We start from the raw sequence: 288,358 nt of genomic DNA on the forward strand, positions 1-288,358 counted from the left end.
GTAATGGGATAAATACTGCTACAATAGCAATCATATTATAATATATAAATGTATCAAAGTAACATGTTGTACACATTAAATTTACACAACGTTATATGTAAAATGTATTCAATAAATATAAATACCCTACACAAAAATTGGGGGGCATTTCTAAAGATTAATTTATAGGCTCTCTTCTAGAGAACTGGTTTCTCACTGCAAATCTTACCAGACTTTTCTGTGTATCTTTTGGACCCCATAAAAACAAACAATCCTCAATCTTGCTTGCTCATACTGCGTGGTACAGCAGAACTTTTGTGTGTGTGTGTGTGTGTGTGTGTGTGTGTGTGTAGTGAAGGGGTAGGCAGTTAAATTGGCTGAACTCAAACTGAAAACTGTCTCTGCTTTGGTAGATGGCAGCTGGAATCTCAGTTCTGTTCTTCAACCTTTGTTGGGCTGCTTGGAATCTGCCCCCATTCCCAGTCTGCACATGCGTGGTTCAGTGATCAGTGAGAAATTTAGGTAGTTTATATACAGAATCTGAGACTCTCCCTCTCTGCCCCTCTCTCGAGCTATCTCCTTGCTGAGATTGTCCTTCTGACTTTTCAATTGCTATGGTTGCCCCTATCCTCTCCTCTGGTTCTTCAAACCACTAGGACTGTCTTCATTTAAGCCCCCCCACCAACCCTAGCATGATGTATGCTGCAACCTGCCCTTAGGCAAAACCCCAAAAAACCCTGATGACTCACCTAGTGTGTTTGCCCTCTTCCAAGTGATGACCACCCTCCAGTATCTGCCTGCTTTTTGGTCACTCTCCAGTGCCTTTAGGTAGCTGTTTTTGTGTATTTTGTCCTAAGGTAGTTGTCTGTGGGAGGTTGTTCCAATAGGAGCTGCCTGACCATTATCAGAAGGCTAGTGAAGCCTGAGCCAGAAGGTGGAGGAGTCCAGGCCATTCCCAGAGAACTGTAGATTTCACCTCTATAAGCCCTCAACTCTTGGGCTTCAGCTTAGATGAATGGGGTGGAAAATGAAGCAAAAAAAAGGCAGTGAGGTAATTCAAAGCACATTGAAGAAAGGATTTAAAATTACCTCAAAACTTAGTGGTTCAAAACAACAATAAACATTTATTATCTCTCACAATGTTTGTGGGTCAGAGATTTGGGAGCAGTTTAGCTGACCAATTCTGGCTTGTAGTCTCTAATGAGGTGGCAGTCAGATGTTGTCATTTGAAGGCTTGACTGGGTGGGAGGATTCACTTCCATGGTGGCTCACTCACATAACTGGCAAGTTGGCACTAGTTGTCAGAAGAGGCCTCTGTTCTTCCCCACATGGGCCTCTCCACCGAGTTGCGTGAGTGTTCTCATAACATGGTGGTTGGCTTCTTCCACTGGAAGTGATACAAGAAAAAACAAAATAGAAGTCATAATTTCTTTTATGACCTAGCCTCAGACGACACACAGTTACTTCCACAGTATCCTATTGGTCATACAGGTCAGCCCTATTCAGTGTGGGAGGAGAGTATACAAGGCATGGATACTAAGAGGTGAGGATCACTGGGGGCCAATTTGAAGGTTGGTTACCACAGCATCTACAATCTTTTATATTGGAGAATCATTCAATGATCTTTAGGATGGGGCGGTGTGGTAGATAATGCAGATAAGTTTGGTTAACATGTATTCAACCCTTTCTAGCATGCAGACGATGAGAGACTTACAAACTACATTTCCCAGACTCCCCTGCAGCTACAGTTTGAGAAATGATTAAGATTCCATCAGTCAGATGCATTCAAATGTGACTTGGTTTTGAAACTAAATCAATGTGTGGAAAGAGAAGCAAAATGCAGGGCATGCACATCCTTGGAGATTGTGGCTGAGGTAGGGTAGTTCTTTTGCCAATAGTTGATGGCAGCTTCTTAAATGGGATCATGGCTTTGTTATGGTAGCAAGAATGGAGTGGTTCTAGAACTAGCAAATATAAGGGTGGCTTCCCAATTTGGTAGGCAAATTCCTGATTTTACAGCTTCTTGGCAGCTTCCTTGGCAGTCCCAGTCAGTTTAGGGAGTCGTTCTTGGGGTTCAAGATAAAGTCTATTTCTTCAGCCCTTCACCTCCAGTTAAGGAGGAAATCCTTTCTGTTTAATCTAGCTGTAGTAGATTCTCTTTTCTGCAATTAAATCTTGAGTGATGCAGACAGCAAAATAAAAAGTGTAGTCTTCAAATGCTGGATTTGTTGGACTTTCCTTCCTTGAAATTCTATAGTTGATAGAGATATCCAAGAACCTCTTGGAGAGCTCTCTCATAAGCCATAATAAAACCTATCAGCACAATTGACCATTTTTCTTCAGCAATGCTTAATCATCCCGGTGGAGGAAGGGAGAAGGCATATTGGAGAACTAATCTAGAGGTGGAGGGTTGTGGTAAAGGTGTGGTGGCAGGACAAGGGTGAGGGAGTTGATTTTAGTATTGAGAAAATGAATCATGTGATGACTCATGAGGTCCAAGATCAGTCTGAAAAGAAATAAGGACAGTAATGGGGCTGATATATTGAAAGAATATAGGGAAGGGCTAGTGATCCTAATGCAGTTGAAGAGTGAGTGTAAGAAGTGTAAAGATAGGAGGCATTTAGAAGATAGGAGGTGACATCCAGAGAATGGAAGAAACTGTCATTGGAATTGTGATGTCAAGGAGTTGGATGGGTTGTCCACATAGATGATGAAACTTCCTGGCAAGAGATAAGGCAGAGGAGATAAACGAAATTCAAGTTCCAAAGGCTTATATAAGTGTGGAAGAGAGAACAGAATGTAGGTGATCACAAGGGGAGGGTGGTGGAGAGTGATATGGCAGGAGGCAGGAATCTCAGAGACAGTCTTTTGCTTAGATTAGGAAAGAATGATCAATTGGAAGGGGCAGTGGGGAATTGGGAGGACACTGACACTACCTCTCGACCAAGAGATATTGGAGTATGGAGGAAAGAACAATATCCTCTATGAAAAATGATGCAGGAGAATATCAGGATTTACTTAGGATAGTCTTAAAAAGATATCAAAGATATAGGAAGATTAATTTATTATGAAATGTGTGTGTGTGGCAGTGGTCCAGAAGGCATCACAGAAAGGTCTGGGAGAGAGTTCAGCTGGGGCACACTCAGAACAGTATAAGAATGAGAGGGCAACAGAAGACTAGTGAGGGGATTGGCAAGATATCTTAAGCTTATAATTGGAAGATTATAGAAATAAGCATGGATGAACTTGACAGGCTTTGAGGTTCCCATTTTCAGAGTACAATTGTTTTGGTGCCAGAACTGACCCTCGTGGTGATTTCTGTGTAACCTGTCCTAAACTCCAAGGCAAGAAGAGCCAGGTCCAGCGCCCCACCTCGACTCTTACAGCCAGAACTGACCCCATGGTGGGGGCTGGGCCTAGCTCTTCCTGTCTTAGGGTCTAGGAGAGGTTACACAGGAATCATGAGTTCCACAAGAAGGTAACAGGGTTCCCTAGAGAGTAGCTGGTTCTATGTGTGGGGCAGGAAAACTCAAAAAGGAAAGCATTCAGAGGTAACTGAGGTAATATTTTTTAAAAGCAAAGATAAGGAACCCCTGCAAATCAATAATAAATTACAAATAACAAAAAAATGAGCAAAAGATTTGATCAGACAGTTCACAAAGAAGTCATATGAATGGCCAATAAGCACATCAAAGGTGCTCAACATCTTTAGTCATCAGGGAAATAAAAAATGAAAACCACAATAAAATACCACTTGAGTGGTTAAAATTTAAATGACTGATAATACTAAGTGTTGACAGGAGGTGAAACAACTACAACTCTAATATACTGCTGGTAAGAGTATGAAGTGGTAAAAGTACTTTGGAAAACTGGTAGTTTCCTATAAAGTTAAATATACAACTTGCCTAAGACCCAACAATTCCACTCCTAGGTATTTATTTAAGAGAAAAGAAAACGTATATACACAAAAAGGTTTGCAGCTTTATTCTTAATAAACCCCGTGGAAATGGCCCAGGAGAATATATAAACTGGCATGATGGAATACTACTCAGCAATAAAAATGAACAAACTACCAATATGTGCAACATATGGATGAAATTCAAAATCATTACCCCGAGTGAAAGAAGCCAGACTCAAGTAAGTACATATTATATAACTCCCTTTATATGAAATTTGTGAACAGGCAAAACTAGTCTGTAGTGACAGAAATCAGCGCAACAGTGGTTTCATCTGTCAGGGGAGAAACTGGTTGGAAAGGAGCATAAGGGACACATCATGGGGTGTTAGAAATGGTCTATATCAATAGGAATGTGGGTTACATGGCTGTATACATTTTTCAAAACACATCCAACTGTACATTTTAAATAGGTGCATTTTTTTGTAGGTAAATTAGACTTCAATAAAAAAAGTAAAAAACAAAGGAATAAATAAGTTAGCCTGAAGAAAGGGCTAATAAAGCCCAAGTGCTGAGAATTTAAATTTAACCCCCCAAAATATGATAATGATTAATGTCAACTGGATTAAATCTGACTCCAAAAGCAAAGGCAACAGAAGCAAAAATAAACAAGTGAGACCATATAAAACTAAAAAGCTTCTGCACAGCAAAGGAAATCAGCAACAAAATGAAAATGCAACCTACTGAATGGGAGAAAATGTATGCATATCATATAGCTGATAAGGGGTTAATATCCAAAATATACCAAAAAAACTCATATAACTCAATAGCAAAGAAACAAAGTCTGATTAAAAATTGGGCAGAATATCTGAAGAGACATTTTTCCAAAGAAGACATACAGATGACCAACAGGTACATGAAAAGATGCTCCACATCACTAATCATCAGGGGAATGCAAATCAAAACCACAATGAGATAGCACCTCACACCTGTTAGAAGGGCTATCATCAAAAAGACAAGAAATAACAAGCGTTGGCGAGGATGTGGAGAAAAGGGAACCCTCGTGCACTGTTGGTGGGAATGTAAATCGATGCAGCCACTATGGAAAACAGTATGGAGGTTCCTCAAAAAATTAAAAATAAAACTACCATAGGATCCAGCAATTCCACTTCTGGGTATTTATCTGAAGAAAATGAAAAAACTAACTTGATTGAAGTATAAGAATAAAATCTGGCTTCACAGAGATATATATTTGGAAAAGAAAGGAGTATTTTAATAGCCTATTTAGATAACTATGGATATTTTTCTCTGACACTTCAGCAAAACTCAGCAAGTGGTAGTTCTTTAAAGATTAATGTCAATATGGAAACCTTTTTGTACTCCGTTGCATTACAATCCATTGGTCTATCTTGCACTTTGAATGGATCTTTTACCCAGCAATGATTTTGTAACTCACGCATTGGTCATTTAGAAAATATTGGTTCACTGAGGCAGGCAGATCTTCCAAAGGTCAATAATATTTGTTACACAATATCAAAAAATCATATTAGTTAAGGTCATCACCAATCTTATCAGAAAAGTCTCTAAGTATTGGGAAGCTGTCACACACAATAGTGTATACAAGTTTTCCAAAATTTGAATTCTTGCCTCAAAGCTTAAATTTTATCATTGGCAATAAATACTGTCAGTTGTTTTCCTTGAAGTGACAGGCTCACTTTGTTCATTTTTGAGAAAACATGTGCCCGATCCTCAAGCCTGAATAACTATAGTTTGTCACTTGTTTTTTAAAATAAAAATGGTGAAAAATGCAGCCAGTTCAATTTGCAACTCACACGCACAAGTGCTTTTCCTTGAGACAACCTTTGTATTTTAGCCTGCACAAAAAATATTAAAAACAGATCTACTTAAAGGTCAAGATTTAATAACATTAATAATTCTTACTGATTCATCAAGAACTTTCATAAATGAAAGTGGTATTTTCTCTTTTTACTGTGAGTGCATAATGCCAAAGAAACACATTGCCTTGATTCACGCTCAAGTGCCTGCAGTTTTACTCACCATTGCCTCTGGACCATTTGTGCAAATGTCAACACAGTGAAAAAAAGCAAATAAGGAAAATAGCTTTGACCTTGCTGACTCCCTGAAAAGGTTTTACGACACCTAGGGGTTCTTAGACCACACATTGTAAACTGCTGCCTTAAACTGAAGTGCACTGATAGTTAATATAATTTTGGAATGGTGACAGAAGCTTGAGTAGAAAGGACTGGAAGCATATCAAAATTTGGCTTTTTTCTCAACTCTGGCAGGACTTGTGGAGAGTGACCCTAGTAGCTGTGTGCCTTGTAGAGACCCAAAGTGCAAGGGAAAATCCCTTCAAATTTGCTGCATCTGTAGCTAGCTTTCTTTCAATAAGTTCTATATCCTTCACTAAATTAGTCAGAAATGAATAGCAGGGATGAGTAGACTCCTTTGGCTCACTGAGAATCCAAACTCTTAACACAGCACGCACATTATCTTTTGTTTAATCTTCACAAGAAGTCACAAATATTTCCTCTCCTTCCAGCTTTACTTGCTTTTTAACATTAAATTTGGGACTCGGAGTAACAGAAGAGACACTGGAAGGTTCTCCTTAGCTTAGTGCCCTAATGGCTACCACAGTAAGGGGTGTGTCTTTTTCAGCAGGACCTGCAACTACCACAGCCTTGGCCTACCAGTTCTCTCAGTACCCTTTATTTTGGTCGTTCTTAACCTTGAATGCATATTGGAATTACTTGAGGAACTTTAAAAATACTGATGTCTTGGTGCCACTCTCAGAGATTATGATGTAATTTTTCTAGGTGCAGACAGGGCGTGGGGGATTTTAAAAGCTTCCGAGGAGATTCTCATATGCAGCTAAGGGTGAGAATCACTGTTTTCGGTGAGGCAAGAAGGATGCCAGTATAACCACAGAGAGAAACACTTACCCAAGTCCTTGCTTCTCTGCCTATGGTCAATGTTTAGAGTTTGTATTACAAAGTTAGAATTATGTTTAACTCGTTTAAAATATAGCACTTACTGCTCCTTAGGAAAAAGGCATAGGAATGATGCAAGGTATCTGGCTTTGTTAATCAGAATCAATTTTACTGGAGAATGCACAGTGTGAAGATGCACTTCTATTATTATTATTTCTGAAGATGCTCAGCTTAAAGATTGGTTTTCCTGTTTGTTCTATGGCTGTCTCGGTGCTTGGGGGAAATTTAATTTCTGTGCACAGAGTTTGGAATTTGGTTTTGTCTTTCTCTCCATCAGAAGCAACAAGTTTCCCCGCAGGATGGTGTTGTGTTTAGGCAGCAGTGCTCTGAGACTAGCAAATTGATTTCAAATGGAACTAAAGTGCTATCATCTGTCTAACCACAGATAAAATCTGAACCCATCTCTCTGAGTACCTTCCAATGTGTCTTTTAGTTTCATGGAATTCCATTTGACTCTTGGGCAGGCTATTAGTGGGTTTCTGATGCTCTCTGAGACTAAGCATGGACTCAAAAGCTTGGAAAGAGAAGTCACTTCTTTCTTGGAAAATTGGAGTGGGAAGAAACACTTTCATTTCTCAACAAGTGGCAGCAATTTTAGAAGATGGTCTTGTGAAGGGACTGAGTTCCAAGGCCCTCTAGAGCAATACTCTTTGGAGTGTAGTCCTACTGGCTGCTGGTCCCTCGACCATTTGTTACTGATTCACAAAGAGATAGAGAGCTGGCCCCAGAATGTAAATCAACAATGTCAGTAAACACATTATATAGTTTGGCCGATATTTTTTGATAGCAAAACTTTCTCAGTGAAGGAAGCAGCACATTGATTTACATTCTGATGTAAGCTCCTTATTTTATCATGTACTAGTGCTCTGAGTAGCATTGTGCTAGAGGAGGGCCAGAGAAAAGACACTTGTTCCTTTGTCTCTTTGGGGACAATTAGGAAATTAGGAATTAGGAAAAGGAAACACAATACTTTTCTAAAGGCACAGTAGCTCTTGTACTAGCATGAGTAGCCTCAGTCATTGCTAGATTTCTGAAATAAGACAGCCTATGCAGTTATGATCAGTAGTTTTGATAAAGGGTTGGTAAGTTCTAGACAGGCAGCCTAGGCTAAGTAATGTCTTAGGCTGTAAAGAAGGCTTATATCTGTTAAAATACGCTTGGCTAGAATATATGCCAGTTGTCACATACGGCAGTAAATGTGAGTTACTGCAACTCCTGAGGAATGTGATGTGTTCCCAGACTGGTGGTCCATTCTCTTCTTGCAGAAGCTCTGAACTCAGTTCATGAAGAGTCACAAAAAACAGTAACTTGTACTGCTCCACAAAAAAACAAAATTTTACCCATGTTGGTAGCATTTGCTTTGGAATTATCTCATTTCATGAGAAATGAAATGACTAAATAGCATTCTCATGCTTTAGTCCTGGTGTAACAAGCAGGAGTCCTGGGCAAGGCCATGATCTTCTCATTGATTACCAGTCTCAAGACTGAGAAAGAGCATCTAAGTACTTAGGAAGAATCAGCGTTGATTCTGATTTTTGAAGTTCATTCTGAACAACACACAATCTGTCACACCACTACACGGTATTTGTCTTTGAGATGAGCTGCACTGTGAATGTTAATCATTCACCGATTCATTCATTTACCAGGAATATATTGCAACTAGCATAGTTCATTGATCCTAAGATGTACATTTTTTTTCACATTTTAACATCTTTGAAGTGAGGAGTGTCTTACAATCAGTAACATCTTTTTTAGTCAAAGTCCTGGTGGGAAACAGATGGCAGACTCAAATGGGAATTGAAGAGAACATAATGAAAGGATTATTTATAATGCTCTGGACATGGTAAAAGGAACTCAACAAGGGGTATTGAAGCACTTCAAAGCTAGCAGCATCAGAGGACATTTACCACCCTAGGCCTGAAGGGCAAGGGGAGGGAGTGATGACTGGAACCCAGAGAGATCTGTAGGTATAGTTTTAGGACAGATCACCTAAGAGGAGCTGTGGTAGAGGAACATAGCCTTTAACAACCTTCAGCCTAGCAAGGAGGGAGCATGGGGAATAAACAACCTGAACTTTCTTTCCTCCTGTCCTCTAATCTCCTGCTATTGGCTCCAATTGGCAAAACCCAACTGAAAACCAGAGGGCAAAGGAGCAAAGCACAAAGCAGTTTGGAAAATTGCAGAGAATGAGTCTGGTGGGGTGAACAGAGAATATCCAGCACAGTTCATCCCTTTTACCCTCAGCATCTACTCTTTTCTTTTGTCTAAATAAAAAACCTCATGTCCCCATCATCTACTGCAGAAGTCAGCAAACTCCATACCATGGGCTGGCCATCTGTTTTTGTAACTAGTTTTAATTGGAACATAGGTACACACATTCTTTTATGTATTGTTTATGGCTGCTTTTGCTCTACAACGGCAGAGATAAGAAGTTGCAACAAAGACTATATGGCCCACAAAGCCTGAACTATTTACTATCTGGCTCTTCAAGAAAATGTTCTGGGGGCCGGCCCCGTGGCGTAGCGGTTAAGTGCCCGCGCTCCGCTGCTGGCAGCCCGGGTTCGGATCCCAGGCGCGCACCGAGGCACTGCTTATCAAGCCATGCTGTGGCGGCATCCCATGTAAAGTAGAGGAAGATGGGCACAGATGTTAGCTCAGGGCCAATCTTCCTCAGCAAAAAGAGGAGGATTGGCATGGATGTTAGCTCACAGCTGATCTTCCTCACAAGAAAAAAAAAAAAAAGAAAATGTTCTGACCCCTGACTACTATATCATTGCAGGGTAACAGCAGTTCTGTCCCACTCTCACATGAAACCTAAGACCTTAGCTACCACCAGTGCTCTTCATATAAGATAGCAGGAGAAGAAAGAGGGTGGAGGAAACAGTTAATCACCATACAGCATAGGTGCTTCAATCCCACTTTTGTAGCTGGTCATGAGATCGGAGTTCATAATCATTTGAAATTCTTACTCTGCCAGCACTTCAGCTGGATGGATTTCTTTATCTGGAGGATTGACCAAAACCTTCATTCCTGAAGGATCTGATTTCTTAGTGGCCGTTTTTATTGGTTGCTGCAGTTTTCCACTGACCAGGACTATTGAGCAACAAAGTGATGAAAGATGTCTCAATAAATCCCCTGAGCTCCACACACAGTTCTCCTCATAACCAGTGTGTACGAGCAACTCAATTTCCTCTTGATAATCACCTGAGAAAGTACAGGTAGCCCCTTCTGCACCTGTAGGTTTAGAAGTGTGAGGAGCTCAAAATGTTTAACAGGCATTCTCAGCTTCCAGTGTAATAGAACCATACCTGTTGCCTATGTAAGCTTCCGTCTTTGGGCACTAGAACCCTGAGGCTTGTTGAACCCAAGTTTATGGAAATATATAGGAAAAATTCCTTAAGTAGGTTATTAGGTAGAATAATGAGAAGGGCCATTCCCAGATCCACATCTTTGCCCCAGAACCCACATGTTTTGGCTATGAGGGAGACAGCACAATATTTTGGCTGCTAGTTTAAAGCATATACTACATCACATGAGATATCTCCCCAGCCTCACTAAGTATTCTATCAGCTAATTCTGTAACTGAGCTTTCAGCAAGCCATTCCATTGTTCCATCAAATCAGCTATGTTGTGGTGATGAGACATGTTGGTAAGACCAATGAATTCCACAGCATGAACTCACAGATGTGCTTTCTTCACTGTAAATTGTTTCTTGGTCAGAGGAGATATCGTGTAAGGTATTCTTTGAGTCTCAGTATAGTGGTACATTCACATCACAGAACAGTTTATCTTTACTTTCCTATCTAAGAAAGATCATCATCTCTCTTGTTCTTTGTTATAATGTACTCCAGAGGGACCTTGACTGTCTTTATATATGGAATAGCATGCTGATCCATCGTACTGAAGACATTTTGCTATTCCAGATGTGCTATGTCTACTAGAGCAAAGTAATAAAGACCCTAGTACCTGATACCCAGATATTGACTGGGAAATGCTTTCTTTTTAATTCCTATCAGCAAATATAGTTAGAAGCAGGGGGTGCCTGCTGTAGAGAACACAGGGACTCCTCCTGAGGGAACATATATCTTTAAATGACCATCTTTGCACATTCTGGGATACTTAAAAGGGAAATCCCTCGATTTCTGGCTACCTGATATTTTTTCTGCAGATTAGAGGCACTAAGATTGGAAGATCTTTTTTTTCCATTTGTTCAAACAAATTAAGCATCTATTACTTTGCCAAGTGCCAGTAATGCTCCTCAAATATGTGAGCAATACAAACCTAAAATTCTATTTTGAGAGCCTACTTCCTAAGAACACTCCTGATCCCAATTACTGTATCTATTAGCGTCCGAGCAGGAAACAAACGGAACACTGAAACTGTGACTGTGACATTGAGGGAAGATTAATAAAAGGATTATTTATTAAGGTGTGGTCAAGGTTAGTTAAGGGAAAGTAACAAGGGATGGTGAAGCTAGCAACAGCTGGGAGACTCTACCACTCATAGGCCTGAAGGGGTAAAGGAAAGGAGTGGTTACTGTAGCTCTAGTTGTAGGAGAAGGCCACCTGACAGGAGCTATAGCCCTGAGCAGAAGAATGTAGCCACTGTCACCTTATGACAGCACGAAAGAGCCAGAGAATAACTATATCAATCTCACTTTCCTCCCACCATTCAATCTTCTACTGGTACCGTCCTTTGGCCAAACTCAACCAAAATCCACAGGGCAAGAGAGCCCCATTGAAGCAGTTTATTAAGGTTTGCCTCTTGGGACATAGAGCAGTGTGAAGAAGGGCAAAAAGAAAATATGCAGGGACAGATGTAGAACATCCAGAACATCTTACAGTTATAATTGGCAGCATTTTTTCCTTTTTTAGTGGTATGTAAAATACTGCTGCATCTTACAATCAATGGTGTCTTAGAGTAAATGAACTCCAGTGTGTACAAGGTATCATAGAACTGTCGAACTTGAGGGGAACTTAGATATCACTTAGCCCAAGCCCCTCACTTTACAGATGAGAAAGCTGAGGCTCAGAGAGGAAATGCTTTGCTCAAAATCCATAGCAAGTAGCAGAGCTGGGAGTAGAAGATAGGTCTCCTAACCATCAAACCTAGTATTCTTGATGATGCATCACTCTCTTATGAGGCTAGATTAACAAAAATGTATTCCTGACTCAGGCCTCACATTTTTCACTGGCCTAAGCCAAGCTGGTATCCAGATGTTTTTCTCTATACCCGATTATCATCAGTAATACAAGTGCTAAATATTGACTGAAAATAGAAGAGACATCATCTAGAAGATGTTTGATTAGTATTATGGAATAAAGCTTTTAGGTGCTCTACTTCCTCAGGTTTAGAGGAGATTGTATCCCGATTTGGTTGGTCCTCGGTCAAGTCAGCAGGTTGCAAGACTCATCTAGAATAAAAAATACCCATGTCTTGCATTCCAAATACTCTGAAACAAGGTCAGACTACACATCTGGGGAATGTCTTTAGGATAGTTATAGGAGAGCACAAGAAAAAAAAAGATGTTAGTAATCAAGCATGTATTAATGGAGGAGAACTAAAAATTGAGGAAGACAAAGGCCTCAAAAATTTAAAAAGACAGGCAAATGGGGTATTTTAGGCCAATGTTCACATCAACTACAAGTTACAAGCAACAGTCTTAAGTATCAAGGTCCATTCTGCCATATTCTCTGCACCAATGCTTCTCAAAGTTTATTGTGCTTGTGAATCAACTAAGGATCTTGATATAATGAGTATTCTGATTCAGTGGGTGTGGCTTGGGGCCCAACATTCTTCATTTCCAACAAGCTCCCAGGTGATGCTAATGCTGCTGGTTCATGAATCACACTTTTTTGAAACGCAAGTCTCCAGCTTATGACAAGCACAGAATTTCTATCTGGGGTGCAGTTTGGTGAAGTACAAAGGGCATGAGCTTTGGGATCTGATCTGGGGAGCCCCATCTGGAGGGAGGCTCTATTATTACGTATTAGTTGGGTAACTTGGACAAATTACTTGACCTCTCTGAGACTCTGCTTTGAGAGGTTCAGTGGATTCGATCGGAGACGTAAAAGAAACTTTCCACTCCAAACAAATGGACTGAATGTATATTTTATTATATAGAGGAGAGTAAAGGCGATTGCCCGCAAACAGATCCGAATAGGTCAAATAACAAGAGGGAAATGACACAAATCGATCGGAAAGGGAAACACCAGATTGACCGAGATAGAAGCAGATTCGAATAGGTCATATAATAAGAGGGAAAAACATCAGATCGATCAGAAAGGGAAACACCAGATCGACTGAAGGGAAATAACACAAATCAATGGGAAAGAAAAACACCAGATTGACCGAAAAGAGAACACATCAGATCAGTTACTCACAACATCCACACCCCTGCGCCGGGGAAAGTCCCTTCAATTGACATGGCTAGGTGGGAGTCCGATCATCAGAGGTCCTGGGCGAGGCGTCCCCTCCACAATGAGACTCTTATCAGGCCTCAGTTTCCAGCAGTTTATATAGCATCAGTAATCTCCAGAGTAAGCATTTGCAAAGCTTGCAGAACAAGCATTTGGTGTTCCCATGCACAAATGGTTATCAGTGGCGTACGTGCACTGAGCCCCCTGGCTATCGTCCTAGCCTGGTAGTTGTGCACGTGCATTGTGCCCCCTGGCTATCGTACCAGCCCGGCACAGATGGCCAGTCAGTCCTGAGCCACGACACCCAAAGAGCCTTGTAGTCTTACAAATTGAAACTATCTTTGTGGGAGAAGGGCCAGTCCCCAGGAGAAAGGCCAGTTCCCACCACACAGAAAGCAGCTTTATGTTTCTTTGTGTGCTGGTGGCTGTAGGTCCATGGAAGGGCCAAACACGGCTGCACTCATGTCAAGACAGACTCATGTCCTTTTTTGTCTTTTGTCTTTTTTAAACACAGCTAATAAATTAGGTGACAATTTGGAAAGCACTTGATACATAGTAGGTGATCAAGAAATGTCACTTTTGATCCCTTCCCTTGTCACTACCCATGATATATTGAGGGGAGGGCAAAGGGAGTGATGGTGTCAGGGTTTGGATTTACAGGAAGATAAGTGAGCAAAACTGAAAATGAGGGGTAGATTCAATAGCTGAGCACCAAGAAGAGTTGTTCAGCATCATCCTAACCTTAGAAAACAGAAACCAGACAGTCGTCCAATCTTGTGTGTCAATTCAGCAAATGTGCTTTTCTCTTAAGACAAATAAGTATAAAAACAGGAGAAATAGGTAACATAAAATCAATCTTTAAAGACATACAATCCATCTTCAAGTACTCGGGAATAGCTTGCAATAGAACACGTTAGGGATATTAGGAAAGTGAATTTAATGAAAAAACATTACACTTTGCAGCAAATACAGGGAGGCACAAAGCTTTGATCTGGGGTACATATTCCAACACAAGCTTAGCAAGTAGGCATGTTAAGTGTTTAAGTATTGCTACTAATTTTGCACTAAACATGGCAAAACAAGTAAATAGGAACAGTCCTTTGTAGCCAACAACAAAACCAAGAAAACCAGCAAAATGAATGCAGACCTTCCATCATTTCCAGTGAAATTTTTTAAAAATCCTTATTTTTTCTTAGAGTTCTTCCATCTTTTTCTCTCTCTCTACTTAAAAACAAAGATACTATATCATACACTTAAAATTTTAAGAGGGTAAATCTCATGTTAAATGCCCTTAGCATAACAACAACAAAAAGAAATGAGCTATCAAGCCACACACACAAAAAAGACATGGAGGAACCTTAAATGCATACTGATAAGTGAAAGAAGCAAGTTGGAAAAGGCTACATACCATATGATTCCAACTATATGATATTCTGAGAAAAGGCAAAACTATAGAGACAGTAAAAAGATCAGTGGTTGCCTGGGGTTAGAACACAAGGGATTCTTAGGGCAGTGAAACTATTCTGTATGATAATGTAATTGTGGATACATGATATTATGCATTTGTCAAAACCCATAAAACTGTAGAACACCAAGAATGAACCCTAATATAAACTATGGATGTTAATTAATAATGATGTACCAATATTAATTCATCAATTGTAATAAATGTACCACACCAATGCAAGATGTTAATAATAGGAGAAACTTGCGGGGGAAGGGGGCAGTAGTATATGGGAACTCTCCGTACTTTCTGTTCAATTTTTCTGTAAACCTAACACTGCTCTAAGAAATCAAGTCTATTAATTTAAAGACAAACAAACAATCAAACAAAGAGATCAACTTCCTATCAGAGCAGGAGTTTAGGAGAGTAAATTGGCAGCCAAAGCAGGTGGGTGCCAGGGACAAAGCAGAAATGAACATACCCTTATGTAGGTGACCCAGCCTTTGGCAGAGTTTGGAAAATTACTCCTCTTATTTCTTCGCCCAAACAGCCCCCATCCCAATGTCCCAGTGACCTTTAGCTGTTCTTAGGATAATGAAAGTGTGTCTTCCTTCTCCAGCCCACTAAACCTTTTGACTCATCTTCAGGCCCAGAGAAAAATAGCCTGCCCATGACAACTACACTCAATCTAGGAATGGGGACCTAGTGCATTCAGAGTTGGGACAACTCTTGTGCTAATAATGTGGTGCCCCTCTCAGAGGTTCTTTAAATATTTGTACAAAATTTATTTTGAGGAATACCTGCCTAGTGGGAGGCATACAAAGGAACTCCCCAATGGAGGCAAACCTCCTTTTCCCTATATTCTTAGCAATTCATGTCTGGCCCAAATATACCGCATTCAGCCAAACAAAAGCCCTGCCTCTAACCAGATCCATATTTCTTAGAATTTATCAATCATGAATTGTTCTTCAGGCATGGGGTCCCCTCCTCACTTATTTACTCAAGCAGACATTATTTCTTCCTGCCAATACCATACTCTTCCTGAGAGGAGTTCTCCACCTTGTCAAGGATGTTTAGTGCCCCTTGTAATATGGCACCCTGGGAAAAGGCCAGGACAGCCACCCCGCCCACCCCCCACCCCCGCCCCCTGCCAAACTGGTTCCGTGCATTCAGATACTTTTCAAGCAAATGACTGTAACAGAGCTGGGGGCGGAAGTGACAAGAAAGAGCTGAAAATTAATAATAATATTTTCATTAATCCATGTGGAAAAAAGAATTAAGAACAGTTCTGGTGTGCACTCCATCAGCCAGAGGGACAATGTAAGAGGACATCTAGGAATTAAGGAGGACAAATTAATTAAAAGGGCAAAGGCAAGAAGATTCAGGCAAGTCTAGACATCTCTTTCTTCACATCAACTGAAAGCCAATGATCTTTCTTCTAAAATGCCCGTTTATGGGGCCGGCCCAGTGGCGCAAGAGGTTAAGTGCGTGCGCTCTGCTGCAGCGGCCCGGGGTTCCCCGGTTCGGATCCCGGGTGTGCAGTGACGTACTGCTTGTTAAGCCATGCTGTGGCGGTGTCCCATATAAAGTAGAGGAAGATGGGCATGGATGTTAGCCCAGGGCCAGTCTTGCTCAGTAAAAAAGAGGAGGATTGGCATTAGATGTTAGCTCAGGGCTGGTCTTCCTCACACACACAAAAAAATGCCTGTTTATGAATAAGGAATACTAGGAAAGGATGGAAAAGAAAATATACTCCCAACCCCCAATCACTCCAACTATAGTTCAACCATAAATAATTGACATAAACTGCTTTGTAATGGAATGGCTCCCTTCCTTACTTGTTTCCAAATGAGAAAGATTTAAAAAGTTTTATTGTTGGGACTCATCAATTCCCATGGGTTTGCACAAACAAGTTTCAACTTCTTAAAGATAAATGAACCTTTGGCTAAACAGAAAAAAATGATTGGAAAGAGCAATCAGATTCCTTCCCCCAAATAAGTGTATCAAACAATAAAGAGGTAAAAAGAAAATATATAGAGTCAAACACATATCTAGTTCTCTGCTCTTCTATAAGGAGACATTATTTCTTGAGCAACTACCAATGATTTAAACTTCTGCTTTAACTATTATAATGAAATATTTTGTTTGCTTGTTGTATTAATTTCTCCTTCAATCAGAGGAAAAAGAAAGTACAATATATAGAGTCAAACACATATCTAGTTCTCTGCTCTTCTATAAGGAGACATTATTTCTTGAGCAACTACCAATGATTTAAACTTCTGCTTTAACTATTATAATGAAATATTTTGTTTGCTTGTTGTATTAATTTCTCCTTCAATCAGAGGAAAAAGAAAGTACAAATTTCCTCTTGTGCTGAAATACTGGAGAGAAAAATATGATCTACTACATTAAATGAGTGTTTTGTCAATTTATAGGCAATACTCACTAAATATTCTACTTCCCTTTCCAAATATGAAAGGAATCCTCTACCAGAATAGTTTGATGAACCCTAGTGAGGTAAATGAGGTACAACTGCTAAGCATTGAAACACTACGCATTCCTCATAATGAAAATAGTAGTGTTTCATAATGTACATAATGACAATGTATTTCTATGGAATTTGTTTTGACGGAATGGTAAATTTCCTTCTGTAGATAAAAGGCATGATTCTGAACAATATCCCTGTGAGGAAGGCAGGTGTGATCTCCCTGACATGGGGGATAGGCAATGGGCCATAGAAAGAGATGGTCATTACACTGGAAGAGGGTGTTAAGGAAAGGAGTGGAAAGATGGTTGGTTTGCAGGTTCCACAACCTATTAACAAAAAACTGACCACAGTTTTTCTCTCCAACAAATTAAACACTTTTTGCAATATTTATTATCTAATCAGACGAAGTAGGAAATTCCAGCCTAAGAATAAATAAATTACTATCACCCACAATGGGTAACATAGCACAAAATAAGGTGGGTTTTTTTTTTTTCGTATTTTTTCTGTACACTGGAGACCACTTTATTGTACATAGAATGATTAAGACCTAACCAAGCATCCAAGAAAAGAGGGGCCTAAGAGATTATGAACTACAGAGTGCTATAACTAGCTCACTAATAATGACCTTTTTTTCTCCCACAGTGGGTTAAAATTTACAAAGCATGTTTACATATATTACCTCATTGATATTTTCAATTACTCCAAGGTAGCCTGATTATTCCTATTTTACAGGCAAATAGATCAAGGCCTGGATTGGATAATTAACTTGACTGAGGTCACATGATTGGTAAGTAGACAAGACTTGAGCTAATGTCATCTGAGTCCAAGGTTAGGCTCCTTCCACCTCACTATGGTTGCCTTGCAATTAATAATGTCCAGGTTAGCCAAACCCAATCTGCCATCATGATATAGAGTTGGCCCAAATAACACAGTCAAGATAATTTGCCCTCTAATGCAGTGTTTCTCAAACTGTGGTCCACTTGTATTAGAGTCACCCAAGAAGCTTGATAAAATGATAGATATTTCTGGAGATTTTGTTCAGTAGGTTTGGAGTAATGCTCTGGAATCAATGTATTAAATTCACACTCCAGATGATTCAGATAATCCTTTGGAATCCTTGATGTGGCTCAATTTCCATGGCTATTGTTCAGATCTTTCCAGATCTAATTTTTGTTATAGTTTTTTCTGTGTAGACTTCCCCCTCCTATTTCTTTTCTTTAATTTCAGAGGCCACAAATGATACCATTGTAGGAGGAAAGCCCTTCCGCCAACTTCTAAAGGCAATGCTCAGTTTAATGTGATATATCTACACGGAAGAAAAAACATTGATCACAGCCCCAAATGCCATAGGCTTTCACTCGGAAATGCTTCTGGGACTTTATATTTTGATCCTGTTTGCTTCTAAAAGTGGAGTTTGCCCTCATTTCTTCCACAGCTCTCTCCTCCCCCACCAAATACAAGCCTTGGGGTAGCAGGTAATGATGAGACTAATACTACTGTGAATCAGGTGGGCTCAATTCTTCCATTAGTTACTTTATGTATTTAACGATCATTGGTCCTATATTTGTGTAAATTTCTTAAGGAAGAGGAGGCCAAGAATATGAAGTCCCCTCAAAATATCTTTGTTTTTGGTGGTTTTGTGACCTGGAAAATCTACATGCTGATGATTCCAGTGACAGTAACAACACATGTGAAAGAGAGCTGATAAGTTGAATCTTCCATGTGTCCTGCAAGTGCTATTTACAAACTGAATGGATAAAGTCAGGCTTTTAAGCTGGCTCATATCCCTTTACAACTTGTCTGATTCAACAGAGGGAAAACTGAGGGCTGAGGTCTCCAAACAAGGAGCAGGATGCTCCAGGCAAGGCCACCGTCTCTTCTTCTGAGAAGCTGATATGCTGGGCTGGAGAGCACACTCTGTGCTTTTATCTATGCCAAGACAGACTGGGATGAACTGTCTAGGGTTGTAACTACAGTACTTATAGAAGGGTTACTTTTAAAAGACCAATCATTAAGCATATTCAGAGATTTTTCTTGATCTGTGTGGGCCCCGGTTTCCTCATCTGTTAATTGGAAGTTAAAAACAGTGGTCTCTAAAGATGCCTACTGCTCTAACACTCTATGACGTTACTTTTTTTTTTTTTTTTCATTTTCACTTATTCCACAGATATTTTTTTAATTACCCACTCTGAACTAAGCACGGGGGATGTAGCTGCAAAAAAATATAAATGTTGTCTCTGCCCTTACGAATCTTACATTCTAGGGATATGGCAGAGAGGGAACGAACACAGGCACTGAAGGACTCATTACATGAATAATGTGTTATAATTGTGATGTGTGCAGTGAAGGGGAAATAGAGGCAGGCTATTGTGACCTAGTCTGGCAGAGGGTGATCAAGGGAGGTTTCCCTGAGCAGGTAACATTCAAGACCTAGATGATTAATGGAAATCAGGCCAATGAGGAGAAGGAGCAAGAAGATTCCTTGCAAAAGCCATGAGATGGGATAGAGCCTGGCACAATTGAGAAGCAGAAAAATGCACTGTGTGGCTAATGAGAAGGGAAGGAGAGGCATGGCCTGGGACAAACAGGAGAGGAGGCAGCAACCATCTTATGCAGGGCCTTGCAGGCCGTGGGCAAGAATTTGGATTTTATTCTCAGGGCAATGGAAAGCCACAGAGGGTTTTAAAGCATGATCAGATTTGCATTTTTTAAAAGATCACCTTGAGGGTGGACAGATAATAATAAGCAAGTATAGCTAATGGTAGAAGCTGAATTTAGGTGGTGGGTATAAGGGTGTTCACTGTAAAATTATTTCAACTTTTCTGTATGTTTGAACATTTTAAAATAACATGTTCAGAAAATCTGGCCATAGTATGGAGAATGGACTGAGGGAGGGAAAGAGTGGCTGCATAAATAGAAGCTAGGAGTCTTATACTAATCATCGAGAGGAGTTATGGTGGCTTGGACTAGGGTGGTGGCAGGGAGATGGCAAGAATTGGACAGGCTTTCGAGATATTTAGAAGGTAGAATCAATATGAGTTCCTGATTGATTGTGTCTCAGGGTAAGGGAGAGGCATAAATCAAAGATCACTACCCAGTGTCTAGTGAGTGTAACTGGGTAGATGATGGTACCAGGTACTGAGACAGCATGTACTAGAGGAGAAAGACATAGGTGCAAGGGAGAGGGTGGAATGAAGAGTTCAGTTTTGAATATGTTGAAAACATGAGCTACCCTGGTGAAGATATCAGATAGGCAGTTGGATCTGGGTCTGGGGCTGAGAAGAAGGGTATGGGTTGGAGATGTGAGTTTGAAGTTATAAGCATGTAAATGGTCATAAAATCATGAGAGTACAGTATATAGTAAGGCCTGAGAAGTTGTATAAAATGTGGTGAAAAGAAAGAACAAGCACCCAAGAACCCAATGTTTAACAAATGTGGAGAACGAGCCAAGTCAGAGGAGAGGAAACAACTAATGAAACAGAAAAATGAGGCATATTTGATATTACAGCAGGCCCCTATTGATGGGCTTTTGGGTTGTTTCCAATCTTTTGCAACAAATACCTTTGTATGTACTCATTTCTCACATAGGTATCTATCGCTGCAGAATTCCCCAAAGTGTAATATATACCTCTCATTTTGAATGTCATAATGTTTATTTTTGAAAGAAAAGATTGCTTAGAAAAGCCACCAAACATAGATATCTTAGTTAACCACATTTAATGTGGCATTTGACAGGCCTGGTTAAATAAATTTGATATATCCCTGTAATGTAATACCCTGTAGCTATAAAAAAGAATGAGGATGCCAATATATTCTGATATGGAAGAGGAGGAAAGAAGACTGACTTTTCACAATTTTGAACTATTTGAATTTTGTGCCATTCACACATATTACCTATATTTAAAAATATTCTTTGTACTTCTACGCCATACTTAGTGAAAAAAGAAAGAGTGACCTAAAGATCAATTTACCTTTTATTTCTGAGAGCAACACTAACAGGTTTCTGATAGACTTCTGCATACCTGGCTTTTGTGTTATGAAAATACCCAGTTAGATGTTGGATTTTATGAAACCATGATACAGAGAATTGCTCTAATTGTGGCAAAGGTCTGAACACATAAAGTTCATGCTCGTCTTGAGTTCAAGTTATAAATTTTGGATTTTGCCACTTTTATTATTAGTGAATAAATAATATTTTGTCTACTTTATTGATGACTTCAGACTTCACCATCACCATCCTCTCACCTCTCCTAAAAATGCCGTTGAAGACAGAATGAGTCACATCAAGTCTGAAGACAATTTATTATTCCAATATAGTAAGCAGTGATGATCTTACTCTTTTTGTTTCCTGTTTTTAAGGAGGGCAACATAGGGATAGGGGTGTGAGTTTTAAAAAAACGTACCATATGTACTAAGCTACGCTAGACCAATAAATTCAATTTTCTAGAATTAGATAGCCTATTTTTGAATAATATTGAAAATGGATTGCTTATTCTCTAAGAATAGTGCTAAATATATTCTTAAATCCATTTTCAAAATTCAAGAAGAAATTTAGAATATGGAACAATTAGCTAGAACAAGCCTGAAGATGATTCTAGCTTTCCTACTACTAAAATTCACTTTCTATACTTTTAAGAATTTTATAGAAATTCAAGTGAAAAATATGAGCTGAGCCACTAGAATACGACTCCAGAAGAAGACTGGGTTAGGTATGTTCATACTTAAAGAATCAGACTCTGCTCCACCTTCCTTGATCTACATCCTCTTGTCTACCCTGATAAGCATAGGATCATGCCAAGGACTACAGTGAAAAGAACACTGGCCTAGGATTCACACCCTGGATTTAAGTTTGGATACAGTTACAGCCTCTATATGATCTTGGGCAAGTCATTTCAGCTCTCTGGGCTTCAGATTTGGAATCTGCAAAATGAGGAACTAGGTCTGAGGGGTCCCTTCCCTTTCAGCTTTAACTGACATCCCATCTAAGTTTGGTGGCTAAAGCATCTGGAATTCCAGGTGACAGAAGGTATGGTAGATTGAACTACTGGCCACAATTCTTCATCTCTTCCTGCATCCTCATTCTTGCCATGGCTTCATTATGAGCAGACTGTATTTCCTTGCCTCTTAATTTTGGGCTTGGCCATGTGACTTCCTTTGATTAATGGGATATCAGTAGACATGACACAAGCAGGGGCTCAATATGTACATTATTTCTTATTTCCTTTTACTTAATGGCTTAGAACATTTTATAAAATAAATGTAAACAACAGAGCTCTCTAATAGGTAGGTCATAACTAGGGTGAGCATACATTCCAATTTTCCAAGGTCAATCCTGATTTACATCTGTTGTAATGATTTAGCTCTTTTTACTCTCAAAAGTGGGCTGATTAGGATTATAAATTAAATAGTCACCATAGAAAAACCTGTCAGTTCATCTTGAAAATTTACCTGGTTAATCCACAAGTTTGCTACAATAACAGGGCCATCCCCTTGCCCCAGCAACAACCCCTACAATGCTTTCTTTGGATCATGGGGATTCCCAGGATGAGGAAAGGGTAGCCAGTATCCCTTCTTCTTACTCTTCAAGTGATCTTCATTTTGAGTGGCCCCCTTTTCCCTCAAACCATCTCAGGAAACCTAAAGTAACTCATAATTAGAAAAAGTTTGGGGACCCCCGCAATCTCAACTGTAGTTTCAAATAAGATTTTGCCACTTCTCTTATGGTGTAAAGCCTATGAATCATTGCACAATTTGCTTGTTGACAGAACAGTGTGGTACACTTTCTATCATCCAATCAAGAAGGCCCTGGCCCATGGACATATAGAGGTACATGCTTTTTTAGACACTCAGAAAGACCCTAAATGTTCATAACACTGACATCTCTCTCCTCATGTCCAAATACCCTCAGGTGAGAAATGGCAGGGAAGCAGAATACCAGGTCCCAAGCCTGCTACTGGTAGGAAATGGCAGCCATTTCCTACAGAACCGGTACCTTCAGAGCCTACACTTCCCCATGCTGGACCGGAGCATGAGAACACCCTCTACGGGAGTCCCAGGATTGTCAGCCATCTTCTGCCAAAGGCGCTGCTCTTCCCCATGAGAGTCCATCCAATCCACATTCTTCCCATGGCTCACACCTAAAGAAGGGAAAGAGGAGCATTACACTTCACAGATGAAATGTTTTGGTCTACTGGAAGGTACCTATCAACCTCTGAGGGGACCTTTTGACCAAGGAGCCCTTCACTGGCTTGTTCTCACTTACCATATCTAGTGAGTGGTGTTAGAATGGAAGATATCCTTTGCAGCTTGCACTACTCTTTTCTGCCCAGATGATGAGAAACAAATCTGGATGGCTCTAGTGGCTCGTTTATTCCCTACTTTGGTAGTTTAGCAGAGAGCTGGCTCATCTGGACTGAGTTAACGTGACAGAAGAACACGCTGAACTGGACTCCGAGGTTCTCCCCTTCTAACAAGGTTACTTTTCTGACGTGGGAGTTTTCATTTTAGTGGTATAGATATTCTTGGCTCTCCTTAATCTATAAATAAGTAGAGCATCATAGGGGTGGGGTGGTTTTCAACAGGAATGTTGACCATGGTGCACGCAGACCATCTACATCTGGCCTAAGCTATGGGATAATGAGAGTTTGGAGGGGTGCTGCATGCGCTCTACCACTGTAATTTCCTCCCTAATTCACCCCGTTATAGTTGTGTCTTGTGGCGCCAGTGGTATGTTTCCATGACCTGTTTGAATAACATCCAATGTTATTTTTCAGGGAAAAAAATTGATTTCCTTTCAGTTCAACCAGCTGTGAGTAATGGCTGCAAGTGCTTGACAGAACTGAGAAGAGATGAAGTCAAGTTGGTCTTGGAAGTCCTTCTCTCCCCACTCAGAAGCCTGTGCTGTCTTGGTGATCCTCTCCTGAGCAAAATCTGAAGTAAGGCCCAAGAAAGTAGTTGAAATTCACTTAGACTAGAGTATAAATTATATTTTTTGAAAGGACTGAATGTAAACATTATACATCCCAAGCTTCTAGCTGAAGGATACAAAGTTATATAGTAGTACTTTTATTTTAACAATGAACAGATCCTTAGCTAGAGGAATAGAGCATCTGTGGTAATTTCAGGAGTCAGCTAAGCTGAAACTACATACACAGCTAGTACATATCACACCTACAGGAACCACTCCCTTGCCCCATGCCCAGTCACAGACCATCTCAGGGTCCCCACATCCCTCACCGCTTCCAGAATTCAAACGAACTCCTCCCAGAAAGATGTTGCTGGAAAAGGCCTCCTTGTCCCAGACGGTAAGTTCTAGGCAAACATTCTTTATATCCTGGGGGTGCAGGCCACTGAACATGAAAGTATGATTCCACTGAGGGTTAACACTCTTTTTTATTACCAGAGTTTTGTGCTTGGTGGCTTTGCTATCATCAGGGAGCAGGTAGCTGCAGGAGAACACAATCAAACCATCAGTGAGACAGTAGACAGAAAATGGCATCCTTGTGTAGTCATTTCAGTTTCCCATAATTCCTGGTGTGTGTGTGTGTGTATAAGTGTGATATGTGTATTTGTATTCGATTTTCTCTCCCAGGTTCTTGTATGCTTAAATCTGAATTTATTTTGTGGAATGGTTTATTATTTCTTTTAAGAGGGGCAATAGCATAAGGTCTGTACTCTCCTTTCTAATCCTATTTTGGTCCTTTCCTCATCTTGAAATGAAAATACCTCCTGTGGTAGGCAGTATTTAATGTCCTGTCACCTATCATCTTTGGCCCACCTCTGAGTTGACTTGAAGCCAGGATGAGCAGTACCTGGCATGCTGACAGCTTCCCAGCTCAAGCACCTGTGTCTCCTGGTTTCTCCAATTAAGGACTTTGGTGTTGTGTGAGCTGGCTTAGCTTACGTGCAGGAAACCCTGGGATACTGGGGATTTAATGTCCTTAGGAGCAACTCTCAACCAATGAGTTTTAGAAATTAATGAATGAGTCCCTCAGCTTCCCTGTCCCTTGAAGGGACAATCCTAAGGTACATTTCACAGAGTTCCTTGTTGCTCCCTTAGTGGAACTGAGCCTCAGTTGCCCACAGTGGTAACCTGCCTATTAACATATTTTTATCAGCTTCTCTCCCTTCCCTATCTCATTTTCTTTACTCTCTCACTGGTACTTCTAGGAATCTCTTCTCAAATATAACACCTGCACCCCAGGCCTTATCTATTAGGGTGAAAACACTATTTTTGACCATAGTAGAGAACTAGGCTCTAGGTACCTGATGAATCAGGGAGCATACCTTAGGGAAGGAGACATATGGGTATGGAATTAGTACATCAAATAAACATGAAAAATACCACATATGACCTTATAATGAAGAAGATACATTAGGACACTTGAGATTTCATTTCATGTACCAAGTAGAGACTGCTTATTTCACAATACCCATTCTCTCCTTATTCTTCTCTAAAAAAAAAAAATCCTCATTTTTTTCAGTTAGGCACAAGATTGCCCAGAATAAAGACTACATTACCCAGCATCCCTTGTAGCCAGTATAGCCATGTGACTAAGTTATGGCCAATGGGATATAAGAAGTAGTTCTGTATGAAACTTCTGGGAACTGTCTTGCCAGCTGGAATTTGGGTGGGATGGCTGAAACTGGAACAGCTATCTCGGTCCAGAGGTGGATACCATAACAAGACAGAAGAAACCTGGGTCCCAGGTAATCATGATACTTCCATAACTTGCCCTAGATTACCTTACCTTCAGTCTTTGTTTACATGCATGAGAAAAATCTTTTGTCTTGTTTAAGCTACTGTTATGTTGGCTACAGACAGACTTAATATTAACTGAAACATTTTATAATATTAAACTTTACATAAGGGTCTATTCTTGCTTTCTCGTGCTCTTTTTAAAAAATCTGAGGTCCCTTTAAAGTCAATTCAATGTTTACATATAACTAGAGAGAGAATTTACTAGAAAGTTTCTGGCTTTTACTTGAACATAAGACCTGAAACCATAAAACTCCTAGAGGAAAACATAAGCAGTAAGCTCCTTAACATAGGTCTTGGCAATGACTTTTTGAATCTGACACCAAAAGTAAAACAACAAAAGCAAAACTAAACAAGTGGGACTACATCAAACTAAAAAGCTGCACAGCAAAGGAAACCGTCAAAATAAAACAAAAATGCAACCTACTGATTGGGAGAAAATATTTGCAAATCATATATCTGATAAGGGATTAATATCCAAAATATATAAAGAAGTGATACAACTCAATAGCAACAAACGATCTGATTAAATAATGGGCAGACGATCTGAATAGACATTTTTCCAAAGAAGACATGCAGATTGTCGACATGAAAAGAAGGTCAACATCACTAATCATCAGGGAAATGCAAATCAAAACCACAATGAGCTATCACCTCACACCTGTTAGAATAGCTATTATCAAAAAGATAAGAAATAACAAGTGTTGGTGAGGATGTGGAGAAAAGGGAACCCTTGTGCAATGTTGGTGGGAATGTAAATTGGTACAGCCACTATGGAAAACAGTATGGAGGTTCCTCAAAAAATTCACAGAACTACCATATGACCCAGTAATTCCACTTCTGGGTATTTATCTGAAGAAAACAAAAATACTAACTTGAAAAGATATATGCACTTCCATATTCATTGCAGCATTATTTACAAAACCTGAGATATGGAAACAATCTAAGTGTCCATTGATGAATGAATGGATAAAGAAATTGCGGTATATATACACAATGGAATATTATTCAGCCATAAAAAAGAATGAAATCTTGCCATTTGTGACATGGATGGACCTCAAGGGCATTATGCTAAGTGAAATAAGTCAGACAGAGAAAGACCAATACTGTATGATCTCTCATATATGTGGAATCTAAAGGGAAAAAAAAAGCTCATAGATAACACAGGACAGGTTGGTGGTTGCCAGAGGCAGGGGGTGGGAGGTGGGAGAAATGAGCGAAGGGGTCAAAAGGTAAAAAAAAAAAAAAAAAATAGAAAGTTTTGGCTTTTTAAAAACAGAACAAAGATACTGTATTATGTCTACTTCATAAATGTTCAACATGATAAAGTGAAAACTATTTCAGAAGATGTTAAGTCACCCCTGCTACGCCACAATGAGGCCATAGGTGAGTCACCATCCCCTCATCCCACCAAACAGTGAGCAGCAAGAGGCGTGAACTGGATGGTGGGGCTGGTAAGGCAAATTGCAATGGTGGGATCCAAATAAAGTATTTTTCTGTATTTAAACCTACTGTGAGAAATAGTGAAGGACAGATAGACCGGATTCAGGCACATACTCTCACCAGTGGGGAAGCCCCAGACATCTGTTTCTCCTTATTATTGGCTTTATCAAAGTTAGAATGTCTGAGGCTAAAGGCTTGATTCATTTCCTTGTAGGGAAAATTACACTTTTCTAAGAAGGATGGAGGAGAGGAACAATAATGTCTTCTGACTCACAGAATTATCCTCATGGCTGGCATCATGGGAATTTGTTTTTCCTTATGTGCTTTATGGTGCTCTGTGAGGGCATGGACCATGTCTTATTTTTGAAACTACAGCACTTAGTGCTTGGTTCATGTGCATTTACATGTTTGTTTGAATGAATGAAAAATACCCTTTTGGTTCTAGTTCCTCTAATTATGGGGAAAAAAGAAATTCTTCTACTCAGATAGAAGTCAAGAGGGATTTGTCGTCTGATTTGCTAGGCAAGAATGTCCATTTAAAGGGCTGTATTCCCTCAAGTAACTGCCCCGTGTTCCACCAAGTGCCCAGGAGGCAAGCCTAGAGCTTCCCCAAAGCACTCTCTGGTTGATATCTCCAGGGAGGATGCTCTGATATCTCCACTTTTTACAATTTCCCCCAAGAGAGCAAAATACCAAGGATCCAATCTTTTTGTTGTTGTTGCATACTGCCAGCACCAAATGATAACAAAGCACACTAAAAATACATTACACATAGAAAATCGTATTTTCTCCTCCTTTGGGAAATGAATCTCACAGGAAAATTTGCCAGTCTTGAGGGTGAGAGTGATGGGAGATCGTGAAATATGCTGGAAGCAGGCTGAAAGCTAGAATAAGCAGTTCCCTCTCTACTTGCATTAGATTTAAGAGCCAACATTCAACAGAAGCTCTTTCCTAGTACATTTAGAGTAAGAACACAGACGCCTCACAGCTACCACTGTCTTGTGGATCACAGATCCCTTTCATCTCCCATTAAATATCATCTAAAATGAGCTAAAACAAAATTACCCCTTCACAAAGCTATCAGAAGTGCCTCCTGACTTCACTGCTGTCAAATTCTTTGCCTCTTTGATGAACACTTCTAATATTCCTCCAGAGATTACAGCCGACTCGTTCTTCTTTCCCCTTCTAAAGGTCTTCTTTCCTGCATCAGCCATCAAAATGAAAGAGAGAGAGATATCATGAGCTCCATTTCAAAGTTTACAAAGAAATTCTGTAAAGATTTATTTCAGTTGCTTACTGAATTAGGTCTTTACATTATTGTATATTTTTCCACGTATTTTATTTCCATGTAAAAACTATTCAAATGTTTTTACACCATTGGAATCCTTCTAAATAGGTCTTTCATTTGTGTTTGTTGAAAAAAATGAATACATTTAAAACTTTAAATATTCCCCTACAGGGTATGTCTTTTCACAGTGTATAAAGGAATAAAATGGAAAAGACCCTGAGAGCTGTCTGGGCCACATTCCTGCTCTCAGTGAGAAATAGCTACAGTGGAAGCCACACACAAGCGCTAAGACTCCAAAAAACAAAATTCCATAACTCCCTTCTTTGATATTTTAGTCTTATAAATTGTCAACTCTATGCCAGGCCAGCTCTAAAGGCTATAGCCAAGGCGCAGTTACATTTTGGGGTAAGAGAAAACTCTTCCCCATGTCACATTTTTATTCTGATAAAATATGCTCAACATGAATAATAACTGCCTCCACCACCAGCTTTCTTTAGCACTTTTTTAAGCACTTTATATGAATGAACCTATTTAATCCTTACAATATCCCTATGAAGTGAGGAAACTGAGGCCAGAGATAGTAAGTTATTTGCACAGGGTCACACTGAAGAAGGCAATAGCGAATGGAAGGATAGAGGAGGCTGCTTGTAGGAGTTGATGGAAGGAGAACAGCATGAAGGATTTAAAAGTTGCCCTTATCTGGATTTTTCCTTTGCACACTGTGTTCTAGACCCACTTCTTCCTCAAGACTCCTTGAGTAGCTATGAATGTCAAAAATCCACACAGCAGCTTTTTACACCTCCCTTCTCAGCAGCCTGTCCTCTCTTCCCCCCACTCCACTCTGGGGAAGATCCTATATCTTTGAGATTTCCAGGAAACAAGTATCACAATCAAGTCTGGTTTCTAAGTATGAACTTTGTCCTTTCCTTATAAGAATCCTGCACCCCTCCTTATATATAGTATTTACTTCTCAACTCTCCTCAAAAGACAGACACCTAACCCTTTCCAGTTCATCTGTGTAATGCAAAAGTAACATAGTCCAACCAATCCCTGATCCCTATTCCCACACTTCTAGAAAACAGAATGTGCTTGATCAAAGTCACTGATTTTGACTCTACCTTGAAGGTGTCCTAGTGGAAACATCAGGTTCTTCTCTGGGGGAATGTAACGTAAAACAATGGTCAGCTCTCCTTTGTACTGAAGGCCAATGTCAGCAGCCAACTCCACCTGGCCAAAGGGAGAAAGGTGAAAAGAAAACGTGACAATGCTCGGTTTGTTATTTTGCATCCCATGTTTGACTGTACAATATTTAGTTGGTGGCTTAAATGTGACAATCCATTACATTCAACTATGTTAGTACTTATTGGTTTAAGAGATGCCTTCAGTATGAGAAAAGAGAGGCTAGAAAACTCTACCAAGGCATTTGAATATAATTTTTAACATCAAAGTAAAAGGAATTTGAGAGGAGATATATAACACACATTCAGTCAGTCAATAGATACTGAGTACCTGTGATGCACTGAGGACTGGACCTTTAGTTTGGTATACGAGGCAGGAATACATATGAAAATACCTGAAAATAGCTCCAGAAAATACTTCTCCCTGTCTGTCCTTGATGTCTCAAGGCTTTCAAAAGTGACCAAGAAAGGAAAAGTAGGCAGTGATGCTTGATTCACATTGGGCTGCTGGCTACCAATTATTAAAAGCTATATTGGTAATTCACATCATTAATATTAAATGTGGAAAAGCTAGTTCAAACATTGCTGGTGAGAATGTAAAATGGTGTAGCTACTCTGGAAAACAGTTTGGCAGTTTCTTATAAGACTAAACATACAACTACCATACAACATAGTAATTGCACTCTTGGGCATTTATCCAAGAGAAATGAAAGATTATGTATACACAAAAACCTGTACAGAAATATTCATACCATCTTTATTTGTAATACTAAAAAAATGGAAACAACCTAGATGTCCTTCAACAGGTGAATGTTAAACAAACTGGTACAGCCATACCATGGAACACTACTCAGCAATAAAAAGGAATGGCTACTGATACATAGAACAATTTGGATGAATCTCTGAGAAATACTGAGTAAAAAATCGAGTCTGAAAAGGATACATACTGTACAATTCCATTTATATGACATTCTTGAAATGACAAAATACTAGATATGGAAAACAGATTAGTGGTTGCTAGGAGTTAGGGATAGAGGTGGCAGAAGGCAGGTCAATATGGTTATATCCACAAGGTAGACACAAATAAATGGAAAGATATTCCATGCTCATGGATTGGAAGAATTAATATTGTCAAAATGTCCATACTACCCAAAACAATCTACAGATTCAATGCAATCCCTATCAAAATTCCAATGGCATCTTTCACAGAAATAGAATAAACAACCCTAAAATTTGTATGGAACCACAAAAGACCCTGAATAGCCAAAGCACTATTAAGAAGAACAAAGCTGGAGGCATCATGCTCCCTGATTTCAAAATGTATTACAAAGCTACTGTAATCAAAACAGTATGGTGTTGGCATAAAAACAAACACATAGATCAATGGAACAGAACAGACAGCCCAGAAATAAACTCACGCATACATGGTCAATTAATTTATGACAAAGGAACCAAGAATATACAATGGGGAAAGGATAGTCTCTTCAATAAATGGTCTCAGGAAAACTGGACAGTCACATGCAGAAGAATGAAACTGCACCACTATCTTACACCATACACAAGAATCAACGCAAAGTGGATTAAAGACTTGAATGTAAGACCTGAACCCATAAAACTCCTAGAAGAAAACATAGGTGGAAGGCTCCTTGACATTGGTCTTGGCAATGATTTTTCAAATCTGACACCAAAAGCAAAGGGAACAAGAGCAAAAACATACAAGTGGGACTTCATCAAACTAAAAAGCTTCTGCACAGCAAATGAAATCATCAACAAAAGGAAAAGGCAACCTACAGAATGGGAGAGAATATTTGAGAATCATATATCTGATAAGGGGTTAATATACAAAATATATAAAGAACCCATACAACTCAATAGCAAAAAGACCAAATAATCTGATTAAAAAATGGGCAGAGGATCTGAATAGACATTTTTCCAAAAAAGACATATGCATGGCCAACAGGCTCATGAAAAGATGTTCAACATCACTAATCATCAGGGAAATGCAAATCAAAACCACAATAAGATATCACCTTACACCTGTTAGAATGGCCATTATCAAAAAGACAAGAAATAACAAGTGTTGGTCAGGATGTGGAGAAAAGGGAACACTTGCCCATTGTGCACTGTTGGTGGGAACATAAATTGGTACAGCCACTGTGGAAAACAGTATGGATGTTCCTCAAAAAATTAAAAATAGAACTACTATATGATCCAGCAATTCCACTTCTGGGTATTTATCCAAGGAAAATGAAAACACTAACTCGCAAAGACATATGTACCCCATGTTTATTGCAGCATTATTTACAATAGACAAGACATGGAAATAACCTAAGTGTCCATCGACAGATTAGAAATAAAGATATATAAATAGGATAAAAATATAGAAAAGGATAAAGAAAATGTGGTTGGTGTACACACACACACACACATATGCACATGCACGCACACACACACACACCCTGGAATATTATTCAGCCATAAAAGAATGAAATCTTGCCCTTTGCAACAACATAGATTGACCTTGAGTACATTATGCTAAGTGAAACAAGCCAGACAAGGAAAGACAAATACTGTATGATCTCACTTATATGTGGAATCTAAAAAAAACACAAGGAACCAAGCTTATAGATAGAGATAACAGATCGTTGGTTGCCAGAGGCAGGGGATGGGGGCTGCAGGGTAGGCGAAATGGATGAAGGGAGTCAAAAGGTACAAACTTCCAGTTATAAAATACATAAGCCATGGAGATGTACAGCATGGTGACTACAGTTAATAATACTGTATTGCATATTTCAAAGTTGCTAAAAGAGTAGATCTTAAAAGTTCTCATTACAAGAAAAAAAATTCTGTAATTATGTATGGTGACAGGTGTTAACTAGACTTATTGTGGTGATCATTTCACAATGTATACAAATATCAAATCATTATGTTGTACTCCTGAAATTAATATAATATTGTATGTCAATTATATCTCAATAAAAATAAATAAATATAAAAGAGGACAAGGGATCCTTGTGGTGATGGAACTGTTCTGTATTTTGGCTATGGTGGTGGATACACAAAGCCATACATGTGGTAAAATTGCATAGAACTAAATACACATATACACAAAGAAAAACTGAGAAAATCGGAATAAAATTAGTGGGTTATATCAATGTCGATATCTTAGTTGTGACATTGTACTACACCTTTGCAAGATGTTACTATTGTGGGAAATTGGGTAATGGGTACATAGGATCTCTATGTATTATTTCTTATACCTGCATGTGGATCTACAGTCATCTCAAAATCAAAAGTTTAAATAAAAAAATTCAATGTGAATATATACCCAGAGCATCTGTTCTATAGGTCTCCCATTTGCCATTGAGTCAACTGAACTTTGATTTTTTCATAAATAGGGTAAGAAAAGTAGTGTACTTTCCCAGGCTTTTCCTTCAGGAACTTGACTCTTGAACACTGAGTCAAGGGCTGAGAACTGCTCTCCTATGAGAGAGGGCAGACTGAAAGAATTCAGAAACCCAAAAATTCACAGCAAAGCCAGAGGCTATTCAAAGCTCAGCAAAAAAAAAAAAAAAAGATTGAGACCATTACAAAGAGAAGGAATCCTTGCCTGACTTTCTTTCCTCTTGGTGGTGGTAAAACTTATTAGTAAGGGTGGGAAAATCATTTAAAGTATTTTATTCAACCTTCTTATCAGAGACAAAATGAGATTAGATGGTGAAATGGACTATCCATCTAATATTTAATCTGATTATTTTAGATCAAGTGCCTAGTAAAAGGACTTTTCTTACTATTTTCACAATTCCAGTAAATTTTAGTTCATGTGAATGTCACAAATGGAAAATTATAATGGACATTATAGCAGATTAAAGAGGTCATTACTTTTTTGATACTATAGTCAATGAAAGGTGGGGTATTTGTCCTCTCTCTTTGGATCTGAGTGGGCTCTGTGATTGCTCTGACTAGTAGAATACAGTAGAAGTGACAACGTGCCAGTTTCTGGGCCCAGGCCTTAAATTTAACAGCTTCTACTTTCTCTCTTGGAATGGATATTCTTGGGATGCTCCCTCTGGGAACCCATGATGTGAGACCCAAGCCACATGTAGGTACTCTAGTTGGCAGGCCTACCTAGCTGAGTTCTCAGCTGGCAGCCAACATTCAGTGAGACAGCCAACTTGAACAACCAGCCCGGTCAAGCCCTCAGAGGACTTCAGCCTCAGTCTACCTTCTAGCTGCCACTACATGAGAGACCTTAAATGAGAACCACCTAGCTGAGTCCAGTCACTCCACAGAATTATGAGTGACAATAATATATTGCTGTTTTAAGCCACTAAGGTTTAGGATAGTTTTCTATACAACAAGAGCTAACCAGTACAGGCTCTATTTGCTTTTGGCTGAGATCTTTGGGTAGGAAAAGATATTGGTAGGAAAAAATGATATGCTCAAGTGTCACATACTAATATATAGTATATTAGTAGAGATCAAAACACGCATTATTGGGATTTATTAATGTTCCAGTGGTTTTAGCTTAAATTAAAATACACTGGTGACTTTGTATAAATACAGTCTTCAGATCTTGTGAGAGTAGAAAACAATAAAGATGAAGTCTTGTAGCATTATAATCATATGCAAAAGAAATTCAAGGGAGGGAGTCATTTTGTAGCCGGTACATATCTAATGTCTTGGGGTATTTTTGGTACTCTTGCAAGGAAATCCCAAGGCAACATCTTCTCCTTGCATACCACCATTTTACATTATCCAACCAACTCCTGCTCAGAGAAAAGCAGAATTCAATTCAATTCATTCAATTCTACCAACACATATGGAATGCCTTCTTGTAGCAATGCTTTTAAGGCATTCTGCTAAGTGCTGTGGGGACACATAAGACACAGGCCCTGGTTTTCAATGAGTTTTCAGTCTATCCAGGAGACATAATATTGAATAGAAGCTCTACTAATCTGCCCTTATTTAACTGATTCATCAGATTAATGCTCTCCATTCCCACTGAGGAGCAGGATCCTCTATATCAAGACCATGCATGCCTGCTCCCATTAGTTGAACTGCATGCTCATCAAAAGTCAGCTGCATTGGTTACTCCAAGCTCTTTATGCCAGGCATATTTGTGGTTCTAATTATATAATTTAATATCACATAAGCTGAAGAGTATGAAAAGACAGCTGCTACTATAAAAATTAAGTTGAATACGTCAGAAGAGCCAAAGATTTGAAAATAAATTTGCTATTGAATTATATTTAGGCTTGAAGCTGTAAGAGACTAAAAAAAAATCATGAATATTTAGAAAGATTTTGCATTTGGTTTACTCTGATAGTATTCTTAAGTTATTATTTCACTTTAGAGAAACTCAAACTAGAAATTGTTGATTACGATGCATTAGGGTCAGAATTTATGTCAGGATGATATGATAGAATTTTAATCACTGAAACCATACTCAAAAAAATGAATTGTCCCTTTATTAGAAGACTTGAAAATGAATGCACATTTATTTAAGTTAAAATAAATGATTAATAAATGTATAGGGGGTGTGTGTTTGTATGTGAGTTTTGACTTCCTCAATTAACTGACCTCCTATTGGTCCTGACTGCTGGGAGAAGAGGGCTTCTATTATACAGCAGGCTCAATATCAGACAAACCATGACAGTGGCTCCAACACAAGTATGAAGAAACTACTGTGGGAAGAGAGAGAGTAATCCAGATTGGGATAGAGGTGCCCCTTGTCTGGTCCTTAAAGGATGGGAAAGATAACAACAGATGAAGATGGAGCGGGAAGAAGGTTAGTCTGGGTTAAGAAAGCAGTATGAGCAAAATACACTGGGGACTGTGTAGAATGTGTTTAAGGACTAGTAGGAAGTCAGGTGTGATTAGAGGTGTGCGTGCAGGGAGGTAGTACCAAGGAGGATGAAAACAAGGTGTCTATTTTGGGTTCTCCAGAAGACCCTAAGACACGAATTTATGTTATAGTATTTTATTAGGAAGGGTAGCGGGGAAGTGGGACCACAAAGCAAAGAGAGGCTTAACAAGGTTGTGATAACAAGGCAAAGTTTCATGGAGAGTAACTTTTGCTCAGTCCCATAGGGGAGCTCTGGAGTCAGGATAGATGACACTTCAGAGCTGTCCCAATCAGAGGCAAGGGAGTGAGAGCGTTTATGCTCCTTTACCCATCCGCCATTGATTGAGGGCTCTGCCCTCAACCCGGGGGAGACTTAAATACCCAGGCTATTCTGGCTTTGCACGCCCACAGACCAAGGCCACTCCAGCAGCCTGAGGGCTCCTCTCCTACAAAGATTGGCAGATGTTGGCTGCATGGAGTAAAAGCCATGGGTAGTCATGCATGCATGAAAATGGGGATGTGAGTAGAGCACTGACATCGTCCTCTGCTACAGAAGGCTGGGCCACATCAAGGGAACACTGAATGCCAGGGTGAGGGTTAGGATTTATTCGAACCATATCCAAAAGCAGTAGGGAACAAGTGAGGGTATCTGACTGAGCAGGGGTACAGCATAATCAGATAACACTCATTGTCTTCTGCTTTTTGAAGAGAGAGATCCACTTTCCATCAGAGTAGGAAGGAGAGTTCCCAGTGCATTTACAGGTCTAAGGTGGGGTAATAAATCACGGACAAAAGTCTGCCAAAACTGCCAAATAACGAGAGAACCTTTTAGCTAGGTAATAATTCCACAGGAACTTACATCTACTCTGTGCCTGAAGGCGGAACAGAGCTTTCCTTGGAAAACCACTTAAGCTTGCTCTTGATTTTCAAAGGTGCTTGTTTTTATAATAGCACCTTTTGGAAATGCATGAAAGGCAATTCATACTGACAAAGGTATGACTTGTGTCTAACTTTGTGTCTACCTACCTAACATGCCTTTCAGAAAGATAATGAGTTATAGCTAATAAACAATCCCATGTCATGCAGTAAAATGGAAGTTATACCATGAAACTACTTTACAGTATGACTGGCATCTTCAGCTCTTTCTCTGTCTGTACCATCCTCTTTACTGGCTTAGTGCTGCAAGATCTAGCAGAAACAAGATAGGTGTTGAGGGACTTTCACTAACACAGAGTCAATAAGCAATAAGGCACTATGTCTTTCCAGTACTCTCACTGCAAAATGGTGTCAGTACTGCCAAATGCTTAAGGACTATTAATTCGGATCCTCTATGACTAAGGAAATCACTCCCTGTAGCTCACACTTCACCTCCTCAACTGCATAATCTACAAGAAACATCAAGTCTCTGGGCTGCTCATACTACAGCTGCAGCTGATGAAGTGACTATTGCGTTGAAATGACTGAGACTGGAGACTAACAATGAAGTGACACTTCTCATAGCTGGCTGATAATCAACCACACAGAGCCCAGCTCAGTCTGAGGATAAGTCACTAATGAAGCAGGAGGCAGTGTACAGGGCATGTTTTTGCACCTGTCCACCCCATTTTTGGAAGGCATGATATCTAAGCAAGTCCAAATCTGCAGCCTTTCCTCTTCATGTGTCAGAGGAAGCTTGGCAGAGAAAGATGACATGGATTAGAGACACTAAGTTATGTTGGGTTCCCCAGAAGCTGACTCTGAGGTGAGGATGCTTATGCAAGTGACTGATTAAGGAAGTGCTTCTAGGATAGACCAGTGAAGGGGTGGGGGAAACAGGCCAGGGAAGGGGAGGAAGCCAAGCAAGGGCACAGCCTAACCCAGCAGAGAAGCTCTGGACTATTAGTAATGCCTCGGCTATTTCCCACTGTCGGTAAGGGAACCGGGCTTTCAGACCCCCCCATCTATCAGTTACCGGCTAAGGGTTGCCTTGTGGCAGGGGATACATAAGCTCCTAGGAACATCTGGCTCTCTGCCCATGTGGGAAAAAGCCACAGTAGCCTGAGGACAGTCTTCAAAACAGAATCTCAGGTGGAGGCTGTTGAAGGCAAAACTCCTAACAGACATGGTTAAAGAATCCAAGGGAATCTGGCAGAGGACCAACGGAGTTCCATAGACATTAAACACAATCAGAACTTTTCTACCTTGAGCAGGCTCAGAGAGATGCTTCTCCCTTATGATAGAAAGTGAAACCACTCAATGGCAATGTGAAGGCGATTACCTTGGAAAGTTGTTGGTCCCTAAGCACAGAGGATGTCTAGGAGAGGCCTGAGAGAGCTTAGATATCATCCCAGTGCAAGTCCTTCAACCATTTCCAGGAAAGTGACTGGAAACTCTCCAAGCTGGTTTCTAAAGATGTGCTGGTTTCCCTATGTGCTTTAATGTTAAACTTATGACAGGCAAGTTAATTTTATGTACTAAGATGCATGTTACTTGTCCTTCATCTGTGTCACACATCATATGATGTCTTAGACATTTTCTAACTATGATTCTATGATGCTCACCCATTATACACAAAGGGAAACAAGTGATAGGAGACAATTCATATTAAGTGCTATCCCTTATGGTGAGGCTTTTCATTCAATTCTAAGAGACAGTGCTGTAATGACCAAATATTTCCCATATTTAATATCAGGGGAATGTTATGCTATCGTGGACTTTGTTGTTGTTAACATTGTACTTCTTATCTCTATCATATTTATGTTAGTTGTGGGCTTGTAGTTATTTTATATTTAAGGATTTTTATTCTATTTTATTGTCAATTTTACCCACAGCCCAATTATACCTCCTAAAGATTTTCTGTGAGTTATTTACTCCAAGTTTGAGGTCCACAGTTATAAAACCCCACCAGAAAGTTGTATTTAACTTCTGAGTCCCAGTATCCTCATATAAAATGGGGATTATGATACTTACCTCACAATGGTGGTTATAACCATTAGATGTGAATAATGCTGCTATCAATGATGATCAACATTTGGTGTTGTTGACGATGATCAATGTTTGTTTTTGCTGTCTAGCATCCACTCATCATTCCTTTAGTACTGCTCTACCTGGATTTCCTTTGAGGCAGTACCACCTTCAGGACCAGGGTATGTTCTGATTGTCTTAACCCAGCCAATGTATCTCACCTCCCTGGCCACCGTGATTAGCTCAGGATGGGCAAATAACGTAATCAGAATTAGGAGAACCAGGCCCAGGGCATTGGTTGGACTGTTGGAGGAGGAGGAACTCTCTCCTATCCTGGACAGTGTGGTACAAGGATGAGAGGCTTGCAGCTATTCCAAGAGAAGCATGCCTGGAGATAGTGAGGGAAGCCAGCACTACGTGAAGTCTGAAAATGAAGCCAACACAGAGAAAAGAGACCAAGAGTCTCCAGGGCCTTGACAAGATTTGAGCATCTGGATCAAGCCATGCTTGATAATCACTGGCCAATAATTTCCTTTTATTTTTTGAGCAGTATGAGCTGAGGTTTCTGTCAATTGCAATAGAAGGACTCTGATGTAACACCAATACTACCTCACATTTATTGGGAGCTTACAATATGCCTGACAATACTGTGAGCATCACATAGAATGCTTATTCAAGCCCCACAGCATCCCTATAAGCTATGTCCAATTGTTATATCACAAATGAGAACACCAAGGCCTGGGAAGTTAAGTCATTTGCCCAAAGTCACAGTTGTGAAGCCAAGATTTAACCCAGGAAGTCTGATTTGAGTCCACTATCTTTACCATCATGTTCTTTTTGCCTCTCTGTATATAAAGAACAATCTTTGGTCACATAAATGTGACAATATTTCACCTCACTTTTTACTTAAAAAATTACTGTAGAAAGACTCCAGTTGCATAGAGTGAATCCAAGGTACTGTTGGTCTAATTTAGAACATACTATATTAGCATTTAATTTCTAGAACCAGCTTTGAGATTGTTTTTCTGAATATAACTCAAGACCTGGGTTATGAATGTCAAAAGTAGGAATGTAGGAAATCAGATACTTTAGCTACTGGTCACTTCCTCATGTGAGCCAAGGCAAGACTATTCCTGCTTATGTCTGAATTGTGGAGAATGAGGAATAGAGAGAATGCTTTGAGATTGATCTTGCTCTATGGATTTGTTTTTGTCTATGTGAAAATGAATCCTTTCTCTTTCTAATAGGATCATATAGTATATTCCTTTTGTTTAGTCATGGAGATCTTCAAATGTATAAAATTTTAGTAAGTCATATTAATAACATATGTGATTATATGGCTTGCATTATACAGTCTGTATTGAAGAAGGATCTCCAAAAGAATAAATTTACATTTATTATATTATTCCAAACTTAGCTGCACTAACCTTTTCAGACTATCACTTGAAAATTGGAAGTTTTCAGATTTTTTAGGCCTATGACATCAATTTTTCTTATAACTTGTCTCATTGCATAACTGTGTGACTAATCTGGAAGCATTTCCTACCTTGGGCTGAAGCACAAACCACTCATCACTTGGATTTTCAAAGTTCCATGAGTCAAAAGGAATCTCCACCTCCCCAAGGAAGCTGTTATGTCCAAATCGATCATAATGCCAGACTGAGAGCTGCAGAGTTCTTGTTTCCAGCTGGGTATGGCTGATGGTGTACTGCAAATGAGATTTACAACATCACACTCCACAGGAGGGCTCTGCCCAGGTCTAGGACAGGTTGAAATTTACTTCCATAATATTTCAGACAATATGCATTATAATATGAACAAAACAAACACAAAAAACACTTTATTTTTCTTTGTTTCTGCTACAACTGAGATTCTGTTCCACAAACTCATTTTATGTTAGATCTAGTGCTGAAAGATATATAAACAAATTATTTAGGGGGAAGTCGATAAACTTCAGATACAACATAAAAAGTGTTAGGTGATGAAGTTTGTCTCCTTTCAAGTTTTACCTGTTGTTCATTTGCCTAATTATTTTTTCAACATCTACTCTGTAAGCTCAAGGTTTAATATATCAGTTCTCTAACTTCTCTGTCTTATTTTATTCATAATAAGAACTGCCAAACCCAGAAAATTATTGATAGTGAGAAACTTGCAAACACCAAACTTCATAAAGTCCAGCCTAAGTGCAGGGGTGAATAGATATAAATATAGATTGAACAGAAAGAAAATACTGCTGGGGTAGCTTTTCTTTTTTCAGCAGGACGTTATCCAGGGCCACATGTCCACACATCCTCAAACCTACTTCTTCTATGCGACTACCACCTGGAACACGCTTCAGACTGACTGATTCCTGATCTTGGATTTGCATCTACACCTGTCCTTGCTGTTCCTGGCATGATTAATCTTGGCTCCCTGCTTCCTGAATTTGCCATGTCACTGTTTATCTATTCTGCTTGGGCTCATCTTTGCTATCCTGTTATGGTCACTGGATTCATCCTCTGTCTGTATTTATTCATTCTCATTTTTATCTATCTTAATATTGGCTCCTGCTTCCACACATGACCCCACTAACACATGTTCCCACTCACCAACTTCTTGCTATGGGGGGCTCTGACTTCATCACTCTGGGCACAAGGTCTATAAATTTCCTTGTGACTGGCAATAACTTCTACATTCCAGTCTCCCTGGATCTTTCTTACCAGGCTAGATTGGTCCAGAGTGAGAAAAGGGTTGTTATATGGAAATCCATGGGGAAAAGTAATTTCTCTAGGATTGGGGCCTGGGTCATATCTTATCTAAGCCACTTTCTCCGAGATTTCTCAAATCCAAACCTGCATCTCCACTGTTCATTAACCACATGCCTAAATTTAGCCAAATTCTGAAACCCTAACAAGAAAAAGCAAATATTTACGCTGTGTTAACAGAACAATGAGTGTGTACAAAGTCACCTTCTAAGTTAGTGTCAAATCTGTGACAAACCTCTTTTAAGGGGAACTAGAAAAAAAAACAGTTTTCCCAAGGGTGAGACGTATTTTTTGACAAGATGTACCAGCTCATGTAATTTTGCTGGTTTATCTCTACTTAAGGTGCAATTTCAGCAGCAGCAGAGAAATAAACAGAGTAAGAGTGGTTTACATTTTTTTCTTTTCGAAAAACTGTTAGAAAGGGTATTACATTAATTTATTAAAATTCTATTTTTCTAAAATATATATAAGCCTTGACATGCAAATTATCTGTAGTTACTTCAAAACCAATGAGGTTCTGACAGTATCATTTGAGTTACCGTGAGAGAGTATTTATTTACCTTTAGTGTTTCATTGAATTCTGGATTGGTGCCTGTTCTGATTTTGGTCTTGCGCTTATTGTTTCTGGACTTGTCAGGAAGAAGGTATGACTTGACATAACTGTAGATGATAAAAGAGGAAAGTAATTATTAGGAAACATCTACTTTGCAAGAAATGCTCAGGAACTTCAGTGAATAAAAGAGGCAAAGGGAATAGGCCAGTGAGCATGAGACAGAATCAAAGAGAATGCAGGCTATGTAACAGGATACCTTAAAATATAACTCTGGGCCTTCAATAAGAGAGAAGCAGTCAGTGTAGTAGTTAAGAGCATGGGCTCTGGAGTCAAGCCAACTGGGTTTGAATCACTCCATGCCTCACTGGTTTTGGTGAACTCAAGAACTTAGTTAACCTTTCTGTGCCTCAGTTTCCTCATCTGTAAAACTGCTATAACAGTATCTAACTTATGGCATTGAGGATTAAATTATTGATACAAGGGACTGACATATTATGCTAATCAATAAATGTAATCTATTATTATGATCAATAGTCTCACAAAATATTATAGGGTTATGTTCCTCTCCATTCAGATGTCAGGACTTCTGATGAGTGGAGTCTATGATAATGGGTGAATGAAGGAAAATGGCAAAAAAGAAGAAATAGAAAATTACAACCTGAAGTCACAACAGCAATTCTACCCAACACCTTTCCTTGAGCTATCCCAGAAGCCTCTTGGAGCAGGGGCATCATGGCAGACTCAGAAATGTACAAGATGTACAAGGTTGAAATGTACAAGATACTACCAGAGTCCTGAAGCACATCTACTGGGGCTTTAGAGGACCCCTTTCCATTCTAGTCTAAATGATTATATTTGTTCTGAAGCCCTCTGACATTTAGCTGAGAGGTAGGTGGACCAATCTGTACTCAGAGTCCATTCATTTACCTATCTTAGGACATTGAAAACAGCTTTGCTGAGTTGTTTATTGAACGTAGGTCATTTATTATGTAGAAAAGGGGTAACATAGCAGGCCCGAGACTGTTATTTTTAGAAATATCTGCCTACAAGGTTGGCCCTTTGCTGGCATCTGGGAACTTGGATTTCAGGAGGATGCCCATCATTCCCAGAACAGATATAAGTGGCTCACTGTGACTAAACTATTTGTGAAAACAATACGGCTTATGCTGAATACCTGCTTTCCTTCTGGAAGACTGGAATTTTGATATGTGACCAGTTGAGTCTCTATATGAGCTTCCCTGGTAGATAGCATTTCACAAGTGTTGTTACAACTCATTGCTGGAGGAATTAAGCACATCCTGTGTGACTCCACTGAGAGAGGACATTTGGAAGCTTAGGCCTGGATTCTTCAGAACTTTGCCACATACGCCTTTTCCCTTTGCTCATTATGACTACATGTGGAGTCCTGTGAGTCCTCCTAGTGAATCATCAAAGCTGGAAGTGGTCTTGGGAACCCCTGACACATCTTTATATCTAGCTCCCCTCCAACGTGCCATGGTCCATACCTGCCCGCTCAGGCTGATCCCTAGAATCCTGAGAGCCTCAAAATTGCCCTTTTGAGTTGTTCAATTGGGCTAACAGCTTGGTAATTTTCTCTGGAGCGTTTCCCAGCACAAAAATTAACAGGATACTCTTATACATCCTGGCGTGTGCCAATGTGTCAGCCTTCTATCTCAAAGAGCTGCTTCTATATAAACTACAAACATGTCAGTCCAGAATCATGTTGAGTAATAGCTTTTCACAAATCAGGTAACCACAGACATAACCGGTAACCACAGACATAACCATTATACATGGACTTCAGAGAATATTTAGAAGTGTGGCCTAGGAGGAAAGTGACAATCAACCTTCTGAGAAGGCTCTGAATCAAGAGGAATGCTAAGATTCTTCTGAAAAACAAACACACATACTGACAAAGAATGCAGTAGTTGAAATAGCCTGAGGTATTTGCTATGTGCTTACGCATCTGTCCTCTGTTTCTTTTCATCTCCTATGGCCAGATTTCTGCAATTCTTGACAACAATGTAGAGCCCGCCAGTTTTGTAGCAGTAGCTGATGTGGAGAAGGATTTCACCACTGACCTTCACGTTGCCATAGTCTCCTGTTTCACTGTAAACACTCATCATGCTGTTAAGGCTGGTCTGGAATAAACAAGATGAAAAGAGGCATCCAGTGTTTTTCTTATGATCTCTTCACAGAAGCTACCCCCTTCTTTCAAAGACAATTCCTGTTCTTTATAATGAGCAGGAAAGTCTAGAGTGAGGGAAGAAAGCAAAAATCACCTGTTTTGCTTGTTTTTCTAGTGTTGTATAAAATCCAAGACTGAAAAAGGACAACAAGACCTAGGACCATTAGTAAGGAAGGCGGGAAACCTGCCGAGAGGGGAAGCATTGCCTTCTTGGGTTAGTGAATACCCTTTGTTTACTCATTTCTTCTAATGAATACAGGGTGATTGAGGCATTTCCAATCCCATCTCCTCTCCCCATCCTGTAGCTTTCTCCTTTTTCACTGGTAGGCTCAAGGTCAAGTCTACTTTAAGGTCTAGAATGCATTGATAAGGACAAAGAAAAGCTCATCTCATGTTCTGGGCTAGCATGAGCCACAAGCTTCTCTCTCTGACACCCACAGAGAGCATCCCATCAGGCTCTGGGAAGCCACAACTGCACTTTAACAAGGGCATGCCAGGAGAACATCATATACCCGCAGCTGCCGTGATTCCCCTGAGCAGCTGTGTGGCCACAGGGGTAGTGTAAGACCACGGCTTTGTAAACCTCTGTAAAATAGCAACCCACAAAACAGAACATTAAACAATAAAATAATACACCAACCAATAAATAAAATAAAAATGTAAAAAAACAGTCCAAATCTACCAGAATAAATGAAGTTTCTGACAAGATACTAATGACAAAGAGACATATTTTAAATCAAATTTAACAAAATTATCTTTCAGTGCCAGAAGCACAAACTCTGTATCTTAGCAACACAACTGTCACAAAAGACCACCTGGAAGGCTTTCATGAGTGACCTAGTAGTTTCAAAAGCCCTGTCTGTGAATCACTGGGAAATAAGGACCATGGTGAGTGCAAAGAGAGCTTAGACTTTCTACTTTTTCATATACATTTATAACGAAAGTCATTACATTCCTCCGATTGCTCAGAGTAGAGACAGATCAAAGAACAGAATGTGGATGATGTGTCTAGTATCTCTTAGAAGCTTAAGTCAAGGGCAAGAGCAAACCAAAGATTCCATAATTAATTAGAAATTATAACTTAGAGAGAGCAAGTGAGTGACCTAATTTGTCTTTCCTATTCCCAAAACAAAACAACAGAATTTTCATGATAGCAGGTGGCTTTGAACAGTGGTTTTCAAACTTTAATTGCACATAAATCACCTGGGGATCGTGTTAAAATGAAAATTCTGGTCTATTCAATCTCAGGTGGGGTCTGAGATTCTGCTTTTCTAACAAACTCCTAGGTCTACGGTTCCCAAACTGTGTGTCGAGGCATCCCAGAGCACCACAGTAAATTCATAGGGGCACCACAGGATATTTTAAAATTTCAAGGGAAAGACAGTGACATCTACCAGACACCATGCAAACTACTAAGAGTAGTTCACAGTGTCAACATTAAATCACACCTTATTCTTTTCAGTGAAGTCCTATCTGTGTGAAGCTGAGTTTTTGGCAGTTGCTGTGACAAAAGCAAGTATTGCACAAAAATCAATGTGGAACAGGAAATGAAAATGGTGCTGTCCAATCAGATTCTAGGATTTGACAAGTCATGCAGTGCCCAACAGGCACACACATCCCGTTAATAAGTATTAGGGGCTAATTAAGAATGGAATAAAAATATTATTTTTCTTTCAATTTATGTGTATTATTTTTTCAAATGGCTACTAAGTTGTTAGGATACCAGTGCTTATTAAGTTTTTTTGACCTAATTACTTAATAAATGGGCTATTCAGGTGTTACTTCTGGCCTAGCAGTGCTATGAAAGAACCATTAGGACACTAGGGGCTTTATGAACTGACAAAGTTTTAGAGTCTCTGTCCCAGGTGATGCAATGTTGCTTGTCCATGGACTATGTTTTGAGTTTCTGGGACTTCAAGAATAAGCCCCAACCCCCTCATGTGACATATGAGAAAACTCTTGTAAGTGAGCATAAGTGAGGCCATCTTGTTACACTAAATGGCCCCAGCCCCTCCTCTGTGTGACTACTCGCTTCTCTGCACATACTCTAAAAAATTCACATGCTCTCCTGATTTATGGCCTCCGCTTACATATGTACTCCCCAATAGCTTGATAAATTAAACACTTTGTTCTATGAGTTTCTCTCCAGGAACAGGCTGACCACAGGCAGGAAACACACCTACAAGGTATCCATCATAGCTGACAGAGAATAAAACAGTGTGATGCCTGGAGACCAACATCCCTGGACTCCCTCATTACTGCCCATTTTCCCTATATAACTGCCTCAAGATTCTGTAATCCTTGAAGATGGTTTTTTTGAGACATTAGTCTACCATCTTCCTGATTATGCTGGATAATCATATTAAAACTTCCTTTCTTGATCTCTAACTTGTTGTAATTAATTGGCTCAGATCACAGCGAGCAGAGCGAGCCCATTGCTCAGTAACACTCTGGCTCACAGAAATTGTTGGCAGCGCCAAGACATAAAACAAGATCTCTAGAATTTTAGTCTGTGGACCTCCCACCATACCTCACTACCTCCTCATATCACTAACTTGTGTCTATACCACATCCCTCTGTAGCCACACCTTCAAAGAAGGTCATCTGTAAGCAGGGGCCCCCTGTGGATAGAAGAAAATTTGAGAACCCACGAATGCTGAAGCTTGGGAGAAATTAAGGCAGTTAAGGCTATTTTACTACTAACCAAATTTTATGCTATTAACAAAGCCAATGCTGTCATTTAAAATAGAGATGTTTATTCTAACGTTATCTCACTAATGGTAAATCATTTTGGATCATGTGTCTTTCGACTGGAACTCAGATTCTAATGTTTAATGAATGCTCTTTCTTTGGAATACTTGGATTCTGATAATGTTATTTACCGTTTAAAAGAGAACCTCTGGTTAATTGTACACAAGTCAGAAAAAGACAAATGCTGGAAAAATTGCCCACCTAACCAGATTTCCTGTATTGTGAAGTGTGTGAGGTATGGTTAGAAAGAAGGAAAAGGAAAGGTTGAAAACTCACAGTGTCTGAGTCAGCATCAGGCACATTTAGGTAGGTCCACTTCCTGTCAGAGCCTGCTTGAGAATTCTTTAATGAAGTCCGCCAAAGGTCAAAAGGAGAAAGGGTTTTAGAGCAACAGGCAGAAATCAGAGAAGCAAAGAAAAAGACTTACAGGCGTATAGATGGGTACAAGGACACAGAGGCTCCTAATGCCTACCTCTCAAGGAAAGCCCTGAACACTAAAGTAAGAAGGGACTTTACTCTGTAGGCAGTGGAAAGCTACAGACGGTATTTGAGTAGGAGAGAAACCTGACTGGGTATGTGTTTTAGGAAAATGACTGGCAGCAGTATGGAGGAAGGTTGGGGAGTTAAGAGAATGGTGGCAGGGAATTGTATCAGCTGAGATTTGAGATAATTTATAGGCTTGAGCTGATGAGAGCCTGAACTAAAGAGTGAAGACATTTTAAAACCTGGGTGAGGACCATGGAAGGAGAGAGAAGGAATCAGGAGCATTAGGAAAAGCCCATACAAAATTACACTGAAAAGTACTCTGTGGGTAAAGGGCACACAGGAGACTATAATGACTTTTAACTCACTATCATACATTTTCCCTAGAACATTCCTATCTCCTTCGGAAATGCACAGAAAATCAACAAGATGAAGAAATTTCCAGTGCGTGCTAGAGAACTGCTTACGGTTGACAGGCCACTTGCTAGACTGTGGCTGTTCGTAGAAAAGTGGGAAGATACTAAGCCATCAATGCCTTCTTCAGTCTCTTCCAAGGAGTCCTAAGGAAGGAGGAAAAAAATCAGTGGTTTGGTATTTCTTTCCTAGAAAGTCTTTTCACTTCAAAAAACACCTTCTTTTTTAAATACTTGAAAAATCAGACACAAATATCTAGAAATCACCCCATTCCTAGGCTTTTCTCTTTCGCCTTCCATTCAACTTGAATCACACCATCAGAGGAGTGGGATCTCCTTCCTCGTGGTGCTTGTTTTATGGAAAGAACATGAAATTTGGAGGCACACAGAATTGGGTGTTCAATTCCTACCACCCTTCTCTCTAAGGTGATTCACTTTGGGCAATATACTTAAAATATTTTTTAATTAAAAAAATGAAGGTGCATGTGTGTGTGTGTGTGCGTGTGTGTGTGTGTGTGTTTGTGTGTGTATACTGTCAAGATAGGGAAATATATCTTGAAAATCTCTCAAATAGAATAAAATATTTTAGACACTGGATTCTTGTCCAAAATCCCAGATTCTACTTTTCTTCTCCCTTTTTTTATACCCTCCCCCCACTTTTCCTGGTTATTTAAGCAATACATTTTTAGAGTAAAAAATTTCAAGGAATATAGATAAATATAAATTAAAAACTTACATTAATGATTAAATTTCAATAATGTTTGATGGTATGTACGGGATATACATATATATACACACATATACATACATAAATGGATTATATCATGCTTGCTGTTTTTTTTTTATCACTAACACCTTTCTTTTTTGCTTCTCCTCTCACCTCAGGTAAAATTAATATTTTCCATCCTGCTGTACAAATTACATATCTTCCTCCTTGTTTATGTGAAAAATCATATAAAATTGCACACACACAAATCTGAGTAGTCATACATAAGAAGTTATTTTTTTGTTTCTGAGGAAGATTAGCCCTGAGCTAACATCTGTGCCAATATTCCTCTATTTTGTATGTGAGTCGCTGCCACAGCATGGCCACCAATGAATGGTTTAGGTCCGAACTCGGGCTGCCATAGCGTAATGTTCCAAACTTAACCACCAGGCCACAGAGCCAGCCCCACATAAGAAGTTATTTTAACCATAGTTTTATAAATTGAGATTATTTTATATATGTAATTCTGTGCTTTCACTTTTAAAAAATCTTTTTATTATAAAATATGACATACAGAAAAGTACATAAAACACAAATGCACAATATAATAACAATATAAAGTGATCAAGCAGAGACCTACTTTGCATCCTGTCCGTATCACAGATCCCTTCTCCTCCACTGGAAATAATATCTTAAGTCTATGGTAATCACATCCTTGCTTTCCTTTATGCTTTTACTACCTAAGCATACATCCCTAAGCAATTTGATTTTGTTTTGCCTGTTTCTGAATTACATGTAAATAGAATTACATGTTATATATTCCTTTGTGTTTTCCCTCTTTTTATCAATATTATAGTCTCAAGATTCAGCCAAATTGTTGCATGTTGTTGTAGTTTGTTCATTTTTATTTAGTATTTCATTATACAATATCCCACACTTTATCCATTCTTCTGTTGCTGAATATTTGGGTTGTTTCCAGATTTTATCTATTATGAACAAAGCTGCTATGAATATTTTTAAATATTTACCTTGGTACACAGAAACACAAGTTTCCCTTGGGTACATACCAGTGAGAGAAATTGTCGAGTCATAGAGCATGCATATCTCCATACGCTTATCTATATTTTTTTTAAGATAATGTCAAACTTTCAGAAGTAGTCATACCAATTTACAGTCTAGCCAGCAATGTATGCGAGTTCCCTTTGCTCCATATCCTTGCCTCCGAACAGTTGGTATTGTCAGATTTTTCATTTTCACTAACCTAGTAGATGTTTAAAATCTTCACAATTTTATTTTTCATTTCCCTTATTACTAAATTGAGCACCTTTTTCTGATCATTGGCCAACTAAATTTCCTGTTTTGTGAAGTACTTATTCAAGACTTGCTTCTTTTTATATTGCTTTATTTGCCTCTTTCTCACTGATGAGCTCACAAGATGAGCTGGAGCACCTTGTAGTACCAGAAAGTAAGAAAGTGCTCAAAACAAAACAAAAACAAACTGACACCAACAAAAACCCAACCCACAATGATAGAAGCATGTCAAAGGGACACAGGAGTCAACTGAAAGAGCTCCCAATGGCCAAAGCCGGAAAAATTTGAGCAAGAAAATAAAGTAGTATTGGATTATAACTGCAAGTATAAAATAAATATTCATGAGTACATACTGATCTAAATAAATGACTGAATAATAAATAAATAGGCACGAACAATTTCCTATGCAAAGTAATTCCAAATAATTTATGTAGATATCTCATCTTCAAGGAGGTGGAGCATAACTCCTTTAGTGTGGGCTGTACACAGTGACTTTCTTCCAAAGAGTACTGCGATAGAGAAGCAGGAAATGAGTATCTTTATGGTGGAGAAACCTGACAAACACTACCTCAGTCAGGTGACCAAGGCCAACATCAACAGCGATAAGTCACGTTGACAGCATGCACCCTCGATACGATGTGGTGAGAATGGCACTTTGCCCTTGTGATCTTCCTCCCAAAAATACATAACCCCTTTCTGATCATGAGAAAGACATCAGACAAATCCAAATTAAGGGAAAATTCTACAAAATATCTGATCAGTACTCCTCAAAACTATTAAGATAATCAAAAACAAGGAAAGCCTGAGAAACTATCACAGCCAAGAGGAGACTAAGGAGACATAACAATTAAATGTAATGCAGTGTCTTGGATGGGATTCTGGAACAGAAAAGGGACATGAGGTAGAAACTAAGGAAATCTGAATAAAGTATAGACTTTACTTAATTATAATATATCAATATGGGGTTCATTACTTGTGGCAAAAGTACCATACTGACATAGGATGTTGATAGGCAAAACTGGGTATGAGGTATACGGGAATTCTCTGTATTATCTTTACAAATTTTCTGTAAATCTAAAACTATTCTAAAATTTTAAAAAGTTTACTAAAAAAAATCCTTGTAAACTTGTGATAAATCCAGCTTAGCCATGGTATTTTATCCTTCCTATACATGATTGAATTTAATTTGCTAAAATTTTGCTTAGAACTTTTCCATCTAGATTCAGAAATTAAAAGGCCTTGCCTTCTTTATTTGAAATGCTTTTGTCTGCTTTTAATATCTGGTTTTCACTGGCTTCAATAAAAGCTTTGGAAATATTCCCTCTCTTTCAAATGTCTCAAAAAGATTGTATATAAGGACAAATATTGTTTGATTCCTCTTATATGAGGTCCCTAGAGTAGTCAAATTCATTGAGACAGAAAGTAGAATGGTGGTTGCCAGGGGCCGGGGGTAGGGGGGCAATGGGGAGTTAGTATTTAATGTGCACAGAATTTCAGTTGGGGAAGATGAATACTTTCTGGATATGGATGTTGGTGATGGTTGTACAGCAATATGAATGTATTTATGCCACAGAACTGTACACTTAAAAATAGGTTAAATGGTAAATGTTATGTACATTTTTACCACAATAAAAAAGTTTTTATAATATTTAGGATAATAATTTCCTTGAAAGTTTCATAGAGCTTGCCAGTAAAGTCACCTGGGTCTGATTTTTTTCTTTATGAGAAGATTATAAACTACTGTTTGAGCTTTATTAATCATGTCCAGAAATTTCAGGTTTTTAAAATTTTCTTCTTGAGTCAGTTTTAGTACCTTTTTATAGAAATGTACTCATTTCATCTAAGTTTTCAAAATTCTTGGCATATAAAATTGTTGATATTATTTTTAAATCTGTTTTACCTGTAGTCATGTTTCCCTTTTCATTCCTAATATTATTTGTTTTTGCCCTCTCTTTTTTCCTTGACAATTTTTTGAGAGATTATCTATCTTGTTAGTTTTTTTCAAAGAATCAATTTTTATTTTGTTGTTCTTAATTATACCTTTATTTTTACTTACCTTGAGTTTAGTGTGTTATTCTCCTAACTAAAAAGCTAAATTCAGAGTGAATAATTTTTACCCTTTCTTCCTCTCTTCTATAAATATTTAAGGTTATAAAATTTCCCCCCAAGTAGGAATCTTGCTGCATCCTTTACTTTTTTTCTTTGGTAGTATTTTTACTTTCATGTAGTTTTGGTTGTTTTTATATGCTCATTATGATTTTTTCTGTAACCCGATACTAATTATTTAGCGGTATGTTTTCACTTTACAAATTCGTGGGATTTTTAACTTATGTTTTTGTTATTAATACCTAACATAAGTGCGTTGAGGTCAGAGAACAAGATGAGTATGATTTTTAACAGAATTTAGAGTCTGGGACACTATACGTTCTCTTTTTCATTTCTTTGGTCTTAGCATTTTATTTATTAAAATAACTTTACCAACTTTTATAATCACCTTCACTTTTTATATCCCTTGCAATAGTTTCTGGATTTCTTTCTCTTTTTAAGTATTGCATTCAAAACTATTTTCAATGTGGGTCTTTTTATCTTGCATCCACTGCTGCTATTGAAAACTCTGATATTAATTGGATCCTCGTTAATGTGTATGTAATGGGATTTGTCTCCAAAAGTTTTTAGAATTTTGTATTTGATATTCATAGGTTTCACTATAATGTGTCTAGGTGTAAGTTGTTATTCATTTCTCATCTTTGGTACCTTCAAATTGACATATATCTTTCTTTAATTCTGAGAAGTACATCTCTCTTATTTTTTCAAATAGTCCCTTTTCTATATTTTTATTTTTTGCTCTAAGTATGCTATTGCCCAGCTGATAGCATTTAAACTACTAGTCTTCCTATTTATTTTTTTTAAATACTATGAAAACTTTCAAACATCCACAAAAATAGAAGAAATAGTATAATGAACCCTTATAACTGAACCATCCAGCTTTAACAATTATCAATATATTACCAAACTTTTCAGCTATTTTCCTTGCTTTTTCCTTTTTTCCCATAGTCTTATTGAGGTATAATTTACAAACCATAAAATTTGCCCATTTTTAGTGTACACCTCAGTGACTTTTAGCAAATCTACAGTTGTGCAAACATCAACATAATCCAGTTTTAAAGCACTTCCATCAACCCAATAAGTCCTCTCATGCCTGTTTGCAGTCAATCCCCACTTCCCTAGAAGCTGTTAATCTGCTTTAATTTCTCCATAGATACGCCTTTTCTGGACAGCTCATATAAATGGAAACATACAATATATGGCCTTCTGTGTCTAGCTTTTTTCATTAAGCATAATGTTTTTAAGGTTCATCCATGTTGTAGTATGTATTAGTACTTCATTCCTTTTTATTATTGAATATTATTCCATTGCATGGAATACAATGTATAATTTATCTATTCATTCATTGATGGATGACTGGATCATTTCCACTTTTTGGCTATTATGACTAATGCCCCTATGAACATTTGTGTGCAAGTCTTTGTGTGGACATATGTTGTCATTTCTCTTGGGTAGCTACCTAGGAGTGGAATTGCTGGGTTGTATAGTAAGTTTATGTTTAACTTTTAAAGAAATTGACAAACTTTCTTCCAGAGTGTTGTACCATTTTATATTCCTAGCAGAAATGTATGAGAGCTTCAATTTCTCCACATCTCACCAACACTTCTGTCTTTTTTCTTATAGCCATTCTAGAGAGTGTGAAGTGGTATCTCATTGTGGTTTAAATTTTTCATTTCTTTTAATTATTAATGATGCATCTTTTCATGTGGTTATTGAACATTTATAAATATTCTTTGGTGAAATGTCTATTCAAATCTTTTACTTATTTTCTAACAGGATTATTTGTCTTTTTAATATTGAGTGTAAGGATCTTTATGTATTCTAGATACCAGTCCTTTATCAAATATATGATATGCAAATATTTTATTCCAGTCTGTGGCTTGTCTTTTTATTTTTGTAATGATGTCTTTGAGGTGCAAAATTTTAACTTTGATGGAATTCAATTTATTAGTTTTTTCTTGAAAGCTTCATGCATCATACATTTTGTGTCATATCTAAGAATTCTTTGCCTAACAAAGTCACAAAGATTTTCTCCAAGGTTTTCTTTTAGAAATTTTATACTTTTAGTTCTTACATTTAGGTATATAATCCATTTTGAGTTAGCTTTTGTGCATGGTGTATGGTAAGAATCTAAGTTCATTTTTTTTTTTTTTTTGGCATACGGATATCAAATTGTCCAGCCTGATTTGTTGAAAAGATATCCTTTCTCCATTGAACTGCCAAAAATCAATTGACTATAAATACAAAGGTTTATTTCTAGACTCTCAATTATATTTCTTTGATTGCCTATGTTTGTACCAATACTGCACTGTACTGATTACTGCAGCTATATAGTAAGTTTCAAAATCTAGTAGAATAAGTCTTCCAACCTTGCTCTTCAAAATTGATTTTGTTATTGTGGATCCTTTGCATTTCCATATAAATTTTAGAATCAGCACGTCCATTTCCACAAAATACCCTGCTTGGATGTTAATAGGGTTTGTGCTCAGTTCATAGATTCATTTGGAGAAAATACTGAATCTTCTAATCCACGAACATAGAATGCGTCTCCATTTATTTAGATCGTCTTTAGATCAGTGATATTTTTCTAAATTTCAATACACGTGATTGTCTAACACTTTTCTGATAATTTTATTCCTAAGTGTTCTATTATCTTTCATGTTATTGTTACTGGAATTATATTCTTCATTTCATTTTCAGATTCTTCATTGCTAATAAATAGAACTGATTTTTGTATATTAATCTTATATCCTGCAACCTTTCTGAACTTGTTTATTAGTTCTAGTAATAGTTTTGTAGATTCTGTAGGATTTTCCACATACAGAATCATGCCATCTGCAAATAAAGAAAATATTACTTTATACTTTCCAAAGAGATGCCTTCCTTTCCTTTTTCCTGTTTCTCCCTTTTTCTTTTTCCTTTTTTCCTTTCCTTTCTTTTCTTCCTCCCTTCCTTACTGCGTTGGATAGAATCTCCTGTATAATATTGAATAGAACTAGGTCAAAGTGAAAACCCTTGCCTCATTCCTGCACTGAGGGGGAAAGCATTTAGTCCTTTTTGCCACTGAGTATGCTGTTAGCTGTAGGAATTTTGTAGATGCCCTTTATTAGGCTGAGGGAGGTCCCTCTCTATTCCTAGTTTGGTGAGTTTTTTTTAATGAATGGATGTTGCATTTGTCAAATGCTTTTTCTGCATCTACCAAAATGATGTGGTTATTGTCTTTTATTCTATGGGTATGTTGTATTACAGTAATTTATTTTGAATGCTAAATCAACCTTGTATCCACAGGATAAATCCCACTTGGTTATGGTGTGCAATCTTTTTTGTTACTGGACTTGGTTTTCTAATATTTTATTAAGGATTTTTCCATCTATATTCATAATGGGTATTAGTCTGCAGTTTTCTTTTCTTGAAATGTCTTTGTATAGCTTTGGTATCAGTGTAATACTAGCCTCATAAAGTAAGTTGGGATGTATTTCCTCCTTCTCAATTTTCTGGACAAGTTTGTGAATGACTGATACTATTTCTTTTTCAAACATTTGATAGACTTTATCAGTGAAGCCTTCTATATCTGGGCTTTTCTTTGGGGGAAGATTTTTAATTACTAATTCAATATATTTACTTATTCTAGATCTACCCAGAGTTTCTATTTTTTGAATCAATTTTAGTAATTTGTGTCTTCCTAGGAAATCATCCATTTTATCTAAGTTGCCAATTCTGTTGGCATATAGTTGCTCATAGTATTAACTTACCATCATTTAAATTTCTATGTTGGTAGTGATGTCTCCTCTTTCATTTCTGATTTTGGTAACTTGTATCCTCTCATTCTTTTTCTTGGCTAGTCTAGCTCAGTGGTTTTCATCTGGAGGTGATTTTGTCACCCAGAGGACATTTGGTAATATCTGGAGACATTTTTGGTTGTCACAAATGGAGAAATGCGCCTAGCATCTACTAGGTAAAAATCAGAGATGTTTCCAAACATCCTACAGTGCACAGGGCAGTCTCCCACAACAAAGAATTATCTAGGCCAAAATGTCAATAATGCTGAGGTTAAGAAATCCTGGCTCGCTAATGGTTTGTCAATTTTGTTGATCTTCTCAAAGAACCAATATTTGCCTTCATATATTGTAGCAACTCTGGATTCTGATTATTTTTACACTGAGGGTTGCTGTTATTCCTTGTTTTTTGTTTTGTTTCCTTGTTTATTTAGTAACTTGGCTGGTCCAATCTGTGGAATCTGTCTCCTGACATGTGTGTGGCCACTGATGTCTCTGTTCAGTTTTTTTTCTAATTTTTGTTTTTATTTTTAAGCCAAACCTCCTATGGATCACCCCTGTATCTGCTGAGTTTTGTGGTCAGTTAATAATCGTTTAGAGGTTATGCTCAAACACCTCAAGTCAGTGAGCTATCAACCCTCTTTCAACAGATCTATGTGTTGTTTTTAGAGTACATTCAAAATCAGGCAGTTTTCAAGTCTCCTCCAGCTCTTACTTCCCACTGGGGCTTCTCATGCCTTATTTGTGCATGTGCTCAGGTTCATGGTCAGTCAGGGGTGATTTTTTTTTTTTTTTTTGGTGAGTAAGATTAGCCCTGAGCTAACATCTGTTGCCAATCCTCCTCTTTTTGCTGAGGAAGATTGGCCCTGGGCTAACATCCGTGCCCATCTTACTGTACTTTATATGTGGGACGCCTGCCACAGCATGGCTTGATAAGTGGTGTGTAGGTCTGCGCCTGGGATCTGAACCTGCGAACCCCAGGCCGCTGAAACAGAGTACATGAACTCAACCACTATGCCACCAGGCCAGCCTCCAGTCAGGCATGATTTGATAACTTGGGCTCACTCCAGTCTTCACCCTCTCCAACACTCCCTACAAAAATATTTGGAGAGCTTGTCAAGGCCCTGTATAGCTGTCTCGTTGATCAGATATCCTGTTAAATTTCTGCCTTGTTCATCAGCCTATTGCTTGCCCCAAACACGGCCACAAACTCAGATTAGCTGAGCTATTGGTCTTCCCAAATCCCTTACAAATTCTAGCAGATTTTCTTACTAAATCACCTAGGATTTTTTTTGGTATTCAAGCATATTAGAAGAAAAATATATAATTACATATCATATTTAAAATTTATAAAGATCATTTTATTTTCTTGCCTTATTGTATTTGCCAGAATCTTCAAAACAAGGTTGATTAATAATAGTAATGGTGAGAATCTCCGTTTTGTTCTTAATTTTAATGGAAATGGCTTTATCACTTCAACATTTAAAATGACATACACCATGGGTTTTTTGATATTTAGTATTTTAAAATCATATTTTAATGGCTTCTGTTAGTTTTAAATTTGTATTTTTATTAGGTATGACTGTAAAATCTGGCCAATAGTTTTCTATTAACATAGTTTTGTATTTTTTCCTTTAATATATTGAAATATCAATTATGTAATAGATATTATTATATAGATTAATTCTTCCATTCATACCTAGAATAAAACTTACTTATCCTTATTGCAATATTTTTTGATTCACTGCTAGGTTTTACTTAATATTATATTTCAAGTTTTGCATATATATTCATCAGTTAGTTTAACTTTAGTTTTCTTTTTTAAACTATTTTTAAAATCAAGTTTGAGTGTTAAGGTTATAATGGCTTCATACTATAAATGTGAAGATTTTCAGACTTTTCTAAGATCAGAAATAGTTTAACAACATTGGAATTACCTCTTCTTTAAAGGGTTGAACACAAGTAAGGTTTGAAACCATTTGATATCATTGCCCTCACTTTTTTTGGGGGGGGTGAGGAAGACTGGCCCTGAGGTAACATCTGCGCCAATCTTCCTCTATTTTGTATGTGGGTCACCACCACAGCATGGCTTGAAGAGTAGTGTAGGTCCACACCCGGGATCCGAACCTGCGAACCCAGGCCACCAAAGTGGAGTGCAGGAACTCAACCACTACAACACCAGCCTGGCCCCACTGCCACCTTTTTTGCGGTGGATTTTAAAATACTTTCCCAGTTTTTTTATACTATAGTAAAGAACATTGAGTTTTAAAACTCCAAGTTTCCTGGCTTGCCTTGGAAAAATTGTATTAATGTCATATAACATTTGTGTTATATCTTTTTTCCAAGTAGTTCAAACTGCATTATAGTGTGGGGGATCAGAATTTGCCACCCCAAAATGTGTCTCTTTGGCTAGATCATTTTTAAGAAAAGATTCAGGAAGACACTTTGACCTTCGCCCCAACTGCCTAAAAGAATTTAAGTTAGAAGGCCTGTTCCAGGAAGGAGCTGTCACCATAGGTAAGTATAGTATAACATGAACTAGGTGTGGTAGACTGGGAGGAACCTAGCAAGACCCATTTGATCAAAGTCCTCTCCATGTCCCATTGTCTCTGCAAGGCATGCCAAACATTTGTTTACCAAACATTTGCTTTTCCATCTCTATGGCAATTGCCTTCCTCCCTTTGAAGTCCCAAACCACCACCCTCAACATCCTCTTTTGTCTTTAGCTGAAGATGGTATTTAAGGTGGTGGCTTTTGGCCATTTTGGTGAGTTACTCAGTTTTCCTGGGTTTCTCCCATGTATACACATTATTAAACTTTGTTTGATTTTCTCCTGTTATTCTGTCTCATGTAAATTTAATTTTTGAACCAGCCAGAAGAACCTAGAAGGGTAGAGGAACATTTCTTTCTCCATTACAATAGCAATTATAGAAATCAGAATATTAGAACTGGAAAGAACCTTAACAAGAATCTAATTCAGACAAGTCTAGTAATATTTGGTTTAGGAAATGTTGGGATCCCTTGTTTTCCAGGTTTAGATTAAGTGATGTGCTGTTAGCCAGGAACTGAAATTCCCAACAGGTGTTTCCTTAGAGATAATCTTTACTCATTAACCTGATTACCTGTTACCTTTTCTAAATCATTCTTTGTTTTATATGTTAGTTGTGAAGACTAATAGGAAGAGATGATTGTATATTCTCATTTTACTTTCAACTCATCTTCACCTAGAAGTAGAAAGGTTTGGAACAATATCATGCCCTTTCTTCATGATCATTAGACTCTCTTCAACATCCAACTTACCAAGTCTTTGTCTAGAGCCCCAGGTACAGACTTGCTTCTTATGCTTACAGTATCCTCTAAGTCTTCTGTAAATGATCCACTCAAATCTAACTCAGATCGACTTCGGTCTGGAGGAAGGAAGAGAAAAGGAAAGATGTGAATCAGCTTATTTTGTTAGAGGGTTTCATTCTTCAGTGCAAATATTTCATCTTCATTCCAATTCTTTCTAGGCATAGGGCATAGAGAATGTTATGAAAGCAATAGAGTTAGTAATTTCACGCTGTTTATGCTAACATACTTCCATTTTTTATAATATTTTGAAATTTCCTTGGACTGAATTATCAACATTATGTTCATTTCTCCTTTGATCATAGGAGGTTAAATGCTCTACTGTAAAATACTAATTTTGAAGCTGTTTAAGGCTTCTGTTTTGCTCATAGACTTTGAAAAACTCTCATAGAATGGGCCCTTAAGCTTAGAAAAAAAACATTAACCATTATTAATTTAAATATTTAGAGAATTCATTGTATTTTCATATTTGACATAAAATGCAATTAAATGATATAGCAAGTTCCTTTCACACAAAAAGGGAGTGGCTACAGGTAAATTGAGAGGAAGTTCTATTTCTTCAGGCACCAGAATATTTGGTCATCAGAAGAACATCTTGCTTTTTAAAATATAAGTTAAAGGACGATGCATAACTCAGTAACGCTGTGGACAGCTTACCAAGACACAGTTTATTTCCACAGAACAGTTCTACATTAAGGCCCTGTTGAGATAGATATAGTTGCTTATAAATGAGAAAGATTGAAGAGAGCAATAACGTGCTTAAGTTTGAAATGGTAAATGAAATAATACAGAAGCGCTTAGCATAGTGCCTAACAGAGTATATACTCAATAAACAGGAGCTGTTGAGTAGAAGCTGTAGAAGTACACTCTATGAGGTTGGCTTCTAGGATAGTTTCAAATTTTTTATTTAACAGGTGAACCAATTTTCTATCCCTGAACAAAGGCAACAATAAGCACACACATTTAGAAAACCCTTTGGGAGCTACCTGGCTAGGAGAGACTCCCCAGCTCAGCAAACAGAATCCAGCCTTAGGCTTTATGCAGATATCATCATTAGGTAACAGGTAACTTTTTCATGTTGAGGATTTTTTCATGATTTTAATTCTACACATGGGAAATAAACTTCATAATGATGACAGATTTCTCTAAAAAGTCTCCTTATTCATGGGTAATACAACTGCAACGTAAATAATACCCGCTTCACAGGGTTGTTGTGATGAGGAAGTAAAATGATATATTTGAATGTACCATACAAATGAAAGGGATTATTACTACTGCCTTAATGCTGCTTGCAAATAACTCCTTATTTAAACCAGGTAATGGTTAATATGTCTAGATATAGGGAATTTCTGAGCACCATATCAATTGAACTACCATTTCCTTGAACTCCAGGAATCAAGGAAATAGCTTTCATATAAAATGAGCCAATTATATTTCCTACACTCCTTTATTGACATTTGATATAGCTCTGAAACTTGGCAGTGATGGCTGGCAAGTGTATACACTTAATAAGTGAATTTTGCATTAATACAAGAGGCTCAAGGCATCACCTGGATCCACCTTCAAGCAGTTCTTACAGAGTAGGCATACCACCATGGATCAAAGAATGGGCAATTATTTTCTAAAGCATGAAACATCCATTTAATGTCACATAGGGCAGTCAACTATCTGATCTGGTCATCTTTTACAACAGAGCAGTCATGTTGTAAATACTCACCTGAGGAGAGGGAGGCCCCAGACACTGCTATGGAAGGCGTGCCAGAAGTGTTTCTGTGATGATTCTTTGTGAGATCCTCAGAGGTGCTTTCAACGGCAGCCAAATCCATGGAACTGTCAAAACCATGTTCCTTCTCACAAAGTAAAAATGAAAAAAACTATTATACTGACTATAATTTACTTTAAAATCCTTCCATATAAATATACTTCAGTATAATCACATTTATATGTATTACCCTTGAGGAGGAGCTAGGTGACATTTGGAGGACCCTCATCAGGAATCCATATAACTCTAAAACTTATCATCAATAATTATTTTCTAAAATCTATACCAAGAGGTTTGTTAATTAGCACAAAAGGTATTTTGAAATAATTTTTCATTCACAAAATTAGTGAGTGTTCTAACATATGGTTAGCAGGAAAGATTATACGGGTACTTTCAATCTTACGTGAACTATGTGTAAGAAGCTGGCAAGCTTTATACCCTCAAAATAGTACTCAGGCTTAGAACTCTGTCTGGTCCTGAGTTTGTCCCCACTCTCAAAACCCCCTCTCCTTAACCACCCCTTATGTCCTCCACCCCTATTTAACAGAAGACCATGCAACATTTTCCATTTAGGAGTCTGGATGATCAGAACACGGTTGGTTACATCATTATTGGAATGAAATTTTCATGCAAGGTGCTTATCAAAGTTCATAAAAGGATAAAGAATGGGGACTTCCCCAGCTTACAGGAATAGGTGAATTTTTTGTGTGCCTGCTTGCTAATAAATGCTTTTGCATGTGGCAGAATTCAGTCTGAAACTTTCTTTTATTATAACAAATGATAAGGGATAACTCTGCCCCAACTTTGCCCGTGCCCATAGGGACTTGACTATTGTATCACTCTAAGTTTGCTTGAGCATTAAAAAACTAGTTTTGGACCTTTTTGAGAACTGGGCAGAGGTTAAACGTCCATGCAAATAACACCACAGTGTAATAATGATCAAATCTAAAAGAGACTTTTCAATTCCCCCTTCCATAAAATCAAAAAGCACCTTTCAAAGTTCTAAGGACAGAATTTCCTCTTTGTTGCCCTATTTAGCCCATATCTTAGACATCAAGTGAGACTTGGATGAACCTCACTCCAGACAGAGAGATATGGCTCTCATTTGCCTAGCATGCTAATCAATGCAGCTTCAATACAGACTGTTTTTGCTCTTTGATGATTCTTCAACACATACTACCTGCAGCAAGAGGAATATAACTCCCAACTCCTCTAATTGCCATAGACTACTAAGGTTTATCAAAAGACTGTTACAGAGGTCAAATGGATAAATTAGTTTAGGCCAGTTTTCAACACCTCTTCAAAAAGTTGTTCACACATGGAGTCCTCCAATGAAGCAAGAACAACTTCCTTAGTAGTAATTACGCTGACAGCAAAATTTCCAACTGGCACCCTGGGATTATCATTAATATTGAGCACTACTGGGCCAATTAATATTGTACAGTCATTAACATGCGATACATACCCTGGAGATTAAGGATGTGACGCCTAAAATTAACAAGTTATATCATAGCAGAGGACAGGTTAGAGACTTTCGTGTTCTAAGAGATTTCCATTTTAAAAACTTACTTCTCACATGCTAAAGCAGAAAAAAACATTGAAACAAAGAGATGCTGAGAAATGGGAGAATTTAAGTTGTTACTTTGATCATCATCTAACTCTATATACTTCTTCCCTTCATCATGAAAGAGCATGTGTGCTTCATAAAGTACTGTGCTGTCTTATGTTTATTCAACAGAAAATATTTCTGTTTCTCTTAGAAAAGACTAGCTAGATCAGCTAGAATGCAAGAGTGAGATCAACATAGGCACTGCCTAAATATATGTACACACACTCAATTCAACTGCACAGAATGTCTGTTGGGGAAATCTAGGTGGTGTTTAACAAAGAGATACTCACATAGAGGCTGTTAGTTTTGAGGGTATTAGCACGTGACAAGGGTGATATTTTTCCCCTAACAATAGTACTTAGGAAGACAATCCTTGGCTTTTTTTCTTTTTAAAGTGCAAACTTTGGGACCCCACCACAGATCTTTTATTTATTTATTTTTTAAATTTAACTTAATTTAATTTTTTTTAGGAAGATTGGCCCTGAGATAACATCTGCTGCCAATCTTCTCTTTTTCTTTTTCTCCCCAAAGCCCCAATACATAGTTGTACGTCCTAGTTGTAGGTCCTTCTATTTCTTCTATGTGGGACGCCGCCTCAGCATGGCTTGATGAGCGGTGAGCAGGTCCATGGCCAGTATCCGAACCAGCTAACCCTGGGCCGCAGAAGCGGAACATGCGAACTTAACCACTGCGCCACCGGGCCGGCCCCAATAATCCTCGTTTTAAGAACAAATTTGACTAACTTACTGGTTATTGAACTGAGAGTCTGCTGCTACCCACTGGTACAGCTGTACTAGCTGTTAAAATTTTTAAAATACTTCTGTATCAGTTGGTAAACAGCACTAATCCCAGTCCACTCCGCCTTCCCTGTGCTCCCCACTCCTCCACACCCTAGTTTTACCCATAATCCAGGTTAATGCATGGAAGGGCCCCCAGGATGCTGCCCCAGCCTTGTGCCAGTGTCTGTTCTGATTGCTCAGTGCCCCTGCCATACCAGTTGTTAAATAGCATTTTCAATATCATTCCTTGTTAGTTTGCCAAAGAAGTGAGCATAATCATCAACTATCCATACAATTTTCTGGCTATTGAACAGTACTGCGTGCTGACCTCAGTATAAATATTTCTGAAATTTTAAATATGCCTTTTATCTCATCAGCAAGTACAATTTAGACTATAAATATTTCAATATATCTATTATTATTATTCAAGCTGTCTGAATGCCTTTTGGCTCTTCCTTTAAAATGTCTATAGAATCTGATGGCTCACAACCTCCACTTCTAGCTCCCTGTTCCAAAGCCCAGTCTTCGTAATGTAATGGCCTCCTAACTGGCCTCCTGGCTTCCACTTTTGCTCCCCTACAGCTGCTTCTCTGCATAGCCCCCAGATCGTGCATAAACAGAAGCCAAATCATGTCACTCCTCTGCTCAAAACCCTCCAGCTGCCCCCATCTTATTCAGAGTAAATGCCAAAGTGCATACAGTGGTCTACAAGGCCCTATCTGGCCCTATTATCTCTCTGAACTCATTTCCTAGTACTCTCCCCTTCATTCACTCACAACAGCCACACTGGCCTCCTTGCTCTTCCTTGAACATACGAGGCGTGCTCCCACCTCAGGGTCTTTGCACTGGCTGTTCCTCCAGGGGCATTAAAGATATTTTAGACACTGGTTGAGCCAGGGCACTGACCGTTCAATATAAAGCCCAGCCATAAGTAATTGGAACAGCCTTCCCTATTTCTACCTGCTGAATATCAGTGCTATCCCTGCCTAGAGGAACACCTTGTCCCAGACTCCTGCATGGCTAATTCTTTCACTTCCTTCAAGTCTTTGCTTGACCAGGGCCTGGCATATATTAGGCCCTTATTAAATATTGGATGAATCAAATAATTGTAGTTCATATATAAAGATTTCATCAATACAGATGTCAGTTATGTGTATGGAGTTTCCTGCTTAATCAAAAAATCTACTAGTGGCTCACTCATTCAAAAGAACAGCTTCCATATACACACATATATGTTATGTAATTTAAGTCTTCATTATGTGTTGACCCCTTATTTTAACAGATGTATAGAAAATAAAACTATAAAAAGATTTCAAGATTCTACTTTTCCTAATTTAAATCAGTTTGGAAAAATTTCAGTGCAGTTAACTTATGAATATCATGAGAAGTACCATAGAGGATCAAAATCGAAGACTTCGGAAAATTATTTATATTTTGTTTAATCCGTATAGCCATTTAAACCCCCATCATCAAATGCCACCTTTGAACCTGCTCCTTATTTTCCTTCTCATTTTAGGCTTTCTGCCAAGAGCTAAGGACGCAGGGGGTTCAGTCCTGACAAAGAAACTTCTACCATAAAACAGCGTAAAAAACATGCTCTGAGACAGAGAGCTGCAACCCAGCCATGCCATAGTGGTGAGGTCGAGTCCCAGAAGCTGGGTGTCCCTTCACGTTTGTGTACTTACTCTACTGCTGACTGAGGTCGTGCTGCGTGTGCTTGGGGCTGGTGATCTCTGAGTGACTGGGGTCATACCATTGTTCCAGCTGCTCTTTGGGGTCCCAGCACCAGCTTCCTGGTCATTGAGATCTGACGAACCAGTGCTTCCCCTAAATGAGAAAGAATATTCTGACTTTAACACGGAAGAAGAGCAGCAACCAAAGACCTATCAGGGAAAAGCTTACAAGAAAGTGACGCCACGTGAACCACATGAAGTACACCAGAGCCACACTGGAACTGGCCTGCAACTATCATGTCGCCCTCCTCCTCAAAGACCATCAGGGGCTCACTAGGTTCAACCCCATTTGTCTGACTCCAGGGTCTTTGTAATTGAGCTTCACTCTACCTTTCCAACTTTATTTCCCACTACTCACCAGCGTTCTCCCAGCCAGTCCAGGTTCCTTACTATTCTCTCAACTTGTCATGCTCATGCTTCCACCTCTAAGGCTTTTGCTCATGTTCTCCCCACCTGATATGCCTTGTTTGCCACTCTCTGTCTATGCAAATCTTTCTTATCCTTCAAAACCCAGATGAAGTCCAGCCTCCCCCATCAGGCCGTTCCTGTCAATCACAGGCCATGTCAACCTCTGCTCTACTTAATTCCTGTTGACTTACAGTCTTTGCCAAACCATGTAGCACTTGACTACACAATGTCTTATTTGGTTCCATAATTGATTCACATATGTGGGCCTTAGTGTCTTTTTCAACCGTGAGCTCCTTACTGTCAGAGTCCAGGATATATTTACTATGATATCTCCAGCACCTTCATAATGTCTTGGTGCAAAGGAGGCACTCAGTACATATTTAATCAAAGATTGGAAATTATATATTTTTTATCTGTGTTGTTTTAGTGCCTAATGGTGCACATTTAATAAATGTGGTATAAAAATAATGAAATTAGGGTAAACGCATTAGACTTGCATGTTTACTAAAACTGATTCAATTCTATTTGATAATAATTAATCAAAAAATAGTTCCTGCCCTTGAGGTGATCATAATTTTCTTATTAAGTAAATATACGTTTTGACAAATTAGAGTTTAAGAGAAGTGGTCATTCTTATTTTATTCTTTACCCTCAGTAAGCACAAAATATGCTAAGTGGTAAAACAAAAGCCCTTATGAATTTCACTTTTTCAGTTACTATTTTAATAAGTTATAAGTACACCTATAATAATAAACATCTTATTGTTAAAGCACAGCAGTGATAGTTAATGGTGATTGGGGCTTACAATTGAGCCAATCAGAGGAGAGACTTAAAGGAAAAGAGGAAGATTTTTTTTAAAAAAACGTGTGACTGTACATGTCATTACCAGAAGATAAATTTGGCAGAAGAAAGAATCAGCAATGACCACTGAAGATATCAACCACAGCTCATAAGTTTTTTCAAGGCTGTGTACCAGAGAAGCCACCAAAATCAAATATGCCCTGATACTACCAGTTGTCACCATCCTCAATAATTATGCAAATAGCAGCTGCATGTACTGAGTATTTTCTAGGTGTTAGACACTTTCCATTCCCCAACATCCCTGAAAAAAATGTATTAACATTCATATTTTAAAGATGAAGACTGAGTCTTAGAGAGGTTAAATAATTATTCCATACATGCACACACGCATGTGTATGTGTACACACACCACCACCACCACACTGTCACACAGTTAGTACGTGACAAAGCCAGGATAAAAACAGAATTTTCTGCCTACCCAAAGCCTGTGCTCATGCTAGTTTCTCATACTGCTTACTCATCATTTCACCAAGATCATTTCACCAGGCAGATTCTACATTGAGACAATGAGCTATCAAGAAGAAGATAATCAAAGGATCAGAGAGCTAGGAGTTAGTTTCTTGGAATTTGATTAAGAGTACTATGAAAATTTTCTGGGTGGCATTCCTTTGATACTACACAGAAACAGTCTCTGGCTTCTTTCTAGAGATAGCACTCTGAATAAATTATAGTACTATGAACTCTGCTCAGGAGGGGTCTCTGACCGTGTTTTTTGATTCTGACAAGAAGAGAATAAAATTTTGTGATTAAATAGATTGACACAATTTGAAATTCTAAGTTCCTTGGCGATTTTCCTGAGCCCTCCTGCCTCAATTGCTACCCTTCTACATTTAACGACAGTTAACTCTATTCATGCCTTTCCAAGTGATTCTGCTCATCTCTGAAGTTTAACTTAGAAGGGGCTTAGAGACCTACCCTGTGATGCTGTGCTGGAACCACAGATTCTCTACTCATATAACAAGATTACCACATAACAATATTACTACAGCCCAGTGGTGTAGTGGTTAAGTTCGCACACTCTGCTTTGGTGGCCAGGGGTTCACTGGTTCGGATCCTGGGCGTGGACCTACACACTGCTCATCAAGCCATGCTGAGACAGCGTCCCACATACAGCAACTAGAAGGATGTACAACTATGACATACAACTATCTACTGGGGCTTTGGGGAGAAAAAGGAAAAAGGGAGGAAGATTGGCAACAGATGTTAGCTCAGGGCCAATCTTCCTCAAAAAAAAATAAAAATTAAAAAAAAAGTCTCTCTCTCTACTGTTTTATGTTAAATCTCCTTAAAGAAAGGCAGGCCAGGAGTGAATCTTGCAGAAGTGAGCCAAGAAGTTATGATCCAAAGGGATTCATGTGGGTATTTCTGCTTGTGTCTGTGCTGAAGGTCCCCCCTCAACCCAAGTGGTTTTGAAAAAGTCCCCATCATGGACTCGCCTTGCTAGAACCAAAAGTCCTGTTTATGTAGAAGCTCCAGCAGAAGCTGATGAACTGTGGTGATGACATTCAAGAGTCTACCCTGCAATACGGAAAAAACTCTTGTGATTGTAAATCAGCTACCGGAAATTATTGTTGCCAGAAGCATTATCTCAAAAATGACATATGCTTTCACATTTGTCCCTGACATTTACTGTGGGTTTCTCAAAAATATTTTCCTCTCAGTTGGTTGTTTCAGTTGATTAGACAAAAAAAGATTTAGTCTAATGGGGCAGAATATCATAAATATTTGGGTACCAACTCCTTTAGATGTTATGTAAAATATGACATAAAATACATGAATCTTTGCCACTTAATAGGAAAAGGATAAAAGTTCCCTCAAGTCTAAATTAGAGAAGTTTAAAGTTCAATTCAGAAAGAGGTATTTTTGATTTAGATATCATGTTATTGATATTTAAATTAGAAGTATTAGAAATCAGTGCCAACAAAACTTCAAGCTAAAATTTTCTCAAGGGGAAACTGACAAGAAAGAGATACACTTATCTTGTTCTAATAGGGCCCAAAGTTTGAGGATATGACACTGTCTGGGGAGCTTGGATATTCTGGGTTACTTGAAAGACATATTTCCTAGAGTAGGAAAGAGTCTCATTTACTTTAGCTTATGAAATATACTTTAAAAGCCTACCATTTTATAATCTCTAATTTTATGCTGGCCCAAAACCTTGACAATGGCTTCCTAGATATATCCATTTCTAGATAAAGGGTCCGAGGATAGGAGACAGAGACTACAATTTAACGAGTTGCCTTTCTTGTTTACATAATGTTCTCCCAGGAACCGTGGTCCAGAAAGAATTTCCCAGGATCCAATCTTCCCAGAGTGAGCTGACAATGTTGTGCCTGTGCCTGCGTGCTTAAATGAGTGCTCTTCTAAGGAAGATCAACCAAAAGGCAGCATTAACCTGAGAGATAGTAACACTCACTGGGACAATGAGACTAGTGCATAGTATAACACGGAGACTGTATGATATTCTTTCTGCAGTTATGAGCTTTCCTAACTTCTTGTAGTTATTTCAGAGCTGAAATGAACATATAAGAAAGATAGGGAAGGGAGGCTGTCGTTAGAAAGTGAAGCAAGCCTGTTAAATGGGAGAGAGAGAATAAAAATGAGAAACAAAAGGAAAAAAAGTTGAATATAGCTCAACCTTCCAGTCTTTGGTGATCCCCAAATGCTATGTTTTGGTCAACGGTCTTATGTGAGATGGGTGGCCCTCACCTGTGGCTGCACATCAGAAACACCAGGGGAGCTTTTAAAAATCCCCATGCCCAGGCCACACCTGAGACTAATCACATCAGACTCTCTGGCTGTGGGATCTAGGCATCAACACGTTTTACCCCCCACACCAGGTAGCCAAGACTAAACTATGGATTAGTTTAAATTCATGGATCTCAGAAATCTCTCCACTTGCATTGTTCCCTCCTCTTGTACCACTATTTTCTTTATTCAGCACATGCTCACATCAAGAGAGCTGAGCTGTCCTCATGGGTCAGAATGTGATAAATGGAAGTTTATTTTCTATGTTAGTGAGTGAATGTGTTGCACCAGGGTTCAGCAAACTATGGCCCATGGATTGAATTGGGCCCACCTCCTGTTTTTGTATAGCCCATGAACTGAAAGTGGTTTTTACATTTTAAGTGGTTGAAAAAAATCAACAGAATATTTTGTGATGTGAAAATTACATGAAATTCAAATTTCAGTGCCCCCAAATAAAGTTTTGTTGTAATGCAGGCATGCCCATTCATTTATGTATTGTCTACAGTTGCTTTCATGCTCCAACAGCAGAGATGAGTAGTTGAAACAGAGACCATATGGCCCACAAAGCCAAATATATTGACTATCTATACCTTTGTAGAAAAAGTTTGTTGATCCTTGTGGGTGTTCCCATTCACTCAGGCACACAAACACACAGATATGGGTGTCTTCATTTAAAAACCAAACTCTTTTGGTAGGTCAACACATCCCAAAGGAATGAATTTCAGGTATTGGGTGCATGTGTGTACACGTGTGTGTATCTATGTGTGTGTTATACTTAGGCACAGGTGAATTGAATGCAAAATTATGGAGGCAAAGAAATGAAGCAGCAGCAGAAATTCATCAGGCAGCTTCTCTAGCTACAGTTTCCTCTGAAGCCTCTGGATATCTGTGGCTTAATTACACATATTTTCCTACCTTTTCCTTTTTGCAGAAAGGTCAAAGATAACACATTGTGGTGGGTGCTCAATGAAATTTTGTTCAATGAATCTTAGTGTTAATTATATAAAGAACTGTGGACATTAATAAAAGAAATCTTAACGAAATGGGAGCTGGGGAGGCCTGTAGGTGGAGCTCTCATACACTAACACACATTGCCAATTACACCAAACACCAAGAGACAGACACTTGCATCTTCGACAGGAAGTAAAACGACTTTACTACTGAAGGAAGATTTCTCTCCCTACCTGGCCACAGCCCAGCCAATGAGAAATGCCACACCTCAGCCAATGAGAAGCTGTTGCTGCCTTGAACTGTGGACTTCCATTTAGAACAGCCTCTCCCTACCCCTCCTTTTTCTCTACAAAAGCAACTCCCCTCCTTTGCTTGCTGGATTTGCCTATGGTTTGCCACAGCATGCACACCCTAATTGCAATTCTTTTGGCTATTCCTGAATAAACTCATTTTGACGGTAAAATAGACAAACTTGCTTTTTAAATTGACAGAACCTTTGTAATTTGATTTACTAAAGCAAAAGTTGATTTGGTAGTGGTTTAAAAACATTTACAGTTTCCTTAAAGGATCTGTTTCCTTTAAAAAGACTCTCTCAAATGGAGGAGACAGTCACCATGAGGGAAGGACTATGACTGGGTATTAAGAAAAAGAAGTTAAAAACAAGTAGAACTCTCAGTATAATAATATTTTGGTCTTTTAATATCACAATAAAATCCTGATCCCATGTTGTTTCTAAATAATGGCTAGAAGCCAGTTGGAGGAGAGAGGTCAGCAGCCATGAAAAACCTTGAGTGGATTAGAAGTCAGGAGCAAGATAAAAACCAATTGCCTTCCCCTATAGACACCAAAGAAAGCAAGTATTTAGCAGAACTTAGCTTTCAGTAACTAGATGGAACAAGAACTTACTCTGTACTTAGTAGTTCAGATTTGCTAAACTCTTGTTCTACCTAGGATGCTATGTTGCTTATAAGAAAAAAGTTATCAAGGTATCCAAAAACCATCCACATCCTGGTCAAACTTAGCTCTCCATCTCATCTCTTGTACACCACACTTCAATTTTTACACTCTAAAATTTCTGTTTGTTTTCCAGCACACACAAGATTGCTTTATGCCTCTTTTACTTTGCACTTCCTATTTCCTCTGTCTAGAATGTTCTTCTTACCTTTCTTCACTTGGTCAAGTCCTCCTCAACCCTTAAAATTGTTTAGGGGTCATCTCCATGAAGCTTCCCTGAATCCTCTGGAAAGATAAATGCCCATCTTTGGCTTTCCCATGGCACACAGAACATCTTTTTATCATGAAACCATACTGTCTTGAAATTATTTGTGCAGTTATCCCAAACTTCTCTGCCAAATTGGAAGTTCATGAAAGGGTGGAACAGTATCCTTGTCTAAGAACTTCCACATTTACCACTTGGCATATAGTACTAGGTCAATAATTTTGGCAGAACTGTGTGTTGAAATTATTTGTATAAATAAAATGCATAGGTGAGCAAGTCATATATTGCTACTCCTCAATGATTTGCAGAAGAGGAGAGGCCATTATTGTATCTTAGCTAACCTGAGAATTTAACACATCACATAATACATCTTAAATAACAGTTAGTAAAAGAGAAATTTATTATATTAGAAGAGGGAAATGTGTTAAATTTAGTTCATAGAAATAGAACATGCTAAGGCAGTGAATCTTTGGGAAACAATTGGAGAAAGAAATAAGATAGCAAGGAGGAGGCTTTGGGCTTACAATTATTTGACCACAAGAATAAGTCAAATCAAGGACCCAGTTGTAGTTCAACCAAAGTATAGTGTCAAGGGTCTGGCTGAACTACTGAGTCTCCATACCTCCTCACATTATTGACATTACAATAAGGGAAGTCACATATATATAAAGTAAACGTAAATCTGGGGCTAAGCAAATGGTGGTCTGACAAACGTCACCTTTGGAGGAGGTCTGAGAGCAGTTTGGGAGGTATGTTGTAGCAGACATCCATTTCCCTCAGTGCCTCCATCCATTTCCCCTCAGCAGTAATCTCTACCCACAGAATCCTGTTTACTGGGAACACCCACAACTCGACGCCTGAGGACTTTTTCAGATCACAAGAGCGTGGAGCTACTGTGCACAGAACAAATCAGAAGTGCCAGAGAGCTAGTGCCCTAGATTTAGCCCTCAACAATGATGAATAGAGAGCTGATTTATAAATACCCCCGATTCCTAATCTTTTGACTGGATAACTGTGAGGTGTGTTCTACACTCTTTCCCACAGTTGTCCACTGAAATTGAGCTCTAGTTGCCCACAGTAGTAACTGGCTTAATGACATACTCTTTTTGGCTTCCTTCCCTTCCCTGGCTTACTTCCCCACTCCCCCGTGTTTTCCAAGACCATATCCTAAATAAATTACTTGCTCTCAAATCCTTGTTTCAGGGTTTGCTTCTGGGGGAACCCAAATCAAGACAGGTATGTAAGGTGGGCAAATAATGAATTTAAAAAGGGATGATTTTGAGTTATAAATAGAAGTTTCTAGCTGAAGAATTATTTGGCAACTCCAGATCTCATGTAACTCCCACGGATATGGTCACAGTTCAAGTAAATTAAATACTTTTGTGAATCCACGTTTCCCCACCTGTTCTATCACATGTCCATCACTTAATGGAAGTAAGAGTCACTCTTCTCAGGACATCATGGTTTTGTGAATCAGTTTAGGCTGTTAGCATTTGTGACAGCTTGTGGCTTTGATTGTCCACCCGTTGCTGCCACTAAGTAAGGCTGAGCTCACCCAAAGTAGGTTAAAATAGGAAGAAAGAAGAATTAGCACTGGACAAATGAAGCAAAGGCACAGGAAAGAAGTGAAAGTAATTTTCCTTTAGAGGACATTCTTTACGCCCTTCATCCTTTTGAGTCACAAAACTATCACACGTAATATTATGAAAAAAAATTACATACTTTGAGAGATGTGTTATAAATTTGAACAATTTTTAAAGCCTGGTAAGGAAAGGATTTTGCTAAGTGCATTAGCAACTTGCTATATAGCGTTTTATTTAATACACAAAACAAACCAGTATTGACTTTGTGGATGTGGTCCTGACTCAGAGCTAGAACACTCCCACCTTGCTATATTCAAATTACTAGTAAGAGGATATGGCTTAATTGACATCTTAATTGCAAAGATGTTAATGAAAATTACATTCAGGACAGGAAAAGAACTTTACTTCTGATGAAAAAAGGATGTATCATATAATGATGGAATGGGTTTCATAAACTCATAACTAATTTTTCCAAAAAAGTAGTGTAGTCTGCTTTTGGATCAAAGTCGACCGAAGCAGCTTGTGAAGCTTCACAGAGACTGTGGCAGTCAGTCCCAGGCCTCCTAGAGAGCAATTGAGAATAACCGGATAAAACCGGTATGTGTTTGGGGTGGAGGAGGGAGAAACGATGAGAAACCAGTTGGTTATGAGAACCTACAAGGTCCCATGGTAAAATGCTTGCCATATCCTCCAATATCATGATAGAAATGCTGCTGAGAAACACAGCATCATCCTTTATCCATTTTTACCTAACAGAGTAAATTTTAAGTTCAATTTTTCCTTTATGTTTTTTAGGGGACATTGTTGATATCCTACCCAGATCCCCTTGGATCCCTTGTACCAGCTCTGTGTGCCCATGGCTAGCTTCCAAGTGCTTTTCTGCTAATGGTTTGCAGCTGTGACCTTCAGCAATTTGCCCCTTAGCACTGGACCTAGAGGCCTAGAAATGCCCCAGCCCCCATAGCAGAGTTGCCAGATAAAATACAGAACTCCCAGTTAAATTTGAATTTCAGATAAACAATGAATAATTTTTAGTATAAAAAAATACTAAGATTTATACAGTTTAGAAATGAAAATAATATTTCATAGGACACATTTTTTTAAAAAAAATTGTTTATCTGAAATTCAAATTTACCTAGGCATCCTGTATCTTTATTTGTTAAATTTGGAAACCCTATTCAAGGGAATCCATAGTCAATGACTGATTGGTATAGGAGTGTAATGGTCCAGCTCCTCAAAACAGAAAATATAATTTTCCTCAGAGTATAATTTATGCTCTAGAGTTCCATGCAGGATCAAGATGAGTCCTCAAACTCAGACCTCACCTGAGATAGAACCATCACTTAGCTTCTTCAATTCTGCTTCTCCTACTCCCTTTCTGGTTTCTCCTGAAATCATTTCATTAATAAATCACTCACTTATGAATACTTTCATGAGGGTTCATTTCTAGGAGAGCATGACTTAAGATAGAGATCTCACAAATAACACCAAATCAACAACCTGTCACAGAGTAAAAGGAATCACTGCCTTGAAGAGCATTCTGTTTATTAACTATGGTTTACATTTATATTGTTATTATTTTTATTTTTGCTGGGGAATATTTGCCCTGAGCTAACATCTGTTGCCAATTTTCCTCTTTTTTTTTTTATGTGAGCCGCTGCCACAGCATGGCCACTGACAGACGACTGGAGTGGTTCCGTGCTGGGAAACTGAAGCCAGGCTGCTGAAGCGGAGTGTGCAGAAGCTTAACCACTAGGCAATCAGGGTTGGCCCTACATTTACATTATTTTTTAAAAATCTCCTTTGCCTCATGTGTCAAGTCCCTCGCCACCAGTGAAGAGCCATTTGCCATGCTCTACTGACAGGCGGCCGGGCTTTGCCTAATTCATTCATATTTTCCCCTTCTTTGAAACTACTGAAAAGAAATAAAGTCAACCAGGCATCTGATAAAACATCATTTCCACTCTGATATGACATGAATTTTAAAAAAGAATGCCCAAGCCCAGCTGCTCCAGGAAAAGAGCAACGAACCATGAAGAAACATGCATTGTGGAGGAGAAAAGGGAATTAATTGCTAAGCTGGATCAGGTAATAAACCAAAGAGACTGAGATCTTACAATATCTTTAGGGGAATTTGCTGTTCCATATTCTAAAACGAATTACAGGGGAGAATGCAATTCTGCTTGCATAACCTAAGAAAATAATAAAGTCTGCCAGTTTTACTACTTTGCTTTGCAGAACTACGGCAGCTCCAAGCAAACAAACAGAAGTTAACATCTTTAGGTGATGGGAGTTAAGAAAAGTCACCTCCTGCCCCAACTTTCTAAGGAATAATTTTGGGATAGTGTAACTCATCTCACTGTGGCAGTCCATTAATGAGTCATCATTGTGATAAATGCATGTTCTAGGAAAAGGACATTTTGCTCTACCGATCTCCCAAACATCTTTATGCTCTTTCTTAATGAGAAAACATTGCTCTTGGCATGCTTAAGCCAAAGCACCCCTGACTACTATATTCTGATTAACTATAAACCATTTCAGGTATTTACAATTTAAAAGATCAAGTCTACTTAGGGACCTCCTTCCAGTTTACAACAAGAACAAGAAATCCCTGGATCAATACACCAGTATTTGGTGAAACATGTCCACATGGCTTTACAGCTTTATGGTTATTTATACTCAGCAGTATATAAGACACAAGGAATAAACCCAGGCAGATAGATTCTGCCTGTGTAAGCACTGTGATATTGGAGAGCATGCCCCTTATTCTTGTTGAGTATCTGCAAGATAATTTTAAATGGAACAATCTAATTTTGTTTGTTGGGCCAGGAGACTTTTTGTTTTTTTTAACAAAGAACTCTATCTTTCCTCTTTTTATATATATACTGTCCTTCTTAAATGCTAACCTGAAGTGTAAGCCAAGATGAATCATCCACGGAGTCTCCAACAGGCTGAGGAAAAATAGCAACACTAAGCTAGTTTCTTATCACCTCCAAATAATTTTGATGTCTGGGAGTCAAGAGTTCAACAATCAAAAACAAAAATGAGATTTTTATATAAAGTTTTTGTGGGACACAGTATGGGGCTACCCCAAGGGAAGTCAAAGGAGACTATTCCAAGGACAAAAGCAACCACGGTTTACATTTTTTTATCATAAAGGAAATATATCTGCATGCTTGAAAATTTGGAAAATACTGAATATGGAGATGATCTTTTGATAGTGGATGATAAATGATTTATTTTATGCTTCCTTATTTGTTTTCTGTGCAGTTTTACATAAAGTGACACTAGTTTGCAGGAATGCTATAGGGAAAAAAGAAACAGGTATGGAGAGTCACCATGAAAAAAAAACCAAATAGCCAAAACAAAGTCCTTTCTAGGAGAATTTGCTTTTCCATAGTCTAAAATAAATTACAGGGGAGAATGCAAATCTGTTTACAGAACCTAAAGAGAAAAGGAAGTCTGCCAGTTTTACTACCTGGCTTTGCAGAATTACTGCAGCTCCAACCAAACAAAAGGGAGTTAACATTTGGAGAAACCAGTGAAATATGAGGGTAAATCTTTTTTCTCATCGCTGGTTTTGATAATACACTAATCATGGAAATAAGCCTTGATGTATGCCCCAACAGGATAAAGAAAATCCTGATATCAAATGACTCTGCTCTTGGCTCTCCTTTCTATTTCTCTTTATTCTTTTTGACAAGGTGATAGCTCTGTGCCTAGGAAATTCTCACTTGGCCCCACTGATAACGAGTTAGAGGAGGTGGAACTAGAAAGAAGTGGAATTTACGGAAATTCTCCAAGGCAATTCAAATGATGAAATTATTAATAATTTTTAAAAAGCTGCAAGGAATGTTTATGACACTTAGAAGTTTCTTTTTCAGAAGGTTAAACAGAAAAAGATCAAGAAATCAATGAAAAGAATTTGTTTTCCCTGTACATCTCCATTTGAACTGCAGCCCTGAGTCCCAAAACATAAAGTCACATCCCTGCAGGTGACAGAGATAATTTCAATGGCTGTAATTCCAGAAATGTAAGTGCTTCCCAGTTCAACTAACAAATACCCTCCTGGCTTTTCATATCATGTGTTACGAGTTCTCCAAGAGGTAATACTTTACAGGTACTTAGAAGCATTGTTTGGATGGAAATAGATCGACCTTATTCTCAGGCTATCCCATTGCCCAATCTGTATGTGTCTTACCTGTCTGAACCAGGGGCTGACTTTAAACTCCGAAAATGTTGGCTCTCTAAGTCCAAGCTGTAGCTCCGCCCACTTTCACATTTTGGAGTTACGATTTCTCCTCTGGTTGCTGATCTGAACTTGCTAAGAAGAAATCTGAAATCATATATATCAATATAAATATGTTTAAAAGAAAGAAAACCTTTTAAAATATCATTTCAAGAATACCATGTCTAGTATTTTCAACAGTAAACAATTCTTCAATAAAGAAGCCTTGGGGCTGAGAGGTTCTGGGGAGTTCCCAGTGCCTCTGCACTATGATGTCAAGGGTGGTGGTGGAGGAGGTTATGATATTTTCCCAAGGCCGTGCCACTTGCTGGTAAGCCAGGCCTCTGTCCCCTCTAAGAAAAAGACCATTGACTTTAGGAACTCACCACTGTCACCTTAGAATAGAGAAGTATTGCCTGGGCTGAGCCTGTTTGCAAGGGTGCTGAGAATAGGGAGCTTGAACTCACCTTGCTCAGAGAGAGGAGCTAGGATGATCCTCTGGGACAAACTGAGGTAGCAACTTATTAGACTGCAGCTCCATGAGAGCAGCAACTCTGCCCCTCTTGTTCCCTACCAAGTCCTCTGAGCCTAGAGTGATGCCTAGCACATACTAGAATCCAACCAATTCTTGTGGAATGAGTAGCTGAACCCATGTGGTAGAAACCATCTTTATATCTTCCATGACATCTCTCCATATAGGAATGAAGTTTGAACATGGAGTATCTCATGGGATGAAATCTGATTGCATTCCCATTTCACTAAATTATTTGGAACTTGAGCAAAAATAGCTTTTCAGGAACCGAGATTCAAGTTATAATCCAGGCTACTAAATGCCCAAAAAATGGAGGTTTCCAAACGCACTTTAATAAAAAAACCAAAGCTATATTCTTTTTGTGATGGCATTGGGAGAGACCAGTTCATTTACTTTACATTTTCGAGTTTTCTGGGGTGGGTGGGGAAGATGTATTCCAAAAGTACTGGGACAATCTTAATAGAATCTGCCAAATTGTCTCTGCTTCAAAGACCCCTGAGAAAGTGTCTTATTGGTGTCAGAAGCTTCAATTTAACTGGAAAATTACATTTTTGGTGAGCATAGCACTTAATATAATGTCAATCTATGCTCCTCTGAGAACCACCTTGTATATGGCCCCACTTCCACAGTTCTACTCAATGTGTCTCCTCCACCTGGAATCCCTCCTCTACCCCTTTTGCTATCCTGGACTCCATCCATTTTTCAAGGTCCTCATCAAATCCCATTTACAATTTGATGTCTTTTCCGAAGGCCCCTGTGCCCTCCCAATATTGATTATCTAAGCCACTTATTTAATATTTACTCAATTGTGTATTGCCTTATGATATCTCTTGTAGTTAATTAACACCTTGTCATGTTTTAGAAAGCCTTTCAAGGAGCTCATATAGTCATCTTATATTTTACTAAAATTCCTCTATACATACTAACTTTTCAGGTGTGTACCTTTCCTCTCCAACTAGGTGTTATATTTCTTGAAGACTGAGAATCGTCAGATTCTGGTTTTGAGTTCCAGCAGGGCTCAGTCCAGTGCTTGACTGTTTTTAACAATTCAGAGTGTGTATAATTCATTGTGCTGATGAGTTAGTTATTGTTGCCCAGCTCCAAGCCCAGCATTCTGTAACCTATGCAGTGATGTCTGGGATGGAGTCTGCAAACTACAGCTCCTAGAAGCACCTGTGGGCTCTGAGTTACTTATTCAATCAAGCCATTGATGGTTTTGATAAGCCAGGCACTATGCCGGATGCTGTAGCACAAAAGAAAAAAGCCACAGGTCCAGCACTAAGGGAGCTTATAATTAACTGTGGTAGATGGGGGAGGCAGTGTCAGAGTGCAATGTGATAAGAGATATGCAGGCACAAGGCATTGTGGGAGCCCTGAGGAGTGACAAATGAACTCAATATGGTAGGAAGGATCACTACATAGGATGTATGGTCACTCTAAGCTATCTTCCCCATTCATTTCTGCTAATTAATGAAGACATGGTTAGTCATGAGTGTTGAGTTAGATGACATTTAGGTTTTATTCCTACTCACAGTTTATGATTCTAAAAAAACCCAGACTTGCTGTAGAGCCAGATAAAGGCTCAGACATTGGCAGTCTCTCACATTGGCTTCTGCTCAGAGAATGAAGCAATGCTACCTGGAAAGGACCATAAAGTGCCTTGGTGAATATTAGAACTCTCACTACCTCAGCCACAAAACAGCCCAACAGCTGTCTGAGAAACGAAAACTGCAAAATGCAGGGCTGAGAAGCAGCAGTTTGCCTTTTGGCCCTTATAGCCTGCATTTTGGGGGCCACTTTTCTCCCTTGCTGGAATCCTCTTGCCCCCAGTTTCCCAGTGTGCCTCCTTGAATCTTTCTTCCCTATGTGTCTCCTATTCCTATTCTCCGTACTTGACACATATATTTGCATTCTGAATTAAGTTATTGAGGTGGCCAAATGTGATTTTTTTCCTTAAGGAAGCCTGCGTTTTATTTATTTATTTTTTATTATTATTTTTTTGTGTGAGGAGATCAGCCCTTTGCTAACATCTGCCAATCCTCCTCTTTTTGCTGAGGAAGACTGGCCCTGGGCTAACATCGTGCCCATCTTCCTCCACTTTATATGGGACGCCGCCACAGCATCGCTTGACAAGCAGTGCGTCGGTGTGCGCCCGGGATCCGAACCCAGCCAGCCCCGGGCCACCGCAGCGGAGTGCGTGCACTTAACTGCTTGCGCCACCAGGCCGGCCCCAAGCCTGTGTTTTAAACAGAGGATATAATGTTTTAAGCCCAATTAAGAAATCTTGGACTTGGATTTTTCACATATCAGCACTCAGGTTGAGGGCGGTGTTACATTCTACACCAAGTGCAGTCATCACCTCTTCATAGACAAGACTGGCCCTGGCGTGAAACCTACCTAGAAGTAATGGGAACTTTGGTGAAAGGCCAGATACGTCAAACGAAAGAAAAACTCTTACATGTTCAGGTCAGAGGGGTCTTTATTTATCTAAGACTGAAAGTAATTAAAACTGCATTTCTTGAGCAGAGCGATAGGGGAACGTTACGTTGGTTGCGTTCCTGACCTGCTCTGGGTCATTAAAGTGACATCAGACTTGAAAAACTAAGGAGTCTTTATTTTAGCAATACCTGGAATAAAGATTTTAAAATTCCCTTGGAAAGACTGTCTTACCCTTTTCTCCTGGGCCCATCATGGCTGACCTTCTGCCCAACAGAAGGTGAAGTGTCTAACTTTTCTGCATCTTGATGGGTTTGCTCTTGGCTTTGTATTTCTTCAGCTCCTCATTAAAAAAAAAAAAGAAGACAAATTTACATACAAAATGGCCAGAAATGAGAGAGATTTTCTATTCTGCATCCACTTCCCTACATTAGCACAAGACAGAGAAGTCTATAATCATTGGCAATGACGTTCCCATCCCAAGTTTCTCAGTCGCCTAGTTATTTCTAATCTGTTGAGTGGTCCAGAGTTAAATGAGGACTAAGATCAGGACTCATCTGTGGGAGGTTTGCTGAGATAAGCTTTCTAGGGACAATTACAATGGAAGAATGATGCATCAGCCCTCTACAGATATTTTTAGGGCAAAGGAGCCTGGGTTCCTGAGAATTCCAAATCCCTAGAGACTGAAATCTAGCATGGGATTCTAGAAACAATGCCCTGGTTTCTGAGAACATAGGCCAAACTTCCTGGGAGGGTGGGCACCTGTGCACACACCTCGTGACTTGAGAGAGAGTCTACACTCCGGATGCTGAGGTTTGAGTGGAGGAAGCAGCCATAGCTAACTGCTTAATTCTAACTCTACACCACTCTGTCCCTCTGTGGTATCAGACCCAATGTTACCCATCTGGGAAAGCCCTTCCTTGCTAGTGTCACACCCAGAAGTGGCACTGGAATCAGTTCCAAGCCTCCCAGACTTAAAAATAAGGGCATTTGTCTCTAGTATATAAGAGACAAAATTGCCTAGGAACAGGCAGAAAGATGCCTGCTCCACCTTTATTACACCATACATGAGAAATATGCTCCTAAATATGTTTCATTTGATAATTAACCAATTAAATTGTAGTATGAATGCACAGAATGCATTTTTAAAGTGGGGAGTTAATGGCATTTGGTGCCAGTATAATTCTTCATTGAGTGAAACTGTCTTGTGCATTTCAGGCCATTTAAGCATCTCTGGCTCCTGCCCACTAAATGCTGATAATTCCTCCCAGTCATTGTGACAAACAGAAATGCCCCCTTGCATTTCTAAATGCTCCCTGGCTTAGGGGAGTGGGGCACGGTACATAATATCACCCCTTGGTTGAGAACACTGAATTGGAAAAAGTAACACTTAAAAGAAATCTGAGGGGCCGGCCCAGTGGCGCAAGCAGTTAAGTGTGCACGCTCCGCTTCGGCGGCCCAGGGTTCGCAGGTTCGGATCCTGGGCGTGCACCAATGCACCGCTTGTCAAGCCATGCTGTGGTGGCATCCCATGTAAAGTAGAGGAAGATGGGCACAGATGTTAGCCAAGGGCCAATCTTCCTCAGCAAAAAAAAAGAGGAGGATTGGCAATGGATGTTAGCTCAGGGCTGATCTTCCTCACACACACACATACACACACACACACAAAAGAAATCTGAAATATATCCTGTTGAAAAACCAAGGATTGCTTCCACAATGCGAATCATTTAATTCCTCTGTTTTATGCTACTTAAATGTTTAGTAAAATATTGGAAATGCATTCAGGAAAAGAACTGTCTGTGATGAAGTTAAATGGCTCCTTTGAAAATCTCAGTGTGTCAGATATATGGAAAATCACTGTGGATTTTATATTCTACTGACGTCCTCTTCCCTTGTATGAATTGCAGATTTAGATTTTATGCTACCAAGTTTTGAAATGACCTAAGGGATTCAAGAAATTCAACTGTGCTCGTTTGCTACATAATATAGGGAAGTTATTTAGTCCACCAAAATGAAGATTAAAACAGTTTTGAAAACAAATAATTGCTTTAATTACCTGGACTTCTTCTTAGGATGGACTGTCGGACAACATCCGTGCCCAGAACATTAACTTGCTTGAAACGCTTTGCCTTTTCTTCAAAAAACCATTCACCAGTTACAATCCTTAGCTGCCTACTCAAGGGAAAAGGAGAGAGCACTGAAATTTAATTATTTAGCCAAATAATTCTCAAAAATCTCTAATTAAGTAAAAAATAGCCAGTTATTTATAGAGTCCATCTGAAACTCTGGAGTATTTTATGGTGATTATAATGGTCCTTATTTGTTGAATACATATCATGTACCAGGTACTTGCTAATTGATCTTCATATTTAATATATTTTTATCTACATAACAACCCTGTATAAACATTATTATCCCCAATTTATAGATGAGGAAATTGAGACTTAGAGCAATAAAATGACATGCCTCACATCACATAGCTGGTAAGTAGTAGGGCCGGGATCCCAATCCAAGCATTCTGGCCTAGGGTTCAAGTTCTTAACCACTGCATCAATGGGTAAATGATCTTCAATGAAAACAATGGGGAACAAGTGAAGGTTTTGAATGACAAAGGGGCCATGATCAGATTGTTTTAGAAAGATATCTCGATGTAATATAATGACTTGGTTAGAGTGAAGAGGGAATAGGACAAAGAGATGGGTTGAGCATGGCAATAGTCCAGGAGAGAGATGACAAGACCCACGCTAGGACAATAGCAAGACTAACAGAGAAGAGGAGATAAAAATGTAGGTGGTAGAAGGGCCTGCCTGGATTTCACAATCAATTGAATGCTGAAGGTAGAAAAGAAGGATCTTTGAACAATCATACCCATCTTTTAAGCCCCACCTGCAGTGGTAACACAAACCATTTACCCCAGTTGCATACGCCTATTTGCCGTTCTCAGAACATGGCCCATTTTCCCAACACCTCTATGGAGGATTGTAGTGGAAAATGAGGTTAAACGTAGGATTGGGTCATATAATGGAAATCTTTGAATGTCATGATAAGGAGTTGAAATACCATTCTGGAGGCAATGAGGAATTCTAGCAGTTTTGCTCAAGTTCAGGTTGGATCATATAATCTCTGGAGCATGATATGGAGAAAGGAGCAACCAGAAGCAGGCAGGCCACTTAAGAAATTATTGCAATAGATAGGATAGAAAATGATGAAGATGGATATCAGGGTACCGTGGTGGAAAGCGGTGAAAAGAAAGAGACACACTTGGGCCATTGAGGATGAGAATCAGCAAGATTGGTGACAAGTCTGACATGGTGGCTAAAGAAAAGCACCTGAGAGTCAAATAGAGATTTCTAGCTCCAGAGTATTATATCCACATGATTCAGTAACTGATTGGACTTAGAAAATAGCAGTTGGATATATAAACATAAAAAATTACTCCACACATGAATATATATAAAAATTACTCCAGAAAAATATGTCAGTTTGTTCCGCACAGCAATTACCCTGAAGTCCTACCTCTGAATGTAGGAGACAAAGGTAAGTTACATATGAAACACAGTTTCATTACTGGGAAAAAGTGAAAATGTTATCCTTGGAGCAAATTATTCATTGAAAGGAAAGACCATAGCATGTACATCTCAGATTTACTCCCAAGTGGCTAGATCACCTATTGAGAAGCAAGGACTATTGGATTAGCTCCAAAACTGTATAAGACATACTTATGGAATACATCAAATCTAAGAAGATCTAATCTACCAAAACTAAATGATTAAATGGGTTAAATTATTTCTGGATACATCTCAAGTGATCTATAGACTTATACATTATTACCTATGTGGAAATCCAGGTAGTAATTGTGCTATTTTAAATTCTAAAGATGTCCCCTCAAGATTTCTGTACCTTAACATTCAATCAAAGGCTAATCTAAGTTTTGCTGTGATTGAACTTTGCAGATGAAATTAAAGTCACTAATCAGCTGACCTTAAAATAGGGAGATTGTCCTGGATTATCTGAGTGGGCCCAAAGTAATCACTGAGCCCTTAAAAACAGAGGAAGAAGTCAGACACTGTGATGCTGCAGAATGGGAAGTCAGGGAGATTCAAATGTGAGAAAGATTTGATGCACTGAGAAGGCTCTGAGATGTAGAGGTCCACACGCAAGGACCAGACAGAGGCCTCTAGGAGCTAAAGCTTGCTCTTAGCTAATAGCCAACAAGGAAATGGGAGCCTTATTCCTACAGCGACAAGGAATCAGATTCTGCCCACCAAAATTAGCTTAGAAGTGGAATCTTCTCAAAGCCTTCTGATAGGAGCTCAGCCAGCTGACACCTTGATTTCAGCCTTGTGAACCTTGAGTAGAGAAACAAGTCAAGCCAACTCAGACTTCTGAGCCACAGAACTGTGAGATAATATATTTGCATTGTTTTAAGCTGCTAAATTGTGACAATTTGTTATGGCGGCAATAGAAAACTAATACAATAATTAAACATAGAAATATATTTGTTTTAATATTCAACTCAGGAAATGACTTGCACAGGTCGTGAGAAGATAAATATGGAAAATCCAGAAAAGCAATAGAGCAGAGGTAGGCAAACTATGGCCTGTAAGCCAAATTTGCCCTACTACCTGTTTTGTACAGTCTTCGAGCCAGGGATGGTTTTTACATTTTTAAATGGTTGGAAAAAGTCAAAAGAAGAATATTTCATGACATGTGAAAATTATTCAATGTCCATAAAGTATTATTGGAAGACAGCCATGCTCATTTGTTTATATATTATCTCTGGCTCATATATTTGTTTACGTATTTCTGCTACAACTGCAAATTCGAGTAGTTGTAGCAGAGACCATATGGCCCTCAAAGTCTAAAATATTTACTCTCTGGCATTTTATTTTTTTAAAAATTTGCCAACCTCTGCAATAAGACAAAGAGTTTACACAAAAAGAAACAATAACAGGGGAATAATATAGATCAGTGATTGAAAACTACCCAATAGTGGCACGCCCAAGTCTCAGCTTTTTTTTCTTTTTTTCTGTGTTCTTGGGATATGGGGTGAGGTGCATAGCACAGTGACAGCAGTTTCACACGTGCCAGGGGAAAGTGAGACACATCCATTCTACATGCCCCAGGAAATGGGTCTCCATATCATCTTTACCACATATGCCCAGAGCTGCTAACACCAAACACAAATAAGATCTTCCCAGAATTATTAGTCATTACCTCTTGCTATCCTTCTAAGAACAATAACTATAATCCTCTTATTTGGTCAACTGAGATACGCACTTGAGTCATTTATCATTTCAGAGCTCTGCAACATCAGAACAATGTCTTGGGATTATGCCTTTGCCACCTTCTCTACTTGGAGGTAGATGAAAAGCTTAGTAGAAGAATGGGGAACTAATGCCCAGTGAGTGCATACCATGCACCAAGTAACGTGCTAAGCATTTTATATATGCTATCTCTAATCCTCACTATAAGCCATAAAGTAGCTATTATTATTCTCAATTTACAGATGAGGAAACCAAAGTTTCCATGAGTTAAATAACTTGCCCAAAGTTATAAAGATATTATGACAGAAACAGGATTTATACTGAAATCCCATACCCTTTACATTTGGCAAAACTGTCAGAAGAGAATTCACAGTTGTCAGCTACAACAAGGATTTAAGTAAAGGTGAAAACCTATAGAAGCCAAAAAATACCATGTGGCATTTCATATGATGGACTGTGTGTGTGTGTGTGTATGTGTGTGTGTGTGTTGGGGGTAGAGTGATAGGGATAAAGGAAAGGTGAAAGAGGAAAAAAAATAAACATGACACCCACTATGAAATTTGTATCCCTCTCTGCCACATCAATCTAATATTTGAAAAATACAAGGCTTGGAAAAGATTTTGTATTTCTTTTAGGCCATACTCTGAGAAGGACTCTCACTGAAATTCAGTGAGTTACACTCATTATTTGTGATGAATGATTACTGAGTATTCAGAATCTGCTAGGCTCTAATTTTCTTTAACATTAAACTTCTGGGACTTCAAACTTTCATTTGGAAGCTTATTTACATGTAAATTCAAGTTCAGTTGTCCTTAAATTTATAGGGGAAAAATAAGTAAACTTACTCTAAAAAGGAATAGTGACCAAAAGATTCATTTTCCTCCTTTATCTTCTATTAACTATTGGAGACATCTGAGATAACATATGCTTATTAGATATGCTGAGATAAGATATGAGTTTTCTTATTATTATTCATAAGAAAACTAACTAGAATTATTTATAAATTTATTCATTACACATCAAATATTTATTGCATTCCTATTATGAGTTAGGCTCTGTGCTAGGGCTAAGAGTACAGATGTGAATATGACAACCAAGGACTCTAGCCTTATGGTGATGATGGTCTATATTTATTCCTTTCTTCCTTTTCCTGTTTGGAAAGAAATCCCTAAACACATTATGGTGAAACTGCAGAACTCTACAGACAAAGAGAACATCTTAAAAGTATCTAGAGAGGAAAAATACTCAGATTACATACAAAGGTATGACAATTAGAATGACAGTTGACTTTTAATAGTAATAATGAGATCCAGAAGCTAGTGAAATGATATCTTCAAAGTTCTGAGAGAAAATAACCATCAACCTGGAATTGTATATCCGAGAAATCACTGTTCAAGAATGAGGAAGAAATAAAGAAATTTTCAACAAAATAAAAACTAATTTATCATATATAGAGTCTCACTAAAAGAACTTCTAAAGACTGTACTTCAAGAGGAGGTAAAATAGGTCTGAGATATTAAAAAGGAAGGGTGAAAAATGAAATTAGTAAAACACGTGGATAAATCTAAATAAACATAGATGTATAAACAAAAATTATAATATCTAAATTGTTGAATTAAAAAAATAAGATATGTCTAAAAATCAGGACAAAAAATATATACAAGCCAGGGAAAAGATATTTGGAGTTTAAGAATATCAAGTTTCTTTTATTGATGGAAGAAAGGTAAAACTATTGATTTGTAAAATTAAATATGAATGTTGTGATTTCTAGGGCAGCCACTGAAAATAAAAACTCTTATATAATATCTATACTAGTAGAAAGGATAAATGGAGTGAGAAAAATATACTTCAAGTAATCTATAGATAATATAAATTAAAGCAAGTATTACACTAACCACAATAATAGAAACATGTAAATTTTGCAGTAATTACAATGAATATAAGTAGACTAAACTCTATAGTTTAAGAAAATATATTGTCAGATTAAACTTTAAAAATTATAACATACGTGCATAGCATGTATATGTATAAACAGCACCTATATTATGTATATAGCATATATAGAGCAAATATTTAAATACATATAACATAATTTAAAATAGCATATATGCTATACAGAAGAGTCTTACCTTAAGCATATGGACACAGAGAGGTTGAAAGTCAAATGGTAGAAAAATATATACCACGTTAGTATTAACCAAAAGAAATTTGATGTGGTCATATTAATACTAGACAAAATAGACTTTAAGGAAAAAGCATTTCTAGAGACGAAGGGGGTCATAAAAAAAACCTTCAAATCAGTAAAGAAAAGACTAACAGCCTAATAGAAAATTGGGCAATACACATAAATAGTCACATCACAGAAAAGGAACCAAAAAAGGCCAATAAACCTATGAAAAGATGCTTAACCTCATTAGTAATCAGAAAAATTCAAATTAAAATCAAAGTAAGATATCCATTTATATTTACCAGTTTGGCAAAAATTAAAAATTTTCATGATACCAAGTGTTGGTAAGACTGTGAAGTAAAGGAAACTTTTATACAATGGTGGTGGAGTTTAAATTGGTACAACCACTACGAACAACAATTTAACACTATCTTGTAAAGCTGAAAATGCTCATACCATTTGCCCTGCAATTTCATTCCTAGGTGTGCTCCCTACAGGAGTCTTCTCAAACATTTTTGGCAGAGGTCACAGTAAGGAATATGTTTTATATCACAATCCAGAAATAAATACAGATATATTTACATACACACATACATATTTATTATATTTATACACACACATATATACACACACACACATAAGTATATGTATACTGACATTTTCTATTCTATTCCATTTTTTTTTAATGCTGCTCTCAACTCACCAGTGGGTCATCACCCACAGTTTTAAAAACTCCACCCTAGGGAAACTCTTGTACATGTTTGTCAGGCCATACATACAAGAATGGTATAGCTGCATTTTTTGTAACATTATAAACTGAAACGATATAAATCCCCATTAATAAGAAAACAGATACATCATAGGATGATACCATAGTGAAGATGAAGGTAATGGTATTCACATAAACATGGAGATTTCACAAAGAGATGTGGAGGTAAAAAAGTCACAAAGAATACATACAGTATGATTTTTATTTCTAAAGCACTCAAAAATGAAAAATTAGAAAGTATATTACTTAGGGACACATCCAAGTGCAGTAAAACCATAAAGTAAAGCAAGGGAATGAAAAATGCAAGATAAGAACGTTCTCATTCTTAAACTGGGTGATGAATACACAGATACTCTTTTCACTATTGTTCAAACTGTACATATACCTTATAGAGTATCTTGATATATATGATATTTTCACATTAAAAAAAAATCCCTGAAGTCTACATAGGTATTAAGATACCATATTACAGTGAACAAAGCATTCTAAAGGGGGGGGAGGGCTTTTGCATATAATTATAGTCATGCGCCACATAACGATGTTTCGGTCAACAACAGACCACATATACAACAATGGACCTATAAGATTAGTACCATATAGCCGAGGTGCGTAGTAGACTATACCATCTAGGTTCATGTAAGTACACTCTATGATGTTCCCACAATGACAAAATCGCCAAATGACACATTTCTCAGAGCGTACCCCCGTCGTTAATCGACACATGACTGTAATAGGTGATTGAAAATAGCATGTCAAGGCACTCGAAACAGCTTCTTCCCACTCCAAAAATCTCTGGGTCAAATGTGGGATTATCCTGATGTGAATCTCTCCCTTGTAGCTAGATTATGGAAATTTGCTAAACTAGGGGTGATTTTGAAATGACTATGTGGCAACTGTCAATACTCATCAGACCAAAGATCACCAGGAACCCACCTATGATTGAATAAGTTGAAATTTTTGTTCCCTGCAATGAAGGAAAACACATGCCATGAAGAACCATGGGGTGCCTCAGTAAGAAGGCATTTGAAAGGATATAATACAGGATTTGGGCTAATGTTAGGTAATTTTAGGGAGACTTCAAGGGAGCAGGGATTTGCTCTAGAATAGGTGATGTCAGGAAGTGGAGACAATGCTATGACTGGTATCTTAGTAAGTTATATCTAGAAGGAGGGCAGACTAGAACAAGGCTAAAGCTGTAATCGTAAGGAAGCAGCAGGTCATTTGCATCAGCCAAAAAAGGGGGATGTTTGGTACTTTGTGGTTTGAACAGTCACCTTGTTTTTGTCTATGCTTAGACAAGATTATGAAGTGTTCTTATTTTGTCTCACTTCACCATGGTTGCAGAGGGATCTTATGGGATACTGGTGCTCTGAGACTATGTCCAACAGGAGAACATGATGGCCTACTTGTTAGTGCCAGGTCAGCCCCTAACAACATCAAGGCCTACATGTAAGTGTCAGACCAGTTTCCAGATGTCAGGGGCCATATTTCTTTTTCTCATAACAAAGGATTATACATTCCCTCCTGCACTCTTTCTGTGTACATTCCAACCATTGGTACTATCTTCTTTCAAGTTTACTGACAGAGACTCATATTTCAACCATTTCAGGTATATTTCATCTATTTCAGTAATCATTACCAATTCACCAAAAACAAAAACATCAGGTTCTTCCTTCTTTAAAAAGACAAAGACTCTCACAAGGACATATAGCAGAATGAAATGTCATAACATGGCATGAATATAAGATCACCTCATCAATACCCTATTAGAAGTATTTCATTTTTTGGTTCCCTGTCATGTTGCTTTTATCTTTTGGGTCTTTCTGAGTTCAACTGGGGTGCTAATTAGGAAAAATGATTATTATGACTGTCTTTGTGTTGGATGGCAACTGCCTCCACTAACATAATCATGTGGAATTTTGTAGGTCTCATTAAGATAGCAAAATGAACTAACTGGCTGTGTCAGGGTCCCTGTCATTCTGTTTCTTTAGAATTATTTTTAAAACTAGACCTACAGCAACCAACTTGTTAGAATTAGAAGGGGCTGGGGAAAATGTCAAGGGCTGCTCAGCCCATTGTAACAGGTAGCCTCCCTCCATCAGTCCTTGCTGTAATCGTTTCAGTGCTACAGCAATAAAATTTCTTTACTTTTACCCAATCCAAGGTAAATGACAATAAAGGTTGTGCTTTCAACTGATTAGAGAATGAGTCACTTTCTGACTCATCTCATCTCTTAGAGGTCAGGGTGGGAATTTCAATTTTATGGTCTATTAAACATGGAGACAGCCCAGTGGCGCTGTAGCATTCTCTCACAACAAACAAAGGGCGTTCACTGGCAATACAATATCTTTCATGCTTCATTTTCAAAAACCACTCCATGAATAGCAAGCAAGATACTTCCATTACTGACAGATAGTTTAAGTCTCTGAGATCACATAGACTAGTAGCTGGAATATCAGAAAAGTAATGGTCTTTGTTTTCAGCTTTAAAAATGAGGAGGGATTTTGGTATGTCAAATTAAATACTCATCATGTAAACTTCCAGCTGTGACAGAAGGATATAAGTATAAGTTGTTGTCACAGAGGTATAAGAATCACACATTGAAAGCTCTGTTTCTTCCTCAGGACATTTTAATGCAGGAAGACAGAATTTACTCTACTGATGAGACAATAATGTAATAAACTCATCTTCCTCCTTAGACTGTGAAACCATTGAGGGTAGTCCATGTTTTATTCACCTTTGTATCCTTATCCCCTAGTATACTGACAGGTTATCAATAAATGTTGTAGGAGGGATGGATGGATCAATTGGATAGGTGCATGGTTGGGTTTAATAAGTTATTGTTCACCAATAAAAGAAGTACAAGTGATTCAGAAGTTCTGTATTGATGCATTAACATCTCCTGAGGAAGACATAGAACTTGCAATTTGTTATTATTTATTCTTACACCCTTCTGACAACAACTTGCCTGATAGTTATATTTTTCTGTGACAGCTGGAAATTTACTCTGTTCAGAGGGCAAATGTATTTGGCATGGCTCATTTTTTTTTTTAACTTCATACTCCTTACAGAAGAAAACCACATTTGTTCCATATGTTGCTTAAGCCTGAAATGCTTTAAGTGGAACCTTGCCATCTGTTTATTTATCCATCCGTCCATCCATCCATCCACCCACCCATTCATTTGCTTAGTCATCCACCCATCTAATCATTTAACAAATATTCATTGAGTACTTACTATAGGCATTCTTTTAGGTGCTAGAAGTACATCAGTGAAAATTACAGATAAAACCCCTTGCCCTCATGGTTATGAAGCTTATATTCTAGTGGAGGAAGAAAGATAATAAACAAGATAAATAAGTAAAATATAAAGTATATAAGTATTAAGGGAAAGAAACACAGGAAGGGGACGTATTAGTTTGGATAGGCTAGTTTCTATAGCAACCAACCTCCAAATTCCATTGACTTAACACGTTACAAGTTTATCTCTCATTAATACAACTAATGTTGATATGATAAGATTTAGGGGAAACTGTGTGTGAATTAGACCTGCAGTTACCATCCATAGTGACTAGCAGATGAGTTGATGGCAAAACTTTCAATTAGCAATGTGTGAATACATAAGCCCCTTGGGTCTTATATTGAAAAGTATGCTTCAGTAATTATAAGTGGCATTTAGAAATTAAAGACAAAATTCCTCTCCTCATACAGAAGCTTGAGGCAACTCCTGATTGACTGAAGGGCTCATGAGTCACAGTCCCTAGTCACAGCAAATGAGGGTCCAGGGTACAGAAAAGAGGGTGAACAGTAATGGAATAAAAAATGGAAATTATTAAATACTAGGGATCAAATAAAATAATATTGTATGTGAATTAGAGAAATAGTTATTGAAGAATTCCTTATAAGTCTTCAGACTCTGCAATTAGAAGGCCAGTCATTTGTTAAAACTCTTTCTTTCTTCATTGCCTTGAAATGGAAACCTCACCTTGGCAGAGTCTGGTGATAAAAGAGCTGGGTGGAGAAACAAACAAAACACCTTTGATACACATCCAAACTCTACTAACACATATTCTAACCTCTTTGTGTTCTTATTTACACTATCTATAAAATGCAAAATTAATTGCCTCTCTTACCTAATAGGTGTATTTTGAGACCTTGAAAGACTATGCCCTAGGAATATATATGGTCCAAAAATAGATCAGCACTCACAGGGACTGAAGCTTCAATTTTGAAATTATCTCAATCCCTGATTTGATTAAGGTAATCTTGAATATCTAGTGGCCCTATCCTAGTTCCCTGCTAGAAGAAAAGTGTACATTCTCAATAGATACATATTATTATACAGAGTCTCACTAAGCTTTACAATTTTTCCAATACTTTGTCCATCAATCAAAAATTATCAGGTTTATGAGAAAACAAGATACGACCAAAACCAAGAGCAACAAAAAAACGACAAAATCAGTCTCATAGAGGACTCAAATAATGGAGCTATAATTCATAGACTTTAAAATAATTACAAATAATTTATTCCAGAAATTACAAGAAAAGAGAACGTCAGAAGAGAGGTAGAAAACGTAAAATGAACGTAAAACGTAAAAAATGAAAATTCTAAAATTGAAAAACACAACTGAATTTATGAATTAAATAGATAGGTTGAACAGCAAATTAGACATAATGACAAGATTATTGAATTGAAAGACAGGTCAGACAAAAATATACAAAATGAATTTAGAGATATAAAAAGATAGAAAATATGGAAAGGAATATACATAAGAGATATCTGAAAGATGTTGAATAGAACTAAAATACATATTTGGAGTACCTGGAGTAGAAGAGAGAGAGAATGGGGAAAAAGCGATATGTGAAGAGAGATTATCTGAGAAATTATTTTTATTGCTATTCTGGTTACAAAGTTAAATAAGTTTCAAGTGTTATGGCCCCATACTATTTTTCCCATAATCAAATATGACAAAAGACATTAAAGGTGCAGATTTAAGACACTCTAGAAACCCCAATATGGATAAATACAAAGAAAATTAGACGTAGGCATGTTATAGTAACTGTTGAAAATCCAACAGAAAAGTCAAAACTATTAAAAGTAGTCCAAGAAAAATATCATTACCTTCAAAGGAGCAACAATATATTTACATCTGATTTTTTAACAGAAACAATGGAAACCAGAAGCCAATGGAATATCTTCAACTTACTGAAAGTTAATAACTTCTAACCTAGAATTCAGTAGCCAGCAAAAACGTGTTTGAAAATTAAGAGTGAAATAAAGCAATGCTAAGAAAAACAAAAATTGCGAGTATTTATCACTAGCAGAAATACACTAAAGGAAATACTAAAGGGTACTCTTTAGCCTGAAAGAAAATTATCCCAGATAAAAACAGAGATGTAGAAATAAAAAATATAGAGAAATGGAGGGCCGGCTCCGTGGCTTAGCGGTTAAGTGCGCGCGCTCTGATGCTGGCGGCCCGGGTTCGGATCCCGGGAGCGCCCCGAGGCACCACTTCTCCGTCCAACGTGAGGCCGAGTCCCACGTACAGCAACTAGAAGGATGTGAACCTATGACATACAACTATCTACTGGGGCTTTGGGGGGAAAAAACTGAATAAATAAAATCTTTAAAAAAAAAAAAAATATAGAGAAATGGAAAGGGTAACTATATAGTAAATCTAAGTGAATATTGACTATAAAATAATAATAATATCTTGTGAGATTAAGTATGTTAGACTGAATGTTTGTGTCCTGTTATAGTTCATATGTTGAAATGTAATCCCCAATGTGATGGTATTTGGAGGTGGAGCCTGTGGGAGGTGATTGTTGCCCTTATAAAGGGGACCACAGAGAGTTCACTTGCCCCTTCCACCATATGAGGACACACTGAGAAGACAGATGTCTATGAACCAGGAAGCAGGCTCTGACTAGACAAAAAATCTGACAGAACCTTGATCTTGGACCTTCACACACACACACACAAAAAAGCCAGTAGGGTTTTGTGGAAATGGTTAAGCTGATTCTAAAATTTATATGAAAATACCAAGGGCCAACAACAGCCAGGGCATTTTGAACAAAAAGAACAAAGTGTCATTTCTACTGGATATAAAAATTTATTATAAAACTACAATAATTAAAATAATGTGGCATTGGCACAATGTTAGACACATAATAGAGTGATCAGAAATTATACTTGGTTTGTGAAGGCAACACTGTAGAGCAGTAAAAAAATGATGATCGTTTCAATGACTGTTGCTGGGTCAAGTGGTTTTCCATATTAAAATATAAAAATGAATCCCTTGGAATCCAAACAGGTAACGAAGAAGTGAAACTCTCACTATTTGCAGATGACATGATTGTATATATAGAAAACCCAAAAGAATCTGTTGGAAAACTATTAGAAACAATCAACAACTACAGCAAAGTTGCAGGGTACAAAATCAATCTACAAAAATCAGTTGCATTTCTATATGCTAATAATGAACTAACAGAAAGAGAGCTCAAAAAGATAATACCATTTACAATTGCATCAAAAAGAATAAAATACCTAGGAATAAATCTTACCAAGGAGGTGAAGGACCTATACAATGAGAACTACAAGACATTATTGAGGGAAATCCATGATGACATAAAGAAATGGAAAGATATCCCATGCACGTGGATTGGAAGAATAAACATAGTTAAAATGTCTATATTACCTAAAGCAATCTACAGATTCAATGCAATCCCAATCAGAATCCCAATGACATTCTTCACAGAAATAGAAAAACAATACTAAAATTTATATGGGGCAACAAAAGAACCCGAATAGCTAAAGAAATCCTAAAGAAAAAGAACAAAGCAGGAGGCATCACAATTCCTGACTTCAAAACATACTACAAAGCAATAGTAATCAAAACAGCATGGTACTGGTACAAAAACAGACACACAGATCAATGGAACAGAATTGAAAGCCCAGAAATAAAACCACACATATACGGACAGCTAATTTTCCGACAAAGGTGCTAAGAACATGCAATGGAGAAAGGAAAGTCTCTTCAATAAATGGTGTTGGGAAAACTGGACAGCCACATGCAAAAGAATGAAAGTGGACCATGTGCTATCGCCATTCACAAAAATTAACTCAAAATGGATCAAAGACCTGAAGGTGAGACCTGAAACTATAAAACTCATAGAAGAAAATATAGGCAACACACTATTTGACATTGGTTTTAAAGGAATCTTTTCGGATGACATGCCTTCCCAGACTAGGGAAACTAAAGAAAAAATAAACAAGTGGGACTTTATCAGATTAAAGAGCTTTTATAAGACAAATGAAACCAGAATCAAGATGAACAGACAACCAACCAGCTGGGAGAGAATATTTGCAAAACATACATCTGACAAGGGGTTGATCTCCATAATATATAAAGAACTCACACAGCTGAACAACAAAAAAAACAAACTGGACTGGATAAAACAACAAGACCCATATATATGCTGCATACAAGAGACACACTTCAGACCTAAAGACGCTCACAAACTGAAAGTGAAGGGATAGAAAAGATACTCCACGCAAATGGCAATGAAAAGAAAGCTGGGGTAGCAGTACTCATATCAGACAAAATAGACTTTAAAACAAAAACTGTAAAAAGAGACAAAGAAGGGCATTACATAATGATCAAGGGAACAATCCAACAAGAGGATATAACACTTGTAAATATCTACGCACCCAATGTAGGTGCACCTAAATATATAAAGCAATTATTAACAGACATAAAAACAGAAATAGACAGTAACACAATAATAATAGGGGACTTGAACACTCCACTTACACCAACGGATAGATCATCCAAACAAAAGATCAATAGGGAAACATTGGCCTTAAACGACACACTAGAACAGATGGACCTAGTAGATATATACAGAGCATTCCATCCAAAAACCGAAGAATACACGTTCTTTTCAAATGCACCTGGAACATTCTCCAGGATTGATCACATATTAGGCCACAAAACAAGTCTCCATAAATTTAAGAAGATTGAAATAATACCAAGCATCTTTTCTGACCACAACGGTATGAAACTAGAAATCAACTATAGGAAGAAAATCAGAAAAGCCACAAATACGTGGAGATTAAACAAAATGCTACTGAACAACGACTGGGTCAATGAGGAAATCAAAGAAGAAATCAAAAAATACCTGGAGACAAATGAAAATGAAAATACGACATGCCAGAATTTATGGGATACAGCAAAAGCAGTTCTAAGAGGGAAGTTTATAGCAATACAGGCCTATCTCAACAATCAAGAAAAATCTCAAATAAACAATCTAACAATGCACCTAAAGGAACTGGAAAAAGAAGAACAAACAAAGCCCAAAATCAGTAGAAGAAGGGAAATAATAAAAATTAGAGCAGAAATAAATGAAATAGAGACCAAAAAACAATAGAAAAATTAATAAAACCAAGAGCTGGTTCTTTGAAAAGATCAACAAAATTGACAAACCTTTAGCTAGACTCACCAAGAAAAAAAGAGAGAAGGCACAAATAAGTAAAATCAGAAATGAAAGAGGAGAGGTTACAACAGACACCTCAGAAATACAAAAGATTATAAGAGAATACTATGAAAAGCTATATGCCAACCAATTCAACAATCTGGAAGAAATGGATAAATTCTTAGAATCATACAACCTTCCAATATTCGATCAAGAAGAAGTAGAGAATTTGAATAGAACAATCGCCAGTAAGGAGATCGAAACATTAATCACAAACCTCCCGAAAAATAAAAGTCCAGGACCAGACGGCTTCCCTGGTGAATTCTACCAAACATTCAAAGAAGACTTAATACCTATCCTTCTCAAACTCTTCCAAAAAATTGAGGAGGGGGGGAAGCTCCCTAACTCATTCGACAAAGCCGACATTACCCTGATACCAAAACCAGACAAGGACAACACAAAAAAAAGAAAACTACAGGCCAATATCACTGATGAACATCGATGCAAAAATCCTCAACAAAATACTAGCAAATCACATACAACAATACATTAAAAAGATTATACACCATGATCAAGTGGGATTTATTCCAGGGATGCAGGGATGGTTTAACATTCGCAAATCAATCAACGTGATACACCACATTAATAAAATGAAGAATAAAAATCACATGATTATCTCAATAGATGCAGAGAAAGCATTTGACAAGATACAGCATCCATTTATGATAAAAACTCTGAATAAAATGGGTATAGAATGAAAGTGCCTCAACATAATAAAGACCATATATGAGAAACCCACAGCTAATATCATCCTCAATGGTGAAAAACAGAAAGCTATCCCTCTAAGAACAGGAACCAGACAAGGATGCCCACTGTCACCTCTCCTATTTAACATAGTACTGGAAATCCTAGCCAGAGCAATCAGGCAAGAGAAAGAAATAAAAGGGATCCAAATTGGAAAGGAAGAAGTGAAACTGTCACTATTTGCAGATGACATGATTTTATATATAGAAAACCCTAAAGAATCCACCAGAAAACTTTTAGAAGTAATAAACGAATACCGTAAAGTTGCAGGATACAAAATCAACATACAAAAATCAGTTGCATTTCTATACACTAACAACGAAGTAGCAGAAAGAGAAATTAAGAATACCATCCCATTTACAATTGCAACAAAAAGAATAAAATACCTATGAATAAACTTAACCAAAGAGGTGAAAGATCTGTACACAGAAAACTATAAAACATTGCTGAAAGAAACTGAGAAGACAAAAAGAAATGGAAAGATATTCCGTGCTCTTGGATTGGAATAATTAACATAGTTAAGATGCCCATACTTCCTAAAGCCATCTGTAGATTCAATGCAATCCCTATCAAAGTTCCAACAACATTTTTCACAGAAATAGAACAAAGAATCCTAAAATTTATTTGGAACAACAAAAGACCCCGAATAACTAAAGGAATCCTGAGAAAAAAGAACAAAGCTGGAGTTATCACACTCCCTGATTATAAAATATACTACAAAGCTATGGTAACCAAAACAGCATGGTACTGGCACAAAAACAGACACATAGATCAATGGAATAGAATCGAAAGCCCAGAAATAAACCCAAACATCTATGGACAGCTAATCTTTGACAAAGAGCCAAGAACATACAATGGAGGAAAGAAAGTCTCTTCAACAAATGGTGTTGGGAAAACTGGACAGCCACATGCAAAAAAAATGAAAGTAGACCCTTACCTTATACCATACACAAAAATTAACTCCAAATGGATTAAAGACTTGAATGTAAGACCTGAAACTATGAAACTTCTAGAAGAAAACAAAGGCAGTACACTCTTCGACATCGGTCTTAGCAACATATTTTCAAGCACTATGTCTGACCGGGCAAGAGAAACAACAGAAAAAATAAACAAATGGGACTACATCAAACTAAAAAGCTTCTGCACAGCAAAGGAAACCATCAACAAAACGAAAAGACAACCTAACAACTGCAAACTATACATCTGATAAGGGCTTAATCTCCAAAATATACAAAGAACTGATGCATCTCAACAACAAAAAAACTAACAACCCAATTAAAAAATGGGCAAAAGACCTGAACAGACATTTCTCCAAAGAAGATATACAGATGGCCAACAGACACATGAAAAGATGTTCAAAATCACTAACTATCAGGGAAATGCAAATCAAAACTACAATGAGATATCACCTCACGCCCGTCAGAATGGCTATAATTAACAAGACAGGAAACAACATGTGTTGGAGAGGATGTGGAGAGAAGGGAACTCTCATACACTGCTGGTGGGAGTGCAAACTGGTGCAGCCACTATGGAAAACAGTATGGAGATTCCTCAAAAAATCAAGGATAGAACTACCATATGATCCAGCTATTCCACTGATGGGTATTTATCCAAAGAACTTGAAAACACCAATGCATAAAGATACATGCACCCCTGTGTTCACTGCAGCCTTATTCACAATAGCCAAGACTTGGAAGCTACCTAAGTGCCCATCAAGGGACGAATGGATAAAGAAGATGTGGTATATATACACAATGGAATACTACTCAGCCATAAGAAACGATGAAATCCAGCCATTTGTGACAACATGGATGGACGTTGAGGGTATTATGCAAAGTGAAATAAGTCAGAAGGAGATGGTCAAATACCGTATGATTTCCTTCATTAAGTAGTAGATAATAACAACAATAAACAAACACATAGAGACAGAGATTGGGTTGGTGTTTACCAGAGGGGAAGGGGGAGGGAGGAGGGCGAAAGGGATAATTCGGCACATGTGTGTGGTGATGGGTAGTAATTAGTATTTGGGTGGTGAACATGATGTAATCTATGCAGAAATAGAAGTATAATGATGTACACCTGAAATTTATACAATGTTATAAACCAATGTTACTGCAATAAACAAAAAATTAAAAAATAAATAAATAAAATTAAAAAGTCAATGGGAATAAAAAAAAAAAGGTAAAAGACCTGTACACTAAAAACAATAAGATATTGATGAAAGAAATTGAAGATGACACGAATAAATGGAAAGATATACTGTGTTTATGGCTTGGAAGAATTAATATTGTTAAAATGTCCACGCTACCCAAAGCAATCTACAGATTCAGTGCAATCTTCGCTAAAATACCAATGGCATTTTCCACAGAACTAGAACAAATAATCCTAAAATTTGACCCCTAAAAGCCAAAGCAGTCTTGAGAAAGAACAAAGCTGGAGGCATCATGCTCCCTGGTTCAAACCTATCCTACAAAGCTATAGTGATAAAAACTGTATGGTACTGGCACGAAAACAGACACATAGATCAATGAAACAGAATAGAAAACCCAGAAGTAAACCCACACCTATATGGTCAATTAATCTATGACAAAAGAGGCAAAATATACAATGGGGAAAAGACAGTCTCTTCAGTTAATAGTATTGGGAAAACTGGACAGATACATGCACAAGAATGAAACTGGACCACTTTCTTACACCATATACAAAAATAAACTCAAAATGGATTAAAGACCTAAATGTGAGCCCTGAAACCATAAAACTCCTAGAAGAAAGCATAGATAGTAAACTCTCTGACATTGGTCTTAGCAATAATTTTTTTTTTTTTTTTGGTATGTCTCCTCAGGCAAGGGCAACAAAAGCAAAAATAAACAAATGGGACTATATCAAACCAAAAAGCTTTCTCACAGTGAAGGAAACCATCAATAAAACGAAAAGGCACCCTACTGAATGGGAGAAAATATTTGCAAATCATATATCTGATAGGCGGTTAATATCAAAAATACACAAAAAACTCACACAACTCAATATAAAAAAAAATCTGATTTAAAAAAATGGACAGAGGATCTGAATAGACATTTTCCTAAAGAAGATATACAGATGGCCAACAGACACAGCAAAAGATGCTCAACATCACTAATCATTAGGAAAATGCAAATCAAAACTACAATGAGATATCACCTCACACCTGTTAGAATGGCTATTATCAAAAAACAAGAAATAAGCGTTGGTGAGGATACGGAAAAAAGAGAACCCTTGTGCACTGTTGGCAGGAATATAAATTGATGCAGCCACTATGGAAAACAGTATGGAGTTTCCCCAAAAAGTTAAAAATAGAACTACCATACGATCCAGCTATTCCACTGCTGGGTATTTATCTGAAGAAAAGGAAAACACTAATTCAAAAAGACATATGTACCCCTATGTTCATTGCAGCATTATTTACCATAACCAAGATATGGAAGCAACCTAAGTGTCCGTCAGTAGATGAATGGATAAAAAAGATGTGAGATACACACACACACAGGAATATTAGCCATAAAAAGAAGGAAATCTTGCCATTTGCAACAACATGGATGGATCTAGAGAGTACTATGTTAAGTGAAATAAGTCAGACAGAGAAAGAAGAATACCATATTATTTCACTTATACATGGAATCTAAAAAAGCAATACAAATGAACAAACAAAAGAAAACAGAAACAGACTCACAGATACAGAGAACAAACTGGTGGTTGCCAGAGGAGAGGGAAGTGGGGGGAAGGGCAAAATAGGTGAACATGATTCAGAGGTACAAACTTCCAGTCACAAAATAAATGTCATGGGGATGTAATATACGGCATAGGTAATGTAGTCGGTAATATTGTAATAACTTTGTATGGTGACAGAAGGTTACTAGTCTTATCAGGGTGATCATTTCATAATGTATACAAATGACAAATCACTATGTTGTACACCTGAAACTAATACAATATTGTATGCCAACTATACTTAATTAAAAAAATGAATCTCTAACTCACAGCACACACAAAAATCAGTTCCAGATAGATTGGAAATCTAAAGGCAAAAGTTACAAAACAATTACAGAAGATCACATAGCAGAATGTTTTCATTATTTGGGAGTTAGGGTAAGTTTTCTTTAACAGGATACAGAAAAAAAAATCCCACTAATTATACAGGAAAAGACAAAAAAATTGAGTTACCAAAAATTAGAGATTTCTGTTCATCAAATGGCACCAGTAAGAGAATGAAAAGGCAAGTCAGAAGGTGAAAGGAGGTATCTGCAACACAAGTAACCAACACGGTTTGTATGCAGAATATACAAAGATCTCCTTCAAATTAGTAAGACAGACAATCCAATAGAAAAATAGGCAAGTGACTTGAACTAGAACTTCACAAAACGAGATGTTGAAATGGTCAATAAACATATGAAAATACTCTCATTTTCATTAATAATACAGAAAATGCAAATTAAATCCACTCCACACCCAGCAAAATTACAAAAATGGAAAAAAAAAACAGTGTTGGTAAAAATGTAAAGTAACTGCAACTCTCATGCATTGCTAGTGAGAGGGCAAGCTGGCACGACCACTTGGGGAACCTATTTGGCATCATCTACTAAAATTGGACATACGCATATACTGTGACCCAGCAATTTTACTCCTATGTATACATCCAACAGACATATATACACACGTGCACTAAGAGACATGCACAAGAATAGTTATAACATTATTTGTAGGAGGTGAAAACTGAAAACATCCCAAATATCCATCAATGATACAATGGTATATAAACCTTTATATGTTCATAAAATGTAATATTATAAAACAGTGAAAATGAATAGATGACTACTATATGCAACAAAAATGGATTAGTCTCAGGAATATAATGTTAATCAAAAAAAGTTACAAACACATACTGTATGATTCAATTTATATAAAGTATCAAAATATCAAAGCTAAACTACAGTGTTAGCAGGGTAGTGGTTCTATTTGGGGAGTAAAAAGTGAGTAGTGATTGGGAGGAGGAATGAGAAAGGCTTCTGGGGTGTTAGTAAGGTTCTATTTCTTCACCTGAGTGATAGTTACATAGAAATTGTGATAATTAGCCAAGATGTATACCACTACTTCTCAACCAGGGGCAACTTTTGCTCCTCAGGGGACATTTAGCAATGTCTGGAGGAATTTTTCATTGTCGCAACTAGAAAGGGGGAAGGTTGCTACTGGCATTTAGTGGGTAGAGGCCAGAGATGCTAAACATTCTACAGTGCAAAGGACAGTCTCTCCATCCCAACAAAGAAACATATTGCCTAAAATACCAGTAATGCTGAAATTGAGAAACCTTGTTGCACACTTGTTACTTGTGTATGTATGTGTATGCATTTTGTGTATGCAAGTTAACTCTAGTTTAAAAAAAAATGGCCATGTGCATATGTGTCCATAAAAAAATAAGGATGCTACTCTCTTTCCAAGTTTTCCTATTTCTATTTCTTTGCTTCTTGTTAATTTGATTTGTTGTCTTCTAGTGGTCACTCACAGCTGAGAGAGACAAATATTCCTGCAAAATTATATGGAAGCAAAACTAAAATTGAGGAAATTCTCTCCATTAATTTATTATTTCCTCTGTGGCTCATTATTTGACTATATTGGAAGAGTCTTTATATCCAACTCTGAAATGCCAAGTTAAAGGGAGAATTAGAGAAACCCATTACTCCACACTGAGACAAACTTTCTAAGAAGTGTCCGGGGTCTAAAACAGCAACTTTTTCATTACTTACTTGAGACACAGATGCATTGTGTGACTTTTAAGTAGAGAGCAAAGTGCATTATTGATACTTTTTCTGTACAGGTATAAGGAGAAATATCCAAAGTAAATAGTTTGATTTCATGGGAAAAATAAGAAGATATCCAGCATTATTTTTGTATCCTGATTTGCAGATAACTAAACTCAAACAGTTTAGAAAATGAATACGACTATAGACAAAGGCTATGTTTGCAACCCATATGTCAATGATTCCATCAGTGTTCATTCCCCTAGATCTGACAAAGGATATTTGCTAATTATGGGAAGGAAGTACTAAAAGGAATTTAAGTATGTGGGACAAAGAATTAAAGATGGTTGCTTAAGTAAATCAAAGTAATGTATCCAAAGAAAGTAATAAAATAACTTAAGTGGTTCATTTCTTTAGAACTGCTTATCTCAATCCAGTGTTGAAACGTAATATGAATTGCTCAATTCAGGATCACTTTTATGAAAAAGTACAGGAAATATAACATTGGTTAAACAATGCAATCACTGAATATAGGAGTCCTCAATAGAACACAGTAGTACTCATTCAGACAAGTTGGAAATGAAAGGTCACTCACTTTTACTACTAAACTATTCACTTTTTCTCCTAAGATAGCCTCTTAAATCCTGTAAGAGGATGAGTTAGTGAGGGGAAAAGATAAACTAAACCAACCAAACAAACAAACCTGAAGTGATGCTATCACCCCCCCATCTCAACCACAGGAAAAAAGATCAACCCAAATTTGCCTTGAGATGATATTATTAGGCACCTCCTAGAGTAGAAGAGATGAAGGGACCTTGGGGGGGAGAAAACATACTAGTTGACCCAGGGGGAGATTTCTCAAAAGGATGGAGTTTGGTAGGCCCCAGGAGTAGTTTCTATTTCTATTTCTTTGCTTCTTGTTAATTTGATTTGTTGTCTTCTAGTGGTCACTCACAGCTGAGAGAGACAAATATTCCTGCAAAATTATATGGAAGCAAAACTAAAATTGAGGAAATTCTCTCCATTAATTTATTATTTCCTCTGTGGCTCATTATTTGACTATATTGGAAGAGTCTTTATATCCAACTCTGAAATGCCAAGTTAAAGGGAGAATTAGACTCCAGTTTAACTAAACTTAGAAAACAGTGATTCTTGATTTGCACCTAAATTGGCAGAGTGAAACGCACGGCCACTACACTCCCACAGGCTAAACATAGAGATGAATGAGAAGGTTCTCTCCCTCCGCCCTTTCTCAAGAACTAGGTTTGGAGGAAATTCAGGAACTACTCCAGGTTTGGTCCTCAGCTGATGTGGAGAGCAGGCTGGATATTTCACGCTCATCTTGTCAGTCACCCCAAATGTCTAAGGACGTCTCAGAGGAACTGTCTGTGCCTTCTGAGAAGCCATGCGGAGCCAAGTGGGGCTCTAAAAGAAGAAAGCTCGTGGGTAGTGTTCAAATGCAGAAAGAGCCTTCATTCTGTAAGACTTCCCATTTTACTACATTTTATAGTTTTTAAAAATAAAAATACTGTTCTCTCTGTCTCTATTTCTCTCTCTCTCTCTCTCTCTATCATTCACACACACACAATACACATATATACACACACACACACGCACCCCAGAGCCTTGCCAAGGCATTGCTGAGCCTGTGGTTGGGCTATACTTTTAATTCCACTTTCTATCTCTAAATTTTAAATACTCTTTTTCTTTGTTTCTTTCCCCACTCCAATACCTTCGGCCATCAAATCTGACTTTCCATGCCAAGGCAAGAAACTCACGCGACTTTGGCACAGACGGTGCACTTCCAGCTGCCATCAAGGCCTGAGACCCGACACTCGCTGCACACTCTCAGTGAGCAGGCCTGGCACGGGTCTCCCCGGTCAAATATTAAGCCCAGGTTTCTGTGACAGTGAACACAGACTCTGCTGGTCTCTTGTTGAATCTTCCCACTTCTACGTTTTGCTTCTAACAGTTCATTTTTAAGCTTCCTGGAAGGAGAGAAAAAATTCACTTAAAAAAATATATAGGAGCAGAGCTATCTTTATTTAAGGGATGTTTTCATTTGGAAGAATATTTGAAAGAATCAAGGAGTCAGAGCCAAATATTTTCAGAAAACACAATTTCTCCCTCTAGAATCAATAATCCTTTGACATCAGTAGTTTAAAAACATAATGCTCGTGTTTTAATTTTGAATTTTGTCATTCTCCACTAATACTAGTATTTTGCTATTAATATTTATTCACATTCTACTCTAATTTCTCCAGGATATCTTTGATGCCATAACATTGGAGCATAACTGCAGTCTAGAGGCATGCACAATACCATGTTCTTTACTTGCCTAGATATACAACGTGAGGCAAGAGCGTGAAATCAAACTTGACAATATGGGGACTTTCCTTAAGTGATCCAATCAAGAGTTTGCTACAGGGCCGGCCCCATGGCTTAGCGGTTAGGTGCGCGTGCTCCACTGCTGGCGGCCCAGGTTCGGATCCTGGGCGCACACTGACGCACTGCTTCTCCAGCCATGCTGAGGTCGCGTCCCACATACAGCAACTAGAAGGATGTGCAGCTATGACATACAACTATCTACTGGGGGTTTGGGGGAAAAATAAATAAATAAAATTATTAAAAAAAAAAGAGTTTGCTACGAACACATTGCCCACCATTTCAGATCTAAACACTTCTGCTTAACATTTGAGGGTTTCTGACAATTTCCACTGACCTATGGGCTTTGCTGTCAGACATTGCCATGTTTGAATCCAGGTTCCATCGTGAACTAGCTTGCTAGTCTTGGGCAATGATTTACCCACTTAACCTTAGTCCAAATGGAAATAATAATATTCTTTTTCTAAAATAGGAATAATAATATTCTTACATGACATTTTAAGATTAAATGAGATAAATATATATAAAGTTACCAGCATGGTTCCTGGCACATAGGTACTCAATAAATGCTATTTCCATGTCTCTTCTTATACTACCTGACGTGTAAACTATATATACTTTAGAAAATAGCTATTCAAAGTGTGGTCCTTGTTCTAGGAACATCAGTATCATCTGAGAGCTTGTTAGAAATGCATAATCTCAGGCCCCACCTCAGACCTACTGGATCAGATTCTGCATTTTCACAAAATCTCCAGGTGATCATAGTTTGAGAAGCAAAACTTTGGAACATTTGTTCTCAAATTTGGCTATACACTGGAATCACCTGGGAAGATTTTAAAAAGTACTGATTCCCGAGTCTTATTCCCACAGATTCTGATGTAAATAGTTTGGGATGTGGCCTACACAATGATATTTTTAAAAGCTTTCCTATTTGTTCTAATATACTGCCAAGTTTGGAAAACACTACTCTAGAAGATAGGTTCATTCCTGCTTAAATGCTTCACAGACATGCCATTCCTTTATGTTATCCATCTCCAATCCCTTCTTCAACACAACATTTCTATGTTCCAGGAAAAACAAACATGCCAGAATCATCCCACACATTTCACGCTATCTCCTTTTACATTTGTCGTACTGGGCTTTGTTATACCCAACTAGACTAGCATCTCCCCAAAGTCAGGAATGTAGTTTCTTGTATATACTGCTCAGGATCCAATTTCATGCTAGATTATAAGGTAGTCAAATGTTTTTATTACTATTTATTATCTCTTTTGGGCCTTCAAACTAACTTGTGATGTATTGAGTCTCACGTTAAAGATAGTAAGCAGTATAGATAAAACCAGAAACCAAATCTTTTAATTCCTAGCCTAATGAGAGATTCATAAATTGGGAATTTAAAAAGTGACGAGTAAGGTTTCCAAACTTTTGGTTAATCGTCTCCTTCATTCATCCAATGAGCATTTATTGAGTGCCAGGCATTCTGGTATTCAGACATGAACATGAGTCAAAACAGGACATCTAAGGATTCCTATTATCCTTGATGTTAGTCAAGAAGAGGACAAACGCCATAAGATGATTCATGTGTTGCAACAGGCAGCCATACAGAGCACTCTTAAGTCCTCACTCTCTTGTCCTTCTAAACACAAATGACAAGAAGCCACAACACATGTTTTCCTAATCCCTGATTTAGAGCTTACAAAGAACCCTTATGTCCCGTTTTCTCATGAGCAACTGGCTCACGAAATTGAGTACAAGAAAAGCTCCACACAACTTACTTTTAAAAACTTGTAAAAGCTACAAGCTATAAAATAACAGAACGAGTTCTCATTTGAAGACCACAATTGTATTATCTGGAGAATAACAACAGACATTTGAACACCTCAGAGCATGGGAGAAATAAAACATTGCCTATTAAAAATCTATAACAATTCATGCAACAATGGTAAAGAAACAAAGTGATCAAAATGAGTAGAACAAAGATAGCAATCCTAGACAGCAGTCATATCCAAGTAGGCTGGTGGGAGAAAGAGTAATTAATGGAGAAAATGAGGTATTCCAGGATATTTCAGAGGCAAATTCTCTTCTGGAAAAAATTTCTATGATTAGGTGCCTGAAGTTTAACCACTTTGCAGCTCCTTAAACTAGAGTGGGCGAGACCACTTGAAGAAATTATGGCCATAAAGTCAAATATTTATACTGCATTTTTTGTGCTGTACTGACAGGACTTATTTAGCAATCAGGTTGCACCTAGTTCGTAGTCCTAGAGTCTGAAAAGACTTGGGGCTCCGTATAAATCAGGCCACAGGGAAGCAAGAATTTAAAGGTCCAAACACAACGGTTGGGGAATTCCTAAGGCAATTGGTGCTGTTTCATATAGTCTGAGAGCTATCTCTGAAACACATGGGAAAAGCTGGGAAGAATTCCATAGGCTGGCACAAAATATTAAGCAGCTTACTGATTTTTTAAATCTCTCCTAGAAATTGACGTAACTCAATCACATCTAGGATAATTCACATTAAGTGGACACAGCCAGTTTCAAACACTCAAGAAGAGGAGAAAGGATAACAGGAGGGTAATTGCAACAAGGAAAAGAAAGTGTGCAATTGGAGAACTAGTACCAAGGAGAAAGGGAAATATAGGGAGCTAGAATTGGGGAATAGGATGGGAGATGTCTCTTCCCTCTGCTTTACTAGCCAGCACTTATAAAGCAAGATGGACTTCATTTGCTTCCTGCATTGCCAGCCTAGTCTCAGGAAAGTGCCTGAAGAAGGTGAGTTTCTGGGCTGTAAGCACAGTATCTGTTCATCTCTCTCATCCACATAAGCTAGAAATATTTCTGGTTCCAAGTAACAGGCTTAAAAAATTGGTTTCATTTTTTTTCCACATAACAATAAATCCAGAATTAGGCAGCTGCTTGCATTAGTTCAGCTGCAAAATCAGGTCCTTAAAGATTCCTTTCATTCTTTCATCCTGGTGGTCCCCTATCTTTGAGATGTAGCTTATCATTCTTATGCAAAATGGCTAGACAGTTCCAGCATAGCACCTACATTTAAGGCAGAAAGGGGAAGAGGCATCAGTTGTACCTCTCAACAAAAAAGCAAAAATTGACTCAGAAGTCCTCCCATCAGACTTCTCCTTAGATTTCCTTGACCAGACAGTGTCACATCACCACTACTAGCTACAAGGGAGGCTGGGAAAGTGGAACAAGTTGGGACCACACATCTCTGCCCTCTTGACATTATATGTGGTCATGTGACTCATATTGGCCCATGAAATGTGGTAGGTGATTCCAGGTAAAAGCTTTAAGAGCAAGTGCCTGGGTTACCACATACCCTTTTCTTCGCATGGAGAATGGCAATGTCCCAAATAGTGTCTGCCCTCTAAGTCTGGGTGCTGGTCTGAGGATGCCATGAAATCGAGTCCCCAGTCATCTTGTTATGGACATGTAGCATGAGAGAGAAATAAACCTTCATTGTTTTAAGCCACTAAGAATTTGGGGCTATTACTGCAGCATCATTTAGCCTATCCTGACTGATAAACATAGAGCCTAGTTCTTCATCTGGCTGGATTCCATATATCCTTTTTATTTCAGCTTTACTGCTGCTTCCCCAGAGAGGATTTCTCTGACCACCAAATCTACAGCAGATTCCCATCTTATTCTTACTTGTAGAACTGTGTTCTTTTTCTTCACAGCACTTACCATAATTTTTAATTGTACATTTATTTGGCTGTTTTTACCGGTTTAATGTTTGTCTTGCCAACTCCTCTGTAATCTCCATGAGGGCAAGATTGTATCTGTTTTGTTCTGCTTTGCATTTTACAGCACATAAATAGTGCCTGGAACATAGTAGATATCATTTAATTGAATGAATAAAAGAAAGCATAAGCAAAAGCTAGCAAGTGACAGAGAAAGAGAAAGAGGGAGAGAAGGAGAGAGAAAGAAAGAGTGAAAGGAAGGAAGGAAAACTCAGCCTTACTGCTTACTAGGTGTCACTGGGCATTCCAGGTAAGATAATGTTGTTGTGGGCATTAAGTAAAGTGTTAAGTACAGCTTGATGATTAGTAATTGTGGAATAGATTCCAGTTAAACTCTGGGTCTCAGTTACTTCAACTTCAAAATGAAGATAATTCCTTTCTATCTTCCTCCAAGGGTATTTGTGAGAGCCAGAGGCAATAAAGTATGGTAGCGTGCTTTGTGAATTATAAAGGCCTTTACAATATGAAGCTATTATTATTGAAAAGAGAATGAGAAGAGAAAAAAATGTGCAATGTTGGATCTGCTAAGAATAAAGCTAAAATTGAGATCCAAATACATTTCAAAAAACTAATACAGGCCTGAGAAAACTACAGAATGTTCTCAATTCCTTGGTAAGGATTTCCAGAATTTTTCCATCTTCCCAACCTCATTCCTATACTCTTGTTCAGCAAGCAAAACTATTGTAATTCTTGAAAGTATTAAAAATCTAACCATTTCCTCTATTTGTTCTTGTCTGAAGAGAAGCAAAAAGTATGGAAGATGGATGAAAAAGTGTAGTAGAGATAAACATGGCCCAAAATCAACTGTTGAAAATTCATGAAGAATACAAAGAAAAAGAAAAAAAGCTGTTGAAGACATTTAATTCCAGCTAACACCAATTCTTCATTTGAGCTAAACTCCGGATGTTCTTGCATTTTAAAATGTCAATTTATTCTTTATTCTTCAGGTTTCCTTGTTGCTACACAGATGCATTCATATTAACATGTGAAATTGATGACCTATAAGTAGTTGAAATCTTAAAGATTGAAGAGATGAACTATCGCAACTATAGTTGAATGATAGAATCATTTCATTTCTATATTCGGGTATATATTGAATTCATTTTTTAATTCATTTATATTGAAGTCGATATTTTGAATTCATTTTTTTCTATCCCATCATCAAAAATGTTCAATGCATTACAAAGACTGCTTGCTTTACCATTGCATAGACACATTCCTTTCAAATCAGGAATTGCTTTCATTAAAATTCCTGTCACATTTGTGTGGCATTATTTTTCTTGTGTTACCCTGTCTAGATCCAATTGCGGTGAACACGATTTTTCACCAAATAAGATAGGAATTTTATAATGGAAGCAACTAGCTGCCTGGAAGAGGAAGCTATAGATAACAATGCACAAAGCATCTTTGATTCCTTGATGCCTTTAAATAATCCTCAATCTCATCTAGCAGAGCACATCAAGGCTCAAAACAGATAATGAGCAAGGGAAGACTATATAGTGACCCAGAGCATAGGGCTCTGAAGTCAGACTGCCTGGGTTCAAATCCTGGCCTTGCCGCTTATTTCCTTTGACACTTCAAGACAATTACTTAACTTCTCTCTGTCTCAAGACTTAAGGAGACTTAACCTCTGTGTGTCTCAAAATACTCCCTCTGTAAAAGAAAAATCATAATAGTTACAACCTCATAGGATTGTTGTGAGCATCAAGTAAGACAATGTTGTTGTGAGTATCAGGTAAAGTGTTAAGTACAGCTTGGTGCATAGTAATTATGAAATAAACAATTCTGGTATATGTCTCCCACTATCTGTTCTCCCCTTCTCTCTTAGAGGAATATCTAGCTAGGCTCATGATCACTCAGAATAAAGACTATATTTCCCAGTGTTCCTTTCAGTTAGGCTTTGTCATGAGACTAAATGTTGGCCAATGTGATGTGATCAGAAATGATATAGGCAATCTCGAGGTCATGCTCCTAATGGGAAAGGGGTATCTATTTCCCTTGAACCCTTCTTCTTTCCCAGAGGCTAGGATGAGGACATAGGGGTGAGCCATCTTGGATCAAGAGCTAAACTCTCAAGATGGTGGAACAACAAAAGGCACCCAGATCCATGCTATGATGGAGCCACTATAACAATATCACAAAGCTGCCAACCAACCCAGACTTTTCCATTAGACAGCAATGTATTTCCATCTTGTTTAAGCCATTATTATAATGTGTCTCTGTCGCCCACAGCCAAATCTATTTCCCAACAAACACAATAAGAACTCAGCAAATATTAGCTTTTTTTATTATTGCCTGCTTGCAGAGATGTTGTTATCAGGTTCTGCTTCAGCCTCTCCTGCAATGCCTGCAAGCTAAATCCTTGTCTAGGGCTAGAGTTTCATATTCCTTTAAGAGAACAAACCATGGTGACTGACAAAAAATAGTCAAACCAGAAAAAATGAGACAAAAATCACTTGAAATAATATATGCAGGCAGAATAATGTCACAGCAACCTGATGCCAATGGCTGCATACCTCCTAGCATCCCGTCTTTTGCTCACATCCAGAGGCAATGCCATTAACACTGGGGTTATTCATATTTGTCTAAGGAAAATTCAGGGGTGAGCAGACCTCCTTTCTGTACTCTGAATATAAAAATATTACTTTTTCATTTTGATTGTAGCTTCTGTGTGCAGAACCTATTATTATAACCTAACCACAATCATAACACTTAGCTACAATAGTTACACGCACTCTGTTTTACATGTCATGCTATTAAACTTTGACAGTAACCCATGAGAAAGACATTATGATTCTCATTTTACAGATAAGAAAGTGGAATCTCTGAGCAGAAACTTGCTATGGTTCACAGGGCTATTAAGTGGTACAGTCAGGATTCAGATCCAGAATTTTATATTCCAAAATCTGCACTCTTTCCCCACACCAGGATCCTCTTGTTGGCTCTCAATCTATTAAAATATTTTTGCTCAGAAAGGACACTGTATTTATTAACGACTGCTATGTCTTTCCTAGTTGTGCAAAGCCATGCTGAGCACACGCAAAGTTAAGCTTCAGTAAACATAAAGGGTTTCTTCTGCCTGTTCTGCTTCTCCCACTAAATGGCATTTGCCCAAGTAGCCTCTTACCACAAACTCTCTCATGACAAACATTCCCCAACAGAGCTGTTCTTGAACAAACACGACTCTGGTCCTAAGAAACCTTATAAAGCTTTTGATTAGTATTCAAATGAAAGGCTATTAAAAAGAATCAAGACCATCTGAGAATTGGGGAAAAGTTTCGCCTAGATAGCTACTTCAGGGAAAGTAATAAGCAACAGGATTGAAAGAATACTTGTTTAGATAAAGAAATCTTGCAAATTGTGCCAATTTAATTTGTTTAGAAATTGTCTCAAGGAAAGAGGGCATTGTGAAATCTTCATGTCTGCAGATGACACCAAGCACTTCCTGGTAGTAAAATACTTGGCTCATAGAAATATACCAGGAGATCTCACAAAGTCATGTGAACAAAAAGAAATAAATAAAATAAAAAATAAAAAAAGTCATGTGAACAGACATTTATTAATATAGTCTTAAAGTCATAGCAGAAATTGATCTCATATGTAATTAGCAAACCAAGTTTTCCACCTGGGAATATCTTCAAATAACTATCGTCTCAATTTCCTGGCCTGACGAGGAACAAGGATGTGTCTTACTAATCTGAAACCCAAAGGATACCTTTCTTAAGTATCAAAAACAGCAGAAGGTTCTGTTATCAATATGATAAATTACTCAGAAAAGGAGGGGGTGGAGATAGAATCAGTACAGCAAGAAGTAGGAAAGTTACATTTCTTAAAAAAGAAAAAAAACAAGGATAAAATATTGGGCTTTTAAAGATTATTGCTATGACAATGCAAGCATAGAATTGACTTGATGGGAGGAAACTGGGCATTCATACACACAACAAAAAAGACAATTTAAAGAGAACATTTTGACCTTGAAAAAATTTTTAAAACTACTTCTGCTGCTGAATATAGGCACATACAAGTTTTAATTTTTATAAACATATAGCTGAAATTTATTTCTAAAATGTCTCTAAATTGAATTTGTATGAACTAAATTATTTTAAATGCAGCAAGGAAGGAGTTATATGCTCAGCAAAGACAGTTATCAGTACTTAATTTTTCCCATTTTACCTCTTTAGGTGATGCTTACGGGGACTCATATTTTCATAGATAAAGATGATTACAAAACACTCTTCCAGCAGTTTTCCTAGTTATTAGCATCAATATATGGTACAAGAAATGTCAAGTCACCATTTCTTTGAAATTCATTGAGGATGAATATAAATGTTTTCTTTATGTGCTATGTTTTTTTTTCTTATATGCTTCATTGAAAATCATCACTGACAATTAATTGCTTTCAGATTCCATAAAAAGGAAAATGAGATTTGTGCTGAGCAATAAACAAATCTGACCCATAAGATGCATGATCTTAATTGCAACCATTTTCTCAGATTGCTGGTTGTCTCTCAATATTCCCTCTACTCTTTTATACCAATAAAACCCCCAAATGTGAGTTGGTCACATGGCCACCCAGAATAAAGACTACATTTCCCAGTTAAATATGCAAGCTCCCTCACAGCTAAGTATGGCCATGTGAATACATTCTGGCCTACACGGTGCAAGCAAGGTCATCTGTGAAACTTCTCAGAAATGTTTTTAAAGGAAGGGAACCTGTCTTTTTTCCTGCCCTTTGCCCTTCTCCCCGCTGACTGGAATGAGGACAGTACAACGTAAGTTGGAGCAGCCATCTTGGATCATGAGGTGTGACTAAGACTCTTTCCTTGACCAAACTTTAGATAGGCTCCTCTGAGGTCTCTTTTTGGCTAGACCTCATCCTTGGGCCTTGTCTTCAGTCTGCATAGCCCCAATTTAGTAAGAATTCTGCTAAATTAGTTTAGCAAGAATTCCCCCACCTTTGGTATCTGCTATCACCCTGGCCTGCTTTCAGTAAGAATTCTAAGGCAATTTATTAAGAATTCCTATACCATCAATGTCTCCTCTTAGTAATTTTCCATTCATTGACCTCCTCACTCTACTCGTTGGCTATAAATCTCCAGGTGCCTTTGCTGTATTTGGAGTTGAGCTCCATTTCTCTCCCCTGCTGCCATAGTCTTTTGTTTGTTTGTTTTTATTGTTTTGTGATAGTCTTGAAATCTATTGCAATAGTCCTGAGTAAAGCCTTCCTTATCGTTTTAATAAGCGTTAGAACAATTTTTTACTTTAACAGATGTCAGCCCAAGTTGAAGATGGCAGAGCAACCAGTTAGAAGGACCCCGGGCCTCTCATGAACATGGAGCCACCATTACCAGCCCTGGGTTGCCTTCCTTATGACTTCATCTAGGTAAAAAAAAAAGAAAAAAAGAAAGAAACTTCTCCCTTCTTAAGCTACTATTATTTTGATTTCTGACACTCAGAGCTGAACTGACTCTAATTTCTACACTCATAAATAGCATGGATATTATTACAGAAGTAGAGAAGAATGCAAATCTTAGCTTTAAAATACTAACTGTATATAGAGTCTGTCAAAGATGTAAATTATTTATATTTTACACAAAGAATACATCAATTTGATTTGAGTCAATGAGAAAGTGGAGACTTTGCACAATCCAGTAAAATGCAGTTTTACTTCTGTTGGAAATGAAGTTGTCTCCATCTCCTATGCCTCATGTATAATTACAAGTACTCAATGAACTTTTGCTGACTCTTAGAAATGTATTTCCCAAATATATGACAAAAAGAATTCATACAAATTAATATCGAAACAACACTAACACCCAATAACAAATCGACAAATTATGTGAATAAAAAACTCACAGAAGAGGAAATACAAATGGCTAGCAATCATCTAAAAACACTAATAATCACATAAATGCAAATTAGCATAGGACACTATCAAATTAGTTAAGATTTATAATAATAATTTTGATGCTGGCAGTAGTATAGTGAATAGTTTAATGAAGAGAAAATTGACACAACATTTCTGGAAAACAACTTTTCAACTTAAAGGAAATATAAATCAAAATATGAATCACAATATAATAAAAAATTAAAACAGAAGATTTAAGAATAAGGATATTCATGGAAATTAGAACAGATAGTTAAAATATTGCACATCCATGGTATGAAACTTATCAGGCCAAAAAATGATGCTTCCAAAGAACTTTTTATAAAATCAAAATGTTCATTAAATAATATTAAACAAAAATAGAGGATGCAAAATTACATATATAATATGGCTCCAATTATGTGAAAATTATATGCACACACAGAAAAGTAACAGGAAGGAAATTCAACAAAAGTAGAAACTATCTCTGGGAAAAGGGATCCTAAGTGAGTTTTTAAAATTCATATTATATGTATTTTCCAATTTTCTATATTACTTCTATAATGAAAAATGTATCAGAAGAAAAAATCCTTTGCTGTGTAAAATTTTATTAACTTTAGACATTTACATGAAATGTTTACCAGTTATGCTTAATCACTCTGCAATGAAATAATTAGAAAAATTATTAAATGCATGTCAGCCTAATCTTATTACAGATTTAAATCAATTAAACTCTAACTCTTATTACTATAGGAACATTCATATAAACTGTCGATATAAAATTGTCATATGCATGAAATCTAAAATGATAGAGGTGACATTTTTGTTATTGAAGTTTTCACTTATATTTCCTTAATATAAAATGTCTATTTCCTTAAGAATATAGTTGGTATTTGCTTAATTAGATATTCCCTTATGAACCGACCTACCTTTGTGGGGTGAGTCCTCTTCACTCACCCTCCCAGCTCCAATATCCTACCCCATGAACATTCAGCCATCTTGTGGATTACATGGGCTTTATAGTTCCGTGTTTCTTCAATTTACAGTAAAAGGAAATGGTAGTTTCCTGGACGTGAGTGCAAATTAATCCTTGCTGCCTAGACGCATGTTCTCTACACCAATTCTGGCCAGAGACAGTACACAAATGAAGGGAAAGGGTACTAAAAGGGAAATTTGGGGAAAGAATAAAAGATATACATATATATATATTATTTCAAACAAAAAATGGTCATTTATTTGGACAATTCAGTGTTTGAAATGTCCCTAAATATCAGGTATTTGTGGCTCTGTGCCTATAGTGAGCCCTACAAGCAAGTTACTTGGAGGAAAATACTGTAGAATCAAAATCTAAGTTAGTTTCCCCTATATGTGTGTATATATCAAAATTAGTAAGGTCTTTGGTGGGAAAACCCCCAAGGTTTTAAATTTGTTTAAGGCAGAGCCAGATTTTTTTTTTTTCATTTCTCTGAGACTCATTAAGAGTTTGGGTTCTATTAGGGAGCCAGTATGTTCATGCTGGGAGTTTATGTTAATCCACTAAGAAGATTGTGGTAATTCTATTAGGATTAAAACAAAATGTTTACCAAACTATAAGTCCACTCCAACAGCTCTCCTGGTGTTTTATGGGGACAGTGAGTCTTTCAGCTTTTCAGAAGGTCAAACTAATTTTGTTCTTAGTGGTAGTGATAAGATTTGGAAAAAACAAACAGCCTCACAGATCAAACATTTGTCGAGTATTAAGAGGATATTATTGCTTGGCACTTACCAGTCTCCCTAACTTCCAGGCCGAATGTATAATTCTTGAAATCATTTCAAATCCATTTGAACCAAATATTTAGCTTATCTGCAGGATTCCAAATAGCCAATTTGAGTACACTTTCTCCTTCTGTTTCTCCCTCCACCCCTTCCTCCCCGACCCTGCTCTAAAATGATGGACTCAACCACATAAAGACAAAGCCAGAAGGTGAATGGCGTTTCCAGGCTGGATCTGTGGTCTCTTGATGATACTAAGCTCTGGCTTGCTTAGTGGCCCCTCTCAGCTGAGCCAGCTGTGTGGAACAAAACATAATACACTTGCACTTAGGTTTTCAGTCAGTAGAAAGAGTAGAACAGCATCAGGAACTCTTGTCGGTTTTTATCGTGTAAGAGCAATGCTTCGATAAAAGTCACAGTAACTTTGGATAATGTTATACAGCTTATAGGTCAAAACTGTCAGTAAATACCAGGTTAAAGAAATGTTTTCTGTTTTGTTCCATTTCTCTGACAGCTATTAGTAAGGCTGTGGGTGGGCTTTCAACAGGATCTGAATAGGTGCAGTTATTGCATAAGCATCACAGCATAGAAGAAAGGGAAGGAATATGGAATGAGAGCACCTCAGCTCTAATGTTTACCAGCTGGGAAAATTATTTAATCCAAGTTTCAGTTACCACAGCTACAGTACATTACAATAGTACATACCTCAGGGATGACAAGGATTAAGTGAGGATACATTTGTGAATTGAGTAACACATTCTCTGGTGTGAGGTAGGCATTAGATAGTTTACCATCTCTTTTTTCCTGGCCACCCTGAAAGGTCAGATATATTACTCAGAAATTAAAAGTGACTTAAGAGTGGAGTGTGAGCTTTGGAGCCAGACGGCAGGGCTATAAATCGCAGTTCTGCCGCTTGCTAGCACTTCAGTTTCCCCATCTGTAAATGGGGATGTCCAGAGTCCTTATCTCATTGGGAAAATGAATTTGTAACCTGTCCCCCACAATTTTGCCGAACCTTCTGCTATTTCTTGGTATTTTCTATACTTCCCTATTCATTTGCTCTTCTTCTATAGAGACGATGAAACACATTTAAGCTGCTCCGGCACACGAGCCACCAAGATTGGGTGAGGCATAAAAAATCTCCTGGAGACGGCAGGACCCTAGGAAATCACCTAATCTCCCAGACAGAAGCCCACGCTCTATCTCTGATAGCTCATGATTTCTAGTCCAACTCCATCTTATGTCTTGGACTATAAACGTCCTGCTTCTCCCTGAGACGGCTTATCAAGGCTTTCAGGTGTATGCAGCTATTTTCAAGTCTAGAACTAACCAAGGTGTTGTTTTTGACACCAAAGGTCAGCAAACTACTGCCCTTGGGCCAAATCTAGTCCATCATCTGTTTTTGTAAATAAAGTTTTATTGGAACACAGCTATACCCATTTGTTTACATGTTGTCTATTGCTGCTTTTATACTACAATGGCAGAGTGAAGTAGTCATAACAGAGAACATATGCCCTGTACAGCCTAAAATATTTACTATCTGGCTCTTTACAGAAAAAGTTTGCTGATCCCTGGTCTACACCATGGATAAATCCTGATCCATGACTGCAAACTTCTTTATGTTTATGGACTCAACAAGCATTAAGATTGTGTCTCTGCTCACCTTCATTATTCAAACAATAAATACATAGCATTTGGCCTATAGAAGGTGCTCAACAAATGTTGATTACTTCTGACTCTTGGGGATTGTAGGATGCTTTTGGCTGCATGTAACAGAAAATTGGATTCAAGCTGCTATAAATAACACAGAAATATATTATATTGCTTAAAGAAGAAGTCCAGAGATGTGGCAGGTTCTAGTATACGGGATACTGACAACAATTCTCTGCCATTCTTTTGGCGCAGCTTCACCATTGTGCTGGCTTTCATCCTCAACAGCGACTGGGATAACATGTTTCATTGACTATGTCTAGCGGGAAAGAGAACCTTCCATAAATCTGGGCTATATGTTCGAGTGGGTCATCTTTGGTCTCATGTCCACCTCCAGACCACTGATAGTTGCCAGAGGAATACTAGTCCAGAGATGATTCATTATTTTTCAAAAATCCACTGCTGGAGCTGAGCAAAACTGAGATTTGGGTAGGGAGTAAGAAAAGAGAAATGTATGCTGTAAGGCAACCAATAGAGCTCACCACTGAGACAAGCCCAAGAACTGGTGCCAGAGAGAACATTAAGTCCAGATATGTTTTCATGCATTGTGGCCAAATGGAAATGACATCCTCTTAGAATAAAGCCCACAAATGAACTGCTGAAATGAATAGTCACTTGTAAGTTGAAGATTTCTTATATAGACTAATACCACAAAGTAGAAATTTAACAGTATTTGCTTTTAGATGTGGAAGATCAAGGAAAGTAAGAATTTGTTAATGAGATTTTTTTTGGAGTAGATACTATGAGCCATGTACTCTTTTATGTTAGGCTGAGTTCTTCCAAAGTTAGAAAAATTGAACATACAAAATGATCAACAAAGAGTTTTATTTTGTGCTTCCAAATGGTTGTTTTTTTCCCCCTTGCAATCACTGTTGATAGCTTAGTTTTCTTTGCATCATTTCTTCCCTCTGTCTTCCTCGCATTAAAGCCATTAATAAATCTAAATGATTTGTTCTCCACAGAAAACATTTAAAATACTTTTACTCTCTAATAGTCAAAACCTGTGTCTAGATATCTCCTACCACTCCTTCTTGCTTGGTCTGAAGGAGAAGAATAAACATATCTGAGCCTCTTGGATGGAGAAGAATAAACATATCTGAGCCTCTTGGATGAATCTAGATTGCTCTGGCAGTAGGCAGATGACTCTCTACAGCCTAGGATTCACGCCTGGAGGTAATTATCAGGCTTATCATGTGACTTTGGGTGCAGAGCACCTTTAGGAGCACCCAGAGACCAGTCCCACCTTTATTAATGCCACACTTCAGTGGCTATGTGGACTGTGGAGCACAGTTGGGTGACAGGCCTAAAATGTTGATTCAATACAATTTTTACACCCTACCATTGTTTTTCATTCTTTATCTCTAAGGACAACCTACTCAAGCAAATAAATACACAAACAAACAATAAATCCACTGCTTCCCAAACTCCAATTTACTAGCTTTCCAGATCAGTCTCTTCTTTGTAATCATCATAATTTTTAAAAAATTTTCTTTGGCTTCCGTTTCCTTCTGAAACTATGAACAGAAACTGAAGGTGATTTTGTGGTTCATGGTTCACAGCTGAAACACAGTTGATAAATATTTGCCAATGTCAAAATCCTTTTCACATTTCAAGGCTAAGCTCGAATGTTACCTCTTCTGTGAAACCATTCCTTCAATTTCTATCTCATTCATAATTAATTACTTCTTCCTCTCCCACACAATGTCAACCTACACCTCTGTAGCATGGTGAAAACAATTATTGCAATAGCTAGCACAAAAGTTTACTGTTGCAATGAAATCTGCTATACCATAAATTCCTTGTGTTGATGATTTTGGAGGCTACCAAGGAAAAAGGACTAAATTTCCTGTCTGGTCTGGCAAATCTCCTGACTAGGTTTTCTAGAAGCTAACTCTGAGATGTAGATTTGTGTGCAAGTGATTTTTGGCGTGCGCTCAGCAGGAACCTGTAAGGAAGTAGGAGAGACAGGAGAGGGAAGGGGAGGGCGCTAAGCAAGGGTGTGGTTTTTAGGTGAAGTCCAGTTTCAGCATGATCCCATGGGGAGCTCTGAAGCAGAAGTTGCATTGCAGAGTCTGTCTTGCCTCAAGGCAAGGAGTTTCTGTAGCTCAGCCATTGGCTCGGGGCAGCCCAATAGGGACATAAACTCAAGTTTACCTGGCACTTGTGGCTCTCTAATCCTATGGGCAACTCCAGCCACCCAAAGGTAGTCCTCTAAAGAAAGTAGTAGGTGCCAGTCATTAGAAGTAAAGCATGGGAGATGAGAGCGCAGATCCAACAAAGGGACCCTAAAGGATCTGAGTGGAGCACTGATGGTGTTCACTACAACTCATAAATCAAGGGCATCACACAAACCAACAATAGGGTTAATGATTATAGCCACCAATTATTGAGTGCTTACTGTATGCCAGCATTGTTTTAAGCTCTTGATGATATTAGCTTATTTAATCCTTACAACAACCTTACGAGATAGCTACTGTTATTATTTCTGTTTTGTCAAATGAGGAAACTAGACTCACATATGGAAGCAACTTGTCTAAAGTGACACAAAGATTTCATGGTGTAACTAAGATTTTCATCAACAAATGTGGGTGTGTGATTCAACAGCACGCGCTCTAAACACCATGCCACTCACTTTGGCGTGACTTCTCAGTACACAAAGCTGTTAAGAGTGGCAGAGCCTGAGTTATCTGGCCTGGGCTCATATCTTAGTAGCTCAGAATAAAACGAGACAACACATCTGACACAGTTAGTGCAGGAAAAACACTCAAAAAATGTTAGACACTGTTGTTATTAAAGGATGGAAGAAGACATAGCAGCTTTAAAAAAAAATCTATTTTTTATAAAAGTATCTCTTAGATCTCTTAGAAAGGCTTCTGTAAAAGCCTTTCTTCTGTTATCCTCACAAAAAGTTTAAAGAACCAGGAAATCAACAACTTTATTCTTAATAGCTCTGTTGTATATTACACAATTTGGCTAAATTTCTTTATACAGAATAAGGAAAGACAACAAGGAAAGAAAAATAGAAAGAGAAAAAGGAAGAACCAGTATAATAGATTATTACTAAAAGTTATTGAGAATGACAAAAACAAATATTCTGAACAATGTTCTATTCATTGTACTTCAGTGTTTCCTGGGATCTGGTTATTAAATTGTTTTTTCCTGAAGAGAGTGAATTTTTTTTTTTTTTGTGAGGAAGATTGGCCCTGAGCTAACATTTGCCAATTCTCTTTTTGCTGAGGAAGAATAACCCTGGGCTAACATCCATGCCCATCTTCCTCTACTTTATATGGGATGCCACCACAGCATGGCTTGACAAGCGGCGTGTCTGTGCGCGCCCAGGATCCGAACCAGCGAACCCCAGGCCATTGCAGTGGAGTGCGCTCACTTAACCACTTGCGCCACCAGGTCGGGCCCTTTCCTGAAGAGAGTGATTTTTAATTTCCCTGAGAATGTCATCAATAAGTGGTTAATACCTCGCCCCCCATAAACAATATAACTTTTTGCAGTGCATTAGAAAATCTAGTCACTTTTCATGACTGGACTACCAATGACAAAAATATCATTTCTGATTTCTTCAAAATCATTAACTGCATTTCATTGCCACCCGAATTCTAGATATAGAAAGAGAGTAATAATTTTTAATCAAAGCCTTTGTTCCTTTAAGATTGGTTGTATATATAGGAATGATGGAAATAAAAATTTGGGGCTCTAAACTATGAAATCAAGAATATTTCAATGTGTTTCCATTTCTATGGATCCTAGTTCCTTTAGGCATGTTGAATATTTTTGCAGCATGTGAAGATAATCTCACGACAAGTTTTCTCCTCAAATAAAATAAACCTAAGCTTCTGATTGCAGTTTTGGGAGACGTATAAGACACAAAAGCTACATGTTGCACAGTAGGCAGTGACTCTGGTTATTTCTGATCCTCTATTCAGAGGTGAGATGTAATAGCCAAGTATATTTAACAAGCAGGACAGTACTGGCAGCAACCAATCACAATGGATGTGGCAACCAATCAGAACGATGCTGTGACCATTCAGAACAGATGATACAAGCAATCAGAGTGGATGCTGGTTGAAACATAGGTGAGGTCATACCTGGGGTTCCAGCCTGCCTACAACTGATGTGAATCTCAACTGTGCCCATATTACTCAACTTTCCTCATACAGAAACTTATTTCAAGAAATTCAGGTGATTTCTGGGGTACAACGGGAACTTTTCAGTCTCCAGATCCCCTTCCTCTCCCAGCTATGGTTGAGGCAAATTCCCAGTAAGACTGACTTGAGAAAGCATTATAAATAAATAATAGCTAAAATTTATTGTGCACTCAGGTACCACGCACTACACATGTATTATCTTCCTTAATCCTTGCAACAACCCTATAAGGTGGGTACTATTATTATCCTTGTTTTATTGATGAGGAAACCAAGACACGGACAAATTGAGTAACTTGTTCAAGGTCACATGACTAATACATCTCAGAGCTTGTACTCAAACCCAGGTAGTCCTTCCACTTAATTAATAGTTCTGATGTTATTAGCAAATAGGCATTCTCATCAACACCATGTTTACAGCTCAATTCCATCCTTCCACCTAGCTAAACGATAAAGTGCCAAAGATATTTTCTAATATTTGGGCTACTGCTGGGAACCCATGAAGTCACTGGCCAACATTTGTGTCCAGTGTGGTTGCAGTTGCCCCATTTCTGATCTAAATAGCTTCAAACAAACAGAAAGCAGTCAGGAGGGCAAAAAAGATAAAACAACATTACCTTATTCTCTTGTCCTCCACTTTTTTCAAATATTCATCTCTCTTTAGGACTCCCAGGATCATTTCCTTCTCATGATCTAATAAAAATGACAGATTGATGAACTCCGAGTTCTTAGACATGGTATTTTAGCAGCAGCTCTGAGTAGCTGTGGCTGAATCTTCTAGGTGAATTGATATACACAATCCTTCAGGTCCCCCTGAACAACCCAGAGTCACTCAGTTGTTTGACGTAGAGTGGTTTCTATAAGTTCTCTGAAGAATTGCTGATGGTAGTTAGGTATTCTTCTAGACTACACAGAAAACAGTCTCCACTGGGACTGCATTCCAAGAAAGTCATTATCGTTTTAACTGAAAAAGATCTTCAAAGCCTTTGCTGTGGTGTACAGTCAGATGGCAGCTGAGTTTCACTAATGATGCTCAATGTCAATCCTTCAGAAAGCTACAGAGCAGGAATCACATCCACTGGACAGAATCCAGAAAACACTGAAAAGGTAGAGAAAACAAAGGAGAGAAAAACTAATTAGGCCATTTTTCCCATGGCACTTGCAAGAGTGTCTAATTTTGAAAGAGTGATGTGCCTAACTCAAAAAAATTTTAGTCAGTAAACATGAATTTATTAAATATTTATTGTGTGTTTATTACCATGAAATATTATTTATATTTAGTTGATTCCAGGTTCTTTATGCAAATTCAGTTTTTTCCATTATAATTAGCTTCCTCTACCAGCCAGATCCCATTACCACCCTTGCAGCTGACCCACGGGTGGATTGGGTCACCACTTTCAGACACTAAGTGCAGAGTCCAGACTGTCCACAACAGGACAGGTCCCTTAAATGGTTCCCTCCTTCTCCCTCTCTCCCTCCCTCCCCACAACTAGGACCACTGCATAAAAAAGCATTGCTGGCAAAACAAATCTGAACGAGTGCTTTATGTATCAACCTAAATATACCTCACACACATAATGTTGAATGAAAAAATTCAGTTACAGAAGAATTCATGAAGAATAAGAGCATATATATGAAGGAAATAACTTGCAAAAACATTATATCTAATGAATGTTACATACATTTGTAGTATAAGTATAACGAAAATAATGGAAAATTCAGAGAGACGCAATCAGAGAGGAGAACACAGGAACTTCAACTGTATTAGGTAATGTTTTATTCTCAATATGGGTGTTTATATCTTATGATGTACATGGTTGCTTGCGAATTATTCTAGGTTTGTATTAAACACTGCAAAGTGGATGTTTTAAAACTACCCCTTTGTCAACATAAAAAGCTCACCAGGCCTTATCCCTCATCCTAACTCTTGAGCACATTCTTTCATTGGCTTGGTACCTGGATTCTCTCTCTACATCCCCTTAAGAACGATGACTCTTAGAGTGATTTACTGGGTTTTGTGATTTGGCATCATTCCATGACACCATCCCTCAGCTTCCCCCCAGCTCTATGAACTACAATCTACGTGCAAGTTACACTTGGTTTGCTTGGTTCTAGCCAGGTTTCCAATCATAACTAGATACTTACTCAAAGGCTGTTTTGGGACCTCCCAGTAACCATAAGTTCAGATTGACCTCAAAATCTCAGGAGATCTGAAAGGATAGGATCTTGTTCAGAGCCTCTTTAACTTTCCAAAGTCCACATTAGTTTGTTCTCTACATTGTATACCAAACCAGAACTTCGCTAAAATGACTCAGAACTGAAATGCTTCCTACAGACCAAGAGCTATCCCTCTCTGAGGAAACTGCCCTGGTCTAGAGAGTGCAGATTAGATTTATTCTAGGCCTTTCTTCCATCTCCAAAATCCTAGAAGCTGCAGGGATCAGAGGGTCCCAAGGTTGATATGAACAGGAAGCAACAAGGTTAAGCACAAGAGGGGCTCTTCAGGTTTCGTTTTTGCATCGCTGTCAATTGCAGTCTCCTCAGATAAAGAACACAACTGATTTTTCCACCCCTTGTGTATCTCATCTGGTTTCATGCTGAAATGGAAAACCCACTTGGTAACTCAGTGAACGAACATGTTATCATTACAGCCAGGTTCACTTAAGACATATTTTGTATTTGAAATGTCAGATTTAGAATGTCCCATGTGAATATTCTATAGAATTGTATTTAGAAATTATTCAAGGGGTTGGGAGCTATAAAAATGCTTGACCCGAAGCTTATGGTTATCCTTGCTTTGGGCTGTATATGCAAGTCTGCCCTCTAAAAATCCAAGGGTCTTTGCCGTGAGGAGAATGGAGGGAGGGCAGTAACACCATAGGGTAGCACATGACAGTGACAGAGAAGATGGGAAATCAAGCACAGATATAAGAGAAGTAAAATTAGCCTGTGGGAGTTTAATTAACAAAATTAGCCATAAATGGATTTTTACTTATCTGTACCCGGACTGATAGAGCTGATTAGCTGATTTGTAAATGAGTGGCCAAGGAGATCAGAAGTAGCCAAAATTTTATCAAGAAAATCAGGATGTTTCCTCCAGAAGACAGGACTGGACTGTGACTATAATTTAGTAAGATGGAATCTAATTGACGATAATACAGTCCTTCGGGAGAAATAGAGTGGAGAAGAGGAGACAGTGAGCCTGGGCATAGGTAAAGGAGATCTAAGGAGCTAGATGCTGATGGTGCCCATCCAGACTCTGACCAGAGGAGAAGCACTTGGGCCTCAAAATAAAAATAACCGATTTGTTCCCTGTAGCACATGTTCCATGTCAAGTGCTGGGGCCTCAGTCTGGCAAATTTTCATGTCATTAATCACTCAAATCAAAAACTATTTCCTCTTGCTTGAATTTCACTTCCTCCTGGAGACTTCTGATTATAAATTGGCTTTCCACAGAGCTCTCCCTTCAGAGAGTGGATGTCTTGGTCCTGCCAACAGAACCCTCTGTGTTTGGTTTAGTTTGAGCCTATGTGGGATCTGTTCTCTGTATGTTGATCAAATCAAATTTCGGAGGCTTTGGAGAACAAGCATCCGAGTTGTGATGAATTCACCTAAGTATGTATCATTTTTTGATGCCTCTTTTTCAGCTAGTTCATAGCCTCTCCTGGAGAATCTTTTACCCACTACACACTCTAATCAAGTGAAAAGAAAAGAGTAAAAATAATTATGAGTAAATTTTATCTAAAGTTGATTCTCATTCTTTTAATATGCCCAGTAAACACTAGTCAGATTAGGAGGGAGCAATTCAGTTTTACTTTCCTCTTCAATATCTTCACTTAAACTAACACCTCTCTCCTTAAACATTTCAGATGTGGATTTTTCCCTCTCTGGCCAGTAGCCTTGCCAAACTGAGCTAAACTATTCAAAAAGATGACAAGATGACTTGTGTGTCATTCTGCTGTCTTTCAGCATAGATAGCTTTGGACAGGTCATTAACTCTGCTGAGCAACCCAAAAGATGTGATAATCAAAAATTCTTACAGCATCACACAGAGACATAAGTTTTTTTAAAAAAAGGCATTTGCTTTCAGTAACACACACTTAAAAACAATAGAGGTTGATATTTTAGTCAAAGGAAAGAATATAAATGAATACATCTTATGGGATACTTGAAATGCAGCTTTAAAAATAGAATGTCTCTAGAAGTGCTCTTAGGATGAAATTAATAAAAATAAAGTTAATTTCCTGTTTGCCTGTCACTGTGTGACAACACAACAGTTAGGTGGACTTTCAGCATACTTAGAGAGATGTTTAGGATGCTCAGAACACAAGCTAAAAAGCAAATGTAAAATTCACTTGGGACTGCCTTTCAACTAGATGAGTAGGCAAGAATCCACATGACTGTCAAAAGGTGAGAACTGCCATAGAGATAAAGATGCTGTGGGGAGATAAATAGTACTTTCACTATGAACCCCAAGTTGAAAAATTCAAGGACAGATACTGCAGAATTGCAGGTATTTATTTTCAATAGAGCAGTTTCTGCTCACCTGGAAAACTCTGTGTGACACATTCCCTGGAGCGCAGTAGTTTTTTTTTTTTTTTAATTTCACAATAGTATTCATTCTTCAAACAATAGGAAGGCCAAATAACAATACCATAGCTTTATAGTGATGCTCCAAGAGCAGCATCCTCAGAATGTTCCACAATAACAACAGCTAACACTTTGCATAACTAATCTTTATGACTCCCTCACATAATAAATTCTAATATCTCACATAATAAATTCTAATATCTCCATTTTATAGATGAGAAAACCGAGGTATAGAGAAGTTAAGTAACTTGCCCAAAGTCACCCAGTTAGTAAGTAACTCAGAGAAGTCTGGTTTCAGGGATTCTGCTTCTAACCATTGCATGTGACTACCTTTCAGTGCCTCCATGGAACAACAGTATCCCACAAGATGCTATTAAATAGTCCACGGAATTTTTTAAGGTTCTGAAGTCCAACAAAATTTTGGATATTTTGAGTTAAACCAAATTAAATATTTCTTTCTTCTACAGAACTTCTCAGACTCTTTAATGTTCTAATGTTCATTGTGAATTTTCACAGAACCCTCAGTTTGGAAAAGATATTTAATGTCATTGGTTCTTATCTTGGCATCATGTATTTTGATATTTTTAAAGAGAAGACTATTTATATCTTAAAATAACTGGTTAGGAAAAAACCTAAATAAATTCAAGAGAGAAAGATTTGAAAGAAAAATTAGGAGATACACTTATATCGTATTTGGTAGTTCTCCTAAATGCTTTTTAACTACCAAGACCTACAAAATTCTATATCGCCCCCAAAAAAGTTTCACAGAATAGATTATACAAATTTAAAATATCTGTACAAAGGAAGCCACTGCAAATAAAATTAAAAGAAACAAGATATAGGCTGGGAGAAAAAGATTTTTCTATGTAAGCAGGAAAAGGATTAATATCTAGAAAATATAAAGAGCTCCTACAAATTACAAGAAAATAAACCAATAAAATAAGGGGCAAAAAATAAGAACAGGCAATCCACAGTACTGACAATTCACATAAACATGGAAAGATGCTCACTGGTTATACAAATGCAAATTAGCACAAGGAGAAAACTTTTTAGCTTTCCTATTAGATTATGAAAATGTAAAAAACAAAATCCCACATCATCCAGTGTTTGGTGAGGGTGTGTGGAAATGGGCATGCTCATGCCCCATTGGTGGAAGTGGAAATAAGTTCAATCCTTAGTTGAGAGATAATTCTCCCTGGGTCTCTTCCATATCTACGTGTCTTGTGAGCAGAGGCATTAACTGGCCTTTTGTTCTGGACAATCCTTCCAAGGATGTTTGTTTAGTGACCAGCCCTGAAAGAGATGGTGCCTGTCCCTGGAGTAAAGGGTAGATTTGCTTACGATTTGTTTAATAAAGCAAAAGTCTCTCTCCAGGGCAGAGGGCAGATTTGCTTACAGCTCATTGTAAAAAGTTTGGGATCCCTAAGCTCGGGGTTCCTCAGCTGTTATGCAAATCCACTGCACGCACAATTTCCACCTGTGCACTTGGGGGCAAGGGGAACCAATGCAAACATGAAGCTCATGAGACTTGCTGTGCTGTGAGTAACCAAGTCCATTGAATCTGCCCCAGGAGTAGCATGTCCTCAACCACCATATATAAAACCATGACAGGACTACTTGTTATCAGAGCCTTTACTCTTCCTGACACTCTTTTTAGAGGATGAGTTGAATCTTTCAAAATTGGTCAAAAGGTACAAAATTTCAGTTATGCCAGATGAATAAGTCCTAGAGAGCTACTGTATAGCACAGTGCCTATAGTTAACAATATTGTGTTGTATACTTTAAAATTTGCTAAGTGTCTTTATCATAAATACATAGAAAGTGTGTATAGTACATACAGAATGTATATAAACAGGATGTGAGGAAACTTTAGAGGTGATGGATATGCTTATAGCATTGATTGTGGTGATGGTTTCATGGGTGTATACTTTCCTCCAAACTCATTAAGTTGTACAGCTTTTTGTATGTCAATCATATCTCAATAGTTGTTTTATTAAGATATTCATTTTTTGACCACTTTTAAGAATCTATCTTATATCTGTGTGTATATGTGAGGATAATGTATGGATATTCATTGTAGCCTAAAGTTACAGCAATACCATGGTTCCATATTAAAGTTAGGTATTTAAAAATATGTATTGATGTCAAAATATTTAAGCTACATTGTTAGTTGAAAATAGGAAGATATTCATGCTTTTAAGTGCATATGCATCTAACACAATCAATATATAAATATATAATATATGTAAACACACAGGAAAGGCACAGAATGCTACAAACTGACCTGTTAATCATGTTGCCTATAGGGATGGGAGCTGGACTATCAAGAGTTACGGAAGAGATGAAAAGGGGTTTTTTCCATATTATTTATTATTTTAGACATGCTCATGTAATCATATATTATCTATGTCTTTTAAAAATTTCAAGAAACAATAAGGTGTGGTGACTGACTAGGGTTAAAAGAGAGCGAGAGAAGCCAAAAATAATTTTAAGAATTTGATCTTAGAAGAATACAGGTGACATTGCCAGCAATAGGGAAGTTGGGGAGATGTGCTGATTTTGGTGGGCAATAGTGGATTTTGGTTTCAGACGTGTTGTGAATTAGGTGATATCACTCTGATCTTCAGCATCACAGTTTCCTATCTCCATTCTTTCTCTCCTACATCAGATTCCTCCAAAACACAAAATAATTGTCACTCCCATACTTAAAATCCTTCCGTGTTTTTCCTTTGCTCTTAAAAGTTCAAACTACTTAATATGGTTTTAAAAACCCTTCATGATCTGGCTCTTGTCTACTCCTCTATCATGTATCTACTGTCTAACCACACTCAACACTTCATTCCTCTAAAGAAGCCATGATCATCTTCACCTCCAGATCTTCCTACTTGCAAGACTCTCTGCCTGGAACACTCTCCCCTTCTCTCTTTAGTTTCTAACTCCTAAGTATCCACAGGTATCTGCTTAAATGCCTGACTTTTAGTCTAGCTTAGGTATCTGTGATATGCTGATTATTAGCACCAAAAATGCTCATGTCCTAGTCAACAGAACCTTTGCAGATGTGATTAAGTCAAGGATCTTAAGGTGGGGAGATTATCCTGGATCATCCAGATGGGCCCAATGTAATCACAAGGGTCCTTACAAGAGGGAGGTAGTAGAGTGAAAGTCAGAAAAGGAGGTGTGATGACAGCAGTAGAGGTTAAAGTGATGGCCTTTGAAGACGGAGGAAGGGAACACTAGCTAAGAAAGGTAGGCAACCCCTAAAAGCTGGAAGAGGCAAGGAAATGGATTCTCCCCTAGAGCCTCCAGAAGAAACACAGTCCTGTCAACATCATGATTGTGGCCTCATAAGACTCATTTCAGATTTCTAATGAATGAGACGAAAAATAAAACATTCAAGAAGCAATGCCTAAAATAAAAATTGGAATACATAGCATCTCATCTCAGGAGAGAATATTGGATCAGCCTGAGGTGATGCTCTATGCCAAAATGGAATGGGAAAAATAAACTAAACTCTGGGCAAATGCTCAGGATGAAGAAATTGGACAATATTCCAGCTCAGCAGGAGCCACTGCAGTGCTAGTGCATTTAGAGTGGAATGTACCACTGAAACCACTGTATATGACATTATGGTGACCTCCTTATCATGGATGCCTTCTTCTTAACCTGCAATAGATTCTATTTAATCAGACAGTTAACCCTCTTCCAATAATTCTATGTTACAGAATTTCATAAAACATTGCCACCTTCAGAATGGATGTACGCAAAATGAACAGAAAAATATGTTTGACTTAACTTTTTTTTTTTTGTGATGAAGATTAGCCCTGAGCTAACATCCGTTGCCAATCCTCCTCTTTTTGCTGAGGAAGGTGGGCCCTGGGCTAACATCTGTGCCCATCTTCCTCTACTTTATATGGGACACCGCCAGAGCATGGCTTGACAAGCAGTGCGTTGGTCCGCACCCGGGATCCAAACCTGCGAACCCTGGGCCACTAAAGTGGAGCACGCAAACTTAACTGCTACACCACCTAGCCAGCCCCTGTTTCACTTAATTTAAAAAAAAAATTTACTAGGGAGAATATGAGGACAAGAGAAGGATCCATCATACAAAATGTAGGCAGAAGAGCAATGATTGGAATTTCCTTGGAAACCTCCTATGTAACTGGAGCTTATTAGCTCCAAATACAACATGTGCACCCATTCCTTCACATTTCAGTTATCTTTTGCTCAGTAACAAACTAGCCTAAAATTTAGCGGCTTAAAACAAAAATGTATCATTATCTTCTACAGTGTTGTGGGTTGACTGGGCTTAACTAGGAGGCACTCCTTTTGGTGTCTCTTATGAGGCTTCAGTCAAGATGGCAGCTGGGGCAGAAGTCATCTGAAGACTGGACCAGGTGCGATGTTAAGGATGACGCACTCACATATCTGGTAGTTGATGTCAGCTGTTGGCTGGGAGCACAGCTGGGGCTGTTGACTACAACACCTATATGTGCCTTCTTCCTCATGGTGGTCTCAGGGTAGTCACACTTTTTACATGGTAGCTTTCTTACCCCAGAGCAAGTGTTCCAGGAGGCCCAAGCAGAAGCTGCAAGACATCTTAAGACTTACCTTCGGAAGTCCCAGAACATTACTTCTGCCACTTTTTATTGATTAAGCTAATCACTAAAGTCATCCCAGATTGAAGGAGGTGAATTAGATTCCAAAGGAAGGGGAGTAGTGAAGAATTTGTGGTCCTTTTTAATTTGCCACATCTCACTTCCTAATACATAGGATGTGTAAGTTTGTGGCTACCAGGAAGTCTGCAGATCAAGGGTCATGCGTTATTTCAGTTCTTGATGGGAATGAAAAAACTGCACGTGTACCATGATTCCCTATTTATCACTGGGTCAGTACAAGTATAGGCAATTGTAGCTATACAAAGAGAAGTAGGGCTTGAAATGCTCAGCTGTTAAAAGAATACAAGAGGACACACACAGATGCACAAATTAGTGAAATGGTAGCACAGTCAGCAGAAGTGGAAATTATTTGAGACTCTTCTATAAATGAACAGTACTGAGGGTACTGATGGGTATTGGGAGAAAACTGGTCCCATGGGTTCCAGGGACTCATGAAAGGGTAATAGAACAAGAGATGATAACATTCTCAATGCAGGGCCTGGCAAGTAAAACTAAAGGCTCTTCAAAGGATTTCTGCAAGACTTGTGGATGCTTCATTATTTGCAGCAGCAATTCAAAAACCTTTTTGAGGGACAGCTAATACCTTAGACAATCAATAAGGACTATAGACTCTCTATCTTGACAAAATATACATATGTTCTAATAGACAAAGGCAGGTAATTTCAGGGGTTCATAAACTGTGGCCACCCAAAGATTTATAGTCCACAGGGTAAGCACTGCTAATACAAAGCCCTCAAAATCAAAGGCTGGCTCTGTGTATCTTCTCAGAGTTGGTGCTGGAAAAAATGTGGGGCTTTGGAAACTAACGGAATTAATTCTACTCCCTGAGAGAATAACATGGACAAGCTACTCTAAGTTTTTGCATCTCAGTTTATTCATCTGTAAAATGAGAATATTAATATCCACTTCCTTGGTTTGTTGTGAATATTAAGATGAATTAATGTATACAAAGTGCCTAGCACAATATCTGGCACACAACAGATGCTCAAAACATTTTAGACCAGTCCCCTCCATCCTTTTTGTTCTTACACTGAAGTTAAGCAATATGCCATTAAAAGAGATCAGTCAAAAAAATACCTCCGTTCCCTTTGATTCACAAAACACCCAAAGGTCTCTCTCTGGCTTCCTAGACTTTCTATTAAGAACTTACAAACTTCTTAGCAATTGCTTAGAAACTCCACAATTTTTATTAATAAGATTTTTAATAATGCTAAGATTCTTTTATATATGATGACATGCTGGAAGGCTCATAATAGGAAGTTAAATGGAAAAAATCAGGATATAAAACTACTTATACAGTATGATTCCAATTACGTTAAAGGAAATACATATGCACCCAAATATTATAGAAAAAAGAATGGGAGGAAATAAGTCAAAATATTAAGTCTATCTCTGGGTAGTTATATTATGGCTGTATTTTAATTTCTTCTTTATAATTGTCTTTATTTCCATGTTTCTGCAACGAATACATATTACTCATAAAATTAGTAAAGAAAAATACAGCAAACGTCATTGCTGTCAAAAATATATTCTAGCCATATTAGCTCAGCTTCATATGCCATGATACACAATGCATATATCCACTGATTATCATGCTTGACTACTGAACAGGAAAAAAATCAGTAGTAGAGTCATATACCCTTGTGGTTAATTAATGTATTTTTAATGTAATGGTTAATTCACTAAGGCATGTTCAGGCTGGAAAAAAAATAAAAGAACAGATAGAATGGGTTAGAGAACATATATGTTTATGCAATAAGCATGTATATAACCTAATGTGTCAGAAACCGTGCTAGATCTAGGGGACACACCGATGAAGAAAGTATGGGCTCTGTTCTTGAGGAGCTTGTCTATTTTCTAGTGGAGACAGACATAAACACAAAAAAACCACAGTCTTATAAATGCCAACTTGGCTGTGAGAACACACAGAAAAAAACAATTAGGAAAAGGAAAGTGGTCATTCTAGGATGTGAAGACAGCAAATACGAAAAGTCATAAGTACACGTGACTAGCCCAGGGACTAGTGAATAATCCCAGGGCTGCGGTCTGAGTGAATGGTGGAGAGGTGAGAGGAAAGAGCGTGCCAGCCAGGGAGGAATTTGGTATCCAAATAAAGCATGTGGACTTTATCCAGTATTTTTCAAACTGTGTCTTTGGGAATGGTTTCTTAGGAAACACAGCAAGGCAGGGTGAGTGGCCAAGCCTGTGGCGCCGACCCCTGCTTCAAACAGAGCAGCTCTGCTTTTATCTGTTCTATAAGTTGGATTTCCTGGCCGGATTTTATTTCAAGAAAGAGTTCCACGACCTTAAAAGGCCTGAAAACTGCTCCCATGCCATCAAGCTGTTGAATGCTTTTAAGCCAAGGAATAGCACAGTCAGCTTTCTATTTTAGATTTGTGTTTTGAAAGAGATCAACACTTAGTGATTGTATGAAAGCGAGGGTAGAGGTTATGTAGACAATGAGGAGGCTCTTGCAGGAGTGCCAGGGAGAGATTAGGAACTAAAGCTATAGCAGTGGGAAAGGAACTAAGGGTCGTTTTTTAGATATTTGGGAATGATCTCAATAAGATCCAGTTACCAACTAGATGTGGGTCGTAAGGAAAAGGTGAGAGAGTGACTCTGAGGTTTCCAGCATTGGGAACTGCAAAGGTTCTGAAATTTTAGTGTACATAAGAATCACCTATGGCGTTTGTTCAAAATTAGATTCCTGAGGGTCTATCTCCAGAAATTCTGATTCAATAGGACTGGGGTAAAGCCTAGGAGTGTTGATGGTAATACTATTAATAGAGATAGAGAATACAAGACAAAAACGGTTGAGAAAAAAAATAATTAATTGAAATTGGACATGTTGAGGTACAGGACTTATGAGGCAAGCATCCACAAAGATCTGTCCAAAAAGGCATTTGGAATATGGAACTAAAGTTTATCAGAGAATTCTACACTGGAGGCATTTAATTGGGAATCATTGGTGCCTACATGGTGGCCGAAGTCATATGCAAGTGAGAACACAGAGGAAGAGAAGAGGGCCAGGAATAGGACCACAAGGAACAACGATTTTTTGCGTGTGTGAGGAAGATCAGCCCTGAGCTAACATCCATGCCAATCCTCCTCTTTTTGCTGAGGAAGACCGGCCCTGAGCTAACATCTATTGCCAATCCTCCTCCTTTTTTTCCCCTTTTTCTCCCCAAGGCCCCAGTAGATAGTTGTACGTCATAGTTGCACATCCTTCTAGTTGCTGTATGTGGGATGCGGCCTAAGCATGGCCGGACAAGCGGTGCGTTGGTGTGCACCCGGGATCCGAACCTGGGCCGCCAGTAGCAGAGTGCGTGCACCTAACCCCTAAAGCCACAGGGCTGGCCCCAGGAACAAGGATTTTTAAAGAAGGGATAAAGGAACAAATGAGCTGATGAAAGAAACTGGGGAGGGATAATCAACAGAGTGGGAGATGCAGTCGTGTTTAATGAATTGGGAGGCAAGTATATCACTCAAGGTCAATGTAGGCCACCATTAAGTTCAGATTTCAATTAACCAGTCAACTAATCTGTTGCCAATACCTCTAGCTGCGTGAAGTACCACACTAAACCCAGAATTGCTGGGAAATGCACCACGTAAATAAATTCAGCCCAATCCAGTGTTATAGCACATCTTCCTTGGCCTAATATCCTAATTTCTAATAATGTAAATTAATAAATCTTATAATTATGTTGTTATATAATCTAATTCCTTCAAGGTCACATTTTGTACTTGTCCCCCTAGAGCATACTAAAATCTGACCACAGCTATGGGCCTTGTGGTAACAAAGATTATTTGGTGTGGCTGTTAAGAATGGACAACCTCTCATATCAAAAAAAATATATAGACAGATAGCCTGAAAAGCAGCCATCAGTTAGAGATCTAAAGTTGTCATCGACCAAGACCAAAAGAAAGAATAGTTCCAGATAGACATCTGAGAGGAAGCTCTACAACAGAGGTTATGGTGCAGGAGACCACTTGAAGCCTGGAGAATTTTGAAGGGTTATGCATGTTCCAGCACGAGTGTACTACAGATCCTTTTCACAGAAGTCAAAATGAGCTAGTGTTGGGAAATAAGTAGAAATGTCTTCTGCACATATAAAATGCAGGGTCAGATAGCTCTTGCAGGTTCACAGCCCTAAACAAACATTTTAAGTGTTAAACAGCTTGAAAGTTGGTCTAAGAAGATGCAACATTCTACTCATAACTTTGGCTAACTGCCATCCAACCTCAACCAAGCTCTCTATACGTGCAAATTACTCCTAGGGAATCTTGCTTCCAAAGTCTTATTGATGTGACCTAGCTGAGAAGATACTAGGTCCTTTGTGGAAACCCATCCATGCTACTCAGGCCAAGTAGCTTGTAGCCCCAGGAAAATCTATTTTAAAACTAAACCCAAAGTTGACTCTCACCCACGCAGACCTCTCTTCTAGAGGGGGAATTATCCATAAATACAGCCAGCTTGCTGTCTCTCATACCTAGTTAGAATTACTATCAATCAGATTGGTAATGCCATATCTGCCAAATATAGCAAGGAGCTGTGGAAAGTAGGATGAACAACATTTATGCTCCTCAAAGGTAGTCTTACACCATGGCCTACACTAGGGGTTGACAAACTTTTTCTATTAAGGGCCAGTCAGTAAATATTTTAAGCCTTTTGGTCCAAGAGGCAAAATCATGACTATTTTGTAGATACTTATATAACAAGAGAGAAAACAAATGTCCAAAAATATTTAATTGACAAAGTTCAAAATATAAGTATTGAGTAGAGTTTTTTGGGGTTTTTTTGTGTTTTTGTGTAACACAGATCTACTGAGAAGAAGGGGATTTTAGGGCAGATAACATTTCACTTACTTGGGGTCCAATGTCAGTATTCCTATAACCAAAATTGATTATAGCAGGTCTGACCGCATCTCAGACCTACTAAACTTGAATCTGAATTTTAACAAGAGCCCCCAGTGATTTGTGTGCACCCTAAAGTTTGTGAACACACTGGTCTAGAGTTTCTTAATACTATCTGAGCTGTGTTTCTATTCCTTCAGAGAAGATAACAAAAGCTGTGAATCCTAGAAAAGGTTCACAAACCATTTGAAGTCCATTTAAGAACTCCTACAGTGTCTGTGGCCCCGAAGTTAAGACCCCAGGGACTCTGTTGCCAAGCCCATCCCAGGACAAAACTGGTCTAAAATTAGATTGTGACGATGGTGTTTATACTATGAATATACTAAACCTGTGAATATACTAAAAAACATTGAATTGTACACTACAAACAGGTGGATTGTATGGTATGTGTCTTATATCTCCATAAAGCTGTTTTTAAAAAAATTCAAATTAAAGAATTTTTAAGTTTGGGGGCAAGGCATTCTATTTTTAAAACTTCCCATGGGTTTCCAACAGACAGCTCGAGTAGAGAATTACAAGGACTCCAGGTTTCAGAGTCAGGAAGCTTCGCCACTTACTGTGTTCTAGAAGCTAAGCTACTTAACCACTCTGAACCTCAGTTTCTTTTTGTGTAAAGTAGAGATAATAATAATACCCACCTCATGGAGTTTCTGGGAAGATCAAAAGGAACTGCTAATGCAAAATGCCTAGCATAGTCCCCGTCACACACTTTTTTTCCATATGAAGTGATAAAATTCCTCAGACATCAAATGCAAAGCCAAAAAGAAATTATGATATTCTTCACATTATCCCAGTCATAATTAATCACACATGTTCTATTATCCATTTGTATTATATTTTATATTGGATTGTATATTTCCTGCTGTTATTATATTTGTCTTAACTCCTTTTCCTTATGGCTCATGGTAATAATGATAGTAAACACTCACATAGCACATAGCACTTATATAGAAGCGCCAGGCACTGTTCTAAGGTCTTGGTTTACATATATTAACTCATTCAATCCTCACATCAATCCTTTGAGTTAGTTACTTTTATTAGTCCCCTATTACAGATAGGGAAAACAAGGCAGAGGGAGATTAAATAACTTGCCCAATGCCACACAGTTCATAAGTGATGGAGATAAGATTCAAATTAAGGCAGTCTTCCTCTAGTGACTGTGTTCTTAACCATTATGCTGCACTGTAGAATTAAATATATATATACACATATATAAACATATAATATGTAATATATAACAACACAGATGTGTGTTATGCTTTGTGTATATATTTCCAAATATATATACATACACACACATACACAATTTTGTCTTGGTCAATCTTAAGCCAATGCCCAGCACTCCTGCTTTTGAGGGTACACACTTGTATATACCGAAGGACTGTACAAAGATGGACATATAGGCACACCTGAAAAATGAAAGATGGACTGTAGTAAATATAGATCCTTTTGTTCCTGGGAAAGGTGGTCTCTATGGAAACGCTACTTTAAATGCGGTTCATGGACCGGTGCTGGTCGGCAAACTGTTAGTTACTGGTCTGAGATGAGATATGTACAAAATTGAGAGCTTTTAAAAAACTTTTATGAGAATTTGACATTGACATGACAAAGGAGTGTATAATCAGCAGACTCATCTCATTGTACAGTGTGTTTTACAAAGCATTAGTTTGAGGTGGCTTGGAAAATTAAAAACAAAGAGACAGGTTCTTTACCACAGATCATTTGGGAAACAACACTGTGAAGTGATTCTCAGTATGTTTTTTTCTCTTAATATTCCTTAAACTAGGTGTTCTCTCTACCAAGAACAAAGCTTGGAGGTCTGAACCTTGAATTTTATTAGAAGACAGTGTAGAGAGGATGTAAGATATGACATCAGAGCAGCTTCCCCTGACTGAGAAAGGAAATGAAAGCTCTAGCAGTGGTCAGGGTGTGGAGAGGGTAGAGGGAAATGAGGTTAGGAAGGGCCTGATGCTACTTGGATCCTGAAAGCATGGATGGAGGAACTCAGCTGGGTGAGGGGGAATTGGCAGTGGTCAAAGGAATGGGAAGTTCTGAGGGAGCCAGTAGAACTAAGAACCTTGAGTAATGATGAGGAGCCTACAGAACGCAGGGCCCCCTTGACAAAATGTCACAGAGAGGATGCCAACCAGTGAGACACTGGGTACAGGGCCAGATCAGTGACAGCTTTGTAGCTACCAGCACTGATTGGGTGAGCCTGTGAACCAGGGAGAAAGGTAGAAATTGGGGCAGCAGGAAAAAATATCCCAGGGAGATACCTTTAGAAGTTACTTAACTTGACCAAGGTAACCCTGGCACAAAGCAGGGACTCTAGCTCAAATCTAGGCTCTGAAATTTGTGAGCTGTGGGATCTTGGAGACACGACTGAACCTCTGTATGCCTTGGTTACATGGAAAGCACTTGAACAGTTCTTGGGTCATAGTAAATCCTTAGAAAGTATGAGTAGTTACTATTATTATTAGTGGCAGTACTGGATCTATATTTCAAATTTGCTGACCCAGGTTCAAGAGTTCTCCAAGTAAAATCAATCAAATATTACCACTAAATTTTATCTTCATTGTTTAGGAACCTACTCTGTAGATCTGAGTAGTTCTAATATTTAGCTATATCCTATTGTGCTTAAGCATAAAGCTAAACATATCACTATCACTCACAAGAACAATGAGAAAGGCAAACAGGAATTTACTTGAAAGAAAATCAATAGCTGATTGGTTTGTTGTGTATAACTGACTTAGAAATAACCTTCCTGTGTTTGGAGCTCAAACTCAGTAATAGCCAACAAAATTAGACGACAACTGTGAATGGTTTGAAGCAGGTTAAAGTCTTCCTTCTTGACATGGCTTATGCAATTAGAATATCCCAGTCTTTTTTTTTTTTTTTTCCCATATTACTAACTGAACTTCCTTGTAGTTATTTTCCTTGTAATGGCCTCTCAATTAGAGGGCAGTGGTTCTTTGTCACAAAACGTGTTTTAATACATATCTAGTTTATTCAAAATATGCAACTTAAGTATACATTTGTTTGTAGACACAGACATCTTTGGATATAACATTATTCGTTGAAAGTTGGAAAAAATGCCTATTTCGCATTAGGCCCTTACTGCTTTGTTTGAAAACTCATCTTTGATATCATATCACTTGATTTAAATGAAATTAATTTCAAAAATTTTAATCATATACTAATTTTAATGTAATTTCATGCCAAGAAGACTAAAAACGACTGCTGTCTATACATAGCTCTTGGGAGGATATATCAATGGATTTGTCTATACTCTCTGATATGTGAATTAAATAAATATGTTTGACACGATCTCTCTTGGTCTGTGTTTACCAAGTGGGCTGTTGTTGAACTTGCATTTTTATAGTCCAGATAAAAATATGTTTAGATTTAAAGTCTATTTTTGAACTCAGCAACATCACTATTTGATGGCTTTGTTCCAAGTATAATTTCTCTACACACACCCCCCCCACCTCCTACCCCATCTCAACTATATTTTCTGATAAAATTTACCACTTCCATTCTTAGAATACACTATCAATGTTAAATGATTTTAAAAATTATATTGTTTGGCCTTAAGATTTTACTTGCTTTAAAATGAAATATATCTTAGAGTTGCTTTTTTATTCATTTTCTTAATTTCCCTCCAAGTCTTGATACTCTCTTGGAAATATTTTCTGACTGCACAACATCAAAATGAAAATGCCACTGAAGTCTATTTACATGAACCACAAACCCTTAAATGAACTGGACATGTTCCTAATGTAGGAACAGAGTGTTTCCTGGCAGTCAGTTAGAAAGATTAAATCAAATTAGCCTGGATAAGGCTGTTACAAGGACTGGAAACTGCTAAATTAAACTTAAGAAGAATTACAAATGGTACTATGCCTACTTGGAAATGAATAAGGTTATTAAGGAGTTCAGTGAAGATAAGTCTGATTTTAATATTTTTATTCAGTGAAGAAGAAAATGAAGTCTATTAAATTATTTTGTAGTGGATAATGCTTAGAGAAAAGTAAAAAAATAAGAATAAGAGAACATTTAAATGAACAAGTAGTTAAAATAGGAAACAGAAATAAAACGGCAACTCCAAATATTGAGTCCGAACTTTTGAAACATTAGCAAAAACAAAGATGAAAACTAACACACACTCAAGAAAATATCCCCATGACCAGAAGCAACAATTAAGTACAGTGCAAAGTAGCTGCCAATTTACAGTATAATATACTGTCTAGGAAACAGAAAGCATCACTATGTTTTTGTGTGTGTGAGGAGGATCAGCCCTGAGCTAACATCTGTCACCAATCCTCCTCTTTTTGCTGAGGAAGACTGGCCCTGGGCTAACATCCCTGCCCATCTTCCTCTACTTTATATGGGACTCACCCACAGCATGGCTTGATAAGCGGTGCGTCAGTGCACGCCGCGCCCCCCACAAACCCCAGGCCGTGGAAGCCGAGCATGCGCACTTAACCATTATGCCACCGGGCCAGCCCCCAAAGCATCACTATTTGAGACCTTTGATGGTCACATACAGAACCATGGATGAGAAAAATCAGACTCTTCTTGCACAGGTATAGGAATACTTAGTATAAATCTTAAGTAATTTTTATATATTATAAAAAACTATCAAACATTTAATACCAGTTGTCAAGGAAAACTGGAGGTGCAACATTTAACAGCTGCCCAGCACTCCAGAGCCCGACCTCTTAACCAGACTCTAGAGCACAGAGGTGCTGAGACGATAGGGCTCAATGGTTGAGATGGGCTCTGGTGCTGCGCTGCCCAGGTTGGAACCTGGCTCAATTATCCATTAATTATGCATAACCTCTATGATCCTAAGTTCATTCTTCTGTAAATGGGATGATGATGATGACGATATCTATCTCATGAGGTTCTTGTGAAGATGAAACAATTTAAATCATTTATAACAACCCCTGGAATACTCTTAAGTATAATTATTTGCCCTTAACATGAAAAAGAACCCTCATCCAAAGTGAACTACTGCGCATTAGTAAAAATACATAGCGTGGGCAATGATCCTATAAATTGAGAGGAATAGAATTTCTAAGGCCCTTTGCACTCTGAAATGCTATAAGCCTACACTTGTTAAAAAAAGAAATTTCCTGAATATAGAAGATAGTTAAGTCTGTTTTCTTAACATTTGGACATTTGTATACTGATATTTTGATTTCATGACATACCAACATATTTCATGATTCTAAAGGGCAAACTACCATTCTTTTTTCTTTAACCAAAAAAAAAGTGTCTGAAAGACCCTTATCCCCATCCTTGAGCCCCAAATTGTTGCTCAAAATATTCATGCCTCCTTGATGTGCATTTGCGCAGTTCTGCCCCAGATGGCAGGATGAGTTTTGATCTGAGTCATGAGGGATTCAGCCAGGTATAGGTGTTCACTCTGTGGCTCTGTGTTTCCATCCTTGATGCACTTGATCCTTACCTGGTGGCTCAGTTCTAATAACTTGCTCCCACCTTGCACCCACACCCTGCCCCACTGGCCCCCAGCACCACTTCCACACTTACAGAGTACTTACTAGGTGCCAGGCACTGTTTTTAAGTATTTTATATCTATTAACCCTTTTAATCCTACAATACCCCTATGAGGACAAACTATTATTACCTCCGTTTTACAGATGAGAAAACTCAGGAACAGAAAAGCTAACTAAATTTTCTCAATTTCACACAGCTGATAAGTAGCAGAGCCAAGATTCAAATTTAGGTAGTCTGGCTGCAGAGTCCATGCTCTCAACCCCTACACTAAACTGCCTCAGTAGATAAGACACGGGGCCTTGGTCCCTGCTCCTGAGTTATTCTTGTATTAACAAATCTTATTTTAATACTGATATAGTGCTTCACAGTTTCAAATGACTTCACCTCCATGATCTTATTTGTTCCTTGTGACTACCGTATGAGATAGGACGAGTATGACGAAACTGAGGCTCGCAGAGAGAGAAAGTGCACAGGATGCAGTGGATGGTAGAATCAAAACTTAAACCTGGGTCTTTGGCTACTAAAGCCTATGTTCTTTCCATCACTCCCATGATTCTCTTCCTGAGGCTTAGGAAAAGAAGATATCCATGAGATATGGACTTTCTGATGGAGGTGGGGTCTGACCAAGACTTTGAATTCTAGGTAACTCTCCGGCTGAGGGAGGAGAGGAGGAGAAATAGAGAATAAAAGAAAAAATAACAGAAAAAGGACATAGGAAAGGATAGATGGTAGATATATTATCAATAAAGAAATGAAAGGACTTGTAGTGGTTGGTTATTGACAGAAAATAAAAAATTAGAAGCAAAATTGACTGTATGGTTTCAAATGTAAAAAACCAGGAGATCATCAATGCCATTAGCAGAAACATGGATGAAAGAGGAAGTGGTTTGAGATGAAAGACACTGAGTTTGGCTACAACCATGATGAATATTGGGTGGCAGTTGGACAAACAAGTGGGAAAATATATAGATGGAAAGATCTGGAAATGGATATCTTGGAAGCATCCACCTAGAAGTGATATTTAAACCTATGAGTTGATGAGAATTCACAGGCAAAGAAAATAAGTAATAGATTATGGGTCAAATGCTTAAAACCTTTGGGGGAAACCAACACTTAGGAAGGAGAAGAGGAGAAGGAGACAAGAGGGAAAGTGGTAGAAAAGTAGTTGAATAAATAATATAGAGTCATGGATATAATAAGGAAAGAGAAAACTCAAAAAGTAGGAGTGACCATGAATGTCACATAAAGCAAAGGAGTCAAATAGAATGAGAATTTGGAAAAAATATCCTTCATAGCACTTATCACAACTGAAATAAATTATTTGGGTAAACTAATATATTCCTTAACTAGACTGGAGGTACATAAAGGCAGACCTCAGTGTTTCCTACTGTAGTGCCTAGCAGTGCCCAATGGATAGCTGTCACTAAATAAATATTTATTGAATGGATGAATCAATAAATGTAATTAGATTTCCTAATAGTACCACAAGTGACCCTTGGAAGTACAGTGTCAATAAAGCGACAGAGGTAGATGTAATGTCATAGGGGAATCTAAAGAAAGTGGGATTTTAAAAGAGAGAAAGTGGGTAGTAAGACAGGAGGGGCAGATTTTACTAACTACCTCTTAGAGATGTGTTTTTGCTGAAAGGAGAGAGAAACCAGATCAAGCAAATTTCCTATCCTACTACACTATATATTTATCAGACTTTGCACCTCTAAGAGCTCTGCCTGACTCCCAGATGATATTCCAGAACTTAAGGTAGCCACTACAGTTGCCAACTCCATAAGTGATGGAAGCAATGGGACCACCTACCTAATTAGTGCTGAATTCAGTAGAATCAGAAGTCCATGGGCTAGGCATGATGGAAGATATGGCGAAAGCATGGTAAGGAAACAGAGATCAAAGGAAATGATGATACTACCCACAGAAAGACATAACCAGGAACAGAACCAAGTTGGAGAGAAGTTAAAAAGTCCTGTGAAATCATCCAAAATGTGTGAATGCGTGTGTGTGGGTGAATGCGTGAGAGCGAGAGCACACACAAGCAACATATGGGATGTACAAAAACATAGTTACAAGCAAATTCTAAATAGAAAGTATTAAAGATGAATAGCCAAGTGTTCACATATGCTGGCAAAACAGTCATAACATATGCCATTCTATAATAGAGCTTAGGTAAAACAAACTGCTCATTTCACATACTAAAGTTGCATTTCCTTTTCCTTTTCTTAACATACTAAATAATTAAAAGAAAGTAGTTTCAACAAAAAGTACTAAATGTGCCTCCAGGACACAAAGAGGTAGTAATCATTATTTTATTATTTTATTCCCTAAACCTATGAGAAGACTTTATCAAACCTGAATAAATTGAATAACACAGCTAATTCCCAAACCTAGGCTGGCAGAGAATTTCAGAAAATCATAAGCACATAGAATAAACGTGATTTGACGACAAAAAGACATTTTCTCACCTTTTACCTTTTTCCCAGTGTTAGCTGCCCATACGTAAATATATAGGTATGTGTGTATGTATACCTATATAAATATATAGGTATACGTGTAGGTGTGTGTGTGTATATATATATATATTCTCAGGGATTTAGGGATCTATTTAAGGATTTCACTAGAATCCAACTGAAAGTCTTCATGCACTTAAGTCATGGGGTATAAATTATAACAGTCTTGTGTTTAAGCTGTTGTCTAAATAACATATAAATAACTTATTAAGAAGTGAAAAAATTAAACACAATTCCTGTGCTTAAAAGACATTTTAAGAAGGCTAAGATTTAAGTAGTATTTTAAATACATTATCATATATAAGTAATATTTTCTACTCATGATTTTGAATACTTTAAATAGATAACTTTTTTCTCCAAGTATATAGTTTGATATATTATGTTGCAAAATGTATTTTTCACTTAAATGAGGAAGATGGCATTGCTAATTAAAACAATCTATATTAAAGAGAAATTTTAAAAACCTGATGCATCTTTCTAGTGTATATTCATATTCACAGTCAGTATCTCATCTCCTTGTGGTGTTAAAAACATCACATTCATGTTGAAACTATTCCAGGGTTTTCAGACTTTAGCAATCCTTCTACTAAATATATATCCATACCGGATATTTAACATATCAAGAATAGGACTGAATGCAAAAAATAATTCAACAATGCTAAAGAAAACATCTGAGTTTTCTAACAATTGGAAGAAATTCAGAGTAAATACACTGCTATCTTACACATAGAGGTGTGAGAGGTTTTTGGCAAAGTGACATAGTACTTCTGCTGGGAACTTGATTTTTTTATGCCAGATACATATTTGTTCCTGGAGATACTCATTGTTCAGTGGCATCTAGTGCCATGTTTCAATTTGTAGATTAAATTAAGTGCTAATAACAAGATGATTTCCCTCCTCAATCCATCAAACTTATATAGCAGCCCAATGGCCAAAATGTCCCTTCTGTATATATTCCTTTCTTTCTCCTTTTATTGTAAAATCCCATATCAAATGGTAGAAGGAGTCATTTATTTCTCAACAAGCAAGTACCACCTCCTAAACACACGAAAATACAAAAATCAAGAAAGAAGATGTCACACTGAAGACCCCTAAACACATGATTCTTACCTCAATCTGATGGTTAGAACATTTTTGGAGGCTCACTTTTCTTTCAGACAAACTGTAGAATGCTGGACTACTTGACCCTCATGGAGTGCTAGGAGCAGGAACTTGAAAAACCAGCCTCTTGTGTTCCCACAATCTATTTACACATTGAACACACCCAGTAGCACAGAGTAATGTTTATCTGTGGTGGACAGCTATTCTAAGAAGCAGGCAGTATCTCTGCTTTCAAAAAGGAGTGCTTCTGTTGAGCAGGGGAAAGGTAATAGCTATTTCATCCTCTAAAGCACATTTAGGAAGATTCTTGACATGAGAGACATTTTAAATCAATGTTTTAAAGGTGATTCATTCTTTTAATATTCTACTCCTGAAAAATTCTATTCTTAAAGGATCTGAGAAAAAGTATATCTAATAACAGCTAACACATATGTGTCAGGTACGATTCCAAGTGCTCATTTCCCGTAGCTTCCAAAACTTATTAGGTATGAACTATCATCAACCCCCTATTACAGATGAGCAAACTAAGTATTTTGCCCACAGTTACCCAATTAATAAACGGTAGAGCCAGAAGTTAAATCCAGGCACTCCAGCACCACAGTCCGTGTATCTAACCATGACACTGCACGATCCATCCTGGGGCAAAATTCCTCTCCATTTGTGGAATTGTGAAACTAGAAAACAAGTTATCTACTCTCAAAATACAATGGCGGGACAGGCATAGGACAATAGTTATGGATATCCTGATTCCACAAGGGAGAACAAGGAAAGCCGAGTCACCAGCCCCAAGCAATTCTGAAACTCAGCCAGCAAGTTCCATTAGGTTTCAAGGCCTAAAAAGAATCCTCTATGGCTTGAAGTTCTGCCCTTGGCCTGTGGTTCAACTCTTTGGGACAGAGCCACCCACAGCCACTGTGACTGTGATCTGTGGGCACATTTTAATATTACTGAACAATATTCTTATGTCTGTTCTTTTTATTTTCTTTAAAAATATTTATAACATCTGCTGGTTCTCTCATGAGTTAAGTAAAATCTATTAACACACCTGTACAAACTTCATGATTTTATCTTGTAAGAAAATTATCTTTTAATCACCTTAGAGGTCAAACCAAAATGCCCAACACATTAACCTACCAGAGTCGGGTAAATTGCAATGACGGAGAAGCGTACCTCGTACAGAGTTTAAGCCCAGGTATGGCTTTTCTTGGTGTTCCAGGTGAATCCAAAGCACCAACACAACGATGCTGACTGTTTCTCTAGTTTTAATTTTCTGATCTACTAACTTAGTCTTTGCTTTATTTTGAATACATTATGGCCAATAAGTTATCCCCCCTTGCTCGTAGAAATGGATGGGAATTTGGTTTTAGAGCCAGACCATTTACGGAGCTTTCTAAATGGATTCATGTTTTATAGAGATCTAATCTCTGCTGAATAAAACAACAGAAAATCTGGTTTGTCAGTCTTGTTTTTTGGTTTGTCTGTTTTAGAGCTCAAATAAATTAAGAATTTCATACACTCTGGAAGGAGAACAGCATTTTGATATCTGGACTGGTGAGTTTTTCTGTTTCTCTGTTTACTCTTAACTCATGGCATAATTGTAGAATTGAAGCTATCAGCTCTATTTCTCTGTGCCTGTATGTCTATGTGTCTGTAATTCAGAAATGCCTTCACCTCTGATTGTGTGAGTGTGTAATGTTTTCCTACCGCTGGATGATATTAATATATTAGATCATAAAATCTCTGAATTTAAAGAATCTCTGTTCTGATTGGCATATTTAATAAATAATTGATGATATAAATGGAATACTCTTTAAATTTCCTGAAAATAAAGAAATTGAACACTGATACTTAAAATGAGCTAGATTTGGGCCGGCCCCGTGGCTTAGCGGTTAAGTGCACGCGCTTCGCTGCTGGCGGCCCGGGTTCAGATCCCGGGCGAGCACCGACACACCGCTTCTCCGGCCATGCTGAGGCCGCGTCCCACATACAGCAACTAGAATGGATGTGCAACTACGACATACAACTATCTACTGGGGCTTTGGGGGAAAAATAAATAAATAAAATCTTTAAAAAAATAAAAAAATAAAATGAGCTAGATTTAAACAATATACATTATCCCAGAAACCAAATCACAACCATTTTAAGAACTCAAATTCATATAATTTGGGTACACCTTTGGCAAATAAGTCTAGCTTAACATTTTGGGTTTTGTAAAAATAACTATGTCTTCTCTGATTTATCAGCGTTAAGTATAAACATTTTTATGCTTCCTGGGCATATTTTTCCTAAACTTATACAGTTTTACTGATCAAATGAGCTAGAATTACTTCCACTAAACTTAAAGATTTGAAAAACATAAATTTGTTTAACCAAATAAAAGTATTTTTTTGATGAACTCAAATTTCTACAGTAAAAAGGTTTTATAGTATGTCACCTTGAGAGCATTTCCAAAATCTTTAGCTAACCGAAAATCTTGGATGATATTATATCGAGTTAAATATGGATGGCTAGATCATTTATAAGACAAAACACCGAAATATTGATTACTAAGCATAATTTTAGTTTATATACTTCTGCTCATTTGTACATGCTACAAAGAGGCTACATCTTTAGGTCTGTCAATGAACATGCTCGTTTCTGCCACATTGAGAAGCTGTGTAAGAGGCCGGCCCCGTGGCTTAGCAGTTAAGTGCGCGCGCTCTGCTGCTGGCGGCCCAGGTTCGGATCCCGGGCGCGCACCGACGCACCGCTTCTCCGGCCATGCTGAGGTGGCATTCCACATACAGCAACTAGAAGGATGTGCAACTACGACATACAACTATCTACTGGGGCTTTGGGGGAAAAGAAATAAATAAATAAAATGATATAAAAAAAGAAGCTGTATAAGGAATGTGTACGGCCGAATAAAGCTGGGTCAGGTATATGCATGAGCTAGTTTGGTAAAATCACAGACAGTACATAGTTATGGACCCTAGTCTTCTTTGTGAAATAGAAGTGACTTTGCTTAAAAGTTATAATTAATACACATGAATGAGACTCTACTAGGGGTCTCAACATTAAGGGCAAAAAAGAGAATGTTTCTGTTCTAAAGTAAAATAGCTTTTTGTTCCAGAATAGGAAAGAAGGTGCTGAAATACAAAACTGAGCACATACAGAAAGCTGTAGAAGGTTCATGGAAATAGAATTTGAAAAGGAACATAAATTTGTGTTAAAATTTTCCAAATCTGACTCAGTTTTCATGAGTTTATTGAGAAGATTTTCAAAAAGAGCTTGTAGTTACTTAAGTATCAAATATTATGTTGAATATTGAACTCAATCCAAGAATTTGATTTGCTCTTAGCAAAAAAGACCAAGTTTTGTTAGAGTATGGGTCTGCTCATAATAATAAATTGTAAAAGGTCACTCCTCAGCTGTATTAGTTTCCTATGACTGCTCCAACAAATTACCACAACCTTGATGGCTTAAAAAAAGAATTCATTTATTTGCTTACAGTTCTGAAGGTCAAAAGTTCGAAATCAGTTTCTCTGAGCTACCTTCTTTGTAATCTGCCCAAAAAAGCAGACATTCTGTATCTCATCACAATAACTTTCTACACTTTCTTCTGACTTTATCATGACCCTGATTATTCTCTTTAAAATAAAAGAGACAATAAAAGTTACATAGTTTCTGAATGTTTATTTATTGTATTTGCCACTTTGAGTAATAGGTAGCCAAACTACAACCATTCACATTCTCAGGTTTCCATAATCCTATCTTAAGTGTTCAAATGTCCTGGCAATTTTATTTTTGCCTTCCCCGAAATGAATCCTAAATGAAAAATGAAAATAATACTTCAAAATATATTTTGCACTTAAAAACTCTATTCGAGATTTCCCAGAAGACCCTGGAAGTCACAAAGACTCTGTTACCTTAAAAAAAGAGAGGTGGTAGAATTATTAGATTTATTTGATAGACTATTTATAAGTTACATGGAAAAATTATCAAAAGAGGTGATTAAACTTCCCTGGGAGAAATCTGAATGGGGAAAATATTATTAACATAAATATTTTAGAAATTGTATCACGTACAGGAAGGTCCCAGAGATTTGTCAGCACCCTCACTGTCCATTACACGTCTATTTACCAAAGTCCTGGTGGTACTTTCCTGGACGATATTAGGCAACAACACTATAGTGTTACCAGGTATAACTTCAACTGTTATTTTTACATTTGACTGCAATCATACTATTTTAATTTGCACCTAGAATCTTCTAGACCAGTGCTTTCAAATTCAGGATGCATATAAAATTTATCACTAGAGTTTATTAAAATACAGATGTTCAGGACCCACTCCAGACTTTTTCTAAAATAGTCTTAATCATTATGTTAAAAGACCTTCTGTCCAAAAACTTATTTTTGAATTGGCTTTATTATCTTTTTTGCATACCACAGAAAAAAAGTAATTTCACTTGCACTTGCATTGTTTTTGTTATGCCCTTCCACATAAATTTTCTCTTGTGCAAATTATCAGTAGCAAGTTAAACACAGTCATTTTAAGTGTCTGTCTCTCCAGATTGTTTTTTGTTTAACTCTCATGGTTCCGATAAGACTGTACAATCACCTACAGGACAGAGATCTTGTTTTCAACAAAGAAGGACTGTCTAAGAACCCCCAGGAAAAGGACAGGTACTTCAAAGAACAGGCTCTTGAGCAGAGCCTTCTGATGTCATCACATAAGCACCTTTAAGACCATGTCAGTGGACAGACTCAGAATCTCGAGAAAAAGTTAACTGCAAAGCAGACGTGTTAATCACACAGTTTAACATAATACACAGTGGAACAAGACCTAGGTTTGCAAAGTACAAAGACCTATACTATGAAATCAATACTTGTATCCTAACCTATCAGAATTTCCCAAATAAAACACAAGTGAAAGTTCTGGAGAGTGAGTTGTTGAGAGTGTTTTCCTAAATCGAAGAGAGCCTAAGATCTGTATTGAAGAGTTTAGCTTCTTTTTCCCAGAGGAGAACACAAAACACTTTTTATCTCATGGCCCGTTTCTCAGGATAGAGTAGAGGAAGAGCCTCGACAACAAGTAGGAGAGCCAGGCTCTCCCTTTTGCTGTGCCCTTGGGAGAGCTGATTACCATCTCCGGGCCAAAGTGGCCTCAGATGTAAAATGAAGATCCTAAAAAATAATTCCTGTCTCCTATGCCCCACTTACCCACTTTCAGTAGAGAATTTTTCTTAGGAAAAGACAATAGACTGATAATTCTACACCTCGAGCAGACCTCTGAAATAATTTAGTCCAACCTCCTCATTTTATAGCCATCGAAGATGATGTGTCCCCAAGTAAACTACACTTTCAAGAGACCAGAACCTGGTGACTCTCCACCTGCAGTTGCTGGGGAGGCCTGCTTGCCAATTCAAATGAAGAGGAGAGTAAGAGTTGAACTTGGCTAGGTTAGCAGGGCTTCATGGCTCTCTATAACAAATCACCAAGGAGCTGGAGCAGTTCACCTAGGTGGCCAAGACCTACCAGGACCATTATCATGACCTAGGGGGCCCATTACTCAGCCACGAAGTACCTGGCCAAACAGAAGCAGAGCATACTGGCAGAGAGAAAAGCTGCCCAAGAGGCCGATGCTGCCTGAGACAGCTCCTTGATGCTCCCCCCACATGACTATCACTGAATTACTAAAATAAAGTGTAAGGAAACCTAAAAATAAAATTTGTGGGGTGCATACCTTGACAAGGAAGTTTCTGTAAATATTTGGCTTAATGGCATTATGTGGCAAGAAAAGATTCTTGGATTTATACGGGCACATATTCCAACAAGCTCTAAGCATAACCCTGACATTATTATTCTCAGGACCCTCCTGTGAAGTAGGCAAAGGCTAAGCCAGCTCCAAGCTTTAATAGATGGCGGAAGGAGGCCGAGAGTGAGTCATCAGGCAGAGGAGAGCAGAGAGGAAACCAGGGTGAGAACCGTCTGCTTCCTGGGTGTAGTTGTGGCTTCCTCCTCTGCATGGCGCTCGTCTGTCTCTCCACAAGGCTCAGCAGCTGTGGTTTTCACAGCCAGTGGCTCAAGCACCCAGCAATCACGTGAGAACCAGGCCCAGCGGCGCCTTGGGGAAGCACGCCTAAGCATCTGGTCTATAGGGAGGGAGATACATGCAGCTCTTTATTAAGGGCATACTCTGTGCCAGGCACTGTGCCACGCAGCAGTTTACTGACACACATTGACTTAACCTTTGAGAAAACCTGAAGATGGAGAAACTGTTAACCCTATTTGACACATGAAGAAATTGCTGCTCAAGGGGAATAGATGAATGACCAAGACCACAGGGCCACAAAAGGGTGAACTGGGATGGCCATCCCAGGTCCTCTGATCCCATCGTTGAAGCTGGCTGGGTAGCCTCAGACCAGCCCTCTATGACAAGCGAGGAGGCTGCAGAGGGTGGCCCTGGAGGATCCTATGAATAGGTGACATTCACAAACGTTGACACTCACAGGGGAGGAGTTACACTGCTACAACACTTGATGTGACAACTTTTTAAACTTAACACAGAGCATGAAAATGTTTACAACAATCATAGATGCTTTTGAGCCCATCACTTCAGACAGAATTTACACAGGCTATACTTATACCTCTCGAAGCATGTATTCAGCCACTGATAATTCTTTGTTATTCTATCAAATATGTGACCTTTAAAATGACCTGATGTTTGATCAGAGAATGAGATTGATAATTATATTTGAAATGAAATACATTTATAAGTAAGCTCATTAATTAATAACAATGAAGAACCTCTTGAACTGTCTTAGACAACAGAGTAGCTTTTATATAATATTACTATTTAATTCACCAGTGTTCACAAGAGGACAGAAAGATATACTCCACAGAGTATCACAGCACTAGCTAATAATTCCTGTCTTGATTCCATTTTTTGGAATGTGGCAGGGTATAAATAAATCAACCTGATGATAATTCCTTTTACATATAGTTCTTTATGGTTTCCCCATCACTCCTAAATCTCCATGTAAAGCCCCTGTCCCATTAAGTTCATGTCAACTGCTATGCCGCCCTCTCCACCCACCCCCATTGCCATCCCCTCCTGACTTTTCGACGTTCCCTATCGTGAATAAAGCCTTTGCCACTCAGTCACGATCTTCAGGCCCTCCGCAGTTACCGCCGTTATTCTGGGAAACCGACATGCCTGAAGCACTCGGCCCCCACTGCCCACCAAACCTCCTGGCCTCACAGGCCTTGACTTGCTTAGAGCCAGTGAGGAAGTCTTCTCTCCCCACGACCTCAGCCAGCTACTCCCACCACGGCCACTCCCCACACTGTCACCATGAGAAACTGCTCCCAGAAATCACCGATTCCAGCATCCCACACTGCCCATCATCCCACACTGCCCACACCCTCTCCCCCTCCAACCCTCCATGAGACGTCTCATCCTGGATGTCTCACAGATACCTCTAACTCAAAATGACAGAAACTGAGAGGAGTCAGAGCACAGCAATAAACGCTTTATTAGTATGCGCTGACGGCAGACCAAGTCCCCCTCATCTGGGCAGTTTGGGGGATGAGATGAAGCTGTTGAGGAGGTCTCGCTGGGCTCTGGGACCCAGGCATCACTTCCTACTGGGTTGTGGCATCTGCTCATCCTGATGGTAGGTGTCATTCTCAAAGAGGTGGCTGAGGTTCAGGTTGTTGTCTACGGCCCTCTGCACGTGTTCTGGGGTGATGCGGATCTTTCGGCTGCTGTGGGCCTCCTTGCTCGCCTGCTCCAGGATATTGGCCGTCAGGTATTCGAGAACACCAGCGAGGAAAACAGGTGTGGACGAGCTCAGGCGCTGGCCATAGGGACCCTGTCGCAGGAAGTGGTCCACGCGGCTAACGGGGAACTGCAGCTCAGCTCTCGTAGAGCGGGATTGGGCCTGCCTCTTACGCCTAAGCGAGAGCTGGCGACTTCTCTTCCCAGGCATGATGTCTGCTGGGTTTTGCCCCGATCGGCCTGGCTGGATTGTCTGCTGGTCTGGGCCTCTCTGGATACCAGCGTTTACTCCTGTCCACTATATCCCTGGGCTCCAGCCCCTCACTGGTCAGGGAGCTGCCTCTGTGACCACGCAGACTTTGTGATATCACTGGTGTCCACTGGGCCCTGATCAGGACTGGCCTAGAAATGTCCGTGATAGAAACCTGGTCTCCCTCTTGACTAGACCCTCTTTTTCACTGAACTCTAACTTCCTACTTTGACTTTCAAAGTCTAGTTAAAAAAAAAAAAAAAAGGAATGTTTCAAAGGAACCATTGCCCTGTCTATAAGACACCACTCCAGGTTATCTGATTCTAGCTTTGCATTGTCTTTGAGCCCTTTTACATCCCTTTGCAAATTGTTGCTCACTGACAGACATACTGAATGCCTTGTCCAGTAGAGGTCCATTTGTCTCCTCTCTCACATTGTAATAAAACCAATTTTGCATCCCTTTACACATTTAAAACTTCATAATCTATATTTCTGTTTCTTCTTTGGATTCTCTTTTGAGTTGGTCATAATATCTGCCAATTCCCTCATGAGTTGGAATCTCTGAACACATTTCCATTTCATGTCTGTATGAGTGTCGTGATTTTACTGTTTGAAAATATCCTTTAACATATTTTGGAGGTCACATTGATATGCCCAGTGGATTCACCTGTTAGAGCCAAGGAAAATTCAAAGACAGAGAAGTGCATCTCATTCTCAGTTAAAGCCCAGGAGTGTTGTGTCTTGTTTCTTCTAGGTGAATCCAAAGCACCAATAGGACTTTATTGATTTGTTTTTCTAATTTTAATTTTTAATATTTAATTTTTTAATTTTCCTCTCTACTAATTTTGTGTTTGCTTTGTTTTTGTTTATTTGCAGCTGATATGTTGTTCCCATTGTTGTCAGAAATGGTTGAGAATTCGGTTTTAGGATCGGACCATCTGGTGATCTCTGTAAATGGGTCCATGGAGATCTAGTCTCCGTTGGGTGAGAGACAACCGAGAATCTAGATTGTTTTTGTCTATTTGTCTATTCAATTAAGAATTTCATACCCTCTGGGAGGAGAAAAACTTTTTGATATCTGGACTGATGTGTTTTTCTGTTTCTGTGTTTATACTTGACCCATGGCTAAAACGGTAGAATATAATCTCTATTTCTCTGTGCCCATATATCTATGTGTCTGTAATTCAGAAATGCCTTCACCTCTGAGAGTGCATGTAATGTTTTCCTACCTCTGGATGATATTGATATATCAGATCATAAAATTCCTTAAATTAATGGAGCTCTGTTCTAATTGGCATGTCTAGATAAATAATTGCTTATATAAATTGAATATTCCTGAATTTCCTTGCAAATAAGGAAATTGAACTATGATACTTCCAATGAGCTAGATTTAAACAATATATATTCTCCCAGAAACCAACTCACAACTATTTGAAGAAATCAAATTCACCTAATTTACGTAAATCTTTGGCAAACAGGACTAGTTTCATAGTTTGGGTTTAATGAAAACAGCTAAGTCTTCTCTTATTTATCAGTGTTAACTGTAATACAAAGGTACATTTATATACTACTTAGGTATGTTTTTCCTAAACTTATAAATTTTTACTGATCACATAACCAGTAAGACATATATTTTATGTTTAAGATTATGAAATATGTAAGTTTATAGTTAAGTAAGTTGAATCACTGTTTTGACAAACTTGTCTTTCTACAGTAATAAAGTTTCATAGTACGTCAGCTTGAGGATACTTTTCAAGATATTTACATAATGTATAAACGTGGACTCATATTGAGTTACTTAACAGGCATTTAATAGATGCCTAGATAATTTCTAAGACAGGATAGTGAAACATTGGTGACTAAGCATAATTTTAATTTATATACTTTTGCTTCTTATTTGTACATGCTACAAAGAAGTTTTATCTTTGAGTCTGTTAACGAACATGTTCATTTCTGCCAAAGTGAGAAGTTGTATAAGGTATGTGGCTGAATAAAGCTGGGTTAGGTGTATGCATGAAATCTGCTAGGTCTGCTAAACTGACAGAAACTCACAATTATTCATCCTCTAGTTTTCCCTGTGAAATACAAGGGATTTTGCTTAAAAGTTATAATTAATACACATGAATGAGAGTCTACTAGGAGTTTCAAGATAATGAGAAGTGGAGTTCTTTTGTTTGATTAAGAGTAAAAAAGAAAATATTTCTGTCTTGAGGTAGAATGACATGCGGTTTCAGAATGTGACACTGGATGTTGAAGGACAAAATCTGAATGCATACAGAAAGCTATGGAAGGTTTGTAAAAAGAGCATCTGAAAGGGAACATAAATTTGTTTTAATTTTTTTCCAAGTGTGGTTCAGTTTTGATGGGTTTGTTCGTAAGGTTTTCAAAAGAAGTTTGTGGGTCTTTCAGAACCAAATATTAAAGCAAATGTAGAATTTAGTTTGTTCTCTGTGAACAAGACTAAGTTGTATTGGAGTATTGGTCTGCTCTTAATAAGGAGTTGTAAAAGTTTACTCTTCACCTGTATTAGTTCCCTATGGTGGCTGCAACAAATTACCACAAACTTGGTGACTTAAAACAATACACATTTATTCTCTTATAGGTCATAAATCTGAAATTAGTTTCACTGGGCTAAAAATCAAGGTGTCGACAGGGCTGCATTACCTTTGGAAGCTCTAGGATAGAATCTGTTTCCTTGCCTTTTCAAGCCTCTGGAGCCGAGTCGTTTGCATTTCTTGGCTCATGGCTTCTTCCTCCATCTTCAAAGCCAGGAGTGTAGCATCTTGCTTCAATTGTCACATTGTTCTTTGCTTTTGTACTCAAATTTCCCTCTGCCTCTCTCTTATAAGGACACTTTGATTACTAGGGCCAACCACAATTATCCAACATAATAATATCTCCACCTCAATATCTTTAACTGACTCACATATGCAAAGTCTTATTTGCAAAATATAAAGTAACATTCACAGGTTCTAGGGATTAGGACCTGAACGTTTTAGGAAACCTTATTTCACCCTACGACATCACTTTACACATAATATGCCCAAGTAGCAGAGATTCTATATCTCACCAGAATACACCTTTGTTCTGACTTCAACATGTCTTTAATTATTCTCTTTAAAATAAAGAAGCAACAATAGTTCTGAATTTCTGAAGTCTTAAGGACTTTTCAAGGTTTACTTAAATACTGTCTTGCCACTGAATTAATACATAGCCAAGCCACAACCATTCATGTTCTTAGGCTCTCATGATTCTATCTTAAGCAAATGTCCAGGCAACTTTCGATTTTAGCATTCCCAAAATCAAATCCTAATGAAAATTGAAATAAAAATACTTCACAGTATCTTTTGCACTTAAAATTGTCTTTGGTTTTAAACTGATTTCTCACAGGGCCCCTGAAAAGTCATAAAGATTTATATTTTCATTTTATAAAAAAGAGAGGTGCCAGAAATAATTAGATTTATCGGACTTGTTACTATTGATGAGTTACACAGAAAATTGTCAAATCAAAAGAGGTGCTCAGACTTCCCTAGGTTAAATATGAATAGAGAAAATATTAATATTTCAGATGTTCTATACTGTATGGGAAGTTTCTCAAGGCTTGTCAATATTCTCGCTGTCCATGTTATGTTGCTAATCGTCAGAGTACTGCTGGTGCATCTTCTAGGCGACTGTTTTTCAACTGAGGATACACATCAAACCTACCTATTGTGATGGTTAAATTCTGTGCTTCAATTGTGCTAGGCCCAGTTGGGTGAAATACTAGTCTCGATGTTGCTGTGAAGACGTTGCTTTCTAGATGTGATTAACGTCTACAATCAGTTGACTATAGTTCTCCCTTGGTATCTGCAAGGGATTGGTTCCAGGATTCCCCTGTGGATACCAAAATCTGCAGATGCTCAAGTCCCTTAGTTGGCCCTCCATATCCACAGGTTTCAGATCCGTGGTTGGTTGAATCCGTGGATGCAGAACCCGTGGATATGGAGGGATGACTGTATAAGTAAAGGAAATTACCCTCATCCAATGAGTTGAAGGTCTTAAGAACAAAAACCGAGGGTTCTTGGAGAAGAGAGAATTTAGCCATACTGTAACATAGAAATCTAGCCAGAGTGTCCAGCCTGTTGGTCTACCTTATACAATTAGGATTTGTCAGACCAGGTAATTGCTTGAACCAATCATATATATATATCTCCTATGGGTTCAGTTTTTTTCTGGAGAACTCTAATTCACTAATGAGATTTTATTAAAATCCATGTCTAGGACCTGCTCCATACTTTAGTGAAAAAGGGCTAAATCATTATGCTTATAGACACTTGGTCAAAAACTCTTTTTCTGACTTATTTTCTTCTTTTGCATATGACAGAAAAAAAGTAATTTCGCCTTCAGTTGCATGATTGTTGTGATGCCCTCCCACAAGATTTTCACTTGTGAAAATTGTCAGTAATAAGTTAAGCTCAGCCATAAATTTCTGTCCCCTCCAGTTTGTTGTTTTACATTGACGCTTCCTTGAAGGCCCTACAATCAGTTACAAGCCAAAGATTTTGACTTAAAGAAGAATGGTCTTAGAACCCCATGAAAAAAAGATAGTAACTCAGGTACTTCAAAGAATAGGCTCTTGGGCACAGGGTTCTGATGTCACGACATAATCACCTTTGAGACCATGTCAGTGGACGGAGTCAGAATTTCAAGAACACCTTATATAACAAGGAGAGGGTTAATGACACGGCCATCACAATGTCCAGTGGAACAAGACCTAAGTTTGCAAAGTCCAAAGACCTGAACTACAGAATCAGTCCTTTGATCCTAACCTGTCTGGCCTCCAAATCAAAGACAGTGAAAGTTCTTGAGAGCGAGTTGTTGAGAGTGCTTTCCTAGAAATCCAATAGACTCTAACATCTTTGCATTGAAGCATTTAGCTTCTTTTTCCCCAAGCAGAACATTAAACACGTTCTATGTAGAGACCACCCATTTCTCAGGATAGTAGAGGAGGAGCCTCAACAACAGGTACAAGAACAGGACTGTCACACTTGCTGTTCTACCCACTCGGCGTATGACCTTGGGAGAGCTGATTACCATCTCTGGTCCAAAGTGGCCTCAGCTGTAAAATGGAGACCCTAAAAAACAATCCCTGTCCTCTGTGCCCCTCTTACCCACTTTCAGTAGAGAACTTTTCTTAGGGAAAGATCGTAGGCTGGTAATGGTACACTTCAAGCCAACCTTTGAAATAATTTAGCCCAACCTCCTCATTTGACAACCATGGAAGCTGATATGCCCCCAAGTAAACTACACTTACGGGAGACCAGAGTCCAGTTTCCCTCCCTCTTCTTTCACTATTTTGTCCCAATATGTCACGAAGACTCTGTCCTCCACAGTTGAGTTGGTGAATTCCTTTCATCCATCGTTCTATTTCAGAACCCAAATATCTCACAACCACAATATCTAACCTGCCTCCCTGCTGCCAACTGGGTTCATTTAGCAGATTTTGCTTTAACAGAAGTTTAGAGATATTTTCCCCACAGTGATTCTAGAACCCTAAATATAAGAAAGACAAATCTTCTGTGTTCATGAAGGACTCTGGAGGAGAAACACTAAATGAAACACCAAATGCAGGTCCTGTGTATTGCCTTTCCTTATATTTGAAACCATACTTCTAAAAGAATGAAATAAAACTCACTATTGCAATGCTATTCAAATGTGATTTGTGGACTAATATAGGTCATTAAATTATTTGTTACTGGTCAGCTACAACAGGTATGGAAATTGAGAGGTGGCATTTAGTGACCTTTATAGCAATCTGGCTTTGCGATGAGAATAAGTGGGAGGAGTCATCTTGTTGAACAGGGTATGTATTAGTTCAGGTGCTGTTGACCTCAAGTGAAGAGTCAAATGTAAGCTCCATACTACTCATGTACAATAGGACCATATACCAGTTCACAATGAATTTGTACAATAATAACAGAAAATATTGGCCCTATACCACAATCTGAAGAGCACTGCATTGTATTGATTCATCGTATGAGAAGATTTCATCCTTTAGAAAACTATGGTTTTAGAATTAAACTACAATGGGAATAATGAACTCAGGCATCTTTAGGAGCCAGATAGGTACTGTAAATGAGCGAAGTGGGTCACACATGAGACACAACAGGGAAGGGTGAGTGCTGTGGCGAACCAGAGTGGCCCAGTATGAATGGGACAGCAGCTAGTCATCTTCATCTGACTAGAACCATGTATACCCAGACACTTTGATTTCACAAGAGAAGCCAGTAATTGAGGCTTCCAAGTAAAAAGTTCTTGAGTTTTAAATGTTGAGCTAATTAATTTTCCTTTAAAAACATCAGTGTAGGCCCAGTGATCCTATCTGCTGCCTGGATTATGTCTGTGAGCTGCCACTTTGTAATTTGTTCTTTAGGGAAACGATATATTGATGTTCATAGTCTCCTCTTTCTTATATCCTATCTTGCGACTCCAAAAGCCCTTTCTAAATAGTTAAGTGGTCTCCCTCTGGCCACGTCCTGCAGGATTTGTCAGATACAGGGACCAAGGGAGCCTGGGCCTTCAAAACACCAATGTTCTCACAGATTGTTCTCAGTAGGAGGCCAGCCTAGTGCCCAGGCCTTGTGCCGACACTACCCTCCACGTTCCCCTCCTGTTCAACTCTTGGGCTCATCTCTTCTCACATGTGATGTTTCCTCCTGTGTCTGGTGTCTGACCCTGGCCTGCCCTGACACAGCTTTTGATCACAGACCCGGTTTGGCAGCCACACCCTCTCCAGCCCCTGTCCCTACTCACTCCGGTTTTAGTTTTTGCACTCCCAGCAGGGCACTGGTCATCAATGGTGGCCTATCCGCAGGGCCGAAGCTACAGCAAATCCTTCCTCACCATCCCCCCCCCTCACCTTTTCAAAAGGCACAAAAAGCCTAAACGTGGGTGGCTCATTCTTTCCCAAGGGCAGTGATTCTCACTCTCTAGCTACCTTCCTCCCCTGAGTGTGCATGTGTAGGAGAGGTATAGGGCAGGGTGTCACATTTAGACCGACACCATGCGGGCCGTGGCCCCCATGTTTCCTGTGAAATCCACAAGCACAGCTGAAGCACCATTCCTGAAGGGATGGCAGTATTGCTCTGCCTCATTCTCCCGTGTCTCTGTGACTCTGCAGGGGACTTGACAACACTTGTCATTAAAGCTCAACCTTCAAACTCCACCTGGGACATCAGAGAGTCTGAAAGATCCCAGGAAGCCTGGCTCCCGACAGGTGTCACAGTGACCAGTGCTGTCGACGACTGCATGGACTGTAAGGGGACCACCTGACCACACAGACCTGCTAACTCGACATGGTGTATCCACCTATTATGGCTTCTCTGGCCTTCAATTCCTCAGCTATGCCTTCCAGTGAAGAATCCAGAAGACCATGTTCAGTTCTATAACAAACCATAGCCATAAGCCAAAATCAACAGTTTTTTTTTTTTTTTGAAAGTCAGACAGCTATTTAACCAACATATCAAGATCTTAGTATAATGATTGATTCCCTGGAATTACCCACTCTGGAGGCACTCCCTGTTGGCTGAAGGACACTGGAATATGGGAAACCATGCCCTAGACACAAAGATGCTCCACTTCAGGGATGCGGTGGCAAAGCTGGTGCTTTCACGTGATCAGCTGAAGGTGACTCTCCACCTGCAGTTGCTGGGGAGAGGCCTGCTTCCCACTCACATGAACAGAAGAGTAACAGCTGAACTTGGCTAAGGCTAGGAGGGCTTCATGGCTCTCCATGACAAGTCACAAATTTGTGGGGTGGACATCTTGACAATGAGGTTTCTGTAAATATCTGGTACGATGGCACTATGTGGCAAGAAAAGTTTCTTGGATTTACACAAGCACATATTCCAACAAGCTCTAAGCACAATCCCGACACTATTATTCTCAGGACCCTCCTGTGAAGTAGGCAAAGGCTGAGCCACCTCCAGGCTTTAATAGATGGTGGAAGGAGGCAGAGAGAGAGTGAGGCACCAGGCAGAGGGGAAACCAGGGTGAGAACTGTCTGCTTCCTGGGTGTAGTTGTGGCTTCTTCCTCTGCATGGCGCTCGTCTGTCTCTCCACATGCTCAGCAGGCTGTGGTTTTCACAGCCAGTGGCTCAAGTTCTCACATGAGAACCAGGCCAGCAGCCCCTTGGAGAAGCACACCTAAGCATCTGGTCTATAGGGAGGGAGATACATGCAGCTCTTTATTAAGGGTGTACTCTGTGCCAGGCACTGTGCCACGCAGCAGTTTACTGACACACGTTGACTTAATCTTTGGGAAAACCTGAAGATGGAGGAACTCTTGTTACCCCCATTAGACACACGAGGAAACTGCTGCTCAGAGGGAAGATGAATATCCAAGACCACAGGGCCACAAAGTGGTGAACTGGGATGGCCAATCCAGGTCCTCTGATCCCATTGTTGAAGCCGGCTGGGCAGCCTCTGACCAGCCCTCTATGACAGGCCAGGAGGCTGCAGAGGGTGGCTCTGGAGGATCCCATGAATAGGTGACATTCTCAAACGTTGACACAGGGGAAAGGTTAGTTTTCTACACTTGATGTGACAACTTTTTTTAACTTAGCACATGAAAGTGTTTATAAGAATTCTATGTGCTTCTGAGTCCACTATTTGGGACAGAATTTACACAGGTTATACTTATACCTCTCAAGGCATGTATTCAACCACTGATAATTCTTTGTTATTCTATCAAATATGTGACCATTAAAATGATCAGATGTTTCATCAGAGAATGAGATTGATAATTATGTTTGAAATGAAATATATTTATAAGTAAGCCCATTCATTAGTTAATAACAATGAAGAACCTCTTGAATTGCCTGTTTTAGACCAGACAGTAGCTTTTATATAATATTACTGTTTAATTCACCAGTGTTCACAAGAGGACAGAAGGATATACTCCACAGAGTGTTACAGCACTAGCTAATAACTCCTGTCTCAATTCCTTTTTTTGGAATGAGGCAGGGTATAAATAAATGAAATCAACCTGATGATAATTCCTTTTATGTATAGTTCTTTATGGTTTCCCCATCACTCCTCAATCTCCATGTAAAGCCCCTGTCCCATTAAGTTCATGTCAACTGCTATGCCGCCCTCTCCACCCACCCCCGTTGCCATCCCCTCCTGACTTTTCGACGTTCCCTATCGTGAATAAAGCCTTTGCCACTCAGTCACGATCCTCAGGCCCTCCGCAGTTACCGCCATCATTCTGGGAATCCGACATGCCTCGTGCGCGAGCCCCCCGGCACCCCCCCGCCCCCACCAAACCTCCTGGCCTCACAGGCCTTGACTTGCTCAGAGCCAGTGAGGAAGTCTTCTCTCCCCACAACCTCAGCCAGCTACTCCCACCACGGCCACTCCCCACACTGTCACCATGAGAAACTGCTCCCAGAAATCACCGATTCCAGCATCCCACACTGCCCACCATCCCACACTGCCCACACCCTCTCCCCCTCCAAACCCCCATAAGACGTCTCATCCTGGATTTCTCACAGATACCTCTAACTCAAAATGACAGAAACGGAGAGGAGTCAGAAACACAGCAATGGATTCTAATCCTTTAATAGCATTCATTGAATGACAGAAGCCAGGACTCCTCAGCTGTGAGAACTTTCTGCTTGAGCTGTGGCTGAGGACTCCCACCAGGCTCTGGGACCCAGGCTTCAGCCGTTCTTCCTGCCTCCGGGCATCTTGTCAAACAGAGTGAAGGCCGCATCCTTCACTTGGCGCTGGGGCTCTCTGTTGTTGTTCACTCCTCCCTCCACATCTTGTGCGACGCTACTGCTATTGGTGGCCTCGTTGCCTACCATCTCCAGGATGTAGTCGGTAAGGCAGTCGAGCATGGCAACGAGGAAATCTTCTGTGGATGAACTCGGATGCTGGGCGTGTTCATCTTTCTGCAGAAGGCGGTCCAGGTAGCTCACAGGAAACTGTAGCTCGGCTGTTGGAAGACAGGCTCGAGTCTGATAGGAGCTGTCACGGTTCTGCTCTTCTGCCATGATATCTGCTGGGTTTGGGTCCTGTCACCTCTGCTTTATTCTCCAGCTGGACCGGGTCTCTCTAGACACCAGCACTCAGCCCTGCCCACTATATCCCTGAGCTCTAGCCCCTGATTGGTCAGGGACATCCTGCCTTTGTGACATCCTAGGCTTTGGGATGTCACTGGTGTCCATCATGCCCTTATCAGGCCTTAGCCTAGAAATGTCCATGACAGGAATCTGGTCACTGTAATGACTGGACCTTGATTTTTAGGGAATTGTAATATTCTGCTTGACTTTAACAGTGTAAAAATAAATGTGTGTTTCAACGGAAACTTTTCCCTGTCTTTAGGACACCACTCCATGTTATCTGATTCTAGCCTTGCATTGTCTTTGAGCTCTTTTAAAATCTTTTGTTAGTTGTAGAACACTGATAAACATGTAAAATGTCTTGTCTAGTAGAAATTAAATCGTCCCTCCACTTATGTAATGAAACCAGTTTTGCCTCCATTTACACATTCATTTAAATATTCTTGATCAATATTCTTGTATCTAAACTTTGGATTTTCTTTTGAACCAGCTATAACATCTTCCCATTCCCTCAGGGAGTAAATAGGATCTTTTAACACATGTTCATTTCATATTTGTATGAGTGTCTTGATTTTACACTGTTTGAAAAATATCCTTCGACCATCTTGGAAGTCACAATGAGATGCTCAATGGATTTACCTGTCAGAAGCAGGTAAACATTGTTGAGAGAGAGAAGTGTACCTCATGCTCAGTTTAAGATCAGATGTGTCTTTTCTTCGCTATCTTAGGTGAAGCCAAAACACCAAGAGATGTTTCTTCTTGTTTTTTTTTTTTTTCATTTTAATTTTCCTCTTCACTAATTATGTGTTTCTGCTTTGTTTTTGCTTCATTTCCAGCTGATAACAGTTATAGACACTTCCATTCCAAAAGTGAGAAAGCAGAAGGAAGAAAAGAGTCTCTGATCCAAGCAATTTCAATACCCAAGCAGGCAAACCTCCATACATTTCAAGGCCTGAGAATAATCCACTCTGGCTTGAGGCTCCTGCCTCTGATCCCATGACTTCACCTGGATCTGTAGCTCTGCCCTCTAGGCCCTAGGCTCTGCCCTCAGTATCATCTTTCCTTTATTTTGAACTGAGCACAAGTTTGCAGCTGAGAAGTTCTGTTAGCCTATTTTCTGCTTGTCAAATTTTAGGAGTCTCACAGCCTTCTTTCATTTCATCTTCTATCTACTCTTTCAGTTAAAGATGGCATTGTCTCTGCTGATTTAACATACTCAAAAATCTTGTAGTCTCCCATGTACGTCATAGAGATTCATGCTCTTAGACAAGAGGCTCATTCGCAGATCCTTCCTGAAAAATCCCATCTCTATTCCTTGCTTCTGCTGAGATGGCTGGGGTTATTCAGGATTCACATCCCATATTGCTTCAGAGAATCCTCTGTTTGATTGAATACTTTGATCTTTTGATCCCTCAGAGATACTAGCAAAAGGATGTCTAGCTACATCCTTGATTTAATTTCTATAGGATGCGTTCTTGACAGTGGATTCTCTAATTTTAATGTCTTTTGTAATCTGGATAGGTTGAGAATTTCTCATATCTTCCAGACCTGGTTCCTTTTTGCTTAACAGTTCTTCCCTCAATTTATGTCTTTCCTCTAGCATTTTACCATAAGTAGCGAAAAGAAACAAGGGCATGCCTTCCATACTTTTTTTGGAAATCTGCTCAGTTAAATCTTCAATCCATTGCTTACAAGTTCTGCTTTTACAAGCAGTTCAGGAAACTGCTTCTGCCGTGGACCCAGTGACCTTCTCGTTGCTAAGTCCATGAAAACATGGGCCACATTTCAGTCTTTATCTCTGAAGACTTCTCTCCAGCCTGTGAGATGTGGGCCACTCCGTCCCCTTCCTCATCTCCTTCTCTCTCGGTTTTTGGGACACGTCTCTCTTCTGGGTTTTCTCCTACATACATACATTTTTCCTCAGTACTTCTCAGTTTCCTTTCAAGGATTCTCTCCCCATAGACCTCTATTTTCATTCTATACTCTCTCTTCTTGAGCAAACACTTTCATTCACATGTTTCAGTAAACATCTTTTACTGATGATTCCAAAATCTATCTGGAGTCCAGACCCGAGTCTTAGAGCTACAGTCGTTTGTCCCACAACTGGGCCCAAACTACCTTCATTCTAACACTTCCACCAGTAAAGTCACTTTATTCAGGCTCCTTAACTTTTCTAATTTTCAGCTTTTGTGTCTGTAAAATAATATCTGACTCAAAGGACTGTTGTGCAGATTAAACGATGCAACGCAAGTAAGAATATATGCAGCAGTGCCTGACCATACTAAGTCCTCAATATACATCGTATATTATTAGTATCTACTTCCCTTCCTAGATTTTCTTCTCATATTAGTCTTATCATATTGAACATGGCTAATGCCTTATCAGATTGTGTCCCCTCCCTCCCTTTCTTTCATCCTTCGACAAATATTCACTGAATACCTGCTATAGGCTAGGCACTATGTAAGGTTCTGGGGATAAAACATTGACTCAGATAGGCAGGCCCTAGCCTCATTAAGTTCATACTCTAGTGGTAACACAGATGTTAAATAATTTACTACAGTACAGAAACTTGGGTGTCATCTTTAACTTCTTTCTCTCCCTTATCCTTATCCCCTAATCTGACCTCCATCAGTGATGAAATCCTTTCCACTTTTTCTCCTTATTTTCTCTGAAGGCTATTCCTTCCTCTCAAGCTCTGCACTAATACAGTAGCCACTAGCCACATGTAGCCATTTAAGTTTAGATTTAAATTAATTAAAATTAAAAATTTAATTCCTTGGTTCCATTGGTCATATTTCAAGAACTCTGTAGAAACATGTAGCCAGTGGCTACTTTATCAGACAGAGCAGCTCTAGAACATTACCATCATGCCAGAGACTTCTATTTGACAACGCTATTCTAGTTTCAATGCCCTAAAGCAGATCCTTATCATCTCTTTCCTAGATTACTAAAATAGCCTTGGTTATTAGTCTTTCAACCTTTAGTCCTATCCTCTCAATCTATGCTCCACTGATTTCCCAGAAAGATTTCCTGAATGCAAATATAACCATGTTACTCCTCTGCAAATAATTCTTTAATACTCCTCCACTGTTTTCAGGACAAAACAGTGTAGCCCAACTAACAATATCCTGCATTGTCTGGCCCTAGCCTAACTCTCAGTCCTAATCTTTTGCAATTCCCTCTACAATACATGTGCTCAAGTAATAGTGACCAAGAATAGCCAAAACAATTTTTAAAAGAACAAGTTGGAGGACATACATTACCTAAACTTAAGTCTTATTATAAAGCTACAGTGATAAATACAGTGAAACACTGGTGAATGATAGACAACATAGATCAATGGAACAGAATTAAATGTCCAGACATAGACCCAAAATATATGGTCAGTTGATTTTCAATAAAGTCACCAAGATAATTCAATGGAGAAAGGATAATCTTTTTAACAAACAGTGCTTGCACAATTGGATATCCATATGGGTAAAAATGAAGCTCAACCCTTACCTTTAATTAATAAATACATAAACATATCAGATTATAGTGTGTACATATATATATCATATATAATATCTAAACTAATACACTAGTATATAATATTAATGATAACATTATATTATTTGTTAATAATCAATATAATAGTATACATTAGTTTAGATCATATTATATTTGATGTACATAATAATGTATTGATATATATGTAATATGTAATATTATGTGTATAATAATAATATGGATGTATATATATGAAATGCAATAAATTAGAAATGGATCACAGACTGAAATGTGAAAGCCAAAACTACAAAACTTCTAGAAGAAAACAGAGGGGAAATTTTTTGTGATGTTGGTTTAGGGAAAGATTTCTTAGACACCAAAAGCATGAATCATTAAAAAAATGAATAAATTGGACTATATCAAAATTAAAAACTTTCATCACAACGCACCATTAAGAAAATTAAAAGGTAAGCCAAAAAATGGAAGCAAATGCCATACATATATTTGACAAAGAACTTGTATCTAGAATATACAAAAATATGTTATGCCTCAAAAATCATAAAACAATCCAATTAAAAATGGGCAAAGGACTTGAAAAGGAACTTCATAAAAGAAGAAATATAATTGGCCAATATGCACATGAAAAGATATCCAACATCTTTAAAGGATATCCAGCATTTCAGAGAAACACAAATTAAACTACAACGAGATACCAGCACATGACCACCAGGATGAGTGTAATGAAAAGCCAACAGCAACAACAACAATATCATGTGTTGGAGAGGATGAGGAAACACTGGAATTCTTGTACATTGCTGGTAGTAAAATAAAAAGGTAAAACTACTTTGGAAAACTTTTTTTTTTTTAATAATATTTCTTTGAATTTTATTTCCATATTTTTTCACATTCCTCTATATTAAATATCCTTGCCTTTTTCTTTATTGATGTTTTAATAGTTTTTAACATTGTGAAATTTTGGGTTGTACATTTTTGTTTGTCCATCACCATATATATGACTCCCTTCACCCCTTGTGCCCACCCCCTACCCCCATTGACCCTGGTAACCACAATACAGTTTTCTCCATCCGTGTGTTGGTTTATATTCCACATATGAGTGAGATCATACAGTGTTTGTCTTTCTCTTTCTGGCTTACTTCACTTAACATAATACCCTCCAGGCCCATCCATGTGGCTGCAAATGGGATGATTTTGTCTCTTTTAATGGCTGAGTAGTATTCCATTGTATATATATACCACATTTTCTTGATCCAATTATCAGTCGAGGGACTCTTAGGTTGCTTCCACTTCTTGGCTATGGTGAATAATGCTGCAACGAACATAGGGGTGCATAAGCCTCTTTGGATTGTTGATTTCAGGTTCGTTGGATAGATTCCCAGTAGTGGGATGGCTGGATCATAGGGCATCTCTATTTTTAATTCTTTGAGGAATCTCCATACCATTTTCCACAGAGGCTGCACCAGTTTGCATTCTACTTTGAAAAACTTTTGTCAGCTTCTTAAAAAGTTAGACACCATACTGCATAGTCATTCCACTCCTAGGTATTTTCCCAAGAGAAATGAAAATATATGACCCCAAAAAGACTTGTACATGAATGTCCATACCAGTTTTATTCATAATTGCCTCAAACTGAAAACATCATGAATGTCCATCAGTAGGTGAATGGATAAACAAAATGTGGAATATCCATACAATGAAATACCACTCAGCAACAAAAAGGAACAAAGTACTGATACACACAACAATATGAATAAATCTCAAAATCATTTTGCTGAATGAAAGAATCCAGACACAAAATTGCACATGCTGTGTGATTCCATTTACACAAAATTCTAGAAAAGGTAAACTAATCCATAGAGATAGAAAGTAAATCATGTTGTCCTGTAGCCGGGGTGGAGGGAGGGGATAGACTGCAAGGGGCCCTAGGAAACTGGAAATATTCTGTAAATTCATTATGGCCGTGGTTTCATGGGTGTATACATGGATTAAACCTTATTGAATGACCGTACGTTGAAGCCCTAGCCCCCAATATGATGGTATTTGGAAATGGGATCTTCAGGAGGTACTCAGAGTTAGATGAAGTCATAAGGTGCGGCCCTCATGAGGGGATTAGTGCCCTTATAAAAAGATACACCAGAGAGCTTGCTTGGTTTCTCACTCTCTGCCATGTGTGCACACAGTGAGAAGGCGGCCATCTGCAAGCTTTCACCAGAACCTGACCAAGCTGGTACCCTGATCTCAGACTTCCAGCCTCCAGAACTGTGAGAAAGAAATTTCTGGGGCCGGCCCCGTGGCTTAGTGGTTAAGTGCACGCGCTCCGCTACTGGCGGCCCGGGCTCGGATCCTGGGTGCACACCGACACACCGCTTGTCCGGCCATGCTGAGGCGGCGTCCCACATACAGCAACTACAAGGATGTGCAACTATGACATACAACTATCTACTGGGGCTTTGGGGAGAAAAAGGGGAAAAAAACGAGGGGGATTGGCAATACATGTTAGCTCAGGGCCGGTCTTCCTCAGCAAAAAGGGGAAGATTGGCATGAATGCTAGCTCAGGGCTGATCTTCCTCACAAAAAAAAAAAATAAAAAGAAAGAAAAAAAGAAATTTCTCTTGTTTAAGCCACCCAGGCTATGGTATTTTGTTATGGCAGCTCAAACTGACTAATATATCATTCATAATCAGTGAAATGCAAATTAAAATGACAATGAAGTAAAATTTCATACCTATCAGATTAATAAGAATTTAAAGGTTTTTATAAAGATAGTAACAACACAAACTCCTAAAGAGCCATTTGGCACTATCTTTAAATGTTGAAGATCCTCATCCCCTATGACCCAGGAAATTTACTCTGTGATAAACTATCTAGAGAAACTCCTGCACACAGGCACAAGAGCTAAACACAAATGTGTTCGCTGCCACATTGATGTGGCAAAATATTTGCAACAACACAATAGTTAATTTTCAAAAATAATGATTAAACGGTGGCATGTTTATACCATGAAATTTTATGTAGCAATGAAAATAAACTCTTCAAACCCTTCCCCATCAGTGGAAAACCATCTCCAGAGCCCAGGGACAGCCACCTTCACGTCTTGTTCATTTTTTCATATTTATCCTCAGTGCTATATATTTTTAGGAAAGTGTGTGGGAAAGAGTTTCACACTCCAAATCAAAGGAGTTTCATTTTAATTATGGTCTGCCCTACGTACTAATTTCTTGGCCATAATTTACTAAATTATTCTGTGTCCGTGGCCTTATAGCGACCACTAGATTTTCTATTATGTATAAGTGAAGAAAAAAGTTGTAAATCCTGCTCAAGTTTCATCCTGGACAAGGGAAAAAACTATTTTCATTGAGTTTAGTGATAGAGAAAAATAAATTTGCTTTAATGATTACAAGTTATGAGTCTCATTTGATCAATGTCCTTATTACCAATATATTTTCAATCCAAGTATTATGAAAATACAAAGGGTAAGACAAATTATTTTTCTTGGTAAAGTCCTATAAAGGAGGTTGAGTGCGGTTTACTGTTAAGAGATTGTGCACCACAATGTGAATATACTTAACTTTACCAAACTGTACACTTAAAAATAGTTAAAATGGTAAATTTTATGTGTTTTACACCACAATTTTAAAAAACTCTAAGAACCGCACACTAACATATGTGCATTATATTATGCATAAATTATATCAAAATAAAGTTGATTTTTCTTAAAAACCTTATTGAATTGCATAAATGGATGCAGTTTATTGTATACGAATTATACCTCATATAATTGAAAAAATTTTAAGGAAGTCATACGAATCCTTTGCAGTTGCTCAAACATCTCATGTTCTCTCATGCCTTTGTGCCATCATACACAGTGTTCCTTCTTAGGACATATCCTGTCCCCCACACCCATTATCCAACTTTTCCTGGCTAACTCTTCCTTCATCTTTTAAAATTAGTTCTAATGTCTGCTGGATCTGGAACATCTTATCTCACCAAGTCTAGAAGAGCTGTCCTCCTAATTGTTCCCTTAGCATTCTATGCTTAAGTGAATCAGTACATGGAGAATATCACAAAGATGTTCATGTTTCACTTAGCAAGGTCAGAGTGGTGAGTTCCCACCAAAGTCCCAATAGCTTGGCTACTGAGAGACCTCCTAGAGTAGCAGTCATGACTCTGGTAAAAATATCTGAAGGATTCCACCTTCAGCCCAGGCTCAGAAACTCGATCCCTGCCAGCACATTAAAAGTAGATCAGGGGTTTACTGACATTAAACAAGTTCACAAGACACAATAAGAAAAAACTATCCCAGGAATCAGAGTACTGCAAATCCAGACAATCAGCAGATTTTCTTCCCCTGCAAGCCAAGAATTCTCTTCAATTCATACTTAGGACATGGCCAAAAAGTATTTGCTCAGTTAGTGAATTCTATGTCGCTTCAGGGACAGAACTAGGATCCATACGTAGAAATCACAGGTATTAGATGTTTGCCCATTATTACCATGACAGTAGTTCAAAAATGGGATGGACTATCTCAAATATTATATGCATTTCCTGCCACTGGAACTGCTTCAAATGGTTGACTGGCCCTCTGCCATGAAATGGCAGATGATATAAACCATCCTAATGTAAAAGGGTCTTATGGTCATTAAAGATCCAACTTTCAGAGCCTATGCATTTTCCCATTTCACATCCTAGCACATAGATGTTTATAAGATGTTATATGCTAATCCATGGTACAAGATAGCATTTGTTTCATCAGTCTAAATTTCCACACTTTTTAAACCCCAGCTGTTGCTCCAACTTACTTTGCTGGCTTTTCTTTTGTTTGCTTTTTTTTTTCCTCTCTCTCCTTTTTCTTTTTTTTTATTAAGATTATCTTTTTCAATGTGAAAAGCCAAGCTGGAATGATGGAGAGCTGTGAGGCAGAATATGTAGTGAAGTAGTCCAGAGAGCTCAGAATTTGGGATCAAACACATCTGATATGTCAGGTTGAGCTTCAGCCTCAACCTGTGTTCAACCTCAGCACTGCCCTCTCTGTAACTTTAAGCAAATTATGTAACCTTTCAGATTCTAAGTTTCCTCATCTGTAAAAATTGCACAAAGTGGAGAAGCATTAAATGAGATTACATACAAAGCAATAGTTCATATTATTTAATAACTATTAATTCTCTTTCTCCTCAGTTTATACAGGAAGGATAGCTATGAGTAGAACATACAGGTATCAATTTTGAATACTTCTCACTCTGGTTTCACATACTTCAAAAGACCAAGAAACCTTTGAGGTTGGGTCAGTGTTATTCCTCTTTGAATACCTAATGCCAAGCCCAATGCCAGGAATTTACTAGGCTCTCAATAATGTTTGCAAAATAATTAAATAACCCAGGAGATCTTGGTTGGTTGCCTTTCTCCAAAAGATATGGATAGTTTTTCAACTTGAGAAGCTTATCTTTTCCACTGGGTAGTTCAACAACAACCACAGGAAAAACAAAAGTCAGCCAGGAGGCCATTTTAGGAACATGGGTAGTGAAAACAGTTATCCAGACAAGGTGGATCTTATCAAGGTCAAGGGAAGTAGAGAGGGGGAAGAAATGGATTAAATCCAGGAAATGGGTGCAAAGTCCTTTGTACTGGTAATCACCAATCATATATCTGTGAAGTATTAGTCACCTATAAAAACAAAATGTGTACTGTGAGTCATGTTATCTTTTAAGACAGCATTTAAAGGGCTGCATTTCACTGAGTTGAAGTTCATTTGACATATTTACACTACAAACCCACGTCATCTCCTCTCTGGTTATTATGGGAACACCTGGAGTTTCAGTTTGAGTTGGAAAGACAACATAGATGAAGTGAAAGTATTATAGAAAAGTCAGAAAAGATCAAAAGAGATTATGCATCTGAAAATGTTCTGAAAACTAGAAATGTTATTTAAAGCTAAAGTGATATTCTTATTACCTGAGCCCATCAAGACACAGAGTTGAATGGTGTAGATTTGCACTTTTTCAAGTATTTGCTCAAGAAATAGTAACGACAGAGCTAATTTGATGGGATGACATTGATGAGTGATTTTCCTCAATTACAAGCCACTACAGCTCCATACAAAAGTGAAATACAAAATTTTTATTTATTTATTTTTTGTGTGTGTGTGTGAGGAGGATCAGCCCTGAGCTAACATCCATGCCAATCCTCCTCTTTTTGCTTAGGAAGAGCGGCTCTGAGCTAACATCTATCAAATACAAAATTTTTTAAAGATGATACCTATTCTCTAGAATATATACTTGATATGAGAAGAATTTTAATAGAAGTCATATTGCAATTCATATTTATATATATCTAATAATAAAATATAGAGATTTTTGTGGTTGTTGTTCATGTCATAGGACCTAAAATTAGGCAGGCCTTCAGAATATCAGTTCTAATGTGGAAATCAATGACACATCAATCAATCGAGAAGCAAATTATGGAGCACCTATGATCCATCCTGGGGAGTAAGAGGATGAGGTTTAAGAAACTGCAGGCTATAGAATTAATCTTCAAGTAGTTTATATGAAAAGTTCAGAATATTGTACTGCTTTCACTTCATCGATGTTGTCTTTCCTATCTCAAACTGAAAATAACCAGTGCACATCAGGGCCAAGTTGTACTATCAGGAAAGATTAGAAGAATTGAAAGTATTTATTCTAGAAAGGCGAAACACCATTTCTCATCATTCAACAAATTAGAATTGTTTGGGACTAAGCTGAAATGTTCTGGGTAATAAAGAGTGCAGTCTAGAGGTTAAAAGTATGATCTTTAAGCCAGATTGCCTAGGTTTGATTCCCAATTAGTTTATTAGCTGTGTGATCTTAGCATTTTATTTAAACTCTTGGTGCCTCAGTTTCTTCACCTATAAAATGGAAATGACAGTACACACCTTTTGGGGTTGTAATGAGTTAGTACCTGTGAAGCATTTACAACAGTGTTTGCTACATAATAAGTACTCTATGTGTTTGTTAAGTAAATAACAGAGGAAAAAGAGCCTATAACTTCTGGACTCTGATTATCTAAATAAGAAGTTCAATTATTCCAACCAAGTAACAAAGTTATAAGACAAATATAGTCAAACTGGCAAATCACATAGCTAAAGAGAATTTACTTCGATAAGGGAATACAGTTGTTGAACTTGTTACAACTAATTACCTACATAGATGATAAACTATAAAAAGTGATTATGGCACAGTGGAGAATACTCAGACACTGGAGTGAGAAGGCTTGGGTTTGAATCCTGGCTCTACCACTTATTATTTAGATAACCTTGTGCAGTTCACTTCTCTGTGCTTCAGTTTACTAAAATAAGGAAAAATATAGATCCTTTATTATAGAGTTGTTGTGCATATTAAATGAGTTAATATTTGTAAAGTACTTACAACAGTGCCCAGTATTTTTACTGTTATTATTATGTTTTAAGATAGAGGATCTATAGCCAGACATCTACTAGGGTAGGATAAAGATTAGAAATTAGATTGGCAAGTATAAATAAAATAAAATATCATAGATAATATTTATATTATATCCACCTATCCAATTGCTAAGCTAAACGACTGGAGTGTTATGGAATTATGGGAGTGATCACCCACCAAATATTTGTGAGACTTGAATGATACCAGAGTAATTCTCCTGGTTTAGCCCAAGCATGGTTCCTTTTCTACTCCACAAGCGTGGTGGATCTTTTTAAAAAGATAAATTAAGCATGCTACTCCCATGGTTAAATCCATTCAATGACTCCCCATCTCTCACTCCCTAAACCCGCCTCACACTAAGTAGCAAATTAAATATTCCTTACAGTCATATACAATAATCTCTCTGAGAGTTCTTTTAATTTTCTCTATCTTGTTACACTTCCAGCACTGTTTACCCGCCCTTAATCTGGCTCTGCAAATCAGTCTTTCTGAGCCCCATGTCTGTTTGATCTCCCTAGAATCCTCTTTCTCTGAAGTCCCAGGCTAGGGTTAGGTCTCTTTTAATACACAGCACCTTGTACTTCTCTTTTCTTAATACTTGATAGACTTGCAGTTAACAGTTTAGCATCTTTATTCTTACTAGTTTGTAAACTGGAGGAGGACAGGAACTGTCTGTTACATACAATGTTGAATCCCCAGTACCTAACATTATTCCAGGCATATCAGAAGCAATCAATGAATTATTTGTTGAAGGATGGAAGGGAGAGTGGAAAACAACCTATTAAGACACTAACTACATTTTTCCTTATCTAACCCTATCTCCTAGTTGATCCTACACCCTCAAAACACGTTTCACCATTACCAATGAACTTGGAAAACCAGATCCTTTTTGTTTCCCCTTATGACACAAACTCTCTGCTCCTTGTCATCTGCACCAATGGACAAGAACCATGAAGACCTGACTTTTGGTCTCCCTAACTAACTGTGTTAGATAGTAGACAGATCCCTTCCTCCCCCTAAACCTCAAGGTCCTCATCTATACCATGAGGGAATATGATTTGTTGATATTTATACTCTAGCATTAAAAAATTCTGTCACTCACTCATCTCTACAGCACCTCATTTTGTGACAGTTTACCCCAGTAAGCAATGGTGTGCTAAAGCCAGCTTATATGGGCTCATTGGAGTCAACTGTGCACATCTCTTCTCAACTCACATTCAGTGCCATCATATTGGTAGCTTGAAATCAGCCATGGTGCAAGTATGTATTCCACAGTAATCAACAAAAGCTATAAATGAGGGTTTTTTGGAGGGAAGCTGGTTGTTAAACATTTGCCAGGACACCACTGACTGTAGGCTGCTACCATGGAACAGTGACCAGACCTGGATTAAAAATTAGCACTAGTGCTATATAGAGCAAGAAGTATTGATGTGGATAGTCCATACGTGGACATGGGACACTAAAAAGACAAAAACACAGGTTTTGGGCAGCGTTATCTTAGTTTAGGTTTCCCATGAAGCAGACTTGAGACAAGGATTTGAGTGCAAATGGATGGTGACACCGGGAATATCAGTAGTGAGTCAGAGAAGGGAAGGAAACCAATGCAAGGTACATTAATGAGCTGGCTTCTGCTCTGGGCAACTGGGGCTCAATTCCATTGGAGATGTCCAGGAGACTGTAGAACATGCCCCAGTATTGTCTCAACTGAAAGCAAGGGAATTGGGGTATTTATCTACAAACTCCTACCTATCATTGGTTGAGCTGCTTCTGTAGGCTTTAAGTCCCTAGAAATTTTTTTTTGCCCACCCCTGTATTCCAAAGCACACATCTATAGCCAGAAAAAGTTCCCAGACCGAGAGTCACACATGTTTACAGTAAGAAAACTTTGGCCTGTAGAGGAATAGTAAATACTGAGGTGTTATGGGTAAAGCATCAACAATATCTGCCAAGGAGGGATAATAAAATGACAAAGAAATTAATAGCACTGCTTGGCATTGAAGAAGACTTTTTGTCAGGGACATTCAATCTCAAACTGCTCTTTTCCAACGAAAAGGCAAGATGCACTACCATACCTCTCTATCATCCCAATAGAGTGGAGAGACTGAGGTCATTCTCCAGTAATCCACTGCAGGTAATTTTGAAGGTCAGTGAGCTTCATTAAATTTAAAAATTAACAAATTTGCATAATAGTATATTAAGAAAAGCACGGCCAGAACAATAAAATTACAGTTGGAGAGAATTCTGGACTTCAAGTTTGAACTCTAAGCAATTACAGTTAGAAAGAATGAGAATCCTGTAAAACTGATAGAAAATCCTGTATATGCAGAAGTGAACAGTCCAGTGGGGGTTGGGGGAGGATTCACAGCAAAGGATTAATAGATAACTTAGAACCTAGATGACTAAAAGAGAAGAAAATCCTAAAATAAACCAGAGACATTTCATTGGTTTCACCTAATTTTAGTACAGTATAAATTGGAATACTAGAACTGTACTCTATATTATGTTTAATTTGCTGTATCTAAATTTTTCTCAAATTATTTAGTACACACTATATTGTTTATCCCACAATGTGTGTTTATCTTTTTCAAATTAATCCTTCAGTTATTATTATAACGTCTTAAAGGAACTCCTTTGAGTATCAACAAAAATGTATTTCAACCACTTGGATCCAACCAACAACTTGGGCCTGGATTCTGGTGTCCAGAGAAAGAGAACAGATGAATAGCACTGTTATAAAATAGTTCTTGAACAAGGCCTGTCCTGTTAATACATTAACCCACAATTGAAGAAGGAAGCAGGATGTGGGGCAGATAATAGTGAACTGGACTATCTAAACGTTAATTTGCTTTCATTCATAAAGAAATTAAATACACAAATTCTATGGCAGCAGTTCTCAAAATGTTGTCCAAGAACCCCTAGGGATCCCCAAGACCCTTTCAGTGAGTCTGAAAAAAAAAACTATTTTCATAATAATACCAAGATTTTATTTGCCTTTTTTTTTTTTTTCATTTTGAGCAGGAATATCCCTTAGAAGTCACCTGTTTGAACCTCTTTTTTTTTTTTTTTTTGGCAGGAAAGAGTTGCCCTGGGCTAACATCTGTTGCCAATCTTCCTCTTTTTTTTTTTTTCCTCCCTAAAGCCCCAGTGCATGGCTGTATATTCTAGTTGTAAGTCCTTCTAATTCTTCTATGTGAGCTGCCGCCACAGCATGGCAGCTGACAGATGGGTGGTGTGGTTCTGCAACCGGGAAATGAACCCAGGCCACTGAAGTGGTGAGTGCACCGAACTTTAACCACTAGGCCATCAGGGCTGGCTCTATTTTTACCCTCATTTTCTCACGAGTGTAAAGTGGAACATTCCTAAGGCTGTATGAGCTGCAATGATGCCATCACTCTGACGGCGAATGGAACAAGCGCTTTCAGATTCCTATGATTAAAACATTTCTCTGTTTTAATTTCTAATCTGATAAATATTGATGGATAGAACCCATATAAACAAGAGCTCTTTGGGGTCCTCAATAAGATTTAAAAGGTCCAAGGCCAAAAAGTTTGAGAATCACTGTTATATGGTATTCCTCAGTAGTGGTATTAATGTAAGGCATCTACTATAAATAAAGATTAGATAAATTTAGAAAACATTAAGAATAGAGTTAAACTCGAAGAATTTTAAAGGTAGAAGGGCCTTTGGTTGTTATCTAATCATCTTTTTAATAGATAAAGAAAATTAGGCTCAGAGATATTCTTGCTCCAAGTTACATGGGTAGGTAATGAAGGGATAGAGTTAAAACACAGTACTTCTAAATTCTTAGCAGTCTTGTATTTCTGTTTTGTTTTGAATCTTAGAAAGCCCTGTCACGGACCATCCACTTCATCCTTTAACCTTCAGGTGGAACCATGCAAATGTTCAGGGGACATGAGAATCTGTCCTAGACAAAACATTCTAAATGAACTGACACATTCTGAATCAGAAAGGTTAGAAATAAATCTAATTATTTCCTCTCAAGTCCCTCTCCTATCACTTAGTCAAGAAGCTGAGTACATTCATTGCAAAGCAACGTAGGTAGGTAACCCATTAAAGTAATTGCAAAAAAATTGATCTTGTCACTCACCTCAAGGTCATCTTATCAGATTCCTCTTCTTACTCCTGCAGGAGGCACTTCCTAAATTCCCCAATGTCTTCCTAACATTACTGCTAAGCTGCAAATGTAACTTTATAGAAAAAAAAAAAAAACAGCAGCATACAAATCATATAGAGATAACGGATGTAACAATGCTTTATGAACAAGGTATGATATACAAGCTATGATTATTATAATACTCTCTTCTGTTTGGCTCAAAAACTGGTCCCAGATCCATTTCTGAGGCATTACGGGGTTTCTCTGAGGCATTATGATGTAGTGATTAACAGCACTCATTCCTCCATAAAACAAAGCTGGGTTCATGCCCCGCCTCTACCACTTAAGGGCCATGTGACCTTTGGCAAGGAACTTAATGATTAAGCCTCACATTTCTCATGTATAAAATGAAGGTGAAAATAGAACTTGCTTCATACAGTTGCCATGAGGATTAAAGAAGATAAACGTAATATGAGGCAAACAGCAGATATTAAATGCTATTTAAAGTTAGCTTTTAATATTCTTCTTATTACTGTCATAAGTACTAGAATGAATGCATCACCACAAAGCCAGATTTCAGAGACTGGTGAGGTAAAGAAAGAAAGTGATGAGAAATTCTCAAAGATGATCAGTGGCATATTGAGAAGGGGAGCTATATACAAGAACTCTTCAGTCTTGGGATAAGGTAAGAAGCACCATTTCTGGGATTAGAGAAAATTGGTTTGAAATCCATACCTATCAGAAAAATTGGAGTTGGGATGGGGTGGGATTTGGGCCTGCATTAGAGTCGGGAAAAATTGAGATGCAAACCATGGATACTTTTAGGCTTTCTCTGCTTATAACACCCATCCTTCCCGAGATCCTCCACTCTACCCAGATGCATAACCTGCTTCCAGTTTCTGTTAATAAAGTCCAGTGTAAGTAAATAAATGAGGGAGTAGCTGATCAGGAGGGGCTTGGCCCTGTGGCATTTGTATCTCAGACAAGGCTCAGATGGACAAATAGCTTTCATGCCCAAAGGAATGTCTTCCTAAAAGGGAAATGTCAGGCTAAATATCACATCATAACATTTTCTGTAATATCTTGAGCAAGATGTAACAGATATTAGATATTACATACTGAGAAATATGATACGAAACAATCAACTTTGCCTGAGAAAATAACTACACGTATACTCAATGACAATAAATTCAGCACCTCACTTTTTATCAAGGATATTGTGCCATATTTCAAACCCTGAGGACTGACACCACTTAATTCAGGTGAAAGTTAATTCACAACTTAACCTTCCTAGATGAAGCCAGGCAATGATTATAGTGTGCTGTTTAAATTAAGGGTTACCTGCATTCTCTCTGCAATTGATCATCTGCATGATCTTGGGCAAGTTATTTACCTTCCTAGTTCTGTTCCCTCATCTATAAAATAAAGATAATGATAGTAACTGCTTTATAAGGTTCTTGTGAACATTAAATGAGATAATACACGTTAGTATTTAGTACAGTGACTGGCGTATACTAACAGTTATGACTTGTTTTTATTATCAGGTCAAAGAACAGATTCTAAGAAGAAAACCTTAACCAACTAGTCAAAATTAAACTGTCCATGATGTCAGGAAAAAAGTTGACTTTGATGCTATCTATCAATACTAGGCAACTAACAAAGTGAGAAAATTTGCTTAGATTTTGTAAAAATAACACCAATTACAATCATATGGGTAAAAATATTTAACATTTTAACCTAATTTCTATATTCTGTTCATTTTAATTCAACAAATATATATTGGATGCCTATTATGTGCCTGATGTTAGCACATGAGAATACAGAAGAGGACAGAGTCCTCCTCAAGCAGCTCACAGGTTACTAGGAAGGACAGCTATGTATGTATACTAAGAAAAGCATTATGTATGTCATAATGCATACATTATGTATGTCAATGACAGAAATATATATGAGATACAGACTTAGCACAAAGAACAGAGTAAACAATATGGTGGCAGTGGTGAAGATGAATTATTAGCAAAGTTTTCACAGCTCAGAAATTACTTTACATGTATACTAGGGACCTAGAGAGTCCAGAAATAGACCTCCTCCAACACACACACACACACACACACACACACACACACACTCTCTCTCTCTCAACTGATTTTCAACAAATGTCTCAAGGTAACTCAATGGGGAAAGGATAGTCTTCAATGAATGGCCCTGCAACAGTTGGATACCCAGATGGAAAAAAATTAATCTCAAACTTTACATCACACTATATACAAAAGTTAACTTGCAATGAGTCCTAGACCTAAAATTATAATACTTCTAGAAGAACACATAGCAGAAAAACTTTGGGACTTTGGGTTAGGCAAAGAGTTCTTAGGGCACAAAAAGCATGAACCACAAAAGAAAAAACGTAAACAAAATGCACCTCGTCAAAATTAAAAACTTCTAGTCTCAGGAAAATACTCTTAAGAAGATGAAAAGGGAAGCCACACTGAAAGAAAATATTTGCAAAACACATATCTGGTAAAGGATTCGTATCCAGAGCATGTGAAAAAAAAATCTTACAACTCAACAATAAGAAAATGAACAACTTTTAAAAATGGGCAAAAGGTTTGAACAAATGCTTCATCAAAGCTATGTGAATGGCCAATAAGCACATGACAATATGCTTAACACCATTTTTCATTATGGAAAAGCAAATTAATATCATAATGTGATGCTACTACACACCTATAAAAATGGCTAAAATTAAAAAGACTGATCTTACCATATGCTAGCAACTGAATTCTTGTACATTGCTGTTGGGAATAATAAATGGTACAGCCACTTCGAAAACAATTTGGCTGTTTCTCTTAATGCTAAACCTTACAGTTACCATGAGACACAGAATCCCACTAGTAGGTATTTGTCTAAGAGAAATGAAAATAGATATCCACAGAAATACTTGTATTTAAATCATCATAACAGCTTTATTCATAATAGATCCAAACTGTAAACAACCCAAATGTCCATCAACTGGTGAATGGACACATTGTAATATATCTATATAATAGAATACTACTCAGCAGTAAAAATGAACAAACTACTTACACAAGTAACAATATGAAGGAACCTCAAAGGCATTATACAAAGTGAAATAAGCCAGACACAAAAGATTACATACAGTATGATTCTACGTACATACATGAAATTCTAGAAAAGGCAAAATTATGATGAAAGAAAGCAAATTAGTAGTTACCAGGGGCTTGGGAGAGAGGACTGACTATAAATTGACAAGAAGGACCTTTCTGAAGTAATGCAAACGTTCTATATCTTGTTTGTGATGATTAAAAAACTGCATGCATTTGTCAAAACTCATCAAATTATACAATTTAAATTGGCAAATTTTGTTGTATATGTTATACCTCAATAAAGCTGATTTTTAAAAAATTATTTAGGAGTTCCATCTGAAGAAAGAATTAAATTATCTGATTTTATTAAAAAATGCAAATTTTAGTGTACTGAATCTTTAAGATGTTGCACTTCTCTAAAAAGAGACAGTCAAGATTACCATGAAGATGGCTGTGAATAAATTCAGTGTAAATAGCCTTCAAAATAGTCTAAAATATGAATCTATTGTTAAAAACAAGAAATTTATGAGCACTATTCCATTGTAATTTATAAAATGGACCATTCTTTAGATAAAAGAAATTCTCCTAATTCAAATATAATAATAATGATAATAGATGTACCTTAAGTTAAAATTACATATCTAAATGAAAAAAAAATCTTAAGAAAACCTGATATATGAAAATTTAGGCACACACATTAAGTGATTATACACCCTATAAAAAGTTTCACACAACTTACTTTAACAGTAAACTTCTCAATTCCATTTAAAATGACTTGATTTAAGCACAGATTTTTCAGGAAAGTACCCCAAATTATACTGAGCGTAAACAAGAACCAGCAACTCTAAACTCTCTAGCTACAATCACAGAATTTCTTCTCCCGGGTCTTAAACAGACTGTATGTTAAATAACATGTCTAGGGCCGGCCCCGTGGCTTGGTGGTTAAGTGAGCGCGCTCCACTGCTGGCGACCCGGGTTCGGATCCCGGGCTCGCACTGACGCGCTGCTTCTCTGGCCATGCTGAGGCCGCATCCCACATACAGCAACTAGAAGGATGTGCAGCTATGACACACAACTATCTACTGGGGCTTTGGGGGGAAAAAATAAATAAATAAAATCTTTAAAAAAAAAAAAATAAATAAATAAATAAATAAATAACATGTCTGTCTTGGAATTGTATTATTCCACACAGTCATATTTTGTATCTCTCCCACACAGTTCAACCAGTAGAATTGGATTAGGAGAATCAGTAAAATGTGTGTGTGTTCATTTTTAATATGGTTCACCATGGGAAACAGGCCACAAGTAAATGACTGAATTCTACTTTTGTCTCCTATTCCTCTCATAATCACACTGTGGTAACACCCAAGAAGCTCCAGAACATACAAACGTTCAGGTTGCAAGCTTGGGATCCAGTGTAGGAGAGTGAAGGGGGCCTTACGAAAACCTGACCTTGAACTTGAGTCCCCAGGTAGCAAATAGCTATTGAGCCAATTCATAGAATCCTTTGGGGAAAGGTAATCATAAATTCACTTAAACTCTAAGACCCTCCTTATACCTACTGGTCAGGAAATCACTGGCTAATGGTGAGTCCCAACTAAGAATACGTGAGAAATTCCCCCATACCTAAAAAATTCAAGGCTGTCATCTCTTAATCCTGACAATAAGGACAGAAACAAGTAAAAGATGTCAGTCTAATTATATGTTTCCAGGATAAAGAGATACAGATGGTGTTGAGAGATAATTCAAGTCATTCACCTCATTAATTTTGCAAATTTAGTAAATAGTTTGAATCCTTGTCTTTGGAGTCTTAAAATCTGTTACATAAATTAAAAGAAGTATGGAGAATTTAGATATTTTCAAACAAATTTACATACAACCAGTTTGTACTATTTATTGCTCCAAGTACCCTGGAAGGAGACCAATGTGTAATCAACACTTTCTGAATAATCCATACTATGGTGCCAAATGAGTATAAATGTGATGTCAACAAAAACATATTACTCAATAAATTATAATCCCATTTATTATTTTTAAAAGGTTTTTGTCAGATTCTCTTTTTGATTCTTTTATAACCACACTGTGAGGTGTATAAGAAGGAACTGTAACCCCAATTTCATAGATAGGGGAAAACTCATTTGCCCTGGATCTCACATTGCATTTGTGATAAAGGGATTCTGTGTTCTTTATACTATGCCACAAAATATTTCCAGCCATTGATAAGACTTTGTTGCAATGACTCTAAGACTTTTAATATCACTAAACAAAGGTTTGTTACTTTTTTTTGCGGGGGGGGGGGCGGGGAGGGAGACGATTGGCCCTGAGCTAACATCTGTTGCCAATCTTCCTCTTTTTGCTTGAGGAAGATGGTCCCTGAACTAACATCTGTGCCAATCTTCCTCTACTTTGTACACAGGACACCACCACAGCATGGCTTTATGAGCAGTGTGTAGGTCCGTTCCCAGGATCCGAACCCACAAACCCCAGGCCACTGAAGAGGAGCACGGGAACTTAACCACTACACCACCGGGCCGGCCCCTATTTGTTACATTTTTGATAAATCTCTTTTTCTCATATGGCATAACGGACTTGAAACTTGGAAACGTGATGTTATATTCTTACACTTAACTGGTTACATGTACTTGATCAACTCCATATAGTTTCATAGGGACACTGACCAAGAGGGCTTTGCACATAATGTTGCTATAATGTCCATCTGTGTGTGTGTGGTGAGGGTTGGGGAGGAAGGTGATAACTATCAGAAACATAACACAACATGAAACACACTACATGAAATTAGCTTTGCAAATGGTGAAACATCTGCTAAGGTTCAATTTATTCCACCACAGTCCAAGAAACACAAACTCTTCATCACAAAAGAAATTGAAAGCAAAGATAAACTATAATGTAATCTTATGGAGAGGTCTACCATTACCATGACAAAATACCAGAAAAAAATGAAGCTCTCTTCTTTTCTTGCTTATTTCTCCTTAAGATCTTATATTTGCCTCTAAAACTGTATATTTCCTAGAGGAGAACATCTTGTCTCCATTTGTGTGAACTCTAAAATGCCATCCCTGGACCAATCTGCCTTCTTCATGTCCACATCCAGGAGGACTGGAGAAAATCACACAGCACTACAGACTGATAATAAGACAAACTCACGGTCCACAAATCAGCTAGGCCTCAGAATCACCTGTGAACCCTTTTCCTCCTCTTTGGTCAGTTCCTGCTGCCAGTGCCTTCAAAGACTTTTCCAATTCTCTCCTCGTGATCACTACTCAGGCCCTGACGTCCTCCTTCTCAGCAGACAGCCTTGCCTCTCTCAATGTACTTCCCTTTCTTTTCTTTTTTTTTTTTTTTTAAGATTTTATTTATTTATTTTTCCCCCAAAGCCCCAGTACATAGTTGTCTGTCATAGCTGCACATCCTTCTAGTTGCTGTATGTGGGATGCGGCCTCAGCATGGCTGGAGGAGTGGTGCCTCGGTGCGCACCCGGGATCCGAACCCGGGCCGCCGGCAGCGGAGAGCACGCACTTAACCGCTAAGCCACGGGGCCGGCCCTGTACTTCCCTTTCTTTAACTCATCCATGCCCACACTCAGCTGTACCTCCTCATTAGGTTCAGGGGACCAAACGTCCTTCCTCCTTTTCAAATCCAGTCCCTTCACCTCTTTGTCCTTGACCTCATCGCCTCATCCCTTCTCCACAAACTTGTTCCAGCAAACGTGCTCTTCTTTAGCTTGAGTCTCTCCAATTTCACTTATTCCTAAATGTTAGCCTATGAACAAGTTTAAACAATGTACACATTGTCCTCAATTTGCTATACAGTTTGTCTCTTCTTCACATTTACTAAATTTATTGAAATGCTTGTTGATACTTTCTGTGTCCAATCCACCTCCCAGTCACTTCTCAAATTGGTTTATCTGACTTTTACCCACTGCTCTACTTTTACCCACTGCTCTCCTGTAACTACTCTAATGAATCCCAATTGTCAAATATCAAGACTGACCTAGTCCTATTGTATTATTGCACTTGTTTACCGCATTTAAAGTTGTATTTAATTCCTCTTTCGTAAAACTTCCTGCTCCCTTGACCTTTGTGCCTCTATAATACTCTCCAATCTCTATTGTGGAAGACATCGGTTGTTTCTTTCTGCCCAGTGCATCTTCTTTCACTCTTCTGACAACAAGACACCTCTCTCTGTTTGGCTCTGGTGGGGACGCCAATCATAGCACCTGGCCACAGTGACTGGTACAGTGATGGGCATGTGACTTATACCTTGCCAATCAGAGTCTTCCTCCAGGATTATTTTGCACTTGGAGCTATCAAGGAAAAGCTCTTTTCTTTCTTGTTTTGGAGCTAAAAGAATATAAGTCTGGAGCTGCCTGAGACCATGGCTCTAGCCTCAAGGGCTCACCCAGCCTGAGAGAAAAAAGCCAACATATAGAGAGAGTCTGGGGAAAAAAAGACTTGACAGTGTTCAAGTTCCTGGTTTCAGTCACACCCAAAGCCAGCTCTGACCCTGACTGTCTTGATATGATTATTTGATCCATTAAATTCTCCTCTTGGTTTAAGTCAAATTCTTATTTGTTCTCTTCTTCCCAAGTTCTCTATCCATCATCTATTACAGCTTTCTATCCTCTTCTCATTCTATTTATTTCACTCTATATATGCTCCTTTGGATGATTTCAAGTGGGCTCATGCTTTCAAACTTTTATCTATGTGCTGATGACTCCTAAGTCTATATTACCAGACCAGATCTCTCTCCTGGGTTTCACACTCAAGTATCAACTTGATGTTAAGTAACTTCACCTTGATTACTCACTATAGAGTGACTATCAACCAGTTTTCCTGAGGTCAGTCTCAGAACAGGTTTACCCTTGTGGCATAATTATTATTACCACTCTTTTCACATTCTCAAAAGTGTCCTGGTTTGAATGATAAAGTACATGATCATCCTACCTCAAACTCAATGTTTCCTAAACTGTACCCATCATCATTCCTCCTATATCTCAATCAGACAAACTAGAAGCCTAGAGTCATCCTTGACTCTTCCCCTTGAATCTGGCCTCCATGTTACATCAATCTTCAGTCTTCAAACATTTCTTGAATCCACCATCTCCTCTTCTTTCCTACTGCCACTGTCCTGGACTCTTATCAACTCTAAAATACAGCAATAGCCTCCTAACCTCCAGTTTTGTCCTCCTCGAACTGTTTATGGCTTCCTAATGTCTCTCCAGAAAGTATTCCCTGGCCCTCTCTCTCCCCCAGATTATGAGTTTCTCCCCTGTGCTCCCCATAATATGCTATACATATTTATATGTACTTACTCACACTATAATGACCTATCAATCTATCTCTCCCACTGGCTTTTTGAGGGCAGACTGTCTTACTCATGTTCTAACTTGAGAGTTTTACTCTAGGGCAGACCTTGACACACATGAGCTGCTCAATAGATATTTAATAAGTAAGTGAAGGAATGAGTGGTTTTGTAAAATACATAAAACATATTTATACTGTTTATTACAACACTCTTCTGATATTATCTCCTCCTAGGCTCAAAGTATATAATTTTTTCCTGCTATTAATACATATAATTCAAAAATTACTACTAAAATAAAGCCATTTATTCACCTAGACTCTTTTAGCAGATTTGATGTCAGTGATGTGAAGACAAGAAAATGATATGATCAACCCAGTTGCCCCATTCAGAAACTTGGGATCCCACTTAGTTTTCACACTTTCCTCTACCAATCAATTACTAAGTCTGGTTAATTTTAAGTGTCAACTTGACTGGGCCACAAGGTGTCCAGATATGTGGTTAAACATTATTCTGGGTGTGTCTGTGAGGATGTTTCTTGATGAGATTAACATTTAAAGTGGTAGACTAAGTAGAGCAGATTGCCCTCCCCAATGTGAGTGGGCCACATCCAATCCATTGAAGGCCTGGATGGAATAAAAGGCTAAGTGAGAAAGAATTCTTTCTCTCTGCTCTACAGTCTCAAGCTGGGACACAAGTCTTCTCCTGCCTTTGGGCTTGGACTAGAATTTACACTGTCTGCCGTCCTGCTTCTCAGGCCTTTGAACTCACAGCGGAATTTCAGAGTACCATTGGCTCTTTCAGGGTCTGGACTTAGCCTCCATAATCACGTGAGCCAATTCCTTATAATAAATCATGTATATTTTAAATATTGGTTCTCCTATTGGCTCTATTTCTCTAGAGAACCATGACTAATGCAACCTGTAAATTCTATCTCCTAAATAGCTTTATTTTTTTTTTTAATTTTTTGTTTATTGCAGTAACATTGGTTTATAACATTGTAAAAATTTCAGGTGTACATCATTGTACTTCTACTTCTGCATAGATTACATCATGTTCACCACCAAAATACTAATTACAACCCATCACCACACACATGAACCCAATTATCCCTTTCACCCTCCTCCCTCCCCCCTTCCCCTCTGGTAACCACCAATCCAATCTCTGTCCATATGTGTTTGTTTATTGTTGTTATTATCTACTACTTAATGAAGGAAATCATACGGTATTTGACCTTCTCCCTCTGACTTATTTCACTTTGCATCATGCCCTCAATGTCCATCCATGTTGTCACAAATGCCTGGATTTCATCGTTTCTTATGGCTGAGTAGTATTCCATTGTGTATATATACCACAGCTTTTTATCCATTCGTCCCTTGATGGGCACTTAGGTTGCTTCCAAGTCTTGGCTATCGTGAATAAGGCTGCAATGAACACAGGGGTGCATGTACCTTTGCAAATTGGTGTTTTCAAGTTCTTTGGATAAATACCCAACAGTGGAATAGCTGGATCATATGGTAGTTCTATCGTTGATTTTTGAGGAATCTCCATACTGTTTTCCATAGTGGCTGCACCAGTTTGCACTCCCACCAGCAGTGTATGAGAGTTCCCTTCTCTCCACAACCTCTCCAACACATGTTGTTTCCTGTCTTGTTAATTATAGCCATTCTGACGGGCGTGAGGTGATATCTCATTGTAGTTTTGATTTGCATTTCCCTGATAGTTAGTGATTTTGAACATCTTTTCATGTGTCTGTTGGCCATCTGTATATCTTCTTTGGAGAAATGTCTGTTCAGGTCTTGTGCCCATTTTGTAATTGGGTTGGTAGTTTTTGTTGTTGAGATGCATGAGTTCTTTATATATTTTGGAGATTAAGCCCTTATCAGATGTATGGTTTGCAAATATCTTCTCCCAATTGTTAGGTTGTCTTTTCGTTTTGTTGATGGTTTCCTTTGCTGTGCAGAAGCTTTTTAGTTTGATGTAGTCCCATTTGTTTTTTTTTTCTATTGTTTCTCTTGCCCGGTCAGATGTGGTGTTTGAAAAGATGTTGCTAAGACTGATGTCGAAGAGCGTACTGCCTATGTTTTCTTCTAGAACTTTCACAGTTTCAGGTCTTACATTCAAGTCTTTAATCCATTTGGAGTTAATTTTTGTGTATGGTGTAAGGTAAGAGTCTACTTTCATTTTTTTGCATATGGCTATCCAGTTTTCCCAACACCATTTGTTGAAGAGACTTTCTTTTCCCCATTGTATGTTCTTGGCTCCTTTGTCAAAGATTAGCTGTCCATAGATGTGTGGGTTTATTTCTGGGCTTTCGATTCTATTCCATTGATCTGTGTGTCTGTTTTTGTGCCAGTACCATGCTGTTTTGGTTACTATAGCTTTGTAGTATATTTGGAAATCAGGGAGTGTGATACCTCCAGCTTTGTTCTTTTTTCTCAGGATTCCTTTAGCTATTCGGGGTCTTTTGTTGTTCCATATAAATTTTAGGATTCTTTGTTCTATTTCTGTGAAAAATGTTGTTGGAACTTTGATAGGGATTGCATTGAATCTATAGATGGCTTTAGGAAGTATGGACATCTTAACTATGTTAATTCTTCCAATCCAAGAGCACGGAATATCTTTCCATTTCTTTGTGTCTTCTTCAATTTCTTTCAGAAATGTTTTATAGTTTTCGTGTACAGATCTTTCACCTCTTTGGTTAAGTTTATTCCTAGGTATTTTATTCTTTTTGTTGCAATTGTAAATGGGATGGTATTCTTAATTTCTCTTTCTGCTACTTCGTTGTTAGTGTACAGAAATGCAACTGATTTTTGTATGTTGATTTTGTATCCTGCAACTTTCCCATATTCGTTTATTACTTCTAAAAGTTTTCTGGTGGATTCTTTAGGGTTTTCTATATATAAAATCATGTCATCTGCAAATAGTGACAGTTTCACTTCTTCCTTTCCAATTTGGATCCCTTTTATTTCTTTCTCTTGCCTGATTGCTCTGGCTAGGACTTCCAATACTATGTTAAATAGGAGTGGTGACAGTGGGCATCCTTGTCTGGTTCCTGTTCTTAGAGGGATAGCTTTCAGTTTTTCACCATTGAGGATGATATTAGCTGTGGGTTTCTCATATATGGTCTTTATTATGTTGAGGTACTTTCCTTCTATACCCATTTTATTCAGAGTTTTTATCATAAATGGATGCTGGATCTTGTCAAATGCTTTCTCTGCATCTATTGAGATGATCATGTGATTTTTGTTCTTCATTTTATTAATGTGGTGTATTACGTTGATTGATTTGCGAATGTTAAACCATCCCTGCATACCTGGAATAAATCCCACTTGATCATGGTGTATAATCTTTTTAACGTATTGTTGTATACGATTTGCTAGTATTTTGTTGAGGATTTTCGCATCGATGTTCATCAGTGATATTGGCCTCTAATTTTCTTTTTTTGTGTTGTCCTTGTCTGGTTTTGGTATCAGGGTAATGTCAGCTTCATAGAATGAGTTAGGGAGCTTCCCCCCCTCCTCAATTTTTTGGAAGAGTTTGAGAAGGATAGGTATTAAGTCTTCTTTGAATGTTTGGTAGAATTCACCAGGGAAGCCGTCTGGTCCTGGACTTTTATTTTTGGGGAGGTTTGTGATTACTGTTTCGATCTCCTTACTGGTGATTGGTCTATTCAACTTCTCTACTTCTTCTTGATCCAGTTTTGGAAGGTTGTATGATTCTAAGAATTTATCCATTTCTTCCAGATTGTCGAATTGGTTGGCATATAGTTTTTCATAGTATTCTCTTATAATCTTTTGTATTTCTGAGGTGTCTGTTGTAACCTCTCCTCTTTCATTTCTGATTTTACTTATTTTGCGCCTTCTCTCTTTTTTCTTGGTGAGTCTAGCTAAAGGTTTGTCTATTTTGTTGATCTTTTCAAAGAACCAGCTCTTGGTTTTATTAATTTTTCTATTGTTTTTTGGTCTCTATTTCATTTATTTCTGCTCTGATTTTTATTATTTCCCTTCTTCTACTGATTTTGGGCTTTGTTTGTTCTTCTTTTCCAGTTCCTTTAGGTGCATTGTTAGATTGTTTATTTGAGATTTTTCTTGTTTTTGAGATAGGCCTGTATTGCTATAAACTTCCCTCTTAGAACCGCTTTTGCTGTATCCCATAAATTCTGGCATGTCGTATTTTCATTTTCATTTGTCTCCAGGTATTTTTTGATTTCTTCTTTGATTTCTTCATTAACCCAGTCGTTGTTCAGTAGCATTTTGTTTAATCTCCATGTATTTGTGGCTTTTCTGATTTTCTTCCTATAGTTGATTTCTAGTTTCATACCTTTGTGGTCAGAAAAGATGCTTGGTATTATTTCAATCTTCTTAAATTTATGGAGACTTGTTTTGTGGCCTAATATGTGATCAATCCTGGAGAACGTTCCATGTGCATTTGAAAAGAACGTGTATTCTTCGGTTTTTGGATGGAATGCTCTGTATATAACTACTAGGTCCATCTGTTCTAGTGTGTCGTTTAAGGCCAATGTTTCCTTATTGATCTTCTGTTTGGATGATCTATCCGTTGGTGTAAGTGGAGTGTTAAAGTCCCATACTATTATTGTGTTACTGTCTATTTCTGTTTTTATGTCTGTTAATAATTGCTTTATATATTTAGGTGCACCTACATTGGGTGCGTAGATATTTACAAGTGTTATATCCTCTTGTTGGATTGTTCCCTTGATCATTATGTAATGCCCTTCTTTGTCTCTTTTTACAGTTTTTGTTTTAAAGTCTATTTTGTCTGATATGAGTACTGCTACCCCAGCTTTCTTTTCATTGCCATTTGCGTGGAGTATCTTTTTCTATCCCTTCACTTTCAGTTTGTGAGTGTCTTTAGGTCTGAAGTGTGTCTCTTGTATGCAGCATATATATGGGTCTTGTTTTTTTATCCAGTCAGCCACCCTATGCCTTTTAATTGGAGCATTTAGTCCATTGACGTTTAAAGTAGCTATTGATAAGTATGTACTTACTGCCATTTAACTTTTTTTTTTTTTTCCTCAGTGTTTTAGTAGTCCTTCTCTGTTCCTTACTTCTTCTATACAGAATTGATGGTCACTTTAGTTTGACCTCTGTCTGAAAGCTGTACTCTTTAACTACCCTCCTCCCTCCTTTTATGTTTTTGATATCATAGCCAACCTCTTTTTTGTGCATTTGTATCCATTACGTTCTAATCGTGGAAATAGATAATTTTTCCTATTTGTGGTCTTCTCTTTTCCCCTTAAATCAGTCCCTTTAACATTTCTTGTAACACTGGTTTCTTGGTGACAAACTCCTTTAATTTTTGCTTATCTGGGAAAATTTTGATCTCTCCTTCCATTTTGAACGATAACCTTGCTGGGTAGAGTATTCTTGGCTGTAAGCTTTTTCCTTTTAGCACTTTAAATATATCATGCCATTCTCTTCTAGCCTGTAAGGTTTCTGCTGAGAAGTCAGCTGATAGACTTATGGGGTTTCCTTTGTATGTAACTTGACATTCTCTTGCGGCTTTTAGGATTCTCTCTTTATCTTTAATTCTGGACATTTTGATTATGATGTGTCTTGGTGTGGGCCTCTTTGGGTTTATCTTGTTTGGGGCTCTCTGTGCCTCCTGTACCTGGATGTCTGTTTCCTTCCTTAGGTTAGGGAAGTTTTCATCTATTATTTCTTGAAATAGATTCTCTGCCCCCTTGTCTCGCTCTTCTCCTTCCGGGACACCTATAACACGGATGTTAGTGCGCTTGATGTTGTCCCAGAGGTCCCTTAGACTGTCCTCACTCTTTTTAATTCTTTTCTCTTTTACCTGTTCACCTTGGGTAATTTCTTCTAGTCTTTCTTCCAGCTCACAGATCCGTTCTTCTGTATCCTCTACTCTGCTTTTGAGTCCCTCTAATGAGTTTTTCATTTCCAGTATTGTATTCTTCATTTCTGATTGGTTCTTTTTTATATTTTCCATTTCTTTCTTGACATTCTCACTGAGTCCATCTATTCTTCTCCCCAGATCAGTGAGCATCCTTAACACTCTTATTTTGAACTCTCTGTCAGGTAGGTTGCTCATTTCTGTTTCACTAAGTTCCTTTTCTGGGGTTTTGTCCTGTTCCCTTACTTGGAATGTATTCTTTTGCCTCTTCATTTTGCCTCTTTCCCTGTGCTTGTGTCTACGTATTAGGTAGGTCAGCTACGTCTCCTGCTCTTGGATAGGTAACCTTATGTAAGTGATGGCTTAGGAGGCTTCCAGTGTGCTTCCCTCAGTTCTCAATGTTCCAGGGGTGACCCCTATGTGGGCTACGTGTATCCTTCTGCTGTGGCCTGTTTGCCCTCCCTGTAGGCGCCCAGGGAGGCTGAGTTATGCTCCTGGCCAGCTGTTGTAATGCTCAGCTTCTTGTAGTTGTTGTGGGCCCTTCAGTCTCTTTATCAGCTGTGGGGAGCCCCAGCACAGTTGGCTGCAAGTTCTAATACCACATTTGTGTTGCAGTATTTCTTTTAAGTGAGTAGGCCCCCACCGTGGCAGGTTGTTAGGCTCAGGGCCTTAGAATTGCTGTAAGCCTCTAGCCTATTAGGTCTCTTGTCAGCTCTCTGAGGATTGCAGCTGGGTGGGGCTGGCCTCAGGCACAGGAGCACCCAATTGTTTCAGGTTTTGGAAGGTGGAGCAAACCTCCTATGTGGGTCTTTGAGAAGTACAAGTCTTCTGTGGCTGAGAAGCCCTGCCGCCCACAGGTCCACACACACAGTCTACACAGTCCTGCCCCGCGTGCGCGCCGCGACCTCCCCAAGTGCACCCAGTCTCTCCACGCCGGGACCCCCACACACTCTGCCACCGCCCCACACTCTCCACCCGCTCCTTGTGCACACCCTGCCCCGCTCAAGTCAGCTCAGTTGCCAGGCTGCAGAGAATCCAGTCACCAATCTATGCAGGCCCACACGTTGCCTGAGGGCTTGTTGTTGGGTGGGGCTAGTCTCTAGGGTGGGCTGCCTGCCCTGGCTGAGCTGGATTAAATCGGTGCTCTAGCGGGTGGAGCAGACCCTGGGCTAGCAGGTCTCAGGGAGAACTCCAATGGCGTCTGTGTCAGCACGCTCACACCAGGCCACAACAATGGCCGCCGCCAATGTCCCAGTCCCTGGAGAGGTCTCACCCCTCACCGAGATGCACTCAGGGCCTATTAGGTGAGTCTCTTGTCACCGAAGCACTGTGCACCTTTCTTTCTGGTGATTTTAGGATGCTTTCTGGAACGGGTGAGTTTATGCGTGGGCCCTTTAAGAGCCAGTTTTAGTTTCTTTGTGAACCGGGTTTTCTGGGGGTGCTACCCAATGCTTTAGTAGCAGGCAAAGTCAGATATTATGCCGCTGGTCTCAATTGTGCTGGGTCCACAAAATGCCCACAGCGGGGGCGCTCCCCGGCTCAGGGCCCCGCGCCTCCAGGGAGGCTGCGTACCTGTGAGCTGCTCCCGGCGGCCGTGAAGCTGGCGGCTTGTGACGGCGGCGTTTTTCCTCTCCAGAAGGGAGTCTCTGCCTCTTCTACCCCAGTTAGGATTGTCCGTTGTTGCAGGAGTTCCTCTTATCCAGTTTTCAGTTCTGTCTCAGGGGTAATTTTTCCACGAGTAGTTGTAAATTGGCTGTGTCCACGGGAGGAGGTGAGTTCAGATTCTGCCTACGCCGCCATCTTGACTCCGCCCCTCCCTAAATAGCTTTAAAATCTCTCCCTTTCTTTCCATTTCTAAAAGCTCCGAGGCTGGAGGTTTGCATTTATTTTCACATCTAAACAGGTATTCAGTAAGAAGTTAAAAGAACTGGGCCTCTTAGTCACATGCCATTTTTCTTTGGTGTATATTGATGTACCAAACTTTCAAATTTTTGATTAGTCGCAATTTTTCTTTCACTTTATGGATCCATAACTTGAGTTTACCCTTTAAAAATCTTTCTACCCTCTCAGATCAGATCAATTTCTACCTGGTTCCAATTTCTTCCCTGGTTATTGTTCTACTCAGGGTCTTTACCTCAGCGTCAATTTTGGTAACTGCTATAAAAGTAAAATTAGTATTACATGTTGGATGGATAATATCCATCATATTTACTACTGATTAAACAATTCAAAAACTTAAATACACCTGAAAACTAACACATAAAACCAAGGTGTGCTTCCAAACATCTTTATACTTTCATAGCCTAGAAAGCTCTCAGAAAAAGTACTTATTTAGTTTGACCAAAGTCAATATTCAGTACATTTTAAATTACTAATTTTTGTAATAAAACTATTGTTGAGTAAGTTTTCTTAAATAGGAAAGCATTACACACCTCCTGGTTATAAACAGAATTCCAAGTACAGCTCCTGACGACTGAAAGCATATACCAAAGCTTCAGAAGAGTAAAAGTAAATGCAGATCTACTCTGCTTTCCATGGTGAGCGTTCCTGAAATGTAGTAATTCAAATATGTGTTATCAAATTATATTTGAAAGTCTTTCTACTTAAAATAGCTCTCTGAAAATACTTTGAGCAAATAATTATTCCTTGAAATACATATACACAGTACAGTGATATCTTTTAAATGTATACTTGTTAGGTTTACTCTAAGTGAGGAGTAGAACAGGTGCTAACAGAAAGGGTCATGCCAGCGTATAACTTACCTAAGAGCAAGAGGACGTTCAAAGTCATAATTGGTATTTCTTTAAGCAGGGAGAAGGATGAAAGGCAAGAGAAAGATACATATAACTCAATCTACTGAGAAAAATGTTTTAAATTCTTTGAAGTTCCAACCTGATTAAAATGGCATTCCTTGAGAATTTAAAACAGGCATTGAGTGAAGACTTCTTAGAAACTCAAAAAAGTTTGGGATTATGAATAATCAATAGCCCCAAATAGCAAGGGATAAAAATCATCACTCATTTTTTATTTTTATGCTCTAAACATTCAAACTACCATCTATACTACAGGATGGATCCAGATTGGAATTAAAAATCTGCCACAGTTCATATGTAATTATGATAATAAATGGCATAGAATAAATTACAAACTAAACACTATATTTCTTTTTCAGTGTTGTACCCAGGATCACTCCAGGTGCAATTGTAGAGATAGAGATTGTACTCTGCATTCCCTTTTATTTTTCTTCGCTTTGTTGTAAAGATATTATTTCTTCCCTGGTGCCCAACCACCTTCCCTCATTGTGGTGAGCATTTTTTATTTTGCCTCTGTCATATTCTACCCCCTAACCACAATCAAAATATACCTGTTCTGCTCATGCTCTGCAAGGCCTGAGAAATTAAGCTGATTAAGGCTGCAACACTAATGGCAGGATAAGTTACTCTTTCCAGATTGATCAATGAGGAATGCTTTGGGAAGCAAGTAACAGTGATATCAGCAATAACAACAATAATAATAAACAAACCACAGTGACATAAACCACTGAAGGTAGAGCAGCATCAAACTAGTTTGGTGGCTTATCCGTGTCACCAAAGATCTACACTCTTTGTATTGTGTTTGACCATACTAAGCATATGGGATTTGGTCCATTGGCTGGTTGCTTCATGATTGCAAGATGACTTTCCTAGCTACAAGCAACACAATAACAAGAAAACATTCAAAGGTAGGATGTGATAGAAATTAAACTGGAACAGGTCTTTCTCCTCCATGTAGCTCATTCCTTTTATCAGAAGGTATAGACTTTCCATGAAGCCCCGGAAGAATTTCCCTTGTATCTCATTGACAAGGGAGAATAAGAAAGTGAGTCTCAGGCTTTTTCAACTTCCATAGTGGAGGTAGGCCAGGGAAGAAAGGGATTGGAAATGGTTTCTGGGGAGTGAAATATGCCTGCTATACCAGATAACAGGCTTGAGATTGAACAGAGATCTTAAAGCTTCACAAATGAAAAAGGAATAGCAACAAATAAATTGAGCCTGTGATTGTTTGCAAATCTCTCTCTCCTATTCAACTGTGAATTTGGGGTGGGTAGAGGCAGTCTTGTTCATGGTTTTATTTCCACTTCAGAAATTTAATAAGTGTCCAAGGAACAAATGAAGGGAAAACATGAAAATCTCTTTGAATGAATTCCACAGGAATTCACTTCATGCTTCACAACTCCAGCACACCTAGCCCTCACAGGATATTTTCAATCTAAAAGGAAAAGTATAAAGACTCCTGTGTGAACTGGAGAAAGAACAGATATTTTATAAAGTATTGTCAGGGTGAGAAGCAATAAACCTGAGGAATCAGCATTTAGTCAAAATGATATATTAAACTAATGCAGAGAATTGATTCCGGTGCTGCTTTTGGACAATTCCAGAAGAATAACTAATATTTCTAGTAAACAAAAGCAGTTCATGTTATATGTCTTGTTGTTGTTAACCATTACTACTCAGTTACATGAGTTTTCCTGTCATTACTGTCCCTTACATTGCTTGATAATAGGATATAGGATAAATTATTCAGGATTTAAATGAAATAAGTGCAAGAAAATAAGAAAAAATCATCCCGATAATTCAGAAACCTCTTGGAGTAAGACTTGCCCACTTAAGAAATGTTCCCTCAGCTGAAAAAAATGAAACCACGGAGAAGATTTGGAACCTTGTGCATTTGGACTTGAATTGACTGGGTCATTTGGTAACTTGACCTAGTTTGAAAATCTATAAAAATATCAGAAAAAGAAATAGAAGATGGAGTGGTAACAGAGAAGAAAATTAAGATTTTCAAATTCAAGTGTTAACAAATAAATAGTTCACCTTATTTAATCACAACAATCTATGGAGGCAGTTATTATTTATAGTAAGGAAACCGAATAAAGAACAGATAAGTAACTTGACCAAGGTTACAAAATGGGAAAATCAGAATCTACACCAAAATCTGTCTGCCAAATCTCTGCACTTTCTGCTGCTTCTACGAAACAGGGAAAGAGTAACCAATACACATGCCTAAAATAGGTGTTTGCTTCAGAAGTGTTCTATGAAACAAAAAAGATGTAAAGCCCAGTTAAAATTATATCAATTCTCTGAAGGAAAGAAGAGATGTCCTTTGATGCACAGAACAATCACAAAACAAAGTTCACAAAGCAATCAAGAGTGGAGCTAATTGACCAGAGATTATCAAGAAGAAGGTGAACTTTGTAAAAGTAAGACAGCCAAGTTAGCCCTTGAGGAGCGAGGGAGGAGGAAGGGACAGCGAAGTAAAAGGAGGAGTGCAGGAGGGGAGGGAGTGGGGGAGAGAGGGAAGTAGGACAGAAGAGGGACGAGGATAATGGAGTCATGAGAGGGAACTGGTTGGGCAGAAAAGGAGCCGTTATCTAGAAAAGTCTACCACACGAAAAGCTATTTTTGGGCAGAATAGCTTGTGTCACAATGATTGAGATGGAATCATGTGAAGAAAGAGGAAAGAGATCAATTTTCTATAAACAAAAGTGATTCTTCCCTCTGGTATGTCTTCTGAGACCAATCCTAATGGCTCAAATATCACAGAGGATCTAAGGCTGTAAGGACTCTCCTAGTCCAGTTTGTTGTATTTCCCTCACATCCAATTATTAGGTACTGTTGCTACTAATATAACTTTTCTGGGCATAATCATTTCACCTTTGTCCATCATCCCTCAAATAAGTCTATGGTTCAAGCATTTTAGCATTTAATTTTTTAATCCTTAATATTCCTGAATTTAATCATTTCCTGTTTGTAGTTCTCAGCACTAATACCAACAGTAGTTTTATTCTAGCCATGATTTTTGATGCTTCTGATTTTGTCATCCCCCTTATTTTCAGTGAACTCTCATTGATTCATGAGTAAATCATACCTAACAAATCTCTAAAACTCAAATTGACATATCCTAATAACAGGCTTGTTGATGTGAACTCAGGAAGTACAAATTAGTTTATTGTTAGACTGAGTAAACATGCCACAACAGGATGCAGATAGAATTTTAAGGCCTATCTGAAAGGTTGAAAACACACTTTAAGTTCATCAAACCACCAGTGAGCCAACAACAGTGGAGGCTAGCCTCTTCCCTTTAGGCCTACTGAAGAATGCCATGACAGTACCACCCCTACCATCAACCAATACCTCCCTGCTCTCCCAGTCAATATTGGTAGAATATGCAGAATGGAGAAAGGTTGTAGTCTTTTAGAGAATGTTCATGAAGACAGATTAATTTCTCCCCTCCCATTAGAGAGGAAATAATTCTGTGAAATGAAATGATTCTTTCATGGAAAGCAAAGTAAGAGGAGAGTATGGAATCTGGCTAAGATATCATAAAGGTATATCTGATCTATGGGAAAGGAATTTTGACATAGTTGGGGGACAGTTAACTGGTAAAAATAAAGCTGCATCATAATTTTACTTCTACTGAATTAAAAAACCTCAACAAATTGACTCCAGGACCTGAATTGGTAAATTTTAAAATCATATAATTCATATCCACATCAACCTTTAATTCTTTTAAAAACAGAATTACCTGCATCCCGCTTCTCTTCAGCTTGCGCCATCAAGAACATAATATGATTTGTTGAAACAAGAGCACATATATAAAATTAGGAGTGGCTGTAGAATTCAAAATAGATAGGGTAAAATGTGTTTAATACTTAGTATCTGAAATTGTAACAGCACTTCCCAAAGTAGACCCTGAGACAAGGACTTGGGGGGGGGCGGACAACTATTTGCAAGGTAATCCCAGGATGCAAAAGTGAGGGAGTAGGGAAAGTGAGACAAAGGAAGAAGGAAAGAAAATCAAATGTATAGTATTGCTGTGGGGAAACAGGACTCAATCCCTCTGGGGATACTATGAGAAACTGCAAGGAGCATGCCTCAAGTGATACCACCAAAGGCTGGGTTGGCTAGGATATTAATCTACCTACTCTTACACACCATTGGTTGAGAATTGTCCCTAGAGGCATTAGCTCTCTTTCATTTGTGCCTGCATCCATGGAGTGACACTCCATTCTTTGCCCCATGCGCCCACTTGACATGGGTTTCTGACAAGCGCAGGAGACTCTCCTGCACAGGTGAATGGAAATCTAGCACCTGAGGGATTGCGCAGTTCTGTGGTACATCACCAACCCCTGCTACAGAGGTTTGAGTGACTGCCACTTTCTTCATGGAGTCACTTGCTAGTGAAATGGGTTTCTGTAAGTACGTGATTGATTGTACAGGGTTCTTAAGACAATAAACATGTTAATCAATTATCATCAAATACCAAAGGTCAAATTTCAATCAAAATGACCCCCGGTCTCCTTTTCTAGAAAAATATTTTTCAACAGGGACATCTTTTCGAAAATAGGCCAGACTTGTGACAGACTTGTAAATATTGGTAATACATAGGGTAGGGAGAAAGGAGATTTGGTTACAGCTTAGCCCAAGTCCACAAACAACTCATGACTGAACATCAGACAAGTCCAAAATTCCTCAGCTATACTAGGCCATGGAGAGTTTCTCTCTCAAGCTTCCATCTACCTTCACCCTATTTACAAGGAGCATTTATAGTAAACTGGGAATTCCAGTCAGAAACTCCAGAAAAGCAGGGAACAACTGTGGATGAAAACCATCTATATCAGTGTTTTCAACACTGTTCTGTGAGGCAGCTCAAGGGGCCCTGGAGGAAGAAGAATTAAGGGGGTGGGTCTGGACCCCTTCCCTGCTTCAATAGGAACCATTGTGAAATGTTTTTGTTTGTCGCCTTTAGGTTTCTGCTTAAGATTGAAGAATACTGACCCAATTCCTTCAATTTACAAATGAAGAAACACAGGCTGTGAAGTGGCTTCTTAAAGACTGCACTGCCAAATAAAAGCAGAGCTAGGATCAGGAATCTGACTTCCAAGCCAGCAGTGCACTTTCTAATTCTCCTTAGTTTTCTTTTCCAAACTTGTGCCAATCCACAAAACCATTTTCAGCCGCAAACAGCCCATTGTCTTTCCTTTAACAAATGTAGCAGGGAAAAAAATGGTACCTAAAATAATACTGACTGCAGCCACTTCTTCCTCTCTAGGGCAATGATCTCAATCCCTCGGAGGTAGATGGCTTGTTTAGAAAAATATTTTGATGATGAGCCTTGACTAGCTTTTTAATGGAGAAATGTGAGGACAACTGCTCAAAGTCTAAATGGATGAGAGCCAGAAAAGAGAGCTGAATTACTCTATGAAATAGAGTAAGAGAGATTAGGGTGGCTGAGAGAGAGGCCAGCAAGAAGGGAAGTAGAGCAGAGGAGAGGGAGAAGAAGGGTCCTGGATGTACGAAATATGGAGGCCTAAGGGGAAATTCCCTGTGACAGGGCATAGCTAAAGAATTGAGAACAGAGTGGTGTGATATTCAGTATTAAGTTCTTTGTGGTACTGGGCTGCGCTATCACCAACTTTTCCCTTCCCTGTTGTTACCAAGATTTAGAAGTCTGCCACACATAAAAGCCTTCTGTTAGGTTTATTTGAGGAAAGAGATAAAGTGAGGCCCAGCAATAAGGAAGTGGACAGCAGAGCCCAGAACTGACAAAGAAGACTGGAGGTGAGTGGATGAGCTGGGCGCCACGCGGTTTGAACATCCTCCCACTAACTCTTCTCATCTAAGTAATTACCTGCCCATAATGCATTAAAGAACCATGAGGGAAGAATGATACAGAAGGTGTGAAAATTATTTCAACTTTCAGGTACTTGCTAAGAGAAGTGGTATGTAACACTTGGTGTGACTCATTTAGGTAGGAGGCAACAGCAGGTAAAATTAACAGGAATCTGAAGTGATGCGTATCTCCTTTAAAGAGATATATGATCACAAAGGAAAAGATGCCATAAAATTTGCATATGTACTTTATTTAAAACGTTGACATATTATGAACAGTAAGAATGTACTGATGAAAGAATTCACGCTTACATTTATGACAGGCCTATTATTATAAAAATTACTTGTAGAAAATGTCCCACTCAACCCATTCAGATTTATGAATAATGCAATAGGATTTCTGCGAAATATTAGAAAATTTATACCACTAATGAAGTTTAATAGTAGCTTAAGCCTCCCAAAACAGTTAACCTTAACAGCAAGAAAATCAAAATCACAGTGAGGGAATGGCTCAGATAAATATATAAATGAAAAGGTTTTTTTTTCCCCTATAAGTTATTTCAAAGAATTGACGTCCATGGGTAGGAGGCGCAACTAAAGATAGATTTTAGAAAATTATTCTACCAAAAGAAAACATGATCAAATTCTCAAATAGTTCACTACTTGATATGGCTTGATGTCATTAGTACAGAGGTTCTCACAGTTGCACTGGACCAGCAGCATTAGCATCACCTGGGAACTTGTTAGAAATGCACATTCTGGGGCCCCACCCCAGACCTATGAAATCAACAACTCTCAGGATGAGGTCAGCAGTCTATAACAAGCTGTCTAGGTGATTCTAATGCATGCTAAAGCTGGATAATCACTGGTTTAGTAGCTTCAGATAAAAAGGCTCTCAAAGATTCTTATCATTGCATACAAAGACACAGGGCACGTGAGCTAAAGGCTTTAATGGTATTGAGCCTTTCAGACTACTCAAAGGGGAAAAAACCCCATTAGTTTAGTTGACATGTGATACCTGCATTATTGTGCACATAATCAGCTTAATATCTTAGGACAGAGTTGGGAATGGTAGAAGACACAGAAGTGGCAATGCATATAAGATAATTTCAGAACATCACAAGATAATACACTTGCCCATTATTTTTTTGTAGATTATCATCTTTTTCTGTGGGACATTTTATCCAGGTTGATCTTCCCACTATCCCTCATATAAATCATGTTGATTCCCAGGCTGGTCTTGGCTGTTTCTATGACACCCTTTCCTCTTATCTGACCCTTTACAATTCCACCCTTCCTTTTGGGATTCAGCTCACCTCTACTAGTTGTTCAAATTATTTCTTTCAACAAACATTTATTATGTATCTGTCAAATTAAATAATGGATGAATAAATGAATGAATGCATTTTTAAATGCCATTTCAAACACTTCCTACATGCAAGATTAGAAATTCTCTTTCCTCTGAATATGTAAGAATTATGGTAATAGTTAACATTTATTGAGTGCTGGCCTGGCACTGGGCTAAGTACTTTACATGCATTGTCTCTTTGAATAATTACAACAACTCTATGAGATAAGATGTTAATGTTTCATTTTAAGCATGAGGAAACTGGGGCTTAGCAGGTGTTATTAAGTAAAATATCTGGTATTTGGACCTAGGCAGCCTTGTTTTATTGCAATTTTATAGAGTACGACCCTATTACATTGTAATTCTACTCATCCATTCTTGACACATGCACATTTTTTTCAGGAAAAAAAACTGATTCTTTTAGTGCCATCATCAGAAATGTGGCTACTCAGACAAGAACAATTCAGGCTCTTGTTTATGACTAAAAACCAATAGAAATAGAACAATAGAAACAGAGTCACGGAGCTTCAGATATTGAAATTATCAGACACCGATCTTAAAATGACTATGTTTACAATGTTAAAGGCCATGAAATACAAGACTGAAATTTTCAGGAAAGAACTGGAAACTGTAAGTGATAAAGAATATTTGAAAAAGAAACAGAATTTCTAGACCAGGAAAAATTACAATAGCCAATATGAAAAATTCAATGGATGAGTGTTGACATTAGAAAAAATGGGAGAGAGTTAGAATTCTGGAATACAGATCAGAAGAAACTATTCTGAAAGAAATATAGAGAGACAAAGGGATGAAAAATACAAAAGAGGTGGTAAAAGACATAGAGGATACAGTGAGACAGTCTTAGATGACTGTACTATATAAAGTTGGAATGTATAAAAACCAAACTGATTGCAAGATTTAGCTAGCTAATCACAAAACTGACCAAACACCTACTAAACCAGATAGCATTCCACAAATTTATGTGATATGTGACATTGTGGAACCCGAAATTATTTGTCTAACTATACTAAAATTTGCATTTCACACACTGAAGGCAGAGAGACAAATCTCAGGTATATCTTAATAATTTGCTTTTTCCAATATGGTATTATAGGAATAAGCCTTGTTTACAGACTAAGGATTGATTGTTTCCTATTTCACAGTGATGAAATATGTTGCTATTGTAAGTGGTATGAATCAGCTTTAGAAGGAAGTAATAAACTAGAAATAAAAAAATAAGCTTAGAACTGGATTATATACCATTTTAAATTAGTCTCTAATTGCTTTACCTATGTTAATACTACTATATTAAGTGAGATTTTAGTTCTTTGGTGGAAAAAGGTATGTTTTATATTACCCATGCATACCTCTTGACACCAAACAGTATTGGAGATACACTAAGGGCACACCAAATATTTAGTGACAGATAAAACATATACATTAATGAAATAGTTTATAATTTTTGTTTCTAGAGGGCTCAAAAACATACACAGCCATGTTACAAGTATACAGGAGCCAGTTTGGAGGTGCTGGCACTGGTGAAATCAGAGACAATTTGAGTATCAAAAATGAATAATGAAAACAAAGGATTATAACCCATTGAATAGAATAAGAGACCATTAGTTTATACTTATTCCTCAAAACAAAAACAAGCAAACAAGGGATAAGGAGGGAAAGCTCTTCTATACCATAAAATGAAAACTAATAAATGTAGAGGGAATGATGGAGTTAGAAAATATTTAGCAACTAATGTAGTGATAATTCAGGCAAGAATCATAAATAGATTGGATGAAAGTTTGTTGGGATCACAGTATCTCCCCACAGGTTACATATTAATTACAAAGTAAAAGAGTCACCTTTACAGAGGAGAAATCAAGTAGATGCTACCTTAACCTAGTGACCAAAGTTAAATCACCAACAAAGGGGACAAACTGATCAACAATGCTTCTGTAGTATTTCTGCCAAAAATGCAGTATCTAAATCTGATCATGAGAAAACATCAGGCAAACCCAGACAGAAAGATATTATACAGGGGAAAAAACTTCTAGCATGTTCTCTTCAAAAATGTCAACATCATGAAAAACAATGAAAGGCAAGACTGAGAAACTGTTTCAGCTTAAGGAAGACTAAAGAAATATGATGCTGAATGCAATATAGGATCCTGCATAGTAGCCTGGATTTGGCAGGGAGGGGGAGAGGAGGTGGTGGGAGGTATACTGAGGGATCCTATAAAGCTGGCAGCATTTTGACCAAATATCTTGAGAGTCTGTAAGAATTGAAAATAGTTGGGCCCTATCCCAAATCTTCTATATCAGAAACTGGGGGGTGGAGCCTAAGAATCTGTGTTTTAACAAGCCCGCCAGGTAACGCTGATGCGTGCTAATATTTGAGAGGCACTGCTATAAAGGACAAAATTGGGACAATTGGTGAAATTTGAAAATGGACTGCATATAAGATAATAATATTGTATCATGATAAATTTCCTGAACTTGATAAATGTATTGTGGTTATATAAAAAAGAATGTCCTTATTCTTGAGAGAGACATAAGAAGAGTTCCGTAAAATGTAAAGTATTGGTGAGTCTAGGTCAAAGGTATATGAGTGTTTATTGTACCATTCTTAATTACTCTATAGGTTTGAGTTTTTCAAAACAGTTATTAAACAGATACAGACACACACATACATCTAAACTCCCAGGCATTCACTGTACCATACCAGCATTTTGCATCTTTACAAGTAAGATCATGTCCATATCTATTAACTTTGTAGAAACTAACATCCAGTCTTTCAATTAGCCAACAAGTTGTGCTCAATGCTGCATTTCCACACTGCCACTGCACATCACTTACTTTTTAAAGCCATTGCAGATGCACCCAGTGCAGGATTATTAAGCTATCCATTGGTATGAGGTAATGAGAGCAAACAACATCCAATTAGATGCCTTATTGGCTAATTTAAAAAACTAAACGAAATTAAAATATAAGAGCTATAAGGTATTCTGTATCAGGGGTTGGAAAATTATTTCCAAGAAGAAGCAGATAGTAAATATTTTGGGTTTTATGGGCCATATCTCTGTTGCAACTTTGCTGTTCTTGCACAAAAGTAGCTATAGGCAATCTATAAACAAATGAGTGTGGCTGTGTTGTAATAAAACTTTATTTACGAAAACAGGCAGCAGGCCAAATTTGGCCCATAGGCTGTATTTTACCAGCCTCTGTTATGTGCCAAAGACCTGTTCCACATTATTGCATTCTTCCGTCCATCCTTAGTGATGTAGACCTTACACTAATAACTCTCCTGCCATCAACTAGGAATTCTGTATCCCAGAGACCTCATTGAATGCTTTCAACAGTGATCTATACCCTAAACTCATGTACCACATTTTATTAACATCAGTAAGTATAAAAGATACAGAAAGTCTTTTATAGACTTTCATTTTATTTTAAAGCTGCAAAGTGATCCTCAACTGCAAACTAATATTCTTCAGCACTATGTCAAATTTGGTCAAAATGAATTTTGAAGCACTAGATCAGTGTTCCTGTCTTGGTTTAGGTTTTCCCAAAAGCAGATGCTGAGAGAAGGATTTGAGTCCAAGCAGTTTCTTTGGGAAGTAAACACTAGTATGAAAGTAGAGAAGTGAGACAAGGAAGGGAAGATAACCAATAAAGGGTATGTTATCAAGCCGGGTACCTACCACTGTGGGCAACTGGGGCTCAATCCTTCTGGAGAACACTGGAAGACAGTGAGAGCACGTCTTAGAGATACCTCAGTTGAGGAGCAAAGAAGTTGGGGTGTTTTTATCCACCACCTCCCCACCTGTCATTGGTTGAAGGCTACTTCTGGGGACCTTGGCTTCACAAGGTGAGCTTGCCTCCTTGGCCACAAAAAAAAGCCCTCAGACAGAGAATATCAAGTGTTTGCAGTAAGCAGGCTTCTATATCTGAGACGAGCACTGAAGGGATATGGGCCCGGAACTGACTGCTATGGTCCCCAAACTTTTTATGGGAAAGATCTAGGTTTTATTACCTCAATCATCATCACATTAGTATGAATGATCGATTCCATGATCAGAAAGGGATAAGGCATCTTAGGTGGTGGCTCATGCATCACGCTACAAGACAGTAATTAGCCACTCTCCATTTGTCTCTGGGACTATCCCAGCGCAAGCTGAGTGGAGTGGGGAGTTGGTCCCCGTTACTGCTGTGCAATGAATCCAGTAAGCATGACTTTCTAGCAGCGAATCCCTGAAGTTGATGAGCTTTACTGGTTCCTCTGACACTTAAACTTAATAAACTAGTGATTCTAAAACTCTATTTAAATATCGTTTCAGAACATGATATATTGTACACCTGATTTAAAACAGAAACTCCAATTCATTCAGTCAAGAAATTCATCTAATTCTACCAGTGATTTATAGCAACCACACAAATTGCCAGCAGGAACAGGAAAATCTTTCTCCAGTAAGCCCTTGTTAGGCAGCATCCTTCCCTAAAGTTTTATTTCCAGAAAAGAGCCTTGAAAAATGAATACAACTGCCTCAAGGAATAACTTCTTTCCCCAGACGCTGTCACATACCCTCCAGTGGGGTTTAATGAGGTTTTCCAAGTGAGTCTCCTATCAGTGTCCAATTACAGCTTATCAGAACTCTCCCCAGAGTCATCACACAACATAATTAGAAGACAGGAAAATAAACACAGTGGCCATATGTATTTATTGCTGACTTCCAATAAATTTCCCAGCCCCGGTTCATGCATCCAGGTTAATATTGATGTAAAACATGACATCCTTGTACAAATTATATCATCTATTATGTACCTATTCTTCATTCAAAATACTTGTTTGTATACTCAACATGTACACCTTCTAAGAGAAAGAGAACTAATGAGGAAAATGAGATCACAAGGAACCCTTGGTTTCAATAAAAGTTCACCAACCAATCCAGTGATTAAATCCAGCCTACAGGAATGTTTTGTTTGTCCTGATGATTATTTTTAATTTTTATGAAATTACAGCAAACATTTATAAATGGGGAAATTTCCCATAAAATGATCCATATTTCTGCTACCTCTTTCAAAAAATCAAAGGATCAGGCAATGTCAGTCTCAAAATCTGCATGGTAACATTAGGCAGGGGTTGGGGAACGCCTGTCCCCTTAAGATCAAGTACACACTTCTAGTTTATCATAGTCACCATCATCCTCTATTGTCTACCTGTCTTGCCTCTAGAAGCACTGAGTTTGTGACCCAGATGAAACATTGTAAACAGAATTTTGAACACAAAGCTTTGGAAATGTAGCACATCTTACCTTTTACACGAACAGACACCTCAGACTTAGAGAATTTTCATCTGGAATACAGGTTTCTCTGACTTGATTGATTGCATTAATGTGTGTCATTGATGGCACTCAGCCAGTGTACCTAGGATGACAATGTACAGCACACAAAATAATCTTAGTCTATCCACTTCTTGTGGTACTCTTAGCAAGACTCTCTTGGTCCCATCCTGAATCAGGTCCTGCCTCTGCCCTATAAAGACATTCTCCCCCAGATAATTTCTACAACAGAACCAGCACGGCAGTGGAAGTGTGGAGGAATAAAGATTATGGAGCTAAAACGTGGAAAAAAGTTGAGCTTGATGAATAAAAGTGTATGTAAGAGAGTAACCTGTTAGCAATGAAACTGATTTTCTTGTGAAATAAGTTAATTATCTCTCAAAAACCTCATGCCAAAAAATGTTTGTGTAAATGTAGGTTCATTTGAATAGGTGTATAACCTAGTACATGAACTGTTTAAAAGTTCAACCTTCTTTTGTATGAAAGGATTATTGCCCAAAGGTCTGCCTCACTATTTCACAGTAATTTATCATTTTTAATCTTTGAAAATTCTGAAACTTAGTTAATAAAAGGGAAAGAGCCCAAGTGAGAGTTATGCTCAGCTTAAAGCCTTTTGGCACGAAGGTGGGGTAAGGGTACATGTTAAAAACAGGAGGTGGAGGGAGGGTCGGGAGAGAGGGAGGGGAGAAAAAGAGATTGAGCATGAACAACAGAGATGGAAAATTCTTATTTTGTGAGTTAAGGCTCAAACTCAGCTCCACGTATCTTTAAATTATTTTTCTATTCAAACCAAAGCTTTAAAGTATTTGATCCTATAAACAACAGGGTGAAATAGGAATGAAGGAATGAAAAATCCAAGGAAAATAAGTGTTTGCTTAATCATTTTCAAGCCAGCCATGGGTTGATTCATGCCAAAATGCAAGATGAGGCTGCTACTATTGGTGAGACGCAGCACCTGGGAGCAGGATTTTCTACTTTGGTAGGGCTGCAGAATGACCAACAATTTAATCTTTATCACCTATGCTTGGTACAGGGACATTTTCAATGAGGGAAAATTTCACAATAAAGGATATCCCTAAGTGTCTCTCTACTCACTTTCCAAAGAAGTCTCCAAAAATATGCATTCAAAAATGTCCCTAAACAAGTCCTTTAAACTTTACAGCCTCAGTGAAAATACATCTTACCATCATTTACTTCTGTAAAAATGAGGTGGAATTGTGCCCATGGATGAGGTAGGCCCTTCTCACATATGCCCCCAATCATTTGAGTAGAACATTGCCTTAACCTATATATCTTCCAGGCAGGATTATAGCCCAATCCCCTTCCATAATGGAGGATAATGTTTTCAAACAATAAGGAAAACTCATATCACATGTGTGAAAATCATTAGATCCACAGACTTTCCATTCGTGGTGGGGAAATCCCTGAATTTGTGATGCCCATCACTTGCCACAGACATCTTCCTAGCGCCTTATATGCAACACCTCACGTGTACCTCATTCATGTGATCATGGGAAGAAGAAAGATGAGAAATAATAGGGGATTCTACACTGGTACTCTGTTGATCCACGTATTAGTCTTCCATGGCTATGTAACAAATTACCATAAACTAAGCAGCTTATGACAACAACCATTTATTCCCTCACAGTTCTGTAAGTCAGAGGTCCAGGTGAACTCATCAGTGTTCTCTGCGCTGGGTCTCACAAGACCTAAAATCAAAGTGTTGGACTGGCTGGGCTCTTATCTAGAGGCTTTGGGGGGGAGAATCTGCTTCAACCTCAAGTTCATTTAGGTTGTAGGCAGAATCCATATCCTTGCAGTTGTAGGACTGAGGTCCCCATTCCCTTTCTGGCTGTCAGCTGGGGGTCTCCCTCAGCTCCTAGAAGCCATCTGCATTTCTTACCAAGTGGTCCCCTCCATCTTCGAGGCTAGTAATAGTGTGTTGAATCCTTCTCATGTTTTGAATCTCTCTGACATTCCCTTCTGCTCTCCTCTTCTACCACCAGCTAGAGAAAGTTCTCTGCTTTTAAGGGCTCATGTGATTCGAGTAGGCCCACTCTGATAACCTGCCTTTTTTTTTAAGATCAACTATGTCATATAACACAATGATATCTAATTACATTTACAGGTCCTGGAGATTGGAACCCGGAATCTTGGGGGCCACTTCTAGAAAGTCTACCTGCCTACCACATCTATCAATGTACATTTTGACATATACTGTCCCCTTGTGGGGATAATTCACTACTACAACATGGACTATGTCCACCGTTGGGTGAAGAACAGCATTCCAAATGTCCAATGAAGGAAGCCTCAGCTTCCTAGTAGACCATAAAACTTTGCCCCCATAACTTGGAAGTTAGTAATTAGCCACAGCCCTCAATACCTAGCTATCAATACAATACAGCCCTCAATACCTAGCTAATCAAACCATGTATTGGGGAAGGCAGACCGATGTACTGGAGATGACCAATCTAGACACAAGGGTGCTTTCTTTTTAAAGCCGTATGAACTGTATACACTCTGTATTACCTCAGCCTTTAGGTGCTAATTTGGTCTTAATAAATGATCTTGAGATTTAACGGGTAATCATCTCATTAATTTCCAAAACAGATACCTAAATGAGAGTTACTGGAATAAGATAATGTGAATTCTAAGAGTAGTGTAATTTTTCCAGTTTTTAATATATATGGATGTGGCAGACTATATTTGCTAAAGATAGACACAACAGTACCTCCCATCCCATATGCTTTTCTGTCAGTTTTTGCTTCATGTATTTTGGGGTTCTGTTAGGTGCATATATGTTTATAATTGTTATACCCTCTTGATGGATTGACACTTTTATCATTATAAAATGCACTTCTTTGTCTCTAGCAACAATTTTGTCCAAGTCTATTTTGTCTGATATTAGAATAGTTTCTCCAGCTCTCTTTTGGTTACCATTTGCATGTTTTTTCCATCCTTTAACTTTCAACCTATTTGTGACTTTGAATCTAAAGTATGTCTCTTGTAGCCAGCATATAGTTGGGTCATGTTTTTTTAATCCATTCTGTCAATTTCTGCCTTTTAATTGGAGTGTTTAATCCATTTACATTTAATGTGATTATTGATAAGGTAGGATTTATGCCAGCCATTTTGCTATTTATTTTCTATATGTTTTATGTCTTTTTGTTCTTCTATTCCTCTACTACTGCCTTCTTTTGCATTAAAAGATATTTTCTAGTGTACCATTTCATTGCCTTCTCATTTATTTTACCTTATTTTTAACTTATTTTCTTAGTGGTTGCCCTTGCAATGACAATTATCATCTTAACTTAAAACAATCTAGTTCATAGTAATACCAACTTAATTATAATAGTATACAAAAATTTTGCTCCAGTTTATCTCCATTCCATTCCCCATCCTCTGTGCTGTTATTGTCATACAAATTACAGTTTTATACACTGTCTGCCCATCAACACAGAATTATAATTATTGCTTTATGCAATTGTCTTTTAAATCAGATAGGATAAAAGAGTTATAAACAAAAATACACTTAGGTTCACTTTCATATATTTACCCATATAGTACATTTACTGGTGCTCTTTATTCGTTCATGGGGATTTGAGTAACTGACTAGTGTCTTTTCATATCAGTCTGAAGGACTCCCTTTAATATATCTTCTTGGGTAGGTCTGCTACTGACAAATGCTCTCAGTTGTTGTTGTTTTAATCTGGGAATGCCTTAAATTCACCTTTACTTTTGGAGGGTAGTGTTGATGGACCTACAATTCTTGGTTGACAGTCTTTTTCTTTCAGCACTTTGAATATATCATCCCACTGCCTTGTGGCCTCCATGGTTTTTGATGAGAAATCAGCTATTAATCTTACTGAGTATCTCTTATATGTAATGATTTGCTTCCCTTGCTGCTTTCAAGATTTTGTCTTTGGCTTTTGATAGTTTGATTATGATGTGTCTAGGTATGACCTCTTTGAATTTATCTTACTTGGAATTCATTCAGTTTCTTGAATGTGTAGATTCACATATTTTATCAAACTTGTGAAGTTTTCAGACATTATATCTTCAAATATTATTTCTACCCTTTTTCCTCTCTCCTCTCCCGTTGGGACTCCCACCATAAATATGTTGGTATGCTTGGTGGTGTCCCGCAAGTCTCTTAGGCTCTGTTCATTTTTCTATTGTGTTTTTCTCTTTCTGCTCCCCAGGCTGGATAATCTCAAGTGACTTATCTTCAAATCCACTGATTCTTTCTTGTCTGCTCAAATCTAATGTTGAGCACCTCTACTGAGTTTTTCATTTCAGTTATTGTACTTTTCAACTTGAGAATTTCTATTTGCTTCTTTCTATACAATTTCTTTTTATTCATGTTTTTTCTTTAATTGGTGAGACATTGTTCTCATACTTTCATTTAGTTCTTTGAATATATTTAAAACAGCTTATTTCAAGTCTTTGTCTAGTAACTCCAACATCTGGACTTTCTCAGAGATAGTTGTTATTGACTACTTTTTTTCCTCTGGATGGACCATACTTTCCTCTTCCTTTGCGTACCCCATGACTTTTGTTGCAAACTGGACATTTTAAATAATATAGTGTAGCAACTCTGGAAATCAATTTCTCCCCCTTCCCCAGGATTTGTTGTTTGTTTAGTGACTTTTGTGAACTAATTCTGTGAAGTCTGTATTCTTTGTCATGTGTTGCCACTAAAGTCTCTGCTCTGTTAGGTGGTGTTCAGTTAATGATCGGACAGAAATTTCCTTAGATGACTGAAACTAATGTCTCCTAGTCTTTGTTGAGGGGCTCTGTGTGCATTTCTGGCACGCCTTCAATACTCAGCCAGACAGTTTACAACTCTACCTTACCCTTTACTTCCTGTTCACACAGTGCCTCAAAGTTTGTCAGACATAAGAGCTTAGAGTCTTCTCAGTTGTTTTCTGAGCATGTACACAGCCCTATATGTGTGTGTGGCCTTTTAGATTTCCAGGAATATGTCAAAGTTTTTCAAAGTCCTCTGTGGACATCTCATTCCCCAGTTTTTCCATTTAAGCTTTTTGGTTAGCCTGTTGTTTGCCCCAAATGTTATCTACCACCTCAGGCAGCCACAAGGTTCAACAATTACCTCTGGTTGTTTTTTTACAAATTCTCTGAAGAAAAAGCTTTGCACACTAGGCAAGCTCCAAGTCAGGTCAAATAAAGACAGTCTTGAGAGTGGAGTCTTCCAGAGAACCACTACGCAGGTCAAATAATGATAATTCTCTGGGAATGTGGTTTTGAAAGTGCTCCAACTCTGTTCTACCCCTTCCAGTGGCTGCCAGGACGCTGCTTTTCACTCTGATTGTCGTCTATTGGTTTTCAAGGCTACTATGGAGCTGAAGAGATGGGAGTAGGAATACGGAAAGTTAAAATACCACAAAGCCCACCGTTCTTATTGAGATTCAGCCATTATTCTTGAATAAATGCTCTCTGGATTGTTGCAAGCCTTTGGTTAATTTCCCAAGCCCTCAAAAAGTTGATTCTGACAATTTTTGCCAGCATTCTCATTGCTTTTCTGGAGGAGTGAATTTTCACAGGTCCTTTCTCTGCCATTTTCACTGACATCTTTTACACATGCTCTTCTGCAATGTGATGTTGGCACTGCCCCCTTAAAAGGTGGAGTCTGTATCTCTACCTCTTTGAATCTGGGCAGCCCCATGACTGTTTTGACCAACAGAATCAGTGGAAGGAATGCTATCCCAGTTCCACTTGTAGGTCTTAACTGGCCTGGAAGCTCTTGCTTCCTGCCTTTCGGAAGCCAGCCACCATGTAAGAAGGGCAACTACCCTGAGCACCACGGTATGAGAATCTCAAGTTACATGGAGAGGCCTTCAACAATCATACAACATACGGAGAATGAGAAGGCAAAAAGCACTAAGATACTAGACATGTGAGTAAAAAAATCCTTCTTGGAAGCCAATCTTCCAGTCCCAGATATTCCAGCCTATACCACCTGAACCAGAGACAATTGCCCTTCCAAGTCCTTCCCAAATTCCTGACCCACAAAATGGTGAGCAAAATAACATGGTTGTATTAAGCCACTAGCTATTGAGGTGGTTTGTTGTATGGCAATATAATCAAAACAGTGGAAAACTAAATCCAGAGATGGGAAATTCCATTGTGATGGAAACCAGAGTCTCGGTGACTGCCCCTGCTGCTATTCCAACACTCCCAGTAGGTACTTTCATCATTAAGCCTTTGACAATTGTTTATCTGTTCCCTCTTTTAAATGGATTTATAGCAAGAATGCCACCATAATTCTTCCTAGATGTTCTCTTCCTTTTCCTCCATAACTCCAGTGTCTTGATCCATCACAAGGTTTTTGGAGAGACAGAGTCAATTTCAGTTTTGGAGACATGGAAGTATTTACACATATCTTTAAAACAGAGTCCACTACCTCCTCCATGTTACCTCAATCTCTACATTTCCTGTCTTACAGCATCATTATTCCCCCCAGTGATAGCAATATCAGCAAATAACTGTCCTTTTGCTCCTTCTCTGGGACTCAGATGTTTACTGCCTCATGCCTCCCCACATGTGCATTATAAAGACTTTGTGGGGACAATGTGAGGCTTTTTAAGTCCATGTGAAGATTTTGTGTTCAGAAAAGACCAGTGACTGTTACCTCTTAAATTTTTTTAAATTAATATTCAAATTACTATAGTAACATTTAACAATCCAGCCCTCCTTTAAGTGTTCAAGGTCAATTTGATAATCTTATTGTTCCATTTATAAACATAGCAAATTTTTAACACTCACTGACTAGTAAGTCTTTGATTAATATTCAGTCAACTCAAGTTGAACAGACCGAACTCCTTAAATAATCTGTCCTGTTTACAATTCAGTTAATTCATTTATAAAATTTAAATTACATTCATAAATGTAATATATTCAAATTTCTTTTTAAGCATTACAAATGCATGACCTAAAAGTAAAAGCTTCATTCACTCAACAAATTTTTTGAGCACCTTCTATATGCCAAGCACTTTTATAGATGTTCTGGATATGGTAGCAAGCAAAACAAAATTCTTACCTTTATGGAGAGCACATTTTAATAGGTAAAACTGGTCATTCAAATATATAATATAATGTCAGGTAAGTGCTCAATAGAAGACAAAGTAAGGAGATACAGTCAATTTTAATAGTATGGTCAGGAAAAGCCTTTCAGAAGAGCTAAAATTTAAGAAGAGCACTAAATGAAGTATTTTTACAAGTACTTAACTCTAGAAAATCTAAAAATTCAATTTAACAATTCAGTGAATCTCAAATTTTCTTAGACCTTCAATATTGTTTATTCAGTAAAGTTATCTTACACCTTTCAACTATAAACCAAATGACTAAAATTAATGACAAAAGGATACATTTGAAATTGGAATCACAATCTAAGTCTGTCACATTCTCTAACATGCTAAATTCTCTTCAATGTTGTAAATACATTAAATACGAAATACAGAGAGAGTATTATGATGACTATGAAAATCTATTCCCGAATTTATTCTAAGCTTATTTTAAAAGCATTAGTTCTAAGGTTAGATTGATTGCATTAATGGCCCTGAATCTTTACCCATTTCTGTATCCATGCCTCTTGCTAAGTGACTTCACAGCTTCTCACATCAAGAGACAGAATATATTTTCCCTCCCCTTGATTCTGAGTCCAGGCACGTGCCTTGCTTTGGGCAATAGAATGTTAACAACCATGAGACAGGTAGAGGCTCGAAAAGTACTTGTTCCCTTGCATATATACCATTGAACACCTAAATATAGGTCCCCTCTCCCTTCAAAGATAGCTTCTGGATGTTGCATACCACTTCTTATATCCTTTTGACAAAACTGTATTCATGTGGTCAAACTTAACTACAAAGAAGGCTAGGAAATGTAATCTTTATTCTGAGTACCCATGTGCCCAGCTAAAAAGCTGGGGTTCTGTTAACTTATAAAAGGAAAAAAATGAATATTTAAGGATAACTAATTGTCTCAATATCACAATCACAATACTTAAGAATACTGAGATCACCAACTAGTCAAACTGAAGTTACCATCTCAGAGGACAGGCAAGGTAGTCAGGACACAGGATCCAAGCTTTAGGATGATCGTCCTGTGTGAGGCCCTAATAGATGGCTTTAGCCCTTTTTATACTTGCTATGAAGCTGGAGACTCTCAATCAATACTTTTCTGAGGGGGATTTGTCTCTGCTGGTTTCAGGTTTTACCCTAAAGTAATTTATCTGTTTGACTTCCCTAGGAGTCAACACTGAATTCCAATTATTTTTGCAGCTAACTTCCTTCAGTTAATCTCTGTGCAGCCTGATTGAATTCTGAATTCTCGTCACATTTTTCCTCCTTAGAAGGGACAAAACCAAATCAGTTATATTTTTCATCTCTCTCAGTCATAACACTAAAGTCATTCTAATAACTGTATGTGAAAGTGCTTTATATATGCAACTCAAGTTTTCCAGCTTTCTAAGAAACCTCTTTTGATTTATCAAAAAAAAATAACCAGTTCCCTCCTCAAATGCTTCTGAGGTTCCCCAATTGTGGCCACTTATCTTAGCTCCTACTAAGACCACCTCTTCAATCCTCCCCAGGCCACCTCTGTCCATCTTGTACCTGCTGCATTCTAGTTTCCTCTACATCTTGCCCTCCTCACTTTCATTTAGCTCAACAGTACCTGATCCAAACCATTGACACAGCCCTGCCTATTTTTCACCAAAGCAGAATAAACACTAGGCTATCGTTTCACTAACTTGATTGAAGGTTTGTGGTAAACAGAAAGGAATTTCTACACAAATCTAGAAAGGTTTAAAACCTGTTCTTGGACATTTTTTTTCTAGAGCCCACAGGTCACACCCATTCCTGGGCGTTTCATACTGACGCCCTTCCTCTTTAGCCATTCAGTATGCTATCCTGCTGCTGAGGAGGAAAGCCCCTTTTTCCTCAGTTTAGAGCCCTCTGTCTTCTGCCTTCTCCAACAAATTCCTGGGCCCACAACTCACGCCCTTTAAAGGAAGCAAAAAGGAGAAAAGTCCATTAACAGCATAACAATCCTTCAGAGACACAGCATGCTCCAAAAAAGACAGCATTTTACAATTTTATACATAATGGGATCTGGGTCTTGCCTCTGAATAAACAAAAGATGCATTAAAGTGGTATCTTTCCCACATACACAAAAGCTCAGGTGTCCCAATGATAAATTGCATCTTCGCCCTGGAAGTTATAAGCACAAACTGCACGTAGCTTTTAACATAGCAATTTTAGTCAGGCTTAATATATTCTAAAGCACCATTCAACCGTTAGACAGGATGATATTGTATCATGTTAACTTACCACTTAAATTCTACCTTCCAAATAAGAAATGAGGTGGCTTACCAAATTTAAAAAAATCACTAAGACAAAAAAGAAATTTAACAAGCTAAGGAAAAATAATTGTGCTAGTAATCAAGGATGAGTTATTATACTGAATATTACATTTTCTTTTGGACTTCTTAGAAGATGAGATCAAAAGGGCAACATGAGTATTTGGCTAGTTGATGTAATCTAATGTGCCTTACACCATTCTGTGGCACACTGAATGGTTATTTTAGATCCTCTTGAATAGGTTCCGAGAGAAGTGGAGCTGGAACCCACAACCACTGTGTAAGGCAGGAATCAGCAAACTTTTCCGTAACTGGCCAAAGAGTAAATATTTTAGGCTTTGCAAGTCTATATGGTCTCTGTGGCAGTTATCCAACCCCGCCGTCGTAATGCAAATGCAGCCATAGACAATATGTAATGGAATGGTTGTGGCTATGTTCCAACACAAAAACATGTGGTGAGTCAGATTTGGCACGGGAGGTAGTCTGCCAACCCCTGACGTAAAGGAATGTACTGGGTGGGACTGCAGTGAGTGAGTGGATGAGAAGGTTCCTTCCCTAGGCAGGTGGATGAGTAGGACCGAATGTATGAGGTATTTACTTTTTAATCCTTTTCTTAAAGCCAGTCACTTAAATTATAAGTTTCAGGTTCCACAAAACTTTGGATATTTCCCCTGTGTGTAGGCAGTAGACAGGTAGATACAGTACGCAAGTGTCATAAAATCACGGGAAGATTCTGGACAAGTACACTTGCACTTTCCAGGTAACACTTTTACTTCCTCTTTGCAACATGTGTAAAATGTTTAAGTAATAAAATCCAATTTCCCTTTCTATAACCAGTTCAGGCAAAGTTTAAGCCAGACCTATACAACCTCAGCATTTCCATTGTGTCTTCTCTGATACTATTTTTGAAAGTATTCTGAAGTCGTTTTAAAAATTAGCCATATTTTCAGACATTTTTTCACTTCCAATAAAAGTTAGGATTGCGTGACTGACGCTGGGGAGGGAATCCAGGGGAAGGTCAAGATAACACATAAGGAGCACTTGTGAATTAATTCTGCCAAGTTGGTAAAATTGCATACAACCATCTCCCCCGTACACATCGAAACATGTATTTTATCAGTCTGGGCAGCCTTTGTTTACGTGCTTTGGTCTCTCATAAAGACTAGTCCTAGTAAGACAGGCGACCACTTATCTTAGGAAGAGTTGGGGCAAGGGAACAGCTCCATCACCTTCCACATCAGCACGCATTTTCCTCTTCTTGCCATCCCTTGGGAGTTTTTAAGATAAGGAGATAAAGTGGAACAGTTAACAATTTTGGAATTGAGTTATGCGAGTCCGTGTCACAAACCAGTTTGTTTCTAGGTCTCATCAAAGAATTCAAGGGTAAAAGAGAAGAATTTAAGGGTTTAACTCTTCTCATATGAGTGTCAGATAGTAAAACAACGAGTCCCAGAGCTTAAAAACACCCTTACCAGTCAGGAAACACATGCTAGGAAAGGAATTCATTGACTATTTTACCAGAGGGTTAAAATCAATAGTTTGTAAGAGCTAGGAAGAGGGTTTCTTGGTGGTTTGTGCTAATTAAGGATCAACTTCAAAAGCAGCACCTAGGATAAGGCAGCGTAAGTCCTTAGGTCTAAATACAATTGGTTAAAACAGGTTCCACTGTTCACTGGTCAATAACGAGATTTCAGACAGGTCAAGTAAGGGTCTAGTATTTTAGGTCATTAAAAGCTCATGTTCTTTGTCCTGACAAAGTAGGTAGAGCCACTTGTAGTGAAACACAACATTTAGTTTTGATCTCTCCTAGGCAAATGCTATTGTCATTGGAAAAGTTTCCTTTCACATGTCCCACCCAACTAAGGCAACTAGGCAACTTGGTTTGCCTGAAACAGTCTCAGTTTATGCCTATTGTGCTGGCATAACTATTAATACCAACCCCTTTCATTCTTGAAAGTGTCCTGGTTTGGTTGTCGTCATCTTACATTAAACTATTTTTTAAACCACAGAGCTTTGAACAAAACTCTCTAAAACTAAGATGCGAACTGGGAACCATGACTATGGATTTGTCAGTAAGTAGCCCAAATGTATGGAAGAATTCCTTGAATATTTGAGAAATGGAATGGCATAATTGCCTTTTAGGTTAATTTAAATACACCTTTTAAATCTTTACAGTGTGTGGACATATCCATCAGAAAGATTCCATAAAGAATCCCCATTTATTTATGTGAAAAAATGGTGTCAGAGCCTTTTGTTCAAAATATAACACCCACAGTCATGCCATCTTTTTATAGGTCAATAAGATGCAACACAGCCTTCGTACAAGCAGAGAGAATGTTTTGCTCTTTCTGAATTCTCCTCAAAAGACAGAACATTTTACAGAAAAAGAAACCTCCATAAGTGGTCGATCTGTCTCTATAAGTCATATCAGATACTGGCACCTACTGGTGAAAATGTGACAGAGCAGCTATTACACAGAAACCACTGAGTCAGGGAGGGAAAAGAAACCAAGATGTGGAAATTAAAAATGTGAAATCAGAGATATCCTTGGCAGGAAATAAATTACTAGAGCTGAGAGAGATTGATTGGGTTCAAGGGAGGGATTCTGGAGACATGCAAATAACACACAGGAAAAAATTCAAAATAGCTAAGAGATGAGCTGACAAACATGGTCAAGTTCCAAAACTTCAGTATCCAACATACCAGTGATATTGATTCACTTTCCAAAAAGTTTTCTATGTTATCACAAAAGCCAATACAAAGAAAAAAACTAAATTTGCTTTGATTAAAATTTGTCTTAATCTCTATAATCATTCATTTACCAAACATTTATTGAGCACTGCCTATATGCTAATCACTGTTCTAGGCCCCAGGGATATAGCGGTGAACTAAATGGCAAAGCCCTTGCTCTTGTGGACAGCCAGTAAATAAACAAGTAAATATGTAATACTTCAGATATATGCCAGGGAGAAAAAAAGTAGAAAAGAGATTGAGGGGTACTACGGTGTTATTTTATATAGGGTAGTCAGGGAAGGCCTCATGATAAAATAAGTTTCAAATATGTCATAATGTATTGATACCCTCAGATTGGAAGATGTGACTTCCTACTTCTATGGGCTATACAGTAAGTATTCACACATTAGAGCACTTACTTATGGAGTAATGGAAGAGAAGACACCTGCTAGGTACCTACTATGCACCAAGCACTTTATATACTATATGTGTTATCTCATTTAATCCTCACCATCATCCTCTGAGAAATTATTGACCTCATTGTATAAACGGAGATGATGAATTTCAGTGAATATAAAGGAACAACCCAAGGTCTACAGTTGTTATGTGTCAGAGGCAGGATTTGAAACCAAGTCTGTTGGGATCCAAAGATGTGAACCTAAAGTTAGATGCCCTAGGTAGCTAGTAGAAAGTGACAGAGGAATTACACTGATCTTGAATATTAAGTGATGTAAATGCCCTTTTTATCTAGACCTCTCTTAGGGTACACACAAATTTCTACCTTGTATTTATTTATATGTATGTTGAGTCTCTCCAGGAGGTTATATAAGCTTTTTGAGAGTGGGATCTGTCTGAATCATCTTTGGTGCCTGGTAGAGTGTCTGACCCTTAGCAGGAACCCATTAAATACATCTTTAAAAACTTGACTGAATAAAATAAACCCAGAAGCTTAGAATTAAGTCACTAAATATTAAGTCTCTCCTCAGACGATAGTGATGTTTTTCAAACAAAACAATAGAAAAAATCCATATGGTAACTAAGTATGTCACCTGCTTCCACCACGGTAATTAATAAAGAGCTAAATCAGAAGAACTTAAATAAGATTAGAAATAGGATTTACACATGAAATTCATAGTATTTACTAAGTGGGCTTAAGTGTTCTTTGAAGTGAAGTCTTGATTTTTCGTGGCAGTGGGTTTTTTTGAAACACATGGAACTCCACCTACTACTAGGCACATGAGTTCTATGAAATCTTGGGGGATTAGACCTTTGGAGTTAGGCCTCGGGTGTTCTCAAGAAGGTACACAAGTTTTTTTTATATTTTAAATTTACCTTTCTTCCAGGTTCCGTAGTCATATTCATCCTTTGTAAACCACTGAACTAGGAGACAAAGAAAATGCTGTTTGAACCTACAGCAATTCTTACTCTTCAGAGTAGAACCCAAAAGGTGTTTCTTTCCTTCTTCAGGACACTATTTTGGGGAGCATTTGTAGCCAAGCAGGTGGGAGATTACTAGTGGGAGAAAACCATGAACTGATGCTTCCAAGTGAGGGGCAATGGATTCCGTAGAATGATGTAGAAGATTGTTTTTATTATGCCCAGGATCCATTCAGCAAAGCTTATAATGACTGTAAAGGGCTTCTGCTTCTTCTGGCATGGAGGAATAGAAAGGATTGAGGATATGAAAATGATGACTCTTATGGAGGGACCATAGGTGGGCCTCTGCAACACAGCTGCAGGCCAGGAGGTAAGGAGAATGAAGATGACAGGACTCCTTGCAGAGGGGCAGGGCCTATGGACTAAAAGCACAATATATCTGATCCCCAGTTTCAAATTTCCTTTCTGCATTGTACTTTTCTGATGTTATCTCCAAGCCTTAAAAAAGACAGCTTTCTGTTAGTGGGGTTTTGAGAAAGAGTCCCTTGTGCATAGTTCGGTGATGGGATGCATAGTTCGGTGATGGGATGGGTCAGAGAGAGGCACCAGTATGGAAACTCAGTTACTAGGCAGCAAAGGTGACTGAGAGAAAAGCTGATATGTGTGATCAGCTAAGCGAGGGGACTAGAGACAATCATGACAAACTTGTGACACATGTAATGAGACCCAGGGCTCCTTGAGCATACAGGGGCAGGAAATTGATTCCCAGCATCTGAAATAACCATGTTCCTGGCTTATTAAAGGGAGAGGTAAGGCCACGTCTCCACCAATCTCTGAGGACTGAAGAAGTTAAATTTAAACTACATCATAGAAGAGGTGCCTTTGTTTCCAAGGGTAATAAAGGGCATTGCCAGAAGGCATATGTTGTAAGAACAAATGTGTACAGATGGAAAATGCATTCAGTAGTCCCAGGTAAGGCACAGCACAAAATGAAAAAATAACTTCCATTTAAACATTCTATACAATACATCCAGACTTTCCCTAGGCTAATATTTACTTATGTTATTACTTCAAACTCTCCCCTTTAAAGTGAATCATCAACTGCTAAGTCCTAATAATTTTGTTTTATTGTCATTTGGAATGTTTTCCCCCAATATTTGAGTTTTATAATTGCATAAAATTTGAGAATCTTTCTCTTCAAGGCTCTCCACCCAACATCATTTTAAGAGAGGGGAAGTGACAACACAAATATCCTTAATGTTCATCCTCCCCTTAATAACCCTATGCTGAACACTTCATAGGAAGCAATCACAAAAAAGAAAACACATGTCAACATTTTTGCACATCCAATACTTCTGGACAATTTTGGAAATTTGACTTTTGGTGTTTGAGATGGTGATGAGGTGGTAGTGGGGTGGGGGGAAGGTTTGGCTAATGTGTTTTAAAGTGGATGTCTCAGCTATGAAACTCAAAAAGCCAGAAAAGGATTGTTGTTCCCCCAATGAATAAGAAATGAACAGCAACAGGAAACAAGCAACAGTCATAAAATAATAAATTAAAACAAATCCTAAATTGGTAGCATTTCAGTATTAGAGTGACTCACTCCTTTTCCTTCCAACTCGTCATTCTATTACAAAGGAAACAAAGTCACCCTGACCATCTAGACTTCTTGAGTATCCATTTTTTCATCATCAATGTTCCCTCTCATTTTTACAAACATGTTTATTTAATTCAATGAGATGGAGGCAAGCGGCTTTCTAATTGACATAAAAGCTGGTCACACTGTGCTTTGTTATAATGAAAGATAGACAGCTAAAGAAACATCGTGCTATACAAATAATAGCTAAGACTTATTTAGTATTTAGTAAGTGCCAGGTAAGAGAGGTAAAGTAACACACCCATGTTATAACCAATAAGTGGCAACAGCAGAATTCCAACCCCTGTGCTTTACTTGGTATGGATTCACATCCTGGCTTTGCCCTTATAGACAAGATTTGATCTTAATGACATGGATGTTTCTGAAGTCCTGTATTTTATGGCCTTAGGGGAGTATCATACCTAATTTCCACCCATTTAGTTCTTCCACCAAGAGGATGTTCTGGGATTCTCGGTACCACAGTGAGAGTAACAGAAGTTGTTCCTAGATTAGCAATCCCTTCCATTTGCTTAAACTTTCTAACTCAGGAAACTCTGAGGTTTACAAGATCATCTAACGGACACCAACTGGGCATCAAGAAAGGCAGTGTGATGTAGAGGTTAACAGCACAGACGTGGGAGCCAGAGTGTTCTGATGTGTATCCTGGATCCTCCACTTAATAGCTTGTGACATTAGGTTACTTAATTTCTCCATGCCTCAGTTTCTTCATCTCCAAATAGGAATAATAATGGCACCAACCTTTTAGGGCTGTAGTGATGATTAAATGAGATAATCAGCCAAGCCCACAGGCCAAAGGCCACACTGCTTCAGTACCTCATACACATAAAGCATAAGGAGGTATCTGGGACAAAAGACTGAGACAAAAGGCTTTTCCTCTCCATTACTGGAGAGAAGGGATAAAGGAATCATGTGACCCTTTGTAACAAAGGGAACATGTGACCCTTTTAAAAATAATAGTGAAGTCAGAAGTCAGAAATGCCAGCGTAGGAAGCTCTAGGGAAATGCAAGGGATTTTGCTGCCCAAACTTGGTAGCTTTGTGCTGGAGGTTCTACATAGCACATCCCATCAATTGAGGACTGATTATATCTATATGGCACTGATATAGAGGCTGAGGATACACAGAATTACAAGTCAGTCTATTTGTATCCTCTAGAGGCTAACATTTTAGCTGTGAGTAGGCATCTTGGAGGCACAGAAGACCTAGCCTAGCTGCCAAAAGTATAAGTGTGTTAGAAGTTCGGAGGAGGAAGTGGTGGGCAAAGGCTGAGCAAACCAGGAGAATTCTGGATTTATAGCTAAGCTTTACCTTGGTCTACACCAGGCCAGGCCTTATATGGTAGATCATAGATGCACAGAGAGGGCCAGGGAGGTCCTCTAGGCAGGTCAAAACGTACAAGCAAAGGTAGAAATGTATATGATATCATCCACGGCCAACGATTATATCAGTTGGCCAGGGGAGAAGATTCTATATAGGGAGGGGAGTAGTGGGAGACCCAGTGAGTGGTGTAAGTGGTGCCAATCTGTGAAAGTAGGTTTCCCCTGGCCTAAGTCTTGATTCAAGTATGGTACCTTTGTGAACAGAAGTTTCAGACCCTGGCACCAATATTTTTGGTAACATACAAGGAAATTTACCTCAGAAAATGACAATGAGTGTCTACCACAAACTCCTAGTTAGGTGAGTGGATTATTCCATATTTAGATTCTCTATCAATATACAAGGGATATTGATCACCAAATGCCTAGATGTACAAAGTTATATCAGCCAAGCAGCATCCTGGCAATATCAGAATATCTTTCGATCCTCCAAGTAAATGTTCTGGTCATGTTGCCATGCCTGGGAATGTTTATAGACTATGTGCTCTTCAGAAACATATATATATTTCAATGGGGTTGCTCTTTCTTTTACTGGTAACGAGTCAAGAATCAAGATATTGGCTATACAGCCGAATACTTATTTTCACCCCTCCCTTAAAATATTTCACAAATGCAATCCTTTTCAGTGTTTGTAATGTTAGCAACAGCATGATGTTGCCTATTAGACTAAAACACAAAGAGGTCACCAAAATGTTTCAGCAAATATTTAGTTAGAACAAGGTCTTCACAGGAAAAAAGGAGAGAATAAAGGTTTCATGTGGCCAATCTCACAACTGGCACTTTACAAATAAACACACCTACACCCAAAGCCCTTTCATTTAGTGGAAATGTCTTCTGTCAATCAGTTAATGCCATATGACCCAGACCAGACACTTCAGAGAGCCATTCTAGTTTGTGGTGGGAGTGGAGTTGGAGGGCAAGGGTGAGCTTAAAATCCATCAGACCAATACTGTCACCCTTTAGGTATTTAGGATACTTAAATCAAAGGAATTGGCATATGAGTATAGGGGATGGACAGACATTGATGTATTTCTTCCTTTACATCTTTCCCTTATGAGAGCATGAATATGCTTTTCTCTATGCCATTGCTTGTGGCTTTTCACTCATTACAGAGAAAGTGAAATGAGGTCAAACTCCTTGTTTACAGTGTCCAATGTAATTAAAATAAAGTGTTGTTTCACCTGGAATTATTCACATGCTACTCACTCTGCCAGACACCAAGGAGGAAAAGGCAGGAAGTACCTTCAGTCAACAATATCAGAACCAAACTGCTTTCCTGGAGCTAAGACTGCCATAGCAAGTCTGGTGTAGAGTAACTAAAGGGTCCAGGACTCCTCGCCTCAGGATTTCAAATCCTGGGAGTGTCAACAACTTGATTGTCCCCATGCAGAGATGGCAGACAATCAGGGGTTCAGGAAGTTGAGTTCTTTTCTCTATGCCTTTGTGGCAGATACTGGAGAGTGACTCATTCACATTTACTCCAAACCCCTTCTAGCAGATCTTCTTGTACTGCAAAGGCTAGAAAGCTAAAAAAACATTTTCCACACTCCCTCACAGCTAATGTTCCAGGTATGATTTAGATTCTACCAGTCAAATGCATCCACAGGAAGACTGGAATGAGGAAGTAAATTTTGTGAAGGATATCGGTGATTCTTCAAGCAATAGGTTGGAGGCATTTGGTTCCTCTGGAGAAACCAGTGAAGGTTCTATTCTCTAGCATCACAGGTACTGAGTACTATGAGGTAACAGGAGTGAAATTTCTGCTATAAACGTCCTGTGGTATAGTTGGCAGTCCTCCTGGCCAAGTAACATCCTAACCAGGTTCTCTGGCCCTCCCAAGGATTCTGTAAACTACCTGTGACAGTTATTCATTGCCACACTAACGCTGCATAACAACCCCTAAACTTCAGTGACATACAAACATAAGCATTTAGTTCATGAATCTGCAGAGTTCAGATGGGCTGGGCTTGCTCGTGTATCTGTGGTCAGCTGCAATTCAGCTCACTCACATGTCTGGACATCAATTGGTTGTGAGCCAATCTAGGATAGCTTCAACTGGGACAACTGGAATGACTTGGCTCTGTATCACGTCTCTCATCTTCCAGCAGGCTAGCCTTGGCATGTTCTCTTGCAGATGACAGAGGAGCAAGAACAAAAGTATAAATGTGCAAATGCTTTTTCAAGCCTCTACATGCATACCTACTAACATTTCATTGGTCAAAGCAAGTCCCATGGTCAACCTAAGAATCAAGAGACATAGAAATAGTCTCCTTAAGTGATAAAAACTACAAAGTCACAGGTCCAAAAGGCATGGGTAGAGGTGGGGAGAATTGGGCCAGAAACACCATACCACCTAATACCTTCAAATAAACCATTGTGCTTAAAGTACACAGAGGGGATTTGGTTGTTTTCAACTAAGAAACTTGACTGATAGAACCACACTCCTTGATAATCAAGGATTAAAATGCACAGATGCAGCAAAACTCCACCAGAAAGAACCTGGAAAAATGAACTGTTTTCCAAGAAAATATAGTGATTGAGTTAAGAATTCTATGATTGACTTAATCATCTTTGGTCTGCTCCTGCCATCTCTTTTTATTTCCCTTTCATTACCCTGCTATCCCTCTCCTGATTCTCTTCCTTAGAGTCTAAAGAAGCAAAATGATAGATATATGCTGATATATGCACTGAAAATTTCTAGAAAAATATCAATAACAGTTAACAGAAGATGCCTCTGAAGAGGGATACAAGGGTATGGGGTAGAAAGTAGTCCTAATTTTCACCGTGTGCTCTTTGATGGTTGAAGTTTTTTTTACCACGTTACTGAATTATTCTTTTAGTTAGAAATTAAACCAAAAATTTGACAAAAAATGGAAAGATAGATAAATAGTGAAACAAAATCTATGTGTCACCATTGGTTTTACTCTTTTCTGTGCTTAGAAACTATAGAGCTAGCCACAGTTAGTCACAGAAATTCATGCCACTGGCCATAAATAAGATTGGGATTATTTGATTAAAAATTCATTACCATGAGTCCACACTGATATAAATAAATTATTGAATAAATAAGTAAATGAGGGATAAGAGAGAAATCTCCAATGCAGATCTCCCTCAAGGAGATGTAACATAACTTCCCACTCCTTAAATGTGGGCTGCATATAGTGACTTCCTTCCAAAGAGGACAGTATGGAAAAGGGGAAAAGAGTATTTTTACAGTGGAAAAACCTGACAAACACTATCTCAGCCAGGTGATCAAGGTCAACATCCACAGTGATAAGTCATGTTGACAGTATGTTCCCTTGATATGATGTGGGAATGGCACTTCACCTCTGTGATCTTCATTCCCAAAACACATAACTCCAGTCTAACCATGAGAAAAACATGAGACGAATCCCAATTGAGGGACATTCTATAAAACACCTGACCGGTACTCCTCAAAACTGTCAAGATCATCATAAAAAAGGAGTCTGAGAAACCATCACAGTCAAGAGGAGGCTAAGGAGATATGACGACTTAATATAACGTAGGATCTTGGAGGGGAATCTAGAACAGCACAAGGACATTAGGTAAAAATTAAGGAAATCTGAATAAAGCATGGACTTTAGTTAATGATAACGTATCAATACTGGCTCATTAACTGTAACAAATGTACCATACTGACGTAAGATGTTAATAATAGGGGAAATTGGGTATAGGTGTACAGGAACTCTCTGTACTGTCTTTACAATTTTTCTATAAATCAAAACTGTTCCAAAAATAAAGCTTATTAAAAATTCATTACTAATTCTGTAAAAATAGTTAAAATAATAAATCAATCAACAAATCAGTCAACCAGTAGGTTTTGTGGAGGATACAAATGACACTAAGTACCTAATCAGGCTCATACAAATTTCAAAGTGGAGCCAGGTGTTTGTGTAGCTCAGCTAACAGACATTAAAAGGTTTATGGCTCAGTAATGAGTCCATGTGAAAGGAGCTGTGGGATGAATAAAGAACTCTCCCTCATCTGCATAATAATTATACAATACAAGCTTCACTATACACTTGAGCAGCCTATTTATCAGGTAGTCGGGATAATGCTTCTTTTTCCTTATATTTTAAGACGGTGCTATCTCTGAGAAGAAGTGTTTTTACTGGCGAGTTAGGAAGGGTGCATGTGCTCTGCTCACTACAACTCACCACAGTGGAAAGGCCTCAGGGAGCTGAAGCCCACCCTGCATTGTTGTGTGGGAGTCACTAGAAAGTCATTTGAAGGTGGACAACACTTAGTAGGGAAAATAGAGTGGAGAAGGGAGACTGAAGAATCCAAAGGTAAGACCAACTCCTCTGAGAAAGAGGCAGGATTTCCTAAAGGAAGTATGGAGTCTTGTCTACAGGGCATTGAAGAGTCAGGTCTTCTCAAAGAGAAGGTTTGCGAGGTAAGAATGGGAATCGGGATGGACTCATGCCTCCCCCGCATCCCACGGAGGTGCTTTTCCTGTGGACTATAGTTTAGATAATATTGGGTACTCACTTTAAAATTATTTCCTTCATCTGTTGTAATTTCCTTTGTTTTACTTAGCACAAGGTTCTCGATGCGGGGTCCATGGACCTCAATGGTATATGGATAGAATTTAGAGGATCCATGAACTTGATTGGGAAAAAAAATACATCCTTATGTTCACTAATCTCTAACTGAAATTTAGTACTTACTTCAAATATAAATGTAGGCAACAAACCACAATAGTATTAGCACCTATGACTTTGTCACCAACAGAAATCACTGATATTTTTCATGTCACATTACAGTTATTGTGAAATATCCTTTATGCTCATTACTACTTTAAAATTTGGGTGGTCATTAGACCCACCACTAGATCTTGTTGTTTAATAAATTAATAAAGAAATACATTACTATATCACAAATTTGGTTTTTAAAAATATTCTGATAATTATATTTCAATATAATTTGTTTCCTTTGTAATCCAGTGTATTTGATTTTATGTATTTAAACCATTATTCTGATAAAGAGGCCATAGGCTTCATCAAAGGGTCCATGGCACAAAAATGTTTTAAAGGTTATAAACCCTGGCCTAGCATTTAAAATCTGGTACAACCTTACAGCTTTGTGTGATAGCATTGTCAAGAAAAGGAGTAGGTTTGAAATTATAAAGAGAAATGTCATGTTAATAGCCTCCTCACTCCCTACCATTATACTACGTCCCAATACACATACACACACACACACACACACACACACACACTCACACACAAACACAGCACAGAAACAAGGGAGATAGTAGCTCATGAACACTGTGCTGAGACCAGCAGTAAAATGGCAGTTGGATCATGCAGAACAGAGAGCAGTGAGGAGCCTCAGGACATATAGGAACCACAGGCAAGTGGACACAGGAGCAGAGAGGACATAACAAACCGCTCTTTTCTAAATATACTAGAGGATGTGACCCTTAAGAGCCATAAGGAAAACTGAACCTGTGTCCTGCCATATTCAATTGATTACAATATACTTGGGAACACAAAGGGAAAAAACACATCACAAGATGAAGAACATTGACTCTGAGAGCCATTAGTTCAGAGTGAGGGCTAGAGTAGGCTTTCATCAAGGCTGTGCTTTGTTAGCACAGTGTCTTTGTTGGTGGTGGTTTCATTTTCTAAAAAATATTATATAATATCTGGCATATACAAAAGAATCTATATCACATTTAAATAAATTATAAAGAATAATAATGAATGAGCCTTGATGAACCAATCACTTAATTCAAGACCGAGAACATTATTAAAGTCAGTGCATCTATTATATGTTCCTACCTTATCCCACCTCTGTCTCTCCATCAGAGGAAAGCACTAGCCTAAATTTGGGGTTTACCTTGCTCTATAGTTTATCATGTATATATGATTCCTTCCAAGGTATTGTTTATATTGTTTGTTTTTGAGCTTTATAAAAATCATGCCCAACTGCATGAAGTCTTTGGTGACTTGGTTTTTCATTCAATATTTTGTTTCTAATATGCATCTATGTTCTTGCATATAACAGTGGTTAATTCTATTGTGGATAATAAATATCAAATTTTTAAATTTATCTATTTTCCCATCAGTGAACAATTAGGTTATTTCAGTATTTTTGTATTATGAACCACGTTGCTAAAGACATTCCTAAGGAGAGTTCCTGGTTCACATGCAAAAAAATTTCTCTAGGGGTTACACCTAGAAAAAAACTTGCTGGGTCATAAGGTATGTGGATGTTCCACTTCACAAGATAGCGCCAAGTTTTCTTTTCCAAATTCATTTTACCAAACTTGCATTCCCATCAACAAGGTGTATCAATTCCTATTGATCCATGTTCATACCAATACTTGATACTACCAGATTTCATAAGGTATTGCCATCTTTGTACATCACAGATAGTACACTGCTTCATCATATAACGGGCAAAAAAAGTGTCAGCAAGTGCCAAAGTTTTATCAATACAGCTTAATTCAAGGTTAAACAATGTCTTAACCTGAGTTCTCCCTGGAATGCAGAGCCTAAGACAAGGGTTTGGGAGCACGTAGTTTACTTTGGGGGAAGTAATTCCAGGGAATAGAAGTAGGGAATTGTGGAAAGGGAATAGGAAAAGAGAGAAAATCAGTACAAGAGTGTATTTTTAAGTTGGCCACAACTGTAGAGAACTGGGGCTTAATCCTGCTTAGACCCTCTGAGAACTTCTTAGAAGCAAACAATACTAAAATGCGGTTCAGAATTATCTGGCTAAGGATGGAAGAAGGGAACATTTATTCCTGGCTCCCTTTCCCACGTTAGTCAAAGATTGACTCTTCAGCCTTTAACTCCCTCACATTCCATAATACACATGTGTGGGCACCAGGGTATTCCAACTGGCCCCTGTGTAGAAACACTAAAGAAGTCCTGGGGTAGAAAGTGAAATATTCACTGTCAGGCTAAGGTAAGGTGCTATCTGGTTACACCCACATGAAACTGGTTACTAGATCAATGGCTTGACTAAAAGGTGGGTTGAAGGGAAGTGTAGCGAGGCACAAGGCATGCCCAATACACATAGCTAGTAAGTGTCAGAGATGGAACTCAAACGCATGTATCTATTCAGTTAAAACGTTAGGCACTTGGCACATAGTGTGTAAACACCGTCCTCTGCCTACCCAACAGCCATCCCTACCTTTCCTCTCTGCTAAGAGAACATTAGTATGTTCAGGAAGCAGGCAAAGATCTCTGGAATGGAGCTGGCACAGTAGCTCCATGGTGCCACCACAGGCCCAGATTCCTTCTTCTATCTTTCTGTTCTAACAGCTTCAATGCTGGCGTACATCCAAGAGGTCACTCCATAGTCCAAGATGGCTCTACCCATCATGCCTGCATTCCAGGCTAGCGGCTGGAGGAAACAGGAGGTATAAAAGAGTCCTCCTCCCAGGCAAGTCAATTCTATTTAGGCAGGCTTCCTAGAAGTCCCACATAACGTAACAATTATATCTCATTGGCAGAACCCAGTCATAGGATCATACCTCAGTGCAAGAGATGCTGGGTAACAAAGACTGTTCACTGGATGCAGCACCACCAGGAATAAAACTGAATTCTGTCACTAAGGGAGGAGGTGAGAAAGGATATGGGGTGGCAACTAGAAGTCTCTGCCAAAGTAGCCATCTGATTTGTGGATAGTTTTTAATCTATACCTCAGTCTTCTTATTTGTAAAATGGAAATAAAAGTACTACCTCACAAAGTTGTTATGAGAACTAAATGAGATCATGTAAATAAAGTTGCACAGTGCCTGGTATGCAGAAGATGATTAATAAACACTAGCTGGTGTTAATTCACTTTGGTGAATCATCATCATCAGGCCTGGCATTCAGCAGTATAGCCTCAGATAACTGATCTTATCAATGTCTCTGCATTTATCGGATTTGAAGGTGCTAGATGCTGACTCACACTCACAACACTCATCAAGTGCTTAAAGCCAGAGTGGTGGCTTAGTAATTACAATGAGAAATACAACTTTCAGGCAGACCAGACAGCCTGACCAGGTTATTCTCTCCCTGAAGGCAATGAACATGAGGAATCATAAGGTTGATTGCTGAGCGTGAAATCAGGAGAAAGAGAATTCGTTATACAATTCAAATGCTGAATGGCATTGGGCTCTGCCAGCCTATTGTATCCATCTCCACAACTGAGCTTGTCTAATCTGGTGGGTCAGAGGATCAGGCTGGAAACATGACAGGTAACCTCTTCCTCTAGACAGTGCCGGGAGGTGAACTACCAATTGCTGGCAAAACTCACCAGGAATGTGGAGAATGTGTGAAAGCCTCGAGGGTAAACTCAAAACATTTATGGAAACAGCAAATTCATTCTGAATAGAGGCCTTATACACCTGACATAACTTTGGAAAAGTCATAAATAAGGGAAATACTTTAGCAAGACTCATTCTTTTGAGAACAGCCCCAGAATAAATGGGGCAGCAAGAAACTTGCTTTTATCTTTGTTTAAAAGATTTATTAGATTACAAGTTAAATCCATTTATAAGTTTAAAATGAAAATATTTTAGGTGCTTCACAGAGAGACACAATAGAGAATGCTAATAAAAATTAAAAATAACATAAAATACTTTAAATTGAGCAAACAGAAAAATATAACGTAATGTACATATACATACACATGTGTGTGTAAAACCTCAGTTGTGACTTAATGTACAAAGATAATTTTTTATCCTCTAGGCTGACTGTATACCTTCTGTTGACAGTTTTTCTCTAAACAGGGTACAATGAAAAGTAGAAAAGCAACATGGCATAAAGGAAAAAGTGTTAATCTTTGTCATCAAAGTTGCTTTTGAGTCTTGGCTTCACCTCTTTTAAGTAATGTGATCTGAACAAGTTATTTAATGTCTCTGAACTTTCTTTTTTCCTCTGTGACAGATCGCAAAAAATGGCCCCTAGTCTTCACTCCTCTCTACATCCGTGCCTTTTGCCATGTAACCTTGTAGGACCCTCCCACTCTGACTCTGGGCATAACCATGTGGCTTGCTTTGGCCAACAGAATAAGGTGGTAGTAATGATATGCCAGTTATGAGTCTAGGCCTCAAGAGGCCTGTGTATTTCCATTTGTTCTCTTGCACCTCTGCAACTGCCTTGAGAATATGGCTGGGTAGCCCGTTGGAGGATGAGAAACGTGCAACAGAGCCCAGGTACACCAGTTACTCCAATCAAGATTAGCCTAGATCAGCCAATATCCAGGTAACCCCAAGACATGTGAGCAATCCCAGCCAAGATCAGAAAGCCATCTTGCCAACCTGCAGTTGACTCTAGACACATGAGCAATAAATGCTTTTTGCCACATGTTACTGATTTTGTAGTTGGTCATTATGCAGCATTATTATGGCAATATATAACTGACACACACATCTGATATATTATAGGTGTGTTACAAGGGTTAAATGAGATACTATAGGTACAGTGGCCAGCACACCACAGTCAACCAAAAAAAATAGCTATTATTATTTTTGATAGATTTCTACTTTCTAAAATACAATCACATTCTTGAGATTATACCCAGGTCACTAAAGTTTTGGACGTTTCTAAACCATTTAATCCCACATTTATAGAGAGTCTCTTGTTTTACTCCCACGAGTAATATCATCCACAGAATGTGAAATTTACTGATTCAACTCTCAAAGAGCAGGCAGACGATTTTCCCAGATCCAATGACTTTGAAGAGGGGGATATTGTATTGTTTAATGTAGATCACTGTTGGTCTCATGTAGATATAAAAATGTGATTAAATTAGAATTTAAAATTAATGTGTTTTGAGAAATTTGCAATGCCCCTTGAGATTGCACAATTTCTAGAATAGTTAATCCTTCAAGAAAACTCACATATTGGGAAGCAAGCAACCAGTCTTGTAAAATCATCTTTGAGCTGGTATAAGGGCACGCTGCAATTTAGCTCTGTGATTGGAGAAGAAACATGAAAAGAAACAAATGAGCTGATGTGTAGGCTCTATATTCATTCACCTCAATTTGTATAAGAGATTAAAAGAGACCTCAATGCAGCATTTTCTCTCATTTCCTCATCCTTTGTCCCGTGAGCAGAAAAAGTAATTAAGCTTGGCAAAAAAAAAAAAAGCAACACTCTCAGTGATTAGGATAGCAAATACCACAGATAAACTTCACATACAATATGTATGTAATGAACTAGACTCACCCAATACCTTCAGGTCGCAAAATGTCAGAGACACGTGGTTTGGTTCACAAAGTATCATCCCTGGACCAGCAGCTTCAGCATCACCTGGGAACCTATTAGAAATGCAAATTTTGGGGCTTACCCCAGACCTACAGAATCAGAAACTCCGAGGCTAGGACCTAGCAATCTGCTTTGAACAAGCTCTCCAGGTGATTCTAATGCCTGTCAAAGCTTCAGAACCACCGATCTAGACCAAATCATGCCACTTAAAGTATTCTCTGTGGACCAGCAGCATTGGCATCACGTGGAGTTTGTTAGAACCGCAGAATCTCAGGCCCCATTCAGACTTACTAAATTGAAACCTGAATTATAAAAAGGTCTCTAGGTGACTTGTATGCACATTGAAGTTTGAGAAGTGCTGTACTTGTCCAATGGTTCCTGTTAAGGGTTGAATTATGCCCCCCTCCTTGAATTTATATGCTGAAGTCCTAACCCCCAGTATTTCAGAATTTGACTGTATTTGTAGATAGGACCTTTAAAGAGGTAATTAAGTAAAAATGGGGTCATTAGAGTGGGCTCTAATCCAATATGACTGGTGTCCCTATAAGAAATTTGGACAAAGACATGCACAGAGGAAAGACCATGTGAAAACAGAGAGAAAACAGCCATGTCCAAGCCAAGGAGAGAAACCTCAGATGAAGCCAACCCTGCCAACATCTTGATCTTGGACTTGTAGCCTCCAGAACTGTGAGAAAATTAATTTCTGTTATTTAAGTCAACTAGTTTGTAGTACTCTGTTATGGCAGCCTGAGCAAACTAATACAGTCCCCCAACTCAGGTGCATATTGGAATCATCTAGAGAGTTTTAAAAATCCTGATACCTGGTCCTGTTTCCAGAGGTTCCAATTTAAGTAGTCTGGAGATCAGCCCTTTAATCTGGATTTTTAAAAGCTCACCAGGTGATTTTTAAAGTGCAACAAAATTTGAGAACCACTGATAGCCTTCTTTTGACTGGTAAGAAATATAAGGCACGGGGTCCTGAAATTGTTACATTTCAATCTCTTGGTACTTGCTTAGCTGATCTCTCACCATTGTGTCCCAAAACCTGGTCCTTCTGTAAATATTGCAGGATTCCTACTGGGAAAGAGTCAAGAATCAAAGCTGGCAGTAATATATGCTCTCTTCTTTTCATGCATCAACTTAAAAATTTTTTGTGTGCTAGGGATCATCTTGAACGTTTTTTGTAGTACATCTTCCACAGCACAGGTATAGAGAGGACCCCCAGCCCCCCAAAGAAAATCTATTGACCTAAATTGTCAGTACCTACTACCTCTCCTTATGTTCTTGTTCCTCCTGTTAAGTTTCCCTCCAGGTTCCTAGGATCCAAATTAAAGACCCTAGGGTTGTATAAACTATCATTTCAGGGCATGGGTGCCAAATCACTAATTAGTTTTTTCTTGCTAAACTCTTTCCACTTGTCCCTGTGAAGCTGTGAAGCTCCCAACCTCAGTAGTGCACTCACAGGAGCACTATTTACTGAACGTTTACTCTGTTCCAGAAACTAGAGGATCTGACCTATACTTAATATAATGGAAACCATACGAGCTATATATATATATATGTTTTTCTACTTGCAGTCTCTAAAAGTTAACACACTCTACCAAAGTGATTATTTAGCACCCGCAAAATACCATACACCTTGGGGAGAGAACCCTGTTCTGAATGTGCTTTTGCTACATTGATTAATATTTAATTTTTTATTTGGACCAATCATTAATACAGTCACTGGTTAAAATAGACCCATTTTCATGACAGTCTAGCACACTTGCTGGTTAGCTCCCCAAAGCCATCTCCAACCCCCCTCTCCCTGGCCTCCTTTCCACTATACATAGAAGCTGAAAAGCCTGATTCTCACTTTCTCAGCCTCCCTCGTCACTAAGGACTGCCACGTCACTAAGGACTGCCACGTCACTAAGGACTGCCACGTGGCCCAGCTCTGGCAAATGAGATACAAAGGAGATTCTGTTGGTGAATTTTAGGGAAAGATATTCATTCTCTGATAAGAGAAAGTTGCGTGAGGGAAACTATTCTACCCCTTTCCACCTCATTTTCTGCCTCTGAACATGAGTTAAGGATGTAATGTCTGGAGCTGTCAGAGCCATCTTGAAACCACGAGGGTAAAGCACTGACCCAGAACCCTGACATTGTTGGGCCACTGAACAAACTCCAGTGATCATCTGCTATCAGGTCGCTCTATTTGTTAAAGCCACTTTTAATTGGTTTTTCTTTACTTGCAGAAAAAAGTCACAATTTATAGATGTTTTCCAAATATGACAAACTCTCATTTATTTAGAACACCATGTAGTCAGAGGATCCACACTTTGAGAATCACTGAATTAGAAGGATTATCTTCTAGGAATGAGAAAAAGCATGCCCGGGTGGTATTCAAGGAATGGTCAACCCAATCTGGACTGCGGAATTCATTTATTCATTCATTCTTTCAACAGATTCCCACTTTAGTAGGCTCCAGGGATACAAAGAAGAATAAGATATTGCCCCTGCTTTCCAAGGAATTTTACTATCTTGAGCGAGACTGGTGTGTAAAACAAGAGTCACAAGATGGTGAGCACTGACAGAGATATGCAGATGAGAGGAGTCACATTATCAGAGAGATGGGAAACCTAACTCAGTTTGGGGGGCTCCCTGGAAAGAGCTTTGGAAAAGAGAATCATTGAAGCTTCCACTCAACTCTAAAAAGTTATCCATGTGATACGACTAAACATGTAAGGTTTTATTAATTTTCTTCCTAGGGGGCGTTCTTTTCTATAATCACAGACTATAAACCAAATGACAGTTCAGGAAAGAGCAATTTATGATAGGCGACTCAATCAACTGCCAGAAAAGCTTCCCCCACCCATCTTTCTCTCTCACACAAAGCAGGATAAAGACATGGTTTGGTGGGGGGAGAGGGGCAGTACTTTCCTCCCATATCAGCAGGGATGTTTGTCTAGAACAGAAGAATGCTGTGCTGTGAATTAAGATCACCTGTTAACATTGCATCAAACCAACAATATTGATACAGCAATGAGTCGTCAACATGAGCCACAAATGCACGCATTCCAGGAGGTTCTCTCCTCTGCTACTTTTAAGCAAAAACGACAGCAATAATTAGTACCTATTGAATAGTCACAGAAACACTTGCTCCTAATGGTAGAGAAAGGGGTCTCACACTCCCCACATTGATTTTTCTAAAGGCAGTTAGTGGAAGCACACCTCCCCCACACACACACACACACACTGGTAGAGAAAAAGGAAAACTAACAGGTAGCTTTGCATTGTTAAATCCTTATAAGAAACAAAATAGGTCCTCGTTGATTTTCTTGCAAGGGAAATAATAGGTTTTGAAGCATCTCTGAAAATAGAGAAAATATGACCAGCAGTAGTCTCCTAAAATTTTCCTGGAATACAATACATTAAAAATAAAATATCCAATAGAGTCCTTCAACAAATTGTTTCAGTATCATCGTGGCATTCACATTAATCGTGCCTCCAGAACATTTTGATTCAGTCAATGTTGAGGAGATTGAGATGCAGCAACTGCAGTTACCTTACAGCTCTGCTATGTCCTGGGCTGGGGAGGGTGGTTCCAAGATTCCAACTCAGGCTACAGTGCAACATCTGCCACCTGGCCGAGAATGAGGAAACCGCCCTGGCAAAGGATTCCAGATCAGCTTTCTACCTTTTTTGCCCCCCACCCCCTGCCCCAAGACTCACCCAGGAAGAAAGTGGGGGAGGAGGGAAACACACAAAACAAATCAAACATTCCTAGCTCCATAAACGCTGCATCCGGACATTTGAAGGTACCCGGGAAATTAAGAACATGGCTCCAGAGTTTGGCTTGTTTGGGGTCTGAGCATGGATTTGATAGTCTCTGTTGCGTTTTAAAAATTTAACTTTCTGTCTCCAATGGCGAGAACCAAAGGGAGGAAGCAAAGGCAGACAGACACACAGACTGGGAGACCCTCCCCCCCCCGCCCCGAGTCACCCAAGCAGGAGGCATCAAAAGACGAGAAACTTACCTGGCCCTCACCTAGACGGAAAGGCAGCTGGTCCAGCCTCAGGAGGGGGCCAGTATTCAGGGTGAGTGGCTGAAGCTGGAGATGAAATGCAGACCCCAAGCGGGAGGCGAAGTCCTGCTCCTAACCCGGGAGAGCGGAGTGACTCACGCGCTTGCCGCCCGCCTCTCGCGCTGTGCGCCCCTCTCCCTCCCCGCCCCCGGCAGGTACGAGGGCAGAGCGCTGAGAGGCGGTCTCCAGCCGCCCCTATCCACAGGGCTCTCTGCCCGACGCCCCCAGGCGGCGGCGCCAGAGCCCACCCAGCCAGTGCCGCGCCAAGCATAGCCCGCCCCTCAAGACAACCGCTGGCCGCTGCAACACGAGTGCCTCGGTCGTGGGTCTCCCCTCTCCTCCGCCCCCCGACACCTTCGGACCCGCTGTCCCTGGGCTACCCATCGGAGCTCAACACACCTTCCACATGCCATCTAGACACGGCATTACCAAGGCCCTCCCTCAGGCTGTGCCAGCCGGCTCCAGATTGCACAGCCGGCCCCAGGACCCACAACCAGCCCTGCACAGCCCCCCACCCCTGCCACCCTCGGTCTCCCCCTTGTGGTGGCTACAGAACCCACCCAGCTCAGAGACAGGCGCACCTGGCTCCTCAAGATCCCAGGTGTATCCTTTTGCACAGGTCTCCCTCTCCCCAGACCCTTACCTTGCAGGGACTCGTTGACCTCAGGGCTGCCCATCTGAGATACTTTCCACCTGCCAGCTGGATTTGGCAATGCCCAGACCCTCCCACAGTTGGTGTCTATGCCCGAGGTCTCCCTGCTGCCCACCACAGCCAGTGCACAAATTACTCCCACCTGCTTGGAGTCACCAACCCCGCGGAGGTGGCTAAAAGCCTCTCCCCTCTCAGATCCTCCAGGGTCCTGGAAGAGTGCAGTAGGGATGATGGGACCCTGGAACCAGGGGGCACCCTCCTATTCTGACTTGGGTTTGGAAGAGCTGCCGAGGCCCTACACAAGCTTTATTGGGACAGTCAGGGCACCGTAGAGTGCCAGGATTTATAGAAGTAATATCTCCAGCAAATATGGATTGGGAATTCTGCTTTGGGACCTGGCCTTTTTCTGGTAGAGATTATCTTTTTCTGCTAGGGGTAGAGGGGAGATGAGACCATGGTCCTGCCTCCATCATATCAAACTGGGAGAAAGAGCATATAGAATAAGAATCCTGTTTATCTTGGCATGAGTGAGGGATTATAGAGTTCAGAGAGAAAGAAACAGGAATGGGGAGAGAGTGGAGCACTTTCCCAACTTGAGAACAGCGTTTCAGCTGCCATGCTTCCTACAACTCTGGTAAAGAATGGAAGGTTACTGCCTCTTCAGGAAAATGGGCAATCTGCCCCCAACATACACCACTTCTTATCATCCCATTGCTTTTTTTTACCACCATTATAAACCTAGATCTCCCCTACAATGGGCAGAGACTATGACAGTCATTCCAGTGTTCCAATAACCCAGCACACAGCCTGACACACAGTGGAAAATAAATCTTTATTGAAAGCTCAAAGGTCTAACATCCAGGACCTTCCTACTCTGCCTTCCACCTCTACCTCTATACTTTTCATCTTTTCCCATCTATTTTCCTTTACTTTTCTTCATTATCTATACCTACTTTTCTGAATAATATCATTCCCTCAGTTTCTCTGCCTCTACTCTAAGTCTATAAGGTCGTGTTTCTTTTCCAACATTATTTCTTCTTTTTCTAAAGTCTCCCCTGCTCTTCATTCTCTCTTGCTCTCTTATTTTCAAGTTTAATCTCAATGAAGTGCTTTTGCTGCTTTTTTGTTTTAAGCCATTAGGTACTTGGATCAAGATTCTTACCTATCAAAAATCCTATACTACCCCAGAATGTGTATGTGTGTGTGTGTGTGTGTGTGTATCCAAGATGATGTGTCTTTTTATGCAAGATGATCAATCATAAGTATTACTAGAATCATATCTTCATCCATTTCAACTTGCATTTACTGTGCACCTTCTATGTGCACATTATATTGACTAGGCATTGTGTTAGGTCCTAGGTATATGGAGATGAAAAAGGGCAAGTCGCTGTCATCAAGAATGCCATACACCAAGGGGTGGGGGAAGGGGAGGCGCAGACAACAAATAAAGTCACATAACAATGCTGTAGCAGGGATGTGTACAAGGTGCTGTGGGAATGAGAAGGGAGCTCACAAACCTCCACAGAGGAGGTGAAAGTGGACATGAAACATTTCACCAGAAGATTACAATTGAATTGAGTCTTGAAAACAAGACTAGGAGTTTTCCAGGAAAATAATAATGGGAGAAATACACAGAAGATGAATAATTTACTTTGGATTCTTAATTCGTGTTGCCTTTCTCTTGTGATGGCATCATTCTTTAGGCAGACAGTGTCTAAGACAGCCCCAGAGTTAAGCGAGTTCTTCCTGATAGTTCCAGCAAAGCTCCAGAGATTGGCTCTGCTTGGATCATGTGTCCATCCCTGAAACAATCACCCTGGCCAGGTAGGTAGTGTATTCTGATGGGCTATCCTGGGTCACGTGCCCATCTCTGTTTGGTGGGGATGTGGTTGATAGATTGATAGCCCTACCTGATGAGGAAGGTACAGTTCCTAAAGGAAAAGATGCTAGGAAAGCTGTGGACAAAAGTAACATGTCAATTACATGTATACAAGCATTTCCCTGAAAAATCTCTCATTCTGCAAAATAACACAGTAAAATTAACAAGGCTCACTCATATGTGGAATATAAACCAACACATGGACAGAGAAAACTGTATTGTGGTTACCAGGGGCAATGGGGGTGGGGGGTGGGCACAAAGGGTGAAGGGAGACGTATATATGGTGATAGACAAACAAAAATGTACAACCAAAAGTTTCACAATGTTATAAACTATTAAAACGTCAATTTAAAAAATTAACAAGGCTTATAGAAAAAAAATAGTAGGAGCAGACCACTCAAAACTTATGCAACTTTATTAGCAGAGCATTAACAAACAAAAAATGAATATCTCAGGTAATAACTTGGACAGCTCAGACACACAGCTTGGTATGGCTGGAGGCTGCCTCAGGGGATATTAAAAATGCAAGAAACCAATAGAGAGGAAATTCTGGCTTGATAGAGCTGAGATGATGCAGATGGAAGTGGAGCTCTAAGACAGTGAGGCTACCATTAAGGTGGGCACGGGAGGAAGCACAGTCTGCCTGAAGCAAGAACCATGCAAGACTGAGGGTGTACCTCCTTGGGGAGGAAGCCCTGGGTGCAGACCCTCTCTTTTAATTTTCTTAAGATAAAGCTAAAAAGGCTCCTGCAGCAGCTTGGTTGAGTCCTTTTTCCTTTCATGCTGAAGGTTATAATTATACTCCAACACAACTTCCACATTATATTGACATTGTTCCCCTATTTGCAATTGCATTAAGCTAATTGTACAGAAAATGTTTTATAGCAGAAGAGATAGTGTATATTTATTTATTACCTATCAAATATTTGTCAATCACCTGTGATCTAATCTAGTCTCATGTTTTTAAATTCCAAATATTTGCCAATGACTCTCAGATTTATATCTCTGGTCTGAATATTTCCTCTGAATTCCAGACACTTATCCAGCCACCTGCTTAACATCCTCACTTGCATGACTAACAGGAATCTGAAATTTACATTGTACAAAACCCAACTCTTGATATTTCCCCCAGATCTTCTCCTTCTCCCATGTTGTTTAATGCAACTCCATCCGTATTGATGCTCAAGCTAAAAATCCTTAGATCATTTTTGACTTCTCTCTTTCTCTCACACTCCACATCCAATCCATCAGCAAATCCTGTCTCTTCTACCTTCAAAACACATCCAGAATCTGACCACTTCTCACAATCTGCACTGCTATCATCGTTGTCCAGACACCATCATGTCTGCAGTGTTATTACCAACAGCCCAACTGGTCTCCTTGCCCTTTTCCCGCTATAGTCTATTTATTCCCCCACGGTAGGTAGAATGATCCTTTAATAATACAATTCCAAACACGTCATTCATCTATTCAAAATCTCCCATTGTCTTTCTCCCTCAGAGTAAAAACCTGATTCTTACAATGGTCAATAAGTCCCTACATGATCTAACCCCTGCCATCTCTCTAAACCTGTCCTCTTCCACTGTCTCCCTAGTTCACTCTATTCATACTTGTCTCCTTGATATTCCTCCTACACACAAGGCCTACAACACTGACTGTTCCCTCTGCCTAGAATTCTCTTCCCCCAGATATCATCAGGGCTTACTCTCTCAACAATTTTAGGTTTCTCCTCAAAGATAGATGACTATCTATCCCTGTGGTCTTCATTAGCTACCCAATTTAAAATAGTGATTCTCCCACCTAACCCCCAGCACTCCCTGTCCCCCATTCCTGCTTCAATTTTCTCCACAGTTCTTATCACCATCTGACATACTAAATATCATATTCATTGATTTCTTTCTTTGTTTTCTGTCTCCCATTTGTACAATATAAACTTCATGAGAACTTGGATTTCTATATTATTCAAAGCAGTATTTCTAGTGCTTAGAACACGTTCTGGAATGTAGTAGTCACTCAAGATGTATTTGAGTGCATATTTGCCTATTATATGCCAGGAACTGTTCTAGGCATTAGGAATATGGCCCTAAATAAAAGAGATAAAGCCTCCCCATCGTGTGTGTGTGTGTGTGTGTGTGTGTGTGTGTGTGTGTGTATTCAACTCCCTAAATACTAGCTTCTAGAAACCAGGACCTGTTTCAATATCATTCAGCCTATTCTGTATGGAAAGCCAAGTTGTTATGCTTAAGAGAACAAATGAATATTATGCAATAAGAATTCCCCTACATACTTATTAATACTTGTAAATTATATAAAGTCTGTTTGATGTCTTGCTTAATTTTTTTAAATCTGAAAAGCCCAATTAATCTTTAAGTCTGATTCCACTGAACCCTTTCTTCACTGGTAGATAGTTCTATAACATCTTGGCATTAAACTATCACAAGCTGACTGCAAATCTGTAAATCTGTTTTGTCATGGAAATATTCCATTCTTATCAGTGCCCAAGATTAAAGAAAAGGTCTGAAAAGTAAAATTAAAATGAAGCCACATGGCACTGAAATAACATGATTATAATTACAGAGTAGCACACCAGTGTCATGGGGCAGCACATAATTAAATGGCAAATGAGATGGGGAGAGAGAATGTGTTGTAAGCTCGGAGGTGGAGCGATAACTGGTGTTTGGAGTGTCTGGGTCTAAGGGTTGGGCATTTTTGCATTTCCAGCCCACTAAATCTAGCACCCTTGGGGTTGGGAGGTATCATGTTAGGATAGCTGGTGGAATTTGCTCTTCCTGTACCTCTTTTTATCTTCTGATTCATCTCTAGGCCTTTGACCCACCAAGGGTGGCCAGGAGGCCAAGGACAGCTGGGTTGCTTAAGATAGTTCCAGATCCTCCCTCTAAGTATCAGAGAATAGTTTCTTACTGAACCAAACACTAGAGCAGAATCATCAAGTGGGGAGGTGTTGATTTTGTCCATTTGAATTTCATTGCTCCTCTTAAGAGTCTTTCAATCTGCCAGCTGCTACCATCACCGTTGTGGCCCCCAGAGGCCCACTGTTCCCTCATTAAAACTTTGGCATGGGGTAGAACAGTTGAGACAATGTGAAATTTTAAAAGAAAATCCTATAATATACCAAGGAAGAAAAAAAAATAGAAGTATTTATTTATGAAGACCTTTACATGATCTTTGATGTTCCTCTTAGCTGCCCTAAAAGAAAAAGTAGTATTATCATACTCACTTTACTGATGAGAAAACTGAGGCTCAGAAAGTTTAAGTGCTTTGGCCTTGGGCACATAGCAAGTCAGTGAAAGAGCCAGAATTCAAATTAAGGTTTATTCTTCTGTAAGTCTGGTGCTTGTATCAATTAGCCATAGCCACAAAATGCTACCCCCAAAGTCAGTGGTTTAAAACCAGAATCATTTACTCTCATGTATCTGTGGGTTAGATGAGAGTCAGCTGATAAAGGCTAAGCTTGGTTGGAGGTGATTCTGCTTCGTTGAGTCTGTTATCATCTGGCACTAGAAGGCTGGTGCTAGCATGCTCTTCTTACGGTAATTGTAGAAGGGCAAGACACAAGAAGAAACATGCAAAGCCTCCTGCTAGGCTCAGAACAGGCACAGCGCTATTTCTACTTCCTTCTATTGGTCAAATAAAGTCCTTTGACCAAACTCAAAGTCAAGGGACAGGGAAGTGCACCCCACCCAGGGAAGGCACTGCAAAATTACATGGCAAAGGGCATCTATATAGGAAGAGATAACGAATTGGAGCCATTGATGTAGTCTACCACAATGTTCTTCCCCATTGTACCAGTCAACTTCTCTGTACAGGTTTCTCGTTTACATTTTAGCTTCCTATGGCTGACACAATGGTTGTCTATTCTGTCCTCAAACTAGAGTCAAAGGCATGATCCTGCTTTGCCACCCATCACAGCTCTCCCACTGCATTCCTCTCTGACAGTCTTGTCTGGGTTATTAACTGAAACTATCATCTCATCCTTCCTGGGAGACCTACCTCCAAAACACAGAGGAGTGTTCTCATCTAAGTTCACTCACTGCAAATCTATAATGTAGAAACCCCTACAAATCAGAAGAATCATAAAATTCATACAATAAGATTCATATACATCAGTCAAGAGTGGGTCATTCTATGTATTTAACCTATCCTAGCTGGACTCATTCTCTGATGTCTCACTCTTTTCATTCATCCAATTCATTTGATAACTTTTTATTTGAGTACCTATTGTGTGTCAGGCATTGTGGGAAGTACTTGAGTAGAAAGATGAGTAGCCACAGGTCTTGCCCTCACAGAGGTTTGTTTGTTTTTTTTTGTTCCTGGTAAATTAGTATGTAATGATGTACATTAATGAATTCATGTCATGTTATCCCTACTCACATTTGCAAAACATTTGCATTTTAATAAGAATTTTAACCCCAAATGTGACCCATTTTGTCACATCTGGCCTGATGGGATAAGGAACACTTTCTGAGCAGGAATGCTTTTCTGCAGCCTGTACATCACACCACCTAACTTGTCACCAGTAGTAAGTTCCTGGAATGAAACCTCTCTACCCACAGTGGAGGGATGCTGGGGAAAACCTGCCTGGATGGTAAAGTTGATCATCCAGGAGGGATAATTTTGTGGATACTTAATACTCTTCAATGAATCAATACATGAGTATCTTTAAGTACCTGCGAAATGCTGGGTCCTGAAAGAATGTAGGCTCTGGGGTGAGAATGTAGGGTTCTGGGGTTTGAATCCACACTCCACCATTTTTAGCCATGTCACCTCTCTGGCCTCTGCTTATCTGTAAAAATGGAGATAATCAGAGTAATTATTCATAGAATTATTGTGAAGTTTAAATAAAATAATCTATATAAGCACTTAGCACAGTGCTTGACACATTATAGACACTGAATGAATGCCTTGCTCTTATTATCTTGTCCTATAAGCACAGCTGGGTAGAGGAAAGACACAAAATAAATTGAAGAAGTTATTCCTGTCTCTAAGAAACTAATAATCCATTTCAGAAGAGAAAGCGTATATTAAACGAGAGAAATCACAAGATGACTATATTAGTTAAGGTTCTTTTATTTGCAAGCAACAGAAATTAACTTTGCCTTATTTAAGAAAAAAGGTTGAGTGTTAGAGCAAATTCATTGTAATGATTCAGGGATGTTCCACAGACTCAAAAGCAGGCCAGCTCCAGAAATTCAACAACTAGAGCTGGGTGTGGATCCTAGGTCTCTTGGATCAGCTCCAACACCTCCCAATCTCTGCGTCTCTGTGTCCTAAGTTTCAAATTTCCAGGAGGAAGAACCTGATTGGCCCAGCTTGTGTCAGTTTTCTACCTCTGGATTGATTCATTAGCATCATCAGACATGGCAAGCCATGCGGGTGCCACCTCCTATATATTGGAAGTTTCTTCCCAGATGTTAATAGGGAACTCCTGGAATATTTGGCCTCCTGTTTTCTCTCCACCCTCATCTCCTACAGTGCTCCAGATGCTCTGACTTCCTTGCTTTTCTTCAAAAAAGCCAGACACACTATGCCTCGTGAATTTCTATTTACTATTCTCTTTGCAAGGCAGGTTCTTCTTCTCTTAAATAACCACATGAATCACTTCCATATCTCCTTCAAATGTTTACTCACATGTTATCTGCTCAGCAAAGCCTTTCCTGACAAAGTTACTTAAAATCACAACACCCCACCACACACACATACACATATACACTTCTATCCCCTCCTTCTCTGCTCTATTTTTCTCTGAAGTATTTATAGCCTTCAGCACCAGTTAGCTACTTCTACATAACAGAACACCGAAAACTTAGTGGCTTAAAACAAAAGTTTTGTGTTATATCTCAATAAAGCTGTTTTTAAAAAAATAGTCAAGATGGTAAATCTTGTATTGTGTGTGTTTTACTACAATAAAAAAGAAAGTCTCAGCAGATCCTTCTCCTAACAACTAAAACAAAACAAAACAACAACAATTTTATTTAGCTCATGATACTGTGGGTTGGTTGGGCAGTTCTGGCCTAGACTGACTCAGCTGATCTCTTCTGGGTTTGCTCATGCATCTGTGGTCAGCTGGCAGGTCAGCTGATGGCTGAATGATCCAGAATGGCCTCATTCACATTTCTAGTGGTTGGCAGGCTGAGGGACCTCTGCTCTCTTCCACATAGCTTTCTCATCCTCCAGCAGTCTTCCTTGGATTCATTCACATGGTGGCTGCAGGGTTCGAAGAGCAGTAAGCCCCAGTGAGCTAGCACTTTTCAAACCTTGCTTGTGTTTGTGTCTTATTTGCTAATGTCCTATTGGTCATAGCAAGTCACATGGCCAGCCTAGATTTAAGGGGTTGAGAAATAGACTTTAATTCTTGGTAAGAGGAGCTGCAAAGTTGTACTGCAAAATAACATGGTAAAGGGTATGCAAATAGGAAGGGGAAGAATTTGTGGCCATACTTGCAATCTACCACACCTTCTAACATATCACGTAATTTACTTATTTATTTCGCTTATTGTAAAAATGACTCTCCATTTATTTGTGAATCCCTGCCACAAGAACAACACTGGGTGCAGAGAGATTTGTGTGCAGTGATTAGTTTCAGTTGCTTTGTCCACACTGAAGAAAGGGTGTCTATTTATGTGATAAGCTTTCCTTCCACTTGGCCCATCGATTGCTGCATTTGTGTGTTACAGCTTCTGTGCAGTCTTTTAACTGTTTTAATAGCACAATGGATTAACTACCTTAATAATTGCACAGACAAAATCAACGTCCCACATGAACATTTAAATGAATGCAAATCAACCTAATGGCCTCTCCTAGAGGGAGAATTATCATGCAATGAACATTTGCTCTAACCGATATTATATATGCAAATGAGATTTTAATTTTGATATACTTTCACATGAACATATTTTCAGTTCAATGTGAATCTACTTATAGTATATCATTAAGGCTGAATCAGTCTATTTTCTAGTGTGTATGTGTGTGCTTAATATTGATATAGACAATGAGGTTGAATTTTGAGAATATCAAGTGTTCTATTCTGCTCACCACTTCCCCACCCCCAATGTCAGCGTTATTATGGAGAACTTTATTTTAAGGATGGGGACAGGATGTCTTGCCCTCCTACATTTTTTATTCTTTTCTCTTCTCCAACCATCCTCCACCCTCCCACTTTCTCCAATATCACTCTAGACTTTTTTGTTTGCTAAGATAATTATAAGGGCGTAATGCTGTCATTATTCTTTATCAACTTACTTGACATCTCAAAGAAGAAAAAAGAAAGGAAGAAAGAATGAAGGAAGGAAGGGTGGGAGGGAGGGAAGGAGGAAGGAAATTAGAATTAATTGAACATTTGCTCTGCGTCAGGCATTAAAACTCTAGACTAGTCCTGTGAAGTAGATATTATTGCCCCCATCTTACAGCTAAGGAAACAAAGGCACAAAGAGTTTAAATTCACCAAAGGTCATAAAATTACTAACGGCATATCTGGCATTGAACCTAGATCTGCGGGAACCAAAATTTTCTCAAACCTTAGCAAAGGTGGACCGAAGCAGAACTTTTTGAGGATGTTATTAACAACCTCTCCTGGAAAGTATTTACATTTCTGATAAAAATGTTTGAGCACTTTTCTGATAAATGTTGATGAGATTTAGAGCCCTGTCTGGGAAGTTAAATTTACACTCACAATGCATTAACCACACCACCAACCATCTTTCTTGTCTGTATCCTAGAACCAGACCTTCTTTCCATTACCTAGTTTAACATCAGTATCTAACCACACTCTCACCCTGTTAAAAAAATCTCTTCTAATGGCACTCTCATACATTGCTGAGTGTGAATATGTACAACCACTTTGGAAAACTATTTGGCAGTACCTCCAAAAGCTATGCTTATGCAAACCCTATGACCCAGCAGTTCCATTCCTGGGTATGTTCCTAAGAGAAATCAGTGCAGATTCCACCAAAATACTTGTACAAAATGGGTCACAACTGCATTATTTCTAATGGCCAAACACTGGAAGCAACTATAATGTTCAATAACGGGTAAATCAACAAGTAAATTGTGGTATATCCATACAATGGAATATTACACAGAAATAAAAAGGAATGAACTACTGCTACACACAAAAACATGGATGATGCTCACAGGCATTGTTTGTAGAGCAAAAGAAGGCCAGGCACAAAAAAAGAACATATAGTGTGATTTCATTTGTATGAAGTTCAAGAACAGGCAAAACTCATCAGTGATTACCTGGGTGAGAAAAAGTAGTATCGATTGGGAAGAGGCATGAGGAAGCTTTCTGGAGTGGTGGGAATGTTCTGTACCATGATCTGGATTGTGGTTATACAAGTGTAAAAATTCATCAAGCTGTACATTTAAGATTGATGTATATAAATGTGTGTATGTTATACTTCAAAAAAAATGTAAATAATCCTATTCCAGAAAGATTCTTTACCTTCATTTGCTACAAGTTTGAATAAAACCTTTGACACATACTGGCAATCAATTTGTCTGAGAAATTGCTTTATTATGTGACCAGCTCCAACGTCATGTGCTTTACATTCACTGAATAAAACTTTGTCCTTTTGCTGTTATTTATCTAGCCAGAGGGAAACCTATTCTTTATTGCTTTACTTAAATTCCCCCTTCATCCTTGGTATATCTGTGGCTTGCATGACATTTAGTTCTCAGATTGGTAGTTGACTTCCATCCATTCATGCACTGTTAATCAGTTAGACAGGAATCTCTCTGTCTGATATGTCTTTGTTTCCACACAGTTCCTGCCTCAGTGCAACGCTGATTAAGGGGCTCAAGTATAGTTGTTGAATTAAACCACAACATAAGTTGCTGCATATATTTCACCCACATCTTACTTTTCCAAAGAGACCAACAATTTGGGGCAAGTTTAGCATGCACATTTTTCTCCCTAAGCATTCCTTGCTCCTAGATTTTCTTTTCCCTGCATCTACCAGATGCCCATAAAATGTAAGGTGATGCTAACAGACAGCTTGAAAGTATTGCCAAGAGGCCCATGAGGGATAAAGAGAACCATGTTATTTTTCTTTATAGGTAAACCTGTGACATTTGCCTTAAAACATATACACTCACAGAAAGTCCTTTAGATTATTCAAGTATATATACATACATATATATATACATACACACACATATGTATATATACATATATATCAGATATAATGAGATATAATTAATATAATGTAAATATATTTATATTTAATATAATATAAATGAGATATAATATATGAGCTATAATTTACATAGCATGCAATTCACCCAGTGAAAGTGTACAATTCAATAGTATTTACTATATTCACAGAGTTGTGCAACCATCACCACAATCAATTTTAGAACATTTCCTCACTCTAAAAAAAGACTCCATAACCATTAGCAGTCACTCCCCATTTTCCCCCAATCCTTCTGCCCTAGGCAACCAATAATCTACTTTCTGTCTGTACTTAATTGCCTATTTTGGATGTTTCATAAATGGAATCATACAATATAGGGTCTTTTGTGAGTGGATTCTTTCAATTAGCGTAATGTTTTCAAGGTTCATACATGTATCAATACTTCATTTATTTTGCATAATAATATTCCATTGTATGGACATATCACATTTTGTTTATCCATTTATTGGTTGATGGACATTTTGATTATTTCTGCTTTTTGACTATTATTATGATTAATGCTTCTATGAACATTTATGAACAAGTTTTTGTGTGAACATGTTTTCATCTTTCTTGGGTGTATACCTAGGAGTGGAATTGCTGGATCATAAGGTAGCTCTATGTTTAACCAACTTATGAGGGCTCCAATCTCTCCATATCCTCATCAATACTTGTTACTATCTGTTTGGTTTTTTGTTTGTTTGTTTATTTTTTGGTGAGGAAGATTGGCTGTAAGCTAACATCCACTGCCAATCTTCTTCTTTTTGCTTGAGGAAGACTGGCCCTGAGCTAACATCTGTGCCCATCCTCCTTTATTTTATATGTGGGTTGTCGCCACAGCATGGCTTGATGAGTGGTGTGTGTCTGCACCAGGGATCAGAACCTGTGAACCTGGGCCGCCGAAGCAGAGGGCCCTGAACTTAACCACTATGCCATGGAGCTGGCCTCTGTTTGTTTTTTTAAATTATAGCCCTCCTAGTGGGTGTGAAGTGGTATCTCATTGTGGTTTTGATTAAAATTTCCCTAATGATAAGTGATGAGCACCTTTTCATGTTCTAATTGGTCATTTGTATATTTTCTTTGGAGAAATGTTTATTTAGCTCCTTTGACCATTTTTAATTGGAGTGTGTTTGGATGATTCTTACACAGAGCAAAATAAAAATACAAAACTTAAGAGGACGTGTGATCTCATTTAATTTTCTCTCACAGTGGTAAGACCAATATACAAATAGTTTTGGGTATATCAGGCATCAGTATAACATAATGAAGATAAAATAATGCAGGAAAAAAATCTAAATGAAGTATAATTATGATATATTTTTATCTATTTGGAAAACAAGTTAATTCCAGTCCTGCAAGACTGCATATTTACCTCAAGCATTAACAGCACTCCATTTATTCAATTTTCTTTCAGCTAAAAACCAAGGAACTGTTAAATTGCCAACAGGCATTCATTTTGTCAAAATTGAGATTAAAGCACCCAAGAGAAGTTAAAGCAATTCTTTTCCACTGGGTGGGCTGTTATTAGGCAAATTGCACTTTGCTTTTCGATGTTTCTAATACTCTTTGTATGATTACTCCCAAACACAAGCTCATTCCACATCCAGGAGTTATTTGGCTTTATATGACCTTATTGTGAAAACATTAAAAACTATGTATCATCTAAAAATAACTCTAGGATTAATAATATCTGTAAGAGTCAACTTAACTTTTCTTTCTTTTTCTTTATTTTTTTTTTTTTTTAGTACGAGCTAAGAAACCGAGAGAGTTGTCTCCACTGAACTTCTCAGTACACCGGCACCAAATCCCAAACCTGAAAGAGCCCTGGCCACACTACAACACAAGGGACTTTTATGATAAAGAAGTCTAATTCCACTAAATAATCTGCAACAAGCCAAATGCTGCAACCTGAAGTCCCAGGGGGCCTCAGTTATCTCAACATTTCACAGTGAGTATTCTCCAGGTCACTTACAGTTCTTGTTACTAATTCTGCAGAAACAGTCCCGCTACTAGCAGGGTCTGCTTACTACTCTTTGCTGCTGTAGTTAATTCAGTATCCTCTGCCAGCCTAATGTCTTTCCTTTAACATCTAGGACTCTAAGTTTCCCTTGATGCAGCATTGACAAAGAAATCAGCAAATGTCCTTTTCTGTCCTGCTCATAACTCCTGTTCTTTTGGTGGAACCCATGATCCTTGCAATGAAGTGTCTGATTAGAGATTTTCACTTCCCAAGGCCTCTCTATTTATGGGTATAATTGGTTCTGAAAAGTAAAGAAATTCACTCTGGAATAAGATCAGGGTAGACCTTCCCCTTTTCTTTCTAAGACCTTAGAATCAAAGAGGTTAGAGGGTCAACTTAGAGGGTCAGACCTGACTTCAAGCCCTAGACCTGCCCTTTACTGGCTGTGATGCTTTAGGCGGGTTTATTTGACAGGCTCTAGGTTTCAGACTTCAGAATCTAGTTTAAGCAGGAAGGGAATTGTAAGGGAATATAAAGAAGCTCACAGAATGTTTGGAAGAGTTGGAGGAATAGTCTCTATGCTGAGCTTCCAGTAACACTCCCAGGGCACATGGCAGAGCTATCTCCTTCCACCACCTAGGCTAGCAAGACAGCTGCCCCGCACCCTGCCTTCCTATCTTCTGTCTTGACATTTGTAGTAAAGAAGTGTTTATCATTGTGCAGTATAGTTTGAATTATAAAATACAGCTATACTTAACAACATAAAAAAATACTAACAGAGAGCTTGCCACATCTCCTGTCTTTAATAGGCTATGAAGATGGATATGTGGAATTGATTGGGGGCGTAGTGGAATAAATATTGGATGAAACAGCAGGAAACTCAAATTCCGTGTTCAGATCTGCCAACTTATTCTTTGTGTGAGCTTGTGCAAGGCACTGGACCTCTCTGACCTCAATAACCTCATCCAGAAAATGAAGAATTTGGCCCAAACTGTTGCTAAAGCCAGTTCTTAAATCCACCAATCCTAGGAGATTCAGTTAACTCTCTGAAAATTATAAAATAGATCTCTTACTCGCATTTTATTTCTAATGGAATTAGTTTTCTCGTGATTTTTTAATTTATACAGTCTCACTTTTTAAAGCCATAAAACTATAAATAAACAAATCAAAACTACTTGTAATTCCCACTACTTTACATTTTATTTTTCTGGGCTTCTTTCTCAGTAATTTTCCATTCCCTCTCCTATGTATTACAACATTAACTCACCTTAGAAGACCCAAGTTGAGGTATTATTTTTTTTTAATAGCATTTCCAGTATAAAAATCCTGGATTTTGTCCAGTATCAACTGTTAAATCTGAAAAAAAAAGTTAAATCATTTCTCCTAATTGTTTTCATCTAGATTTGAAACATATGTTTCAATTACAGTAAATAATCTAGTATTAGGCTGCAAAGGCATAATTTAAACAATACAAGGTTAATTTTCTATATACTTATAGAGAGTAATGCTCTGAAAAGTCAAATTCTGAGAAAGGTTGTCAATTTATCACATAAGGCTAAAAATGGGCCTGGAGAAGTGAGAGGGAAGAGAGTTATTGTTCAAGCAGAAAATTGATACCATTCTTTAAAGCAAAATTAAATCTGAAATGGAAAGATTAAACATGGGAGTAATGTGTTATGTTTAGTTTTGTCCTCAAGTAAGAAAGCAGCTACCTATGTGATTTATTTGACAAATAGCTTCCATTTCCACCTCCCCACCACTATCTGTTTTGTGCTGAAATTCCACCATTCCTTTGGGCTTCAGATCATATGTAATCTTTAGAAGTCCTCTATATAAAGATGCAACTACCTGTTGGAAGGAAGGGCAGGTTGTACCAACTAATAAGATAGAGAACACTATTACAGTAAGGCCCTCAGGAAACGGAAGATAAAATAGCAGTCACTTACATTTCCATCATGCTCTGCAAGGAGGTTTCACACTCTCAACTCCCACGATGCTGTGAGATAGTGAGCAAGTACTGTCATGTCCATTTCACATATGAGGAAAGGGAGGCTCTGAAAAGTGAAGTAACTTGTCCCATGGCCTAATAAATGGAACTAAGAACTCTAGTCCAAACCACTTGGTTCCTGGCCCACAGCACTTTTCACTACCCCACCTGTAGAAGCAAGAAAGTGAAAAAAGAAGAGGAAAAGAGGGAGAAATATGAAGGACTTCACTCTTTGGCTTGGAGTAAAATGGCATTATATTTCCAACTTGACGTCTTTCCCCTTTATCCTCAAGTAACATGACCATTTTTACCCCTTGCTTAAGGCCCATATTGTAGTGGAGTGACATCTAAAACAAACAAAACACACACACAAACAGAAGTCTGATTCAAAAAAGCCTTGTAAAGCCGTGTAAACATTTCCTGATGTCTCTTCACGAAGCAGTAAAGAAGAATTACACGTCACCAGGGAGCAAAACTTCCCCCAAGTCCTCTTTTAGGCATCACTCTGCTTGTTCATTTGTGGTAGCTTCCTCCAGTCTTTCTCCTCTCTCTCATGAATCTCTTCAGTGCCTCTCTCACATAGATCTCCAGCCTTTCCAGATTATTCTCATCTTCCGGGAGTGGCTCTATACCCTTTCATATGTAAATCAATTTAGTGTTTTCCCTTTCTCTAATTCTCTGTACCTAATACTCTAGCATCAATGGTCCAACAACCCAGGATTCTCAAAAGGTGAAAGAAGGAAAAAGGCTGGGAATGCACCTACATTCTTAAAATTGGTTCGTGTCATAGCTGATAGCAAGGTTTCAAAGTGTTTATGGAAAATTGTCAGTTCAGTCTTATCCGCTCTCCCTCCTATGCTAATTCTGCCAGCTTAGGGGAAAAGCAGGCTTATTATAAAGGATTGATCTCTCCCTCTAAACTAGGGCATTCAGGCTGTGCTCTTTGAATACCAAAGAAATTGAGGACTTTCAGATCTCCTGCCTAGTATTACAGATCTCCTAACTTAGGCATTCCCAACTTGTTGAGAAAGACAGCACCTGTTTTAAAGATGGGACAGTCAATATGTCCTTACCCTCAATACTTTTATAAAAAGTTGAGGTGAGCTATCTCTCTTTTATTCCCCTCTAGATTGCAAGCTCCTCGAGGGCATCTTTGTGTTTATTTTAGAGCTTAGTGGCACTTTACATATAGTAGGTGCTCAATTAATATTATTACAAGAATGTGTCTAATGATCAAAAAATGAGAAATGGATAAATCATTTAAAAATAATTTTGTAATTTTATATTCCTTCCTTCCAGAATCTGAATGTCCAACAGCCTAAAGTATTGTTTATCTGCACAGCCCTTTCCAGCTCTGTTAAATCCGTAGAAGTATTAGTCATTCTTATCATCAAACACCAAGAATTCATCCATAACCCTATAATGGCTTTTCTGATCTCCTGTGGAAAATGCTGCTAAAAATAGATACCTACCATTTTTATGTTTTTGTTAGGAGGAAGTAAGCAGTTTAACATCCACCATCCTGGGAATATTTTTACTTCTGGCTTTTTTGTTCTTGGTTCTTACATGATTTAAAAGATAAAATGTTTGGATAGAATGCTCATTTAATATAAGTCCTATATGCATAAAACAAGCCCCTGACCGTATTACGTACTCCAAACATCCTCATTACACTTTAATGTAGAAAGAGCAAACAGCTTGCGTGGATGTTTACTCTGCAAGCAAATACGTAAGATAAGCATTGCATCTAGTCACTGGTCATATCTTTTCTTGCCTTAGGAGTCTCTATTAAGCTCTAAATTGTAGCTTGGTATATCAGTTGAAAAAAATACCCATAGACTCAAAACTTTAAAACAAGACTTTCACTGTATAAGAACTGCACTGAGGAAGGAAGGAGGAGCCAGAGGCTGGATACCTCCACATTCCAACTCCTTAGCAAATCAAAAGTACAGACTTTCTTTTATACCTGGGTATACTCAATGTTTTCATTTGGATTTCTCTACAAGTGGAGCCGGGTTTAGAGTTCTCTGTGAGTGGCCTCCACATTTCAAAGCCCCAGTCCCCTGGGCATATTTTGAGTTTTAGGTACATTCTTAAATCCTATATCGTTTTTCTTCCTCTCAGTGATTCCTCATAGTTTCTGGAGGTGCAAAGGGCTCACTTTCTTGTTTTCCAGCACATTTATAGGTTTATTTATATTATTAAATATTTTTTGCAGTTTCTAGGAGCTGGACACAGGACAGGGAGGCTTGTTTTATGTGCTCAGTCTACTAGTACAAACTGAAATTACTAATTTTCACTAACCCTGAGATGGTGGACTAGACAAGTACTAAAATCTCTATTTTGCATTTATTACCATCTCTGCTAATGAACTACTGACAGAGTGGATCTCAGTTCCAGAAACCTGTCCAGAGCTAGCTCTTCTACATCAAAACATGAGAGTGCTTATTGTCCCCCAGTGTGCGTTCTCCCTTTCTTCATAATAGAATCCCTGAGTTATAGGTGGGCATTTGGCCACCCAGCCAGAGACTACATGTCCTAGTCTCCATTGCAGCTAGATGTGGCTGTATGAGTAAATTCTGGCCAAAGAGATATAGTGGAAGTAAATGTTTAACTACCAGCTCTCGAGTGGTGGTGGTGAGGAGCCCTGATTTGTAGCATTTGCTGATTTCTATGGTGTAAATATTCCCACCATATCTGATTTCAAGACACAATGTCACTGAATGCAGAGTTGGGAAGAGATTTGCAGTAGCAAATTGTGCAGTAGCACCATTATGTAGTATTCCAACCATACAGATAACATTGATGCAAATAACATTAATAGCATAGATAATAGTAAAATAACTAAGAAAAGATAAGCTTTGAATATTTACGTTTTTTTTCCCCAAAAGCCCCACTAGAAATTTGTATGTCATAGCTGCACATCCTTCTAGTTGCTGTATGTGGGACGCGGCCTCAGCATGGCCAGAGAAGCAGTGTGTCCGTGCGCGCCCAGGATCCGAACCCGGGCCGCCGGTAGTGGAGCGCGTGCACTTAACCGCTAAGCCACGGGACCGGCCCTGAATATTTACCTTTTAATATAATATGTTTAATGGTAAATTTATATAATTTAATATAATAATATATTTTTATATAAATATATTTATATAATTTAATATAATAATAGCTGTGTTTAACAGGCAGCTCACAAAATTCTTGAAAATTTAACAATTTCCTCTTGCGAGCTGGTGCAAGCTCGTGCAAACCAGTTCCATTGAGTGGAAATAATGTCTGAAACGTCTGTCACATTCTTAAAAGGAAGCTTCTTGCCTTCCACTTCCCCTTTTCCTGTTTCTGTAGTCCAGAGCACAAAGTGATAGTGAGCCACTTTTAACCAAACAGATGAAGACAACATCCGAGGGGAAGGTAAAGCAAAAAGAGAGAAGAAAGCTGGGTCCCTGGATGACATTTTAAAGCAGAGTTTCCCTATTCCTCAGTCTACCTCCCAGGTCCGACTTTTCTGTGAGAGAAATAAATTGTCTATCTTTTAAAAAATCATTGTTATCTGGTCTCTGTTAAAGTAGCCAAGCAAACTAACACTGAGATTACTACCAGAAGCAGGACTGACTTAACAGATTTTGAAATACGTGCTATTTGCCTAGCACTTCGGGCAGCAGGCAGTGAGGGAACAGATAAGGCAGGCTGGATAGATGGTGACCCTTATTATGTCATAACAAACATTTGGTAAACCTGTCGTCAGGGCATTTGAAGGCAGGCCATTTGCCTACTGTGCTCATGGGGAAGTGGTTACAAAAGTCACTGTGTTGGTATTTCTTGTCTTCTTTTAGCAAAGTACTACAGTCAAGAACTAAACACAGGCAAGAGTTAACCAGTTTGCAAACAAAGGTGAAAGGAAATACAGTTCTGCTAAGGGATGCTTTAAGACTATAGCCTACAATCTATACTAATTGAGAATCTGATAATTTAAGGTTGTGCATGTTTGGAAAAACCAACTGCTTCCATACTCCCAACACCACAGAGATAAGACTGTGGCTCCAAGCCTTTCTTAAGAGCATCTCACATGATTGTTTTTGGCCAGGCAATAGAAGCCAAACCAGCAGATTAAGGGTTTTGCCTTCTCTCCCAAGCTCACTGTCCCAGGTGTCTTCAAGGTAGCCACCATTATACTGAGGAAGAAGAAAAATAATTGAGGAAAGGACAAGGTTGAACATAGAGGTTAATAAATAAAAGTAAATGTTGGCAAATTTAAGAACTGCTTGTCCCTGGTTACTTTTATATGAAATTGATTGAAAACAAACAAACTAGTGGTCTTCTATTTTTTGGCAGCATTATAATGCCAAACCCTATTTAAACCCTAAAACAACCCCTAGTCCCTCAAATCTGTACCAGTAGAAATTGGGCTATAAAAAACTGGGCTGGCCCGGTGGTGCAAGCGGTTAAGTGCGTGCGTTCCACTGTGCTGGCCCTGGGTTCACTGGTTCGGATCCCGGGTGCGCACCGATGCACCGCTTGGCAAGCCATGCTGTGGCGGCATCCCATATAAAGTGGAGGAAGATGAGGCATGGATGTTAGCTCAGGGCCAGTCTTCCTCAGCAAAAGAAGAGGAGGATTCGCAGATGTTAGCACAGGGCTTGTCTTCCTCACACACACAAAAAAATTGAAAACCCCAGGAAGAGTCTACTTTCCAATACCCATTTCAAATATGGCCCTCCAGAATAACAGAGAAGGGAGTTACTCCCAGAGTAGAACCTGGGTGGCACTCCACTGCCAGGCAGGAACTTTTCACAATTGCTGTGCAGCAGAATTTGATAACTGCCATGGACAATGAGTGTCATGTGTTTCCCATGCTTCCCTTCTCCAGAATGGGAGCTTTCAGTGTGGTTATCCTATCCCTCCTCACCATGCTATATTAGATGACGGGGAGGCTGATCATTTGACTTTATGTTTACAGGTTGCCAGACCATGAGCAGTCACATCCAAACCTGATAGTCAGAACTATGCATGACCCAGAGATGCTGGATTTTGAATTCAAGTACCTGCATGGCTCTTTGGGTTGTTTCCCTGAGGGAAGTGGTATTCATGGATACTTGGGTGGCCAGAGAATAGACTGTGCCCTGGACTGCTAAATGTCCCCAATATTCATTCTTTCCTTTTTTTTTTTAGTACTACAAACCTCCATTTTTAAACTGGGTAGCCACCCAGCTAAAGACTACGTTTCACAGACCCCCTGCAGCTGGGTGTGGCTACAATGTTCTGGTGTTCAACTCTTGGGTCACATCCTTAAAAGGAAGATGTCTGGCCTCTATTTCATTTTCTCTCTTTTCCTGATGGATTAAAACAGATGTGATGAAGATAAGCTTCCTTTGACTCTGAGGATGAAGAAAACATCCTAGGGGTTGGGAGAGCAGCAAGAAGAAAGGAATGAGAATCTCTTGATAACTTTGTTGACCAGGGCTTCTTTATCCTTCTGTTCTATTTATCAGCTTGGAGTTACATATGGAAGAGAAATAAACTTTCCTTCTTGTTAAAGCCATTGTTATTTAGTCTCTGCTAAAACAGCTAAACCTATATACACAGGCTGCTTCCTTAATAATTCCAGTTTTCTAAAACAAGACACTAATTAACGCTTTTGCTAGAAAACCTCCTCCTCTTTCAAAATTAGTTGATTATAAGTAATCAAATTATTGAGACATTTTATGGACCGATAGTTTTTCTATTGAAAAGCACAGTCCCTATACAATCTCAAAATATGTTTTAATTGTTTGGTGGATATAATTATGGTGAAAATTACTATTTTATATGTTGCTAAAGGTTTTCAGACAGTATGCTATCTCTGCATTTCAGTTTTGGAAGTTTCTATTGACTTATCTTCCAGCTCACTGATTCTTTCCTCTGCCGTGTCCTGTCTACTGATGAGCCCATCAAAGGAATTTTTCATTTCTGTTTCAGTGTTTTTCATTTCTAGCATTTATTTTTTTACTCTTTCTTAGAGTTTCCACCTCTTCACTTAAATTACCCATTTGCTCTTACATATTGTCTATTTTATCTATTAGAGGCCTTTAACATATTAATCATATTGTTTTAAATCCACTGACTGATAATTCAAAAATCTGTGTCAGACCAAGTGTGGTTCTGATGTTTGTTTTGTGTATTCAGACTGTGATTTTTATTGCCTTTTAACATAGCTTGAATTTTTTGTTGAAAGGCAGACATCATATGTCAGATAATAGGAACTGTGGTAAATAGGCCTTTAGTGTGAGTAGGAGTTGGGCTGTGTTTAAAGTTTGCTGTAGCAGTAGGTGCCAGAGGCTTCAAATTCCTCTAGTGTCTTTGTTTTTGCCTCCCTTGTTGACTTTGGGCTAACCCAAGTACTCCTCCTCAAAGAGAGTTTGCATCTTGCTGCTCTTTCAGCTGAAATCCACTGTTGTTATGTTGGAGCCCTGTCAGTGTAGTGGTAATATGTTGGGGAGGGGAAGCATGGTTTCATCATAATCTTATGATGAAATCCCAGTCTTTTAATGGGCCTGTGTCCCTGTTCTATGACCTTCACAAGCATTTCTTAGCTTTATTTTTCCCTTCTTAGGTGAGAAAGGAAGGCTAGAGGGCAATGGAGTAGGAGAAATGCCCTTCCTCAAAGTGAGATAAGACTCTGGTAAAGTTTTTCCCCCTGGAGAGTAGGCCTCTGTCACGGAGAATAGTTCTGGGCATAGTTCACATGGTTACTCTTCCCCTCTCACTGTCAGAGCTACCAGAGGATCTTTTTCAACCCTTCACCATGAGAACCTGGTGGGGTTCTTGGAGGTAAATCCCAAGAAAGTATGGGTCCCCGCACAAGACTGCATCCCCCACGAGTTTTGCCCTCTCATCCTAGTCCATGCTCAGCCTCCGGCAATTCCTCAAAATTACCATTTAAGTGTTCCTACCAGTTTATGGCTCTAGCCACTTCTGCTCCAGGTAAACAGATCTCAGCTGTGACTCGCCAGATTCGCCTCTCTCTCCAGATTTTGCAGTGATGGTTTGCCCTGCAACCTCAGTTCTCTAATGGGCCCAAGAAAAATCACTGATTTTTCAGTTCAGCTTTTTCTTGTCATAAGGATGAGAGCAACGGCTTCCAAGCTCTTTACATGTTAAAGCTGAAACCAGAAGTCCAATAGTACACTATCTTAACTTTTAATATTATATTTGGGTGCTACATACAAATTGAATGGAAGTTGCAGATGAGTTTTTTTTATTTCAAAGTTGCATCTGACCAAAATGATTCTATACTCCAATAGTAGGAACTTGGGATCTTCTGGCAAGCTGTTCATATAAATATATGGATGGTAGACAGGGTCTACCATCTCAAAATCATGCTACGTGGATGGGAACCCTCTGAACCAAAGAATAGGGCTGACTCTACTAAAACCATTCAGTAGGTTCCTAGCCTATTTCTGAGGATATCCAATGAATTCGAATTTTACCTTAAGCTAAGTGAATGAATTTCTAGCGATATCATGTGGACTCATGGTCTGTTGGAAATTTTAGTACATTGGGGTGGGAAAAAGTGCCAGAAACCAAATGGGCATCCAGAGTTTAGGGCCATAAAAATCAGTGGGGTCAAGGAACGTATACTCTGAAACCACCCAGACACCAAGAAACTGACTAGCCAAGACTTCCATAGAGTGATTAATGGTGGCCACAGGATACTGTTATGGTTACCAGAAAAATCTCAGATCCCACAATGTGGACTAAGGTTGTGGGTTCAGCAATGTGACCCTAAGTTGAGGAAAATCTCAGTCCCCAGAAGATCCAAAATATTCCAGTTCCCTTGAAATAAGCAGCCTTTGTTATTACCTCAATACGCTGTTGACTTGTATGACTTCACTGTCCTGGACTCATCGCTCAATATTCCCTTCACACCATATGCTGTTAGCACTGTTCGTTTCTCTGTTCTTGTCTAGCAAATGATCCAAATCTATTTCCACCCACCTGCTCCCTCTTGTACTCTGAGAGTGGGATACTTCCACTAAAGCGAACCTGTCAGTGCTAATTAGGGAGGAAGGCCTATGTGGCACTGTGTAGGTTTAAAAAACAAGAAAATCCCCCATGGAGGTTCTGTGGAACACTTTGGATACACTGACAAGTTAATAAAAAGCTTGATTCAGTGACATTTTTAACACATTGGCATGGAAAGTACCACTGGAAATAAAGTGACTTTCAAGGGAAAAATTGTTTCACTGAACTGTGCCAAGAGCTATGATTGCTCTTATATCTCCTCTGTTTCATGGCTCCTGAAGTGATACATCAAAGAACAACTAGTAAGGGAGTTGTGTTCCCTCTCAGGTCCCACAACCTGACAACAGCTTATTTGTGGCATTTAGGAGCGTCATTGTTAGAGAAACTCACTCAACCAGAGAAAGCAAGCTGAGTGTTCTGCTCTTACTCTTTTCCAAACCTGTATTCACATAGAGCTAACTTGGAGAGGGAGAAGAAGAGAGGGGAAGAGAGGAGGGGAGAGAATGAGCCTCGCTCACACAGATGGATGTGTGTATGCTCTGGATGGGGGAAAACACAGTCAGGAGAACAGTTGGTAGTCACAGCTTTGAGAACACCAAGCTTGATATTGTTTGTTTCAGATGTGTGAAGGATAATTGGATTTACAAAAAGTTCTCTTCCCTCTCTTTCATCACTGTCATGGAAATAGTAGGAAGCTATTACTATCTGCCTAAGCTTCACCAGTGTTCTAACAAGTCGCTTAACAAATCAGGCACATGATAGCCAAGCAATTCAATGATGAGTCTGTACATTATTACATGGCTGGTGAGATGAGGGTAAAGTTATTATTAAAGAAGTGACAAAAGAGCTCAGTATGCATAGTAGCTACTAGGGTTAGTGATTCAAGCTAAAAAAAAAACTATTCAAAATTCTAAGTGGCTTATGTCCATTCATGTTTATGACCGCCATCTACTGACATTTCAAATCATCCCATCTAAGTAATCTAAGGAAGCAACTTAGTCAAGCTATAAGTATTTATACTTATTTTCGTGAAGTAGATATAGTCAGACTTACCATGGTCATGAATTTCAATAAATAAGAAAATAAACAATGTGGTAGATTGATAACAAAAATGACTCCAATTCTTCCCCTCCTGTATTTATGCCCCTTGCATTGTGATATTTCAGCTCCTCCCACCGAGAGGTGGAGTCCTTTCCCCCACCTTTTGAATCTGGGCCAATCTTGTGACTTGCTTTGGCCAGCACAATGCAGAAGAAGTGATATTGTTCCATTTTCGAACCTAGGTGGCAAGAAACCTTGCATACTTCTTCTTTCTCTCTTGGACTTTTCCCTCTGTATGAAAATAAGTCCAGGTTAGCCTGATGGAAGATGAGAGGCCATGAGGAGCACAGCCTAGTCATTCCAGCTGAGACTATCCTAGACTGGCCAGCTGCAGCTGACTTGCCAGCTGAACTGAGATGTATAAATGAGCCAAGTTGAAATAAGCTGAGCCCAGCCCAAATCAGCAAAACCCAGATCAGCCAGCGAATCAACAGACTTCTGAAAAATTATAGATGGTTATTGTTTCAAGATATTACATTTAGCAATAGCTAATTGACACAGTCAGTGAATATTAACTTTCTCTTGGACCTGCTGTCTGCTTTTCTTTGGAGTCATTCTAATTTCTTTCAAGTTTTAAACATGTTCAACAGGACTTGTTTTCATTACTGATGTAATACACAAAAAAGGATATTATTTTATTAGCAATACTAACTTTGTACTTTATTCAAACCCCAAGTCCCTCCATCATCCTGAGAAATGTCAATATCCGTATGGAAGATTCTTTCTAGTCTGATGTTTATTTTGACCTTCTCAATTCCAAGAACTTTTACCCTCTAGCTCTTCAACAAACATCTCTCATTGCCTAAATTGCTTCACCCCGGAATTTTTTTTATTGAAGTATAGTTGACATACAATATCATGTTAGTTTCAGGTGTACAACATAGTGATTCAACATTTATATACATTGTGAAATGATCATCATGATAAATCTAGTAACCATCTGTCACCACACAAAGTTATTACAATATTATTGACTATATCCCCTATGACTAACCAACTGACTGTAAAAGCATTTAAGTGAGGACTAGGTGGAGATAGTTTGGTAGATCTTAGAAGGAGGCTGCCTCTCAGTGACAAAGGAGAGCCTTGGAGAACAAGGTCTATGCCAGAATCCAAGAGATATAGCTACCGGGAGTACTGTTGCCTCTTCACTATAGTTTCAATTTAGAAATGAAATAGGAACCCTAGGCCCAGATAGGAAGCTAGAGCAGAGTCTCAGCATTCCCAGTGAGAAGAGAGGCTGGAAAATACTAGGGGGCATAGGGAGTGCAAAAGAAATGTAATTTCCAGTGAAAGAAAACACCACAAGTTATGCTGAGAAGTTTTGTCCCAGAAATGCTTGCAATTGTCATTGCTTCAAGTTCATGAGACAACTTATTTTTATAATGTGACACAGGCAAGATTCTCCTGACTGACTTAATAGTCAATATTCCCTGGAACTCCTGAAACCCCAGAATTTTTAACCTCCAATATCCCTTAGCCTCCTTTCATTTCTCACTGCATCTGATTCTCAAGTTTATTGAAAGTTTCTATCTTGGGTTCCTCCATTTTCTTGCAGTGTGTCATCTTTCTCTTGATTCACTTCTGGAGCAGACACTATACATTAGCTCACTTAACTCCAATATCAAACCCCTCTTCCTGAGCCTGCCTGTACAATAGAGGCTAGAAAATTAAGACCTTGAATTTCTGATCTCCTTTGCAAAAAGCAATGCAATGTGACATAGTTATGTCCAAAGGGTTAGAGAAAGTCCCAGTGGAAGGCTTCCCTTCCCAAAGAGAACCTCACTGAGAGAAAGCTCTTGACTCCTCCCTCCTCCTTCCTGCCTAGAACTCAGATGTGATGATCCACTTGTTCAGCAGCTATATTGCAACCACAAAGATCAAAGCCATGTGACAAGGATGAAGAACAATGATATATTGATGTTACAATGATGATACTGTGGAGTTGGAACATGACCCTAGACCCCTTCTTCAGGAATTTTTTGTTGTATGAGAAAAATAATCTCTTACTTCTTTAAGCTATTATATACAGTGAGGTTTTCTGTTACTTATGGCTGTATCATACAGTTGTACTGATACAAATTCCTTCCCTATTTGGTCCATCTGTATTTAATATATCTTGCCTTCTATCACACTCCCCTGTGACATTCCAAACTAGAATCCTTCCAAATGCCCAACTACTCCTAGACCTGAATTACAAAGCCTATCTAGAGAAATCATACAAGAATGTATTCTTACCACTATAAACTTACATCCTTAGCTTTAGTTGGTAAAGCATCCTGAGCTTTACTCAATACTGGAGTAAGTCTTCCCTCTCTTCATCTAATAGCAGCAATTAATGATTGTCACTCTTCTCACTCTTTGGAATGTGACTTTGCAAAGTCCCCTTCCCAATATACCTTTTGTACTTTATATAGAGGCCATAAAATGGGAACTCCCTGTTTCACTTTTCTTCCTCCTCTCTCTTCTTTTCTGTAAACTTATCTTTTATCTATTCCAACTCTTATTTCTATCTTCCCAGCTCAGTGAAGAAGTACCCCTTCTTCTAACCAAGGCGATTTCCTCTTCCTTTGCCCTAGTGATCATCTCCTTCCACTTGCTCAGGGATCACTCTGCATAAGTCATTCCCTCTTTCTTCTGTGTTTTCAACCACTCCCTCTTTTGCTGGTTCTGTCTCCTAAGCATATAAAGGTACTCACATTTCCAACATCTTCAGACAGCATTATTTCCCTTTATCAATATCCCTCTAGCTATTGCCATCTATCTCTCCACACTGCATTCACAGCCTATCTCCATAAAATGGTAGATTGCTCTATTCTTACACTCTTCAAACCCTCTGCAGTTGTGGTTCCGAACCCACCACTTCATTGAAACTGATCTGATTAAGGTCAGCAGAATCCTTCTAACTGCGTAATTCAATGCACTATTTTCAATCCTTATCTTATTTTCTTTCTCTAGCATTCCACACCACTGATCACTCTCTCCTTGAAACTGTGTATTAGACAACTATTGCTGCACAACAAACCACCCCAAAACTCAGTGACTTAAAACAACAATCATTGATTATTTCAACAAAAGTCTATGGGTCAGGTGGAGGTTGGTTGATCTAGGCTAGGCTTAGCTGGGCATGGTTTATCCTTCTGCTGTGACCAGTGAGCTACCCAGGCTAGTCCTTCTCATGGCAGAGATGCAAGAGTGCAGGCCCAATTGTGCAAGCTGCTTCTCAAATCTCTGTTTGTGTCATATCTGCTAACATTCCATTGGCTAAGGCATGTCATGTGATTAAGCCTAGTGTCAGAGTGGGAGGGCACTAAAAATGTACATAATAATAATAAGCAGAAACAGGAAGGTGTGGAAAATTAGAGTCATTAGTGCAATTTACCTACTCTATTACTTTGAGGGTTTTTTCAGTGTGTAATATCACTTCTTCTATAATTGCTCTTTCTTTGTCTTTTTGGGGGGTTCTTCTGCTGCCCATCTCTTGGATGTGTTTCCTAGTATTTCAGCCTTTGTGCTCCTTTTTTTCACTCACTCTGCATACTCCCCCAGGGTGATCTAAGTACTCTCTGTATATTAAGGACTTTCACTTTTATATCTCCACATGTGCCCTTTCTCTAGTCAAATGGAAATACTTGCAGTTTTCCACATGCATTGTGTTTTTTATGACTCCACGCTTTTGAACATTCTGTTACTTCTTCCTGGCAGTTTTACCTTCCTTAGCCTGGTTAACAGCTGCCCTTCTTCCAAGAGTCAGCTCAGCTAAAGCCTCACTTTCCCTTCTTACCCCACCCCTCAAAGTCCAGGCTAGTGTTAGAATATAGCAGGCCATCAACAAACATTTGTTGCAATAGTTATTTGAAATAAAAATATGCATTTAATTTTATTCGAAATTTTTAAAAAATCATAGTCTACTGGGCAAAGACATATCACCAAAATTTGTTTTAGGCTACTTAGATGAGAGGTGACACAGAAACAGATTTGATACTGCTTTTTCCTCCTATTCCTCTTCAAGAAAGATTCACAATGTGATGTGTGATAGCTGGGAGTGAGTAATTCATTTTACGTGGACCTCAAGTATAACCTCTAAATGATAGGCCTTAAATAGTCTTTTTATTTCTTTAGCTGATGACATACTGTTTTTTGGAGATGACTTTCTGTACCTCACTTTCCTTTCATATGTAAACAACTGAATGCTTTTCTTTTGGGGAAATCATACTATGTTCAACCATATCGTTGGTATCTAACATGTACTATGCAATGCTCCAATAAATACAAGAGAATAAATAAGTATAATTCTATCAAAACATTTTCTTATGCAGCTTCCACTTCTCAAGTCAAGTTTTATTACTTAACTTTCTGATAAATAATTCACTGGGAAATTTACACATTAGCAGTCCCTTGGTCGCATGGCACAGTATGAATGTCATAAACTTGACAACTGGTCAAGGACATAGACTGTTGACTTAGAAGTAAACAAACAGCTACAGATAAGTATTCCAATAGCACCACTGCTTTGTTGATGAAAGACTACTTCTAAGTAAAGACTATCATAGGGGACATCAAAGGGAACAAAATTATTGAAATTGAACCACAGAACACTCTGGGTTTCATAACACCACTCTGTCCCACCACACACTCCTCTTAGCTCTCATTCATTCATTAAAAAACAAAAACATTTATTGAATCAGGCATTGATCTCTGCTCTAGAAATACAATGTGGAGCAGGATAGACCAGTTCCCTGCCCTCATGGGGTTTACACTCGCGTGAGAGGTACAAAACAAGCAGGTTAGCAGTTATAATAAACCCTAGAAGAAGTGGAATTAAAAACAAAGGAGAAAGAAGAAGAAAAGTCTTTCCATAGTCTGTAGGAAAGAAATAATAAACGTCAAAGAACCAGTATAAGGATGACTACTTCTGTTATAAGAGAAGCAAAGAATAGCTAGCCATGCAAGTGTTTTCTTACATTAGGTGGCAAGAAGTCAAAGGAGGCCTCATATTATGGATTCAGTTTCTTGGTGAAGTAGGAAGCAATATGCTGATAGTGACAAGAATGTTCTGGAGTCAGAGGGTTGGAGAGTAGGAGAATGTTTGTAATGGTTATGGTGGAGAATCAGAGCTGAGCAGACCAGAGAATTATCAGAGGTTCTCCCTGCTGCTGTGAAAACCCTATTGTGGATGGAGCCACAGTTACAGAGGCCCCAGTCTGTTCATTAAGGAACTTTTTCTACCAGCCTGGATTCGAGTAGAGAAAAGGCAGATGAGTTGGATCAATTCAAGTGTTTAGCTGTGTTAAATTTTTAGCTAACAACGAATCAAAGAAAATCATAGCTTTCTTCACTTGGTGATGATTCCTAAAAGAAATAACCCAAAACCAAATTCCAAAATGACTCCAGGAGAGTTGCCACTAGTGAAAAACCCCCAGCGAGGGCCTCCTTCACATCTGAACAAATTCCTACCACACTAACCTGATGTCCTCACCATAATGACTGGCAATCTCCAGGCTCTGAATCCCCCATTCCATCAAACATTAGCTAGGGGTGAAACAGAGATAAGACTCTGTGGGCAGAAAACCCTTTATAAACAGCTTTTATTGTTCTCCATGTCCTTGTCTGTGTCTGGGAGGAGACAACTGAGCCTTGAACATTTCAATCAGTGCGATTCCTAATTTTTATACCTTGGAATAAAGGAATGAGAAATATGTTTAATCATGTTGCTTCAGCACATTGTTCAACTTCTGTATCATCCATGACTTTACCTAAGGAGGATGGAATATAATGAAGATTGTTACAATGAGAAATCATTCCACAATCCCTTAATGTCAACTGAGGTCAATCTATATACGTTTATATTCGAGTATGCATTTGGAAACCAAGGCTGCATCATGTGTTGAATAAACATGCAAGATTAGTGCTAGTGCTCAGCAAATGCTTTATTATGTGGAAACCATGACACAAATTCTCATTTTGTTCATATTCAGTGTTATTTTCTCCCTGTACAAAAGTTGCTTTGTTTTAAAATTAACCACTTTAAAGGTTCTCATCTGGTCTATGAATAAATATTTATAATGTGCTTTGACTATGAAGATGGTCATTAGCATATAAACTTGGACAACGAATGATTTCCTCTGATAAGGCTGCAGATTTTTGATGAGCAAAGCGACTACATTTAATGAAGGCATTTTATGCTTGTAAATACCTTACTCCAGTCCTTTAAAATCATCAAGAAATGTCCTTCATGAGATGTGGTTTAGAAGAATCACAGAAATTAAGAGCTGGGTGAGATTTAATGGGTCTCCTTGCACGTGTTCTTTCCCTGAATCAGTGCAGAATGGATTCATGAAGCGCATTTATTTTTTAATCAGTTTATAGTTCCCTTCAGTGCAATAAAGCACTGTAATAGACAACAGGGTCAGATTATATATCCTGAATCAAAAGGTCAGCATTACTTTCCACTAAAAGACAGACACTAAATAAGAAACATGTTATTTTTCCCTGTGATGGAAGGAAATATTCTGAGTCTTGAAATTTGTTTCAAGTTTGTAATTTGTAACATGAGTAGAAGTTTTAGTTAAACAAATGGTTCAAAAATTACGAGCTTTGCTAGAAATGGCAAAAGCAGGAGGGACCAAAACACACAAATAAATGGATCCTCCAAACCTTAGCCAAGAACATTCTTATTGTTGTTGTGCAATTGTGTGAACAAGCAGAGCATACCAGAGATATAAATGTAATTTTATCTTTAGCTACATGAACAAGTACAGGAGAAAAAGGAAAGAAGATAGATGTCTCATATAGAATCTATGAGTCTAGAGGAAAGGAATCAACCTCTATGGAAAAGTCTTTCTTTTTCTTCTCTGGTGCCTGCTAACTTCCCCCTAGCCAATGTGCTAATCATGGTAGAATACGCCAGGCTTTGTACTCAGCTATCCCTTTTCACTCATACCCCTTGACCACCCCATATACCAAAAAGCCAGGGAAATACACCAAGTCAAAATCATAGAATCTGATAAAAACACTGTTCCCCAGCTGTGACACCAATACTAAGCTTCTCATACTCCTAGTAATTCACCCCTCCCCTGGCTTCAACTCCCACAGTAGGATATCAAGGAGGCACCAAGTAGGAGAGGATCCTCGTTGCTCCTTAGATCTTGGCCTCAAAAATATTTTATTTTCCATCATCCAACTCTCTGACCCTTATTTTCTTTCTTCTCATCTCACTTCTTCTAAAACCCTCACCACAGTAATTCTCTGACCCCATTTGGACCTCGAATGCAATGACCCTATCACTTTTTCACTGTTCATCGCTACTTACCCAGTTTAGAATCCATGATCTAGCAGCACAATCTCTCCACTGAAAATGCCTTCAAATCCCATGCTTCTCTCTTCCTCAGTTAAAATCACCTGGAAAAATCCCAACTCTACTTAATCCTACCCTCCTGCACATGCTTCCAAGAACTGAATGTGACTAGAGCCCGTGAACTCAATGACTGATTTCACTTTGAACTTTCAACCACAAAGCCTAATTGAGCTGCCTGAAGTCTTACCATATTTTCCTAATTAATTCCCTTCCTTACTTTCTGAGAAAACACATTGACCTCTCTCAACTAACTTCTGATTTCTAATCTAACTTCCAACTTCTCATCTAACTTCTTTTCATCATTCAAAGGATTGCTTAAACCTTTTTTCACAGGAGACTTCGCTAACCATATCATCTAAAATAGCCTCCCCCAGTCACACTTTCTTCCCTTACTTTGCTTATGTCACCTTTGTAACACAATTACCTGACATCATATACATACATATACATATATACATACAAATATATATGGTATTGGCATGTTGGCTGCCTTCCCCCACTAGATCATAAACTCCATAGAGACAGGCAATTTTTCCTGTTCACTGCCATCTAACACAAGATTTCTCAGCTTTGGCATGACTGACATTTTGTGTAAAATAATTTTGTTGTGGGGGAGCTGTCCTGTGCATTGTAGGATGTTTAGCAGCATCCGTGGCCTATACTCATTATATGCATCCACCCTAGTTATAGCAATCAAAAACGTCTCCAGACATTGCCAAATGTCCCCAGGGCCTGAGAGGGGGCAAAATTGCCCCTGATTGAGAACCACTGCTCTAACACAATGCCTGGCATGTAGTGGGTGCTAAGTAGACATTTATTAAATGAATGAATAAATAACCAATAGGTCACAAAAAAACCAAGAAGTAATATAATTTATTGTTCTAACTTCCAGCAGAACTATATTTAAGCCTTACCAGAAAAGTGCATTTACCTTGTTTTAATGATACATAGAGGGGAAAAAAAAGATTTTGCATCAAGAGTTCTCAACCTTGACTTCATGTTATAATCACGTGGGGAAGCTGTTGAAAATTTGCTGATGCCAGGCCCCTCTTCAAAACAATTAAATCAGAATCTCAGGGGTTATGGTCTATCATAGATATTTTTAAAAATATCCTCCAGTGATTCTGATTGGCCACCAGGGTTCAAATCCTGTTCTCTTCCATTCTCCAAAGACTAATTCCATAGCATAGCAATCCTCATAGATAGAACATTTCTCCTCACACATCTATATTAGCGATCAGTGCCTTTAAAATGGAAGAAAACATATCTCAGCATAGTAACTTCCTGCTCCATTTATATCTTCTATTCCCTGCCCCATTGTTGATCCATGTTCATCCTAAGTAAGGTAATTTAAAAATTAGTGTTCTACTCTTGATAATTAGTTCTGGTAATTAGAAAAATTGTATTACCTTGCAATTTTCTTTTGTAATAATGGCTTGTGCTATGGAAGAAAACTCATCCTGTCATACTGGGACCAGATATTACAAAGGCCTTGAAATAGTACTGTGTGAAAGTCTTGGCTTATAGTGGCTTACATACCAGAAACAAAAGGGTTATAGAAGCAGATGCCCGAAACAGAACCTATAGGGAAGCAGGGTTAACATTACAAATTGGCGAGTTCTATCAATACTTACATAACATATGATGGTCTACTAGTGAGAACATTAATAATTGTGATTTTAAGTGTCTTCTTCAAGTATACAGAGCTTTTACATTCCCAAAGTGGTACCTTGTAACTTGAAAAATGAACTCTGATTCTCAAAGATAAATAGCTCTGAAGTGAAATAAATACTTTCTAATTCTAGAAAAGGTTTCTTATGGGAGTGTGTGTTTCTCTACGATTTGAAATTGAAGGACTGTCAGCTATGCAACAAATAGTCATATCTATCACCATATTGTAATCATTGCTCATAAAAATAATGCTGATTCAATTCCCCATGCAAGATAATCTAGTTCATATCAAGTTCGGTTTGCACTTCAAAAGAATATGTATTCTGCAGTTGTGTTCAGAGTTCTACACATTTCAATTAGATAAAATGTGTTTATCACATTGTTCAAATCTCCTATATCTTTTCTGATGTGTGTTTTTACAAGCTTGTTGTGTCACCTATTGAGAAAGTGGTATTAAAATCTCCCATACAATTATGAATTTATCTAATTCATCTTTTAATTCTATTAATTTTTACTTCTCATGTTTTGGAGCAATTTGTTAAGTGCATACAAATATAGGACTCTTATGTCTGCCTAATGAATTGACTCTTTTATCATTATGAAATGTGCATCCTTTCCTCTAGTCACGCTTTTTGCCTTAGAGCCTATTTTATCTGATATTAATATATATATTCCAGCTTTGGATAATGTTGTGTAGTGTATCTTTTCCATTCTTTTAAGTTTTCTGCATCCCTGATATTTTTCATGTGTCTCTTGTAAACAGCATATAGGTGGGTTATGTTTTGTTCAGTCTTTGTTTGGTCTCTTAAATGAAACATATGATCTATTTATATTTATCATAATTATGATATGTTTGAGTTAAAATATATCATCTTAATACTTGGTATCTATTTGCCCTACCTATACTATTTTTTTCTCTCCTTTCTTGCCTCTTTTTGAGTTGAATATTTTTATTATTCTATTTCCCTAATCTATTAGCTTGGTAGTTACACATTTTTTAAAACTTTTCCTTTATTTCTTACCATATAGAAAATGCACCCTTGACTTATCAAAATATAACTTGATACTTTTACCCACTTCCTTGACAATGAAAGGGCCTTTGAACACTAACTCAATTTATCTTCCTCTCAACTTATATTGTTATCTTTTATTTTAATTTGATGTATATATTAAACTCCAAAAGACATTATCATCATTGTTTTATAGACTTGATAATCATGAAATTTAGCCACAAATTTACCCCTTTAATTACTCTTCATTTCCTTCTAAATTTCCCAAATTTCTATTAGGATTATTTGCCTTTTGCCAAAAGAATAGACTTTTGTATTTCTTGAAGTGTACTTCTGCTGGTGACTAATTTTCTCAGTTACTTGCCTAAAATCTTTGTTAGTTCATCTTCATTTTTGAAGGTTATTTTTGCTGGGTACACATTCTAAATTCACAGAATTTTCCTTCAGTATTTTGAAGGTGTCAAAATACATTGTCTTTAGGTTTCTACTCTTTCTGTGAGGAGTGAGATGTCAGTCTTCTTGTTTGACTTTTGAAGGTAATTTGTCTTCTTCGGGGGGGGGATGCTACTTTTTAATTTTTCTCTTGTCTTTGGTTTTCAGCCATTTTACTGTGATGTGCCAAAATATGGCTTTGATTTTATTCATTCTGCTTGGGGAATCTTAGGGATTCTTGGATCTGTAGTTTGAGATCTGTGCTAGGTATCCTCTGCCCCATCATGCTCCACCCTACTCTCTGCCTTGGGAAGCTGACCTAAATAGATTACAATAGCTCCCATGCTCTCTGGTTTCTAGTTGGGTTTAGCCAATGAGGAACATCAGCAGGAGATCAGAAGGAAGGAGAAGAGGTCAGAGTAATTATTCCTCTGGTTCTCTTTGTGAGAGGTCACCTTGGGTTTGCTTATATCCCTTGACAAAAGGTCATTGTTTCTCTCAAAGTGGCCTTTTCTACGTGACTGTTTAAGCCTCTCTTTCCTTTCAAACTTCTGGGCCTAGAAACGGTGACATCTCCAGTGTTGCCAGCCCCAAGTTCCTGTAATATCACTTGTCATTCACCTGCCCATACCTTTGTAATTAGTCCCTTTGAAAATAAGCCCTCTTCAACTTATGCCAATATGAGTATGCCATTTGCTTTCTCCTGGCAATGATACAGTAACTAGTACTAAAAGTAGCCTGTGATGGTTAATTTTATGTGTAAACTTGGCTGGGTCATGGTGCCCAGGTATTTGGTCAAACTTTATTTTGAATGTTTCTCAGAGAGTATTTTTGGATGAGATGTACATTTAAATTAGTGGACTTTGAGTGAAGCAGATTTCCCTCCATAGTATAGGTGGACCTCATCTAATCAGTTCAAGGCCTGAATAGAACAAAAGCCTGACCTCCTCCAAACAAAAGGGAATTCTCCAGCAGACTGCCTTTGGACTTCATCTGCAACATGAACTCTTCCTGGTTCTACAGCAGACTGTTGCTGGACTTGAACTGCATCTCTTTCCTGAGTGTTCAGCCTGCTGGCCTCCCCCATCAGATTTTGGACTCACCAAGCCTCTATAATTGTAGGAGCCAATTTCTTAAGATAAATCATCTATCTATCTATCTATCTATCTATCTATCTATCTATCTATCTATCTATCATCTATCTATACACATGTACACATATCTCCTATTGGTTCTGGAAAACTCTAATACAGGGTTTTAGGAAGTAAACCCTCAGGAAGTAAATCCTCAAATTGTAATGTAACTCTAGGACTCAGTTGTTTATATACTCAAGGAACACATGGATGATCTTCTTGCTGAGAAGCAATGGAGCATGAGTAATTCATGGCATGAAGTGACATCATGATTACTCACATTATCACCAGAGGATGAAATGCAGATGGAGGGCAAGGCATTGAACGTCAACTGGCTGTAGCACTTAGTGTCAAAGGCAACAAAAGTGCTGATAAAGATTTTAGAGTCACCTGCCATCTTATAACTTTAGAAAGCACAAATAGGGAAAATATAAATTGAGAGCTATTAATATAAAATTAAGAACATATGTTAAAAAATTAGAAGGCCTCCATAGCAAGTTTGAAGGAGTCCCTCATCTCCCATAATTGTACATCACATTGATCCATCACATTGGTGACATTACATTGGTAATACAGGGTCCATATAAATATAATAGATACGCAGTTTAAAACATGCTGCTTGACATATAGAGGCAACCTATCAGCTACTATATCATTCTAATGTGAGAACAAGTAGGTCATACAACTACCTGAACCAAAAACATTCGTCATGATCAGTGTCCAACATATAAGATGGTGGAGTTAAAAGGGGAAGAGGATCAAGTAACATAAAATAGTTTTAATAGTCCATGCCTCTGTAGCTAATAAAAAGGATGAATGTTGAGGGGGCACAAGAGGTAGACTATATCAGGTTCCTGGACTATTTCTTGTGGATCCCCCATAGCCATCTCCCCAACACACATCACTGTAAATCAATCCTTATTGAATTATTATATTTTGAGTGTTCCACCTGCTTGCTGTAGAGACTCTGATTAATAAGGTTCTTTCATCATTTTTGATCTTTGGTTATTATTTCATAAAATATTGCTTCTGTCCACTCTCTCTCATCTCCTTCTGGAACTCCAATTATGTATGTTAAACATTCTCATGGTATTCCTTTTGTTGCTATGCTTTCTTGTGTATTTTACCTTCATTTATGCCTCATTCTGAGTATTTTCTTGTGACCTATTGTTTAAATTTCACTAATTAGATCTTCAGTTTTGTCTAAACTGTTATAGAACCCATCCTTTAAGTTTCTAATTTTGATTATTGTATATCCCACTTCTAGAAATTCCACTTGGATATTTTTTATAGTTTCCAGTTCTTTGATGAAATTCTCAATCTTGTCTTTTATTTCCTTTGAATACGTTAAGTATAGTTATTTTAAAGTCTATTTCTCATAATTTCACCATCTAGACCCCTAGTTAGACTGTTCCCATTGTCTGTTGATTTATGATAACGTTGTTTTGTCTCTCTATGTGACTAGTTATATTTTATTGTGCACCTGATGATGTATGTGAACAACTGTATACAGAATTTGAGGCCTAGGATGGTGTTTTCTTCCTCCAGAAAGAATTTACATTTGCTTCTGGAAGTTGGCTAGAGGCATTTGCAATGCCAGATCACCTTAATTCAATTTCAGGGATTAAAGTGATTTAAAACCAAGCTTCAGTCCCTGCAAGATCAAGTTCTGTTGTTTTACACCCTTTCCTTGGAGGGTGTAATCCCTGGAGTCTCAACTCAAAGTATGCTTGTTACTGAAGACCTCCATCTTGTCAAGCCGTGGAATCCGATTATTTTATCGCTGGGCCCATGAGCAAAGGCTTTGCATTTTCTCACCCCCACGCGAAAAGTTGTCCCAAATGCCCTGCTCATGCTTCTAGTTTTCGTTCTTCTCCTAGGTCTTAGATCCACAATTTTCTCCCACATCATTAAAGCTCCAATTCCTTTGAGCAAATGCCTATTACATTTTGCATAACCTTCCTAATTGTCAGTGAAAGAGTTGGTCCTAATTATTTAGACTACCATTACAGAAGCCTTTAAATATAATTTGAATGGTTTGTAAAATGGTTCTGAGTGTTTTATCAGTTACTTCTGTGAAGAACACTTCTCAACAATAGAATCTATTAATATTTGGAGGAAAAATAATTATTAAAAACTCTCAAACAGGAATTTCTTATAGCTATTTTTTTTTGGTGAGGAAGATCGGCCCTGAGCTAACATTTGTGCCCATCTTCCTCTGTTTTGTATGTGGGATGCCTCCACAGCATGGCTTGATGAGCGGTGCATAGGTCTTCACCCGAGATTCGAACCCGTGAACCCCGGGCCACCAAAGAGGAGCACGTGAACTTAACCACTATGCCACTGGGCCAGCCCCCACTTACAGCTATTTTAAGCATAAGTCCAGATATAAAATGTTATGTTCATGAAAGCAAGATTGAAGGTCTCACTAAAAAACATTTGAAATATTTTATTTGGAAGTTTTTACAAATTCAATTTTTAACATCTTTTCTATTTTATTTTTTCCTTGTCATTATATAATGTAAACAAATATTTTTTAACCAAACCCTAAAAGAATGCACCCAAAGCCTCTCTAGTTTACCCCAATGTACCATGTAAATATTATCATCTTTTATATATGGACCATGGCATGGAAAGAGTTGGAAAGGAGAATTATACCAACAATTATTTCACATCCCTTTTTTTCTTTCTAGCAGAACTCACTTTTTACCATAGAAGATGAAAATGCCAAACATTTGATTTCCCGTAGGTTTTGTCAAGCAAGGAATCACATGGCCCAATCTTGGCCAATGGGACCTGAGAAGACTCCTGGGGACTTGAAGGAAAGGTTTGCCTTCCTAAGAAAAGTTGATCAACCCAAGGCAATGTCCATCTTCTTCATTCGATGTGATAACTTCATTCCTTGTGATACCAGAACTGCTGCAGCCATGTGTGACCATGAGACTAAATATTGCTAGAATGCTGAGACTAGTAGGATGAAAAGATAGGAAGCACAGAGGCCCTGAAAAATTGTTGAACAACTGAAGTAATCTGGAACATCTCTACCTCTGTATTTCTGGCTATGCCAGAAAACAAATGTCATTATTATTTCAGCCCATCCTACTTGAATCTTCTCTTACTTGCAACCAGGATACTAACTAATGAAGCTGTAGTGGTTTTAAAGCATGGTCCCAAAACTATTTGATACTTCTGCCATCGAAAGGTAGGTTCTATGTCCCCTCCCCTTGAGTCTGAGTGGGCCGTGACTGCTTCAGTGATTAGAAAATGGTGGAAGTGATGCTGTGTGACTTGTGAGACTAAAAAGTGATGTAGCTTCTGCCTTGCTCAATGGAACACTCACACTTGGAACTTTGGGCTGTCATGTAAGATGTCTGACTACCCCTAAGACTGCCATGATGTTAGGAAGCCAAGCACTTGGTAAGGCCATGTGTTGGTGCTCCAGTTGACAGTCCTAAAATTTGATTTGTTCCAGCCCAGGTGCCAGACATGTGTGTTGAACAGGTCTTCGGATGGTTCCAGCCCCATTTACCTCCAGTCTCTGAATCTTCCCAGCTCAGGCCCCAGACATCATGGAGCAGAGACACGGTATCCCTGCTACGCCCTGTTCAAAGTTTTGACCAATAGAACCCATGAGCATAATACAATAAATTAAATATACTGCTAAATTCTGGGGTAATTTATTATGCAGAGATGGCAACTGGAACATTCTTCACTTCACTTTATATTTATCATGTTACCACGCAACATAAACCTGAGATGTGATAGAGTGGCCCTTCCAGTTTTAAGATTATCTTACTTCTGTGTTTGACCTACCTAGACACAGAAACAATTCCTTAGGGAAGTAAGTTTGGTGGTCACAAGGACAACACTAAGCCTCCTCATATAATATTGGAATTGCTCATGGGATAATAACTTTGGTATAAAAAATATCTTGAAAGAGGAGAAATAGTCTTCCTCTATGAATTACAAATGCAGCTTTTCTGCAGTAACCTTGACTTGACCCACAACTTAGGAGAACCAGTAACAAACTGCACATTATCAAATGAACAGGCCAATTTGGTTCAGCCTAGCTCAGAAAATGAGAGCAGAGAATGGAGGGGCCTGAGATTCAGAAGCCCGGGGGTCCAGTTAACACCTATGTGCTCTTGTGCAAGTTATTCCACCTGTCTGAGCTCCAGTTTTATTTGTAAAATAAGAGAGTTGGACTAGAAGACTAACGAACCTTCCAACTTTGATTTCGGGGAGCAAAACAGAATACTGGGTGTGGTAAGCTGAATAATTCTCCCCCAAAAGATGTCTACATCTGAATCCCTGGAACCTGTGACTATATTATCTTACATGGCAAAAGGCACTTTGCAGATATGATTAAGTTAAGGATCTTGAGAGGGAGACAGGAGGAGAAGACATGAGGATGGAAGTAGAGGTCAGAGAGGAGAAAAGATGCTACTTTGCTGTCTTTGAAGGTGGAGGAAGGGGTCATGAGCCAAGAGATGCAGACAGCTTCTGGAACCTGGAAAAGGCAAGGAAATGGATTCTCCTCTAGAGCCTCCAGAAGGAACATAGTCCTACAGACCCATTTTAGATTTCTGACCTCTAGCACTGTAAAATAATGTTTCTGCTGCTTTAAGCCACTAAATTTATGGTAGTTTGTTACAGCAGCAATAGGAAACTAGTACAGTGGTTAAGAACTTGGGTGCTGCTATCAGACTACTTGAGTTTAAACCTTTCTTCTACTACTTACTGGATATGTGACCATGGGCAGATTACTTAAACTCTCTGTACCTCAGTTTCATCTGGAAAAATAGAATGATGGTGACAGAACCCCACCAATACCCCTGTTACTGCTGGGTTCTTATGGGTTTAATTGAGGAAGTCCTTAGGATCACCTGGAACTTAGTAACTTTTAAGTAAATGTAATCATTGCTCTGCTAAGGTTTATCTTTTCTTTTTTTTTACTGAAGAAGATTTGCCCTGAGCTAACATCTATTGCCAATCTTCCTCTTTTTGTATCTGAGCCACCGCTACAGCATGGCCACTGACAGACAAATGGTGTACGTCTGTGCCTGGAACCCAATCCCGTGCTGAAGCAGAGCATGCTGAACTTAACCACTAGGCAACCGGGGCTGGCCCAAGATTTATCATTTAATTTAGGATATTTGTACTTTCTCTCCTATAAATCAAATATTTCTTTTTACAGTCATTGAGGAGGAGGGGTGTAGGAGAATCTACTTTAGGAGTTATATGTTATATATACAGCATCTCATTTGGTCCTTACAGCCAACTGTGAAATAGGTATAATTTTAAGTTTTCATATGAAAAAGCTGAGGCTGTGGGAAGTTAATTTTTCCAAGTAACATAGCTAGCAAGCGGACAGATCAAAGTGTCTTGTTCACCACTGCATTAACTACACTTTTTTGCTGGATGATGATGAATGAATATGTGCAAATAACCACAGCATTGGGCACTCAACCAATACTGAGCCGTCTGGACTGACACTGGGTCACCCCATCGGATCCACACTGGCACAATTTCCAGCTCTTTAACACCCATCCCTTGTTTCCAGAAAGCTCGGAGGCAGCGGGGAGAAACGTTCCATCGCCCAGAACACTGCCGGCCCTCCCTGGAAGGCGGAGCCAGTGCGTCACACAGGCGGGGCCCGCGTGGGGACCGCCCCGGGATATAAAGGGGGCGGGGCCTCCCTGGAGGCCAGTGCGCGGCCGCGGAGCTCGACTTGCTCGTCGCTCCGCCCCCGGCAGAGTCGGCGCCACCATGGAGGAGTACCATCGCCACTGCGACGAGGTACCGCCCCTCAGCTGCCTGCGAGCGACCCTCGCCCCCGCCCGCCTTGGCGCTTGGTCTCGGCCGGGTGGCCTCCCGGCGCCGGGTGGCCCGGAGAGTTGGGGTGCGGCGTCCTCCGAGCCCGGGTCCTCCCCTCGGGGCGGGGGATGGATCCGCCCCGCCCGTCCCGGTCCCCCCATCCCGAGACCCTGAGGGTGGGCTGAGAGTCGGGGTGGCTGGGGCTGCCGGGAGCTCTTGGGGCCGGCGGTGGGGTCGGGGCCGAGGGATGGAGGGCCTGACGCGGGGTCCGTGCGGTAGGGATGGGGTGGCAGGCGCCGCCCGTCTGCAGGGCGGGCCTTGGAAACCGGTCTTCCCGGCTGCTTCCTCCGCCCCTTGGCGTCCCCAAAGCAGGTGCCGCAGCCCCGCGAGCGAGGCCCTAGTGGCAGAGCTGCTCCTGCTCCCGGGCAGTCTCACCTGGGTGGGCTGGAAGGAGGTGCTTTAAGGGATTATGAGCCCTTGCTTACTGACTCCAGCTTCCCAAAACCTCGCCAGAACTCCATGATGTCAGTTATCATCTTCCTGTTACTGATGGGGACTCGGACTTTCATGGCCGCTAAGTGACTTGCCCAAAGTTAAAACTGCCAGGAATGACAGATGCTCCATTTGAACCCAGGCTTCTGACTACATAACTACAACACTGGCTTCACTTTAACCGCTAGGAGGATGAGGCCTGTTGGGTGCCAGCATAACCTGTGACAGGCCTGCGAGGGCAGAATAGACAAAGACATTTTCTGTCCAGTGGTAGCCACAGGTGAATGGTGCAGTGAAATAAAAGTAGGCACGTGGTGGAGATGCAACATAAAATAGTCTATTATCAGACCCCTGGAAGGGGCTTCTGGTCCGTCCATCTTTAGGATCTAGGCTTCTGTAGAAGCTAAAACCACATTTAAATGAATTAGTTCTGTGATGCAGGTAGCGTACATACTTACAGGTTAGTGGTAAAGTATTTTTATTTTGGAAATTGAGGCACAAGCAATTTCACCCTCAGGCATATCCTCCAACAAATCCTGACTCCTAAGAGGATTCTTTCTGTACTGCAGTACTTCCTAAATACATATATTTAAAAAGAAATAAAATTACATGTGTTACCATGGTCACCCAGTACATCCTGATTATTTGGTGACCTTCCAAATCAAAGTGAAATGGACATCATTTAATTTGTAGGCCAGTTTTGAAAATAGATAAAGGCTTTATTTTAAGGTAAAATGATAATTTTAATAGGATCAAAATGTGAGACCTTTTTTCAAACTATTCCTAATTATGTAGGGTATTTTTATTCCTTTGTTGTTGTAATTCTGTGGTATAATTGAATGAGTTGAAAATATTTTAAATGTGTACTCAAGATGATATTTTCAAAATTTACTTGTTTTTTAAACTAATTTTAAGTTGTACAGTGGGATTTATGAAAATGCTGATGTCATAAATCACCTAAAAGCATCTCCATGGAAACAAATCATATATTACCTGAAGTGTTTTGGTTTAGATTTCAATCTTATCACATAGCCTAGGTCTCTACTCTAGGACACTTGGATGTCATTAATAGTTGCTTTTAACTCAAGATTCTAACAAGCCACTCCAAGGAAAAACTAAGTTTCCAGACCTATTATATAGTATTAAAGTGACATTAATTTTGAATGTTCAAGTGTTTTTATAATCTTTAATTCAGGAAAGCCACATTTTTGCCTAGCATAAGTTAAAAACAAAATTGAAAATAATCTATTAAGCGTTCTCTTCTCATGGAACATTTCCTGTATAGTGATAACACATACATCTTTATATCTACTTCCTGAGCTTTACAATACAATGATTCTCAATATAAGGTGTTCAGCAGAATCACCAGTAAAGCACTTTGTTAAAAAATGTAGTTGCCCAGGCTCTGCCCCAGACCTAATGAATCAGAATCTCCAGGGAGGTGTGTGGGGAAAGCATTCTGTAATTTTAAGTGTTCGAGGTAGGATTAGCAGCCTCAGGAGACCAGATGCCCCTCCCCACTATGGTCTCCTGTCACTAACACCTGTCTAGACCAGCCTAGGGTGTTCTGTGTATCATCATAGCTTCAAATAAAAGGAAGTCTGTGTTGAAAGTAGCTTTATCTGTTTTCCCCCTTTAGGTTGGCTTCAATGCTGATGAAGCCCACAATATCGTTAAAGAGGTGAGTTTTACATCTGTTCATCCTGAAGCCTGCTACATTGAAGTTTTAAAAAGTTGTGTTTTGACTTTCAGTACAAAGTTAAGAACCTTAGTATTAAAGCAAGATTTTTAATATTTATTCGCTAGCTCTTTATAGGGGTGCTTCTATGTTTTGTTGTATGCCATCAGGCATCCTGGGGCTTACTCTGAAAGTGATGTTTAAGTATTAATCTAGAAAATTGGTTTGCTGTTTCCTAAAATTGATGCCCTGTCTTTGAGTAAAAGAACTTTTATTTCAATAGGCCAAATATTATTTTAAATATTAATATTGTAAAAGTATATATATATGTACTTTTAAATATACTTTTATATATTAAATATATCCTTTTATAGCATCATATATATAAAGTATATATATATTTGTATAGCATTAACATTTAACATGTATATATTTGACATATATATACTTTTATATAGGTAAATTATGTCTAATATTACATATATGTTATATATATATATATATATGTTAAATAAATAAAAGACCGTAGAAATACCTGCTTTGGGTCATTGTATGCTTTTTTTAGCCCAATATAATGGGAAAAGTAATTGCTTAATATCTTTTAGACACTGATATGATATTAAATCAAAATCCTAAGAAAAATATTTGAAACATGAAATCTGGTCCTCCTGTTAAGCAAATAGACAAGAAGTTCTCTTTGGGAATCAGTTCTGGCAGAGGAAGTTTAATTATTCTGGTGGTATCACATATAAACTACACTGTGGATAAGGTATTTATGAACACTTTTAATAGTCCTGAGTCATTTTTAACTGTGCCAAATCCTAGAAAAAAATGAGCTGGCCCGGGGCCGGCCCTGTGGCTTGGTGGTTAAGTGCGCGCGCTGCAATGCTGGTGGCCCGGGTTCGGATCCCGGGTGCGCATCGAGGCACCACTTCTCCGTCCATCCTGAGGCCGAGTCCCACATACAGCAACTAGAAGGATGTGCAGCTATGACATACAACTATCTACTGGGGCTTTGGGGGGAAAAATAAAATAAATAAAATCTTAAAAAAAAAAAAAAAATGAGCTGGCCCGGGAGGCAGGCTTGTACTGTGGGTATGGCTGTTGGGACCTGTTTCCTAGCAGGCCCTACCTGCCTTGAGTCTAGGCCAGATTGGCTTGCCCCCTGGGCACTGAGCACCTCATCAGTCCATCCTGAGACAGTGCCTCACCTGCTCCAGTGCTCAGGTTACAAGCTCACCCAGAACTCACCCAGGGGCTGGCCTTGTACAACTGGGATCAACTTGAGGTCTGAGAGGACTAGACAGGCACTTGAAACTCCTGCCATATTTTAATAGTTCAGAATCATGTATTAGAACTATGTGGGTAGGAATATGTAATTACTAAAATAGAATGCAAATGTTTTCGATACCTTAACAATGCAAAAGCACAAATGAGGGCAAATGAGAGGTGGAAGAGAGGATGGCGGGCATGGGAAGGGCAGGAGTGAAAACAGCCTCATTTTTCAAAGTGGGAAGTCAAGAGAGACTGCCCTCGGTTGATGGAACGTGAAGAAAAGGATGCTAGGGTGTTGGAAGAGTCTTTTAAATAGTACCTTCTTCTTTGCCCACATTCTGAACCGAAAAGTCACTAGAAAGAGAAAAAAATACCACCTTTATTATTGGTAGAGACTGAGTTGGAGATTGGAGCTTGTTTTGCAAACTTCCTACCTGCTCAGTTCAGACCTTGGAAGAGGCTTCCAAGGGAAACTTTGAGTCAGCAGAGAGAAACACTTGGCCAGGTTGGTGCCTTTTGTTGGTCTGGGTGGAGAGGGAAGGAGAGACCAAATGCCTAAGTCTAAGGCATTTGGGAGATTGGCTCTCCCAAATGAGAATGATGGAACACCAGTTGTCACCCACCAGTCAGGTAACTCACTCCACCTCCATGGACAGGAATAATAGGTGGGACAAGAGGCCAGAAATGCTAAGGAAAAGTCCTCTGTGTGGAAGGAAATGTCAGGAGTGGAAAGAAATGTACTTCTAACAAGGTAAATATATTGAAGTAAAAATGGTGAATTCACTATGTTAAGGGAAGTGGGGGAGGAAGGTGGCAGGCGGTCTGAGAGAACTAAATTTTTGTGTCTCATAGCAGGAGTTCTAGGGATGTTGTCTGTAATTCATAAATCAAGAAATAGGAATATAAACATTATTTGGAGATATGTAAGTAGCCTGTAGAAGAAATAAACAGTTGTACACTAAAGATGTTTCCTCTGGGGAAGGGGACTGGGGATGGCAAAGAGTGGGGGAGGGGATTCTTGCTTTTCATTGTAAGCTCTTCTGTTCTGTTGGATTTTGAAAACCATGTGCATGTGTTACTTTGATGTTTTCTTAAATTAAAAGAATCATGCTTAAACTGGGATATACATGCTCTGCAGTGACTAGATGGTGCTAGAAGCCACTGGGTACAATTTACAGCATCATTTTTTTTTACTTAGATATTTGCAGAAGGGTGTTAAATAATATAAATAATTTAACCAAAAAACATTTTTTAATAAAAGCAAACTCTGACACATTATGGAGTCAAAAGCAAGCTTCACTTGTATTTTTTCTATGAAGTTTGAAACTTCAAAGAAATCTCAGATTTGCTTCAGGTAACTTTCAGCTACATGTCCATCCTCTTCCCTCCTCCTCTCTTCCCATGAGCCAACTCTCAGTGCCATTGAGGCATTGGAAAGGCTTTAGAGAGTGCACACTATTTTAAAATATTTCAACACTTCCTAGATGATTACACAATTGCAGCAGATATTTCTGTTTTCCTTATCTGTTGCTGATCTCCTTATTTTCTTTCCTTAGATTCCTTGCTCTGAGCCCCTATGCTAGTATTTTTTTCCCTCAGAAGTCTTAGAGCCACTCACTCATCAGTGATATGCATATATTTTATGTATTTTCAGGAATAGAATTTGCCCCCAAATTCTAAAAAGAAAAAGTGAGTTACAAATGGAATTAACTTGGAGCTTAGTCTAAAGTATATTTGATTCAAGATGCCCAGAGAGTATATCAAAGCTGCTATTACTTCAACACAAACATTAATTGAGTGCCTGCTATGTGCCCAGGTCCTGAGTTTGGCCCTGGAAATACAGAGCAGGTGAAGGACCTTGTTATCTAGTAGGCCTCCTGGTTAATGATAATTAAGAAGGTGAAATGTTAATTAATAGTAATTAGCAGGGTATTTACAGGGGGATCCTTAGCCCCATGATGTTTTCTGTTGTTTAGAGCAGAACTTCAAGTTGTCCTATTAGAAAACCTGAAAGAAAAACGAGTGCTCTTAGTTTCCCATTAAGGAAAGGCAGTCTGGGGAGAGGAAGAGGTTTGCCCAACGGTCATCAGCTTGGGAATGGTAAAGCCAGAATTAAAACCCTGTTCCCCTGACCCTTGGGCCGCTAGCCCTCCTAAATGTCATGTTATTGAACATTCTAGAATAATTTGAGCCACTTTACTTTCTTCAGCATTTCTAAATTTAATTTCTTTTTTTACATTTTATCATTAATGAAGATTTTATACTATCCAGCTTAACATTCCATATTAATTTGTGCCTTTATGAATCTTTACTATAGTCCAGTTGTAGTAAATGAAAGCTGCATGTTTGTGTGTGTGTGTGTGTTATTAAGCTGGATTCTATGCATGAATTGAATGAGTGCTTTATTATCCGGGCTCTATCACTTGAATATAAGATAATAGCAGCAAAATAAGTCGGAGAAAGATAAATACTGTATGATCTCACTTATATATGGAATCTAAAAAAGGCAAACTCCTAGAAACAGAGAGTAGAATGGTGGTTGTGGGAGGATGGGTGGGGGAGATGTTGGTCAAAGGGTACAAGCTTCAGCTATAAGATAAATAAGTTCTGGGAGTATAATATAGAGCATAGTGACTATAGTTAACAATACTGTATTGTGTACTTGAAAGTTGCTGAGAGTAGATCTTAAATGTTCTCACCACATACACACACACACACACACAAAAGGTAACTATGTGAGGAGATGAATGTGTTAACTAATCTTATGGTGGTAATCATTTCGCAGTATATATGTGTATCAAATCATCACGTTGTACACCTTAAACTTACACAATGTTATTTGTCAATTATATCTCAATAAAACTGGAAAAATAAAGCAATAATGATAATAATAATAATAATAATAATAATAATAATAATATCATTGCTTATGCACTTACTCTGTGGCAGTCACTGTGTTTGAGCACTTGACATTCATGATTTCCCC

General features: G+C 38.5%; 4 protein-coding genes across 10 annotated transcripts in view; 1 reads left to right on the top strand and 3 right to left on the bottom strand.

Moving 5' to 3' along the window:
• Positions 1-1,084: 1,084 nt before the first annotated feature.
• SYTL5 (synaptotagmin like 5) lies at positions 1,085-239,752 on the bottom strand. Of its 7 annotated transcripts, XM_087426752.1 has the most exons (18): positions 239,695-239,752; positions 123,415-123,896; positions 104,950-105,159; positions 81,979-82,094; positions 80,157-80,265; positions 76,928-77,062; positions 64,909-65,050; positions 60,791-60,923; positions 59,026-59,132; positions 47,881-47,973; positions 43,954-44,132; positions 41,999-42,098; positions 40,241-40,402; positions 29,844-29,952; positions 28,503-28,638; positions 24,473-24,681; positions 23,229-23,373; positions 1,085-1,366 (listed from the first exon to the last, which is right to left on the bottom strand). In XM_087426752.1, exons 2-17 carry the CDS (start codon positions 123,531-123,533, stop codon positions 23,231-23,233), a joined length of 2,202 nt encoding a protein of 733 aa, XP_087282878.1. In that variant the 5' UTR covers positions 123,534-123,896; positions 239,695-239,752; the 3' UTR covers positions 1,085-1,366; positions 23,229-23,230. The 7 variants fall into 7 exon arrangements, with proteins under 7 accessions (XP_087282878.1, XP_087282880.1, XP_087282879.1 ...); XM_087426754.1 differs by lacking the exon at positions 1,085-1,366 and having other exon boundaries at positions 12,988-23,373; positions 80,157-80,262; XM_087426753.1 differs by lacking the exon at positions 1,085-1,366 and having other exon boundaries at positions 12,988-23,373; positions 60,791-60,920.
• On the bottom strand, positions 153,736-154,089 carry H2AL3 (H2A.L variant histone 3). Its single transcript, XM_004435084.3, has one exon. The coding sequence runs from the start codon at positions 154,087-154,089 to the stop codon at positions 153,736-153,738; it is 354 nt and encodes a 117-aa protein (XP_004435141.2).
• Positions 163,744-165,031, bottom strand: H2AP (H2A.P histone). Its single transcript, XM_087427720.1, has one exon. It carries the CDS (start codon positions 164,163-164,165, stop codon positions 163,830-163,832), a length of 336 nt encoding a protein of 111 aa, XP_087283846.1. The 5' UTR covers positions 164,166-165,031; the 3' UTR covers positions 163,744-163,829.
• A 42,083-nt stretch (positions 239,753-281,835) lies between the features above and the next one.
• Positions 281,836-288,358, top strand: part of DYNLT3 (dynein light chain Tctex-type 3) — a 10,567-nt gene continuing 4,044 nt past the window's right edge. The window contains exons 1-2 of the mRNA XM_004435048.3: positions 281,836-281,909; positions 284,059-284,100. Coding sequence (XP_004435105.1) covers positions 281,880-281,909; positions 284,059-284,100 — 72 coding nt within the window. The 5' untranslated portion in view covers positions 281,836-281,879. The remainder of the gene's footprint in view (positions 281,910-284,058; positions 284,101-288,358) is intronic.

Source organism: Ceratotherium simum, chromosome X, assembly GCF_057802395.1.
Source record: "Ceratotherium simum simum isolate JZ-2026a chromosome X, ASM5780239v1, whole genome shotgun sequence".
Classification (NCBI taxonomy): Eukaryota; Metazoa; Chordata; class Mammalia; order Perissodactyla; family Rhinocerotidae; genus Ceratotherium; species Ceratotherium simum.

Coding starts and splice junctions, on each gene's coding strand:
- SYTL5 (XM_087426752.1), bottom strand. CDS start 123,533: ATGTCTAAGAACTCGGAGTTCATCAATCTGTCATTTTTATTAGATCAT. Junction 80,266..81,978: donor CATCCTAAGAAGAAGTCCAG/GTAATTAAAGCA, acceptor TTTTTTAATGAG/GAGCTGAAGAAATACAAAGC. Junction 65,051..76,927: donor TCAGCCCCTGGTTCAGACAG/GTAAGACACATA, acceptor TTTCTCATTTAG/GGGAAGCACTGGTTCGTCAG.
- H2AL3 (XM_004435084.3), bottom strand. CDS start 154,089: ATGCCTGGGAAGAGAAGTCGCCAGCTCTCGCTTAGGCGTAAGAGGCAG.
- H2AP (XM_087427720.1), bottom strand. CDS start 164,165: ATGGCAGAAGAGCAGAACCGTGACAGCTCCTATCAGACTCGAGCCTGT.